This window comes from Urocitellus parryii, chromosome 5 (genome assembly GCF_045843805.1).
Source record: "Urocitellus parryii isolate mUroPar1 chromosome 5, mUroPar1.hap1, whole genome shotgun sequence".
NCBI lineage: Eukaryota > Metazoa > Chordata > Mammalia > Rodentia > Sciuridae > Urocitellus > Urocitellus parryii.
In genome coordinates this window covers 197,701,844-197,936,252 of record NC_135535.1, presented here as the reverse complement: position 1 = coordinate 197,936,252, position 234,409 = coordinate 197,701,844, and the positions used below count along the sequence as shown (strand labels likewise).

At 44.0% G+C, this 234,409-nt stretch overlaps 1 protein-coding gene across 1 annotated transcript; it reads left to right on the top strand.

Moving 5' to 3' along the window:
• Positions 1-37,401: 37,401 nt before the first annotated feature.
• On the top strand, positions 37,402-231,221 carry Gfra1 (GDNF family receptor alpha 1). The gene is made up of 10 exons (XM_026389200.2): positions 37,402-37,466; positions 37,769-38,053; positions 38,905-39,198; positions 40,442-40,525; positions 171,533-171,869; positions 197,240-197,349; positions 199,964-200,098; positions 203,799-203,980; positions 226,135-226,188; positions 227,334-231,221. Exons 2-10 carry the CDS (start codon positions 38,014-38,016, stop codon positions 227,487-227,489), a joined length of 1,392 nt encoding a protein of 463 aa, XP_026244985.2. The 5' UTR covers positions 37,402-37,466; positions 37,769-38,013; the 3' UTR covers positions 227,490-231,221.
• The last annotated feature ends 3,188 nt before the right edge of the window (positions 231,222-234,409 follow it).

Here is a 234,409-nt window from a genome sequence, read left to right as displayed (position 1 = left end):
TCTGTCTGTCTTTCTCTCCTTCCTGGCTGCCATGTCCTGAGTTGCCTTCATCTGCCAGTCTCTTCCTCCGTGGTGCTCTATCTCACCTCCCACCCAGAGCAATGGAGTCTGCAAACCACGGACTGAAACCATGAGCCCAAATGAAATTTTCCTCCTAGCACAATAATCTACCTTGTACCATCTCCTTTTTTAAAAACACTAACCCAGAAAAAATCCAGAAGCAGCTGAGATCCCACATGGTTGTCATGCCTTAGCTTCCAGTGAATAAATGCAAGGCCTGTGCACACACAGGATCCTCTCATAAAAAAAAGATTCATGGTGATATTCTTAGAACAAATTAATAAAACCTAAGAGAACTTGTCAGGAAAATGTCCTAAAGATGATTTTTATTTCAGTAATTGTTGTATTTTAAATGCTTTCATTTTCTTTTGTGATGTCTTTTATCTTACTTACAGATGCTATTACTCATAAAATATGATATTTCAGTCCAGAAGGCTGTAACTGTAAATGAAACATAATATTCTCATCTAGAAGTAGATAAGGAGATTCAAATCTCCTGCTTCACAGTGTGAGCTGATTACCACAGAGGTCACAAAGCTACTTTCCACTTCCTTTAAGTGCCGGGTGTGATATTTTATGTAACTGACCAAACACCTTTCTTTCTTTTATTCAGTCCCAGCATCTGATTGACAGCCTGTCTCAGTGGTGTATATGACGAATTAGCAATTCTGTGCCCTGAGGATGATGGTACAGCCTCAGGGTGAGTCCATGAAGAATGACCACAGACATCTTCAGTGAGCATTTATTAAAGGCCTACTATGTGCCAGACTCCATGCCACAACAGTGAATAAGATAAATGAGCTTGGCACTAACGGATCCTACAGAGACAACTCAAACAAGGTGCACATATGCACTAAATCAATGCAAACCCAGAAAGTGTATTCCACAAACTAGTGTGGGATAGGGACCTGCTGTAGACAGTATGAACAATACATTTGTGTTCCAATGGTACCGCAGCCTGGGCAGAACTTGGCATCTGCAGAACAGAGAGAAAGCCATCGGGATCAGTGCACAGATGGATTGTCAAAAGGGTCAGGGTCCAATCATGCAGGCCCTGAAGGCAATGGAAGGAATCTTGGATTTTATTCAAAATTCAGAGGAAGACCCCACAGAGGCAGGCAGAGCAATAATGGCATTTCAAGAATACGATGACAACAAAGTGCTGCTCACTTGGTGAAGGATTAACAACACATCATCACGGACAGGATTGACCCACATCCAGGGCTCAGTTTGGCTGATAACTTTCTGTGTGACCTTGAGTGAGTCCTTGATTCTCTTTCCCCTTTATTTCACTGAATTTCAAATGGGGATAGGAGAGGCAGAGTCGAAGAAAGGGAGGAAACAGGAGAGGGGAAGTAAACAACCTGTAGATGAAATTTTCAGTTTGTAGGACACACAGAAAAGAATCAAGAAATGTATTAGAATCATTGTCTTGGATACTTTGTTAAGGATTAATATCAAAGCGTTAGGGAAGAAAAATTTAAGAGTCATGCCTGAATCCACTTTACACTCTTTAGATTTATTTGTCCTTAAGTGTATAGCCAGTAGACATTCACCGGCATACCCATTTTGACTATAAATATATTGAAATCACTGCCCTAGCCTCCTTGTCAACCCCGTCACCTCTGCTCTCCATCTCTACACCATGCAGATTTACCCACAAACCGGCATGTAACTAGTTAGCACCTGGCTTAGCTGATGAGGATCCTGATCAATGTTAGTTCTGATTGTTCAGTGCCTTATGACTACTATAAAAAAAGTCATCACAAAATTAAATGGCTTCAAATAGTACAGATTTGTAACCATATTTTTCTAGTGGTCAGAAGTCTGAAAGAGGTCTTAGTGAATCAAAATCAAGGTATCCATAGTCCTTCTGGAGGATTGAGGACACAATTCCTACCCATTCAGCTGGTAAAAACTGCCCACTTCTGTTGACTCCTGGCATCTTCCTTCTTTAAGCCAACAACATAATGTCTTCTAATCTCTCTCCTGTTCTCACACTTCTGCCTCCCTCTTTTAAAGACTCCTGTGATTGTATTGCTTTACACCTGTTATCTGTATAAATCTGTAATCACATTTCTAAGGTCCCTTTAGCCATGTAAAGTGTCTTGTTTTCAAGATTTTACGATTAAGATAAGGATATCCTCGGGGCTATTATTCTGTCTACATGATAGCTATATATTTTAAGTGTCATATCTGAGTATATACAACAAAAGCTATAGAGTGCTCATAAAAAAGTGTCACAGGGCTGGGGATGTGGCTCAAGCGGTAGCGCGCTCGCCTGGCATGCGTGCGACCCGGGTTCGATCCTCAGCACCACATACCAACAAAGATGTTGTGTCCGCCGAGAACTAAAAAATAAATATTAAAAAATTCTCTCTCTCTCTCTCTCTCTCTCTCTCTCTCTCACTCACTCTCTCTTTAAAAAAAAAAAAACGTGTCACAGTCAGAAGGTGAGATACGAGAGGAAAGAATATAAGTCACATGGAAAAAACTTAAGATAGGTCCATATCTTGAGAACTTTCTGGAATGTGTCAGAATTCTCTCCTCTGTGTTAGTAGGTACCAGTATTAAATAGGTAAAATAGTTAGAGAAAAGTGTCAGGTTGATCCAGCAAGAAAGAGGGAGAAAGAATGCAAATTTCAATGGAAAGTCCAAATTTCCTATTAGGATCCAGGAGAGGAATAGGACAGAGGAGGGACCCTAAGATGGATAGAACCCCATGAGAACAAGAACAGACCCCACAAACTGAGGGAGATGGTGTCCCCAACTCTTCCATGGTCAGTTGTCTCCTACCCTAGGATATTGAAGGAAAACAGTGTGAAGAAATGGGCCAAGGAAGTACTTTTGGAAGTACTTTGTAATTTAATGCCCATGGGACTGGTTTGATGAGGTCTGGGGAAATTTTTAAGATATGTAAGGGAGAGCTGATCTACTGTATCTCATTTGGGCCAGCAGAAGCCATATCTGATGAATCTTTCTGTATCAAATGGTGACTTGTATGCAGTGGGGATAAATGTCCTGAAATAAAATCAAGTGCCACAGTCAAATGCTAGAAGGGCCTGTGGGTCTTTGTGCACACCATGGATTCCTAGCTTCCGGAAGTATCAGGCAAATAGCAGGTGCCCAATTACTGGGTTGAATGAATAAAGGAAAATTAGTGTGTGCAAAGGTTTGGTATAAACGTTAGGTTTTGGTGTAAACAACGGACATTCAAATGTCTGTTTTAGTAACTAGAAAAGGCTGGAAACCAATACTCAGATTCAGCGTGGTGGCATTTCCACATACCGTATCAAAGCCTAAGTGATCAAATGAATTTAAAGGCCTATGTTCCTGTCTATAAATAGGGTTGCCAGATTTAGCAAATAAAAATACAGAATGTCCAGTTAAATTTGAATGTCAGATAAACAGCAAATAATTTTTTAGCCTAAATGTGTGCCAGACAATGCACAGCAGCCTATCTCTAAAATCAAATTCTGTATTGTATTTTAGATAAATTATAACTCTGTAAAGATGTTATGTTTTAATGATAGTATTATTTAGGAAGAGAAAGAAGGCATTTTCACTAGATAGATACGTGCAAAATGGTGGGTAGGACATAGTGGAGCCCAGCTGTGTTGTATTGTGCTATTTTGAAAGCATGCTTTTCTCTGAGCCAGGGCCCATGAAGGAGGACTGAAATTCAGCTTCTCATAAATTCTGCAGAGCTACCAAGGAACAGTAATCAGCAAGAATAAAATCTGAAGGGAAGGTCAGTGAGGCAAGTAAGAGCTGCTGTATCCATATTACCTGACACCCACACAATCCCACAATGCAGGACTGGGGAAGGAAGCCAGGGTGAAGAAAGACTCACCCCATGAGTATACTGCTACCTTGTCTTTAGGAGAAAGCACCCCATCTCAGCCTCTGAGGCTACTTAATTTTGTGTGCTTGTTGAGCTTGCTCTCTCCATAAAACACAGTTGCACGTGTCCTGTGTACTCTGTGGTGTGTCTTCACATTGCCCTATTTCTGGAGAAGTAATGTACTGTTTTTCTTAGAAAGGCCATGGTGTTGCTGTGTTCATTTGTGCCTGATCCAAAGAATCTCTATTGATGCCTTTTTTTCCCCCATCAGACATTTACATGCTACCTGGCTGTTAGGCCTGAAAATACCAGATGGAGCTTGGGAGCAGAGCAGACACGGTTGTCATAGAAACGAGATGCTATCCCAGCTCTATGCAGCTGCCATCTTTTTCTCCCCCTCTCATTCTTTCACCATGAGGAGCTCTGATAGGAACAAGTACCGATAAAATATAGAGATTCCCTCCACACACATAAACCCTCACCCACCTTGGAATACACCCACCGTTAATACATCCTTCAGGTTCCTGAGAGCTTAAAACTGTGGGACAATGACTAGATTTCCAGGTCTTCTAATCAGAGTATAACTGATAAGCCCATGATTTGACATCATCTTCTTCCCTTAAGCTGTGATGATGCATTTTCCTGGCCCAGGATGAGACAATATCCGTTGAAGCCAGGGGAGCCTCAGTTTTGACATTCCTGGAAATGCAACCTAAGTGTTTGTAACTGCTGTGCAATGTCTGTACTCAGCAGGAGAGTGGGGAACGACCTCTCCTGATTCTCTGAATTCCCTACAGTAGCAAGCAGAATGCTGAGCACACAGGAGCAGTGTGATGAGTTCTTGTGGCTCAATGTCCAAACTTGAGGGATGCAGGTTTTGGCCGCAGGCCTTCACCCTCAGCGCTGCCCGGCCTCTTCTGGAAGCTATGAAATTCTCATGGGAATGGGACTGTGGAGAGGTGCTCAGCAAGACGGGAAGATGGGACAGCAATATCTTCTAGAAGCAAGGCTGCTTTTATGTCCCTCTACAGTTGGAACCAGTTAAATCCTAGGGTCTTGAAGCAGTGACTTAAAGCATTGTGTTTAGCAATAAAGGGCCATTCAAATGGAAGTGGCTAGGACACTGAGTTAGTTCCCCATTACTGCTGTCCCAGGCTTCCACATACTCAGTGGCTTAAAACAATACACATTTATTTTCTGACAATTCTAAAGGTCACAAGTCTAAGCCGGTTTCACTGGGCTGAAGTCAACATGTCAGAGGGGCTGGATCCTTCTGCAGGCTCGAGGGTAGAATCTCCTTCCTCACCTTCTCCCACTCCTAGAGTAGGTGGACTGGCTGCCTCTTTAGAGCCAGCAGCCTAGCATCTTCCTTCCATCATTACTTTCCTTTCTGCCCTGTGTCGAGTCTTCCTCTGCCTTCCTCTTGTAAGAACACTTTGGCTACATTTAGGACCTATCAGGCAAAGCAGGATATTCTCCCCATCACCAAATACTTAATTTAATCACACCTGCTGCCTCTCTTTTGCCATATAAGGTATTTCGCCATTCACAGATTCTAGGGACTGGGGCCTGGATATTGGGGAGAGTTATTATTCAGCCTAGTGTAGTTCCTAAACCTGAATGACTATTGCTTGGGAATCTTCTAAAAAAAAATGAAGATTACCAGACCCTGTGCTGGATTTATTCTACCAGAATTTCTTAAGGGGGGAGCCTGTGAACTTCAGTTTGTAAGATTCTCTCCAGCAATTCTGTTGAAACCTCCATTAAGAACTTTCTCAGGCTCTTTCCTAAATATGTGTGGTGAATATTTAGTAACACTGTGATTGGGTTTTCTGGATCATGTTCAAGGTCATTGAGGGTGTGGGGGGAGATTTTTAAAACATATTTGGAAGCTTGGAAGTTCATACCATCCTCTAAGGTCACAATCCTCCCACAGAAGAGCTTTGGCAAAGCAATGACTAGCCTAGCAACTCTTCAGTTTAATGGTAAGGATATGAAAACCATTTGCTAATGCCTCCCTAGACCTTCAACTGGTATGAAACACATATCTTGATATCTGTGAACCAATGATGTGTCTTATCCTTATGGAGGCTCTTCTAGTTATTGCCTCAGAACATTCTTTTCCTTTGGAGATATTTACATGCTGCTCTCTGAGCTTTGAACATTGCCTATTTTGCCCACTTCAAGAAAAATGGCTGTGGCAGAGGAAAAAAAACCCATACAGTATCTTTAGAAAAACTCTAAATATTTCATCGTTTCTTACTAAACATACATTATTAACTCTGTAATGTAAATATTTTATGGCCTGCAACTGGCAATTTTGGAATATATTGGTATGTTTGGAGAATTGCGGTTCAGTTGAAAATCCTACACTGCACACCCAGCTCATATTTAAGTTACACGACCCTTTAAAAAGCATTTAACTCTCAGAATTAAGGAAGTAATAGAATCTATTTTTCAAAGGAGCCTGAAGGGCCAAACTGAGAACCTGAACCAGCACATTTATGTGAAAAGAGAAAGTTGTGGAAACTGTAACAGCTCAGAGTTTCCATCCTCCAAGGGATGACAGCATGATATAGGTCTCTGTGCCAGAGTGGGTCTGATTTCATCCTGGGGACAGAAGGGACAGACGCACTCATAGCCAGCTCATCAGAATACCCATAATCTGGATGGGAGTGAAATCTGAGTGGGGTTTTTACCCCACACAGAAAGGCAGAACATCTTCCCTAGCTTTCAAAGAGGGATTTAGTGTTGTGCATAGGACAAGAAAATCCTTTCTTTAAAAATGGCTATATATATCAGAACGTTTAAACCAGGTTTTCAAATACAGACCTAAACTATTTGGATTTTTTTTTCTTTTTTAATTCCAGTGACTCTCCAATACAGAGGTCATAGAAGCTGCCATCATTCTAAATTACAGCCCATTTCAGAGGTTGGCTCGAATCCAGGAGGTTGCATTATTCCAAATTGCCTGTCAAAAACTGTCAAAACACTGCCATTATCAAAAAGTAGTCCTTTTAAATTTAAATTTTCTCACTCTTTTTTCCTGAAACTTTACTGGCATTAAGCCTGAATATCATAGCTTGTAGGCCTAGTAAGTGAAAGCCTTTCAAATGAGAAGTGGCAAGAAAAGAAATTCTAGTCCTACAACAACGATCTACAAAATTTTAGGCAGAAAATTGAGTCAAATTTACAGATGCCATCTCCCCTGAAGCAATAGCCATTGATAATCTGTATGGGGAATGGAATATAGAAAATATGAATCCAAACAATTATGGGTTTTCCCCATGTTTATAAATGTGGAAAGAATTTTAGAGCTAGTTGTGAGTCTCCATATTTTTCCTTTTCTTCCAATTTCTGATAAAAATGTTGTAACTTACAGTTTACTGATACCTAGTTCCTTCTTTTCATAAATATAGAAATGGACACCTGGACAGCTACCTTATTTACCCAAGGCTTCATGACAGATCTGAGTCTGAATCCTGTACTGCCGCAGTCCGGCTGCAGCAAAATAACCGGGGGGTGACGAACAACTTGTGTAGATTGATACAGCAGGAGTAGGAGCCGTTTATTGTAGGACAACAGAGGTATTTATACATTTTGCACAGCTTATCTTAATTAGCATAAACTAGATACATCAGTCAACCAATCAGGAATCTCCACACTTAATGGCTCGATTTTGTTACGTCTCAAACCACTCCCTCTGGCATTTTGCCAGGCACCATCCAGACTTGTTTACGAACTCTAACATTCCCCTGGCAAAATGCCAGGTGCCATCCTGACTTGTTTACAGACTCTAACACTGTACCCCACCCCCAGCTCTAATGATGTCTAGTTGATAAATAAAAATTGCATGAAGTGAACAATATAATGATTTGCTACTTATATACATTGTGAAATGATTATCATAACCAAGCTAATTGATATATTCCTCATTACTTCACATAGATACATTTTAATTTTGTTTGGTTTCATGATAAGAACACTTAAGTCCTACCATCTGAACATTTATTAAGCGTAAGGTACAGCACTATTTACTATGGTCACGGAGGTGTCCAGTCAACTTCCAGAATGTATACCTCCTGCACAATTGAGATTTGTATCTTTGACAAATATCTTCCATTTTCCCATCCCTCCGCCCCTGGAAATCACCATTGTACTCTCTGTTTTCATGAGTTTGACTTTTTTGATTCCATATATCAGTGAACTCATACAGCATTTGTCTTACTGTGGCAGGTTCATTTCATTTAGCATCATGTCCTCTATGTTCAGTCATATGAACACAAATGGTAAGGTCTTCTTGTTTACAACTGAATAATATGCCATAGGGTAAATATACCACATTTTCTTTATCAACTTGTCTATCGAGGTACACTTACGTTGTTTCCCTATCTTGCCTGTTGTGAATGATGCAGCATTGAAGATACTGTAAATGGTATAGCCATATGGAAAACAGTATAGAGGATCCTCAAAAAAAAAAAAAATAGAAATAGAACTACTGTATGATCCAGCAATTCCATTTGTGGATATGTATCCAAAAGAAATGAAATCAGCATCTTGAAGTTATATCTGTACTCCCATACTTTTTATACATATTCCAGCCCTCTTTTTAACTTGGAAATCCCTATCTTTTATCTTTTCTTTTTGAATTTGGACTTGTCTCTAGAATTCTAGCACTTGGATTAGAAAAACCTCCCTCAAAAAGAGAGATTTCTGCCAACTCCATTTTCTTGTGTATTAGTCAGCTTTTCATCACTGTGGCAAAACACCTGAGAAAATCAACTTAAAGGAGGAAATATTTATTTTGGCTCCTAGTTCCAGTCCATGGTCACTTAGCTCTGTTGTTTGTAGGTCCATGATAAGGTAGAAGAACATCCATGGTGGGGGATGTGGGGTGGAGCAGAGTTGCTTACCTCATGGTGCCCAGGAAGCAGAGAAAGAATGAAAGGACCAGAGACAAAATATATCCTTAAGAACATGCCCTCAAAGCCCTACTTCCTTCAAACAGGCTCACCCTTCTCAAGTTCTCATCACCTCCCAATAGCACCACAGCTAGGGTACAAGCCTTCAATACATGAGCCTTTTGGGGGACCAAGGCTTCAATACACGATACTTTAGGGGGCATTTCAGATCCAAACTATAACATCTTGGATTTAGAACTGGATGTTTAAACTTCAATTCTAGCAAAGAATTTTGACAACTATTCTGTTTAAGACCATTTATCTTTCAAACAGTATAAGATGACAAAATATTTTAAGAGAGATTGCACTTATTTTGAAGCATTACAATTCAAGCAACAAATTAGGAAATCAACAGGGTAATTCAGTCCTACAATCATTGTGACATTCTTATTTGTCAACAACTAGTTTTCAGAAGAAACAGAACTCAAAAAAAATGCACAGCTTTCCAATTCAGACAAAGAGATACATGGAAATATTTCTTTAGACTATCAGTAGTATATTATAGAGGAAATTCAATGTGTAGGTGAATTCTTTTAACAGGAAGACAATGCTTTGAGCAAATGTAGCATAAAGATGTTTCAAAATGAATCTGCAGCTTCTGTGGATGTCAGTAATATATGTAATGGTGCTTGATCTCATTAGCAAGCAACTCCAACTTTTCAACTATCATAAAATACAAATTGTAATCAGTGCATTCTCGGGAGCAGTATATCTGTCTGACCCGACTTCTGCTCTGCAGTTAACAACTTTGTTTTAATCCATAAAAAATAAATTCTCATCATCTCCAAATTATGTAAAGGGCTCCAAAAAGATCACACTTGTGCCTAGTTTTCCTGTTGCATGTTCTTCTATGTTCTAGAGCCATCTTTAGGCTTGGAAATGTTCATTTTAAAATCACTGACAAGCCATAATTAACTCATTACTGAAAAGACAACCCTAAGACCTTTCAATGAAAGATGTAGAATTCCAAGAAATTCTCCCTAAAAGAGCATTCTGTTGAGTAGTTTTGGTTCTTTATCATCCTGTTATTAAAAATATACCAATCTAAAATATCTGACTCGAGAAAAAAACAAGTATTTTTCAATCTGTATCTTAAGGTACCCTTAATTTTTCTCAAGAGTTTCACATACTTTCTTTAAAAAACAAAAACAGTGATGGCATATGAAAATAAGGTAGGAATCTACATTCTGAGACCCCTTGGTATTCACGATGCATGTTGGTTTATTAAAGATTCTTGAGAAATCCTGCAATAAAGAAACCAGACTCATTTAGTTATGTTCCCAATGTATTTGACCACGAAGCTCTTTTTATTTATGAAGCGTATTTAACTGTGTTAGGGTCAATGATGTTCTGAAAAAATCCTGGTATGGATTTCTGTTCAGGCAACTACAGAGTCCTTGGTCACGGGCCATTCAGTTTCCCTCTGGTCAGGAGCTCCAAATGTTGTGATCCTGATCTAGGTTAGCATTCTGATAAATTACTAAGCACCGAGGACAGGATATGAATGTATCACTCTTACAGATCATGAAACTGACACTCTGGCTTGCAAAGTGACAGATCTTGTTGTAGACTCAAAAACCCCTACTTTTGATTGATTTTTTTCCTGAAATGAGAAGCCTTAAAGTATATAGCTTCTTTGTTCATTGAAAAAAAAAAAAGTCCCTCAACTTCACACTTTTAAAGAAAGGTAAAAACTCATTGTCGACCCAGCCAATGACTATTTTAATGTCATAGGAAAACTTGACCTAAGAAACAAGTATTTAATTATGGAATAGAAATCACATTTTTGTCCACTGTATATAGTCATATTTATTTCATTTTGCAAAATCTAACATCGATGATATTTTTCCATTTAAATTATTTTTCTCAAATTTCATTTTGAGCACAAGTCATGACATGGCCCATTCCTGCTATTTCAACTTCACGCTGCTCTTTTTATAAACTGTATCTCCCTTAAATCATCATTCACAATGATAGATGACCATAAGGACCCATATCTTGCAAGTGTTCAACTGTTCAATAAATCATAGTCAACATATCCCTTGGTGTACATATCCTGCTAAAAGTGAATCTCAGTGGCAAGTATGTGAACAACGTCCTGGGAAACTGCTCATATGTACAGCTTTAAGTACTCCCTTACAGATGTTTGTTTTCATTTTTATATCTATGATCCTAAATACTCATATTTTATTCTTTGCATATTAAATTTGATAAATTAGTAATATTTCAAAATAGTTAACTTTAAAAATAAGATACAACATGTCTATGTACCACACAGCTGACCAGAAATTCTGTCATGACTTCTGTTTCCACATAAATTCTCTCTTTGAAGAGTATTTTAGCTCCTTTGTAAGAAATCAGTTCCAAAATCAAGAGCCCAATAGGCAAATGTATTTTAAAGATATGCAGCACTGAATTACATATATTTCTGTAATGTAACATAAAGGAGACATTCATACTTATTTTGAACTATAGACAGCTCACAGCTCCACTGCTACCCACTCTGCTCTTTAGTAAGAAACTTCCGTGGGTCTTAGAACATGCAGGTCAAGGCAAATGTTGAGCGTTAGCAAATTTGAAGACTTAATGCCTATCAAGTGACAGGTATTTCAAGTGTATTTTCAGAAGACAGAAGTTCTGCCCGCAGAATAAGGAACAGGCTGATGACCTGGTCTTCTGGGCTCAGCATTAACATTTCTTGGAATTTCCTATGTTTCTCTTTACAATCAAATGCCTATGACACCAAAATGGTCAAGGTTTTCAGAAAAGAGTGACAAAAATTTTTCTTTTTTCTTTTTGCCAATAACAGGAGGGTCAAAAACACTGACAATGTCATCCTTTGGCCCTTTGGTGGTATCTACCATGAGTCAATGTCATAATAATAATAACAGTCACCAAATCATATTAGGGTCAATACTTTGATGAAAGGACAAAAGGTGAGGTAGATGGTACCAGATTGCAATCTTGATATAATGCCTGCTTTGTGGTTAGTACCAATACTGGCGATTTTGTTGTTGTTGTTGTTGTCTTTCTTTTATTCTGTTGATGGCAAGATAATATTGTGTGCTGGGCAATGTGTTGATCTCTTCTGTATGGATTATTCTTTTTAATCCTCAAAGCAACTTTATGCTGGAGATGCCGTCACTATCTCAGTTTTAAAACCGAGGGTTAAAGACATGAAAAACTTGCCCCAAATCAAATAGTTCAGAAATGATGGTGATAAATACTAAAACTGAAGTCCATGCAGTTTCTATTCATTTTCAGTACATTTTGTGGACTTTAAGCCAGAATTTATTCCCCTTTCGATTTCTGCAGGCATTTCTACCCAACTCTTGTTTTCACATAAATTCATAATCCCTTTCCTTGCAAGGCAAAAATTTAATGCTGTTTAATCTTCAAAGGAAGTCTTGAATGCTAACAAGCTACCCAGACCTTGGGGAGATAGGATAATAGAGAAGAGGGCATGGGAATCAATTCTTGGAGCTACACTTGATTTTGATTTTGATATTAGTAAATTTCTGAAAATTATTTGAATAATTACCCTCATCTTACTACAAGTTTTTACTAAGCTCTCATAAGGCATTATATGAATCTGTACCGTGGCTCCTGCTCAGTGGATTTGCTATTTAAAGTGAACCTCCCTTGCCTCCCCCCCCCAAAAAAAAAGAGAAGAATGGATTAAGTGAGAGTACAGAGAGAAAGAAAAGAAATATTTCCATTTCCTCTTCTTGTAAAATCTAGTTTTTCCCCAGTTGAATTCAGGTTCTGTGGTTTTTCTCTGTTTTGTCTAAGAAAATAATTTTTCCATCACTTAACATTGTGTGGTCTCTGGAATCAAGACTCTTTCTCTTACAAAAATGTAGCAATAGCCAAATTTCCAAAGCCAGGAGAAAAGGAAAGATTGAGACAATTTTCTCAATAATTGCTTCAATCCTGTCTCTTGTGTTGGCCTTGGAAACTTGGCCAGGGACTATTATTGGATTGATTTTCCCCTCCCTCCTCTTACTGTTTCTTCTGCTTGAAATGCTGTGATCCCCCTAAGTTATCACACCTCCTGTCATTCTGTAGGCCAGACATCAACCCCTGTTAAACCTACATGACACCCCTTCTACCCCCTACTTCCTCGAGTACTGCTCATTCTGTCTATCCCAAGCAAAATTAATCACTCTTCCTTCCTCTTACTTCCATTCTCAGTTCTAATTGCATAGTACTACATGTAGTTAGCTATTTGATATTTTGTGATCCCCTAAAAGCTGAGTTTTCTGAAGGCAGGGATTTTTTTTTTCTAATCCACCAATATGTTCCTGTAATGCCTGGCAGCACTCAAGAGGTAACCAGGCTTGCACCAGAAATAAAATATTTACCTCCTTAGCCAACTTCCAAGAGAAGAGATATTTTCCTTCTCTAACGTACTGTGGTGACTACCAGCTTCAGGGGTCCACGGCCCAGCACTGTGTTCACGTATTGGAGCCTAGGCACACAGATATAAATTTGATGTACTTTTGATGAGGAGAGATCCACATGAGGAATAAGCCTTCCTTTCCTCCACAGCTAGTGAGGGTTTCCAGGTTGGACTTGTTTCATTGGTTTTGTGGCTCTCAGCTGACTCAGAAAACTGGTTCAGGGAAAACGACTCCTGGCCATGACTCTGCACAGTGATCTATAATTGAGGTGGCCCATTCTTGTTTGGGGTTGGTGGAGCACATACTTTTGGGGACAGCTTCCCCTATCCAATTGTACATGTAATTAATGGAGCTGTCCATGAAGTTAGGCTCCACTTCCTGTGGGGTGGGGCTGGACATGTTCTAGGCTCATGTAAGTATTCCATCTTGCTGGGCACCATGATTGGCCAGGCATGGAGGTTACCCATAAAGGACCAGTGGTGTCCTGCTTTGAAATTTGATATGGTTTGAGAATGGTAGGAGGAGAGACACAGGGAGTGAGACAGAGACAGAGACACCTGCCTTGCGAAGTCCAAAATGCAGAATCATCAAGGTCTATGAGCTAAACCAATGAGGGAACAAGGTTAAGAGCATGTGTATGAAGGAGGGTTAGACAGTGCATGTTACCATATCACAGGCTCTAGGCCCCTAAGAGTGCTCTAGGTCCTAGTTTGCAAATCAATATGAAGTCTATTGTAAAAAATGTTTTAACCAGTTCACTCTTGCTGGGAATGCCTGAGCAAAATTTCCTCCCATACTGCACAGGTTCTCAGCAGCCCTGATAGTCAGGCTCCTTCACAAGATTACAAGCTCAGTTTGAGAATAATGTCTTTCAGAGGAAGCACAGTTGAGAGATGGAGAGAAGCAGACACATTCCTGATGACATCATCTGAACTTCTGGATCCAGCCTTACTTGAACTTTCCAATAACCTGCAACCATAAATTATCTTTTTGGCTTCGACTGGTTTGAGTTTGGTTTCTGTCACTTGCAACTGAAAGACTTCCAATGAATAGATATTTCTAATACACAAATCTGCTTCCCATTTCTAGGTTACAGAAAGAGCATTTCAAGTGCAATGATGCAGGACCATTGACTTAATTTTGATGCTATACTCGACCATTTCTTTGGGGAAGACACAATCATTTTTAAATGAGTGGGAAGGTTGAAAGAGCTCAGATTCACACTCTGTTAGATCATATGTCTCACCCATAAATCAGAAGTTAGTCCACAACATGCATAAATACATTCTGAGTCCCTCAAGAGTGATTGCTTTGTCCTGCTGTGCTTTCCATTAAGGTATATCACTGCCTATGGATTCTGACCAAATGTACACTTCTACATAAAGTGAACTTCTATCCTGACTAAGTATCTTGGTACCTTTCAAGCTACAATAAAGGTGCTTAGTAAGAAAAGTTTGAAGTTAACAATATTTCATTTAGTTTGCATTGTTTTCTATATGACCTAAAAAAAAACACCCAAAACCTTAATAATTTAAAGTGATGATTGACTAGTTGAATACTCCCCACATTTTCAATTTTCCTGTAATATATCACGTCTCCATTGAAGTGGACTATTATAGCTGCCTGAAAAAGTATTGTTTGATGTCTGTAAGCACAGTCAGCAATCAATAATTTGAAATTTGTACCATTTGTACCTTTAAGTCCTGGCACATCATTTTTTATTTCATTCAATCTGCTTACTGTTGAAGAAAAAGGATTTTGAACCATTGCCACAAAACACATTTATGTGTGAAACAGGGTTCATTTATATGGTAGGAAGTACATCATTTTGACGTTTATTTGCAATATTAATTGTATTTATTGATTCCATTTTTTCTGAAATTGTAAATTTATTATAAATACTACCACTGATGACCTTATTTTTGTGAGGCTATTCTTCTGCACAACTCAAAAAGATTTTGGAGTCAAGTCATGGATTTTTTGAATTCGGAAAGGCAACATATGCTGTAATATTAAATTAAAATTCCATAATCAGTTATTAGTCCAAGGACAAACTCGAGCAGAAAATGCATATTTTAAAATGTTGCCTTTTAGCTGTTAGATTAAGAATGAATGACCTTTGCTGAATAGCTCTTCTTTAGTTGTGTTTGTAACTCATTTCTGGTTTTTGATCCTAGCCCAAATATAAATATAGTGTGGAAAGTTATCTTAACCATTGCTAAGCATCCCTGCATGTTTTCAGTTAGTGATCACTTTCAAAACTTTCTCCCTAAATGTACTATTCCATGCTCAAACAATCAAGGGTAATGTTTTTTAGAAACCTTCTTCTTTACGGATTGCACAATCTTGAATACTGAGCCCTTGCATGAACCATCTGGTTGTAGCATGCCAGAGAAAAAAGGCAGTCAAAGAGTTGCCACCCCCAAATCCTAGAAGCTTCTTTAAAAGAGGAAGGGAAAACTAGACTCTTCCTGAAGCTATTGAAAGGGACATAGAATTCAGACCGGGAAGACAATCTTATCTCTGCCATGCTGCTGCCCACAGAAGAGTGGGAAGAGAAAATGGGAATCTGTATTCTGTCCTTCTACTCACACAAAAGTCTAGCTCGGTTTCTGTAATTTGCAGCCATGATAATTTTTAAAAATCTCCATCAAGTGATTTAGTGCTCACGCTTGTATCAAGTTCCTTCTGTGTGATGGTGTGATAGGGACTGAGGGGCCTGGGGGTTGGAGAGAATGAAAGATGGACCTTACAGAGATGAGGCCCTACTATGGTGAGATAAAAAGAGAAACAATGTACAAGAATATAAGTGTTGTGGAGATAGGTAAAGTGCTGTAAATGTTTACCAAAAGGAAAGAGGATTTCTGCCCCAGGAATTTGATACTTCATAAAGAAATGGGTATTTGAGAGAAATCTTTTGAAAGATGGGCAAAGAACCATAGAAGGGAAAAGCCTTAAGCAATAGGAACAGCTATGCCAAAGGTAAGAAAATACATATGTAATTGGGGAGCACTGGGCATATGAGATATATAGAGCTCAGGGGTAGAGTGAGTATACAGCTGGGAAAGCATTTGGTCTTTTCTCTGCAGACACTGGGAAAACGCTGAATGCTCTTGTTATGAAAGACTCCAGGCCTAGTCCAGGAAGTTCACCCCAGCAGTGAGAACTGGGGGAGTTGGGAAGGAGTAGTCCAGGAGGAGGGCTGGGGCCGAATGGAGTCTGAGCAGTGGGAATGGAAAGAAAGGGAGGAAGTTGTGACAGAGGTGAAATTCTGAGGTGTCAACACCTGCCTGAGAGGGGGATGCAAGGGACAGGTGGGACGCTGTGCCTGAAGAGCGAAGCGTGGAAAGTGATGAGTTTACCCCTGGACATGCTGATCTACAGTTTTCAGTATGAGACTTAGGAGGGAGTCCTGCAGACGGCTGGAAATGCAGGTCTGGATCTTGGGAGAGAGGAAGGGGCTAAGATAAAGACTTGGGAGTCAGCCACAGAGAGGTGAGCGTTGAAGTCATGGGAACGGATGAGATCACCAAGGAAAGCCATATGGACAGAGGATGGAGGATAAGTGCGGAGGGGCTGAAAACAGAAGGGAAAAAAGAGAAAGAAGTGCCTTGGAATACTAGCCAGAGAAATGCTAGGTAGTAATGAGGACTCATAGAATAGGAGACTATTATCTGGAGCTGAAAGAGACCGCAGAGATCAGCAGTTCTAATCTTTTCATTTGACAGGATCCAGAGGCTCAAAAAAGGTTAAACAACATCTGGCTGACAGCTGTATTCTGGGCCATACTTAAGTCCAAATTGAGAAGTAGGTGAAGCTACTCCCTACCCTCCCACCACGCTTCCCAGACCTGTCCTCTCTTTCTTTATTATTTATGATAACATTCACAGGAACGACATTTATCAAGCTCTTCCTCAGATGCGGCCTAGTGTAATGGCTAAGGACTTTGGAGCCAACTGCCTAGACGCAAATCTTGGTCTCCTCTCCTAGCTGTGCAACTTGGCACGAACTATATACTTAAAATTTCCAAGCCTCAGTTTTCTCAGCTGTAAATGGGGATAATGACAGTATTGAGTTCAGAGTTAAAACACTTAGAATAGTACTCAGGGTTTAGTAATCACCATGTAAGCTTTCACTGTTATTTTATGAAGTACTCTAAATTAGGGTGACTGTATAATTTATTGCTCGATCTGAGATGCTTCTGAGCAGCGCCAAGCAGAGCCATATGGAAACCGGAGGCAAAAAGAAAAAAATCAGTATTATTGACTCTTCTTTTATTTAAAATGTTGGTATTTTCTTAATCATGGATTCTTTTACATTAATTTTGATCTTTAAAATATTTCTTTAAAAAGATGATCTATTTTAATTAGCAAGTTTTTTGGAACCCTGCCGAAGCCAAGTGCCAATGACTCGGCTTGGCACAGAATCACGAGCCACCACACAGCTCTGTAGGTTCAAACAGCAATTCTTTATTCCGGATCTCACACCAGCCTCCACACACGTTCAGGGGCAGTCTCGTTCTGCCGCACACTTCACCTACTCCACGAGGCTTTTTCCAAAATCCCATTTGAATCTCACGAGAACTCAACGGGAACAAGCAACAGGAACACCCTAATCCCAGCAGCAATAATCTTCAACCTCAACTTCCCTAAAACCCATATTCTTAAACCGGGAAACGCCTTAAACCGGGAACACCCTAAGCCCAAGGACCGGGATACTTCCTCAAACCTGCAGGATACTTCCTCAAACCTGGATCCACCCTCGATCACCTTGAGCAGGGTCATCTTTCTCAAACACACAAGCAAGGTCGCAGCAAATTTCCAAGGCAAGTCCATTTAACATGGGGTACACTGGCAAGGATTACGATGCGTCAATACCTACTTGGTAATGGCCCTCAGCAGAACCCCTTACATTCTGTGCTCAAGGCAAGTACCTCGCTTACCTCTTTCCCCTACTTCTGGCCCTGCTGTTGAGCACAATATGGGAAGATTTCAATAATCATGCTGGGAGGGTAGACAGGAATCAATTCTTTCCTAGGCACAACGGGACATATGATCTCCCTGGCTTTCAGTGTGCTATCTGTCTACAGAGCTCCTCTCTATTTGTGGGTGTGTGAGTGTGTGTATGTGTGTGTGTGTGTGTGTGTGTGAGAGAGAGAGAGAGAGAGAGAGAGAGAGAGAGAGAGAGAGAGAGAGAGAGGGAGAGAGAGAGAGAGACTGACTTATCTCTTACTGTACATATTACCTTTCTTAAAGCATAATTGTGACTTCAAGACCAATTGGCAACCATACTTTAAAGCCACAGTTCCACAAAGAACCACATGGGATGTGTGCCTCAGCCCCTGACTCACCAAAGTTGGTTTCCTATAAGACTATGGTCTCAAACTCTAATCTTTATATCCCTATCAATGTGCCAGCCACTAGGTTCAACAGTTAGCAACCTCATAAGATAAAAGTGACCAACACTTTTATGTCTTACTATTTTGGGGAATATTTGCATAATTTGAATGATAATATTTGACATATATCTCATAAGATTAAGTAAAATAATGTACATTAATTGTTTAGCAACATGTGTGGCTATGGTGTATACTCAACAGATAGCAGTAGCTGATTTTGACTATATAATGATGAATAATTATATAATTATTATTACATAAGATAGTATTATATGGTTGAGCTCCATGGATTGTTAGTTATCAACTGTGTTTAATCTAAAAAAAATAACAGTGTCATATGGTTCAACCTACAACTACTAATATTAGAATATTAGACTGAACCACATGAAACATCCATTTGGGAGATCAAAAATGGGCAAGTGTTGGCAATTTCATATGGTTCAACCTAATAAAAGCAGTATGCTGTTGGAAAAATTGAATTAATTAAAGAAGCTGAGTAATTAACAATCATTATATTGGGTAATCACTTTACATGGGCAACTGCTTGCTTTACAAATTAGAAAGCTCTTCCTAATTATATGCTGTGCAATATTCTGCAGAGTGTCATTGCATTCCATTCCACTTCATTCCACAAACATTTATGAAGCTTCCCTAATGAACCAGGTATTGAGAGATGAATAAAGGACCAGATGCCTGCCATAGTGTGGATTTTCTCCAGAGGACAGACAGCATTCTGGTGACTGAGATTATAGCTCAGATTTTGTCCTTTTAGAAACTAGAAATTACTCTAAGTAGATGTTTTATATGGTCTTTTTCTTGTGTTAGTAACTCTCAACTTTCTGAAAGAAAAAAAGAAAGAAAGAAAGAGAGAATTTCTTTTTGTAGAGTCAATGACACACCCCAGGAATGATATATGAGATGGCGTCAGAAAGTGGAGAGGAGCTATATTTCCATGTTTGTTCCTGGCTACATAAGATACAGTTCAGAGCAAGCTGAAACATAGCCTATATACCTGATTTTGATTTGTGGACATGAACTGTGAACCCCTCCTGCCAGGCTCCCCATGTCATCCCCATGAGAAGACAGGATTTAAAAATTTATAAGAGTTATTCTCTCTGGAAACGAGATGCTTTAAGTTATAGTATCTTATTGTATCTTGCTTTCGGAGAGAAACTGAGGAGTTTTCAAACACTTTCTTCTCTTTCCAAGTCTTCTCCTTGACTTCTTAGATTCCACCCTTATTTTGCTAATTTAGCACACTCTGGTTTACAACGAATTTGACCTCAACTGAAGTTTCTTTAAAAGTAAGTGTTCTGGTGGGGGCGTGGTGGCACACACCTGTAATCCCAGAGACTTGGGAGGCTGAGGCAGGAGAATGGGGAGTTCAAAGCCAGCTTCACCAATTTAGCAAGCCCCTAAGCAACCAGTGAGACCCTGTCTAAATAAAACATTTAAATAAAGAGCTGGGGTGTGGCTCAGTGGTTAAGTGCCACTGAGTTCAATCCCTGGTACAAAAAACAACCATAATAAAAATAAATAAGTAAATAACTGAGTATTCTGGCTAAATGTGGGTTTAAAAAAAAAACTAGGACACATTAGGTAGTAGAAAATAAAAAAGGCCCAGGCTGTCAGTTACCAAGAATCTATAGAAATAAACAGATTCAGAATTATTCTTGAACTCCCATTAAAACCAGTGAAGCAGTAACTGGGACATGATTTAGCTTGCAGAAATAGTGGATGGAGATAAGCAGGTAAATGTGAGCTTCCATATGAACAACTACAACTGAAAAATTTTTCTTCTCAAACATGATCAAACATAAATATACTTGTAAAATTGTTAATTCAGAGAAAGATGTTTCAAAGTCCCTTCAAATAATATTTTGAGGCCTGATTTTTTTTAATGGTCACTTTGTTTAATTCACGCTCTCTTTCTTGAATAGAAGGGAAAGCTTTTTAAACTTGAGTTAAATCTTCCTCTTTTTCCTTTTCCTCTCCTCCCCTTATTTTCAACTCCTTTCCTCCTCACCCATTTCTACCTAAAACAATGATCATACAGTCTGAGTCACTGGACTCTTCAGGGCAGAGATGACAAAACCCGTATATTTGCTTTCTTGAATTCTACATCTCACTCCCAGCAGGGCTTTTACCCCAGGCAGCACAACTTCTCTTGGCCTGATCTGACACTTAGTCTGGTTTACTGTTCCAGACAGTGGTAGCCATACATCTGAGAAGGGCTTTTTCTGCAGGATGAGCCAGGATCTTCTTCTCCTTAAGAAAAAGAAAAAAGTGAGGTTTTATTTGCCATATTTTGTTTTCATGTTAAATCTCGTGACTTGCAGCCTGCCTTCCCTAACACAGAAGTGTGCTCATTTTAAACAAATGGTAACTCATTTTTGCTTCTTTCCAAATTGCTCTTCTGTGAATCATGTTCATTTGTTTGTCCAATCATTGAATTTTTATTGGATTTCTATTATTATGGCAGGCTCCAGCACATAACATACTATGAGTTACTCAGTGTTGATGCTGAGAGCTATTCAAAGATGATAAAGAAACAGCCTTACCTTCAAGAAACTTGCCATCTGGTAATAACCACCTATAGTACAATAAATATCATCCAAGTTAAATGATGCAAGTATTCAAAAAAGTACTCTCCTGAATTTCTTGGAGTCATCTGCTGTTGTAAACCTTTATCTCTGATTCAACATTTTAAAAATCATGTTCCTCCAGGCTTTTTTTTCATAATTTCAGGTATTTTTAAAGTGATTTAATCATGAAAGACTTCCTCTATTTACCTTTTCAGAGAACCACAGATTTCTCATCAATGTGTCAAGGTAACCTTTATAGCGTTTGTAAATGCTGGTAAATGTGGGACTCATTTTTAAAAGTGGAAACCAAGAAATCAATGCCAATATTTCATCAGTAACAAAAGAATGGATTAATAGTGGAAATAAAGAATGCTTCAAAAACTCTGAAATCATCACCAGTTATAACTCCCACACTTCAAGCTAAGGAAAAAAATTCTAATGTCATTGGCTCAGGTGCATTCCTATAGGCACATTGAGTTTTAAATAATTCTTTGGCATTTCTTGGGATCAGGATAGAGGAAAATTATTAATATTTATACATTACATCTGTAGACTTTGTGAAACAATTAAAATTATATGGTGTAACAATTTCCTATAATTTTTCAGCACTTAGCACATGCCCCGCTCATTCCAAGTGAATGGGTAAATGGATTCGGTAATATAAGAAATATTCTTATACTCAGCAAGGTGCTGACAGATAGAAAGCACTTAACACATACATGTTAAAGGAATGGATGGTGAAAAACTCTTGTTTTAGGTACTCAACTAAGTTATGACACTCACTCATAATCCTCAGTGCTGATGTATGTTCTTATGGCAATTCCAGTATCTCAATATTTCAGGAGTTGAAGTCCACACTTCCAGGGTGGATGCTGTTTATTCTCTTCACCTAGTCAACTCCCGCTCAAGCTTTGAGAGTCAGTTTGAATGTCAATTTCTCAGAGAGCCTAATCATCATTTATCAATGTCTAACTCATGACCTGCCTGAGTCAGATTCATCTGGATTATTGGTAAAAATGCAGATTCCTATTTAACTGACATTGTTAGACTCACGTTCATAACAGCGTTATTCATGGTGGCCAAAAGGACAGAAATAACCCAAAGTCCTTCAACAGATAAATAAATAAATTTAATGTTGTTTCTACATAAGTGGAAGAAAAATTCTGATCCATGCTACACCATGAATGAACTTGGAAGACATTATGCAGCTAAGGGAGGGAAGAAAGGAGTTTCATGGAGAAGATGATAAAAGTTCTAGAGATGAATAGTTGCACATAATGTGATTGGAATTAATGCTATTGAACTATATATTTAAAATGGTTAAAATGATTTTAAAAAAATGCTATAGACACTTTGTCACAATTTTTTTAAAAGGGTAGATTTCCTGGCCCTACAGATCTGTTAAATCAGAAAATGCAGAGATGGAAAGGGAATGGAGCAGGTAGGGGGGAATGCATGCTTTCCAGCTGACTCTGATGTAAGTTTGGAGACACTGGTACCATCCACAATAAATTCTTCCTTCTTTATTCCCCACAGTGATCTACACTCTCACTTTGTAATGACTAAAGCTCTATGAGGGCAGGAGTGATGGCCGTCTTTTTCAGCAATGTATCCTCAATAATTATTAAAATACCTGGCTCAGAATGGTGCCCATTATATATTTGTTGAGTTACTTAATTTGAATGAAAGCCTCATTAAGACACGTATGATGGGGTGGCCAGCACCCCGGAGCAGGTTCCTGTTCAGGAAGTGTGAGCTGCCTGGGAATATAAAAAGTCTGAAATAATCAGTAAGAAATAAGACAAAGCCAAATATTTGATTTAAAAAGCAGAGCGACTGATGGGTCTTCCAGTTCTGATAGGAACTGGAACTGAGCAACTGAAAAAGGCCCTGATTCCTTATTTAAGGGGGAGTACATCAAAGGTAGGCATAAGGGGTCAGTGGCAGAAATCTTGTTTTGGTGCTTGCTTCTCTGGGTGGCAGGGGTCTTGCAGTAAACAGGTTGATTGGCATTTGGCAAACTACACCTATCTCCAGGAGGCTGTTTGGCTCTAGAGGGTTCCTCCCATCTCCAGAGCTGTGCTTGAACCTTGAGCGGAGAGCTAGAAAACACCAACATGAATTATGTATTCTCCAACCAGTGGATTCTTCCTGGGAAGTCCCAAGACTGGCCTTCCCTGCCTAATGGCTCCATAGTTGCTCAGTTCACACATGGTTTAAAAGATGCCCCCCAGCAGATAAGTACAATAGTTGCTTGAATGGCTAATCTGAAGATTTGAGGTAATGAGCATAAAGGACCTTGCACTGTGCCTGATTCATAGTAACAATGAATTACTAGAAGCCTTATTTTCATTCTTAGTATAATTATTCAGGGTTTAGGTCAAGAGTTACAAACTCAGATGCCAACAGATTCTAAGCAGTTAATATGGTTACTATATTATCCATTATAAAGAGATAGGAGTTGTGGTGGACTAAGTCGTATGTGCCATGCTTATGTTAAGCATGATTAGCACTTGCCTATTGGTGCTCCTAGGCACTCAGTCCCAGAGTTACAAGATCATTGGGTTTTTCAAGGGAAGCTTTAAATATGGATTTTCATCTCAAATGTTCCAATTTACATAAGCCACATAGCTATTTAGAAGCTTTTAAAGCTCAGTGAAAACCAAATAGAACACGTTTGTCTGATTCGTCCCAAGAATAAGGCCATCCAAAGTCCCTAGAACAGACCCTTTGTCTGTTAAAGACAGAACTGGAATCTTCTACCTTGATCAGACTCACCATGCTTCTGCGTGTGGGAGCTCATCTAATTCAAACCAATCAAAACAATAGGGGAAAGGGTGATGATAGAGCCCTGCCCAAAAGTTCAAGATGTGGAAGGCCAAGATAGATGTTCATGAGTGCTTATGGAAGTGTTGATATTACTGCGGACCCAAATGGTAGTACAACAGTGTTGGGGAGGTTGTCATGTCATATGATCTTATTTTATTGGTTTCCAGTAGGTTTATTGGTGAACTACTTACTACCATTGCAATTAGGTTATTTATCTACACCTATGAAGACAGAATTATTTCCCACAGCTAGGGGGCTCTAGCAGTCCACCTTTCAGACACAAATGAATTTGCTGTAATTTATAAATGTAAAAATGGATGGCTCTTTCCACTATTATCTCTAAATATAAGAGGTTGATATAATCTAAACTTTTTATCCACATGCAATATTACTGATATTCTTTATTAAAATTATTTTCTTTTACTTTTTTCTCCTTTTTATTTAAAAAAAGTTTATATGTAATTAAACTGTTGATTTTGTGTTGAAAGTGTTTTAAATATCTCAATTAGAAAGTAAATATCTACTTATGTCAGAAGTTACTGTCATGTCTAGTAATCATACCATGCATTTAGGTTGGTATGTTTTAACCCAATTCTTCTTATCTCACACTCTAGGGGAAAATTACATATTGATGCTGATAGATAACCAGAAAAATAATCTCTCACTCTGCAAAAATTACATAATTTGACCACTTAAAAACTCAAACAACTTTTCAGCTTTTAAGGATACTCAATAAAAGAAGATTTAAGTGGAGTATCTAAAGTTTTATCTTCTGTCATTCCTGCTTTTTTTTTTTTGACATTTTCACTATCAAGACACTGAAATGTACTAATTTAGCCTTAATTCCCAGTTTCTCCTTCTCCTGCCCTCCATTCTGCTCTAGGACATGTTTTAAAAGCACTTAGAGGCACTTAATGGACAGATTTAGCAAAATCTTCATCCTGTTTTCACAGCTCAGTCGCATACAAAAGACTGAATAAACTCTTTCCTCCTCCTGTCTTCATCCCTTAAAAATATTGATTGTGGTCAAGGAGGGGAGGCAGAGGGAGATTTCTCTTGTGTGAAAGCTACACAGAAAAAAAAAAATTTTTTTTGAATTGGTTCTTTTCAGATGCTAAATGCCCACTTCCTCTTTCTTATCAGCCACTTTAATGTAGTACTGGAAATAACGGTACTTAAACAAGTACCCACACATATTTTCAGTTTCCTGAATATCTCAAATATCGCAGTTTCCCAAATATACTAACTTCAGGAAAATAGAAAATGCATTTTATTCCAGTCCCTTCTTTCCAATTTGCAAACCCAAGAGAGTTTAAGGGAAATGCAATCCACATGTTTCTGGGCATTTCTACTCAAATACATTCATCTAGAGGGTTATTATTTTTTATTTTATGAAAATGATTTGATGTCTCTGAAGCTTTTAAAATAAATCTTGGTACTACTCTTTTTTTCCCTCTTAAGGAAAAGAGTTTCTTTGGACAAAATTAAGTTAATAGAAATCCTTTAATATTGACTTTCATTTTAAATTTGAGTCATTTTGGTAAGGGTGAGTATTGAACTCACTTCTAAACGGTTGCATTATCTAGTCCCTCATCTGTTTTTATCATTTCCTTTATTACATTGTTTCAAGTCCTTTTTACATAGTGAATCGTTCATTTATTCAATTTATATTTAGGTAATTATTTATATCAGACTTGTACTAGATGCTGGGGATACAGCAAGAATATGACAGATTCGCTCCCTGCCCTCATGAAACTTAGGATCTAGAAGAAAAAGGAATATGAAGGGTTTAAAAGTCTCATGAGAGAATGCCAGGGGACAGCAGGCAAGGCTTCCCAAAGGAAATATCCTGTAAGTTGAGAACTTCAGCCAAACAAAATAGGGGCCAGGTGAAGATCCAGGCTAAGTGAACAGCAGGTGCTAAACTCAGGTGGAACAGAAAGGAGACTAATATGGCTGGAACTTAGGAAATGAGGAGTAGGGGTACAAGAAGAGGCTGGGCAGATCATGCAAGATCTGTGTCTCCATCTGCCTCTTAGAAATCATAGCAGTCATGGCCTTTAATAGACACAAAACAGGTGTACAAAAGTACACACACACACACACACACACACACAGTAACCATATAAATATGGAGGCAGATATGAGAGGAGTCTATTTACAAAGATAGGAACACAAGAGATTGCTGCAGTCTGGCTGGGCACAAATCACGAGCCACTCAAGCAGGAACAAACTTTATTTCTGAACTCCCCCCAACGCCATCCACGAGGTCCTTCCAGCGACCACACCAACCCGAACTCCCTGCACCGGAACTCCACCAACCAACTCGAACTCTTCAGGAATCCCTGAAGCTCAACCGGAACTCAACGGGAACTCTGCAAGAACTCAAAAGTCACCATCTCAATAGTTCGCTGGCGTCACCTCTCAACCACTACTTCTGGCAAAATGCCAGGGACCATTCCGACTGGGCTGTGGCTCTCAGCAGAGATGGCCCAAAAGCCACCAAGAGAGAGGCCTAGAAAACAAAAGGAATTAACCCTGCCAACATGTGATCTCCAGAACTGGGACAGTACATTTCTGTTTATACCACCCAGCCTACAAAACAAATAATGTTAAACAGCTTAATTCAGTGCAAGACTTTCATATGCTATTACAGACTTTAAGTCTCTAAGAGAAAGGATAAAGTGTCAGCAATTTACTAGACAGTGAAACTTTTTTCTCTGTGCATTTCATGGGGATCAGTTTTTTGAAGATCAGCCCCTGGGAAATGCTGACCTAGAACCCTGAACTCAGCCAAGGGTTAAGGAGGAGAGTTTGCAGTGAGCAAATGAGTCAGTATGGTTGCCTTAGGTTGTAAAAAACTAACAGCCCTTTAACGTTCCTGGGAATTCTTCTCCACACAGTGAATCTGTAGAAGATGACTTCAAGGCCCTGCAGGAAACTAAGTGAAGATTCTTAGGGTTGAGAGAGAAAGCATTTGGAGCAACCAGATGTTCTACTCTATAAGTCTCACCTTTACCCAGGATCAATTGTGCAATTTGCAGGACCCAGTGCAAAGTAGAAATGCAGGACTCTGTGGATAAGTTAAGAATTTCAAAATGTTGACAGAACATTAAACAAAGCTCAGGGTCTCTCTGAGCATAGAGACTTTGTGTGATTACACAGCCCTCACATTCATAAAGCCAACCTTGCTTTGACTGCTTCAACCTAACCCTTGATAATCTTACACTACTGTCTATTCATTTCATGAACTACACTTAGAAGACTTCCATGTTGGGGGTCCCCAAAACCATCTACGGGGTGGTCCAGTGGATCTCCAGGATTCAGGCTCACAGGATTCAGCTTGTAGTTGTATTCATGGCTCTGATTTACTGCAGGCAAAGGTGATAAAATAAGCTCAGTAAAGGAAAAGAACCATGAAGCTAAGTCCAGAGGAAACCAGAGTTAAGTTTCCCAGAATCCTCTCCCACAGGAGTCACAGGATGCATTTAAGGAAGCTCATGAGAGATACAGTGCCCGAGGTTTCTCCTGGGAGCTGCTACATAGTCACCATCTTGCTAACATGTACCAAAATTCTGGTTGTGCTAATAAGTGTTTACACTAACAGGAAAGAGCAAGTTCAGGCACAAATCAACTTCTCTAACACTTCCTCCTCCTCAGGCTGAGAGGACAAACTTGTCAACAAGTTCAGGTTTTCTCTATTCAGCAACCTCAGATGATTCTTTAAGAAAGCCTGTAAAAAGATGATGTCCAAGTGAGTTGCAATTACCTGGTGAAGAAATCTTTCTTTCTCTCTCTGCTTCTACAACTTGCTTGAGCATGAGGTGAAAGTGAGAGCTTATTTTTTTTTTTTAAAAAAAGAATTACATTCAAGATTTTGGGTGCTGTCAGACATGGTTGAAGTCTTCCCTGCACAGCAACCCATGCTTGACTACCAGTTTCCAAAAATGAGTCTCTTCTTAGACTGCACAGTACTCACCGGCTCCAGACCAGTGCATACATCCCTTTTTTGACCCAACCAATCAGTTAAAAACTCAGTCATACTAAAGCACAACTAGCTAAAAATGCTCCTGAATCAACTCTCCCAAGAATATTTACAGTTTGACAGGGGACACTATATCAAAGCTTTAAGGATGGACCCTCAGCCAACAAGGTAGCCTCTCACTTTGGCAGGAGAGTCACTTGGTAAAGCCCTGACTTTGCATTCACTGTGAAATGGGAAGCTTTCACCAGAAGTCTCTGTCAATTTCAATGAAAGGCTATACTGATTTGACATTCTTAAGCATTATTCATCTTCACAGGAATTACTGTGAGAATAATTCAGGTTAAGCCAAATGCCCCCTAATATTTTGGGAAGGAAGCTTGGGAAGGGGTCTAGGATAAGTGTCCAAATGTCCCGGATCTCTTTTCATTGAGAGTGTTTTTTTTTGTTTTTTTACCAACTTACACTATGAAGCCTCTAATATTTAATGAATAGAGCTGTTAGATGATTCACCAATAATTTTCAAAGATAAATTATTATTTAATATTTGTCAAGCCTATATACTAGGGGGTCCAGAATATGAAAATTTGGGTTTTCCTCCTCAGAAAATCAGGAATCTTGTATACACAGTTTGGCACCTGGGGAAGGGCATTGGCCTTGGAACTTGGTTGGCTCCTTGACTAAAAAGCTAGGTGGCCTTGGGCAAGTCTCAGGAGATGACTCTAGCTGCAATTTCCCCAGCTGCTTAAGAAAGAAAATCGTGTCTCTCTTTCATCACAGAGTGGGTGTGAAGATCAAATAGTGTAATTTAATTCATTTGAAAATGATTGGCAAACTACAAATTGTGTGCGTGCGTATGTGCACACGCTTAGAAAATAAGAGAAAGTGACTGCATTTAAGAAAACCAATACATTTAATAAATGATGGCAATAACCCAGCCCCATTATAGGGAGCAGTTACTGTCATCATCTGCATCACTGATGGCACAATTAACTTAATTAACACATACCTCTGTGGTGAGTCTGCTGAAATAACACTTTTCCTTTTAACAGACCCATGCCTTGCCAGCCAGGCATCTCCGAGCCATGCGTCTTCCAAGTAGGGCGGCCTGAGTGTTAAATGGCTTTTAGCTGGTGTGCAGAAACCAGGATTCCAGAATATCCATATCATTAGCACTACGAATTACCTAGAAAATTAAAAGAAGTCGAATCAAACTCTTGTACACTAGGACAGACCAACACATCCTCAAGCAGGGGTATGTCTGGATATAAGACGGGTATGACCCTAAAAGGAAGTTACTGTCACCAAATCCAGAGTGACTTCCCACAGGGACAGCATCCTTTTCTGCATGGGATTCTAACCAGGGACACGTGGACCTTTGGTCTGTGCTGGTGGTAAAATGGGTTTTTGACAAATGAGCAGGAGTCCATGTCTAGGTGAGAACAAGTCTGTAGATGGGCAGCTTTGCCATAGCATGAACCCCTGAAGATCACTTTGGTAGTCAGAGATGAAAGGGAGGCCTGGGATAAAGGATCCTGCCACTTCTATTCTGCAGGTCTTTGTTTTCCTTTCACTTTTTTATAGCTCTCAAGAATGTCCCTCCTACTCTATTACTTTCTCTTCTTCCTCTCCCTCATGTTCTACCTTTCTACCTAGCTCCTCTGAATCTGTAGGCCCTTTATTTTCACTCATGTTGATTATTCATCCTATATTTTACACTACTACTTTGTTTTTTTAGATATTCAGCTCATCTCCTCAATGAGATTGCACTTTCCTTCAGAGCCGATATTCTTGTGTATTTCCTAAAGCAGCCGAGCAGAGGGCTGGTTCACAATAGATACTCAGCAAAGAATTGTTAATTAAATTTATTTCCCTTTGTTTCTCTTTTATTGGAAATTGGATACACTAGTTCTACAAGAAAGGCTGCATGTATTGGAGACCCAATATATTAGCAGTTCCAATAAGACAAGTTCATTTGTCTCAGGTACAATAGTATGAATTGGACAGACCAGGGAAGGCAGAAAGCTGTGCTCCAGAAAGTCACCTGGTCATTAGAACCCTTCTGTCCTGGTGCTCTGCCATCCCTTATATGTGGTTCTCATGTGCCTGGTTGAACTCAGCACACCAAATAGCAGATTGATGACAGAAATGTGTAGGCAGAGATAGCCTCTCAGAGGTTCTTCATATCATTTCTGCCATGTCTTATTCACCAGCTCCTAGCCCAACAACCACAACCAGCTTCAAAGGAAGATGGGAAATGAAGTCTTTATTCTGAGTGCAAATGTCCAAACCAAAAAATCAGAATATTATTAATATCACACAGAGGCTTTCAAACTTTTAAACCATGACATGCCAACCGAATATAGGTACCCTGCACAAATAGAAATGAAACATGTTTTATGAAATAATACTTATTCCTATTTTCTGAGATACATTTTCATATTTTATAAAATAAGCATTGGTTATGGCTGTTAAATGAGATGTGACCTGCACTTTGAAAGGTACTACTTTAGAAGTGTGGGAGAAGAGTCCCAGGGAGTCACTGGAGAATCCACCATGGGGAAGGAAGCTCTCAGGTCTGGCCTTAGGCAAGATAATTAACCTGCATGCCTAGCAGGCAGCACATATCACACCATGAGCCATCAGATAGACAGATGCAATCATGGAGTATCACAGACCAGAGGTGGCATCTCTGTTGATGCTTAAGCAAAACAAAAGAAAACAAAAACAAGCAACAAGAACAACAAAAACAGAGGGCCTGAGAGGGTGTCTTCATCAACACATTCTCTAGAGATGGGGAAAAGTTTTTTTTTTTTTTGTCTCCTAATGTGTGTTATGTTTTTAGAAAAAAATATACCCCAAAATATCTGTCCCATAGATCTTTCTGTATTTAAAGTGCTACAGATAATTCAGATCAAATCCAAATGGATCTCATTACAATTCTCTGTCATGGCCTCAAATTTATGAACTGTGTCAAGGACACCCTCATCTCTTCACTGTTGATAGTGTATCTCCTAGTCTTTCCTAATTCACTTTTGTGCTAGAGTCATCTAGAGAACAGATTTGTCATTCCTTCTGTAGACTTCAAATTTGAGGAAAACCTCATATCGTGTGATGTTTTTTCTTTGACAGTTTCAACTGGCTTTTGTCAGATTTCTGACAGGGGAAAATAGAACCAACAACTCTAAGGACGTCGCACTGCATTTGTTTTCAGAGCCACAGTTTTGGAGGAGTTCGAAATGACTTCTAAATGATGTCACAATGGATGCTTTAAAAGAGGCCGGGAGCCCCTGTGCTACAAGTTCCCTTGACTTAATTAGCTGGGGCGGAGGCATTGTCATTAACTTCAAGCTAATTGTGTTAGTGGGCTCTGACTGGTGCTTCCCGAGGTTTGGGTTGTGGCAAACAGCGCATTTCCATGGCATTTATCTAAACGCGCCTGCGTGATGCAGGACAAGGGCAGCGGTGCGCTACAGAACCTTCATTGTTGCAGCAGGGCCTGCGCTGCTCACCCCCAAGTCATTGGTTGCCTCCTGTGCTTAGTCCCTGGTGGGAGAGGCCCCATCTCCTCATTTCAGACCTAACAAACATCAATAGAAATGAGAAGTTTTTACTGCCTTAAAGGCTGCTAAAAGGCTTCTGTAGAAGTGAGTCAACGTTTTCAGTCTTGTTTTCATTCCACATCCCAGAGCTCATCCGGATGGGCATCTGTGCTTGGTGCCTCCAGAGAGAGAGAGAGAGAGAGAGAGAGAGAGAGAGAGAGAGAGAGAGAGAGGCTAATTACTGGACAAAGCTGGGGATTAAGCTTCCCTCTTGCTCTTCTGAAGGAACAGTCCCACTGGAACAGGGTTTAGAGATTATATTAGAGGGTGGTGGAGAGAAAAGGTGTTCCCTCCACCCAGGCGCCCCCATCCTTCCTGGACTGCAACATTCAGGGCTTTTAACCCAACATGTTTGGCAATCACTAAAAAACCTTGCAAGTCCTCAGAAGATGGGGTATCTTTTGCCATATATTCAAGCAATAAGACATGACAGGCACTTTATTTCATCATGGCTGCACACCTTATGCATTTTGTGGCAGAAGGCCAAAGCACAAATGACTTCAACTCTCACGAATATTCTTCCACAAATGCATTAAAAATCCTTGCACTGGCTTATTAGTACTAAGAAATGAAAATTACCTGAAAACTAAGGAAGAGTGATTTCCTATGATAGGTTCCTCCGGGTCAGGCAACCTGATGGCCAATAAGAAACTTCCATTTGCAAATGGTGTTCAAAAGACACATCTTAATATAGTCATCCTGGAAAAGGTCTCTGAAATCTGAGAACAACAGGCTCTTCCTGTATTGCCAAAGGCCAAGTGTCAATGCAGAGCCTAAGAAGGGGTGTCTGTGTCAGCATATAGAGACCCTTATGCCAGCTCTCGGGTTTAGGTGATTGATATTTTCTTTTTCCCTAAAAGATTGCAAGAGGACTTGTGTGTTTATAGAAGAATTCTTAACACTTTGGGGACAATTTAGCTTTTAAAAATTTTCCTTTGAAGATGAAGGCTCCAGGGTGGTTGTAATCTGGCCATTCTCCCAGAGAGAGGCACATTTCTAGATGATTAGAGAACTTCAGGTGGGAACGTTACTCTGCTTCTGGCTTTATGCCTTAAAATATGACCTAAGGCAAGCTATCATTTCCCAGAAATGAAATATGTCATATGTTATTATTAAAGTGAACCAGAAAAAGAGCATTCTATTACAATAATGGGTTTTGTTTTTTTTAAAAAAAATTTAAATGTCAAATCCCCAAAGGAATAATACATATTTGATACTATTATTGGAACAGAAATACCAGTAATTGTATGAGGTACTTATATCTAGTATTGCTCATAGAGTAAAGGTATTTCATGCAAATTGTCAGTAAAATTATGGTGTGGTGTCAGAAAATGAAGAGCAGCATCACTCATTATTTGTGCAATCAAAATATGCATTTATTGGGGGTTGCCATTTGTCAGTTATCAGTGTAAAAGCTGGGAATGCAAAGAAAATAACTAGAATATCTCCTTGCCTTCAAGGAGCTCATATTCCAATTGAGGAGAAGGGAAAGGGCAACTATCTACAAAGCAGTGTCACAACAGACTTGATAGAGATTTCAGTGGGGCCATGGACCATGCTATAGAGAACTGTTAGCTCTGAGGGAAGGAAGGGGTCTTGCCATCCTTACTTGCTTTTTCAGCTGAACTGAATGTGAAAACATCAGGATGAAGTACATATTATGCAGATGGAACCGAATGGACAAAAGCATAGCAGCAAAAACTAAATAAATGCATAGCATACCTGGGGACTGGTGAATGGATTTGTGTAGAGGTAAGTCTGTCAAACTGTCTGATGTCAAATGATGCACACTGATGGACTAGTTCGAGTTAAAGATTCCTGATGAATTTGGAGAGTCTAATTTTACAAAATGAATGTATCTTACACAGCATTCTATAAGGCCAAAGCAATGGAAGTAAAAGACAAAATGTCTCTTGGAATAAAACTGTCATTCTTAACATGACTCATCTGTTAACTTATGAAGAAACACTTACATCAAGAAGTACAAGAAGATTGCTCACTTCATGTGCTTATGGGTGGATTGAAACTAATTTGTAGCATTAAAACCAATTTTCTGCTGAGAAAACACATCACAAAGGACTGCATGAACCTTTAAAATTATTAATATTTGATATTTTGATGTCACCTTTCATCCTGAGATCAGTCCTGTACACATGGGAATACATAAGCTCCAAGGAAACATGCACAGTATTAACCTAGTAAATCACAATGTTTTTCTTTTATATTCCAAGGCCTTCCTGGCTGTGTTTCTCCCACCTTTAAAAGTTGGTGAATATAGTTATAATGTAGTGATTCTTTAATTAGCGCCTACTACAAGAAGTCTTAGGCTAGAGTGGAGGATGAGCTTTTGATGTTGACATATCCATTTCTCTAATTCTTGGCTTTTTTGGCCTACTGATTTCATTCTGAGCAGAGAACATACCAGGCATGGGCTGTGTCTTTTTTGACTTCCCCAAGAGAGTAACAAAGCATCCTCATCATTATCAACATCACCATCATTATCCTCACAACAATAACTCTTCCTACTGCTGCTACTTATAAAGCACTCTATGCTGGCACTAATCTATCCTAAGAATTTAATGTATACACCATATTAAATATTTTCACACCAACATTGGAGGCCAGTGCTGTCCACTAGAACTTTATGTGATGATGGAAAAGTTCTATATCTGTGCTATCCAACATGATTGCATGTGGCTATTGATTAGTGCTACTGAGGAACTACAATTCTCTTTCATTTAATTTTAATTATTTCATTGAAATAGCCACATGGCTATTGGACAACATAGTTATAGTGGCTGGTGGTTTTATTATTATTAGTTTTAAAACAAAGTTCTGTTTTCAGCACCAGTAAGAACTTACTGAGGATAGTGTAAGGGAGTGGATCTGAAATAGTCTTGAAGCTATAAATATTGTGAAAGAGTTCCCCTATTCTACATTTGGAGAACTTTTAGTTCACCCTTCTACCCTTAAAAATTTTGATTTAAAAGATTCTGTAAAACACATAGGGTAACATGGACCTTTTTTTCTAAACAAAGAACACAAATGATGTGGATGATGTTTTAAATGAAACCTCATTGCCATTCAACCATCCAAGCAATGATAAGCAGTCTATCTAGGAAAAATTGGAATTCCAATTACTGATTTCCCAAAGGAAAACATTCATTTTCTGCTTACAAAATGGAACAATGAAAGAGGGTTTTATGTTTGGGGTGTCCATGGAGAAACAAGAGTCTTCAGATAAACTCTTTAATTTCTTTTCAGTCTTCCTTTCACTAAAAACACCTCCCCAGAATTTTTCTGATATGTGTGTGAATATATGATAATAAAATTCTTTTAGTTAAAGAGACTGATTGGAAGACTTAATTACATTTTCAGTTCGTCTACCCTGTAACTTACTACTGTTAGGGAAAGAGAACTTAAGTAGCCCTTGGTTTGGACCATCTGTCCTGAAAATGTGACATATGTTTGCTTTGTTTACTCAACAACCAAGTGTAAACTGATACACTGAACTAGAAATCTGCATATGGTGTTACTGTGCGTGTGTGTGTTGAGGGAGGGGCCCTTCATGAGCGCATCAGTCTCTTCATACCTCTCCTGAGGAACACGTGCACAGCAGAAGAGGATCTTGGATTGGTGGGATGTCCCCGGGGTCTGAGGCGCACACTGAGGCTCAGACACTCTAGGGCGACTCTGAACAATGCGCAGCACGCGCGAGCAGACACCGCAGCTGAAGGGCGCGCCTGGCTGATGTGTAGTTGAATGGAGAGCTACCCACTCCTCCTCCTTTTCTCCCCGCCCTTACACCATGGCCTCAAACTTCAACTGAAGACCGTGCCCTTTTCAATTAACCCTCCTGGATCAAAGCGAGCATTTATTTTCTGTGCTCCGCAGCGACCCATTGTCTGGTGTGATAGGTTTACAGATTTGACAGCTGGGCTCACACAGACTTGATTCAAAATCTGTTTCCCTGAGAGATGAACTTGTACATCAGCAAAGATATCGAATACAAACCCTGAACGGCCAGACGGCCACCCACCATAGGGAGCTATTTCTCAGACCAGATCTCTAGACCCAGTGCACTGGGCGCCCCGGCGTGCTGGAAAGAGAGCTTGTGTGTCCAACAGCAGTAGGGGGTTCAGCAGCATGCCTGGGAAAGCTGGAGTGAAGGACTGTGTATATATGTTCGGCTTTTTTTTTTTTTTAATTCACTCTTGAAACAGCCAAGATGGAGGTCACCTTATAAATTTCCCAAAGCCGGGTCTGACCAAGCTTAAACGCTTAAATGGGTTTGGGGCTCTGCTTTTGTCTCCAAGCTTTGGAGGAGAGAGGTAGCTACTGTTTGTGCATATGTGAATGTGTATACCCTGGCACGGATGAACCGGTGGGTGCATCCCACGATCGCCGCTCCGGGGGCTTGGGTCGGAGTGTGTCTTTAACGCGCAGAGTCTTGAGTCACAGCTGCGAGTGACGTGGGGGAAAAACTTTGTGTTCAGAAGGGTCTGGATGCATTGCACTAAGAAAGAGCCCTTGTGCATTGTGCCCTTTTGTGTGTATGAGTGAGTGTGTGTGTGATGGGTGTGTGTGAGAGAGAGAGAGAGAGAGAGAGAGAGAGAGAGAGAGAGAGAGAAGAAGAAGAAGAAGAAGAAGAAGAAGAAGAAGAAGAAGAGGAGGAGGAGGAGGAGGAGGAGGAGGAGGAGGAGGAGGAGGAGGAGGAGGAGGAGGAGAGGGAAAGATGTGTGTGTGTGTGTGTGTGTGTGTGTGTGTGTGTGTGTGTGTATCTGCGCCCCCGGCCCACTGCATAGCGCTGCGTGTCCTGTGCGCGCGCGTGCGGGTCGGCCCAGGATCCAGCCGCCGGCGCGCGTGCATCTGAAGGGGCTGTGCTGTCCTGCGGGGCAGTGGGAATAAAAACAGGCCGAGGGTCCTTTGGCCAGGAGAAATCTGGCCACGCCATCCTCAGCGCTGCTTCCAATAACCACTAACATCCCTAATGGACATCCGAACCATGGGCTCTGCTCGGAAATCGTCCGGGCCAATTCGGCCCGCCGAGCTCTAGAAGATTACCGCATCGTTTTTTCCTAGCGTAGAGAAAGTGGGCCCGGAAAGGGAGGAGGGGGCGGGGACACTCCCCCAAAGAATAAATAAATAAACAAATAAACTGGCTCCTCGCCGCAGCTGGACGCGGTCGGTTGGGTCCAGGTTGGTGGTATTGGAGTTTTCTGGTTCTGTTTGGAGACCCATCTCCGCTCACTCCCTCTCTCGCTCCAGCCACTCCATTTCATCTTGCAGACGTCCGCCAACTTTGGGGCCCCGGGGGCGCTCGTGGCGTGGGGTTGCACCTGCCGGTGCTCGCGGGTGCTGCGGACCCGCACGCTCTCCTAGGGCGGTGGTGTGGATACTCGCCACTGGGTGAGTGGGTAAAAGGCGCTGTCGCTGGGGAGGGAGTGGAAGACGCACCGCTGGTTAGGGGCGCTAGAACGGGGTTTCGGCCCTAGTCCGGACGTCGGTTGCCTCTCGCCCGCCAGCCTCAGAAAGGAGGCGAGCCCGGGGGGTGGGGTGGGGTGGGGGAGTTCGGCGACGAGGGGTAGCGATTGGTGGTTTGCATGCGGAGGGCTGGCGGCAGAGCAAGCTAGCTAGCGGGCGGGCAAGAGGAGGGGGCGGCTAACTTCCCGGGAGAAGGGGTTCTTTCCGCGCCCGGACTGGATAGGGAGCTACTGCTGCTGCTGCCGCCGCTGCCGCCACTGCCACCGCCGAGGGCTCCGACACCGGGAAGCTGCAGGCTCCGCTCGCAGCGCTCGGAAAGTAACGTTTATTTGTTTGCTTGCGTGCAGCCTCTTGGGTTGTGCCGGATAGTCATCCCCTTGGACTTCGGGAGCCAGTGTCCGACCTCTCCAACCCCCAATCTCCCATTCCGGCGCCTTCCCCACCCTCCCGGAATACACGCACATGCTTCCCCCCCCCCCAGCGTCCAGACCAGCGCTTGTGGGGGGGTCCTTACCGTGGCGTTGGAAAGTCCCCCACGGCGGGAGGGGGAGGGGAGAGGGGCGGTAGTGAGAGGCTTCAGCTCTCTGGGCTCTCATTTCAAAGCGCTCTCTCCCTTCCAGGTTGGGTCGGACCTGAACCCCTAACAGCGGAACCGCCATCCGCCCTTGCGACCGCTGGAGCTGACTAGTCGGCGGCGGTGGCGGCAGACGGACCGGGAGTTTCTTCTCCCACTGGATGGAGCTGAACTTTGGGCGGCCAGAAGAGCGCGGTCGTCCGAGGATCGCTGCATGCTGAGCTCCCTCGGCGAGACCCAGCGGCGGCTCGGGATTTTTGGGGGGGCGGGGACCAGCTTCGAGCCGGCACAATGTTCCTGGCGACCCTGTACTTCGCGCTGCCGCTTCTGGGTAAGTCGAGGCCGTCGCCGGCTTTGTTTTTCTTTTCAACCCACGAAGTCTTTCTGTGGGTCACTTGAGGCAGTCCCCCCAAATTGCAGAGCAGGTACAGTGGATGAGGGAGGAAGAAGTTTCGTTTTGGAAAGGGGACCACGAATCTCTGGGCTTGGGGAACGGTGGCGACGCATCACTGCCTGCAGGGTTTCTTGCCTTTCTTTTTTTTCTTCCCTGTGTTTTTTAATGATCCAGCCTGGAGGGGAGCTAAGGGGTCCGAGTCCTTCAGCTCGGGCCTAACGCCCCTTCCAGCCCCAAGGAATTCGCGGAAGCGCCGCGGGCAGGTGGAGTGGGGGAACATTGGGCAGGGAAAGCAAACTTCGAAGGGAAAACTTTTCTCCGAATAACGTTCCGGTGCTCACCGCCCGGCAAGCAGCAGAACGTGGCGCGCCCGCCTCTCGCCCAGAGCGCGCTTGGTTCCCCGAGCGCCACCAAGCTCCTCCACCCAGAGCCCTCGGGCTAGGGCCGAGCTAGCTGAGCGGGGGAAGGCGGGGCAGCCACTCGCCCAGGTCTCTGCCGGGCGGTGGGGCGGCGGGCGCGCTAGGCAGCTCAGGCTCCAGGTCCAACCGGGTACCACCTACGGGCTGAGCCTGAGCCACCTTCCCCCGCGAGTCTGGGGAGAGGTGATGGCGGCAGGAGTTAGAGGGCCCAGAAAATGGACCCCCTGGGACAAGGGGGTTAACCCGCACCCTGCCCAGGGAGCCTCTGTAGGTGGTCAAACATCCTCGTCCCAGCGCTAGTCCTTCTCCGGGACGAGACGTGGGGTCTCCGCCCCGCGGCATTCAGGCTTCTTCCCTTTCACCCTGCAGATTTGCTTCTGTCAGCGGAGGTGAGCGGCGTGGACCGCCTGGACTGCGTGAAAGCCAGCGATCAGTGCCTGAAAGAACAGAGTTGCAGCACTAAATACCGCACGCTGAGGCAGTGCGTGGCGGGCAAGGAGACTAACTTCAGTCTGGCATCCGGCCTCGAGGCAAAGGATGAGTGCCGCAGCGCCATGGAGGCCCTGAAGCAGAAGTCACTCTACAACTGCCGCTGCAAGAGGGGCATGAAGAAGGAGAAGAACTGCCTGCGCATCTACTGGAGCATGTACCAGAGCCTGCAGGGTAGGCGCTGACGGCCCTCACCCCCCTGCCCCCACATCCCTCTCCGAAGGCAGGCCGGCCCCTCGGTCCCAGAGCCGGCTGATCTCATCCTTCGCTCACTTCTCCCCAGCTGCGGAATGAGGACCTTTCATTGGCCCCTAGGGACCGCAGCAGCTGGTGTTTGCTGCGGCTGGGCTGAGCAGCATTGTTGGGGCTGATTGTTGGAAAACCCATTGAGGACATGGGGGCTATCCCCAAGACCCTGCTGACCCATCTGAAACTTGCTCAGAGCATCAGAGTTGGAACCAACTAGAGGTCACCCAAGGAACCCATAGCTCCACTCCAAGGAGAGCAGGCCCTAGGCTTTAGCTGGTTTCACAGAATACTAATACCAAGGCTTGTCCTGCATCATGTCTGTGGTTTCCCCTCTTCTTCCCTTCCACCTATTCTGACATAAGATAAAGAAGTATAAAGGGGGGTCCAGTGGAATCCATGCCATCTTTACCCCCTCTCAAAACGGATCAAAGGCAGATGTGTGAGAAACATTTGTCATCTTAGATTAGCTGAGTCTTGAAGCAGCTGCTGCAGTTCAACCTTGGTTAACACAGAAGTAGCTCAGGGAGGGGGAAGATCACTTGCCACATCCATCCATGCCAGTGGGAAGGTTTTGGTCTTACATGTGAATCAGAGGTGGCTAGAGTTTGAGTTTGTAAATCTAACACAAACATCCTGTGCATTCATTCACCTGAGACTCACACTCATGGATTAGTAATACCCCAATTTGATCTATCAGCTGCTACTTCTTCCCAAATCTATGAATAAAACCTGTTTCAGAGATGGACTTTTTAATAGGCAGGGCACCTGCCTTCTGACCACATGCCATGTTTTGGGCAAACAGAAATGGGGGGTCTCTTCTGGGTTACTTTTCTTCCATTGGCTCCTAGAGGCAAGTAAAGCTTGTGACGTCACAGGCTCTTTCCTCTCTGATTTTGTTCCTTTGCAAAGAGTGGGAGAGTTTTCTGGCAAGATCAGACTGAGTTGCTCTCCAATGTTTTCATGGTACTCTGGGGAGAACAAGGACAACAAAGGCAGAGGAATGAAAAGAAATAACCATAGCCAAAGACATGCATTTGAAATCTTGGAAAGTTTTAGTATCGTTTTGTTACACAATCATAACATAATTAGAATTTAGATTCAGCAGTGAAACAGTGCTTGAAATATATCTGTTTTTTAGATCTGAGCCCAGTCTTTCTGTTGTTTTTAGGAAATGACCTGCTTGAAGATTCCCCGTATGAACCAGTTAACAGCAGATTGTCAGATATATTCCGGGTAGTCCCATTCATATCAGGTAAGCAGATTTATCCTTCCACTCTTGTGACTTTGCCTGTTTGAAATCCCTTGGCTTGCGTTCTCTTTGGCTCTCAAACAGTGTAGATAGTTGAATGGCACAGTGATTCTGGGAAATTAGAAATAGGATGATGATGATAATGAAGAGGCAGCATGCTTATTGATGATTGCATGACTTAGAAGTAATTCTAAATGAAGCAATGTGGTCTGGTGGTTTGGAAGTAGGTGGGGGGAGGTGACTTGGTTGAATTTTTTTTCACATTAAAATATGATTGGCCAGCTCTTGGCAAAGGGAATGCCACTTCTGTCTGTAGGTGGCAATCATATTCTCTTGTTGCTGCATACCTTGTACAATGCCTCCCCGGAATGTGATCTATTCTAATGATGCCACTTTCTGTAGGAGATGCTGAAAATAATTTTAGAGTGTTGAAGAGTTTTGGGTGGACACATTTGCCTGCCTTTGATTTAAAAGACTAAGCTCCCCCATTTGTCAACAATTCTGTTTCTAATTTTTCCTGAGCAAGTGTGTACATTTCTAAGGGATTGTGCTCCTGCCCCAGTGGCCCTTTAAAATGTAATGTTACTTCCCATGGTTTGTTTTGTCTCTTTGCAGTTATCCCTTTGGTTTGGAATTGAATCTAGTTTTAGAATTAAGTTTTTTTTTAACAACATCTGCATACAGAAAACTCATAAATATTAGACAAATCAGCGATTTCTCTTAATGACGTACAGATTCCAGACTGATGTTGTCTTTATTCATTTACAGTTAAGACATTTTATCCACTATGTATAGTCACCACAAATTATGTGTTTCTTGGTAGTTAAACATGTTGAGTTTGATCTTATGAGATGATGTTGGTTGGTTATGGAGGGAGTGTTCTCGTATTTTAAAATGCTTTATTTTTCCTGCAGAAAAGCCACACAATCCAGGGAGTATGTAAATACTGATACTATGTGTGAGTGTATTCTATATTCATCCACTAAACCCTCATGGAGTACCTCCCATGTTTTACCTATTGTGGTTTTGGCAGTTATAATTCCTGCACTGGTCAATTTTAGAGGCAGCCAGCAACTGACATTTCTCAAGCCCTTATTATATGCCAGGTATTGTGTTGGTAACCTCCGGTCATTTAACTTATTTAAGCATCATCCAGTGCTTCTCAGGTGTTTTCTCTTCCATTTTAGAGACGAAGAGATTGAGGCATAGTGAAGTTAGGTTACCAGCCTAGAATCACAAAGCTCCTGAATGGAAGAACCAGAATTTAAACCCAAATTTTGCTTGATTGCAAGCATTTTTAACACTTACCTCTTGCTATTGGAGTGTAGTCCTGGGCTCGGCAGCATTGATATCGCTTGGGTATTCATTGTTAGTGCAGAATCTCAGGCTCCATCCCAGAGCCATGAAACCAGAATCTGTATCTTAATGAGATCCCTGGCCTGGGTCCTTCATAGTACATGAAGCTTGAGAATAATTTCTGCTGCATGTCCTTACTAATGTTCTCTGTCCTATTGGTCCAGATGGGACAGTGACTCAAGTGGAGGAGAAATGCACAGATAGGTGTATGTGACCATCTGGGCCATCATCTGTAGAAACTAGATGGATATGGCTGCTGGGCTACAAGACCTTCCTCATGCTACTGCCTGTGCTATAGAGTGTGACTTCCCTGTCTTTGTACTGTTGCCTGGAAGGATATGGACCTTCCCATGCACAGTGAGAAGTAAGAAAGTGGACAAGGAAGAAAGGTCATTTGGCCTTAATTTCAAAATTGCTCTGAACTATAGGGTCTGTCACTCATTTCTGTGTCATTCATTTCTCATTGATATAATGGAATAAATAATCTCTGGTTCTAACAGTCAGTGATTCTCAAGGAGGATGGAGGTCACTTCCAGAATCCCTCCCCTGTGCTCTGAAATGGCCTTTCCAATCCTTGTATTCATTTGTACACTTGAAGTGGCATGGTCATTCTCAGGTACCATTGATTGAATTTTTTTTAAATGAATACTGGAAATTCTTCTGCATGGACCGTTTTTCACTCATTTGTTTATTTGATCCTTTTCTCAGCCAGGGACTCTTTTCACAGTAAACATCTTGAGTTTGTGAGACCTGTCCTGCCAAGAATGTGGAAGTCAAATAATGAATTCAGCAGGGCCCGGAAGGCCCTATCTAGAGCTTCATTCTGTGTCTCAAGAGCATTGAATTATGAACTTTGACCTCTTACAGTGACTGTTTTTCTTAAGTCCGTGTAGTAAAGCCAAATGGAACCTTGAGAGGTTTTAAGTCATTGAAGAATATATCGTGTCCAGTTTGGTCTTTTAGGATGGGGAAGAATGGAGAAGTTAGATGATAAATATTGCTTTTCAGTTTTGAGTTTCTAGAACATCTATTCCAAAAATCTCTTTGAGGAAACCAGGACAACAGGGTCTTTACCTTTTATGGATGTGGTGGCCATAAGTTTCCGTATTTGGATTTCTCTGTCCAATGTGAAGAGTATGTTCACTCACATGCGTAAGTGTGGGCTGGGTCCTCCCATGAATAAGGCAAACTTGACATTGTTGTGCTTTCATGTTCTTTGGATTCCTCAAACCCATAACCATCCTTGCCTTTTTTTTTTTTTTTTTTTTTTGCTAATCAGGTAGAAGGCCATGTTGGAATATGGTCAGTGGGAATAAGGAAGGTAACAAAACGAAGGTAGTCTAAAAACTTTTTTCTGAAGTGTGAACTGTAGGGAAAAGAGCAGCTTAATCAGGTGAAAATTTTGGTAGGAGGTTGGCTACCTCTTTTGGAAATTCCATAGCTGGAGTGTTTCACTAAGGGACCGGAGGAGGTGTGCTTACCGCAGGTTGCGCGTGATTTTGCAGGATCTGGAAGATGAAGTGTACAAAAGAAAAAGTGATCCAGTGTAAGAGGATGTTGGAGTAGAGGAAGGAATGCTGGAAAGTCTCCCTGGAGCCAAGAGGGCAGAGCTGTGTGGGCGCTTGGAGGCTCAGGGGCCGGAAGCCTCAGTGTTGTACTAAACATCTGCCTCTCTCAGCTACAGCTCTCTTCGCCTTAACCTCTGATCTGCTTCGCCTTTTCTTCTTACAAAAGTTCAAGCAACAGCAAGAATTAAATAGTGATTTGAAAGCACGATGAACCTGTTGGAATTGTATTTTTTTTGAAGGGAAGAACAAAGCAGCAAGACAGTTTGAAAGTACAGTGGGCACCAAGAAAAGCCTAAGGGTGGAGGACCTGAGGGAGGATGTACGCCCCTCCTTGGCAGCAAGAGAAAAGGAAGGCTCGAGGTTTTAAAGTATTGATTGGGAGATTGGGTTTTGTAGAAAAATGTTAAGAGATACCAGAACTTCTGTGCATAAAATTAACATTGGAGGTGTTGCATATAGGAGTCACGTGGAGAGGTCATAGGGAAAAAGCAGTGTTAGGATCAGGCATCCTATGTCTGATTTGGTGAAACACAAAGTCACAGTCTTCTGACTCTGTCATTACTTCCTTAGCAAGTCCTAGGAGTGGCTTAAATCTCAGAAGCATGAGGATCTTGAGATTGGTGACTGAGTTTTTGGAAATGGTTTGCTCCAGCTTAGATATGCCTAAGCACTCTTGAGTCTTGCCCCTTTTTCTGAATGGTGTTATGAATAACTAGTATTTCTGTTGAGCATTTGTGATTTAATGTATGCTACTATTAAAAAACAGTTAAAAATTTTGCATGTAGGATAAGAGCCCATGATGTCATCTTGCTGTTGAGACTGCAAGGCTTGAATTTAGCACGTATTGAGAGTGTGAGGGTACTTCTCTTACCACACAGCCCTCTAAAACAGCTCTCTAATTGTGTTGCTCCTGTATTTGAGAACCCCATTTGTTCTCTGTTCTCACTCTGGCCTGTGGCACACTCCGTAGCAGGCCAGGGAGGCCCTGCACAGCCTGGCCTTTCTCTCCTTTTTCTTGAAGCCCCATATCCCTGTTCACTTGAGGTCTCTGGGCTAAGCCTCTCCCCCTGTATTCCACATGCACTCCCTTTCCAGTGCCTTTGCACACGACCTTGCCCTAGTTTGGAAGCTTCTTTTACTTCCTCAAGACATGATCCAATTCCATCTCTAAGGGCCTTGCTGGAATCCCCTCAGACAGGCACTTCTACTGAGGACTCCCTCATGCTTCCCCTTGCTCTTGCTTTTATGACAGCCATTAACAAAGTCGTATGGAGAGGACTTATTTACATGTCTGTCTTTCCCTCTGGGAAGTCAGGGATTGGCTTGCTGTCCTGGTGTCTGTCCAACACTAAGTATCCTCCCTGGTCCAGAGCAGACATCTCATCAACCATTGATGGTTGATTGTTAGGGAGGTGCTCTTAGGGATGTAATCCAACCCTCTGCTTTTACAGACCCTAAGCTCAAAGAAGAGAAGCCATTTGGCCAGGGTCACACTGCTTGAGGGTAGCCTCAGGGACCTTTGCCAGGACACTGCCATACAGGGGTCCAGTGGCCTCTTTCTTCTGCCTACTTTTTGGACAAACTTCATCCATTCCTGGGACCTCAGCTACCATTTACATGGATGACTCAGAGCTCTCCCTCCTACTTCAACCTCTCCCAACTCTAAACCACTATTTCCAGCCGAATCCTGGATGACACCATCTGGCAGCATCTCAGTTACCTCAAACTCAGCGTGTCCAAAACGGATCTTACTATCTCTCCCCCTTTTCTCTTTACACCCTCTCTTCCTGAGTCTCCTGAGTTATATAATGGTGCCATCATCTGCCTGGTGATCTATGTCATAAACTGTGGGGTCATGTTCATCCCTTCTGCTGGCCTCAATCCGGGCCCTCATGAGATTACCTGTTCTCTTTCCAAATACTCCCCTCTCCATTCCCTGGATGTATCCATCTTGTCTCTCACTTGAACTTAGCATTGGGCTTCTCCTTGACCTCCCATGAGTGTATTTCCTTTCAGTCCCCCTAGCCCCTTACTGCCAAGTCTTATCTTGGTACCTTGATGACTTGGTTCAGTCTTCCTTCACAGAGTTGTCCTGGTCAACCTGTGCTGCCCCAGCCTCCCCGTCTCACAGGCAGTGCAGGTGAACTGGCTACTGTTTGGCCAGTGCTCTGGGCAGCTTCCTGCTCCCACCCACTGGTGCTGGAGGAAGGATGCAATTTGTGAGCTTCCGCCAATCCAGGTGACCCCCAGTTCTGCCTCTCCCATTGTCTTGGGTAGGTTATTTGAGCTCACTGTGCCTCAGCTTCCTTTGGATGTAAGATGAGATAATGATACCATTTACTTTGTAGGTTTGTGTGTGAACTGATGATGCTTTATGTGAAATGCGTAGCCTGAAACATACTAGGTTCTTAATAAATCTCTGCCATTTTGAATGCTATGAGAAAACCATGTTAGTGGTGGGCTCACACTTGACTCCAGGATGGGTTTTTTTTCTGCAAACAGTATTTCCTGATCATTCTATATCTTTTTTGGGGGGAGGTACTGAGGATTGAACTCAGGGGCACTCAGCCACTGAGCCACATCCCCAGCCATATTTTGTATTTTATTTAGAGACAGAGTCTCACTGAGTTGCTTAGTGCCTCGCCAATGCTGAGGATGACTTTGAACTCAAGATCCTCCTGCCTCAGCAGGATTATGGGCATGCACCACCACGCCTGGCTTCTATATCTTAAAGAGAATACCAATCCCAAGCCTTCAGGAAAACCGCTTGTAAACTCCTTGAGCAAGAAATGGAAAACTTATCCCTTATCTAAAGGGTCCTGGAAGAAAGTCCTGCCTCCTAGTAACCCATCTTAAGGCTTACTTACCCTTTGTGGAAGGACTTCCCTATTCCTGCTTGGAGTCTCTCCTGCTCCTATGGGATGCTGTCCTTAGGCTCTTTAGTTGGAAGGTGAGTTTGTTGCAGCAGGTGATCACCTGAGGGCAGGAAGTCTTTTGTGCTTAAGGATTCTTGTGATCAGCCTTCTCTTCTCAGCTTCACTGATTCCCATTCCTCCAACCCACCCCATAAATCTTCCTAGTGCTCCTTCTGGCAGAAGAATTCCTGCTCCTGAGAAGGGCATGCCCTCAACCCGGGAGAGACTTCCACCTCCAGAGGCTCTGCTGAGTACACTTACATTTCATTTTCACAGACCACTACTTTTGGATTTTATTCTCTCCCTGTCATGCCCCTCAGCAGTCCATTTTTATTGTGTACTGATATGAAATTACAAAAAGATAAAAAAAGGAAAATAAATTTCAATAGCCTAAAGAGAATCACTGTGAACCTGTGGATATAAGTCTTTTCAGATTTTCTCTATATATGTGAGTAAGTACATATGTGTGTATATATACACATAGGCAAACATACTTTTTATTTTATTTTTTTAATGAAAATGGGCACCTGGTCTATACATACTCTCTTATTATCTTCCTGGTGATCTGAGGAACCTGAGTTTTTCTGTCACTGATTACTTCCAAAAGGCAGCATTTTATTATTTAGATTATGTGTCAATCTCAAAAACTTTGGTGAAGGAAGAAGTAGAACATTCTAGTGTTCTAACTACATATGGCAAAGGCCTAAATGTTCCATCGAAGGCTGTGAAGGTGGACACAGTCAAATATTTTGCATAGAGTTACTGTAGGTTCTGTTACCAGAAAAGGGAGCTAAAACATCAGTGAGTGACAGGTAATTGCAGAAACTGAAGATTGTTACAAGGTGCAAATAATTTATCACTGTTACGTCTGTCCTCATTCCTCCTTCTTAGTCCTATGAAGTATTTCTTTCTACTACATCTTAATTTTTCTGCTGTTGGTGCTTATTCTTGCCAAAAGATGTCTTTTTTGTTGTTGTTGTTCTTTGGGACATATACCAAATTCTCAAGAGAAGGCATCAAATTTGGCTTATTTGGTCCAAAGAGTTTGGGTCCAGGAATAAGAGCCCTGTGCTCTTTCTAGTTTAACCTCTAGCTGGCTGGTGACCTTGGGCTAGCATATGCCCTTACTAAGCATCGTCTGGTTCTTTTACAGTGTGACAGCAGTAGACCAGGATGATCTTTAACAGATCTTCCCTCTTTCTTTAAGGGTCTGTATGTTGAATCTTTTGTGATCCTCTTCCTCTTTCCAGCATTTTCTTCATGCCAAGGAAACTTGTGATCCTGGCATGTGTGTCTTTCATATTAATAACATTTATAAAGGACAATTTTTACTCAGTGTCTACTTTACTTTGAACTCAGATGTATTTAAGGCATCTTATTTCAAGATGTGGAAGAAGATAAAGTTTAAAAAAATCAGAAAATAGGAGAAATAGGGAAAATGAGAGTAGGAAAGAGAAAATGAAGCCAGAAGTGAGTTCAGTAGAAAAAACAGATGCCGTAAGATTGTTTAAATAAATTAAATTATCGGAAGTGCCGCGTTTGTTTTACAGGGATAAATAAAAGCATCTGATCGTAGATGCAGTAGGACTTTTGGAGGTCACTCTGGTCCAGTCCCCTTATTTTACTGATAAGAAAACTGAGAGTTCCATAAATTTGTAGGACGGTGGAACATAAATTGTCTGGAACAGTGATGACAGTGAAATCAGGTGTGTGTGTCTTTTTAAATTGATATTGGGAATTCTCCACACCCTGGCATGGCCCTACCCACTTTTGGTTGTCCTTCACCTTCTCAGATCTGGGCACCCTTCAGAAGACCACCCTTGTCCCTCCTATAGGCAGCAAGGGGAGAGCCCCAGCCATGGGTTTCAATGAAGGGGGTTGTCGCCCATTGTTTGGGAACGAGGATTAATTAATAGGTCTCTGGCAGAAGGAACCAGTGGCCAAACATTCATTTTCGCATCTTTTGTCCCCCTTCAGAGTTGTCTGCAAGGAAGAATGAGAAATCATTCGTTGCCATAAGTCCTCCCAGCCCCCAGATTTAAGAGGGGAAAAAAAATGAATCTTTTTTCATCTGGAATTTTCTGTTCAAGAAGTTAACCACTTCCCGTAATTTAGAGACTCGACTAGCTGGGTCAGTGATGAAAACGAATGGGTAATTTGCATAAGGGGCTAATTTATTATGTCCCCTGGGCATTTCTTTCATCTCTCTTTCCTTTCTAATTAATGTTCTAAGAGGGTCTATCACCATATCAGAAATTAGGGGTGAAAGCAGCCATTGTTAACCTTTATTATTATGGTTTTTTATCTTCTGTGATCTTTTAACCATTTCTCTTCATATTCAGGATTTACGCAGATAAGGCTGCAGAGGGTTCAGAGAGAAGATTTTAGGGGTGTGCTTTTTCGTGATCCATCCTCAAATAGTCAGTGGTTGTAAAAATCAGAATAACTCAGGACAGCTTTCCAGTGCAGAGGGATTTGCAAAACATACAGAAGGATGTGGCCCTGGTGGCGGAATTATTGCTAAATACGAGCCCTTGAAGACATCCATATGAAACGTATGTACACACGCAGAGGTTTGGATGTGTTTGTGCCTCTGCTCACGGGGGTGTACATTTATACTGTGCATAAGTACAGATGGCTGTATTATTCAGCATTTTGCCTCCAAGAGACCTTCTTTGACATGTATTTCAGTTGGTCCTGCCTGTGACAAGGGCAGCTGTGCATGGGCCCGTGCGACGCAGCTGAGGAAAGGCAAGAACAAGCAATTTCTTCGAAAATCAATTGCAATTTACTCCTACTAAATTGGCCTAAGGTCCACCCCGTCCACGCATTAGCATATGACAGACTTTTAATCATTTGGCCAAATGGCCTATTTTTGGTCAAACCACAGTTCCCTGTGGGACTCTGTCCATCCCAGAGCTGTGTGTTATCCAGTTCTGCAGTATCTTTAAATGGGAGGTGCATGAGAGGAGGGGAGTTCCTTTGGGAACTGTGTCCTGATAAAAGATAAGTATTGTGCTTTATGATTTTTGAGGAAAAAAACTGGGCTCAGAGAAGTTGAACAACTTTCTCAGGGCCCAACAGCCAATACCTGGAAGAGCTCAGATTCACACCGTGTTCCCCCAAGCTCCAAATACAGTGCTCTTTCTGCTGTTACCTGATGACATTTTAAGCACAGACATCTCCTCCTTAGTCTCCCACCTTAAAACACTGTTTGACAAAGCACCTTTAAAAATTGAAATATAAGCCAATACCTATTATCTTAATATTTAGCACTGAATTCTGATGGATTCTTAATTGACAAGCAAAATCCAGAACACGCATGCTATTAAAACCATTCCTGCGGAACTGCAGAAATATTAACCAAAGAAGCAATTTCTGGATTCTATCTTTTTTCATTTCAGTGCGAGGCGGAAGGCTTCTAAAGTAGAGCAGAATGCCTAGGGCCATTTTTTGTCATGTTGTCATATAAATAGCATTACACAGCGGTAAAGAAAGGAATACATAGTTGAGTCCCACTTTAAGGTGACCTGATATGCTGTTCATTTGTCTTCTTCCATGCTGGTACTATTTTCCTTTACGTCCCTGTGAATCGCCCAAGGAGCGGCATGCCAACTGTTATTTCTGTTGCCCTTTGCACATTATCATTTTGTGTATACTCAATAATGTATGAAAATAAGTATCAGTTGCATTCGTGTAAGAATTGGCTGACAGGTTTCTTCGAGCTCATGTTTATGAAATGTTTCATTGATCCTGTTCCTGGGAATTTCAAATAAACTCTTGGTGAAACAGATACCAGGAGATCACTAAATTCTGGGGAGTCCTCAGTGGAACCACTGTTTTTTTTTTTCCTGAGCTGAGGAAAGTCAAGTGGCATTTGAATGGGAAAAGGGGTGACCATGCATATACCCCCAATTGGAGATGATAACTGTCCCCAAGGTAATTCATGAGAAATAAAAACAATTACAGCACCTCTGAGAGGGGATGCCATAGGTGTTCGACATGTACTAATTGGTTTAATCCTTGATCAGAAGTAAGCATTTTTAAGCCTCATTTGGTGGATAAGGAAACAGGCCCAAATAAGAAACTCATCTGAGGATCCACTCCTAAGGAACAGCCAGTCAGCGATCTTATGCGGGAAGTCTGGCTCCAGATCGCATGCTGGGGCACCCAATCACCTACACAGAGCAGGAGAAAACCCTGGGACAGTAAAGTGCACAGACTGCATGAGGGATTAGTGGATAATATTTACTGAATAATATGTATGTGTGTACTGTATTTGTTACATATGTAATACTCATATGCATGTGTTACATATAAAATATAGATTACATACATTTAGAATGAAGAATTGTTACATCTCTGTGATCTCAGTTTTCAGCTTTTGAGTCTGTTAGAATTCTCTTCTCACCAAATCCATTCATCAGATACTTGAGGACTTACTATGAGCCTAGTTGTTGGCCTCAGTGACTCAGAGGTAAATAGGACTCTTTCATTGCCTGCTAAGAATTCTTTTCTTTGTTTTATGGATAGATATAAACAAAATAAGTTAGGACGAATGAATAGAACTCTGTACAGCTCCTACATAGCCCTGAGGAGGGGTCAGCTGACTAGATGTTAGTTGTGGGTTGCAGAAGCCTCGCTGAAGGGGACTTTGGAGCTGGGTTTTGTGGAATGGGGGAGAGTTTGGTAAATAGAGATGGTTAGGGAGAGTGTTCTAGCAGGACAATAGCACAGGCAAGGCAGAAGTGGGGTGCTAACAGTGGGCCCCAATCTGCTGTGGTGGAGCCTTGGGTGTGAGGAGTGGTGGGAGAAGAGCTGGGCAGACAGGCAGATTTGCCAAGTTCAGGGGTTTGGCCTTTGTCTGAGTGAAACTGGGGAAGGCTGTTGGCTCATTTACCTCAGCGCTGCTGGGATTTTTAAATAGAATCTTAAAAAAATTGCCAATTTTGTAGCTCAAGACTACAAAAGATAGGTTAAGATAGGTTAGCAGAATTCCAGAGGTTTGACTTCATACAGTTTCATGTCAGACAAGCACACACAGGGGCTCTGGATGCTTCTAGACCAGAGAATGACATAGGCCTGCCATGGGTGAGTAGCACCTCATCATGGAAGCACCTTCTGGGGAAGTGAAAGATGAGGTCAGGAACACTGCATTAACTTCAGCCCCTGCTGGAGACATGGCAAGAAAAAGGTCAAACTTCTTTCTCCCAGAAGTTCCTTCTCTTGGGGGTAAGAGGTGCATAAGGCTCCAAGCGAAAGGCAAGTGCACATAGCCAGCCACTGAGGAGCCGGGGGCAGGCAGAGGAGCAGGAGTCCGTGAGGCTGCCTGGGCCTCCCTGGTGGTCCTGGGATGGCGAGTGGGGCCATAGGTAGAGCAGATGATGCAGCATGCAGCGGGCAGGTGATGCAGGCGGGAATGAACACAGCACATGGAGGAGCTTGGAGCCAGACCAGGAAGGGCCTTGGATGCTGGGAGGGTCTCTGACTATTGTTCAGTGGGGCCCCACAGAAGTTGAAGGATGTGGCTGGTGGAAAGAGGTTTCCTGCCAGGTGCAGTGCCCTCCTGAGATCCTAGCTGCTCGGGAGGCCGAGGCAGGAGGATCACAAATTCTAGGCTGATCTGGGCAATTTATTGAGACCCTGTCTTATAATTAAAAAAAAAAAAAAAACAAGAGTTGGGATGTAGCTCAGTGGTAGAGTACTTATATAGTTGTCTAGTATATGTGAGGCCCTAGGTTTAATCCCCACTACCACAAAAATAAATAAAAAAGAAAGAGAGAAAAGAGGCTCCCCTGGTGGGCCCTGGAAGTGTGGATAATCTGGATCCTTGGGGACGATGGCTTCCCACCTGCCTCTCTTTGGCATCCCGGTTACACTCCGTAATGCCCTCTGTTCTGGATGGGCTTCTGCTTTCTCACTTGGGGACCGGGGCTTAGGCATGGACTTTGGTTCCCCAGTCCAGCACTGTCCTCCTTCTTGGGAGGGATGGCACTGGCTGGCCTCTCTGAGGACCTCTGGCACTCTGATGAGTGGGATCTGTTTGGAGGACTCCATGTATGGACTTTTTAAAAATTTATTTTCTGTTTACCATTTTCTTCGTCTGGCTCCAGAGTCTTCTGCCTTACTTGGCTGGTTTCTGCATCAGATTCTCAACTTGATTCAGAACATTTTGCAAGTGTTTGAATGAAAACTCAAAGATTCCCGATGCAGGGAGTTGTCTTAATTGAAAGTGATGCCTGCTAACCGCAGGGCACACCCCGTGAAGGCAGGAGGAGGAGGGCGGGCTGTAGGGACTGCAGCCAGCATTATTGCAGTGCACAGGGCTGGCTCCTAGGAAGCTCCTGAACCCTCTGTGTGTCCTAACTTGAGCTCAGGGTGTGTTTATGACATTGCTTTGGTGACCCACTGAGGGTTGCTAGTGCTCCCTGGGAGAAAAGCACTCAGAGCCTGGCAGCAATTCCCAGTATGAAGAACCACCAGGAGGACCATCTGCAGGCAGCCCAGAGACGGGGGTGGGGATGGGGAACACCAGGAGGGCAGTGAGGGTCTGCTGATCCTGGGAAATTATGTAGTGCTTAGTAGCAGGGGTAGAGAAAAGAAGTCTTGGAATTAAGCATGCCCAGGTTTGAATTCTGCATTCCAGCATTCACTGGCGGAAGGAACACAAGTAAATAGTTGCTTAGAACGTTCTAGTTCTTCTTTTTTTGTAAATGGGATAGAAAATAGCATCCAGTTGGTAGGGTCATTGGAGGATTCGGCTGTTTAGGCACTGCTGTATTGCTCCGGAAATGGGAGGGGAGTGCCCTCCGTGTGTTCCTTTTATGTACTTTTTAACTCCCTTCCTCCTCCTACCCCTCCATTTATTAACAATAATGAGGATAGTAATTTTTTTTTTGCATAGATTTAGTTCTCTTTCGCTCTAAGAAGGAAAGAAAGGAAGGAAAAAATAAATAAGATAAAGAGAGGGAGAGAAACAGCAGGAGCTATACCTGAAGTAACAAACACCAATTCATTTCGATTTCAAACATTAATTATCTGCTCTCAGAATAGTAGTAGCTGAATTCTTGGAGAATTTTCTACATGCCAAGGCACTGTGTTAGTGGCTGGGGAGACCCTGGTGATCTAGAAAGAAAAATACAGTGCCGTGGAGAGAGGAGGGAAGCAGAGAGGAAAAGAACTGGAATGCAGGACAGAAAATTCTGGAAGGAGGTGTGAGGATGTGGTCACTGGATTTTAGGTGAGCCAACACACATGAGTAGGAGAGGAAAGGGTGTTCACCCAGCACAGAAAACTAATATGTGAGCCCTGTGTTGAGCAGATGTGAGCGTGGTGAAAACCTAGTGTTTTCTTTCCCTGATTATTCTCAAGAATGTTTAAAAAATGTGATGTTTGCAAACAAAGTAGAAACAGTCGAAGCATTGTTTTCTATTAGCAGTATAAGGTTCACTGGCTCTGGGTAGTTTTTCATTCTTGTCTTCCAAATTGTAATTTTAAAAGATGAGGCATTTCATATTCAAGAGTTTCCTTTGTCTGAAATAAATTATTCATTTCTACCCAGTTTCAGAAACAATGAACATAATACTTAATGCATCACAATTAAGCGGGTGTAGCTTCCTATAAAATTATGTTCCGTGCATTTTGGTGGCAGACAGAGCAGTGTATCCTATATCTTCTCGACGTTTGTTGCTCAGAAGCAAAACATAAAGAGGCAGAGATGCAGAAGTGTATTTTCTTTCTCTCCGGGTGGAAGAGGGGTAACTTTAGACCCTACACCCCTGTTTTTGACATTCTGCAGCTGTTGGTGGCTATGTCACTCTGCAGAGAAAGTGAACTTGCTGGGACTATATTGTGCACGGGGTCAGGAGAGGGTCAGCATTCTTGAGCGCTGCCCATTTATCTCAGTCCCCTTTGTCTGGGTTTGAGTTCCCTCTAGAATCCTCTCTTAGAAGGGCATTGCCTGGATAGCACTTCCTTTTGGGTTTGGTGGCAGCTGCTCCTTGGATGCTGGCTGGTTGGCCATGTGGAGACGTTTTCTAAGGATCTGAAATACCCCTCCTGTGACAAGTTCCTCCTTAGAAAGTTAGGCATCACCAGCAAGGATCCAGATTTCCATGGAAATCTTCAGGCTTGAAAGTTTAGCTGTAGTGGTTCCCCAGGAACATTTTTGGGATGCCTCCCACTCAAGTCCTTGCCCTGAGGTCAGAGTCAGAGCTGGCTGTGGTTGCCAAAGAGCAACCACAAAGAAGATTTAATTGTGAAATGTCTGCTGGGTGCCCATAAATAGGGTATGAGATGCTTTCATAGGCTGCTTCATTGAATCCACACAAAAGCCCCGAGTGTTAGGCTGGAGGGGGCCCATTAATTACACTTTGCATAAAAGGAAACCCAAACTCAGAGTAGTCCAGTGACCTGCTTAAGGCCCCAGGGCTAGCTGGTGGCAGATCCTGAATTGTAGCCAAGTTTGTCCAGCTCCAAAGGCTTAGCTCCTCACAAGCCATCCCACTGGCTGCCTTTTTGATTCTTTGGTTAAGAACAAAAGCAGCTGAAGACAAGGTGGATTCTCAGCTACTTCTGGTCTGAATGGAAATGTATTTGAATGGAAAAATAATCCTCTCATTTTAGAAAGGCTTAGGAAGAATGTCCTGGATGTAGTCAGAAGTTGTCCCCAATACTTCCCTGTCCTTGGCTCTGGTTTAGTGGCCAGGGCCTGTTCTGGCTGCAGTATTGACAGCAGTGCCCTCCAACTACCTGGGAGATCCTGGGTCCTTGCTCCCACCTAGGTACGGATGACCTGCAACTCTGGTTTTGTGGAGTCTGTTGCTTCGACCAGTATTTCCTAAATTCAGAGAACCCCAGGAACCAATGGATATATTTCCCGAAGTCTCTGAATTCTTAACTTTGAGGAACCCTCCTTTGCAATATGTCCAGCCAGTAGCCTGCCAGAGAGTTCCACCAAGATATTCTGTCCATGACTCAAATGTGTTCCAAATTGAACTGACCCCCTCTCTTCAGGCCAGGTCATGGGGAAGAGGTGCATTGTAATTTCAGGGAGATATTTTTATATATGGGGGAGAGCAATGCTGGGATGAAAAGAATGTGAGCTTGGAGCCACACCCTTGTTTGTTTTAACTTCATTATTTCATAATGTAGGAAAATTATTTAATTGCTCCTAAGTTGTCAAAGGTGGATTACACCTACTGGGCAGAGTCATTGTGAGGATTATGTGAGACTTTGTGTTGAGGTGTATCACACCATGTGGAGGGGCCTCACAATGATAGAAATTCTTACTAAAAGTCAAGAACTTCCTCATCAGCCTCAAGATGTCTCCCTGCCCAGGGAGGGCTGAGGTCTGTGGACTTCTTCTTGCAGTTTTCCAGGGTGGGTGCAGTTGTTTTACTTCTTGGCTGCATCCGGAAGTCCCTCTGCCTTTGACTTGATATCCTCAGATTGCCTGGTTTGCCTGAAAAACAAAGTGACCCGCCATGCAGTAAGCCCCAGCTGTGTACCTCACATGTTATAATCTGCAGCCCTGCTTCTTGGTTACTGTCTTTTCCCAGATTTTCTGGCAGCCTGGCAGAGCTGATAAGGTGTCAGTCCCACACCCTAGCCCTTCATTAAGAGAAGTGAGTCCACGCAGTTAGAAATAGCCTTTCAGAAAGGCTCTTACGCAGATCGGGCCTGCTGCTCAATCTGTGGAGAGCTTCGTAGAAGGAAGGAGGCAAGTGCTTGTGGGCTCATAGCCTGAATTAAATGGAGACATTTCCTATTAAGGGCCGAACCAAACAGCTTCTTGGAAAAGTACTTGAAGGTGGGTCTTAAATGACATGCAAATATTTACCCTAGATGTAAAACACTCACAAAGTTAAATCTTTAGAAAACCCTAAAATAGAAAAATTTACACTCAGGGTATTATATTTCATAATTGAAAACAGCAGCAACAACAACAAAAACCTCACAAGGCCTACTTGCTGTCCACAGCCTCCGGGGAGCCTGTTAAAACATGGCAGTCACAACAAAGTGCTGCCCGTTCCTGCACCTTCCCCCTCAGGCAGGCTCACTTCTTTATCCTCCTTCTTTATCCTGCACCTTCCCCGAATGACTTCAATGCTTGCTCTGTAAGCCCTGACTCTGCCAGGCACCTTCCTACCTGCCGCTCTTCAGGAGTCTCTCCCTGACTGGTGCAGGTTGCTGGTGTCTGCAGCTGCGGCCTCCTAGTAGCTCCCAGGAGTGAAGGAGCGCTATTGACCGAAGCATCTCAACTCCTAGAGGGCTGGCGTTGGACTTGAGAAATTCTTTGTGTGTGTGTGAGACTCATAAGTTAGTCTCTGAAGGTCCCATTAACTAACTTACTCTCTTGCTAGACCCTCCTGTTCTTCTCTGGCAGAGCAAGTGTTTGGGCCATTTCAGGGGTTCTCACCTGGCAACATCATGCACTTTCTGCAGTCATTTGTCCCATGGGGAAGGTTTGTGATGTCTCCATGCATCTCACACATACACCATGTACTGTCTTGGTTGAAAATTTTTGTGCTATATGATGATGACCTTAGGAAGTTTCTGGTTCTGGCTTGCTGTGTTCTCTTTGTTGCTTGGTGAAGGGTCTTTGGATGACTTCTGCCTTCAGCAATAGACGTGTCTACCAGGCCAACTTTTTGTGATCTGGAAATTTTGCTAGGTCCAGGGAGATGGGCATTGATGAGCTCGATAATGTCCCTGAAGTTCATCGTCTGGTTAGGGAGATGGAATGAGTTACAACAAGTGGTTTTTGGTGCTCTGAAAAAGGAACAGAGCAGTATGATAGCAAACAGGGGGATATGGGAACTCTGTTATACCAGGGTGTCAATATGGGTCTCTCTGAGTAGAGAACTTTTTACTGACACCTGAATAACAAGGGAAAATGGCCATTCTGTGCATTAGCCAAAAAAAAAAAAAAAAAAAAAAATTGTGGGCAAAGCTTAAAGGTCCCCAAGGTGAAGCAGGGGTCAGTGTGGTCTGTGTGTGCCAGGGATGACATCCTTCTGCCACCCTGAATGGAAGAGGGCCAGTGAAGGGGGCAGGCCACTAACAAGGTTTAAGAGAGAGCTATGGACCAGGGTTGTGGAGTAGTAGGAGGTTTCAGGGTCATGACACCTGCTTTTGGGCCAGGGGCTTACCTTACCCAAGAAAGCATCTGTAGTTGCATTTCACCACTGGAGTCTTGAGATACAAGCAAAATCTCAGTTTGAACTGGAGACAGATGTTTGAGTGTGACTCAGAGCCACCCTCTTTGCCTGCTGCACTCCAGGTGTGTGCTTTGAATGTAGTTTTAAACCATCGTTCTCTTTTAGTGCTGGGTTCATGTTTCCTATGGATTTGTCTCATTAAAAAAAAAAAGATAACTCAAAGGAAGATAATGATGTGATGTGGATGTTGAAAAAGTCTGCTGTGGTGGCCAGCTCCAGGTCCTGACTTGATGGATGGAAGATGAAATTAAAGACCAGAATGATTAAGGGATGCTTGCAGGGAGACAAACTGGTCCTGCAGCGGGGCTCCTGCACATGTGCCTTGTCCACAGACCATCGTGTAATTATGTCCCAGTAAGAGACCTCCAATGACATTGTGGCTCAGGAGATGAGGATTCTGTTGCTGGAGGCATGTGCTTTCTCAGACAGCTCTTACGTCTGCCCACTCCTCTGGCCTCATCTTGTCCCTTTTCCTCCTGCCTCTCAAATTCATCAAGCTTGTGCTGCCTCAAAGCCTTTGTTCTTGCCCCCCCCCCCCTTATCTAGAATATTCTTCTCTGGGATCTTCACTTGGCTGACTTCCTGTCACTTTTAACTCACAGGTCTTCCATAATCACCTAGTTGAATATCTTCCTCTCTTTGTTCACTCTTTACTGCATTTCCCAGTTTCGTGACCTCTTTAGAATCAACTGCTGTCCCAAATTCTTTTGTTGATTCATTGTCTGTTTCCCTTACTCGAATGTTAAATTGCATCAGAGCAAGGACCTTATCTGGCTTGTTCACTTCCATGTCCCTAATCCAAGAAAGCCACATAGAAGTCACTCAGGAGATATTGGAATAAATAAATGAATGAATGTTATGCAGTGAATAGGGACCAGGAAGGTCACTAAGTACCCATTTGGTGCCCAGTACCTTGGGTGCACCAGGAATGCTGTTAGGCAGCTTGTACTCACCCAAGAGGAGTGTTCATTAGGTGGCTTAACCTCACACAGGTTTGCATGATAAAGAACTTTTCTTTTTTCTTTTTTTGAAATGGGATCTCATGCTCACTGCATTGCCTAGACTGGCCTTGAACTGGTTATCCTCCTGCCTTGGCCTTCCAAGTGACTGGGGCTACAGGTGTGCATGTGCATCACTGTGCCTGGCTGAGAACTTATTAGTACTTTGAATTTCTAAAAAGTCAACAGGCAGGACAACTTTCTGGCAAATACTACCACTAAGAACTGGATCTCTTGCCCTTTATGTTGGAGGTGTCATCTTTAGAATCAACAGTGACATCTCTCAGAGAGACACAAATATGTAGTGTTCCACATATGAAGAGTGCTCCCAAGAAGAGGTGTGTGCTGTCAGGGGAGCTTCTAACAGGGATCAGACTTGCCCAGGGGAGGGAAGAATGTTTCAGGGAGAGAAGGGCAGAGGGTACCTGGTGTCAGGGAACAGGGGAGAAAGGCCAATGGGAGATGAGACTGGAGAAGTCATTGGGGCTGGGGACAGTCAGTGGGAGGAAGCGGGGCTAGAGGCAGCCCTGGAGCAGGCCTGCAGATGCAGCCTGGCACCTAAGCCCTGGAATGCACCGTGGCGGGAACTGTGTGGCCTGTGTGGTTTTCTCAGCCATTGTCGTCATTGTCACATTTGAGAAGGACTGATTTCACCATCTGGAATAGCACAAGTGCTGGCATATGAGGGATTTAATCCAATTGCTTTCAGCAGAGAAGCCCATTCTCTTAGCCTCACCCCTTAAACTTCAGGCTTAGTGTCCTCAGCTGTGGTTATTTCCATATCTGTCCAGGGACTGTCTAGACCTGTGGACAGGCTGGCAGATAAACCAGGGCAAAATGCTTGGCACACACCAAGTTTGAGAACAAGTCCCTTTCAGTTGTTTTGATTTTCCTTCAGCTATGGGAGGCGAATAGATTCAAGACAAGTTAAAACCATGATTTGCAGTGCTTTGGGACCCCAAGGGGCAGAAGAACTTTTTTGGTTAAACTCCTGAAGGTGAGATGTGAATTGTTGCAGTTGTGTACCTGTGGGAGGTTTGTGGTCATCTGAAGGTTGAGGTTGGCCATCTCTCTTCCCCAGGACATCCTCTTTGTGCCCCCTTGTTATGATTTTGATGTGGTGTTTTCCAAAAACTCACATGTGAGACAATGCAAGGTTTGGAGGAGAAATGATCGGGCTGCAGCCTTAATCCAGTCAGTGAATTAATCCCTGATGGGATTAACCGAGTGGTGGCTGGAGTCAGGTGGGGTGTGGCTGGAGGAAGTGGTTCTTTGGGGGTGTGGTTACAGGGTACATATTTTTTATCTGGAGAGTAGAGTCTCTCTCTGCTTTCCGATTATCATGTGAGCTGGTCCCTTCTGCCACACTTTTCCACCATGATGTCTTGCTTTACCCTGAGCTCTGAGGAGTGGAACCAGCCACTTATGTCCTGAGGCCTCTGAAACTGTGAGCCCTGTATAAACCCTTCCTCCTCTACCATTGATCTAGTTGGGTCTTTCAGTTGCTGCAGTGAAAAAGCTGACTAAAACACCCCTAAAGGTCCAGGGGATGGAGTAGTGGCCTTCCACTAATCTGGGCACATGTTCAGGTGCAGGTGAAGCTCAGGTCTAAAGGTTGTACACAATTTTTGCACCTTAGCTGTGGTGCCTGACATATTGTTAAAAGGAACAACTATAGGAACTGTTAAAGACTCCCTAAATTGTCACTGAATAATTGATTAATTCTACAGATAAGTTTTGAATACCTCCTTGGGCCAGGTATGTTGGGGATATAGTGAGGAACAAGCCCGAAAGTGTCCTTGCCCGCAAGAAGTCCTACATCTGACTAGGGGGAGACAGATAATAAAAGAACATTTAATGAGGCCAAAAAGAGGAGGGTGGGCATAGAGAGTGACGGGGGATGGTACTGTTTGGGTAGAGGAAGCCCTCTGTGGGAGACATCCTGCCCAGGGAAAGGAGAGCGACAAGCCTTATGAAGTCTGGTAGAGGGCCTTGGAGATTGAGGAAACATCCAGTGCCCAGGCTCCAGGGTGGAAAGGGCCCCACGGATTTGAAGATCAAGATGGCAAGTGTGAATGCCATGAGTGCTAGAAGCCTGGGGGAGCCAGCCAGGGAACCCAGCTCATGGGTGCAGGGCTGTGGAGACCAGGAGCAGTTTGGGTTTGGGTCCAAGTGTGTTGAGAAGCTCTTGGGGGAACTAGAGGGTTCTGAAGAGGATCTTTTCTGATTATAATTATAATTTAGAAGAAGCTCTAGGTGGTTGATGAACCAGAGCAGAGGCAGAAAAAGAGGTCATTGCAGACCGAGCTCCAGAGTTGATGGGCACGCACCCTTGGGTTAGTGATGTCCAGCTAGTCCACTCAGGATGTACTCGTGGACAGGTGACGAAAGTGAGAGAAGTCAGGGAAGACTTCTAAGAGGTGTTGGCTTTTATCTGGAGAGGGATGTTGCCACTTGCTAAGGTGGGGAGGAAGACAAGGGCAGTTGCTTTTGCTTCAGAAGATGTAGACTGAGAGTTCCATTCTGCACATAGGAACTCCAAAATGCCTTTGCTCATCTGAGAGTCTTTGCTCTCCAGAATCCCATGTTTGTGGAGCTGCTGTCCATCCTCTCCCCATCAAAGCTTTTACTGAACACATTTTCCAGGAATAATATTTCATTCTTATGGGGCATTGATGTCATTTTGTTGCTTTTGAAGTTACTATTAATGCTGTAGTAATTTTTTACTTTGGGCTCTCTGTGAATATAGTGGGGGGGATTACTGGGTTATGAGGTATACACATTTTTTGGTAACAGCTTTATTGAGATATAATTCACATATATGCAAAGACATGCACATTTTCACTTTGGTTTTAAATTCTTTAAATCAGTTTTAAGTAGTCATCAAATCTTTCAGTTTACTAAAATGTTAACCAATTTCTTTGTCTCCCACTCTGGATTGAGTGTGTGTGTGTGTGTGTGTGTGTGTGTGTGTGTGTGTGTGTGTTTTGATGCATTCCTTCTAATAGTTATTTCAAGTATCCATGAATAGTAATCATGATATTTTTTTCTTTTTTCTTCTGTTTCTTCAAATGATGATACTGCTTTTTTTCTCTTTATCTCTTTTTGGAAAGTTTTAGATCTACAAGAAAAATTGAGTAGAAAGTACAGAGTTCCATGTATGCTCTGCTCTGCTTCTGCTGTCATTAATGGCTTGCTTTAGTGAGCTACATGTTACAGTTAATGAGTCAATATTAATACATTATTAAGTGAAGTCTGTAGTTTACATTAATGTTCCTGCTTTATGTTATACAGTTCTAGGGGTTTTGACAAGACTCTACCATTATCATACAGAATAATGCCACAGCCTGAAAAATCTCACCTCTTCCCTGAGCCTCTGGCAACCTCTAATCTTCTTACTGTCTTCATGGGTTTGCCATTTCCAGAATGTGGTATAGTTGGAATCATGCAATCTTGTAGACTGGTTTCTTTTGCTTAGCTATATACACTAAGATTTCTTTCTTTATTGCTTGACAGTTCACTTCTTTCAATCACTGAACAATTGTTATACTGTGTGACTGTTCTACCGTTTATCTATTCTCTTGTCGAAGGACTGCTTTCTTCCAGTTCTATTTTCAGTGTTGAAAGATTATGAATGAAACTATCAACATTGTGTTTAGGTTTTGTGAATAAACCTAAATTTTCAACTCAGTTGAGTAAATACCTAGAGAGTGACTGCTGGATTGTATTGTAAGTCTGTTTAGCATGGAAAAACTGCCAAACTGTCTTCCAAATTGGCTGTGCCATTTTACATTTCTACCAGCCGTGAATGAGAGTTCCTGGTGTTCTGCATCTTCAACAGCATTTGGTATTGTCAGGTTTTTGGATGGTAGTCATTCTCATAGATAGATGTACGGTGGCACCTCATTGCTGCTTTCTTTTACTTTGCAATTCCCTGATGGTATAGTATTGAACATCTTCTTATGTGTTTACTTCCTATGTCTATGTCTATTTTGGTGAGATGTCTTTTCACACCTTTTATCCCTTTTAAGAATTGAGTTGTTTTCTTATGGTTAAGTTTTTCAGATATTTCAACCTGTGTCTGTTTGTGATTTAAAATGTCTTTATTTATTCTTTTTTAAAAGAACTTTTTAAAAAATATATATCTATATTTTAGTTTTAGGTGGACACAATATCTTTATTTTATTTTTCTGTGGTGCTGAGGCTTGAACCCAGTGCCTCATGCATGCCAGATGAGCACTCTACCACTGAGCCACAACCCCAGCCCTTTATTTACTCTTTATTCTTAAATAATAATTTATTTTAGTATAGTATTCTAGTTTGATAGTTACTTTTTTCAGCATTTTAACTATATCCCAATGCCAGCTGGCATATGTTGTAGTAGATGCAAAGTCTGTTGTCAGTCTAACGATTGTTTGGGCTATCTTCCTATTTTTCTTTCTTCCTAATACTTTCTTTCCCTACTGTTTTTAATTCCCTGGTTTCACTGATATATTTAGCCATAGTTTTGTTTTTAATTTCTCCTGTTTGGCATTAGGTATTACTTTTTTTCCTACGTGACTACTTCTGTTTTTGGTTAGTTTAGAAAAATTCTTTGGTTTTCACTTCTAATGCTTCTCTAGTTTCATAATTCTCTTTCTAACTTGTATCAGACACAACTTATTCTTTCCTCACTGGTCATAACTTTAGTTTCACATTTTCTATTTCTTTATTTCTCTGGTGTACATTTTGGGTCAGGCATCCAGGTCTGTCTTTCTAGTTATTAACTCTCTTCTGTGTTCCATTGAATCCATGTGGAGTTTTTATAGCAACTGTATATTTATAGTGGAATTCCTATATATTGAAACAAAATAGAATTCTTTAATTTTTTTTAAAAATTGCAGTTGGACATAATACCTTTTATTTTATTTATATATGATGCTGAGGATTGAACCCAGTGCCCTGCACATGCTAGGTGAGCATTTACCACTGAGCCACAACCCCAGCCCTCCAAATAAAATTCTTTTTGATGAGATGGATTCTTTTGGCTTTCTATTTCTTCTCTATCTCATTGAATATATCTGTTTCAAAGTCTTCTTTCATATGGAGCTGTTGTCAAATTTTTTCTTTTGTTGCTCCTGTGGTCTCTGTCATGATTGTTTGGTGGTATGTTTTGGTATTTCAACTGTAGGCAACAGTGTCTTTCCCTGGGAGTCCTACACAGATTCTTAAAGGCAACCTTATGGGTTAATCTGTGTTTTCTTGTCTGGGTCTTTGAGGTTTCATGAATGCATACCCATTTCATGAGTGCATCCTCATTTTTTAAGTGAATTCCTCACATCATGGAGGAATGTCCTTGAGACTCCGCTCTCAGCGATTCATGTTTCTTTTTGGATCTTGACCCCAGATTAGTGAGTAGAGACACTCGGGGATTCTTTTCAAGATGTGCATCTTCTGGGCCTCTGGTTTTCATGTAGGGAGCTTGGTAAGCGTTTCCTGGATGAGGTCTGTCACTGTTGTAGCTGCTCTTGCTTGGCCCTGTCAGAGCTATTCTCAAGATGGGATGCCCATTGGAACCATCTGAGAGCTCTGGTATCCCGAGACATGGACCTTCCCCTAGAGATATTTTAAAAACTCCCAGATGATTATAATGTACATTCTGGGATAAAAATTATTGCCTCAGTAGGCAGGTACCCTGTTCTCCCAGTTTTTTATTTGCTTTCAAAATTCTTTTTTGTTATGTTACATTTAGAATTTTTTTCATTTTATTTTTTCTTTTTCTTTTCAAGGAGGGAGGAGTATCTATATATAGACATATATATGCATCATTTCAGGTTATCATCCCCATCAGAAATGAGAAGTACCAAATTTTAAGCAGCATGCCTAGATAAAATGATTTCAACAGAAGTTTTCTAGCAGCCTCCCTGGGTTATTGAATTCTTCAGTGGTTTTTAATTTCTCTGCAAAAGATAACTCTTTTTCCAGTGCCCTCCCCCCGTCATTCCTTTCAGCATGGGTGCTTATCAAATATCTTTAATTAAAATGAATTTATAGTGTGGGGCTGGATTTGAATTAGTGGCATTCTCTGCTCTTTTGTGATACAAATATTTGAATATATTCTGTAGCTGGAGAATATACTCCAAAATATGTGAAATTTGGGGGATCATAAATGTACTAAGATTTTAAATGCCATATAAGTAATGATAGAAATATATTTTGGGGGGATAAAGTAGATCATTAAAACATCAAGGTGAAAAGAAGTGATATTTAGAAGAGAGGAAGTTTTTCTAGCTGATTTAAGAAGACATTAGATGAGTGTGTTAATTTGCTTGACTGCAGTAATCATTCCACTTTATGTGTAGCAACAACACACAATGTTGTATAGCATATGTACATATAGTTAAAAAGGAAGAAAAGATATTTGATGTAAATGTGATTTCTGAAGTGAAAAGGGACAGTTTTTGAAAGGAATCTGAAAAGCAGACATGAGTTCAACCCCTAATGCCAAAATAAATAAATAAATAAATAAATAAATAAATAAATAAATAAATTAAAAAAATATGTTTGGTTGTAGATGGACACAATACCTTTATTTATTTACCTTTTTGTGGTGTTGAGGACCAAACCCAGTGCCTCACCCATACTAGGTGAGTGCTTCACCACTGAGCCACAACCCGAGCCCTAAAGTAAATATTAAAAAAAAAAAAAATTAAGAATTCTGTTGGCTAACTCTTCTCAAAATCAAAGCAGGGCAGCTTCAAGGAAATGTTTTACTGTGTAAGGTTTAGTTTGGGGGCTCTAACTGTCATTACCTGCTTCAATGACTTTTTATAGGGGGTTGAGTTTAAAAGAAATTAGATCTGTTTATAGCCCCATTTTCAAAATATGCTTGCAAAACTTTAGACTTGACTCTGGTCTGTGCTGGGCTACATCTGCATATAATTGTAACCATAGACACTTGCGTCTCTTAAGAATGTGCATCTGCAAATAATTGTACTTCCAGTTGCCAACACACAGGATGGGTTTTAGGCTGTGCCTCAGCGAGAATAGTAGAAAGATGAAGCAATTATCTGGATAATTCAAGCCAAAAAAATAAGAATCCCCCATATTATATCTTCGATTTTCTGGATATTTCAGTGAGGGGATGTTTTGATTAAAATCATCTGGGTAATTGCTTGAGTTTTCCACTTCACTCTGTTGGTGTAAACACAGCTGTTGTATGATTGACAACTTAAAAAAAAATTCTCCCTTTTTGGAAATAACCATTTTGTAAGAGCACAACTCTTGCTTAGGGATTGTGGACTTCAGATCACTTTTTGGCTATATTACTCACTGCTTTCCGGTGAAAATGGCTGGGTAGCAAGTTATTACTTGTATTGTGAGTGTTGAAGAAACTTCTTTCGGGATCTAGTGCTATTTCTAGCTCATCTTTAGACTAAATGGGGCAGTAGTCCAGCCATTGCTAACCAATCCTGCACATAACAGATACAGTTTCCACCTGTGCCTAAAAATCATGAGTAGCATGGCAAATACTTCCATGTTTAGAAAAATATCCAATTTGACTATCACATCAGTTCCAGATGGTACCTGTTCCTGATGAATCTCTGTGTAGTGCCAAAGTGGAATCTCAGCCAATGCATTTTAATTCCATTCTCAAAATCATCTGCATCCTGTGGCAGTAAGGATTAATACTTATTGAACTGCATTTTGGATCAGCTGTGGTGCTAATGGAGTGAAGGGGGACAACCCAGAGTCACTCAGCTGGAGGCTTTGGACACCCTGCATTCTGCACCAGAATGAAGAACTGTGAAATTGTGTGGTTGAGATTTGTTTTGACAGGTTTGGTTCTCCAAGGCCCCTCTGTTTTCCCAGTCTCTTCCAGGCAATTTGAAATGCTCACAGGATAGTTGGAGGAAAGCACTGGGACCATGAACCTCTTGGTGACAGGTTCTTGGAAAGGTGTGAGGTGGTTTTCTCCCTCTGCTGTTGATTTGAAAAGTTGTTTAGGTTCTTCTGGCAAAAGACAGCTTCATGTTGATATATGAGAGTATTGTTTTGCAAAAAGACATTCTTTTTTACAAATCTCATAAATTTAGAGATTTTTACATTATCTATTGTGTGAAAATAGGTATATCTTAACTAAGGGCTTATTTTTGAGGATTGTGTGTCATTTCTCCAATCTGTTAAGCACTTTCGCACAGTAATTGAGAGCTCAAGGTCTGGAGCAGATGGTTGGTTTCAGATCCCAGCTCCACAAGTCTTAGATGGTCATCTTAACCTCCCTAAACCTTGGGTTCATTATCTGTCAAATGGGAAGATCTTAGTTGTGACAGGTTTATCGTCTTGAAGATTAAAATGCATACTGTCGTCCCTGAACACAGTGATCTTGCTAAGGCTAGCTGGCATTTATTTGGTCCTTTCAGCCTGCATACATTTGTTGAGAGTCTGCTGGGTACCAAGCAGGATGTGGTGTGCCCAGTGGCAGAGGTGCATAAGGCTAGTGTCCCTCCTGCATAAAGCAGTGTGGGTGGGGGGTAACAGCTTAGGAAAGCTTCTGCTGGCTCACCAAGGTGCCCTTTGGTGAGGGGAAGCGGAGAGTGCAGGGGTTCCACAGACATAATCCTTTCTAGTTTTCCTACATTCTTGAAGGCCTTCTTCTCACTCTGTTTGCATGTTGTATTAGATGGCCCTGAAGGATGTGAGTTCAAAATGATCCATTCACCTTTCAGATTGTTTTCTTTTTTAAATAAATGATGGGACTCAAACCCTTGAAGGAATGAATTCCACCTGTAGAAAAATGTGGTTTTGTTACAGTGGGTGAGAAACAGTCATTGGGTGCCAGAGGATTTCATCTGGATTTTTGCCATGTGGGGAGGTGGGTGGGCACTTTCTGACCTGCAGGAAGGGGGATGCAAGGAGGAAGTGGAACAACAGGGCGATGTATTGGGGGTCTCTTCTCCCACCAAGAACCCCAGTAGTGGGGCTGGGGCTGGGGCTCAGTGGTAGAGCACTTGCCTAGCACGTTCGAGGCCCTGGGTTCGATCCTCAGCACCACATAAAAATAAATAAAACAAAGGTGTTGTGTCTGACTACAACTAAAAAATAATTAAAAAAAAAAAGAACCCCAGTAGAGTGGCAGTTTGGTCATGAAGGGAAGAAGGGGTGGGTGCCTTGGGTCGGCTGAGGAGAAACAGTGGGAGCTTTGTCCTAAAGATTGAAGATTATAGCAGCTGCTTCCTAAAACTCAGAAGTCCTTTGAAAACTGGTGGTCTGACAAACAAGAGGCAAGATTTTAGCATGTGATGGTTTCCCATTTTTTTTTTTTAATAAAATATCATAGGGAAATTGGGCAACCCCTGCTTGCCAAAGTCTTTTTCCTCCTCTCTGAAGTGTGTGATTTCCTGGATCTAGTTAAGCTCTGACGACCACGTTGTGACCTTTCAGTTTGATGACCCTCAATTCCTGTAATGAGGAGCCATTTAACAGGGCTGCATTGTACAACGCGTTCAAAATGGCTTTGATAGTTTGGCTCAGAATTTAATTCTTCAAAAACTTTGGTAAATCCTCGGAGACTTGGCTGTCAGTTTAAGGCTTTTGTTGTTGCTGTTAGATTTTTTTTCCCCCCAAACCCAAGTATAAGTTATCTTTTAATGAAGATCAGCAACCTTCTTTTGTTGAAGATGATACTTGTCTATTGCAAGATAAATAATAACTTTAATTATTCTGGTGGCATGGGAAACTACTTTTTAAAAAGAATTTCATTCTAAATGTATGACAGCCCAAATTAGTATTTAGGAAGTACTGAAAGGAATTCATCGTTAAGTTACATTTTTATCTTCCACCCTATCACGTTTGCTTTCTTTAATTGAATGTTATTATTTTGGACCTCATAATATTTGCTGTGGGTAAAATAACAATAACTCATTAGATTCACTGCCTGAGATCAATAACAAAATTTCCATTATTTATTTTCCCAAAAGACCTTTAGACACTGCACTTGCAGCTTAGTAGAAAGGAAAGGGATTTTATAATGATTTATTTTAAAAAGATTTTCACCTCTGATATATATCTGCCAAAACCCCACTAGAATTGCACTATGGTAATAATAATTATAAAACAAAAATGCCAAGCAATTATTCCATCGTGATCTGCATCTTGACTATGCATGAAACCTGAGAAATACAAGGCATGGAAAGCCTACCGTGTTTAGACACAAGTTTGTTTGGACAGAATTTATCAAAATGATGTGGTAGGAACATCCACAGATATAAATATTTTTAATGGAAAATCCACCAGTGAAGATGAGCATTTTTTTTGATGATTGTCCAACTGACATCTCTCTCTCCCTTTTGTCTCTGGCCATCTTGATAAAATGCATTTTCTAATTTGCATTTAATTTGTTAACATATCTGACACGGACCATATTGTGCCTACTTGGAGATTTCCATTCTACATATTTCAGTGTGAGCCCAGTGGAAGGAACTGAAAAACAAGCATATAAGCTTTAGAAGCTTCTCATTTGAGAGGAATTGCAGATCCTAATTTTGTAGCTAGCAAGTGAGCTTTCAGCATGGGTAAAAATTATTGATTTTTTTTTTGGTATTGTAATCTTTAAAAGGAATGGCCATTTGTTTTGTATGTCAATAGTTGAAACTTAAATGTAGAGAAAGAGATTTAAATATTCTGTCTCAGAAAATCCGTAACATCCCATAGATTTTTAGGATAAATGAATCAGATTAGAATAATTGTGGAGAACATTATTCCTTCATTGAGCAGATTACAACCAATTAAGTCGTAATTCTGAGCCCTTGTTAAATAAATATCTTATTCTCCATCATGACGGCAAAGTGTCAGAGGAAAGACAGGTGTGCATTTTCTGATCAGTCACCAGCTTGCCAGAAATTCCACGTGTGTATGGAACATACACAGAGAGTGTGGACAGGAATGGTCTATGTCACATGCGTAAATATCAGTGACAGGCACTTTGGCCGGCAGGCGTTCCGTGTCTTTGGAGGGTTTGAAGGCTAAGGTCAGATGATGAAGTTTGCCTTGTTCTTCCAACACTTACAAGCCAGATGAAGTAAACGTTTCAGATACCTTGCGAGGTCACCGGGAGGTTACCTTGCAGGCTGCCTTCCCTAGAGCCTGCCACGTTGAGAGACGTGGCTTTCCTGTTGTCAAACGCTGCTGCATTCAGGCAGCTGCTCGCAAAAGAGCCTGCGAAGAGATCCGCTGGGTTTGCGTGCACTTCACATTGTATATAATTCCGGTGTTAAATTTATTGGAAGACTGAGCCTAATGTAAAACACAGTGTGAAAACGAGGCTCCATGTGTCAGCTTTATGGCACATTTGGAAGGAGTTGAAGGTTTTCAGGATGTGTGCCTTGTTGAGGAAAATCGGTGCCGTGAGCCGGAGAGTGAGGAGAGAAAGTTGGCCGCCTAATCTGCACTGATGCTCAGATGTGGCCCTGCAGTGCCTGGGGATGGAGGCCCAGGTGTCGTTTACCCCCAGGAGCCCCTTTTCCCCTCTCCTCTGTGACCTTGTTGTGCAGAGCTTTGGGGCTTTTGGCCAGCCAAGGGGAAGCTTGCATTCATTCTAGGATGTCCTTTATCTAGGAGTTGGTTACCATTAAATGTATGCCTGGGGATCAGGCAAGGTTTTGCAGGAGGTTGAATGGCTGAAAAAGTCCTTGTTCTACTATTTTGCTAATACAGGGAGGTGGATGCATGAGAATGTAAATATCAAGAGAGGGACAAAGGAAAACAACTAACATGTGAAGGGTGGGGGAAATAAAGAACAAAGTTTCTCTTCTTGCTTTATTTTTATTTTGTTTGCTACTGGCTTGTTGCTTCATTAATCTATTCAAGGGTCTGTTGACCCTTGAATATCTATCTCCGTGTAACAGGCCTTGTGTCAGATGGTAAACACAGCCGTTTGCTTAAGAGCTTAGGTTGGAGCCTAACCAATTGCTTTGAATGTGTGAGATGACTTTGGACAAGCCACTTACCTCTCAGAGCCTTAGTTTTCTCATATGTAAAATATAATAACAGAAACATAAATATGTTTACCTATAGACATGGTTAAATCTTTTATGGTTCAGCCAATGGAGTGGAATACTATACAGCTATAAAAACATGAGATAGCTCTCTATGTGATGATCTCCAGCAAAGGGCAGAGCAGTTTGTATAATATAATACAGTATACATAAAGAAACTCTAGATGGATACCTAAGACACTGATTTTAAAAATATAGGTGAAGGAGGCATGGGAACTTGGGGCATAAAAGTGGAAGGGAAACATTTCATTCTGTATCTTTTTTGTTTTTGAACCCTATAAATACGTTACCTGTTTTAAAAGTAATAATAGGATAGCTTTGAAAACTTGTTGGATTTGCAAGGGATTCAGTGAGATAAGGTACCTGCAGTTCTTATTTCCAAGATGTGGCTCAAAAGGCGTATTCAAGTTGTTTTTCCTAGCATTATTGTGATGGTGGATTTGAAACAAAGTTGCATAGAAGAAGAAAACATTTCCTGTTGTGTGCAGAAGGCAGAAGATTGCTGGGTATAACCATGTGGGAAGAGGGGAAGGTATAAACTGTCACAGGATCACAAAGGAGGCTGTGTGACCACTTTACACCTTCTGACTTATTTTCCTTCTTCACCTCCCTTCTTGCCTAACTAAATGTGTTCTTCAGTGCTGACAGTCACTCCTTTAATCCTAACTGTTGTCCCTTCCCTTGTGTGGGAGACATGGAGTGAATTCAATTTGTATATGTATTGAGGATTTCTTCTTTTTTTTTTTTTTTTTAATTAGTTGCCAGCTTTTTGTCATTTTTTGTTTCTGGGTCTGTTTTTCCTGATTCCCTGCCCCGGGAGGCAGGGCCCATATTAATTTAGATTTTCTTCACAGTGATCTTTCGTGATTTGGTAATTCTTGTAAACAGGAGACAGCACACATTTTTCTTCTTTTGTATCTGAAGAGTACTGGCAACCCCCCTTTGGGGACATGGAGGGGACATTTTCCATCACAGGCACCTTTTCTACTGAAAGAGACTCCTTGTTTCCTGTTCTGTGGCTCCTGGCAAAGACCTTGACTTCAGGGCCTCTCATAAGTGATTGGGCAGAGCAGAGTTGGCAGAGGGCACAAGGGATGCCCTGTGAGTCCACCTCTGGGCACCATGGGTTGGGGTTGTTATCCTCAGAGGGCACCAGGGGGCGCCCACACTCACCACCAGCTGGTTAAGTATCACGAATGCCCAAGCAGAGGGAGATTCTGATCAAAACAGAGGCAGCTCTTGCTGCTCCCATCTCTGGGACTCCTCCCTTGTCCCTGACCTGAAGAGCAGAGTGACAGATCTCACAGAGGTAGGCCGTGTGGTAGCTTGCTAGGACTACCATGAAGGTACTGCGAGTAGGTGGATGGTCAGACAGTAGCAATGTACTTCTCTCAGCTGAGGAGGCGGGGAAGTCCAAGAGCACAGTGCTGGCAAGGCAGCTCTCGTTCTGCTGCCTCTTCTCTGGACTTGAAGTGGCCGCCATCTTGCTGTGTGCTCCCATGACCCCCTCATGGTGTGGGCTTCAGGAAGTAAGAGAGCAGACAAGCTCTCTGTTGGCTCTTCTTATGAGAGCACTGATCCCATCCTTAGGGGCCCACCCTCGTGACTTCATCTAACCCTGATTATCTCCCCAAGGCTGCATCTCCAAGAACTGTCACATTAGAGGATAGGGCTTCAACATGTGACTTGTAGTGGGGAACATGAACGTCCAGCCCATAACAGGTGAGATGGATGTTTGTCAGTTCTGCAGGGGGACAGCGGTTGGGGTGAATTATGGTGGCCTTCCCTTCTAATGCAGTGTGGCAAAGCCACAGGCAAGGTCTTCCTGGGGGATGATGTGTCCCTGTGCTCAGGGGTATCGGTGGCCTTGGTTTAGGACTCCAATAAGATGTTTGAGTAGCCAATCAGATGTCAGTACCATTTTATTCATGTTGGGGAAAGAGCGACCATGCATCCTGAGATTGGTTTCTTAAAAAAAAGAAACTTGTAGATCATAAGAAGAAACCTAAACAGCTGGGGACCCTTTGGCTAACTAGGCCTTTGGACAAGCCACAGTGGCTGTTTTAGTGACACATAATCTTCCCTTTGCCTGGCCTTGGCAAACAAGCTCCAGGGCTGTCATTTGGTTTGATGTCTTTTCTTTCTTTCTTTTTTTCTTTCTTTCTTTCTTTCTTTCTTTCTTTCTTTCTTTCTTTCTTTCTTTCTTTTTCTTTCTTTCTTTCTTTCTAAATTTATATATGACAGCAGAATGCATTACAGTTCTTATTACATAAATAGAGCACAACTTTTCATATCTCTGGTTGTATACATAGTATACTCACACCAATTCGTGTCTTCATACCTGTACTTTGGATAATCATGATCATCACATTCCACCATCATGAATTACCCCATGCCCCCTCCCTTCCCCTCCAACCCCTCTGTCCTACCTAGAGTTCGTCTATTCCTCCCATGGTCCCTCTCCCTATCTCATTATGAATCAGCCTCCTTATGTCAAAGAAAACATTTGGCATTTGGTTTTTGGGGATTGGCTAACTTCACTTATTATCTTCTCTAACTCCATCCATTTACCTGCAAAAACCATGATTTTATTCTCTTTTATTGCTGAGATTTCATCTTACTCCAGTCAGAATGACAGCTATTATGCATACAAACAACAATAAGTGATGGTGAGGATACGGAAAAAAAGGTACACTCATACACTTCTGGTGAGACAGCAAATTGGTGCAGCCAGTATGGAAAGTAGTTTCACGGTTTCTTGGAAAATTGGGAACCATCATTTGACCCAGCTATCCCTCTCCTCGGTCTATACCTAAAGGACTTAAGAACAGCATACTACAGGGACATAGCCACCCACATCAATGTTTATAGCAGCACAATTCACAATAGCTAAACTGTGGAACCAACCTAGATACCCTTCAGTAGATGAACGAATAAAAAAAATGTGGCATACATACACAATGGTATCTGCTTTTTGAGAGAGGTACGGACAACCCCAACTTGGTGGATCTGCTGCTCAAATTGAGTTTCCTAGTTCCATCCCATCTCTGTGATATAGGCCTAATTTCACCCCAGGGCTCTAGGCAGTGGCTCTGAGTAGTATATTTTTGTGTATATGTAATAGAACTTATATTACACAGTATTTGTTCATGGTGGAGGGACATCAGGAGGCCGCGTGTACTGTGCAGGGCCACTGAGTCATACGGAGGCCAGTGATGGGTTTTACAGACATGCATTTACGAAGAGTTTGCTTAATTAGACCCCTGAATGGTCCTCCCTAGAGTGAGTGCCCTTTTGCTCTGTCGCCGAGTTAAGCTAGGCACTGTGGATTCAGAAACACCTGTCCCAAGTGAGACAACCTCACTGCTGCCTGGGATTCAAGCCCTGCCTCCCATAGTCTCTGCAACTATTTCTTTTTTATGCTGGTCCCTTTATTTCACTAGGTCCCTGAGCTGCCATCCAGTTAGGAGCAGGTTTGACCTGAGAATTGAACAGGTTCTCATAGCTGGAAGCTCTTCCAGGGACTTGTGAAGTTTCCCTGGAGGGGACAAAATGGCACCTGGGTGCAGGCATTTTCCTCAAAAGGGAATGAGAAAAATGACAGTTGGGTAGTCTGAGCTCTGGCTTAGCACAGAAAGCCCACATTTATCAGGATTGTAAATACAAGTATGGTCTGCCTTCTCCAAAGAGAAGAGAGGTTTAAAATGCTCATTCAACCCAAGGGCTGAGGAGCGAGACAAGAGGAGCCATATCCAAAAATGAATCGATACACAGCTGCCCGTTCCTCACACCCAGGGCAAGGAATATCGATTACAGTAAATGACAGAGTCTTCCCAAAAGCCATGTTCAGTGTAGTCCCAGGAAAACAATTCCTTTTTTCCCCTTTTATGTTAAGATGGGCCTTTGTACACAATTTGTGTTGGGGGAAAATGGAAAATCAAGTTTGTGTGTGTGTTTTTTTTAAAAAAAAACACACACACACACAAAACCAAGCAGAGTGTTTTAAATCACTCAATTTTAAAAGAGTAAACAAGTTGGGCAGAACAAATGCCCTTGATAAGGGAAGATGCTGATAGATTGGGAGCAACTGATGGGTCTGGGAACAGGGATTGGTGACCAGGGAGTTGGCTACTCCACCTTCAGGGAACTTCTGGTCTAAAAGGGGAGAGTGTCATATAGGGAGGGCAGCAAACTGTGGATGCTTCAAGTGAGGGACCTGAATCTGAGCTGTAAGAGTGTCTGCCCAGGGTGTCTGTGGCAGGGAATCACTAACTGGGCAGCTCTGAGATGCTGGGAATTAATGATGGAAATCTCTCAGGTGGGGAAGCCTTTTATTTTAATATGCTTACACACTTCCAAGTGTACTCAGAAAGTTGACTAACTCATTTAAAAACAATCATAACTTTTAAACGACAAGAGGGATCTAACGATGGCTTGGTACAGTTCCTGTTTTAGTCCTGAACTTAAAACAACTTGTTCTTTGGGCTGAACTAGCAATCTTTAAAGTCAGAGATCTTGGTAGCCCTTGCAAAGTATTCCCTAAGCAGAACGCCACTTGAAGAGCTTCCCAGCAGTGATCTCTGAAGGGGCTTATCAAAGACGGGACCTCAGTCTGGTGACAGCACTCAGCTGGAGAGCCTGGGAAGATCTGAAGCTTTGGCACCCTGGGATTGGACATTGTCACATAACCCTCCTGATTACTTTTTAACACCTTTGAGGAGTTTAATGATTAAAATGTGTTCCACTTCAGAAAACTTCAGAACAAGCTGTAAAAAGTAATTTGCAATCCTCCTTTTCTCTAGATCTATGCCGAATGTGGTGTTTAATTACTCTATAATAGCTTTTTGTTCTGGTGATTCGTTACAAAAATAGACAAGTCCTTTATCATCATTAAACACCAGGATTAGTATTTTTTTAAAAGGAATCACTTAAGTATCTTAAAAGGTTTGGAGGAAAATGGCAGAGAACTCTTTTTTTCCCCCCAGGTATGAAATTTTCAATATAATGCCTTGATATTTACAATAAATGGATTCATTCAAATGGTGTATATTTAAAGAGAAGTCAAGGCACTAAAATACTCATCTCTTTAAATCACCCAACAGCTATTTAAGACAAGCTCCTGGAGGGCTGCCAGATTTCATTCTGTAATGTATATTCCCCGGGAGGATGAAATCACGGCGTCTTTGCTCACTTTATTTCTGAACAGTATGGAATATGTTTAATTTTTAACCTGTTTATTTTAGCATGTTCTAGAGTCCAGCCATCCAGAGTTGGGTAGTTTGACAGGACAGGACAGGACAGGACAGCTCTGTTCCCTGAAACTCTCTCTGGTTTGGTTGTCAGGTTCTTTGGTGGAGAGGAGATAAAAGGAGCCATTGAGAAAGGAGTCCCCAAGTTGTGTCTCCTCTCTTTCTGTCCTCGCCACACCGGGCCCCCAGTTGGATCCCAGTGATAACATCCATTGGTCCACCGGAGACCTGGCCACATTTTAAGGAGGTTCCTCTGGAATAGTCGCCTTTGCAGAAGGAAAGGCTGATGATTCACAACCTGGTTGGATTCGTTTAAAATAAGCCTGTGTGCTGAGGCCTTGATTTAGGTGTTGTGGAAATATGAAGTAATGCCTGTCACAGGGCATTAGCTTTTAGATTGTAGTTAGAATTTAAATTTATGGGTGTATTACAACAGATTATTTTTCTTCACTAAGTAGGTGAGTTGGGAAAAGGTTGGCAGCTGTTTTTAGTTAAGATGAAAGAGAAAGGTCTAGAATTTGGGAAAGGGAAGAAGGGAACACTTGTGATCGCTGGGAAAGGAAAGCAGGATTTAGTCAGAAGAGGAAGCCTCACCCGGATTTGCCCAACACACACACCTTTAAAACCTGCTTTATATCAATTATATAATTTGAATCCACAGTGAGATACAAATAATCTGAGAAATACTTCTCTCCATTTATGGGATGATACAGAGGCCCAATTTCTGTTATGTGGATAAGTCCATGACCTTGAGTCATAACACTCTAGAAGATGTGACTTGTGCCACTATTTAGTTCAACCTTATAATTAAGATGCCAGAAAGTCGAGGCTCAGGGAGGTCTTTTAACATGATTCATGTCACGGGGTCCCAGTGATTGAAGAAGGTGGAACTGGAAATCTAGGGTGCCAGACCTTGCTGACTCTTGGAACAAGTCCCGAGGAAGGTCTGAGGCCTGGTTGGTGGCTTCCCAGGGACACACTGCCTGAGCCCATCCTACATCTTTTTCAGGAAATGCCTTAAAGCACAGCTGGAATGTGTTTGCTTTCCTGCTAGGAAGTCTTTATGGCTACTCATGAAATGAATTTTATGTATATATATATTTGAAATATATATTTCAAATAGAAAATTAAATCCAAGTTTCCCTGATCACCATCTTCATTCATAGTCTTTGCCAATGTGTAGTCTAGCCCTGCCCTACCTTTCTGGCTTCTAATCCATTTCCTTTCTCTTGAGTATACAAAGATGCTTTCACTGAGTTAGTCATTTTTCCATTGCTGTAATAAAATGCCTGAGAAAATCAACTTAAAATGGGGAAAGATTTTTTTAGTTTTGGTTTCAGTCCATGGTTACCTGACTTGTTGATTCTGGGCCTATGATGAGGGAGAACATCATGGATGCCATGGTGGAGAGTGTAGGGTGGAGTAAAGCCACCTCATGACAGCCAGGAAGGAGAGAGCCGGTGGGGAGGAAGGGACCAGAACAAAGTACCCTTCAAAGGCACAACCTCCAAGAGTAGGCCCTACCTCCTAATAGCACCACAGCCTGGCACCCAAGCCTTTCGCAGTAAAATGTCTTTGCGGGGGCATTCCAGACCCAAACCATAGCATCCATCCATCCACCCATCCATCCATCTATCCATCCATCCATCCATCCATCCACCCACCCATCCATTCATCCATCCATCCATCCAGAGATGTTCTGTACTTCTGCATCCTGCATCCTGCTTCTCCTCTGAAACTTACTGAATTGATTGCTGTGGCTACTAAGAGGATGAGCTCTGTTCTGTTTACCTGCATGACCTCTGTCCATGGTTGCTCAGTAAATACTTCAAGAGTTGAAACAAGTCTTATTATATCAATAACTCATTCCTGCACTAGTTAGAGAGGCTAGATTTCAACTGAGGATTGACAGGGCAGTTTTTATACAGGAGTCTTCATTGGGACACTCTCAGGAACTTCTGAGGGGTGGTTGGTCTCCCTGTTGGAAGCCCACTCAGCAGAGTGAGAGAGCTTAGATTTTGGCATGAAACACTTTTGAATCCATCTCTTTCCCTGTGACCTTGAGCATGTTGTCAGTCTCAGTCTCCTCAATGCTAAAATGAGATAATGGGTTTCAGTTTTTCAGGGATGCCTTGAGAATTAAATAAAATAAATACATGTGAAGTGCTTGGAATAGGGTAGGCATTCAGGAAATGGTGGTAGATAAAAATCAGCTTAAGGTATCAGGGATCACTCTTTTTAGGAAGAGGGATTTAGATTTGTAAGTTCTCAATTACCTTAGTTGCTATTTGATGATGCCCTTTGGGTTGAGGAGAGTAAGCATTGGCTGAGACCTCCAGAAAGTTGGAAGATGGATAGTTCATTTCTGTCTTAGTTCATTTAGTACATAAAGGCTAAAGGAAATTGCTTGGGAATCCAGACTCAAAGACATATTAGGGCCTTGCTCAGGAAACAATCCAGGAAACCGAGCGAAAAGGAAATCCCCTAAGACTGGGGCCAGGTGGGGATGCCAAGCCCTGTGGAACAGCCTCCTCTCCAATGTAGTTGTTGGCTTCAGATAAGACAAACTATTATCTCATCTAAGGAAGAAGAAGAAGAACCCCCACTCATTCCTCCAAATACCTAGCCCATTGAGTCTGAACACTGTGAGATATTTGCCTAAAATAGATTTATGAGGGGAAGAACTGATTGTCCACAGAAGTATAGGTCTGTATTCCAATCTAGGAGCTACCTCCAAATATTCATGAGTCACTTCAGGTATTTATTATTGGTTCATGTTTCATGCTTTTTACTGAAATGACAGTGCCCTGGTCACTTGGCCTTGTTGCCTGACCATCTCACGGCTTATGTACGACTAGTTGTACTAATTTTCTATTGCTGCTGTAGCAAATTACAGTGACTTGACTAATATGAAATTGTTAGCTCCCAGGCCTGCAGTTAGAAGTCCAGTGTGCTCACGGGGCTAACGTCAAGGGATCGGCAAGGCTGGCTCCTTCTGAAGTCCCTGAGGGAGAATCCATTTCCTGGCTTTTCCAGCTTCTAGAAGCCACCTGCACATTTTGGCTCCTGGCCTCCTTTCCCTATCTTCAAAGTCAGAAACAGCGTCTCTCGACCCTTCTTCCCCCATGACAACTCTCCAGGGAAAGGTTCTTCCCTTTCAAAGGGATTCATGGGGTTACGTTGGATCCACCTGGCTGATCCAGGACACTCCCCCAGTCTCTCGAGCCTTCATTTACTCTCCCTGGCAAAGTCTCATTTGCCACCTGATACTCAATGTGTACTCCCATTTGCTGTATTCCGAGGTTCCAGGAACTAGAACGTGGGCATTTGGGGAGGGCCATTATTCTGCTCACCAGAGACAAAGAAGGAGTTGGAACCTCTGGCCAACCTTTAGAGCCATCCTGGTTGGTTCTCTGGATGTCCCCAGCTAAGAGATGACGAGGCACCTCTTCGGTCAGAAGCCTCCAGACTTTCTGTGGCCTGAAAGACATTGCCATCCTAAGTCCCTTTACTTTCCAAATCACACCACCCAGTAGCCAACCAAGTACTGACTTCCAGGCCTGAGGGATAATGGAGTGGTGGGAGGAGAGTGAAAAATGAGGGCTTTGGTCACTTGAGCCTGAAGAAGTCCATCTAGATATAGCCACGTTACAGCCAGTTCTTTTGAATCTCTTAAGTCAGGTACATTTTGTAACAACTGCTATAATTTGAAGATGTCTGAAGCCACAAACTGGCTCCAGAAATGAGCTTTGTTCTTTACAGCACACTTTGCCTGCCACACAGGCCCTTTAAAATAAGTTGATGGGCCCTAACTTAGGAACATGCTGGAGGGCAGAGACTGGGGAGTGTTCATCTCTGCTTATGCCCAGTTGAGTAACAAGCACGCTGTACCCTGTACTCTCATTTCCCAGCACATAGAGAAAATGAGTCTAATGGAACAGGATATGGAATCAAGCATTGTATTTCCCACCTGGACCTGTTGCAGGCCCAGAAGAGATTCAAGATCCTGGGATATTTTGTCTCTGCTCTCGTAATGCACAGAATGGAGACAATTAAGTGAACGAAACTCTTCCATTTCAAAGCAGTAGAGATTCTGAACAAAAGTACATGCATGATTTAGCTCATCCCATATGAAGGGGCAGGATTATAGTTCATGTATCTTTTTAAAGAATCACTCTAACCTTCTATCCCCCCTAGCCCACAGCAGGGAGTGGTGCTGGAGGGATGAAAGGGTGACAGTCTGGTGCTGTGAGTATTATGAGCATTAGCTTTGGGATCAGGCAGATCCAAGTTTGAATCAAGCTGAGCCTCTTACCAGCTCTGTAACTCAGGCTATGTTGCTTCATCTGCCCATTTCTTTCTTAACTCCAAATGCAAGAATGAAAGGGTCACCTGACACAGCACCTTGGGCCCTGGCTGAATAAAGAAGCAACCAGATGGGTTGATGGGGGTCATGGCTCTTCTGTTTCATGATCATCTTGATCACCAGAACCTACCATGCCTTTCTGGATTTTTTGTAAAGTTTAAGCAGAGCCAGGAGTTTAGAGCTTGCTTATGAATTACAGTCCCTGATCTTATTGCCCTGGATAATGTGGATCAAAGGACGTTAAAGAAGGAGAAGCAAGAAGCCCCCTAAATAGTACAGAGTTCACCAGTGTGGAGTGATGGGTCCTCGTAGATGAAATACAGAGCCCCTTCTGGATGAAGCCCTTTGAGAAGTTTCCTTTCTGTGAATAGTGATCTGTCATCTCGGTCTGATCTTTAATCATTAAAAGAAAAAAAAAAAAACCCAAAACAACCCCTTTTGATCATGAAGGTTGAGTTCAGGCGAAGTTCTCTGTGCCTGCCTTATTTGGGAAACATTTGTGCTTTGTAGAGCCTCGGGCATGCCAATGTTTGAAAGGCCATGCCGAGCATCTTCCACCCTGGTCCAGGGAACCAGCTGGCAGAGGGGAGCAAACAAGGAACTATTTGTGATTCCATAATTCCAGAGCAGCAGGCGTTTTATAACTGCTGAGTGGACTTCAAAGTTAATTACCATTTAGAAGTCTGAATAATATAATCCTCCCAAACACGGAGGATCAGGAAAAGTTTCAATGATTTATTGATTTCCAAAGATCGGCACTAGATCTTTAAAAGATTTTCTTTTAAAGATTTAGCAGTAGGTCAGTACTACCCAGTTGAAATATGATGTGAACCCCGTGTATAATTTTAAACTTTCTAATACCATATTTAAATTGTTTAAAAAGCACAGGTGAAATTAATTTTGTTTATAACATTTAATTTTACCCAGTTCATTCAGAATACTTCAGAATGTAATTCAATATAAGGAATTATTAGTGAGCTGCTTTACCTTTTTAGCTGAACGGTGTCTGTTTTCACTGAGAGTACATTGTAATTCAGACTGAGACCCTTGAGGAGAGGGGATGTGGTCTTTCTTCTGGGTGGAACTTTTTTCTGGGTCCAGCATGGTGTATAGCTCCTGCATTGGTTCTTTGGATTATGGTTCATAGGATGGGGCATGGGGATGCAGTTGGGAGAGGCTGGCCTGGCTATGGCTCAGAGTTTATCACTGAATAAGAAATGTATTCATTGTTTCCAACATCTTTATTGAGATACAATTCACATACATTACAATTCACCCATTTAAAGTGTATGGTTCAGTGGCTTTTAGTACGTTCACAAAGGTGTGCATCTGTCATGCAGTACTAGTATGTTTTCATTATCCCCAAAAGAAACCCAGCTCCTTAGTTGCTACCCTCTCCCTGATCCCCGTATTTTCCTCCAACCCTAAGTACTCACTGATCTGTGTTCTGTCTCTAGATCTGCCTACTGTGAACATTTAATGGGAATGGAATCATCTAATAAGTGGTCCTTCATGACTGACTTTTTTCACTTAGCATAATGTTTTCAAAGTTCATCTATATTGGAGCATGAATTTGTACTTCATTTATTTTTATTGCCAAATACTATTCCATTACATCGGTAGCAATACTGTATTTACCCATCCATCAGCTTATGGCCATTGAGATTATTTCTACTTTTTTGGCTATTCTGAATAACGCTGCTATCAACATTTGTGTACAAGCTTACATGTGGGCATATTTTCATTTCTTTTGGGCACATACCTTCGAGTAGAATTGTTATATCATATGGTGAATTTTATGTTTAACCATTTGAGAACTTGCCAGACTGTTTTGGGAAGTGATTCCAACATTTTACATTCCCATCAGCAGTACATGAAGATGATAATTTCTCCACATAATTGCCAACACTTATTATTATCTGTCTTTTTTTTTTATTATAGCCATCTGTCTCAGTCCGTTTGTGCTGTTATAACAAGATACCCGAGACTGGGTAATTTATAAAGAAGAGAAATTTATTTCTTACAGTATGGAGGCTGAGAAGTTCAAGAACAAGGTGTCAGTAGGCTTGATCTTCTGGTGAAGGCTGCTCTGTTTTTCAAGATGGTGCTTTATTGCTATGTGCTCTGGAGGGAGGACCTCAGCATCACCCAAGGTGCTTGAAAATATATATATATAAAGCATGACTGCAATTTTCAAACTCTGTAATAGGCTAGAATTTCTTTGTTTCAGGGAACTCCCAGCAAGCTAGCGACACAAATCCTTCATGAAAATTACATTTACGTTTCATGGATTTATGTTAAGCCAGTGAAAAAATACCATACAGGTTTAGAAGAATCACATGGCCAAATGAACTTCCCCTTCTTTTTGGAAAGGACCCTTAGTAGAATAAATTCTGAAGTAACCACGTTTATGGTTTGCTGACTCTTCTTCACGGAGATGACACATTTCAGCTTGTGGTCCATTCACAGCTGCAGGGTGGTTGGTGAGATGTCTTCTGCTCTTTGGTTGCTTTCCTCTTCAGAATGCCTACTTCTTTGCAGATGAGCCCCACCAGTGTGCAGTCCTGCCATGCACAGTTGTGACGTGAGATGATGGAGAGTGGGGAGCCGTGTTAGGTATCTGGGCCTGTGAGCGGATGACATAGAAAATGTACCTCCTTCCAGAAGAAAGACCTGTGCCCTAAAAGATTCATGCAGTACCTGTGGTTCACATTTTGATTACTTGCTTCCAACTACCTCTGAAAAACACTAGTGCCCCTGTGATACAGAGTATAAGGTAGTGCTTCCAAGTGTTAAAGCTGTTCATGGGGCAAACATAGATCCTGCTTCCAAAGAAACACATATGACTTGGAGAAAATGAATGCTCCATTGCTGGAGATGTTTCCTCATCTCTTTCCCTGGAGCTGCATCGTTCCATGCTGAGAGCTGGGGGGCATTGGAGTAGATTTTGGGATTTTTTTGCTGGACACCTTTGATTTGATCCATGAGTGTGCATCTTACTCATCACGTAAGCACAGTTTCCAGGGTAGCAACAAAGAATTTTGTTGATCTTAATGACATTCTGAATTTTTTTTTTCTTTTAAATGTCTGTCTGGTTCCTCACATCTCTATGCCAGACACCCTGTTAGTCTAGGAGCTAGTAATCATCACATCATCCTCCCAGTGTAGAGATGAAGATGCTGAGGCTCAGAAAGGATATCTAATCTTCCCAGTGGTAGAGCCAGGATCCAAAGGGAGCTCTGATTTCGCAGCTACCTGTGTGTGACCTGCACTGCGCGCTTCCCTTCCCTGCCCCCGACACCCGCCTATTCGTGAACCTTGCAGGAAGGCACTGTGCAGGCAGCTGCTCAGATCTCTGCAGCTCTGTCATCTTCCTTGTGTATTGTTCTCCTTTTCCTTACTTTTCTTGGAATTGTCATCTTTTCTTCTGGCCCAATGACCTCTCCCTATGTCATTATCTAGCCTGAGCCACTGCCGTCAACCTGCTAAAATAGTTACATTTTTTTCTGAAAGGAAATTTGTAATTTTTTTTTAAAGTAGATGTACATCTGCAATTGGATTCAAACTTCACAGAGAATAAAACTACAGGAAAAGTGTGTTGAGAGGGTGTGGAAACATGAGGATTATGACACCAAAAGTATTATGGACGTGGCTTTTCTCTCTCGAGATATTGTAGAATGGGTGAAGTATGTGTGCTTGCTCCTTCCGTCTTTAGTGTATCTACTCCAGCATTTCTGTGTGGCAGGGTGGACGAGCTTGGTCTCTGAAGCCAGACAGTGTGGGTTGAATCTCAGCTCACTTGCTTCCCAGTGACCTTTGACAATCTTTGTCAACCTCTCTGGGCTTATGTTTCCACATCTTTGAAATGAGGATGATAATAATAGCTCTCTTTTTACGGTGATTGAGAGTATTAAGATAGTCTGTGCAAAGTGCTCAAAATCACACCAGATATGTGGAAAGCTCTGAAAGCATAGGAGTTCATATTAATATCACTATGTACCTGCTGCGCCCTAATATTTTACCCCGGGCTTTGGAACTACAGTGGACATACCATCTCTAGCATCGTGGTATTGTTGGCTTAGTTGGAGAGAGAGAGAAAGATAATAACAAGTTTATATTAGTGTACCAAGGAGATGTGTGGGTCATTTGGAAGCTTGCAGCAGAAGTTTCTAATGAAAAGATCCTGGTAAAGTTCATTGTAGAACTTGGGAACTGGAAAAGATTGCAACTATTTTCTTGTGGAGTTGCCTTTGAAACCCAGAAGGCTTAAATGATTTGTTCAAATTCATTCAAGTCATTTAGAGTAAAGCCACACCAGAACCTGTACCTCCTGAACGAGGAGTACATCATATCATCAACTTCCACCTGTGAGGCTTGGGCCTGTTTCATGATGATCAGCAGTGCTCCTGGTTGGGGCAGCTTCTCTGGACTCGGGCTTTAATTGTCTCTGGCTCCTAGGAACTCTCCTGATAGTACTTTGTACCAACCCATCAGAATAATGATGATGGCCATTGTCTTATATTTACTTTAAAGTTGTCCATCCTGATAATGATCACCTGGCAAAGAGGGAAATTTATTCTGCTGGACATTTGTAAATACCCAGTTTGAATTTAAGAGACTGGGTAACCAAGCTGAATAAAACTGGATCTCACAGACCTGGCTGAGGAATACATCTGTGATAAAATTCATCAGTTGGCTTGAATAGGGGGATGAAGAACACGCTTTAGGAAGGATATGTTGGGCAGACAGGTGGGGGAGGTATTAGAGATTGATTCAAGAAGGCACCATAACCTTAAGGGTTTGGGGTGGCTTATAATTTATCTGTAATGGGAAAAATACTTTACCACCGAGATAATATCTTGGGATAAATTTGAAATCACAGGCTGTGTGCGTTATGGATGTGTTTGTGGATGTATGTGAATTGCAGGAAACGAGTTTTTTTTCTGTGAATGTAATTTAGCATAGATAAGATGATAAGTAAGCTATATGCCATAAGAGCCCATTTGATATAATGTGTGTAATTTTAAACTTAAAACCACTGTGTTTTAGAACTGGAAGCGACCTTTGAGATCATCTAGTACAAATTATTTTGCAGATGGAGAAACTGATTTTCAGACAATGTGAGTGGCTTTCTTTGCCTACAGTATGAACTAGAATGCAGATATGTAAACTACTGTGTTTGGGGGCTTTTTAGAATATAGGCCTTGAGATCTATGGACTCACTTTTAGTCCAGTGTGTTTTTCAGCGTTATAATGGAATTTCTTCTGGAAGGTGAGCCGCCTCTTTAGCTCTTTGCATATATGTATGCCTTAGAATATCTTGCGACTCCTAGTTAATACTCATTTTGTAAGTTTAGGAAAATTAGAGCAATGTTATTTGCCAGCTTCTTTTTATATTTGGGTTATTAATGAGGCTTCTTATGATTTCTCAGCTGATTCAAATGAATTCAGAGAAAGTCATGTATATGGTGTTCCTTTCAAAGAGAAACATTGGTTGCTGGAGAGATTGAGTTTAATATAGTTTCATATCATAGAGATGTTAATAATGCAGTCTAAAGTATTTGTACATGAATTCATTAAGCCAAGATTAGTCTTATTATAATTACTCAAAAAGTAATTCAATTTAAGAGAAAACATTTTAAACGGATATAAAATACACTGTTAGCTGGAAAGCCATACTGTTCTACTTTATCAGCTCCATAAAGTACTAGCAGACTTGAACATAACTTTCACAGTATACAGAATGCAATCATAAAAAGTATTATTCCTAAATCTATTTTTTTATGTTCTTTCAGTAGTTAAGAGCTTTATCCCTCAGTGCTAGGAATGAGATATACTAGGGATAGAATGTCATAAAAATGTTAGGGACTTTTACTAGCTCCTGTCCCTTGCACTATCCCAAGTCAGTGGAGGCCTGATGGGTTCCAAGCACAAGGCCCAAGATTGATGTTAGTGGCACATTCACTAAAAAATGTAGCAGCAACATACCTCAGGATTTTTTTTTTTTTTGGTCTTATCCACAAATAAAAGACATTTACTGAGCACCGAGTGTCTTCAGAGGTACAACAGTGACAGGCAAAGTATTGGTCTTCATTTCTAACATGAAAAAAGGTGAATGGAGGCTGGGGGCAAGGGAAACAATAGAACTGTCCTCAGCCTGCATCCAGAACAAGACAGAGGAAGAGGAGAGTGAGATCAGAGGCCCCCCAGCATCAAAGAGTGGGTCAGTTTTGGGCATGGAGAGAGGCCTTCAGGGTCATCACTCAAGCTTTTACCAAAACTCACCAGGCTCAACTGGCTCCGTGCTGCCTGTGCGTGCCTGGAGGAAGCCGGAGGGTCATGGGCATTGGTTGTGCGGCTGCACGGCTGCCTGAGCTGTCTGGGTTTGGAGACGCTGAAAACTAATCAGAGCCCTGTGTGGTGCCACTGAGGCCCGACGGGAGGTGGGGTGGCTCTGGAGGAGTGCGTGACCCTGGCCATACTCCAGCAGCGACAGACCTGCACCCAGACAGGAAGGGGCTCTGCTTAAGTGGCTTGGTGTGCTCACACTTTGATTGATTTACTACAGCAAAGGAACCCTTTTCTTGCTAGCTCCCCGCTCTAGGGAGCAGAGTGGTTCTTGTTGAAGAGGTGCCCCCACCCCATCCTTACCTCTTTTGACCCTTAGTCCACAGGGAGTGTGGCCGGAGGGGGAGCCCCTTAAATAGTGACCTTGAGAAATAATGACAGGGCCAGAGGAGGAAGGCATTGCCAGAGGGTGAGTGAGAGGAAAAACAAAGCCAGGCCCTGGTTTTCTGAAACATCTGGGTTCTAATCATGACCTCTTCTTCCATTGTCAGTGTTTGAAGGTAGGATGTCACTGGATCTCTGATTACATAGCTTAAGAATAATTCATTTGTAAGGTAATATTTAAGAATTTCTTTGGGTTCTAAATGGCATGTAGCTACAGGATAAGAAGGAATTTAAATGATTATTTTATTTTAATTAATTTTCCTCTTATGATACTTTAATAGTCCTTACAAGTCACAGAGGTTTTTTTGAACAGTAGATGATTAATAAATTATGCAATAGTTCCAATAATAGTACTACAGGGTATATAAGACCTTCCATTTACCAGTCACGTTCACTCTTACACGCACTGCCTCATCTGGTCTCTATGGCAGTGTAGGAGGTAGCACGACAATTAGCTATTGGTACAGGCATGAGGCCCATGAGAAAACTGAGGCCTGGGAAAGTTCAGTGATTTGCCCAAGATACACAACCAGCTCTGACTTTAAGCCCTAAGTCATTGTTGTTTGGTACTAGGCATGAATCCAGGTGTGCTTTACCACTGTGCTACATACATTCCATTATTTTGAGACAATGTTTTGCCAAGTTGCTGACGCTGACCTTGAACTTGTGATCCTTTGCTTCAGCTTCTTGAGTCACTGGGATTATAGATGTGTGCCATTGTGCCTAACCTAGGCCCTAAGCTTTTTGCTACTCAGTTCTGTTGCTTATTATAATAACATTGACTTTCACTTATAAAATGTCTACCATAAACCTCCCACCGTGTGCCAAGTGCTTTTCTGTGATCCTGGTTGTCCTCAGAGGAATTCTGCAAGGTAAGTTTTATTATCCTCATTTTACAAGCAAGGAAAATAAGACTCAAGGAGTTTAACAGCTACACACAGTGGCTAGGAAGGTGGCTTCGCCAGGATTAAACTGATTAGTATTTGACTCCAAAGTCTGTGTACCCTGTGCTAATGGCGTTGTCCAGCTGAATCCTCATGATATCCCTGTGGCAGGGAAGAAGCTCATCCCTTCCTCCCTATTTTATCGATGAGAACACAGATTAAAAGAGGTTGAGTGATCATCCTGGGTTTCTACTTGGTAAGGGGCTGGGACCCAATCCCATGTTATTGGATGCAGTAGCCATAACCATGTGGTGACATGGCACTGGATTGTATTTTTGAGAGAGGAGGGATCAACCCTGACCTCTTTGAGAAGCCCACCTGCATGTTTGGACCTGGGCTTTGTCAATTTTAAACAGCTCCTCTGGAGTGCTGGTACTTAATGAGAGGTGGGGCCTTGGTGAGCCCCACTCTTCAACAAAGAAAAAAAAAAGAATTCGCTTTATTTACAGAGATTGAAAGGAGAAGTATACAGACTGAACTCTGGTTACTCTTTGTATCCATATGCAGCCTTGGTGGGTTTTGAAATTTGCCAGAGGGGCAGCTCAGTTGATCTTGAAATTGACTTTGGTTAATGGAGAACCTGACTCTTTTCAAGAAAGCAGCATTAATTTCAGCTGTCCCCTAGATCCCTCCCTCCTTGATTAGTTGGGTCCCAGCAAAAATTTACAGTGCTTTACTGTAAAAGCACTTGTACTTGAAAAAGAATTTTCCTTCTGTGGCTCAAACCACAGGAGGACTTGTAAGACAGCTGTCTCCCTAGGTGAGACTTCTTAAATGGGAGTTAAGTGCATGCATTTTCAAGAAACTAAACTCCCCTCATATATAATTTAACCCAGAAAAGAAAGCAAAATTGAGAGAGTAGTATGATTACATTGTTTGAGAACTGGTAACTTTACCTCCCCCAGTCTTATGGAAGTCATGCATATTTTCTCTGTTTGGCATTTCTTGAATACTGTGGGGTGTAGACTAAGTGTGATACTGTAATAACAGTGAGGGTTTCTCTAACCATAGCTGTGGACTGTGGATGGAAATAGTAAATTATTCTTAGCAGACTGAATGGGCAATAAGACTGCCATCTACTTCTCCTCATAAAACAAAGCAATAGATAAATAAGGAGAGCCAGCCCACTTAACCCATGTGGCTCAGTGCTCTGCTAATTATTAACCCCCACGCAAGAAAGGGGTTCACCCAGGGTGTAGTTAAATCATTTTTAATTGAGGTAAACACTAGCCATGTGGACGAGTAGCACTCAAGAAAGTTTTTAATCATCAACGTTTCGGAATCACAGAGCCTAATTGCCATAACTTATTAATAATAATAAATAATCTAGTCTTTTTATGGCCCCTGTCTCTGGAGGACTCAGGGCATTAAAGATTTCGAAGGGTGTGAACCTCTCAATAGCAGTGGGGGGAGGGGCAAGTGTCCTTTCTGTTCGTTCCTAACTGAAGAAATTGGACATGGGGACTAAGAAAGGCAAATCTGAGCTCCTCCTTTCCCGTTTTCTTCTTCCCACATCTGAATCGCTGACTTACACATGGCCTTTCATCTATCTCTAGGGCCAGAAGGGCTCCAGGGGGTGGGGGCGGGGGCTGGGGAACAGGCTTTCTTTGTGCACGTGAATGATGGGGGCTGAGGTTTCCTCCCTTGGGAAGTGGCTATGAGCAGAGCTTTGTCTGAAGGAGCTCATTTCCTCTGCGCTAGTGTCCCTGGCGTCCTCTGGGCTCAACCTGATTGTGGCTACAGTGGTCACTGGCGACTCTCAGCTCTGTACTTGTGTGATCCCCAATTCCTGGGAGGGCAGAAAAGATGGTACTTATTCTCAGAGTGTCTCAGCAGATGGGAAAATGCTGGTATAAATCAAACCTTCCCAACACCTTCATGGGGTGGGTGTTGGAATATGCCTATGGTCCCCCACCAGGAAATGCCAGCTCAGAGGAAGTCCATTGATCAACCCCTAAATAATTCCTTGGTTTGGTGAGACTGAAAGTGGAATACCCACTCAAATCCAAGCTCATTTGATTTTATAAGTGACTACTTCTGATGGTTTGAGAGACTGGGAGGTGGGCATGAACGCCAGCATAGAGGATGGCATGAGTATTTATTTCTATGGCAAATATCCTCTGATGTCCACAATTTCTGGGTAGGGTAAAATATAGCCAAACAGCACAGAAACTACTTTTTTTTTTCTCTTATTTCCCATTCTCCTGTCTGTGTGTCGTTGGAGCCTGATGCTAGAGAGCTGTTTCAATCTGGAAAAGCAAAAATTTAAAGGAAGCACCCAAGTCATTATTATACATGGCAGAAAGCCACAATGATACTAAGAATGGAATTTACACCACAGACCACAAAAGACATAAATTTAGAGTGTAAATTATAAGACAACTCATGTGCAAAATTGTTGCAACATTTATACTAGAGTTTATTAAAATTTCCATTTGAGTAAGAGGTGCAACATGTAAATAAGGCTGAAAAAGAGGTTTTTAAAAAAATTCTAAATAGCTTATACAAAATTAAAAGCGAGTTTTTCGAATAGACGGTATGAATAGAACTATATGCAAATTTGTCTGCTAAAGTGCGAAATATACAATAGAATTGGAAGGAATAAGGTCACTAAATCCCTGCCTGAATTCCCCTCCTCCCTACCCACTGATACTTTACAGTGATTCAAATCAGTACTGAATTTTGAGGGAAGTGCTCCTTGTCAAAAGCCATGGAGAGGAGGTTTGAGGATTCTGGACAGATGTCGAGACGGGATCCGTATTTGAAAGACACTAATCTTATTTTCACTGATGTTTTCAAGGTTGGAAATTTTTGTCTGTATTCATTAGAGGGGAATGATAAATCTCTAATTTGTACTTTGCTAATAATAGTGATGAGCTTTTGTGCTTCATTAAGGTTAAGTGAATCTCATGTAGTCTTGGCTCAGCCTTTAACTCCATGTGTGACCTTGGGAAAAATTTCTCATTTATCTGGGACTCTGTTTCCTCATCTGAAAAATGAGGGGATTGGGTCAGATGAGGGCTGAGATAGATCAGGCCTCTTTCCCTCCCTTCTGGGTGGCAGTGTAGATGTCAGGCAGTTGGAACCCAGGAAGGTGATTAAAGCAGGTTGCTCTTGTCCTCAGGAATTCATGGTCTACATAAATAACTAATTATAATATGAGCTATAATTGCAACATGCACAAATTACTCCAGGAGCACAGAGGCGGAAACAGCGAATTCCCTCTCTGTGGGGATAGACTGCACCATAGCTGTGACATTTAAAGGCTGAGTGGGAGGGCTCGTCCAGGTGTGCAGGCTGGTCAGAGGGTGGGTGGTTCAGACTGTGGGGTCCAGGAAGCAATCACAGGTGAAACTGGTATATTTAGGGAGCTGAACATTCCTGTTCTCAGCCTCTGGGCAATGGCATCCCACTGCTGGGTCAGAATTTGTACTAATGATGAATTACTGAGGTTAGAGAATGCTGTGTAGCATGTATGATTAGCTCTTGCTTTCTGAGGAATTGGTTCCAGGACCCCCTGTGCATATCTAAGTCTCTTCTTATCAAATGGCCTAGCATTTACATATAACCTATGCACATCTTCCTGTGTACTTTAAATCATCTCTAGATTGCTTATAATACCTAATGCAATGTAAGTGCTGTGTAAATAGTTGTTATACTGTATTGCTTAGGGAATTGCGACAAGAAAAAAGTCTGTACATGTTCAGTACAGATGCAGTTTTTTTGGGGGAATATTTTTGATCCACAGTTGGGTTAATCCACAGTTGAGTGAGTTTGAGGATGCAGAACCCGCTGATATAAGAGCTGGCTATACAATTTAGAGCAGAGTCAAGGTTATCCTGTTAGCAGCACTGATGTGGCCCATTTACGTCCCAACTGGCTTTCTTGAGTGTGAGAGAAAGCGTGTTGTTCTGGTGAACTCCCTGGGAATTATGAGCTTGCAGTCTCTTCCACGTATGCCACAGCCACACCTTGGGATCCTGGGTATTGATGACACCCTCATGGGGGTCATGTGTGCTCAAGTGGAATGAACTTTGCAGCCACAGGTCTTCCCTTCTCGCAGTCTGCTGACTTACCAGGTGCGTGCTTCATGGGCACACTCATGGGCGCTTGGCTCTTTTTGACCTTGTGGGAGCGGATGTTTCAGGTGATGACTGATGGCAAGATTAAATGATGATGATACAGTTCTTACTTATTTTTTTAAAAATAAAAGCAACTTTAGTTTTAAGTTCAGATTATAAACGTACAGGCTCTGTGGCACATACCTGTAATCTCAGCGACTCAGGGGGCTGAGACAGGAGGATTGCAAGTTTGGGACCAGCCTCAGGAACTTAGCCAAGACCTTGTCTCAAATAAAAAAAATTAAAAGAACTGGGGATTTAGCTCAGGGGTAAAGTGCCAAAAGAAAAAAGAAAAAAAAAGACATGTTTGTTGACATTTGTTGTTAAAAAAAATTAAAATAACACATAAATCTTACATAAGATTCAAAAAGGCCTCAAATTCTATCTCTTGAAGATAAACAACATTTCTTTGACCATCATCACGTCATCACAAATCTCTCTTCACATAACTCTACACATGTACGTAGATATGTAAATGGACTCAGGATTGTATGTTTCATTTTGCTGTCTGCTATTTTCATTCAAAAACATTAAAAATTATTAGGTTACCATTTAAATGATTGCATGATAATTCATTGTATGGGCTACAATTACTTTTGGTTTGATTTTCCATTGACAACTACACTGATACTATCCAACATTTTGCTATGTATAATACCATGATAAATATCCTCACAGACGTCTTTTATACCTTTAGCTATTTAATTGGATTAAAGTCCTAGAAGTAGCATTGTTGGATCAAGGTAATGCATATTTAACATTTCTATTTATATTGCCAAACTATCTTCTGGAATTTTCTTACCTTTGTAGAACCCCAACCTGCAAAGCAGGAACTGTCTCCTGTCCATGCTATTGTGATTGTTCCTGCCAGAGCTGTCTTCTTCTTGAAGCTAGAAATTGATAAAGTATGAGCAGATAAGACTACCTTTGGATTGATTGGGAGGCAACAGAACCAGGGCAAGCTGAAGTTCACATTGGAGATGTCAAAAAGTACTTGGTATATTTTCAGATACTCACCAAAAAAATGTGTAGAAAATGTTCGTCATGATTCCTAACTGCCAAACACTAAAATAATCCAAATAACCACCAACATTAGAATGGAGAAATAAATTATAGTTTAATCACATAGTAGAATTCTGTATGACAGAATGAATGACCTACTATGTGATAGAGTAGAAATGAATGACTCTCATAATCATGTTGAGCAAAGAGGCCAGATACAGAGAAAGTTCATGCTTTATCAGCCCATTTATAGAAAATTCAAAGATTGGCAAGTATATTTATGGTATTAGAAGTCTTACTAGCATTTACCCTTAGGGAGATGTTGGTGACAGTATATTTGTGGGTATTTTTTGCTAGATGTGGTTTATAACTGCCAGACAAAGTACTTGGCTTGGACTAACCTCTCACATACTTGTTGAAAAGAATACATTAATATTTTTTCACCTTTCTGACATACTTTGGCCTGGTATTTACAATGTAGACATAGTGCTGTTAGTAACGGGTTGTGTTGGAGGGAATTCGTACCCGCTTTGTTCATGTGTTTTAAATACAGAACCATATTCATAGGCCCATTCTCGTTTTTTTTTTCTTTTATGTGCCATTTATTGTCTTTGTTGTCATTTGTAAATGATGTAGGCAGCACTGTATAGGGTGAGAAGTTGGTTTTGGAGTCAGGCAGGCTTGGATTCAGTCTGAGCTCCGCTTGGTCGTCTGTGGCCTTACACTCTGAAGCCTCAGTTTCCCTATCAAATGAGAATGATAATGGAACTTACATTAGAAGTTTGTATTTTGTGAAAATAATCATATTAATGTTAATGATAATCACCAGTTTTTCTGTGTAAAACCCTCAAGACATGTGAAATAACATGTCTGCTCTCTCCAACACTCCTACCTACCATGTGGTTTAGGGAACTTTAAGTAACAGAAGTGTTGATCCAGGAGTTAGACTCAGGCAGTCTCCTCCCCCAGCCTGGACGCTTAACCACTGCCTCCTAAGCCAAAGGAAAGACTACAGAAGAGTGCTTAGCCAGGAGTCCATGTTTGCTGATTAGCATATTGCCTTTTTAAACATCACTAATATCTTTCCTTCTCTCTCTCCCTACCCCTATTTCCCTGTTTGTTTCCTGCTGACAGATGTTTTTCAGCAAGGTAAGTTTCACTGCCACTTGGCTGTTCTTCCATTGGTTGTGCATTTTGGGTTATGGGGCTTCACCTTCTCCGTGGACATGTCACATGGACTTTAGGGAATGCTATGAGATCAGTGGCCTGATGTGCCATTGGCCTCCCTGGGCCTCTATTGTCTGGCCTCTGCTGATTCTTCTGAACCATGCTTGGGGGGAGGGGGAGAACTGGACAGTTGGGATGAAAGGGGAGGGGTCCATGCCTCTCCAGCAGGGGGCAGGAATGCTGAAGGACTGGTGAAAATGGTGAAGCTCCCATGTCCCTAGGGGGCGCTCAGGTGCAAGAATCCTGTCTCCCCGGGCTCCTGTGTCAGAGCCAGCTGCTGCTTGGTCAGGGTTTCCCCTACCAGTGTGGGTGGAGATGTTTTTGGTGAGCACACATGTCTCTGATGGAGGTGTGGCAAGAACATGGCTGACTGGCTACTTGGTGCCCTTTGGTGCAGCATGCCTGACAACCTCTGACTGAATCAGAGTCAGGTGCCGGTGTGTGGTGTCATCTGTTTTACGGGTCAAGGTCATGTGTTCTAAGGGGAGCTGGAAACCAAAGCCTAACTCCACACCGTGTTTCTTGGTCATAGTTTGGTCCCCGCTTAGGATGCACAGCCACTGTACTTCATGGGTCATGGCCTCCTGGAACCTTGTAGACACGCATTATGGAGGCACTACCTTTCATCCCAGCTTGAACTACTGGGTAAAAGCAGCCGGGCTCTGCTGTTTGTATTCAAGCTGGGAAACGTGTTTGTAGCACACGTCTGCTGCATCTTTCTGGAACCCAAGGCTTGCTTAGAATAAAAGAGTCTAGTTTAAAAATACAACGAGGCGTTCCATAAATAGCTTCCCAATACTCTTACAGGCTTGATATTTTCACAACTGTTGTTTCACCCCAAACATGCAGCGCGTGTTCTAGAGAATATCTGCTCTCTGATGGAAGCACAGTTGTGGGTAACAACGAGGGTTCTGTTGTGTTGTCTTTTAAGAGTCTGGAGTCATAGACCTACTTTTATAAATAATTCATAAATCCCAACAAGCTATAAGTAATAAGTTCCATTTGGCTAGAGACTAAGAGACGAGCAAAATTGAAAAGGTGCCGTGACTGTTCGGGTAATGAAAGCGCCGCTGTCAGGGCCTGTTGCTGCAGAGAGTTTTCCTCCTTGACAAATTGGGGGTTCAGTGAGCTGCTCTGGGAGGAGAATTTCTCTTTTTTTGTATGAACTGGAATGCAAACACCACCCAGCGCCGAATCACAGTTCTCTCCCTGAAACACAAAATGCTGTTTCAACCCACAAAATGCTGGGGTTGGGAGCGTCTTTCTGGAACATGTGTTCTGAGGCTCCCAGGGAAGGGGAAGAGAAAAGCTTTGTATCAGATCTGACTTCCCAGCACACTGTGGTGAGCGTTCGCGGGTGTTGTAATTGGTATAAAAAATGACTTATCAGCCTGCCTATGTCAAGTTTGCCTCCTTTATTCATCAGTCATACCATTCGATTGATGGGATTTGCCTGTCAGTTGCAATGATATGCAGAGCAAAAGTTATAATCATCTACAAATCACTGGCTATTGAGACTTAATAGCATCTGCCAGAGACGGAAGCCAACCGCTACCCGTTGTCTGTGTGACGGTGGGCGGCACTTCCCTTCTAAGACATTACCAGGATTTCAGATGGAGAGAACGAAACTTGCCTTTGTGAATCATTTACATGACTCTGGCCTTGAAGGGCCATTTCATAGGGAGACACATTCTCAGAAATGATGGCTAGGAGCTCACCAGCTGGTACCCCTCCTCACCTTTGTTGCTGGCCATTCTGCCAAAGAAAATAACATCCCCCCTGATGTTCAACTGGTTAAAGGAGACCAAGACAGAATGTTCTGTGTATTACAGACGGGATCTAAGCTGGTATCTCCGTAGCATCTTCTGGGACTGAAACTGTAAGCTGAATTGTGCCATTAACCTGAAACACAGGGACTATGAATTGTGCTAGAAATAAACAAGCAGAAAACGACATGGCTTCAAATGAACAGATGCCACTGGGTTGCTTTCTGGAGTCCGTCCACACAGCGGCAACTTGGAGCAGCTCTGTTCTCCTGAGCATGCCCTGGGCATCTGGGCCCTGCTTGTTTTGGCTTGGCCATGGAGTTGGGCAGGTGGGGGGGGGGGCTGCTTTGCAGATGTGTGCTCTTGTCTGCCCAGAGGAGCGCCTGCCCGTCTTGTACTGCCGTGCACCATGGTAGGCAGAAGAGGGGTTCGGGCTGGCAGTTGACAGCATCAGACGTTCTCAGAGGAAACAGAAGTTATTTTCTCTGGATTGCGGTATCTTTTATTTCACTACAGATCAATCTTGCTACAGTAGGTGACAGCGTAACCGCTACTACCGGGTTTTTCTCTGCTGTATCTGTAGTACGTGCAATTGGGAGTGTGTTTCTAACCTGCTGCATGGCCTTTATTGCTTGATTTGGTTCTTTCATCTATAAATCCCACTTGCTGTGGTGCTCTGACCACAGGGTCTGAGAATGGTCAAGGACTAGTAGTCCTGTCTCTGGACTTTTCTAAATAAGAGCTCCCAGGCCACAGGGCCACATTTTCAAGGAATCTTAATTGACCTTACACTGCACTGACTACAGAGCTCATGAGCCACTGGGTTCTCAGAAATTCCAAAGTGTCATACAATTTTTCTTCCCCAACATCACATGCAGTTGGAAATGCCATATGCATGCTCATGCCCACATGCATATTCTCATTTGAAGTTACTCAAACACCTTTTGAATGCTTATTCATACCCTCAACTGTGATTCTGAAATTGAACAGAAACTGAGCAAATGTTTTGGAAATCAGAGCAATATCACTCAGCAGGGCGTATTAAAGCGTAAGTGGGTGCAGCCTAAACTCACCATTGAGTTAATTCTCTCTGCATATCAACTGAAGTCTCTGAGACCAAAGAGGCATAGCCTTACTCCCTCTCCAGTGCTTACTTGGAACTGGGATCTTGCTGATAGGGAGATTTTCCCTCCAGCTCAGGTGATCAGTGATACATCTTAAACAGAGTGCATGCCATGTCTACTTTGCTGTCAGTAATTAGGTGCCAGGCATTTTCTGGGCCTTGAGGATAGTGTTGTGAACAGGATGCAAAGGCCGCTATTCTCATGGAACATACAGTCCAGAGTGAGGCATTTGGTAGCCAAGCGTGCAAAGAAATTAGGTAAATTCAGAGAGGGGCAAATATAGGAGCTGTACCAGACTTATGTGTTCATGGCTTGGAGGTCGCCTTATATAGTATGGCTAGGAAATGACCAGAGGATGGGTCAGTTATTGGAGGATCTGGGACAATGGCAGAGGGACACGCAAGGGGAAAGCCTGGCAGGCAGGAGCGCAAGCCTCAGGAGGAGACAGGTGTGGCTGGAGCTGGTGAGCGCATGAGGGAGCCTGTGGAATAAGCAAGGAGAATGGCGGGGTGTGGGATCTGGGCTCAGAGGAAGGAAGTCAGCAGTGGCTTTTCATAAGAATGGTGTGATCTTACTCATGTCCTTCTAGCTGCTCAGGAAGCATACATGAAAACCAGGGCCGGGGCTGAGTGCCGAGTGGCTGGCCCTGTTTGCTGCCCGTGTTTACTTCTGCTGATGACTGAGAATATCTCATCTCAAGGTGACTTACAACTCCTCTCCTTATGGCTGGCAAGTTATGTTCTTCAAGGACATCAATGAAATATGCCTATGTGTCTTCAGATTAAACAAAAAGCCACTACCATCCCAAACATAGATACTTGCATAGGTGCATCAGTTGTATTGCATATTACATAATGTATTCTCCTTCAATATGTTCATAAATATTACAGTTGACCTTTTGTACCCATGAGTTCCATGTCCATGGATTCAGCCAACCAACCACACATGGAAAATGTCCTCAAGTCTGCATTGATTGCAACTCTACCAAATGTGTGCAGATTTTACTCTTTTTTTTGGTCATTATTCCATAAACAATACGAAGTAACAACTATTTACATTTCACTTATGTTGTATTAGATGTTATAAGCCATCTAGAGATGAACTTGAAGTAGACAGAAGGATGTGCACAGGTTATGTACAAATGCTACACGATGTGACACGGGGGACTTGAGCATCCACAGATTTTGGTTTCTTTGAGGGTCTTGGAACCAGCCCCCAGGTACATTAAGGGATGGCTGTACGTGAACTAAATATATATGTCACATATATTTTTTAACCTTATCTGGGTATGACAGAAAGGAGCAGTAGCAAGTTCCAAGGTCTCCAGAGCCCCTGGCAACAAAAGTAAGGAAGGTTGATTCTGGGACTGTGATCACTGAAGGTACCCTTTGCCACAGGCAGCTACTCCCCAGGGTCATAGATGGAGGCCAGGCAGGAGGCTCAGGAGGCAGGACTTTGGATCCACAATCAATAAATGCCCGAGATTTTCAAGAGAAGCCAATAATCTGGGATTATATGCAAAAATTTATGATTTTAAATGTTATTTTTAAATATATTTATTTTTTAGTTGTAGGTGGACACAATATCTTTATTTCATTTTTATGTGGTGCTGAGGTTTGAACTCAGGGCTTCACGTGTGCTAGGCGAGCACTCTACCACTGAGCCACACCCCAGCCCCATTAAAAGATTTTAATTAGACCTTAAACAAATTAAACTACCTGTGGCCAGAGGGCCTCTGATCTCCGATCAGTGGCCAGTGATCAGTGATCCTCAGTTTTGCTGCCAAGATTTGGTCTTCGTGGGGGCGCCTGAATTATTTGCTCTTGTCCTCTGGTCTCAGTTTTCTCATCTGTAAAATGAGAGAGTAGGAGACAGCCCTCGCCCATTGGCTTCCTGTTGATGCTCTATTTTGAGAAGTTTAGGTGGACTTGTGTTGAAAGAATAAAGACATATTCCTTGTGCAGATTATGGCTGTTCTCTACAGAACTTGGGTGACTCCCTCATGACTGAGAATCGGGGTTAAAGAATGTGATTTCAGAAGTAAAGCCTGCTTTGCTCGTGTGGCCATTTTGAAACATCAGCTCTTTCTCACATGAACGGATCCTGGAATTCACAATGGATAACAACGCTTTTATTAATTTGAAGAGAATAATAAATCATAGTTTGGTTTCCCCCAGCGGAGCCAAGCTTGTTAATTGTTGGGGTGGGCTTGAGGTGCCAGGGGACCACTGCCATTTATAATGAGCTTGACTTGAGCTCTTTTGCATATTTCAGACTTCTTGGTCAAACTGCTTGGGCAGCATCTTGGTTTTTTCTAACCACTCACTTCTGAAAACCCATCTATCATAAAGAAAGCTATGACCTCTTAGCCAGGAACTGTGGTCCCTCAATGGTTTACATTATGAAATATTGTTTTTGTTATGAGTGTGGGATTTGGGTGAATGAATTAAATCTGTTATTACCATTTTCAGGTAAACATTTCAAGCTGTTATGTGATAGTCAACTAGTAAATGGGGAAAATGCAGGAACACTCTCCTGCTGGAATATGGTCAGTCTCCTGCTCACACTTCCTCTGTGCTAATGCTTCCTGTGCATGCATCCGAGAATCAGAGTATCCTGAGTCATGTGGGAAATGCATCCATCCTTCCAGCCCAAATTGAACAACATCAACACTTAATTTCACATAGATTCATTTTATGATGTGTGATGTATGGGGAAAACCATAACCAGATTTAAATAATCACATTCCCTGAGATGCTTTATCACAGTTCACGTGGACTGTGCAGGGCTGCCTGTTCCCTGCCAGGTGACCTTGGGATGGATCTTTCTTCGAAGAAGATACATTGTGTGCTTACCACATTCTGAGGGCATGAGTTTGGGGTGAGGTTTTAGTTTTCATCCACTAACTTGTGCTTCAAAATTCCCAGACCATTAAAAGGAAGATGGTTGCTATTAAGAGTGGGTTGTCTCTTTAAAATATTTTATTGGAATAATAATAATGTCAGTATCTGTTACCTCCTGTATCCCAAGCACGGGCTGGTTACTTTGCACACATTTTCTTATTGAATCCACCCTAAAACTTTATGAAAGAGCATAGCCGATAATCCCATTTTGCAGAGGGTAAAATTTAGACACGGAGTGGAACTGGCCTAGTCATTTTCGTGTAACTAGTGAGGGGGATATTGGGGATGATTTTTTACTTGATAGATTTTATTTTGTGGAAGAGTTTTAAGAATTATTAAAAATTATTAAGATAGTACAGAGAGCTCCCTTGTACCTTGTATCCATGTTCTCCTATGGTTACCATTGTGATAGTTCTAAGAGGGGACAACTGGAGTAGATTATGAGGGCTCAGCCATCATGAATAGTGCCCTTATAGAATAGGTTTGAGGGAGGCATTTTTTCCTTCTGCTATGTAAGGACACAGTTAGATGGCACCATCCATGAAGCAGAGAATAAGCCCTCATGGCCCCAAATCTGCTGGCACCTTGGTCTTGGATTTCCCACCTCTTGATACTACACTGGGGATTGAGTTTCAGCATATTAATTTTGAGAGGATAGATCTTCAGATCATACTAGATAGTGTCTGAGGTTTTCCTTGTTTTTGAATGACCTTGGCAGTTTTGAAGAATACTGGTCAGGTATGTTGTCAGATGCCAGAAGATCACGGAGGCAAAATGCCATTTTTATCACATTATATCAAGGGCATATACTATCAGCATGATTTATGACTTCTGACGACACTGATCTTGATCATTCGGCTGAAGTAGTATTTGTCAGTTTTTTTTCTCTGCGAGGTTACTTTTCTCCTTCCTTTCCATGCTGTAATCTTTGGAGGGAAATCTATGCACAGCTCACCCTTAAGAAGTGGGGATTATGTTCCACTTCATCAAGGGTAGAATATCTACATAAATTATTCTTCTGCACTGGAGATTTGCTGTTATCCCTCACTTAACAATATATTCAGTCATTTATATCAATATGGCAACATGGCTCTTAATTTTACATGTCTGGATTATAACCCAATACTATTTATTTATTTTCTTGCTCAAATTATTCCAGTTGTTGGCTATTGGGACCGCTTTCACTTGGCATCTATGCCCTTTGACATATTTGCATAAAAAATGGCTTTTGAGCTTTTCTGTAATACATTATGCCTCTACAGGATGCTCCAGGCATATTTCCCACCCTAATGCTACAATTAGTGCCTTCTCTAAGGAGTCCTGGTTACTTTTATTGAAGAATGATATTAGAAACCAAAATCTGGATGCTAGCTGAGCTTGTTGCTACTGTGTGGTCATTTCTTAGACCCTCTCAGCTGACAAAAGCAAAGAAATAATATGTGTGTAAACCTCCCTGTGTATGTACATGTAAGTAAATGTTTCTGTATGTGACCGGGTGTTATTGGTACTAAGTTAAGCAGACGTTCTTTCTCTTATCTCCAGCTCTGCTCCGCTGCCACGCGGATCACTCCAGCTTCCTCTTATTGCTTATCTGACATTTCCCATTCCACAGTGAGACACCTGGGCTGGGATTTGAACCTAGGTAGTCTAACTTCAGGCCCTGCAATCTGTTGTCCTGTCTTCTATAGAAGGGCTTCATCTACTCCCATGGGATGGAGGGGCAAGTTTATTGGGTGCTACTTCCCCAGACCCCGGTCTGTTCTCGTGACCCCTCCACCTGGTCTAGCTTTGCAGTCTGCTCAGGCATCTGCTTCATCTAGGGCAGAGGCCAGTTGCAGGGGCATTTGTACCTTTTCCCACAGCCTGGACAAGCCAGGATAAAACAACTGGGTTGTTTATTCCAGCTGCTAAGTCACTAAACCCCTGTACCTTCCTTATATTGATTGGTGCTTCTTGGGGGACCAAAATAGAGCCATCTTTTAAATCTCCAGATTTGTCTAGGGACAGATTGAGGCTTTGGTTGTGTGCCTACGTGGTTGAGCTGTTTATCTGGGCTGGCACTCACCTTCCCAGTTCCCCTGCTTCCTCTCTCAGATGCCTGTGCTAGTGCTTAGTCCCCTACAGGCAGAGGCACCTCCTGACTTGGAAACCGGCCCTGACAGAACATTCATCAGCTGGCACATGGGGCACCTGTGGAGACAGGTAGTTCCTGCTTTCTAATTCCTTCCTCTGCATCTGCTGCATCTGCTTTCCCTAGCCCAGCGGTAGAAAGTGTGGGCTGCTTGAACTCCTTGATGTCAGGGAGCCCTTCTCCTGTAGTTTTTGGAACTTGGCCTGCTGGAAGCCACAGAGCATTCCTAAGGAAGGTAGCTGACATACTCTTTTGGGACTCATTAGTGAGTTGATTGGAATGTGTTCTTCACATTTGACAATGGATTCAGTGACATGTTTCCCTTTTCAAGGGTGAATATGGACCCTCATTGACAAGTTGTTTCATATCTTCTGAGGGCACTGGGTGCCACGGCCCTTGCCTTCATTTCCAGTGCCCCTTCCACATCTCACTGATCTCATGATGCTGGATCAGGTGGATCCCTATTCTTCCGTGTGCTTGATCACACCTCTGTGCCTTTGAATCTCTTGATTCCTCTCTGTGGAATCTTTTTCTCATCCCAACACCCGTTTCCCTGACCTGCACCCCATCCTTAGACAGGTAGCCAGGCTCTGCCATCACATCCCCGCCGCGGGTGCTTGCCTTCCAGGTGTGTGGGAGAGGCCTTTTATTTCCACTCTGTCCTCTGCTGTATTCTCTGTACTCTCCGCCATGGTAGCAGCTTACTTGAGATCATTGAGTAGAGGACCTGGCTCCCCTTCATGTGCTGCTGCTCCTGCTTGCTCTTAAAACTCAGCCTGCATCCTCTCTGCTCGGTTGTCCTGGCTCACCCCGGTCACGACCTCAGGCCTAGCCTGGTGTCTCCCTACCCTCCACCAGCACGGGCCTCACACTCTTGTCATGATCTGTCTGAGCTTCTGGCTGTCCAGCCAAGTGATCTCCTAGAAAGAAAGGATCTTTTATATTGAACCCCTAGCAACAAACACAATGCTGAGCACATAGTAGGTGCTCAGAAGGTGTTCGAGGAATGAAAATGCAAAAGAAAACAAGGCTCAGAGGACCCGGCTTTGGTGGGTGTGTACACACAAAAGTGTGTGGACACACAGCTATTATATTTCTTTGACAGTCTGTTGTGAAGTTGAGGCAGAATGCTGGCAGTGTAACAGATGGTCATACAGGTCAATCCTATCCTGTCCTTCAGTACAAAAGTCTTTCTCCATTCTCTTCCTCCACCACCTTTTTTTCCCCCAGCGGTGGTGGTTGGGTTGTATTTGACCCTAGAATGGATCATCTAGTGTTCATCTGCTCAGGTTTGTGCAGGGGATGAACAGGGGCTCCAGAGACTTAGCAGATACTGCCTCTGCCTTCCGGGAGCTCATGATGTCATCCCAGATGACCCCAGTCTGGTCCTGGTGGGTGCTGCATGAGGTCTTGGAGGGTGGGCCCCTGAGGGTTGGGGATGGCCACTGAGTGGTTTTGGAGATGGTTTTGAAGGAAGGAGAGGGTCTGAGTGAGTGGGACAAATGCAGACCCTGGGGTAAGAGGGGTGGTAGGGCCTGCAGGGGAGGATAGTCTGAATGGAGGTGGAGACAGAAAGACATTCATGGTGGTGTGCTTATGGGATGTTGAGAAGGCAGTGAACCTGATAGGCTCTGGGCTGGGGTTATGGAGTCTTCACAACCTGTTTTCCTCATACCCTAAAAATTCCCAGTATGATGAAGAGATTTTGCCTACCAAATGAGTTGTGTTGGCTGTTGAGTTTTCCTATTTATATTACTCATTTCACTTCCCCTGTTGCTACTCAAGAACCACCCATCAGCTCCTCTGTGTTCCAGATCAGCAGAGTGAGTGCTGTGCCCGCCGAGGTGATGCAATTCCAGCCCATTAAAGTAAAGCTTGATGTTATAGAGAAGCAGTGATTTTCTGGGCTATTTTAAAATCTGGCCAGCAGAGTTTAGACTTGATTTGGGAAACCCCAAAGCCATTGTAGCTTTTTGAGCAGAGAAAGAGCATATACTCTGTATACCACAAAATGTTCCATGTCATATATTGGGTGGCAGAAGGTAAAGGTTGCCCCACCTTTCTTCCACAGCGTGTACTGGGTACAGATGCTCCACATACATTAACACTCCAAAATTAACCCTGCTGTGGCTGGGTGTTTGTGTTCCTCCAAAATTCACATGTTGAAATCCTAACCCCAGTGTGTGTGTTAGGAGTGGGTCCTTTATAAGGTATTTAAGTTACAAGGATGGTGAATGATATGTCCACTGAACTCTATGGGCAAGTGCGGTGACAGCTACAATTTATTCTGAGATGCTTCCAAAAAAATACATAAGATGCATTTACTGCTGGATGGATAGAGGGTGTGATAGATGAATAGACACATGATAAAGCAAGTACCCTACCATGTTAATTATAGTGGGATCTAGGTGGGAGGTATATGAATGTTCATTGTGAAAATCATCCAACTTTGCTACATATTTGAGAACATCATAATAAAGTGTTAAGAGAGAGAGAGAGAGAGAGAGAAAACCAGATTCCAAGTGGAATCTAACAGAGAACATGTGGCCTCCGTAGCAATAAAGGTCATCAGTCACGGTGGACAACCCTGGAGGAAAAGGCAGGGACTGGGATCTGCAGAGCTTCCTGTGAGGAGGAGGCTTAGGGGCCAAAATGTGTGAGAGATGGCTGCAGAGCAGGCTCTGACTGTGAATGCTGAAGTCACTTAGGATGTTGCAACAAAGGATCACAAAAACTGAAATGTATTCCTCCCCAGTTCTGGTGGTTCTCAGCAATCTGTGGCTCCTAGCTTTATGGTGTCCATTTCTCCCTTGATGTTTTCTCTGTATGCCTCTGTGCATCCTCTTCAGCTTATGAGGACCCCAGTCATTTTGGAGTTAGAGCCCACTGCAATCCACTATGGCAGCATTTTCATCATACTTGCAAAGATGGTATTACCAAATAAGGTCATATTCTTAGGACCTTATTTGGTTCAGGGTGGATGTGAATTTGGGGGGAATGCTATTCAACCATTATAGATGATCACCCTGAGTGATCCAAAATGAGGGGAGTGCATTCAGGAAGAACTAGGACAGAAAAGAGAGAAGGAAGCTGGGAAATGGGGAGGAAACCCCGAGGAGGGTGGAGAAGGAAATCATTAAATTAAACAAGCAAAAGAAGAGGAAAAGGCAAGTGGGTTTTTAGGAAGGGGCGGTGTCTCAACCTTACTCCTCTTTATCCATTTATCTCCTGAATATCTTAAAGAATTAAAATGTAAATCTCAGAAATTAAATCCACAGGTACAGAGTAAACAGAGGAGGCTCTTGCAGAGTAGACAAAGCTGTTGTCCTTCCTTGTTAAACAGCCATGGGTGGGACGTGACATCTGCATGCTCTGGTTTTATTTGAGATGGATTAAGGCTCATGATGAACGAATCTCTGAGGGTTCACAGGTGCGGTTTCATAAGCCCACAAAAGTTCAGCTCCTTATCTGCAGTTTATCCAAACCTGAGGAAGCCTTTTAGGCCAGCCTGGAGGTTAGGGACCTCCAGCAGCTGAAAGTTAATATCCTGAATCAGGAAACCACCTGTAATGTGTGCGGGAGCGGGGGAGGGAGGCCTATAAATTAATGCACTCTGATCAGAGACCTTCTGTGGTTTGGGGCTTTCTGAGCTTGGACCACCCGCTTTTTGTTGACTGGATTACAAATGCAGCCTTTTAGCCCTTGTGGAGTCGGATTTCACGTGTGCTAGTTTCTGGGATCTTCTTCCACATTCATTTCTCACACCAGCATATAGGATCTGGCCGTGGCCACCTGCTTGCTCTCGAGTCTCCCCCTCTCTGCTAGCATCCCCACCTTGTTCAGTCACTCCCTCCGGCCTCCCATTTTAGTCAGCTTTTCACTGCTGAGGCCAAAAGAACAATTTTTGGAGGAAGAAAAGTTTATTTGGCTCACATTTTCAGAGATCTCGGCCCATGGATGGCTGACTCGGTGGCTCTGAGGTGAGGCAGAACAACATGGCAGAAGGGTAAGGAGGAGGAAGGTAGCTCAGAAGAAGCCAATCAGGAAGCCTAGAGAGCTCCACTCACCGGGGGACAAACCACAAACCCCAAAGGCAAGCCCCCAGTGACCTGCTTCCTCCAGCCACACCCTACCTGTTTTCAGTCACCACCCAGTTAATCCATTCAAGTGGATTAATTCACTGATTAGGTTAAGTCTGTCTTAACCTGATTGTTATACCTCTAAACTTTCTTGCATTGTCTCACACAGGAACTTTTGAGGGACACCTCAAATCTAAACTGTAACATCTCCATTCAGCATTTCAGACCTGTTGTCTAAGCTCACTTATGCCTCAGGGCCCAGACGTTCCTTTATAGCTGGATACACTTAGACGGTCACCTCCTCAAAAATGCCTTCTCTGACCTTCTTGGCTAAAGTTTTACCCATCTCTACCCCAAGCAGTCTATGTGAAAGCTCAGAATGTGACCTCATTTTGAAATAGATTCATCGTAGTTTATTTGGGCTGCTGTTATAAAATGCTATAAATCAGGTGACTTATAAAAAAGATAGAAATTTCAGGCTGCACACAGTGGTGCACACCTGTCATGCCAGCAACTGGGAGAGTGAAGCAGGAGAATTGCAAGTTTGAGGGCAGCCTCAGCAACTTAGTAAGTCCTTGAGCAACTTAGCGAGACCCTGTCTCTAAATAAAAAGTAAAAACGGCTGGGGATATAGCTCAGTGGTAAAGAGTCCCGGGGTTCAATCCCCAGACCAAAAACAATAACAAAAAAAGAAGAAGGAGGAGAAGAAAATTGGTGTCTGACAATCGTGGAGGCTAGAAAGTTCAAGATCAAAGTGCTAACGGATTAAGATTTGGTGTCTGGTGAAGCTTGATTTCTGGTTCATAGATGGTAATTTCTAGCTGGGTTTTTTCATGATGGCAGGGCAAGGCAGCTCTCTGGGGTCCATTCATGAGGGCTCTGTCCCCATGACTGCATCTCCTCCCAGAAACTCTCACCTCCTAATAACACCTCGTTGGGAATTAGATTTCAACCTGTGAGTGTTGGGGACACAAACATTCAAACCAGAGCAGTTAAGGTTCTTGAGATGAAGTGCTAGATTTTGAGTAGGTCCTTAATCCAAAGACTGGTTGTCCCTAGAAGAGGAGCAGAGGACACACAGAGAAGATCATATGAGGACACAGGCAGGGATTAAAGTTATGCTCCTGGAAGAAGCAAAGGAGACTTCCCTAGAACCTTGAAAAGGAGCTGGGCCCTGACAACAATTTTGATCATCTGACCCCCAGAACAGTGAGAGAAGAAAAAAATTTGTTTTTTCTAAACCACAAAATTTTGTGGTGATTAAATGTAGCCTAGACTCTCTCCAGTTAGTATATAAGCTACAGGAAGGAGTATAAGGGCCAGGCTGTTTTTTTCATTCCCACAGCCCCATGTGCAAAAGAAGGCCAGGTACATGTAAGTGCTCAGTATTTGTCAAAATAATGAACCCTGTGAAATCGGAATTGTCTTCATCTCTGGTTGATGAAACAGACACTCAGGGACGTTTATTAACTTGCCCAAAGTTACACACTTGGCAGAGTCTGGATTCAAATTGAGTCCTTCTATTCCTCAAGTTCAGGTCTATTTCATTGCCTTATGGCACCTTTTTAAAACAAATTATGCTTGATGTCTTTAGTTCAGGTTTCCCAATATCCCCTCCTAGTGTACATCTTGGATATATGAGGCTTTTGCACACAACCTAAAGATAAGTCAAAGCTCATTTAACTAAATTAAGCAAGTAAATCATTAGGCATGGATGTACCAGTCCAGATCAGAAAAAGGGTTGGTTTAGGGTTAGCTGGGGCTTCCTGTGTCAGCCTCACTAGACTAAAAGCTTCTTGTGGGTAAGACCCATCTCATTCATCTCTTAGGTCTGAGGCCTGGAATATGGTAGGTATTTAATGGATGTTTGAATGAGTTAATGGACAGGTAGATGGATGTGTGAGTGGTTGGACTGATGGACTGGTTAGACGGATGGCTTATGGACTGACAGGGCAATTCTGATAAAGAATTTCTGACAGGATTTAGAAAAATGATGACCACTTCAAAAGTACATATCAGTGTTCTTTTCTGTTAAAGGGGGGCTCTTGCTCTGTGGTCACAGCTTCTATGTTTGTGTGCATCAGATAATCCTGGATGCCACAGCCTTGACTTTTCTGTTTTGCATAGGCATTAAAGTGTAGTTGTCCTAAAATCAAGAAGGAGTTTAGGTACAAAGTAGAAAATTCATGCCACAGTAGACTGACATTCAAAAGGTGTAACTAACCACTGTGTGATATTAAAAAAAAAAAAAGTCACTTTTGATGCTTGAATGTTCTCATCTGCGTACGAGAGGATGAGACACTCCTTGAAGACTCATTCTGCACAGTCTAGTGTTCTGAGAAAAGATGACTTCCAGCCACCTCTGTAGTGGCACACTGAACTGTTTTATCTTGTGTCTTTCTCCCCATTTGTATTTTTTCTTCTTAACTAGTTTTTTAAACCATTTCCCAAACACTGCGTCCCCTATACTGCATCTTACTTAGTAGAGAACTTGCATAATGATGTCCTGGTTAGCTGAGGGTGGCTTAGATTTCACTGAAGAGAGTTTGCAATTTTGGGCCTCAGATGAATTGCTGGGAAGCAGGCAAGGGAATCTAAGTGTCCCATTATGAATTCCTCTTGTCCTTCCTTGACATAGCATCCAGTGTGCCTGCTGCAAGAATGTTAAGCATACATTTAAAGAGTATCAACTAGAAGGGTGCCCAACTAGCAATCTTCCTGACCTACTGCGTGACTCAGTCTGGCTGTAAAACTATAACAAAACAAAGCAAATAAATAAATAAATAAATAGAACCAAATCAGCAAGGCAATTTAAAGTAGAGAAGGAGTTAGTCGGGAAGACACTCAAGAAGACATATGGAGGAGGTGTTTTTTTCAACATGACCATGAAGGAAAAGAAAACATCAGTTCATGGAGGAGTTGGCAAATTCTGGCCTGCAGAGTGTCTGTTCTTTGTTTGTTCGTTTTTTTAATAAAGTTTTATCAGAACACAGCCATGTCTATTCATTTACATATTGTTTGTGGCTGTTTTTGCACTCTAGTGGCAAAGTTGAATTGTTTCCAACAAGACTGGATGGCCAGCAGACTGAAATGGTTTATTATGTGGCTCTCTGCAGATTGAGCCAGGGAAAGTATCTCTTATTCCTTGTCTGAGCCCTACCTTCCCCTGTCCCCATAGTAGCTCTTGATCAGAAACCATACTGGATGAGAAATTTCAGAAGTGGTTCTCAGTTTTTGTAAGGAATCAAGATGAAGCTATTGATAGAGTGTCAAAATGAACTTACCAGTGGCTCAGAGATGCTCCCAGGTGCTGAAGCATCATCTTAATTCAGGCATGTAGCAAACAGTTATTGATGCTCTGTTATGTGTGAGTCGGAAGACTGAGAGTTGAATCTTCCAAAAAAATGAGATTGCTCAGTGGTCTTGTTTCTGTTCTATTTACTGAGCATTGATAATCCATGGATCTAGGGTAATTTTGTATCAGCCAGAATACTTAATTTTTCAGAAACACAACTCTTGATCCAGCTAAATATTGTGTACTTAGTTATTTATCGACCAGAACCATACCAGAAATTTTAATTAACCTTTCAAACTCCCTTTCGATTTCTTCAGGATAAATTAGAAGCCATGGAGTATCTACCAGGTTCATCTGCAGTGAGGGGTAGTTTATAGTTGATCCAGCAAGGTGAGCGGGTCAGGAATGATTTACTGGAGATGGCTTTGTTTGCTTGACTGTCTGGTGGAAAAGTTTTCATGGGGTTATTTTTAGATATTCAATTCTCATTTATCAGTCAACTTTGGCAACATCGATTTACCTTACAGACCCCAGTTTGTAAATAGTAAAACAAATCCACTGGCATATTTAGAAACTACTTTCTGCATATATGGCAGGTTGAGAGACAGCAAATTATTAGTAACTCACCAGTCATCTTACAGCTCCTCGTTTAAGGCTTTATAATGAGCCTTCTTTTTATAGAACATTGACTCTCAAGTTGGCTTTGGAACAAGGCTGGTCCAGGGAAATGGGGGAGGCAGGGGATCTGAACGGGGCCCAAATGTACCCCACACCAGGGTGGCCTAGAGCTTCCCGGCACCCTTCTGCCTGTCTTTCAGGTAACAGGGCACAGAATTTTTCCAATAAAAGCAGGATTTGTGTTTCTTAGGAAACTAGTTCTTCTCTGCTGGTGGTTGCGGAAAATAAAACAGATGAGATTAAGGCAAGGGACTGGTGACATTTGTGTGAACTTGGGATTTAATGAAACTCTTTATCTTTTATCTCCAATGTGTAATTTTTTTTTTTTTACTCCATTTCCCCAAAGTGTGTTTGGTTTTATTTTCCTTTGCATGCTAAAGAATATGTTACCAGATTTTTAGGAATCAACTCACAAAACCCCAAAGTCTTAAAAATCCTTTCTGTTTCCTTCCTGTCCCCAAACTGTAACAGCCCCTGGAGTGGGTGTGGAGGTGGCAGGAGTCTTTTGTACTTTATCAACCTGCTGTTTGCTCAAGTGGCTGTTATGACTGCAGCAACATAATTGCTCTTAAAATGCCTCAGTAAAAAAAAAAAAAAAAAATCTATCTTTGTTTTGTAATCCTGAGTCTTCTTGGCTTTCATTTTTTCTAGTCCACTTTAATAACTTCTGAAAATTAGCCTCACAAATATGGTTTCCCTGCCTGACCAATGACCAGCTCTTTGTCAGGGGGGTGTCGTGTGAGTGGAGGGGCTAGGAACAGACAGAGTGTGGGGGAGCTGTAGAAAGGCAGTGGGGATTTGACTCCTAAATGGCAGCCGTTTTTGCCTTCTCTTGACCCCTTAAAAGGAAGCTGAGATAGAGAAAATGCACTCTCCAGCACTTCCTGGGACTGCCTTGGCATCCCCAGGTTTGGTTGAGACTGAAGGAGAAGCATCCCTTGTTTCTTGACCCTTCTTGGAACCCACAGATGCCGCGGTGCTGACCATTTGGATCTTCATGTCTGTGGAGGGCCAGCCTCACACTCCAGCAGGATTTTTTGAAACATGCTTCTAAGAGGCTACGCTCAGAGCTTTGCTAGACACATGGGTGGAGGCTAGGCAGCTTTGAAAGAGGGGTTGCCGCCATTGCCATTCTCTCTTTGTGGATTCAGCCTCTAGATAAAACTAGCTGTTTGCTTTGGATGATTCGCTTGCCCTTCACCGGACTGTGAACCGTGCTGATAGGATTTTAAACGACCCTGAAAACAGAGGCTCTCAGGGAGAGACACCTCAGCTGGGTTTTCAGGGGCTGGTGGTGGTGATGATGCGACAAGTCCTTGGAATGCCAATAACCTCCGGGCCTGGGGCAGGAGTCTGGAAGGCTACCCAGCCCCTTCCTGCAGGCCTGAGTCTCACCTGTACACCCACGACTGCCCAACCTGCAAACTCAATGCTTTGTCTCCATGGAATGGATACTCATTTATTGGCATGAAGATAGATACTAATGGCCCCTGAGGACAAGGGACCAGGCTGCCAGTTCAAAGCAAGGGCATGTACATCAAGGCAGTCAAAAACCCCGAACCACTAAGAAATTAAATTACTTCTTAAATCATGGTGAAGCACAAGGGAAAGGCTTCATTTGGACTCTGTAGTCTCTTCAATTGGCAACTCCCAAGCACCTTCTGGTAATTGAAAACTAACAGATTAGTTCACACTGCTCTGATCACTGAAATATCAGATCTTTATTTTTTCTTTTACATACTTTAACTCACTTTAAAATGTTTTAAGGCATTTGGAGACTTGAGGAGACAGTCTAGTTAAAACTTGTAATATCCCCTGGCGATGCTTAAGTTGTCCATTCTCGTAGACTAAAAAGGCATAGTTAAAATTCATTCTGACCATACGCTTTAGAGCGTCAAGGTCTTTACAATGGAGCTGCCGGAAAAGTTTATTGCCTGGTGCCAAAAAGTCATTCTGATTTCATTTTCAAAAGTTGAATTCAAAACTCAGAATATACTTTCTTTATAATTATGCTTCTTATTTGGCAACATATGGTGAAAATTTATATGGCCTATCAATGGAAAAGAACAGGGCTGAGGCTCCAGGCTTTTACGGTGATTACATCTACCTGTATGGGGGCTTTATGCACTTACAATTTGAATCATTTATAGATGCACACTCAACAGAGTTCGAGCATAACTAGTACTGTGGGCTTTTTTTGCTGACTAAATGATAGGCAAAGCAATTTCCAACAAATGTCTCCCAGTAGGCTGTCATCATAGAAGCCTTGTAATATTGCTTTTTAACCTTAGCATTGGCAGCTATCCAGAAATTACTGCATTGATACCAAACTGCCTTGCACCAGGCAGTTGCCCTTTTCTCCATGGGAACCTGGTGCACTCCCAAGTAGGTGCCTGCTCCCCCCCTTGCCCTGCCTTGTTTTTATTTCAGGGAGATCTTTTACCTGTTCTTGTTCAGCTGTAGGTAGCCGAGCACACTGGAAGTTGAAAAATACAGCGAAACAATTCTCTGGATTGTGTTATTGCCTTTAATGCATTGAATTAGCATTTGAAGCTTTGTCACCAAATAAATGCTGCACATCGGTGGCACAGAGGGAGAAGGGAAGCCTTGGGCTGTTTTCCCCCCTCAGGCAAAGACAGACCCAGCTTTCTTCCCTCTTTCTCCTTTTCTCCTCCCTTGTCTTCTTTATTTTACTTTCAGAACATCTTATAAAGGGCTTTTGGCGATCGGTAGATCACGATTCTGTGGTTCAGGGAAGGATTTGTTCAGACTTTTGGGGAGAGACTGAACAAAGCCATGTTCCTGCAGTTTCCCTGCATAGAAGGTGGCACTGAGCATGGGATCCAGGCAGCACTCTTCCAGCCTCTACAGGAACCACGTTATGAGAGCTCTGGAGATGGGTGGGTAGCCAGGCTTTCTCCCATCTCCTGTTTGCAGGGTCAAGGGCTGGGTGGAAGCTGACTTCCTGGGAGCCAGTTGTTCTTTTTGGTTCCTGTATGAGGAATGCACTGATCTGTTCTTGTGGACAGGTAGAGGGAAGAGCAGTCTCGTGACTACTGTGTTCTAGAAGTTTGGTTTCAAATACCCATCAAATCTGTGTCCACCTGCTCTGTGTCATATGGAACACTGTGCACTTGAGAGATTTGGCTTTGTGGGTACAGCAGCTGGCAGTGTGTTCAGCAAAGAGAAGCCCCATGACTGTGTTGACTGACAGTCTTTCCCCATGTGGTGGCAGAATGCTGTTGCCTCCCTGTGCCACGCAGCCCCTGGCTTGCTTCATGGCAGCATCCCTCAGCTACATCCCAGTTGCCGGGCTCTGGTTTCCTCCCTGATCTCTGGTCTCCCTCTCTGCCTTGCCTGGGGCTCTTGTTAGGTTTAAAATGCCTCCCTGGGGGGGGGGTGCATTTGTCTTCTCAGAGAGCTTGCCCATCTTCACCTTCCTTGAGGAAGGAGACCTTAAAAAAACCTCTGGCCTAATGCATTTGCCTTGACCTTCTAAAATGATGAGTGCTATAAATGGAGAAATAGATAACTATTATATATCCATGGTTCACAGAAAATTCTGTCTTTGGCTTGGAAAAAAGCATTGTACCGGATAAAATTGGAAATGTAAACTGTAATAGAAAATCAAACTCAAAGTGTTATATAAAATTGTGGACATCAATGGTTTTCAACCGACTTTCTTTATTTCCATGGCTGAGAGATGTTTCATTCAGTAAGAATGAATGAATGAATGAGTGAGTGAGTGAATGAATGAATGAGTGGATTTCAGAATCTGTTTATCTCATAGCTCTGCTATGGTGTCCATTTAAAGAGACCAGTTCACTGGTCTGCCCACAGACTAAATGTTACACCAAAACATAAAACCTGGTTGGAATGTGGCTGGAGTGGGGGGAGGGGGTAAAAGAGGAGGGAATGAGGGATGAGTGCTGCCCTCTCAGACAGATAGGAAGACAGGATATAAATGAACACACCAGAGAGCAGGCTTGGGCTAAGGGTATGCTATTTCTTTGGTAAACAAGATGTGCTAATCTGGGAAATTCCTCAGGGGTAGTATTTCTTGAGCTGTGATTTGGACAGACAGAGGCACTGTGGTGTCAGGTGCTTCCTGATAAAATTCACCTCCTCCAACAGTTTCCCCTTGTGGGAGAAGGACTTTTTTCCACTTTTAAGTCTGCGAAGAGGCAGGACCACTTCTCTCACTGCAGGGAGGTTCGTTAACTGGCCCAGGGAGCATGCTCAGGTATACCAACAATGCCCAATCTCTTGCCCACCTTTTTTTTTTTAAAGGTCATGATAGGTACATAACATAAAATTTGACATGTTAACCATTTGTGAGTGTCAATTCAGTGGCACAGAGCTTACTTTGTCCTGCAGCCACCCACACCCTCCATCTCCAGAAGGTTTTCATCTTTTCCAAATGACTCTCTGTACCCATTAAATAGTAGCTCCTCTTCTCCCCTTTGCCCCAGTCCCTGGCAGCCTCTGTTCTGTTTCCTGTTTCTGTGGACTGGACTGTTCTAGGTATCTCTTATAAGAGGAATCATGTCACATTTGCCTTTGCATGTCTGGCTTGTTTCACTACTGCCTACCTGTTTGGAGACAGGTGTGTCACAGACTGAGTCTGTGCATCAGGGCTGTAGCCATCCCTGCCTCTGGACCTCGGCTCCCATGGGCATCTCTGTCGGGGGATGTACCCTGCAGTCTGACACTCCCTCAAAGAGACTCCCGTCCAGCCATCCTGTCTGAAGAGGACTCCTTCTCCTCTCCTGGTCCCTGCGTCCTGCTTGTGTCCATCCAGCTGTCTGTCTCAGTGTGTGTTACATACAGGTTTGGGGTTTCTCCTCTTTGGCTGACTGTCCATCAGATTATAAGATCAAGGGGGGCGGGATGTCTGCTGTTGACAATTATTTCTGGGGTATAACTCAGTCACTGGCACACCGTGAGTGCTCAGTAAATTCTTAGGGGGATCTGGGCGGGGGTGAAGAACGAGTCAGTATCTCTGGCCCTGGCTGAAGACCCTTCAGGAGATGATACGGTGTCTCAGGGATCAATGGGAAATCAATGCCGCCATTCTTACTAGAGTCTTCACTGCCTTCCTAGAGATTTTCCCTGGCCAATGTTTGGACTTAAAACTGCTCCCCTCTCACAGCCAGATGAGGTCCTGCACTGGTTTGTTCATGTCTCTGCATGAGTGTGTGCTCTGTGAAGGTAAACAAATTTTAAAGTCATTCTAAATAAAACACAGTTAAAAGCCAAAACTTAACCATAGAAAAGTCAATCCCGGTATTCTTATGCTAGATAAAGTGGCTTTGGGATGAGCTCCTTCATTGGATTATCCACACCACTGACTCCTAGATTATTATGTTAATTAGACTTTATTAATATTGAAAATAAGAGAGCGGTTTTCCCGGCCTGGGGAATTAGAACATAACTCCTTGAATAAAGTGAAAGTCTTAGCTTGTTAGTTCTAGAAGGAGTCTCAGGAGCACTTCATCCAATTCTCTCATTGTATGCAGGACACAATTGTAATCAGGTGACATCAGGGGCCACCCAGGGTTCTCTAGAGATGCTATGTTAGCAGACTGCAATAGAGCTCCAGCCTCTGGCCTCAAATAGACATTTTGAAATGAAACAATAATATATAAATACTAAATATTTACAGCATATTTGCATTCAGGAAGAGTTAAAAGTCTTTTTCAAGAAGCCTTGATGCTTTTATTGACTAGTGTATATACTCCAGTTATCAGTTTTTAAAATCTCTTTGCCTTTAAAACCCATCTTCCATTCACACACAATGTTTTGGTCATTTGAATAGCACAGTTATCTGGGAGCACCTGTGAAAATCCTCAAGTTACTCTTTCACTGAGTTTTGACATTAAGGTTCCCATGGACGTTATTGGTTCCTGGGAAAGGGACCGAGATGTTACCCTGTGCAGATAGGTTGTCTTTCGGTATAACAGCTTGTAGGGACATTTGCTTGAGCCAAGAGGGGGAAGAAGCGCTTGAAGTTTGCTTACAGCTCACAGGGGCTGAGATACAAATTGCAGTGAAAGTTATTACATTTCCTTGGGAGGATAGTCATATCCCTTCCAAACATGGTACTCTCATTTGTCAAGAAAAATCTCATTTCTTTTATGTGCTGTTCACCTGAAATGCAAATAGGTTTTTACTTACTATTAATTAAGATGATAGATGGCACTGAAAATGAACATCCAGCTTCCCCCTCCTCTTCTGTATACAGAATTCAGAGATAATCGGATGGGAAACAGTGTGACATTTAAATGTGGATTTTTTCTTTTTTAAAAGAGCCATTCTTTGACTTCTATAGATGAAGAGAGATTGGCCTTTCCGAATTGTGTAATGTCGTAGACGTATGTGCAAACCAATCAGTTGTGCCACATGCCCTTATTTTGTAAGTGCGTGTGCTCATTTGGCTGTTGGCAAAACCTTGCTTAGTGGTGCCTCTGTAATTAGGAGCTGCCACCACCTCTGCGTGAAGTAATGTGGCTTTTTTCTCTTGTCACTTAGTTCCTTGGGGGGTTGCGGGGAGTCACATTTCATCACTGGTGAAATACAAACCTGCTTGGAAGTGCCAAGGTTGTCTGGGGCTGTGTTAATACCAGAAGTCCCCTTGTCTCCCAGGGACTGTCACGGGCCCTGTAACACCTGCCAGCGCCGCTGCTTGGCAGAGGGGCCTCTCCTGCCTGTGTTGCTGTTTCTGGGTCCTGTGTTGGGTCCTGGTCAACTCAGAATAGCTGCATCTGGCTGATCCCATGCTTCAAAGCCCTGGAAAGAAACTTCCCTTTGGTAGCCTCCCCAAACACACACACACACACACACACACACACACAAAATTCATTAAAAAAATAAAAATAAATAAGTTAAATAAAAAAGAAAAAAAACCCTGCAGCTTCTCTGGAGGTATACCAGGGCCCCTGTCTAGATACCCACTGGGGGATCCAGTGCTGTGAGACATTGGGAGGGGCATAATAACAATTTAAATAGTAAAAATAGTGGGATGGGGTTGTGGCTCAGTGGTAGAGCGAGTGCCTATCATGTGTGAGGCACTGGGTTCGATCCTCGGCACCGCATATAAATAAATAAAAAATAAAGGTCCATCAACAACTAAAAATACATTTAAAAATAAAAATAAAAAATAGTAAAAATAGTCATGACATCTAACCTTTACTGCTCTGCTGCTGTCAAAGAGCCTGAGATGAGGATTCCCAGGCAAAAGATTATTCTGGAAATACTCCTGGAAGAAACTAGTAAGGGCACAGGGGAGGCAGGACAGGAAAGAGGAGAGGCCAAGCAAGGTGCAGGTTTAGATGAGGCTCAGTCTGATCTGAGAGCGGCTCTGGAGGACAGATGAGAGCCCGCAGCTTGTCCTGCCTTCAGGTGAAAAGCTGGACTTTTGCATCCTCACCCAGTCTTCTGTTTGGGGACCTGGTGTTGGTAGGGAGTGGCAGTAAACTCAGAGGCTCCTCCAGCCACCCTATAGGATGGGCAGTGCTGCTGGCTATAGGATGGGCAGTGCCAGAGATTGTCCCTCTAAGGCCACAGGTGCGGGCTTTGTGCAGGAACGTGCACAGTCTGGGGTGAGGGGGGAGGCATTGGTGCCAAGGACTGGAGTGGCGATCTGGCGGACGTGGGTGCTGCCTTATGTATTATCACAATGACGTGGTGCTGTTGATAGTCTTTCTTACAGATAGGAAAGCTGAGGTTGTGGCAGGTTAGGTCAAGTGTCCAAGATCCTAGAGCTCAGAAAGTGGCAGAGCTGGGATTTGAACCCTGTTCCTCCCCATCCCTACCCTCTTGCCCGCTCAATCTCAGGCCACTGTGTTGTGTTATGTTTCAGTAATTATAACCCTTCGCTAGAAGGAGATTTTTTCCTTGTAGTCAGAACAGCTAAATGTTTAGGATTTTAAAAACCCCAAGGGAAAAAAAAAAAAAAACTTCAATGGGAAAAACTTGTGAAAAATTCTTGTCTCTGGGGCACTGGATTGCTGAGCCCACCTCCAGAGCTGCAGAAAGGCCTAGGAGGAGGGGTGGCTGAAGCATTGCCCTGTAGATGGACAGTGACTGCTGGGGACATGCAGGCTATTGGTGAAAGAAGGGGGTCTCACCGAGGAGACTCTGCTCTCTTCCTGGACCAATGGGCGAGATGCTCTGGTGTCCCTCTGTGCCAGGAGCTCCAATGACTGATGCTGCAAAATTTCCCTGAGCCTTCTGCTTTGAGATCTGGCACCAACTTCATGTTGGGGTAGGGCAGTTGCGCGGAGGGGGACTCAGGCCTCTTCTGTGGCCCTTTGAAGACACATTCAATTAGAACTAGAGCAACCAGCCAGGAAGCTCAGCTGCGTGCCACCTCTCAAGGCCAGAGACTGGAGAGAGAGGCAGCTTTCTGTGTGGCCAGATGCCACTCTCAACAAGCTGGAGGGTGGTTTGGGGCTGCACGCAGGGGCTCAGGTCCTTGCCAGGCCTACTAACAGTAGACACATTGCTTCTCTGGGGAAACACAGTCATTTTTCTTCAGCTTGATGAGTGAGGGCATTCCTGAGAACCATGCAGGCTGGCATGTGGGCAGGGAGAAGGCTGCCATCATCCCCTCACTCTGTGTGGACCTCTGACTGACAGTTGGCCAGGTAGTGATTAGGCTGGGTGGCCTGTGATTTTCAGGTTTCCCCAAGCCTTCTGGGGCTTTGAAGGGCAGCTCCTCCATATGTCTGGGGACTCCGTGAACCAGTCACCAGAGGGTCAGGAAAGCTACCCACCTGGGTGCTGTGCATTTCATGAATAGTTGGACCGACACAAAAGTAAGTGGCTTTCTTGGACTTCTGGTGGAGTGGACACTGCATTGTGCAAAAACATTCCCTCAAACATCTGGATAGTTGCAGCAAACGGCATCTGGGTGGATCTAAGCACAGATTTTGAGCTGTGACCTTCCCTTCAGGAAATCTCTGAGGAGAAGCCGCAAGGCAGTGTGGACAGCATTCATCTGGGCGACTGGAGACCTGTCCCAGGTCCTGCTAAGGAGATTGGAGCATGCTCTGGCCATGTGGAAAGTGAGCAAGTGCTCTTCTGACCTTCTGGGAGCTTGAGCAGAACGAGGAAGCATCAGCAGGCAGGCCTGCTCAGATCGTGGGCCCCGTGTGTTATGGAGCCTCAAGGAGCTTGGGGGCAATTGCTGGGCCAGCAGCACCAGCCTCTGTGGCCCTCTCTGAGAAGAACTGGTGGGTATAGAGCAAGAGTAAGTGAGGAACAGGAGGCAGGGAGAGGGCAGCAAAAGAAGAGAGGACAAAATGCTTGACATCTCATCCCAGCCAGAGCCCTTGGCCTTTTCAGAGAGGGAAGCTGGCGAAAGGGGTGCCTTCCAGTGCTGCTCTGCTGACGGCACATGGACACCTTGCTCGCCATTCATCAGGTTCTGCCCTTCAGTGCCCAAATGAGTCAGGAATGTGAGTGGCAACTGCCCTACCCCAACATGAAGTTGGTGCCAGATCTCAGCCTGATTTCAGACAGACCAGTGTTCACATTCAGCCTCTGGACTTTGGACAAATTAACCTAAGACTGAGATTTCCCCATGGCCTGGGTCTAACAAATGGCAGCTTAGCGTGCTACACGACATAATCCATTCAGGTGCTTACAGACGTAGGCACATGTTCCTTACTGTGTTCTGTGTGTATGCGCTGTTAAGAGTTGGGTTGGAGCCATTGCTTTAGCTCCCTGAATGAGGTTTGAGGTGCCGGCCTTGCCCTCCAGGCCCTGTCTGGCCGAAGGGGATCAGTTTTGAACTCCAGGCCCAGTGAGCAAAGCTCCTTTTCTCCATTGTCTGGAGTGCACTGAAGAGGTGGTTTTGAAATGATGAAAGAAGAGGAAATTGATCAACAGATGCCATACCTGTTTCTTCCAGGGATAAGAATGCATTTTGACCTTCAATGTTCAAGACTTAGGGAAAAAAATCAGGAAAGTAAAGGAAAAACAAGAGAGCAAAATATGCCAGCTAGACTTTTAGAAGGGCCCTTGATTCTAAAAGGTGAGCTACACAGTGTTGGCACTGGGCTGCCGACAGCTAGATGCAGGGCAACCGGGATTCCAAGGTTCCTGAGCAAGGTCTTCCTGCAGCTCAGGTCTAGTGGGACTGGAAGGTGGATGAGTTTGATTCTCAGGGACTGTAGCCAGCACACTGGGCTTTTGCTCCTTCCTGCTTTCCATCAAAGCATGGGTCTGGGCATCTTAGAACAGCAGAGGGGTGATAGGTCCTTCACATCTTTCTTTTTGTGAAACTTGGGGGTGAGATGAGCTGGGATTCTAGCACTTTTGGAAACCTGGCCCAAGGCAAATGGCAGGTTGTTGACTCCTGAGTCACTGAGCAGCTTCTAGGTCATCTCCAATCAGTAAGAAGGGGAAGAGATGGATTGTTTTGGAACCAGCCTTAGTATCTAGGGGGTTCCCAAATGTAGTTCAGTGAGTGCTCCTGGCCACAGAATCAAGAGTTCTCCAGATCTGGCCACTCAGAAACTTTCCGAGGTGTTTGTTTATTGAGCCTTTGACTTCTGGGGTTTTGGGAGAAGGTGTGACAGTGATTACAGACAAAGCAATGTTCAATCCAGACTTTGCCACATAAATTTGCTCTTTAACAAGCGTTTAAGACAAGACAGATTTCTTTTGATGGCTCCTAAATAAAATACATCATCAGGTGATACTCCCCCTGAGGGTGCTTCATGAAATACAATCATCACTACACTGTGCAAGGGAAAGTGCTTCTCTGGCTTATCAAGAACCCCTGCTCAACTCCATCCCCATCTCTACCTTTCCTATTGTCTTCTGACTCATGCTCGCCTGTGTTAAATCTGTATCCTTATTTATGTATGAATTCTTGAGCAAGATAGTCTTCTTGTGCTTATTTTTAACAAAAATGTACAGATGATGTTGCAGTACAGAGCTTGGTCAGCTTCTTACCATTTTTACTCCAAACTTTAAAAACAATCCATATTTTCACGTGCACTTAGCTAATACAGCTTCTGCTTTAGGAGCTTTTGATACATTCTTGAAAAAGTGGCCAACTAGCTCAGTGAGGAGTTACTGTGGCCATTTTATAGATAACTAAGATCATCAGGAGAGAATGCGTGTTGAGATGGATGCAGAGCTAGGCCTTACTCCTGATCCCTGGCTTGGTGCCTTTTCCTTTAGTAGGCCAGCCACCTTGGTTTTGTTTGGCCCCAGAGTGACTTGGGCCTATAGGAGTCTGAGTTTGATGGTCTCAAAGGGTGCATCTGAATCGACTCCTTAGGGTAGAGGCCGAGCACCTGGGGCTTTGGCCTGTCCTGGCCCACCTGTCTCCTAGAATCGACTCTGTTTACACCCCATTTCTACCTGGTGTCCCGCTCTCTACTACTTGACAACCGATAGCGGTACCTCCCACATGCCCAAGCAAAGAGTAGTCCTGCCAGCATGCTATTACTCTTACAGGCAGAAGAATAAATTCTTAGAGGCATAAGGATAATAGCATCTTTGTTCCAGGTTCTCACAAACAGAGTCCAAAAGGCTTATTTCAGTTCATTATCATCATCTACCTCAAGAGCTTCATCAACATCGACTCTCTACCAGGAAACACATTATTTATGGATGAGCATAACTCCATGAGATGATTTAGAAGGAAGAGAAATATTAGGTTCCTGAACCCATGGCCCTTCCTTGCTCAGACTCTGGACCCATAAAGACCTAGTCAGAAATGGAACAGATATCTCAGAAAAGGGATGCTTTCTAGAAAAAGGGACTGCTCATACAGAAAGGACATAATTTGGAGGGACAGTGGTGGGGCTGGGGAAGCCCACAGGGAAGGGACTTCCAGCTGCACCTAGAAAGGAAGCTCCTTCCCCCAAATCAAAACCCAAACCAAACACTCGGAGAAAACATGAAAAAGGGTTAGAAGGAGCTTAAAAAGGTAAAGAGCGATCAAAGATCGGCCATTGGCGGGGATAGAAGCCATAAAATGAGACAATAAGTTTTGTTGGCAGAAAAATTAAGACGTTGGTGACAAAATTTGTGGTGATTGAATATTGAATGAGGGTTGATACATAACTTTAATTATATCATTCTGTTATTTGTTACTCCATTATTACCACCCTTTTTATTTAGTAACTGAATAATGAGAAAGAGTGGATATTGATGAAGACCTTTGAGTCACAATATTCATCAGGGGACCCAACTTTCTTGGAAAATGTGTCAGGGAGCATAGATTCACAAAAGAAAATTTCATATTTGTGAGGACAGTATAAGTATTTGGCTTTTATTTATGTCCTCACATGCTACACAAATAGCTTTTCTGTCCAGTGTGCTGGAATTTATGCTGTGGAGTCTTATTACAATATTCTAAATTGAACTATGTATGAATTTTCCTTCTGAAATACCATTATTTTTCCTGAACGTTCACCTCAGCCAGGCACTTTAAAACCGTTGAGTCAAAAAGGTGTTGTCTGAATTAATTATGTATTTGTTTGGAAAGAAATACTTGCTGACTGGCATGGATAGGAATGATGATTATTAAGGAATCTAATTTGTTTGACAAACTGGGTTTTCAGGGTTAGAAGACCCTCAGCACAGGAAACGAAACATGTCCGTTGCAGAGTCAGCTTGGTGGGGTGACAGTTGGCATCCTTGATTTGTATGTGGGGAGCAGTACCCAGGACAGTCTCTCCAGGCTGAGGACTTGGGGACTCTAGGACCTGCACCTTGCCTTTCCACAGGCACAACATGTGCATCACTGTGCCCGGCCTCTGTGCCCTTCCAAGACCTCTCTGGCTCTTCAGAGCCTGCAGAAGTGGGACAGTTTGTCTCCAGCCACCACTTGGAGGCTTACTGGGATCTTTTTCTGCTATTTCTTGTGCATGGAGTGGTGGCCTTTCCAAATCATCTCTTTTTGTCCAAATCCCATTCATCATTGTGGGCCCCAGGAACATCTTTTGGTCTCAAATCACTCAACTCAAAAGGCCATGGTTATCCTCTGTCCCCAGGGCACAGCTCAGGCTCCTGTATGAGTTAAAGGCAGCATGTTGTGGAACATGAGTTCTGGGACCAGACCACCCAGGTTCAAGTCCTGGCTCCACCACTGATAACTGAGCTGTGTGACCTTGGGTTAGCTACTTCATCTCTAGGCCTCAGTTTTCTCCTTGATAAAATGGTGATGGGAAGACTGAACCACAGAGGGTTTTCAGGAGGAGTTGCGAGTTACTAAAGTGCTTCAGGGTGTGCAGCCAGACAGTAGTCTTGCTATGTGAAATCAGATCTGGAGAACTGACCTTGGGTACTGAGGGTGTGACTTGTTAACTCTCAGGTTGTGTTTGAACTTCTCATCTGGGCTGTGCGCTGCTTGGGAAGTGGCCAACCTCTACTCCAGTGCAGCTCCCTCTGCATGGAACTCTGGACCTGGGATACCATTGGGTAGTAAGGGAGAGAGGAGGTGGGAGCTGATGCCTGGCACTGGGGAAGGCAGGAGCTCCAGCTCCTACAAACACACTATCCACCCCAGGTCAGAGTGCGCCAGTGCTCACAGGCCTTCAAAGGACTGACGGAGTCTCTTCTCACAGCATCCCAGAGAGATTGACCCCTGTCATGGGAGAACCCTAGAAAGAATAGAAAAGAAAGCCCTCAGTCTGGAGGGACAAGATGGTGTTTTCTGCTTTACCCTTCTCTGCTGTTTCTCCTGTCCCCCTTGGGGCTCCCTTGATACCACTACATTCACTGATGCTGGCAAAGACATACATCATGCTGACCCTGATCACACCAAGGTGGGACTTCATCGCTACCCTCTCCTAGGTGTCCAGTACACACCATGTCTGTCCCTTCTTCTGACTCTTAATGCGGTTACTCATTGGATCTCAGTCTGTCTCTTGCATCCAATTTTGAAACCTTGGATGATTTCCCCAAACTGCTGAATTAGATTCTTGAAGTGGTGTTCTCACTTAAGTACCTGCTTTGTAACACACAGAAAAGTGTTACTCTGCCCGTTCTCAAGAAGCTTGACATCTGTCCAAGGGACAATTAAATAATAATAAACTCAAGATGTAGTTAATTAACAGTACAAGACAGTACAGACAGTAGATAATGTAGGAATTTGTGGGAGTGGTGTTCACTTGTTTTCAAATCAGGGAAAAGCTTCTGGCCTAAGATCCCTAGGTTTGGGGGATGCAGAACAAACAGTTCATAATTCTACTTTACTTGAAAACTTCAGGGTTTACCAGATGGGAAGAAGCAAAGCCCAAATAAGATCTATGTGCAATTCAATCTCAGGTATACTGCAGACAGAATTGTACCATGCTTTTGAAATTGTGCATTTTATAGATCTAATTGTGTGTGTCTTATGTGCATACTTATAGAGACCAAAGTCAGATTTTGAAAAAGCAATCATGGCAGTAACTGATGGACCCCATTATTAATGGATATGGCATAAAGGACTTGAAGCTGGTGTTTGTGAAGTCCCTGCTTCTGGCCTTGAGCTTCTTCCAAGAGCCTGGGTTTGTTGGTGTACAATTTCAGACACGTTCTTTTTCTAGCTCAGAAGTTGGGACATGCAACTTTGTCCTCAGTGCACCCAGACATGTAGATGTAGGGAGAATTAGCAGGTGGTGGGCAGAGGTGTCCTTAGGGATACTACTCAGATATTTGGGATGTGATTTTACTGTGTCTTCTGCATGTCCCTGATTTTCCCAGCTAATTTGCCATCTCCATGATACTTCTTGGTTCTTTGGAGAATGAGAGTAGTTGCTCAGTGTCTCTCATCTGCTTGCCTGGTTTCAATTTCCTGCCTGTACTCTGCCAATTGCCAGCTCTGTCCCAGACCCTCTTCGCATGCTCCAGATTTTTATTGCTAATGCTTCTCTTCTCCCAAGCCTCCCCAGGCTCACCATTGCCGTCAGCCCAAGCCTGCCCTCTTGCTTTTCCCTATTGCAGATGACAGTGCCACCTTGACCTGAGCTCATCTGCCATTCCTGTCTTCTTTCTTAGTCCAGGACCTCATTATTTTGCAGGACTATTATGCAAAATATTCTAATGGGTCACTCTCTCTGTCTCCTGCCCCCTGTTCTCCTTGCTGTCACTAGGGTCACCTTCCTGACTCCTAGGTGTGCTGTGTAATTGTCTAGATGAAGGTCCCTTAATGACTCCTTATTGTCAGAGCAGGAAGCTTGCATTTCCTATCAGAGCTCCTCATAGTCAGGCCTCCACCTTCTTTCCAGTCTCATCTTCTGTCCCATTCTTTATGCATTGGACACACCTGACTCTTTACCTGTCCCTAAACAAGCCATGTAGGTTCCAGACTCTGTGCTTTTGTTCCTGCTGTCCAATGGTCTTCACCTCCAGTGTTCCTGGTAGAGGCCAGTTTGCCCCTCAAGATCCAGCTCAAAAGTCCTTTCTCTCTGAAGATGTGGACCACAGCCCCATAGCAGCCCCCACCCCGGCCACACTCACACCAGGTGGCTGTCTTCTGCTTGTCATGTTTGTTGGTTCCTGGAAGTTAACTTTCAGAGGCCTGTCACTGAGTCTGAAGCTTCAGTGTCTGGTCCCTGATAGGCCCAACCTGACTGGCCATGAGAATGGCTGGAAGGATGGGTGGATGGATGGAAAGAAGGAAGGAGGGAGGGAGGGAGGGAGGGAGGGATGGGAAAACAGGGGAAACATGGAAAAAATGAATGAATGAATTCCTTTTGGAGTTCTAAAAAATTATCCGTTCAGGCAGGCACTTCTGCTCCATCTTCTAAAGATATCACAAACTTTTTTTGAGCACTGGAAATCAGTAGGATTTTAGTAAATATTTGCAGATTGACATATGTTTGTGAAAAATGCGCTTTAAAATTCTCTGTAAAAACTTAGATTGATAGTCTTTCTGCTTACAAATTAACATTTTGTTTGTCATTTTTGAAAAAAAAAAAAAGCATCATGTAATTGCTGTGTTATTTGTGGTGGAAACAATCTGCCTGCACCAGACATGAGTGGCCCCTATTTTTTTTTTCTTTTTAACAAAACAAAACAACCACCACTTAAAAAAAGCTAAAACGAAGGCCATTTGGTAACCAGCTGGGAACTCCATTTCACATGCCGGCCCGCTTTTTGACTTAATGCTCAGGCCCTGCAAAGTTGAAATGGCCAGGTCCCTTTGGAAAATAAGGCAATACACATAAAAAGAGAAAAACCAAGAAGACTTTCATTTCCTCCTCAATGTGAAAAGCAGTGCAACTGAAGCCATTGAATTGTTTCCTTTTATTACCATGTTGACGTTTACATCTTGTAACTATGGTAATGAAGCAGCCTCCCGGTGAGAGATGGGAAGTAAAGGGTTCCCCATGGTAGGGCAATGCCAAACAAAGGGACCCCAAGGACCTGCACCCTGAGGACTGGGGAGGTCTGGACTAGCTACATTCACTCTTTTTTTTTTTTTTGAAGCTTCAAATTTAGCTCAAAAAGCAGAACTAGCAAGAAAAATCTGGATGCGGTTCCCAGGCGAGGATTATAAGGAGCATAACATCAACCAGCATTAATCTCGCCCTTTAATGATCTATGCATGGTAATCTAACATTGCATTTTTTTTTTTCTTCTTCTTCTGTCCTTGGCGGAAGGCAGCCCGCTGAGCTCCCGCTTGCTTAGGCTTCCTGATAAATGTCAAGCCATCTTTTGGAGCTGGCACGTAGTTAGACAGCTAAAAAGTCACATATTTCCTCCAAGTCGTCCTTTTTTTCCAAGGATATGGCTCCATGTTGAGGATAAAGCCCAGGAAGCATTCCACACCAGGCACAGAACAAACGCTATTAACCTGGGGGAGAGCTGACATTTCTGCAGGCTGCTGCAGTGTTGGTATTTTATTTGCTTCCCTTGGGGCCTGACCGTATCCTGCCTCTTCCCCATGATGTGCTCAGGTGATGCCTGAATGCCGTGTACAGGTTTTCTAACAGGTTGCAGAAGAAAGAGTCCCCTATACAGTGGGGTGCTTGAGTGAGATTTCATTTCGAGTCCTGGAATAGGATTGTGCACCTGCTGCCTTAAATTGATTAGGGCGGGGTATTTGCAGGCAGGATCCGCGGCTAGGTCTTTATCATCGGTTATGGGGAATGCCGCACAAATCTTTTGGAAAAAAATACAATAAATCCATAGCTCACCCAGAGCCATTATATGTTATATTTTGCTTTCAGTGTTGAGAGAGGAGAATCATGTTTTAAAGCTTATTAAAATGTTACCCATCAAGATAGTTTTTAAAGATAATTTATATTAGCACTGGTGCATAACCTTTTAAATTAATAATTCAGAACTGTGACTAGAGGTTTCAGTAATCTCTGGTACTATATTATCTGACTGTTCCACTGAGAAATTAGCACTTATGGACTAAGGTATAAAATTGAAAAATCTAACCCATTTGGTAGTCTGTTCTCAGCTAGGAGAGCCTTCTTAAATGAAAGTCTATTAGTGTGAGAATTCTGATTTCTAGAATCAAATCTGTTTTAGGTCATTATGGAGTTTTATAAAGAAAGCCTCTGCCGCCTAACAACACGTCAAAGTCTTAAAAGTAGGCAGACTATTGATTTTTAGCAAGAGTTTTACTGCCCCAGACACTGAAGAATGATTCTCATGACTAAAATTTATAGGTTATTAAGGAGAAGAATGCAGGAAAGACTAGTTGGAAGATTCACAGAATTAGCTCATTTCATTTGTTAGAATCCACTTAGCACTCTTTTCTGAAATATAGATATATCTGAACCTGAAAAGTGCTTTCTTGGTTCCATGGTAAATTTATAGAGATTAGAAAAAATACTGGAATCATATTTTAGCCCACAAGGACACAATCACTTTTTGGAAGTTTGCAGAGAAAGGGCACAATGCTTTTTTTTTTTTTTTTTTTTTCCCAGAAGCTTAACTTATTGAAAAGATCAGGGCTGGCAAATCTAGTCACAGACTGGTTTTTCTCCTGGGACAAAACCAAAAATACAGACCTGTGCAGCCCACACTAAATAGTCATAATGCAGAAAGCTCTCTCTCATTTGGGCTGGTATTCAATACAATGCTTTGTTTTGTTGGATCTTAAATCAGACTCTGTGCCTCCGTTTACTATAGGGGACTTTTTCCGAGTCCCTTGGGAGTTACTCTCTGTCTTGTGTCCTTCAAAGGGAAAAGGTGGAGTTATTAGAAAGGCACTTCCGTTAAGCCATCCGTCCATGCTTCATCACATGTGGGTGAAAATATGAAGTGTGCCTCATGCCAGAGGCAGAGCAGTCCAGGGGACACCACCTGACTAAGAAGAGTGGGGCGTCCCATCTCAGCTCCGTCTCGCAGCCAGTGTGACAGTGGATCCCTTGAGCCTCGTTTTCTTCATCTGCATAATGAAAGCCATAACACCCATCAGTCCTCCATCAGATGCACCCCAGGACTGTGATCCCTCCTCTACGATACATGGATCAGATCGCAGAGGGGATGAGCTCAGCCACCAGGAAAAATGCTTGTCCCCCCGCAGGGCTGCCGGAACACAGCCCAGGGCTGTGTGTGTGAGGATAGATCAGATCGTTCCCATGGAAGTGCTTTTAAATGTGTCCATTATAAGACAATCGACATATAGCAGTTTCCAATTTTAAATATAAATATTTTTGTCTTCAATGCCAGATGCACACTGTATTCCACAAATATATGTTATGTGAGTGAAGAATTTATGTGTCTGAATGAATAGCGTCTCCTTCAAAGGTGACCTCCGAAAAGTGCTGCTCAGTGTGTGGGAAGGATATTTCCTATCAGCTTTCTCTCCTCACACCCCTGGGTGTCTGCACCAGCTGCCCAGGCCCCTTCAGGAGAAGATCCCCACTCCATGGCCTTCACACATGGCCCTGCTTCTTTGGACTCCTGCCTACTCTGCAGCCTTCTCCTTGCATGCAGTCTTCCCTCCAGGCCAGCTGGATCTACTTGAATTTCCCTCTGCAGCCTCCTGTGTTCACACCTGCTGCTCCTTCCACCTGGTGTGTCCTTTGAGAACCCTCTGCTCCCAGACACTTCCTTCTTCAAGAAAGAACTCAAGTGCATTTCCTGTAGGCAGGCTTTGTGTATCCTCTTCCAATGGAGGCAGTGCCTCCTCTCTGCCATTGACAGCCTTGTCACTTGGTACTCTCACCTGTGGTCTCCCTCCCCCATGAAGTCTGCATGTATTCAGAGCAGCTTGCTGGGTCTTCTTATCTCCCCTATACCACTTCACGGGGGAATGTCTCAGGCTGTCAGTGCCCATATGAAAGGTAGGTGGGTGGACAGATGAGAGGGCATTTAAACTTCTGTGTCTTACCCTTGCACTTCTGGTGTGTTGATTGTCACCAGTGAACAACATGGCAAAAGACTTAGGGGATGCCTATTCTGAGAGGTTAAGGAGTAAGATGCATATTCTGTCAAAAATCTAATCCTGTTCCTCCTCCAGCAGACCTCCAAATCCTTTGTGAAGATGCCAATCTGGCTCAGGAACTTTGAACCTGGTCCTTTCTTCCAAGGAGTTCTCAGGGCTGAGGGGAGACAAGGAATGTGTCCTCAGGACAAGGGACATTTCTAGAATGGATCCAGGAGAAGGGAAGGGATTTCCTAACTGAGGCATGAAACATTTGCTCTCTCTTCCTCTGCTGACCCCATCCCGGCACCCGCAGAGTGTCACATCTTGAGGTCTCTCCTTTAACTGTCAGCAGAAGCATGTCAGTAGGTAGAAGCCTCAGAACCTCAGGGACTGTGGGAGAGGGCATGCGAAATCGAGACTCCCTGGTCTGAGCAGCAGGGAGATCCACGGAAAGCCACTGCCAAGATGTGCTTACGGATCAGCATCTGCTAACAGTCACCATCGTTCCAGCTGTGTGTGTGCAGTTCCAGGAAGCCTAATAAATCTGGTGATTTAATTACACTAAATTACTTAATCAGAGAAATTTTTATGCTACAAATTATTACTTTAATAAACCAGAGAGAATAAAGAAAAATTTCTTGAATATCTTTGCCAAATCAGTCTAGGCATCCATTTTCAATTTAATAACTAATAGCAGAGGAGATTGAAATAGATGTTATTACAGATTTTTACAAGGCAAAATATATTTAAGCAGGATCAGAAGGTTAATTAAAATTATAGTTGGGGCTTGTCATTACCCAGCCACTCTCTTTCTTCTGCACAGTTGCCCCGAGTTTAGCGTCTGTTTGATAAAAATACTTAAAATGGAATCCTCATTTAAAAGAGAATTATACTCAGTATTATTTCTGAGCCTGATCTCATGTACCTACGTCGGAAATAAATGCATAATTAACCCTTTTTCATGATAAATTAACATTCATTTTCTTAGGATTAGTAGGAAATAGCATAATACAGGGCAGGGTTTGCTTTGATTCTGATAGTCCCATGGGCCCTCTGACACTCTTAAAGGATTAGTGAAGACTGTGATTCATTGTGGGTCTATGTACATGGAAATAGGATGCAGTTCCTGACTGTCAGAGGGAGAGGGTTTCCTAATTGACAGCGTTTGCAAGTAAACATAGAAAGATTAGCCTGCAAATGCAATAGAGATGACTTTGGAGTCCTGGTGGGAGATGGTTGCAGAAGGAACTGTCCTGTGAATTTTGAACATTTCCAATGAATTTTTCTTCCAGAATTTTTAGACATAAGGCTACAGCAGCTGTTGAAATTGAGACACCCCCGGAGGACAGATGAGCTTTCAGGGAAAGATCTTTGGTGCCTTCTCGTCTAAACTCATGGACTTTTCCTGCTTATCTGAGCCCACTTTTGTGAACCATTAGGTTTAAATTTACATAAACTGTGTGGTTTGTTTTGAGATCAGATCAGAAAAGAGCAGAGGCCTGTTGGAGAATAGGATTCTGAGCCTCTTTAAATCTTTAACTCAAGATTCCCAAAGCTTTGATAAACTCGAAGGAGTTGCCATCAAACATTTAGGAGCATCCAAAAGTCACAGGGTAGAGAGTTTGCATTTTAAGTGCTTAAAAGAGGAGGCGGGTGCAAAGCGACTTCTGCTACTTTATAATCATTAGAGTATAGCTTTCCTTTGATTTGGTTCAAAAGACAGGAGTTTAGAAGAACGAATGGAGCCACCATTTGTGGAGTCGGTGCAAAGCCCAGGTCTAGGCATTTAACATGAATTATCTCAATAGAAAAACGTAAAAGCCAGAAGTGCCACAGTTGTGAGAAGTGCAATCCAGAGAGAGAATGAGGCTGACCCTCCTGTTCCTTTTCAATGCCACATACCTAATAGATGTTATAAAATAAAAAATAAGGATCATCCTTGGACTTTTTCTTTTAGTGAGGCTCAGTGTCACCTCATGGAAAACCCCGTGACTTTCTCTCTGGTTCTAATCTTACATAGAGCTCTTTGGAGGTCTTTGATGATGGGGGATCAGAATTGGCCTTGGGGAAGGGAGCTTTTCAGCTCACATTTGCAAGTTTAGGATCCAGGGTTTCTTTTGAAAGGTAAAGAGTGAACTACAAGAGTCAAATCCAGGAGAAGCTTGATGATCTTGGGGGTGCTAGATGAGGTGGTCAGGCCAGTTGGGACCATGGTACCCTTGGGAAATGGATGAAGAGTTAGTCCTGTGTCTGGTGGCTGGGGCAACCGGTGGGAGATGACATAGGCAAGGAGGCACAGCTGGGGAATGGGGCCCAGCCCACCACGCTGGCTGCACGGAAACTGTGCTCACTTCCCGGGGGCGAGGCATACTTAACCGCCCCATCTGGAACTTGTGTCTAAATAGCACTGAGGGTTTTTGTTTTCAAAGGGGAGCTATTGAAGTGATCCAAAATACTGAGAGATTGTTTACATAGCAGAGTCATTGTGGGTTTTATATTTGCAAGAAAATCTGGTATGCATGTAATCTACATGCTGGATGTGGATGGCATCAAGAAACAGTTGGATCAAATAAAAGTAATGATGAATAAAACAACCCTAGCAGCAGCCAATACACATGAAAGATTCAACACTAGCCTCTGCCTGGCAGACAGCAGGAGTGGGAGCTCTCTGGGGACCTTAAAAGAATTGCCCAGCCCCCTCAGGCTGGCCCTTCCTCACTCCCTGCTGGCCATAGTTGACTTGAAGGGGACTTTTACGTCAACAGGCCAGCTTGGATGCCCTTCCTTCTGAAGCCTGGCAAGCCAGTGGAGGGACACTGGAACCATAGGGTGCCACAACAGCAGGTAGACATTTGCAATAGGAAATAGCTGATGCAGAAGGACACTGGGCCAGGGCCACCCAGTGTGGGAAGAGGTTACACATACTGTGGCAGTACGTCACATGGATATTGACCACTTTGAAAACTCAAGGGGCTGAGTTTTCCCTGCCTTGCCCGCAGTCCTTCCTTGGAACCCGTGTCAGTGGCACCGTGGTGGAGGACGCAGTGGTCAGGCTCCTTCAGAAGAAGCAAACCCCAGGAGGGCAGGGGGTGCTGCTCTGGTGGTTTCACTTATTCCCACATTCTGGTGTCCAGAGCCGAGCCTTGGGCTTACGGGGCCTTCAATAAATGTTCATGGAATGACAGTCACACTTGCCTGCCTCACCTAAAGCAAGCCACAGGATTTGGTCTACTGAGTCTTTTTTTTGTTTTGTTTTGTTTTTGAGATGGGAGTCTCACCATATGCCCAGGTTGGTTTGAACTGGTGTGCCTGCAAGTGACCCTCCCGCCTCAGCCTCCCCAGCAGCAGGACTGCAGGTGCACACCACCAGGCCTGACTGGGCCGTCAACTGTCAACTCTTAATTGAAGAATTTCACTAATCAGAAATGGATTTTATGCCTGCTATGAGGATTAACTTTCCTGGTATTTCCTAGAGGTGATTTTAAGGGGATCCTGGGTATAAAGCAGTGTTCCCTCAGATCATGTGTGGTCACTGGGCTGCTTGATAACAATTGCAGTTCTTGGCTCTGCCCTGGACCCATTGCTTCAGGTTATCCAAGGAAGGAGCCTAGAAGTCTCCATTTTAAATTCAGGTTCTCTGGACTGTTCTGCCCAGTGAAGACGGAGAGCTTTAGTCTTATGGTTGTGCCAAATTAGAGACTAACAAAGACACTGGGAAGGAAAGAAAATGACTTTGGTGACAAATAATTTTGAAAATGAATTTATTGAGCATTCCGCAGACATCATGTACCAGGCCTTGGGCTGAATCCAAGGATTCAGGCTGATTTTAAAAGGGTTAAGACAGGCTTTGTCCTCTAGAAGCCTACGATCTGGCCAGGGAGAGAGAAGGTGGCAGTATAAGTAGCATCAAGACCATGCATCATGGCCTTTCCATGAAGAGAAGATGAACAGCACAGTGAATCTGGACCCCCAGTGATGGGTAGGATTAAACAGTGATGGCGAAGGGGGTCAAGTTCAAGTCCTGGGAATTCCTTACCCAAAGTACTAATACGGGAAAGACTTGAGAAGCTGTTGGCCAATTAGCAAAACCTGAAGCGTCTGGTGTTGGGAGGCAGTGACCATGAAGATGCAGATGGTTGATAATCTTCTCCCACTTAAAGGTTAAGAAGACATGGTTTGAGAAGACACAGTTAGACCGGAGGTTCAGGACAGATTGTTAGGATCCTTCAAGGGAGAAAATTAAGTACAAGTATTAGCCAAAATCAGAGTTTAATGATTAGGAGGAACTGTAGTCAAGGAAAGGAGCTGAAGTGTGGGTGCCTCTCTTTCTGTCCCCGGCGAGGCACAGTAGAGCCAGCGTTAGGGTGATGGCTGGAGGTGCTGAGGGGAAAGTGTTTTTTAGGAGTAGGGGACAGGAATGTGTTCCTGCTTTGAAGAGGATGAAAGAAAGAGACGGGGAGAGAGGATGACATGCAGGCAGTAATTAGAAACCTCACAAGTGCACAGTGAGTTCCGAGATTTTGATTTTGTAGCCTGGAGACCAACAACGATCCATCAGACTTATCCTGGTTGGAAGTGATTTTGGCAACAGGAGAAAACACTGTTCACAGCCAAGGTTGAGCAGCTGATCTGGGTGAAAGAGCAGGAAGTTCAGTTTCATGTGACTTACAGCTAGACCCTGTCATTGACTGTGAGGATTCTTCTTGGGGCATCCTCCGTATTACAAGGAAAGAAATGGACCAGCTGTTTCAAACATACTGAAGGGATTTCTCTTCCACACCAGGTGAAGGATAGTTGAGAGACAGAGACAAAAGGTTGTAGCACAGCGTCTCCTCCATGGGTCTGCTATTCTGAGCACTCCTAAGCTATGTTTGGGGACTGGGAGGTGTTGAAGGCAGGATGATAGACATGAGGTAGAGCCACTGGAGAAACTGAGGCTCTGGTTTGGTTGAACCACATCTCAGGGTCAGAGGTTTCAGGACCAAAAGCTCTCAGAAGAAGCTCAGAGTTTCCAGAGAATACAACTTGAAGGATAGTTATAAAACTCCCGTCAATGTTATTAAGAACCGTCTGTCCCTGGCAGACGGAGAAAGCAAATAGGGAAAGGAGTGTTGGCTGTACACTGAAAAAGAACTACAGGGCCTGGGAGGGGGCTTAAACTCCACTCTTGGCAACACTGGGTTGCTGCGGTTGGAAAGTGAAGTCAAGACCTTATTTCTCAAGTGCAAATCACATGTGACTTTAAGAGTCTGAATTCTGTCAAGTAGGGCACAGAATAGATTTGCACTCAGTTTAACACAACACAAGTACATTAAGTAGGACCTGGCATTAAAAGACCCAACACCAAATGAAAATCCGAAAATAAAGGCCCACATTCTCCCCAGAAGACCATGCACCCTGAGGCCTTGGGCATTAATTTAGCTGAATGAGGAAGCCACTAGGGCAGCTGTCGGGAGCTTATTTGATTTGTGAATAAACAATGCCTTCATTTTAAATGCTGTTCACTCTTACCCAAGCCAAAGCAGGACCCAGAGCACCAAAGAGACTAATTGGTCACACAAAAACTACTGAAAAACAAAATAAGCTGTGATTCGGGGGCCAGCATTGAATTTTTGTTGTTGCTGGTGTTTTTAAGAAAATGCAGAACTTGGGAGATGCTGGTTGGTTTTTTTTTTGTTTGTTTGTTTTTTTGTTTTGTTTTAAGCCCAGGGAATAGGATGAAGCCCCAGGTTGTGTCTTGCTCTTAATTGACACATTCAGTCACCCAGTAAATGAGAAGTTGGGGTATAACAGTCATCTGCTGGGGTCTAATCTTTGGGCTTGTCAACCTGAATTAGCCAGCATTCTGTCTGTGACGTCAGGACCGATGTGACATGGAGAAGGACCCAGTAACTACCCTTGGTGGTTCCTTCAGGGATCTCCTGACGTACTGCAGCTGTAGGACTGTTAAGGAATAGAAATGGCATCAACTCAAAAGAAGCACCAGTAGCAGCATCTACAGCCAGGACTTGGTGACATTGCACAAGGCATTGTCATTTCACATCTGTCATCGTCCTGGTGCTGGGGAGAGATAGATTAAAACTGGGGACACAGACCCTGGCTGCGGGAGTGGTCACTTGTTAGAACCTCTGAGTGAGTAGGCCAACATGGAGGAAGCCTTGGTCAGCAATGGAGAAGACTGTGATACCAGAGCTCATTCTGATCCCCTCCCTCCACAGCCCCTTCAAATTACCCTGTGCATTCCACCCTGAAGAGGGACGCTGAAGGAACGGGGGCATCCATGTGCAGGCCATATGCTCTGGGTTCTGTGGATTTGCATCAGGCCATCCGATGCTGGAAGAGTGGGCCAGCACAGCTCGGGGCAGGAGGAAGGAGGCCTGGTGGGAAAGACAGAGGCATGTTTCCAACCAGCAAATTGTATTTATTCATGAATTCGCATGAATTTCAAGATGTTGCTGGGCTTGGAGTTTGCACTTAGCAACTGACAACCCAAGATGAAATGGGCCTTGAAGGCACCAGAGTGATGCTGGAAAGCTGGGTCTGTGGATAAATTGTTTTCCAACAATGTCTTCAATTTGTTGAGAACAAATAGGCCTGTCTGCAGTGTGAGGCTGTGCTTTGGCCTCTGGTATTTCTCCAGCAAGGACCTGGTGTGTGGGCACTTAGCTTGTGCTAGATGGATCCAAGCAAGGGCTGTTGGTATGGACAGAGATGAGGAAGAATACGTTGGCATGGGTGCCCATGTGTATTTTTGCTTCCCAGTATACATGTGTTACTGGAGCATGGGGTTATGCCCTCCTCATATGTTTTTATGGTATTTTCTTTCCTAAACAGCTAGAGAGTAATAGTGATGTTTAGTGACCTTATTTATGAGCAGGCTCCTCTTATGGGTCATTACATTGATTTTCCTCATCTAGGCCTGAGGATATTAAGAGTGGGGCACATGGCCTTTCCCACACTGCAGACCAGGGGTCACCTGCCAGTAGGAGCATGTGACCTTTAAATGATCAGCAGCTGTGTAGCCATTACAGTGAGCAAGGTGGCTGTCCTCTTACTCTGTTCCATTGCAGGTGCATCTTAAGACAGTTGATTGAGAACCCAAATCTGTCTTTGTGAATCTAGTCATATTGTTTTTCCCCCAAAGCATGCATAGCCCTTGCAAGGGAATCTTTTATAAGTCCAAGTCCCTTTTCTAAAAATTGAGATATAATTTACTTGCCATAGAATTTGCCTTTTAATGTGGTTTTCAGTGTGTGTATAAGGCTGTGCACAGACCACAGGCAGGCTCCTTCAGAACAATGTATAATTGTCTTTTTTTAAAAAATCTATTTTTTTAGTTGAAAGTTTTTAACATTGTTTTTTTTCCCCTGTGAGCTTTTCCATTAAGTGAAGTGCTCAAGTGTGCATGTGTGTTGTGTATGTGTGTTCACATGTGTGTGCATTCACGTTCTCTAGAGCCTCTGTGGGGATTAGCTACTTCATCAGGGATTGTGAGGCCTGACAGGAGCTTGGCTAGAAGGGAGCCCGGTGCCACCTGAGGGTGGAGAGTCCTGCCCAGGATGCTGGTGCTCCTGGAAGGCCATCAGTGCTCAAACTGGAGGAGAAGTACACCCCCTGGACTCTGAGACTCTTAGCTTCTCTCTCATCTAGGATCCTTCCTACCTAGATTTGGGGGTCCTGGTTCTTCTCCAGTCTGTCCATTTCCTGCTTAGATCCAGGGTACGGACCAAACAAGCCTGGAGGGCAAACTCTAGTCCAGCAATTGCTGATGAAGCCAGTCTTGGTGCCTTAAGATTCTGGGAGAGCTGATAAAGCATGATGTGGTTGGCACTTGGGATAATCCCAGAAGACAAGAGTCAGGAAAAATAATCCTGCTCAGAAATCTCAAGTTTGAGAAAGAGCTGGTAAACGGAAGACAGTCTGATGTTGGGTCCTGAAATGGTTCTGCATGTTTTAGATAGTCCCAAATGCTGTTTTGTGTTGGAACGGGGCCAGGTGGCCCATTTGCAGACTGTCCAACAATTATATCTGCACAGTAGCAGTCAAGTTACACAGGGGATGTCCACTTCCATGGCACAGTTGGAATCAACTTCCTTTGTGATTTTTAGCAGCTTTCTATGCTCTCTTTGACAGAAATGGTTCTGTTTCCAAATTGGCTCTTTTTTTTCCTTCTTTTTTTAAAACTTTATCCTAATTTGTTATACATGATGGCAGAATGCAACTCATTTCATATTACACTTATAGAGCACAATTTTTCAAGACACTGATTGTACACAAAGTGTTTTCACACCATTCGTGTCTTATACATGTGTTTAGGGTAATGATGTCCATCACATTTCATCATTATTTCTACCCCCTTGCCCCCTCCCTTCCCCTGCCTCCCCTTTGTCCTATCTAAAGTTCTTCCATTCCTCCCATGCCCCCCGACCCCCCACCATCACCATTATGAGTCAGGATCCTCATATCAAAGACAACATTTGGCCTTTGGTTTCTTGGGATTGGCTTGCTTCACTTAGCATTATATTCTCCAACTTCATCCATTTACCTGCAAATGTCATGATTTTATTCTCTTTTAATGCTGAGTAATGTTCCACTGTCCAAATTGGTTCTTGCAGAGCATGGTGGGGGCTCATCACAGTCGAGAATCTGTATGTTTGGGTGTTAGAAATTGAGTGTCTTGGAAAACCTAGCACAGCAAACACAATGAGTTAGGTGCAGAATTGGCCTTCCAGTGATCACACTAAGAAAGCTCAGCGTTTCAGAAGGTCAAGAATAGTTAGTTTCCTGTTCGTTACTTTCCCAGGCTGTGTCCTCTGCCTGCCCCATGTCATCACCTTCAGGGAAGAGCTATAGGGTTTCTCCAAGTTAGCTTCACAGCTCCTTCAAGGTCCATCCTCCAAGCTGGAAACCATCTGGTCACTTTGGCTACTTGCGTCATTTTTGCCCAGAATTCTCTGAAAGAGACATGAATCCTGTTGTCTTTTTTTCTACTCTTGCATAGATTTCCTATGAGGAGTTGAGTACTAAATTAAGATCCTATAACCAAAGAATTAATATTTTATTGTTGTTATTGACAGGTGCCTCCTTTCCAAGTATTTCAGGAACCCACACTAGTGTGTGTAGAATTGAACGTGGCATGTGAATGGATCCAAATCTATTCATGGCTGTGTGCCTGGTGGTCCCTGCCACTTGGGGGTTGTCTAAATGCATGATTTGTTAAAGGCAATACATCCCTTTGTGAAACTTATATTGCCCATTAATTGGTCATTGATCTCCAACCCATTTAGGACAGTTATTCTTACAGATAATTGTACGCCTTTGTCATGTTGTATTACACTGAATCTTAGTTTATTGCTTGTGGATTATGGTTTCATCCCAGGCACTTGAATGATGTCTAATGATTTCTTTTTTTTTTTTTTTTTTTTTTTTTTTTTTTTTTATTGGTCGTTCATAACATTACATAGTTCTTAATACATCATATTACACGGTTTGATTCAAGTGGATTATGAACTCCCGCTTTTACCCCGTATACAAATTGCTGTATCACATCAGTTACCCTTCCATTGATTGACATATTGCCTTTCTAGTGTCTGATGTATTCTGCTGTCTGTCCTATTGTCTACTATCCCCCCTCCCCTCCCCTCCCCTCCCCTCCCCTTTTCTCTCTATACCCCTTCTACTGTAAATCATGTCTTCCATTTGTATTCTCTTGACTTACCCCTCCTTACCTCTTATATGACATTTTGTATAACCCTGAGGATCGCCTTCCATTTCCATGCAATTTCCCTTCTCACTCCCTTTCCCTCCCACCTCTCATCCCTGTTTAATGTACATCTTCTTCTCAAGCTCTTCGTCCCTACCCTGTCCTTGTTTACTCCCCTTATATCAAAGGAGTCATTTGGTATTTGTTTTTTAAAGATTGACTAGCTTCACTTAGCATAATCTGCTCTAATGCCATCCATTTCCCTCCAAATTCTATAATTTTGTCATTTTTTAATGCAGAGTAATACTCCATAGTGTATAAATGCCACATTTTTTTTATCCATTCATCTATTGAAGGGCATCTAGGCTGGTTCCACAGTCTTGCTATCGTGAATTGAGCTGCTATGAACATCGATGTAGCAGTGTCCCTGTAGCATGCTCTTGTTAGGGCTTTAGGGAATAGACCGAGAAGGGGAATAGCTGGGTCAAATGGTGGTTCCATTCCCAGCTTTCCGAGAAATCTCCATACTGCTTTCCAAATTGGCTGCACCAATTTGCAGTCCCACCAGCAATGAACAAGAGTGCCCTTTTCCCCGCATCCTCTCCAGCACTTATTGTTGTTTGACTTCCTAATGGCTGCCAGTCTTACTGGAGTGAGATGGTATCTTAGGGTAGTTTTGATTTGCATTTCTCTGACTGCTAGCGATGGTGAGCATTTTTTCATGTACTTGTTGATTGATTGTATGTCCTCCTCTGAGAAGTGTCTGTTCAGGTCCTTGGCCCATTTATTGATTGGGTTATTTGTTATCTTATTGTCTAATTTTTTGAGTTCTTTGTATATTCTGGTTATTAGGGCTCTATCTGAAGTGTGTGGAGTAAAGATTTGTTCCCAGGATGTAGGCTCCCTATTTATCTCTCTTATTGTTTCTTTTGCTGAGAAAAAACTTTTTAGTTTGAGTAAGTCCCATTTGTTGATTCTATTTGTTAACTCTAGCGCTATGGGTGTCCTATTGAGGAATTTGGAGCCCGATCCCACAGCGTGTAGATCATAACCAACTTTTTCTTCTATCAGATGCCGTGTCTCTGATTTAATATCAAGCTCCTTGATCCATTTTGAGTTAACTTTTGTGCACGGCGAGAGATAGGGATTCAGATTCATTTTGGTGCAAATGGATTTCCAGTTTTCCCAGCACCATTTGTTGAAGATGCTATCCTTCCTCCATTGCATGCTTTTAGCCCCTTTATCAAAAATAAGATAGTTGTAGTTTTGTGGATTGGTTACTGTGTCCTCTATTCTGTACCATTGGTCCACCCGCCTGTTTTGGTACCAGTACCATGCTGTTTTTGTTACTATTGCTCTGTAGTATAGCTTGAAGTCTGGTATCGCTATACCGCCTGATTCACACTTCCTGCTTAGTATTGTTTTTGCTATTCTGGGTCTTTTATTATTCCATATGAATTTCATGATTCTTTTATCTATTTCTACAAGATATGCTGTTGGGATTTTGATTGGCATTGCATTGAACTTATAGAGAACTTTTGGTAATATCGCCATTTTGATGATGTTAGTTCTGCCTATCCATGAGCAGGGTATGTTTTTCCATCTTCTAAGGTCTTCTTCTATGTCTTTCTTTAGGGTTCTGTAATTTTCATTGTATAAATCTTTCACCTCTTTTGTTAGGTTGATTCCCAAGTATTTTATTTTTTGGGGGGATATTGTGAATGGAGTAGTTGTCCTCATTTCCGTTTCAGAGGATTTGTCGCTCATATACAGGAACGCCTTTGATTTATGCGTGTTGATCTTATATCCTGCCACTTTGCTGAATTCATTTATTAGCTCTAATAGCTTCTTTGTAGACCCTTTTGGGTCTGCTAGGTATAGAATCATATCATCTGCAAATAGTGATAATTTAAGTTCTTCTTTTCCTATTTTTATGCCTTTAATTTCTTTTGACTGTCTAATTGCTCTGGCCAGTGTTTCGAGGACTATGTTGAACAGAAGTGGTGAGAGAGGGCATCCCTGTCTTGTACCAGATCTTAGAGGGAATGCCTTCAATTTTTCTCCATTCAGAATGATGCTGGCCTGTGGCTTATCATAGATTGCTTTTACAATGTTGAGGTATGATCCTGTTATCCCTAATTTTTCTAGCGTTTTGAACATAAAGGGATGCTGTACTTTGTCGAATGCTTTTTCTGCATCTATTGAGATGATCATATGGTTCTTATTTTTAAGTCTATTGATGTGGTGAATAACATTTATTGATTTCCGTATATTAAACCAGCCTTGCATCCCAGGGATGAATCCTACTTGATCATGATGTATAATTTTTTTGATATGTATTTGAATCCGATTCGCCAGAATTTTATTGAGGATTTTTGCGTCAAGGTTCATTAGAGATATTGGTCTGTAGTTTTCCTTCTTTGATGTGTCTTTGTCTTCTAATGATTTCTTACTGACATTCATCCAGCAGATATTCCTTGAGCATCTATGTCCTGTGAGTGAGATGAAACGCCAAGGACAGGAGTACACAGAGATGGATAAGTGTTGCTCACTGCCTTCAAGGCATTTTCTGTCTGGTTGCAGAAATGAGACATATACCCAAATAACTGTCATGAAAATGTGCTAAGCACCTTTCTTCTGCAGTGTTGGTGGGGATGTAAAAATGGTTATAACACTTTGGGAGGGCAATATGACAATATCTTTTAAAATTAAAAATAAGCCTTCTCTTTAACTGTAATACTCTTTCTAGGAGTTTAGTGTGTCATATAAAAAGACATAAATTCTAGAATGTTTACTGCAACATTATTTGTAACAACTAATAATAAAAACCAGAGGGAAAAAACAAAAGCTTTTTATATCCAGCAATAGGGGACTGGGGAATAAGTGACAGTTTTTACAGGGGAAAAGAATGGGGCTCATCTCCTGGATGAGGCGGTTTGCACATCAGACAGGTAAAATGACCCTGAAATATTAGTCAGTAAAAAAAAAAAAAAGTAAATTTCACATGATTCGGTCTCAGTAAAGAAAAAAGTTCCATGCATTAGAATCTCTATGGTTCAGTTATCAGTGGGAGGTGGGATTAGTTTGGTTTTCTTCCACCATTTTGGTCCATACTCATTGACCAAATTCACCAATTTAGTTCATAGTTGGCTCCCTGTGCCCCTGTGACCTTGTCCCTTAGTACCTCCCGCCTTTGCACCCAGGGTAGGTGCTCTTTCTCTGGGCCATTGTCCTGCTCACTTTGAGTGCCTCTAGCTGGGGGGATAATCTTATATTGTTGGTGGCTTCCAACATTCTGCTGAGCATTGGCTGGACACTGGGGTCCACAGGCTGACTCTGCCTTCCCAGCACTGCTGGCCTTTTCTCTGGAATACTGGTCTTCCTTCCTGTGGACAGGCCTTACTCAGAGGCCTTCAGCCCTCCTACCTTGCCACCAGAGACTGAGGTATAACTCCTGCTTCTTCTGAGCAGCCTCTTTGAGCCTGTAGAGTTTTTCCATGAGCAAAATGGAGAGAGAGCTCCCTTTTCCACCCTGCTTCCAAGGTTTCTGTCTGAATCATTTATTTTTTCAACAAGTGTCTTTTGAGCTAGGCAGTACACCCCCTCCTTGGCCCCAGCCCTGATGGAGCTGATGATCTGGTCACGATGTGTATTTTCTGAATGCATTTGGCGATTCTGGCAGCGAGGAACACCTTCAGTGTTGGCGTGACTCTCATGATATTGCTTCCTGGGCAGCATGCTGACCGGGAGTAATGATTTCACCTTACAGCACCTGACTGTTGACTCTTTGTAGAGTGAATCCTACTGCCACTGCTGTGGGGGGTCTGATAGGAGATCCTGGATCAACATGATCAAGAGGCCATCTGATGCTACAGGAATGACAAGACACATACCACTGGGACTAGCTAGTGGCACGAATCCAGAGATCAGGGACCTTCCTATAAGGAAAGTTGTCTGACCTGGCAGGTTTATAGAGCAAGGAATGGAAAGCCCTTGTATGTTCAAATTACCATGTTTGTGCAAAGCCATCCAGCATGACGATATGCTTCCTGTTGCCAGCCCTGGGATTCAAAGCAGGAAACTGTGCCATTCATTCATCTATTCATGATTCATTCATTCATTCCTACTCTGGCAGGACCAGGAGAGGTGGAGGCACAGGGACAGCGTGTTCAGAAGCACCAAGGTGTGAATGAGCAGCCCTGCACCCTTCCAAATACACCTAGTCCAGTGTCCGACTTCACAGTCCCCTTATATCTGGCGCCCAGAAAGCCAATGTCAGAGGAAGTGTTAGGATTAACCTTTCCTTTACATTTTTAATGTTTGCAGCAACTTTCCACTGAGCTGCCACCTCATTCATTCTGCCTGGGAGAGCAGGGTGGGTGGCAGCGGGCTCCCCTGAAGGCAGATTTGTGCTAAAACTCTGCAAGAGTTGCTGGGCAGGTGAGAGTGGCTGGTTATAATTAGCCAACATTGGCAATGTTAAGTTTATCAGTGAGGGCACCCCTCACCGCGTGTTAGGGGGAGGAGATAATGAACCCTCTCCCTAGTTTGGAAACACAATGGGTACAACTCAAAGGAGAGAACAAAAGGGAAGCACTCGAAGCCCGTAATGAAATATCATCTCTAATTGGGTTTTACTTCCACAATAGCGCAGATTAAATGCAGAGTATCAACTTAACCTTTCCATTTGCTGCCTTTGCCGGGCAAAAACAGATGGTTAACATGATTTATAGTTTCGTTCTTTGTGTAGTTCTTCACCATTTAATTGGAATCAGATTATCAAACTGTTTTGTAAACAACCTGGAAGTGAGGTGTTTGTTTTTATCACTGAATAAAATAAATAAAGAATAGATGTCTCGAGATGGAGTATGTGTTCCATTGACCTGAAACCTACCACGTGGGCAGCCGGAGCGCAAGGCGGATTTGTGAACGGTTCTAGTTGGAGTCCAGCATTCAGGCCTCCACAAGGTTCTTTGTGTGTGAAAGGTTCGTAGAAGCACGTAAATAGTATTTGTCCTCTGAATGAGACATGCAAAATAAAATTCTGGGTAAATTCTTCTGAAAACTGAAGAGAATCATTTAAACCCATAACTTCGTTTGAAATTACTCCTAATGACCTGTAATTTCCTCCTTTTGAAATGGTCCCATTACATTAATCAGATTGATGTAGTGGTGATAGATTATTCTCATTAAAAGAAATATTCTTTTGTTGTCCTTACCAATCTACCAGCATGTGGTCCCATGCCCTGGTGTTGGTGGTACACTTTGTTCCTCTCGGGCTGATGTGTCGGCTCTGCGTTGCTTGCTTCAGGGGCTGAGGAAGTGGAAATGGTGTCTTGTTTGGTACCTATTCCAGGGCTGGTTTCACCTGGGCCACTCAGGCCTGCATGGGTCCATGGGCTTTTTGTTTTCTAGCATTTTCTTTCAGCCGGTGAGCTGGAGAGCCTATTCCAACTGAGGCCTGTCCCTTTTCACTGGCCGTATTTATCAACTACGGAGTTGATCTTTATAGCCATCTATCTTTTACCAAGCCCATAAACCTCTGTGGCTCTGGCTCTTCCTGTGGCTGCAGCATGTGGCCAGCAAGATGATTTGGTGCCTCAGAAGGAGGGCTCTTTACACCCAACAGCCAAACTTTCAATTTTTCATGAGCTGCTAGGGGAACCATGTGCTCTGCCTCATTTTCTGAGCACGTGGCTTTCTGACCCTTGCTTGTGTTAACGTGTTTTGCTGAATCTGACCACATTTGAAGGGGAAAGGTTGCTCAGCGATACATAAAATCATATATTTTTAAAAATTCCATTAATGTTTATAGTTTCCCCGTTGTGGGAGACAGGTCTATGTTTTCACTGGTGCCTTCTCTACATGTTTGGGACTTGCATCTGCTCACTCTTGTCTTGGGACTGCCCATCAATACCCCATAGCGCAGAGCTGGTGGAAGGTGATCTTTGTTGCTCATCTCTGCCTTCCCTTCACTGGAGGATGAAAGATTTAGGGGTGTCGAGCATTTATTACAAAGGGAAGGATTTCATCCATTTTACTCTGCCGGCCGGTCATCAACGTTGTGACTTTGGGTAAGTGATTTTACCTATTTTAAATCTAGTTTCCTTTTTTTTTTTTTAATGTGGGAAGAATGACACATTAGCTCAGAGGATTCCTGAGAGTATGAAATGAGGGAAGGTTCTTGACACGTCTGACTTCTGAGATGCTATTAACAGTCGCATGATTTTTAAATGGGACTGAGAATGGCGAGGGTATTCGCTTTGCTATATTTGGTATAGAAATACCCACTCTAAGAGGCAGGCAAGATCCGGGCAGTTAATTGTGTTTTCTGAAGCACTCCCAAAAGGGATTCTTTGAGAAGGGCCTCTCCTGTGCCTGTAATGTCCACACGGCACATGATCGGTCACCGTGGCCAAGGGCACAGAGACCCAGGACTCCATAGCTGGGAGGTCCTCTGGGACAGGGGCATGGTCTTATGCATAGATAATCCCCAAGCTTCTCTGCCCCACTATGCACTGTATGTCTAGTCAGCTTTGTCATCCCTGTGGCCAAAAGACCTGACAAGAAACATTAGAGAAGGAAAAGTTTATTTGGCTCCTGGTTTCAGAGGTCTCAGCCCATAGTCAGCTGACTCCATGGCTCTGGGCCCGAGGTGAGGCAGAGCCCCATGGTGGAAGGGCATAGGAAAAGGCAAGGGCCTAGCAAAGGAAAGCAGCTCAGGACATGGCTGTCAAGAAGCAGAGAGGGGATCCATTCACCAGGGTCAAAATATAAACCCCGAAGGCATAACTCCAGTGACCTACCCCCTCCAGACATTCCCTACCTGTCTGTAGTTACTGCTCAGTTAATCCGCATCAGTGGGTTAATCCCCTGTTTAGGTTATCTCTCATAATGTAATCATTTCACCTCTGAACCTTCTTGCATTGTCTCACACATGACCTTTTGGGGGACACCTCACATCTAAACGATAACACTAGCTCAATAAGTGCTTGTGATGAAGGTGTTAGGAGTCACTCTTTTTAAAGGTTACTTTTATTGAAGTGCACAGAATAGTGAACAGATTAGCGCTATACAGGCTAAACAGCAAGCTAGATGCAATTTTACAAAGTGAACACAGCCCTATGAGCACCACCCCATCATGAAACAAGGCATCCAGACCCCCCAACTCCCTCTAGTCATTACCCATCACTGGCAACCTCTGTTCTGCCTTCTGTCCCCTTGGATTTGGTTTACCTCTTTGAACATTATATAAAGGGAATCATATAATATGCAGTAGTGGCACTATGTTTACCATTAATATATTCATGGAAGTCATCCATATTGCTGTAGATAGCAATGGTTTAACTTTCATTGCTGTATATTAATCCAACATGTGACAAAAGCACAGTTGTTGGACCTGTGATTGTGTCTAGTTTGGAGCTACAAATAATGCTGCAAGGAAAATTCTTGTCTTTTTGTGAGCATGTATATACATTTCTATTGAGTAAAATTGCTAGTTTGTAAGTTTACATTCAACTTTTATACTACCAAAGAGTTTAGTTTTCCAAGATGGTTGTAACAGTTGACATCCTCTTACCCCCTACTTCCTGCCGATTATGAGTGCCCTGGGCACTCCACGTTCTCAATGTTTGTTTTTCATTTTGTCTCTTCATTATCTCAGCCTCGATGGCTATGTAGTGGTCCTTCATCATGGTTTCATGTCATATTTCCCTGATGATTAATGATGCTAAGCACCTTTCCTTTCCTCCCCGCCCCCCCCCCCCCATTTGAATGCTCTCTTTTGTGAAGTGCATGTTTGAGTGTTCTGCCCGCTGTTCTGCTGGGTTGCAGTTCTTCTGATTGACTCACAGAGTGCTTATGCAATCTGGATATGAGTCCGTCGTCAGATAAGCATTACAAACACTTCTCCTACACAGTAGCTTGCCTTTCAGTTGTTAAATTGTATCACTTGATGAACAGAAGTTTGTTTATTTAATTAATGAGTTTTCCCTTATGCTCAGTATTCTTTGTGTTTTCTTTGAGGAACCTTCACCTCCTCTAGGTCATTGATACAGTTGTCCCTTGGTATTAATTCCAGGATTCCCCACTGGTACCAGAACCTGAGGATGCTCAAATTTTTCATATAGAATAACATTGTATTTCCATAGAACAGATATATATGTCCTCTTGTATACTTTAAGTTATCTATAGATTATTTATAATGCCTAATACAATGTAAATTTTATGTAAATAATTGTTATAATGTATTGTTTAGGAAATAATGACAAGATAAAAAGTCCATATGTGTTCAATACAGATGCATTTTTTCCCTAATATTTTCTATCCATGGTTGAATCCACAAATGTAGAATCCTGAGATATGGAGAGCCAACTGCTTAGCTTTCCATTTTCTAGAACTTGTACTGTTGATTTTTACTATTGGTGGAATCACTACTTTTAAAACAACTATCCAATAAGTGGACCATCCAAAGCGGTGTCTTAAGGGAATGGAGGTATAATTTGCAAAGTAGCAGGTAGGACCCAACCTTTCAGGAACTCTAGGGTTGGTTTTAACGGAACATATCTGACAAAAGTCTCTTGCTCTGCAAAGGCCTGACCTTGATCCCAGACCAGGTGTCTATAGAAGGATGCTCACTCACCTTGGGTGTGTCCCATAGTCCTCATCTGTACAAACCTTCACCTGCCCTAGGAGTTCCAGAAGGACATAAAGGGAGATAGGGTGGTGAAATGGTAGCCATGGGGGCTCCAGGAAAAACTTAAGCTGAAGTCCAGCAGTCGCTTGGCTTACCTGACTCTGCATCTTTGGGGAAGCTTTGTGTCCAACTTCTGAACTTGGCTTCCCTGGCTCTAGAACACTCCACAGATGACTGACGTTGCAGCGTTAAATACATCACCTAACTGTCCGGAGTCTGTTTCTTGATCTATAAAATTGACACAATGAAGAGGAACACTTGGAGTATTTATGGACTATTTACTTATTGGATGGATGGATGGACAGACAGATGTTAGATGGCTGTGCTAACTATTAAATAAGACTAAGCTGATGAGGCTGGAGTTGTGGCTCAGCAGTAGAGCGCTTGCCTACTATGTGTGAGGCACTAGGTTTGATCCTCAGCACCACATAAAAATAAATAAATAAGAATAAGGTCCATCAACAACTAAAAATATATATTTTTAAAAAAACTGAGCTGATTATGCAGTTACTCTTGGGCTTACATGACTCAGAGCTCAATAAAAGTTCTTATTTTCTGTTCTTTTCCTAATAAACAATAATTACTTGCTAAATACTAAAATGTCATCAGCTTGGCAAATCTATTTCGGCAGATATTAAAATAAATCTAAATTATGTCAAGAAATCCACAGTGCACCTTTGGCTTGTGATTATGCGAGCAAATGTGTGTGCTTTTGAAAATCACCAAAGAAGAAAAAAACGGAAGACACTGCCTTAAGATGCTTAGGCCACACTGCTGCAGAGCGGGTGAACGTGCTGTTGTGGAGTTGGTTGCCTTTTGGGGAGAACATTTTTAAATGACACTTGGGAAGATGGCGTTGTGTGATTACACAGTGTGGGGGTGAGTGACCGCGATGGCTCTGTGCTGTTATTCCTGCTTCCTTCCTGGGCCACCTTACACCACCATGCCCATCCATTCTCTACCCAGCGGACAGAAGGATCACTCTAAAAAACATGAATTGGACTGTGTTGCTCCTCAGCTCAGAATCCTTAGGTGATTTCCTGCAGCATAGAATAATATCCAAACACCATGCCCAGCAGATGAGTTGGTGCATGACCCAGCCCTTGGCAGGCTTTCCCACCCGTTTCCTCCCACTTCTCCCCCAAACTGTGCACTAGACTCCACAGCCCTGTGGCTCACTGGCCTCTCAGAGTGCTCCTCCCCGACTTCTGACCTTACGATATTATTTCCCCCATTAAACAAAACTTATTGAGTTGTTTGCTTGTTTGACTTCCATGCTCCTCCTCTGGAATCTGAACCCTGTGCTTCGCTTGTGAGACACAGTAGATGCTCAGTGAACAGATGACATTGGATTTTGGCCTCAGTCTACCTGGGTTTTAAGACCTACGGTCTGCCAAGCCTTGGTGTTGTGCGTCTCCTCCTGCCTCCTTCTCTGTTCCCAGTCTCTGATCTCTTTGGTGCCGTTTTCAAATTCCAGATGTCTCTCTTCCCTCCATGTTGGGGTAGGAGCTTGTAGGCTCTTAGCTCCCTAACCCGTACATGGTTTGCATTCTAGTCTTTCCTTCGACTTCATTTTATCCAATGACAGAAATGTCTGCCCATCTCACACTGATAATGATCATTGGTGTCACTTCCTTCCAGGAGGAGTCAGGGAGCATGCTGTAGTGGGCCCCCCTTTCCATTTCACTTATGGTCACTGTATTGTCTCCAGCGTCCCTCCCACAAGCTTCCTCTGCCATCAGCACAGTAACAAACACCACCAGGGCTTCTCTTTGGAATGTTTCATAGTCAGTGGCTTTTGGATTGTGGATAATAGAAACAGACCCAACTGGCCTAATTCCCAGAGGGGAGTAAAAACCCAGACCTGCCCATGGAAACCCAAGAGCAGAGGACACCTCTGGGACTTGTAAGGGGCCTTGCCTTGACATCTGTTCTGGGACCACGCAGTCAGCAGAGAGTTCTAGCCTCGGGTTTCTGGGAGGCAGCATTTGACTGATGCAGCTGGTGACCCCCAGGTTGATCAGATGTGGCTTGCAGAGACCCCGGGGTGCCGTGTAGATGTGAAGTGGGCCAGGCAGACGCCGGAGGGGCATCTACTGTGCTAACCCCTCAGAGGCATTTCCCTGTCCTTGACCGAAGGGATCACATACGGGGAAAGAACAGCAGCAGCAGGAAAGGAGAGGCAGCCCTGATCTGGAAGGTTCTGGAAGGAAATGCACAGAGTGGCTTTTCTTGAATGAAGAGCAGTGAGATGGCCAGGAAGGTGAGACGTCGTTGAGCAGGATGCAAAGAGGAAGAGCCATCTAGACTTCATACCGCGATTGAGGTGGTTTGCCTATGGCGGGCTGGGGTGGGAGAGGAGGAGGAACCAGGCCTTCCAGAAGGCAGCACAGGCAGAGGGTAGGCTCTGGTGTGCGTCTGCGTGGATTCAAGTCCTAGCCCTACCGCTTTGCCTTTCTAGGGGCCTTCATTTCCTCATTTTTTATGTGGCCAGAACAGAGAAAAATAATGGGAGTCAAGGTGTTAGTTGGTGCAGTATTGGACATACAGTAACACTCGGCAGATACTAACTAATATAACAATTAATCTCTCGAAAGATATAACCACATCCATCCCCCAAGGAAGCCACTCTTGGAGTGCTTGGAATAGAGTAAGAACAGGCTTCTGCATCAGTCTCTTCTGCCCCCTGGGACCCTCGTTTCAAGCTTTAAAATGATAGTGGGTTTGTTTTTAATGGTAATGGTTTGATAAACAGTAAAGGGCACTCATATGTTACCCAGCCTGAGGGATTAGGGGACTGATACTTGTCTTTCCATAACTAGCAATGTACTTAAGAGGGAAAGTCCTCAATTAATTTCTTCAGGACTCTCTTCGTTTGATGTGTTAGAATCTTCATTAGGATAGACTCAGTCCACTAGATAGATCGGCAGGTGACATCCACCTGGACTTATTTGAAATACTTGGGAATTGTTAGGCAGTTGTGTTGCATCAAGGAAAGAATACACTGTATATTTCTAGAATTAGAGGTGTCTTCTTGCAGGGGGGGCATGAGTACGGTGTCTTCTTCCGCCAGTGTGTAGTGAGCAATTTATGTGCACACAGTTTAATACCCCTTCAGCTATGCATTCCCTTTGATCTCTAGCTTATTAAAATATGCAAATCTAAATTGTGTCTTATTAATGTGTTCCTTTGTGTTAAAGCAGAGTGTGTGTGGGGGAGCTAAAGTCCCTTTTTTTCTCTAACATATTTGGATTCTTAATGTGCACATTGCAATGAGAGCTTGATTTTCCGCAGGCCATATTTTCTAATCAACTGTTATGAAAGATTTTTTATTGTGCTGCTATTTCTTGCTTTCTTGGAATTCCAAGAGATAAAGAGTAACAACTTCATTGTTATACTCCAGGTATTCTCAAGCATGTCGAGATCTTGATAAATTTTCTGTCATTTCCAGATGACAGTCCCTCAGTCTTACAGGAGTCTCCTGGAAGATTATTTTAAAGATGTGCCTAATGTGGATGGTAATCGGTGCACTGGATTTGTTGGTGACCCCCCAGGCTCCTGAAGAACATTCATGGTGTCACTGCCTAGCCAGTCCCTTGTCTAGATGGAAGCTGCAGTCCTTGGAGCCAGTGTGCTCTTGTTATTAGAACAATTTCTTTCCTTTAAATACAAATAATAAGACATTTGAAATTCAATTTGGATCATATTAAAAATTGATCTCATTAGAATACAGAGACGTTTTTTTCTCACTTCTCCCATTTCTCGTGCTCCAGCTCCCCAGTCTCTCGTCCTTCTCTCTGTGCCCTGGAATAGGCTTCCTCCTCCTGTTTAATGATTCTTTTTCGTAAGATCAAAGCTAATTATTTTACAAAAGCCATCATATGTAAATGATCATTTTATATTTATAAGGCTGTCAATAGGTACCCCACCCCCAGTAAAGTTCTTTTTTTGAACAATCTTGTGAGAGTAGGAGTCCAGGCAGGGTTGGAGAAGCAAGTGACCTGACTGATAGTAAAACTAACAACAGCCAACACTATTAACATGTACTTTGGGCTAGGCATATATTATCTCATTTAATTTGGACACCAGCTTCAGGAGGTTTGTATTATTACCACATCCCCCATTTTACCGATGAGGAAATAGAGGCACCAAGATTAAGTGACTTGCCCACAGTCATATGGTTTTAGGGGTAAAGGTTGGGGTTCAACCCCAAGGCTCTGGTTAAGAGGCAGTGCCCTTAACCACTCTCATTCACTGGCTGTGGGAGACCCTCATTCTTTCTTCCTTACTGTCAGTGGACTGTGTGGTTTTAGGCAAAGGCTGCTTTCCCTCAACTTTAAATTAGAATATTGGACTAGATTATCTCTGAGGTCACAGATGGCCCTAAAGTTTTGTAATTCTCAGTAGTATTATAAAGCATTCTAAGAGGAAACTAGAAGACAAAAGGCAAAATCTCCAGCACCCCTATCCTTAATAAATTGTGTTCTTTGTCACCACGCTGGATGGAAACAATGCACAGCATTTCAGCTGTCACATCTTTTCGTATCCTTCATTTTAGGCAGAAATTGTGACAATTCATATTCTGAAAAAGGCTACCTGTGGCGTTCTGACGCCCCCCGCAGGGTCCCCAGCAGCCGTAGCTGGGGGAGGAAGGTGTGTGGGTGGAAATGGTGGAGGTCTATTTTTAACCCGAGACCTTTGCAGCCTTGCTTCTCCTCCCTTGTCTCTGGTCCTGGGAAGGAGATTGCATCTCGCTCTCGTTCGTTCCCGGCCACGGGATCGTGGTTCATAAAGGGAATTTTTCCTTGGCTGCTGTTGAAGTGTTTTACAAAAAGAAGTTTGATGTGCTCTGTGAGAGGATGGCAGGTGGCAGCTTTCTGTGTCATTCTTTGACATGTGCCAGCCGATGTGAAGTGACATGTGGTGACAGAGTCAGGCTTGGCGCTCGTGATTTCTTTTGTCTTGATGAAACAGGTAGCCCTTTCTGCGGGGAGTCGGGAGTAGGGGCAGGAGCTGGTCTCTCTTGGAAAAGAGGATGTAGTGCCCCACGTGGTTTTAGATGCTATGGTGCGGTGTGAGCCGCCTGCTCCACCAGCGGTGATGAGCTTGACCTTTGGTGACAGCTGCCACGGGATCCCGCAGGCTGCCCTTCCCCCAGGGCCAAACAGCTCTTTCCAAGCCATTTCTACACATCTCCCCACCAGCTGGTCCCCAGGAGACTTCAGGACACAAGCTTGCTAACTGTAAGCTGACTAATCAGGTTCTTTGTTTCTGTGTCTCGATGGAATATTTCAAATATACTGCCAATTGTCCACAAAATAAATGTGCATACAAATATCCACAAGCCTAGCTTTTTCTAAAATTAACATTTTGGCTATATTTACACCTGATCTCTCTCTCTTTCCTACTCTCTCTCTCTCTCTCTCTCTCTCACACACACACACACACACACACACACACACACACACACACACATGCACACAGGTGGGGAGGGGAGAGATCAATGCCACCTATTGCCACCCCTGATCCCCTGGGGTAGATTTACTATGAAGCTAACAAAGCATAAGGCTCTGCCCCCCCACCTTCTACAAGCCCTAGGAGAGGGCCCAGCAAAGTGTTTACATGATTGTATGTTTTTGTAAAAAAAAATTGTAGAATTTGGAAAAGTAAGACAGGTTAGATGCAGTTAGTGAAGATCACTGTCTCCTTCCACTCTGAGCTTCCCTTCCTTCTATACTCCCTCTCAGCCAGCAGGATTGGACAGGTCTCAGATATTTGAGCATCTGGGCAAGGGGGAGTTGAGGCCCCGGGATACACTGAGCTTTGGTTTAGCAGAACGTTTTATGGGGTTCCCAGTGACTTCCCAGGGTTGTTAAATTATTGCTAGGGGCCCCAATGGAGGGACAGTGCAGGTGGCTACCAGGTTCTCATCAGCAACATAGCACGAAGGTCAGAGGTCAGAGGGACATGGATGTGTCTTAGGGTGCTCACACCTGATGTTTGTTGATATTAGAGGCAATATAAAGTCTGAAATGTATAGAGGCAGAAGCTGATTTGCAGGATCATTTCAGATCATTAAACGTGGCAGTTACAAGCAAACAACCACTCAAACTGAAAGGGTTTCCTTGTCAGGAATGTTCTAGATAATGTAGCATATAAATACTATAAATACTTCGTACTTTCCTGATCAAAATGCTGCATTATTTTACCTAAAAAGAATCCTCTCTGTTATAAATGCCTCTAGCCCCAGAAAACCTAGGGTTCACTTATACACGGGATTCTGGGCCCCTTCTGACTGGAATTTATCATTCTCCTGTATGTTTCTGTACTTTCATATATATATATATATTATAAATGTGAGTGTTGTGTATGTTCAGATTTGCTTTCTAGATTTTTATTCTTTTTATAAACGTTACCTTTCAATACTTGAGTTTCTAACACATGCTTGTTTTTCAAACATTGAGATTTATCCATCTTGATACACCACAGCTTGTGTTTCTTCATTTCCACTGCCCTTTATAGCATTTCATTGGGTGAATAGTCCATAATTTATTTGTCCTGTCTTCTGTCATTGGCCCTTTGGATCCTAACAGTGACTAATTGGAAGCAAACAATGTGCAATGAGTCTGTACTTACCCGGATATTCGAGAGGTTCTTGGTAGCTGATATCTTTGAACTCTTGCTTAGGTGTTCCTTTAGCAGAATTTTGGAAACTGTACCTCCTCCTGCATTTTTAAATTAAACATCTAAAATATTTCAGCACAGGTTTGTGTAATTTTAAAGGAAATAATTTGCATAATATTATGCAGATATTTAAAGATAGAAGTGCAGATCACTGTTTTCGATGAAACCTGACTCTAGCCTCTGTTTAAATAGTATACTATTAAGATTTTTCTTAATAGCTTAAAAGCTTAAATCACTTCCTTTGCTCTTTGAACTTGAGATTCCTTTCTTTCCCACCCTCAGGGTTTTATCATAATGCAGTACATTTTTGTGTGTGACAGTCTTTATAGATCACTTTGTCATCCCTCCCCTTTCACACAGATGTACAGATTATTGTGTTATTTCTAGAAGTCATTCTTCTGTCATTTTGTGAGTTCACTCATCTTTTTCTACTCTGTGGCTTATTGTTTCTTTGGGATTATTTTTTGTTGTCAGTTTTTTACCTTAATGTGGTTAATTTATCAATTTTTCTTTGTGGTGTTGAGGTATGTGTCTCTTATTTAAAAGTTTTCTTCCTAGCTCAGAGCTTATAAAGATCATCTTGTTTTCTTCTAAAAGTTTCAAAGTTTTATTTTGCACAGTCTAATTATTTCATCCATTGGGAATTTATTTGCCCTTATGGAAGATTTAGAAATCTAATTTTATCCTTTCCTAAGGAGATACCCAGTTGTTGCAGAGATGATTTTAAGAAACTTACACTTTGATAACGGGATAGTTTCTGCCAAATTCATATATAATTATGAGCATATATTCATATATATCATAGGTTGTATGTAAAAAATTTCTTGTGTATATTTGAGTTTTTAATAGTAAGGTGCTATTTCTGCTTAGCTCACATCAACACAGCATACTACATCATTTGTTTAGCTAATATTCACTAACTTAAACTGAATTTGAATGTATAAGTAAGTCTTGGAATCTCTAGGGGCAAAATTTATATGGCCTGGCCTGATCATAAATACTATAAATAATTGTATAAACGCTATGAATGAATGATGTGACATAATTATTGTCATTTTTATTATTGCTTAGATTATTATTGGCTTGTCAAACACTTTTGTATGTAGAAAATTTATGTCATTAATGAATTCCACTTTCTAGGAAATCGTTTTCTTTTATCTGTGCTGTATTTTACAAAATGTGGCCCAGCAGAATTGCATAAGAGAATGTTAAAATGCAGATTCCTGGATCTCTCCCCAGAGCCACTCACTAAGTCTGACTTCATGGGTGTGGAATCCAAGTTGCCCAGATCATTCTAATGTTCAAAGATAGAATGGTTTGATAGAATATCATTTGGATGGTCTAGCAAACAGCAGCAAAGAGGGATATCTAGGTCAGTTCACTTCTTTAAGAAAAGCATCAATCATGTAGGCCTAACTCACTGTGTCGAGGAGCATCTGGCTAGGGTTAGGGTGTTTGAGTCCTCTTCTGGTAGCTTCATCCTGTGACCTCGTGCGTGCAAGTTCCTCAGTTCTCTGTGTTAATTTCCCCATCTGTGGCTCTTCCCGCTTGTTGGAGTCTCCACGTTCATTGCAGTGGGGTAGTGGGAGAGAATTAAACTAGGACAAGGAGTCCTGCCAGCTGGTGTTCTTGCCATAAATCTAAATAACATTCAGGTAGCAGTTGCAATGCATGGATATTTTGTCATGGGCTCAGAGAAAAGTGACCCTTTCAGAAATTTGGCTTGGGGGTCCTGGCATGGAAACTGCCATCACTGCTGTGTGTGGGTTGTGTTGGCCACTCAGCCAGTACACAGTCTGCCCCAGGGTTAGTGGACCCATCATCCCATGCTAAAGACAACCAAGGAATTTTATTCAGAACTACTCCTCAGTAGATCCCTTAGGTATTAGATCCTTCTAGGTATTAAAAAAAATAGGACTGACAGTTCCAGTTTGCTTGAAAGGTGCTCTTCCCAGTGTTCTAAAACCTGGCCTCGGGACCCGATTCAGCCCAGCTTTTCCTCTTTGCACTAATTCAATTTGAATGAACGCACACTCGGAGTATATGAACTGTGCAGCTGGTTTTAAGCAGAGATAACGCTGGGATCGTCCCCACCTCCCTCCTGTGTGGCACGATCATTTTTTATTTCATTCTGCTCAGTACTGGCAGCAATTAAAGCTCCCATAGTATAAAACGTTTTCATCAAGCAAGATGTAAAAAATACCGGCCTGTCAGCGCGGGAAGTGGACCTGTGCTTTACTGCAACTATCCTTCAGCCACACCAGGGTATGACATGGTAAGGAGCGCTCATTTCATGCAGTGGAAAAATAAGGCCAACTTGGGCTTTAATCTTTATTAGGAGGAGTCTAGTCCCTGTTGGAATGTAATGAGCGGATGCACCCCATTTAGCTTAAAGTAACAGATCTATATGGAGTTGTTAATTTGTAGATAAATATGGGTTTTCTACTGTTGATGCTTCTTGATCCACACAAAGTGGTTATATTAATACTGAAACATTATTAATCAATAGTTTGCTCTTTAAAAATACATCAGTAAGACTACCCAATTACCTTTAAGTAGATATCAAAGGGCACAGAGCAATCTGACACACACTCAAGTCCATTAGAAGTCAACAGACGTATTAATTACAATTTTTAGTTACAATGAACCTTACACTGTGGGTAAAAATTTCTGCTTTTGCTAACAAACAGTTCTGACTAAATGAAAAGTAGAAACTGGTGAATGCATTTGGGGGCATGGAAAATTCTTGGGATTTCTGGGATAATGACACCAAAGATGACTTCTTTTTACTAACATCCAGACTAAAGAGGGGCTTTCACTCCGGATTGTGGACTAAAGGATGCAGAGGGCTCCTCTCCCCAGTGCTGAAGGGCAGGGAGTTCTCAGGTGTGAAATCAAGCATTCCTGAAGCGGCGGTGGTCTGGAGTTGTGCAGGTGTAGCCTCACGTCACGTTGAAGTAGAACAAAACAAAACACCAAGATGTGTGGCACACAGCCCTTCCTCTGTCTTGTTGCACAACTGGGTGTCATTGAACTTGATCATGGGGGTTATGGCAAATGCCCACAATGAGTTTTCCTGCAAAGCCTGGCCCCTGCCCATTTGGCAGGCCATTGGTGCAATTGAAAGCTTCGATTCTCACCCCTGACAGCTCACATATACACATCTCTTGTCCATAAAGACCTTCCCAGCCAAGCTGTTCACCAGTCTGGTACCCAGTAGTCACATGTGCCTACAAAAACAGAAGAGAACAGAGGCCAAGACAGGTGAACTTGTGTTCATGTGCTTAGTTGCCCATTCCCAGGAGCCAGAGCTTAAGCTCTTAAGGCTCAGACAGTGTTCACTGGGCAAAATGTGACAACCAAGGCCCTGGACCACCCGGGGAGGCAACTTGCTACCGGTTCCGACTCCACTGCCCCAGTGCATTAATCTAATTGGGTTATTTTGTCAGCAAATGTCAGCCTCATCACATGTAAAGGGGATGGCCAAGAGGGGACTTGCCTGAGACCCACAGTTAAACATCACGTACCTTCATCCCGCATTTTGGAATATGTTGTACCCCACACCCTGATGTCTGTCCCTGGGCCATTATCCAGCATAAGCCAGCCACTGAGAATTGTGTGAGCTGTGACTGATTGTCATTCAATGCAAATGAAATCTTTAGGTGAGCATTAGTCACTGTTTGAGACATGCTAGCTTCAAGTGGAAGCAGTCAATTATAGACTAGAGGTTTTATGGCTACATTATTACCATCATACTATTAGGTTTTCAGCCGTAGCATTCTGTTTGATCGATCTGTGCCAGGACATTGATGGATGGCTTTGTTCTTCAAATGTCAACTATGTGGGACTTCTGTACTTTATGTGTTTACTGACACACTAATCTCCTGTAGATACCTTTCCCCCTCTGCAGTGTTCAGCATTAGCAGATGATTGTGATTCCTCTCCTTACAAGACTCTGTAGGGCTTGTAATCACATTAGTAATTTCCTTCGGATTCTCTCTCAAATGCAGAAGTACTTCTGAGTTATTTGGCACTTTAAAGAAGTCTTTGCTGCACAAAGAGGACCTCTCACGGGTGTCAAGAGATAGATTTAGACATTTGCTTTTCTTTTCTCATTCTAACCACATTAGAACTGAATGACCAATTTCAGATTGTTAGATTACCGAAAAGGTTGGTTCTGTGTTATTATGCTATTTGATGTTATCTTTCCTCAAGCCATATTTAATTTTCTTTTTTTTTAATGTACCCCTAAGCCCAATCTCTGACCTGCATAAACTTTTACCACCATTATTCTGACCCCTAAGCATCACCAAATATGGTCCCACCTATATTACTGAACAAACTTTTCATGTTAAATCCTTCAAGAGCTTGTAGCAGACATTAAGGGATGGATTTCCTTTCAGTTAAAACTAATAGCTCTTAAACATGGCATTGAAGATCATCTGTCCCACACCATAAATCAACAAGAAAATTTGAGAAAGTCCTATTCCCCATCAAAAAGCCAATTGGATTCCATTTTCTTTTTATTCAAGAAGGCACTCTGTGGTTACTGGAAACGCCAGCAACCTTCCCAAGTCCAGTACGACCTCACAGACCTACTTTAGGAACCATAGTCTGCCGTGTTTTTCACCTCAGGAACCTTCTTGTTCTCCTGGATCAGTTCATTAGCTACTGCCACAGGAAGGAGACTGTCCAATTCTTCCTGATAATGAAAGCAACTCTAGACACATCTGGGGGATTCTGAGGAGTTATTCATTACTTACTTCTTAAGGCCAAAGGATAAGAAGCTAATTAATACCTGTGTTTGGCAATATAGTGATGGGCATGGGAAATCACAGAGATCTGGCTCCCTCTAATTCTTCTGTGTCATAAAATAAGACTTCTTGCAACACTGAGCCTCATACAGGAGGACAAGACAGGGACCCAGGCCATCCTATGGGGCAGTTTTCACCCCTCCATGGCTTCCCCAAGGAGGGCCAACATGGCAGGCCATTCTGAGGCTGGCCTTTCTCACTTCTTTCGTGTCTGAATGCCCTAGCCAAGGGTGACCCTGTACTGCTGGTGTGTCCTGGGGTGCTATGGGTAGCATTGGCAGCTGGCCTGAACCTGGGCACTTGTGCTGAATGTCGCTGTGGTCTCTGCAGGCATAAAGCTGATGGAGTCGTCTTGACCTCCACACTTGCATTCAGTCTTGCCTGGGGTTAAATTTATCTCTTCAAGTGGGCATTTCTCACATAACCTAAGGAGTGTGCATGTCCAAATCTCCACTCAAAAGGGCATATTTTGAAGTCTGAAGGAATTTTCAGTAGAATACAAACATTTTGCCTATGCAGTACCCATTTTTTACTGAGCAGATAGCTAGGGGGAAATATGAGCTTGTAGGTGCTGGCAATATTCTCATTAACTCCTGGTTTCTTCATTTCTCTGAGGTCCATGTAATCAGAGACCCCCAAATTGATACATGTGTGTGACAGATGAAGCAATCCTAGTGCAGGGTTGTTCTCTTGCCTCCTCCTGCCTCCGTAGACTCTCAACATCCCATGGAGGGGAGCCAGGTGGGAGAGCACCCCTGGGGGAAGGTGGCTCGGTGCCCAGCACCATGGGAATAGAGCTGTATCTACTCTGGGATTCCTTCAGGAATCTGAGCCACAGATTCAGTTACAGAGATGCAATGGAGGGCCTGGCTAAGGAATTTTAGTATAAAAATTCCCGGGTTTAAACTTAATCCTTGAGCTAACGGGTGTACTCCTTCAAATGGGGATCGAACAAATGTTAGGCCAGGGCTCTGAGGCCAGATGTGTGAATGGATTTGGAATGAATTTAAAGCTTGAGACAAAATTACCATGAAGACTTTCCAGTGCCTTATGAAAATAAAACAGAGCCCGCTGGAGGCACAGATGGGTGGACGCACACAGTGCTGTCCATTCTACTTCTTCTGCGGCTCATGGAGGCCATGCTGAGTTGCTGGAGGGGGGGGTGGGGGGTGTCCTGCTGACTCACTTTGTCTTAGCCCTCCTTGGGAGCATCTGGTTGAGGGCCATTCCTTATATTTTGGTCCAACCTTAATTCTGAAGTTACCCTTGAGAAATGGGCAAAGACAACCCTCTTGTCCACAAGATCTTCACAGAGTGAGGACTGAGAGAGCGTCCATGAGGAGGCACCTCTGCAGGCTCACCTTCCTGAAAATGTGACCAGAGACAGCTGGAAAGTCAGTATTTTCCAGGAAAATAAATGGGAGTGTAGGAGGATGGTGACAAGCAGCAGTTTACCCTACCCAAGATTAGCCAGCTCCAGGCTGATCATCAGCAGTACCTGGGAGCTGAGTAAAAATACCGATTCTCTGAGGGTGGCCAGGTTTGGTCGCTGCTTGAAGGAACCATTGAAACACTTAAAACGGGCTTACATGAAAGAGAAATAATAATCTTCACCACACTAGGTGACTTAAGAGCCCTTCGCCAAACAACATCTTATTAGCCCAATGGGACAAAAATCACCTTGAATGCTACAATGAAAAAAAAATATTCAAATAAATATATATATATTGAGTCCAGAATTCACATATCTGACTAAGATGGTCAGTCCTTCTCTCCCCGAACTTCTAGAATGAGGCTACGTTACTCTAGACCTTTTGCCCCGCTAAGTGGCTCTTTGACCCTGACACTGGCCACAGCTTCTGGCCACTGTCTTTCAGGAAAGCACACCCTGTAAAGGCAAAGCGCTGTCCTTATTATTCATGCAGCTTTTGTTTATCTTCCCCAAAGAAACAATTGAGACCTAGCGATGAATGATGGTTTCGGGGCTGGTGAAGGTAAAAGCCTCGGCGGGTGGAGATGCTTAATGGGGTATTAATCGGGAAGCAGGTGAAGGGGAATAGGTAGCCCAGCAGGTATGTAAATAGGCTCGTGGGAGGAAAGGCTTTGAATTTTATGCTCTTTAACTAAAAATAAAGAGCTGATATTTAGCTTATCTTTGCTGAAACCCGCACTGCGAGGGCCCTGACAACCACTGACATCATCAATGATTCATTATTATCTCAGCATCATCCCGGCTACTTAATAGGATCTTCGGCCTCTTCATTCTTCATTGTTTCAGCGGATTCCTCGGCTTTAGAATGCGGACGTTTTCCTGTTGGCTCTGTGTATATCATGACACAGAATACATTTTAGGAAGTTGTGCAGGACAAGTGACATTCGGCGCTCTGCCTACCCCTGGTTCCATCCTGCTGCTTCCGCCAGTCAGAGGAACACACAGATGTCTGCTGTGGCTGGGGATCAGGAGCCCACCAAGAACATCTTCATCCAGATGAATGTTCTCCTTCCAGGTGGCCACCTGAGGAGCTACCTGTCTTTGGCTCAGTGCCTATGGAGAAAGCCACTGCATGTTACCATTTCAGTCACCCCCCCTATGAAAAAAGTCCTTATAGGTATTCATCCCTGATTATCTACCCTGAAGCATCATCACCCAACATCATCACCTACTTTATTCAACACTCTTAGAGCTAAAGGATATCTGGCTTTTAAAACCGAACCCTGATGTGAAGACTCAATGCTGGGCAGGATATTTGAAAGAACATGCCTCAGGCTTCCAGGAAAAGAGTTTCATGAAATGTCTGAAATGTCCGGACTGCTGGCAGCCTCTTTGGGATAAGTGTCCAGTTTGCCAGCATGCTGCATATTCCTAAATTTGTGTTTGCTAGTTTCAAAGTGCAGGTGCATTGTTTTAAGGGTAGCTTTTAGTTTAATAGTAATGAAGAAAATTATTTAAAACAAACCATATTTTGCTTCCAGTCTCTGAGTGGCAACACATTGGTGGGAAGTGAGGGAGAATTTGGATTTTTTCTTATTGGGCTGGCCCACATTTATTATTCCCTCTGGGGAGAGGTGACACGGCTTTGTAGTTGTATTTGGCCCTTTCCTGTTGAAATAACTAAATATCAGTAGCGCTTGTGCAGGCTCACCATTAGTGGAACTATACTTTGTACCCCATAAAATGAATTAGGTTTATATTATCATGCAGATTTTTCTCCGTAGTTGAAATTCTCATTAATTTTACTGCTAATGAGATGTTAGCAATTAAATACCATTAATTAATGAGAACCAGACAAAAGCGGGCGCTGCTCTCTGCATCTTCATAAAAATAGGGAAAATATTTGTAGATCTCATTGTGCATTATGTCTGTTAGAAGGACCACAGATCTGAGCTACTTTTATGATTCAGAGAAAGTTATTAAAAGATTTTGCTTTTAGAAAACCAAAGGAGGAATATTTGGATGCTATAAAGATTATCTGAGATGGGGGGAAAAAAGAACCATAAACCGAGAGCCAGTCCTACATGTAATAGAGAATTTCATGGTTGAAAATGCAACAGGATTGAGTACAATTAATAGTTCTGTAGCCGTCATTGAGTTCTGGGATAGGCCCCAAGCACGTAATTAGATTATTAAAAATGGCCTGTCTAAGGCCCACTATTACTAAATTGAAATCCAATTATGCTTTTATGATTTTGCTGAAAAATATTTAGCTGTTTGCTTGAGTTCTCCTAGAAGATCATTTCCTCTTCGCATCAGCATTTGCACATGTCACAATACATTTTCCAAACAAATCTGACCTCAATTATCTCAGAATCAATCTTACATTAGATAAAATATATTTTAATGAGTGTTTCTATGTCTAATATCATAATTGTTGCCTCTCCATACTTGAGGAATTAAAAGATGGTGATAGGAATCCTTGCAAAAAAATTAATGAGATGCATGCATATATTAGAAATAACTAAATTAGAAATAACTAAATCGTGCTGTCTTAATACTCAGAAAGGCACTATGTGCAAATATGTGCCTGAGTGTGCTGCAAGACAGACTCGGTGCAGTTTGCAGTAATTGGCATTGGAACGGTAATAAAGCAGTTGTTTGCAAAGAGATGGGCTTAGAAATTTCATGCACTCCTGCAGTGTGGATTTAAATGCTAAGTTAAATATTTATGAACCCGAGATTTTTATAATTGATCATTGTATGATTTATACACTGTAATTATAATTAGGTTGAAAGAGATTTTAAAAAGCCAGTTTCCTGGTAGCCAAGGCCATTAAATAACACTAAGCTGCCAAAACAAAAATTAGGTGGGAACCCAGCCACCAAGTTCTGTGCGCCGGTCCCCACATCTGACACACAGTGAGGGGCCGCACCTCACCAGACACGTCACCTGGAGCACTGATTGCTGCGTCATCCGGGATCATTTTTCATGCCTTTGTTTCAAACCTTGTTGAACATAAACAAATAGAAAACTTCAGGGATCCAATGTATAACAAAAGGAAAAGGTGGAGGAGGTTGGAAAGGTTAATTAAAAATGTAATGATCCCATTTGCTGAGACGGCACTATTAATCACTGTGCAGCAGCAAGCCTGTGACTTGCACAGCCCTTATAGGCGACATCTAATTTTTTTTAAGGTATGGAAGACGGCGAGGGTGGTGGGTGCAGGCAGGCGACAGTAGGTGCATTAAGGAAATGGAAGTCTAAGGGATGAGTTGTGGTTAAGGCTGGGAACTGTCTTCACCAGACAGAAGAATTATTTCCAGATTCATAGGTATTCAAAATAATTCCATCGCTGTCAGCCCCTGAGGAAACTTGAGTATGGCTTGAGGCTTAATGTAGTTGTGTAAGATATGGAAAAAAAAAAAAAAAAAAAAAAAACAGGACCAGGAGGGAATTCATCACTGTGTAATACCATAGATCTGAAACGGTGTGTGAATGACAAAATGGGCTCCAACAGCCAACACACACATTTTAAATGTAATTTTTGGCACCCCAGCTGGAAAAGGCCAAGCTTTTGAAGGATCTATTACAAGGGTCACAACCTGTATGATCAGATTTGCCATCTGATCCACGGGGACATCAGATCCAACTGTCAGCGTGAGCTTCCAGGAAAGCTTGCTTACCCTTGCAAAGATCTGAGTGCTTTTGCCCATTTTTTACTTGCCGGGATAACACATGAGAGGGCGCCTATTAGAAGAAGAATAGCAGTTATGTTAAGGCGGTGATTCATCAAGTCTGAAGAAAGAGGGAACAAGTTGTGAATTCAGTTCTGCAGCCTTACAAAGAAAGTCAGGAGATACCCTGAAACCCACAAGCCTTTGTAAATAACATTCTCTGGCTGCGTCTCATGAACTTTCTGCTCATTACATCCCCTTGCACACAGGCCATACATATTTTAAGACATTTACTACTTGATCCCACCTCCTAATCTATAGAAACGAATTTCTAGCTGGTTGCATCTGCGTTTCCTCCTGAATCATTTCCCCTGGTGAGCTGGCAGTGGCGTATGCCAGTCACGGGGACATTCCCTAAGTGTAAATAAAAAGGGGCTGCTGCCGGCCACAGTGATAGCCTCTTTGATTTGGGACAGTGTGAGGATTGTATTTGGGATGAAGGCAGCTTCTGGCTCCAGAGGAATTTAGAATATGAAAGCTTCTCTCGGGGCATAATTCATCCCTGACATCCCCACATCCCACTGTCTTAGAGGGACCTTTACATTGGCTCTGCTGTTGGGTCAGGGTTGAAATCATTGGTCCGTGGACTCCACGGTGCAGCAGACAGCTGGGAGGCAGCACCTTGGAGTATGAGGAATCTCTGACTGGGGTTTTATTCTTTCCCAGATTATCATTTTATCCTCGAAATTTGAAGTTAAAATCAGAAAAGGCCAATTCTATTATAATCATCAAACCAAAGAATCTCAACTTTTGGAGTTTCCTTGGGTATTTCATCTGACAAATGGAGAAATTAAGGCCCACAGAGAGAAAACTGACTTAACAGAGGCTCTCAGACGATTGGACCACTTAAACCCCATATCCCCTGATTCCTGATCCATCACTCTCTAGGCAGCACCTGACCCTTTGCATAGCATGCTCTGTGATCTGGGCCTCTGGTTGTGATGAATAAGAAAGAAGCCCCAGTCCAATGCTATCCCAGCCAGAGAGGCTTTCAGCTGCTGGTAGAGAAAGCAATCTGTAACCTGCAAAGTAATGAGATGGCTGGGTGGAGCTTTGAAATGAAAAGCTGGTTAAATGGCATTCTCCATAACCCAGTGCCGGCCCACGCTGGAGAGGAGCATGTTAGCTGAGCAAACCCACTCACAGGCGCCCTGCTCCCCGAAAACAGATTTCTAGTAAACAGCCTTCATTCTGAGAACATTCCCATTCAGACAGAATCCCAGACATTCCACCAAGTTAAAGAATGAATAACAGCAGATGGAGGCAGAGATTAGAGGTGGAGGGGAGGGGGACACGGCATCGTGATGCTGAGTTCTAAAATGAGCTGCGGAGAGGACAGCGCTGAAAGTTACCGCAAAGCTGTTCCAGGCCTTCCCACGAAGGCAGGCGACAGGGCGCTGTGCCCAGAGCCTAAAGACAGGCGCACCCTGCTCCTCCGGGCAAGGGGAGGCAGAGTGCGGATCTCCTATGGCATAAATCGAATCTTTCTTCCCACTCACCCCTCTGCCCTCCCATCCTTGAAGTAGCATTTTTGTGCAGTGGGGGATCCATTTCATAGATATAGGGGATCCATCTTCTTGCCAGGTGGAAACTCCACGCTCATTCACATGCACCGTGATTTCAGGAGTGTTTATTCTGAACTTGAATGCAGCAGGACACACAGCACTTGGGAGAGATGGAGGTGGGTCTGTGAGGGACTCAGAAGGAAGGTCAAAGGGAGGGAGCAACTGAGAATTATTTTCATAGGCTGTGTATAACCGCAGGAATCCCAGTAAAGTATACCTGAACCTACTTTTCCTCAATATTTTAATATGCATATTTACAGAAAAGTGGAAAATATTTTATAGTTAACATATCCCAGGACCTAGATTCTACCAGTAACATTTGAATATAGTTGCTTTATGAAGTGTCCCTCCATCCATTCCTCTAATTTTTTTAAAATGCAGATCTCAGTACCTGTCTTACATGCTTCAACATATATATCACTAACCAATGTTTATTGTCTGTCTAGTTCTTTTTTTTTTTTTTTGAGGTGATGTTACATAGGCACAAACCTTCAGTGCTCGTTTTCTGATACCATTCTTTGATCCAAGCCACTCAACCCACATGCTTGTGAAGAGACAGAGCATGGCCAGCACCTCAGAAAGTTCCTTCTTCCAAGCCGGTCCCCATTCCTGTTCTCCAGTAGCAACCACTCTTGACTTTTTTTAAAAAAATTATAAATTAGTTTCACCTCTTCTGGAGCTTCATATACAGAGAATCTAGTACCATTTGTGACAAAGAATTTCTCTCTTATTAGTGTCATCAAAAATAGAATGACTACATATTTGATGTGGGCATATTTATGAGTTCTCCACTGTTTGTTTATGCCTATGCTATACCACACTCTTGGTAACTGTAGCTTTATAGCCAATCAGTGTAAGTCCTTCAACTTTGCTATCTTATTCATATTACTTTGGCTGTCCTGTATTCTTTGCATTTCCATGTAAATTTTAGACTCTGCTTGCCAATTCCAAAATACTAGGATTTGGAGATAATTGACATGTTAATAATGTTGAGTGTTCTGATCCATGAACATGGTATACATTTTCATTTATTAGGTCTTTCATTTTTACCAGTTGTGCTCTTTTATTTTTTTTAAATCAATGTAGTGGTCTTGCATTTGCTTTGTTAGATTCATTCCTAAGTGCTTTTATTTTTTATTTGATACTATTGTAAAAACAGAGTTACATTTAAATTTTTCTTAATTTTTTTCCAGCTAACATAGAAAGTGATATGTTAAGTAGCCGATTTAATCATTCCACAATGTGTGTGTGTGTGTGTATGTGTGTGTGTATATATATATATGTGTGTGTGTGTGTGTGTGTGTGTGTATACACACATATATATACATATATATAAAACAGTATTACATTGCACCCCATAAATTTATGCAATTGTTAATTTGTCAAAAAATAAAATAAAATAAATCAAACTTTTAAACTCAAAAAATGACAATTTATATTTGTGTATTAAATTTGTATCCTTCACTTATTGTAGATTCCTTAGGATTTTTCCAAGTCACCTGCAAATAGAGATGTCTTCCTTTCCAATCTCTCCACTTTTTCTTTCTTTCCATTGGTTTGTTGCAGAGACTAGGAGTGCCAGTACAGTGTTGACTCTAAGGCATAAAAATGGGCATCCTTGGTTCCTGATCTTAGGGAGTGGCAGTCAATATGTTGCCATGAGATGTGGTTATAGCTAGGTTTTTCATAGTTGCTCATTATCAGGTTGGGGAGATTCTTGTCTCTTAGTTTGCTGATCATTTTTTAGTATTAAAATTTGTTAGTTGCTTTTTCTTTGGTTATTGAAACAATCATATAGTTTTTGTCTTGTATTCTGTTGCTGTGCTAAATTATTACTAATTTTTAACTATTAACCAATCTTGCATTCTTGGGCTAAAACCCAGTTGGTCAGTAATACGTTAATATGTATTTAGTAAATTTTATTTAGTAATACGTTAATATGTTCTTAACGTATTACTAAATAAAATTTACCAAAATTCAGGGAAGAGTTTTACATGCATGTTTGAAGCAGTCTTCCTCTAGTATTTTCTTCTTTCCTCTTTGTTGGTTCTGGTATCAGGGTGATTCTGATCTCATACATCAAGTTGAGAAGGGTCATGAGAATGTTTTGTGTGAACATTTTGAATCAGAAACAAAAAGGTTGTCACACATTGACCTGTGATCTGGACATGAATAATCATTTTTGTCCTACCGAATGTGCCTGGTTATACATTCTGGAATTTGTCAAAGACTCTGATACAGTGGTAAGGAGAGGGTTCTCTGACAAGGCTTGTGGAGTGATAAGAACAGGATCAGAACAAAGTAAGGCTAGGTCACAGCCACTGCTAAATGAAGTTAACTTTGAGCAATTGGTTTAGACATAAAATAGCTTACCCTGCTTTCCACTTTGTACAAAGCTTTTCCTTTAAAATATTACATTTCTTTTTTGATAACATCAAGAGGAAAAACTTAATAGCTATACAGTTTTAACAACTTCAAAAAGGCAACTAACATTATTATACCAAAAGAAGATACACACTAGACCAATTTTTTTTTAAAGCTTGTGTGTTATTATAAGGACTGTTTCCAAAGAAAAAGAAATTTCCTGGATGTGATGTGCTGACTTTTATTATTTTTATTGCAATATTCTATAAGATTGATAAACATAAAAAGCTTTATTCTTTGTTGTTACATAGCTATAAAAGCCATACATTTAAATTAAGTATAAACAAAACTTTGAAAAAATGAATTGCAAGCTAATAACATTAATTTTGTATAAGGGATGATAGTGTTTTGCTGAAACTCAGTTGGTGCCTATGATCTGAATGTAGCCCTTGGAATCAGAATGGGTGTTCCAGTTTGGCAGGCTTATGTTGCTAGGTGCCATGTGCTGATGTCATTCTTCTGCCGTTTTTCTCCATTTGAACTTGCCTGAACTGCTTGTTCATATATCACTGACTATATCCCTTTTCTGTTCATTCACTTCTGTGCCTCTGGGGTTTTTTTGCTTTTTTCTTTTAGTGAAAGATTATAGGGTGTCATTCATTGTGCACCAACGCAGAAGTACATGCAGGTAGTTAAATGGTACACATACCTAGCTTCAGCCTTACGGCTCTGATCCAGATGATGTAGAGTACAGTTTATTACTTTCTTTCAGCTTATCATCAAAATGCATAATTTAGAAATCTAGAAAATGATAGACCTTCCAGAATAGAAATCATTGTCTTTGGGCCCAATAGCACATCATTAGAAGTCTAAAAAGAGAAGGCTGGAAGTGTGGCCAAGGCCTGGAGGCCCTGACGTCCCTGTAAAGGAACATGATGGCTTCTTCCCTCCTCGAGTCCCGAGGAGCCTGAGTGAGGGGCACAGAAGCCTGGAAGAGCATGACGGAGGGACAGCTCCAGGTGCGCCTGCTAACCCGGCGGGTTGCCTGAGCAGCTGCTCACCCCCTGTGCTGCATACCCCAGAAAGGCTGAATCTCTTGTTTATTGTCTTCCACATTAAATATTCTCGATTCAGATGTCAGACACATGAACCTAGGACACAATAAAACACAGCTCGTGGTGCCAGGGTAGAATGCTGTGGTTTCAGAGTTCTGGGGTATTTTTAAAGCAAGACTCATCAGTACCACAGGAGGTTTTCCTTTCCCTGAAATGTTGAAATTACTTTGTGTGCCCTTTTTTTTTCATTTAATTTTTTTAAAATCATAATGAGAACATTTAACATGGAACCCACTCTCTTGACAAAATTTTAAGACCACAATACAGAATTGGTAACTCTAGGAAGGACTTTGTAGGCATATTCCTAGAACTTATTAGTGTGCAGAGCTGTAACTTTAAGCTCTTTGAGTAGCAACTCCCCAGCCATCCCCCAACCCAGCCAGCATTTTACCCACTCTCTGTTCCTGTGGGTTCAAGTATTTTTGATTCCTCGTAGGAGTGGAGTCCTGCAGTGTCTGTCCTTCTGGGACTCTGTTGCATTTGGTGTCACGTCCTCAAGGTTTATTCATGTTGTTCTGGATCACAGGATTTCCTTCCTTTTTAAGATAGACTGCCGTTCCATGTGCCAATTACATGTGCAGTAAGCACAACACCCTGTCTTTAAGTCCCCCACAACTATCTGGACCCTCTCCCAAATGACCTCATCAACAGGTTGAAAGGGAGTCACAGAATCCACAGAGGGGCTGAGGGCTGAGCAGGGACTGAGATTAGACTTGTGTCTAATCTCACGGTTATGCATTACTCATCTGTTGCCTTCCTCTCTTCCCCAGAGGGTCACTGGTACACCTGCTTATCAGTCTTCCACTTATCATTTGGTTCTGGAAAGTTTTTCTATCACTTCCTTCTCCCTGTAGAGCACCTCTATGTAGGAACCAGCTCAATTCTCCTTGTCCATTTATTTGTAACTTTACCCATTGGATGGGGTGATGGCCAGTGGGCCCAGCCACCCAGTGGACATGCCCCTGTGCTGTCACCCAGACTGCAGGGGAGCAGCCCCACGGTGGATGGCACTGGTTTCTCTGGCAGCCTGAGCAGAGAGGGCTTGAGCGGAAGGCAGCATATGTTTTGTGAGATTCCTAAAACCCAAGCTTTGAAGCCCATTGAAATTCTATCCAAAATTTCTAGCTGAATCTTCCTAGTTGGAAACTTCAGTACTCACAGAGCTGACTTTTTGTATGTGGTGAGTTAAGTGGTAATTGAAGTTTGCAAATTTTTATGTGATTTATTCTGGTTTTCTTCCAATGGCCTGTGAGCTGAAACTTAAATACAGCTTCATTGTAGTTGCTTCTTCCTGTTTAGAGAGGCTGGCATAATATTTTGTCTTCTGGGCTCAAATAACCATGTAATTACTCTGTAATCATATAGTAATTAGCATGTACTATATGCATTTATTACATAATTATATTCCTGAAGGATTGCATGGCAATTATACTTGCTTTCAGCATATCATTTATATACTGTATCATGAACAAGTATATAATTTGTTGCTGTTTTCTTTGATCCTAATTTCAGTTTATAGATCAGGAGCTGGAAGCATTCTCCTGTTGCCTTGTTTGCTCCTAGCCAGGCAGGTGCCTGAGTTCCTTTGGCCTCACTCCATAGCTTCTCCTTATTTTCACATTGAGGGGAATACCAGGGGCTTGTGTGTTGCTGTACATTCCCATTGTTTGCACCCCTAACACTTTCTCATTGCCACAAAGTCATTAAGTTATTAGCTTCAAAATTTGTTGAGTTCTAGAGCTGCCAGCATGGCCAGGTGAATGTCAAGATCTCAATGAGAACAGGAGAGGCGTGGGCAGACCTCATTCTGACCTGCGGTCTCACCATTTCTCTCTGCTTTACAGTGGAGCACATTCCCAAAGGGAACAACTGCTTGGACGCAGCCAAGGCCTGCAACCTCGACGACACCTGCAAGAAGTACAGGAGCGCCTACATCACCCCGTGCACCACCAGCATGTCCAACGAGGTCTGCAACCGTCGCAAGTGCCACAAGGCCCTGCGGCAGTTCTTTGACAAGGTCCCTGCCAAGCACAGCTATGGAATGCTGTTCTGCTCCTGCCGGGACATCGCCTGCACAGAGCGGCGGCGACAGACCATCGTGCCTGTGTGTTCCTATGAGGAGCGTGAGAAGCCCAACTGCTTGAGTTTGCAGGATTCCTGCAAGACGAATTACATCTGCAGGTAAGAGCACCGGTGGCTGGGTGATCACTGAGGTGCAGGGGGGCCTTGGTGGCCTCTCCAGCTGCCAAGCTTCAGTGTTCTGTGTTGCTCCAGGGCAGAGAGCGAGGCAAGGTTTATGCCTCTGGAAGATTGGTGAGAGTCTGACTTCACCTTCGAAAAATTGTTTTTTCACAGCTGTTCATCCTGTCACCCTGGGGACAATCCTATCTTTGACTAGGGGGTGCTGAGAGGTTCTAGAATCCGGAAAATAGCACTGATGTCCTGTGCACCTCTCAGGTGGGGAGGGGATCACCTGGGTGAGGTGAGCTTGAGCCAGGTACCCCCTCCTCAAGTCTTCAGGGGCCCTTGGAGTTTAAGAAAGTCAGGGGAGGATTTGACTGGAAATATGGAGCCTCTTGGTCTTCAGGGACAGAACACTGGAAGACACCAGCCAAAGGGAGTGAGCTGAGCCATGTCCGTCTGGGGAGGACAGCTTTGAGAATACCTGAGTCTGTTCTGGGCCATTCTGTGGCTCTGAAGAGTGGGTGCCTTCCTGCCTAGCTCTTCTTCCACCTTCAGCCTCCATCAGAAATTCTGCAGAGCCTGAGTCCTTTGCTTCCTTTTCCTTTTGGGCCATTTATTGATGGATTTTAATGTTTGAAAGAGTCTAGAAGCACATTCTCCATATAAAAAGAGAAAAAGCCATATGGAGTTGGTAGAGTGAAAAGAAAAAGTACCCTCTGTCTGCTCCCACTCAGCCTCAGCCCTCAGGCGACCACTGTTGACAATTTGATGTATGTCCTTCCAGAACTTAGGGCTGAGTTCAGTTGCTGATCAAGGCAAGTAGACTTTGATGAGCAGAGATTGAGTCTTTGCAGACTGGGGCTGTGCTGCTGCCTCATTCAGAAGAGCAAGCTGGATCCTAGGCTTGAGATTCAGATGGGCCAGCTTGTTGGATAACACTTGTACATTGTCCCCAAGGTAGGATCTAGGAGCCTTCGGTGCCACGTCTGACAAAATCCTGTGTGTTCAATAAGCTTTAGACAGGTAGACAAGTAGGTGAGAGCGTAACTAGGTTCTTTTTTTCAGTTCCCCATTTCTGAAGGGCAGAGGGTGGGAAAGAAGGTCTGATATGTTGAGAGCTCTGGTCAGCTGAGTTTCTGATCAACTTGTTTTATTCTAGGAGAATGGGATCCCATCCCTTCTTCAAACCAGCTCTCAGAGAAACCAAAGCAAAGTGAAAGTCCTAATTATTTCTCTAGCTCTCTCATGGTGAAGATCTTCTGGGAGTAATATCCCTCCACTTTGTGTTTTTGTCTCCCTGGAAGGAGGTGACCTGCTTTACGAAGAGGGACTCAGATGACCTGCTTTATGAAGAGTTTGCATGCTGGGAGGGGTCAGATGTTCCTGGTCCACTGGGACCCTCAGCTGTGAGCTAGGAGCAGGATGGGTAGTGGAGATCCAGAGGGTGTGGATAGGCCTCAGTGAGCCCAAATGTGGGAAACCAATCAGGCAGGGAGTTAAAGAACCCACAGTGGAAGGTGAATATAATCAAGGAGCAGGACAGGGAAACTTGGTCCAGGGAGCAGGTATGGGAAGGAGCAGAGAATCTGAAGACCACTCCTCTGGTCTGACACCCCAATTTCTGGGTATCTTCAGTCTTTGAGCAGAAGGAACCCCTCTTCTATGAACAGGACTTGATTTCTAGAGTATTACTTGCCTTAAATCCGAACAGCTTCTTCCTAGGATACCATCTGTCCACTTCTGGGTCAGAGCCAGGAGGCTTGGGGTTTGGTCCTGCCTGGAGAAGGGAAGCTGCACAGGGCAGGAAGGGAGCAGTGGGTAAGGCTGTATCCATGGAACAAGGACTAGGAGGTGGCGGAGGTAGGGGCGCCTTCTCTGCTCCCAGGTTTGGCCTACACGTGAGGTCCAGGGAAGGTCTGTGACTCGCCTACACAGGCCAGAAGTGCAACCTGAACAGTCAATTTGCATTTCCTGGCTCATTGTTCTATAGAGAGACTCTTTGGAGGGTTGATATCAATCCATAAATCAGATTGCTGCCCCACTAAGCTGTAGCAAGAATAGCTGGGAACTGGGGGACTTGGAGGGCTCTGGGAAGAGGGGCAGCAGAAAGACCTGCAGAAAACAGGATGTTTGGGCTGCTATCTGGGGGTTCAGACTGACCTGAAGAAGAACAGTTTTCTGAAACTTAAAGACACCCCCAATATCAGGGAATAGACCCAGATGATGCAGCAGAAATATATAATAGGTGCAAGAGAGCCTGTGCCTAATAATGATTGTGCTTGATCGTGCGGAGGTTGGAATGGAATGGATGGTAGCCACCAAGCAGTGGGGTGGAGGCCCCCTGGATGGAGGTTGCACCTGGAGGCTGTCACATTTCTGGCTCTAGGTAGAGCTCAGAGGCAACTTGAGAGTCCAGGGCTGGCTACCCAGGAGCCCCACCAAGTGAGATTTGTCTCTCTCGGTGTGATTGATGGGCTCTATGCCCTGCCTTGAGTCTTTCCTGGGAAGGTGAGTCAGGGCCTTCCCCTGGTGATACCTGTCGTTAAGTTATTTAGCTCATGTTTTCTTTTCAGAGCCTGAACTTATTACTCATGATTACCCTGTCCCTGTCTAATGTGGTAAATGTAATTTGAGCTGCTAGGTTGGTTCGCAGCGTTTTCTTTCATCAGATTTTATTAATCTTGTCTTTAATTTTATGCCTTTCATTTCATAACTACTCAATCCATCTCAGGGAGGCTGCTGTACAGCTTCCCAGAGCGGCAGCTCTAGTGGGGAAATCGCAGTCCCTGGAACCCCAGCCCCACTGCCCTGATGACTTCAGGCCTGATTTGAATAACCCCAGTAGGAAAGATGGCAAAAGGGAAAAATGCTTCCTAAACACCACACTCTTGGAAAGCTCACACTTGCAAATGCTCCCTTTCCATCTCAACATCAGAGCCTATCAAAGAGCTGCTGCGGCTCATTAAAACTTCTGCAATGTAATGTTGTCCTACTCCCAGCTCTTAGGCTTCCTTCCCCAGGGTCCCAGAGTACCTCTGCACAAAACCTGTTTCTCTTCTGCTTTGTGCCTTCAAACAGACAAGACGCAACTTGAGCTTTTCCTTTTGACTTTGTTTTCCTTCTCCCTTTTTAGGAAGCTGACAGGTTCCTTTCCTCTTGGGGTAGCTAGGAAAAGTGAGAACTTGACTGTTTAGGCCTCCAAGCTTGTCTATAGCAAAGCAAGCACAGAGGTGTTATTAGAGAGCTGGGGGGAAATTCAAAGCCTCACATCCTCCCCTGGAGCACAGGGTCTCCCCTGCCGGTTTTCCTCTTGTTGCTTTCCTTACTGCCTGGAAGGATGTCGGTACTGAGTTTGGCCTCAAGGAAACATATCCCTTTATTCCTGATGCAAATTGTTTTATATACATAATGCAAATTTATACCTTACCTCCTTCCTCCCAAACTCTGACATCAGAATAAACTCAGCACTTGAGCACTCAGTCGGGCTGCCACATATTTGCTCCCATCTCTTTAATTTTTCTAATTAATCACTCAAGTGCTGCAGCTATTCCTCATTATCAACAGGTCCCCTTGAGCATGACCCTCCTGTTTTTATCTAAGAATCACAGAGGCGCACTCCAACCTCATTCTGCCCCCAATGCCAAGCATGAGGCTACTTACTGAATAGTCCACCTGCCTTGTGGCTTTAGCTGCTCCCACACATCCCAGAGCATGGGTTGTGATGATGATTGATGCCTGATTGATGGCTTGGGGGTCCTGACTGTCTTGGTCATCCTGCATGTGTAACAGAGGTGCTCCATCCTTGGACACCAGTGTAACAGCTCTTGGTGCATGCTCAGCTATGCAGCCATTCTCCCCAAAGCATGACATTTTGCTCTGGGGGAGGGTCCTCAGGAGTTCCCTCCAGAGCCTGCCAGCTCTCCACCCTCAGCAGTAGCAGTCTCTCTCTTTCCTAGCAGCGTTTGCTGAAGAGGATCTTGGTGTTGCCCTTGCATTCAGGAGTACTGGATCCAGGATGTTTCATTCCTCCTAGAAAGATTCTGATAATGCTGAATCTCACAAAGAAAGGGTCAGGGGCTCTATGCCCTGTGTCCCCATGGCTTTCATGGCCTCATGGAGATATACTGCCCCCTCTAGGTGCCCAACTTGATACCCGCACAGTCTCCAAAGGTGGTGATTTTGATAAACTCACTGAGTATGTAGGGTTTTTCTTTCCCTGGGGCATTCAAGATCTTATAATTGTATCCTGGAAGCCTGGGGGATTTTTAGCAGAACTAGGAAGGCAAGGTGTCCCTTGGTATGGATCTGGAATAAAAACACATGCAATTTCTGAACTTCTTCCCTAAACAATGTCATATTTGCCAGGCTAAGGGTAACCCTGTTATATACATTATATATATATATAAAACCGTGTTATATATATATTGTGGTTATCAAATGCAGCAGTTGAGAATGCATGTCACAAAACCACTCAATGAATTTCCACTCCGGTGACTTATTCAGTCTGACAGTGTTAGTATGCCTTTAACACGTGAGAAATGTGTTTCATTTGCCTGGAATCAGACCCCTTTTGCACAGTAAACTGTGGATCTTATAGATCAAGGACATCCTCTACTTCTGGGGCTTGAATTTCTGAGTCAAAAAATGGATTCTTCATCACCATATCCAGGCTTGTCTTGACACGTGGCAAGCACAGGAGAAAATGGCTCAGAGGATAATTAATGCCTAAAACTAGATGGGTAGATTAATGTGGCACTTAATTTTATTTTACACTGATTCATTCACAAATGGAAATCAGCAATTAGACAATGCAAACTTTTGAACCATGGAAAGAAAGGTTCGGGAATTTGAGAAAATACAAGTAAAACATTTTCCAGTTCATTTGAGCAGTTTTCATTTCAAATGATTACATGGGTGTCTTTAGCAATGCATTCCAAGTGCCGAATGGCTTTGTTTTTCATATGCCACACGGGTGGGAACTGCTTCCCACCCTGCCTGTGCACTGGAGACCGTGGGGATTCCTCCACGGCTGTGTGCAGTGGATTTAAGATTTGAGAGACAAGCAGAGCTGTCCTCTGACATCTGCTGTCACCTGGTCAGCTTTGACTCCGTCAGGTAGGAGAACATTCTTTCTTCTGGGTCTTCTGAACCCTCTCAGCCTGTGCCCATGATGGGCAGCCATTGAGCCCCATTCATGGGCTCCATCAGCCCTGCTAGTTGGCTAACTTGAGTCAGGCTCCATCCAGCTAGGACCTGCTCCATCTTGTCACCTCCTGTCTCTCCTTATCTTTCCTTTGGCAGAAGTCCATGTGCAGCCATTTGTCTGTTCCTGCTGAAGCCTGTCACTAAAAACACCTGAGCAGACTTACTCTGGCTTTTCCCTCTCTCCAGCTGGGCCCTTCCTGCATCTGCCAGGCTCGGGGGTCTCTGCCTCCCTTTCCTCACCCCTTCCTCCATTTGCCCCCATCCTCCCCAAGTCCCTTCTGCCACTCTTGGCCTAGAGACAGTAAGAATCAAGGACTCCTTTTCGTTACATTTTCACCTTGTCTTGATTACTGGATCCACATGGGCAAATGGAGACTTGAACGCCAGAATCATCTTGTCCTGTTTTTGAGTATGAAAGCGAATGGAAAAAGGCATGGGCTTGAACTGGATCTTCCCAGGAAGCCCAAACAGAGAACCCATGTTTCTTGGGGGAGGGGGTGCCCTAGTGGAGGGTCTCAGGAGCTGTATTCCTGTCAGGCCTTGGAGGCTGAAAAGCAGGAAAGATGAAGCAGGTGGGAAGCTCAGTTTGGGACAGATTCAAGGGTGGGGTGGGAAGTAGAGTCTGGGGGATTGTCCAGGAAAAGGAGGAGAAAACTCAGTGTGATATAAAAGCCAGACATTGGGGCCGCCACTGCCATGTTCAGATGTTGGATTTTATCCATCAAGGGTCTAAAGCACATCAGAGGACTGCACACCGTCGGGAGCAGTGCTGGGGAGGCCAGTTGGGAGATTCTTGGGGTGCATTAGAGGACGGACTAAAAGGGCCAGAGAGAACAGGCGAATAACTTGGGAAATTTGATAGATGCCATAAGAGGTGTTTCCTAAATATTTGCTGAAATAGTAAACGAGTGAATAAATTTAGAACTTGAGTGGATCTCAAAGATAAGGCCATATATGGGGATTGATTTTACAATCAGCCACGTAGAAGTTGTTGTTGAAGGTGTATAGTGAGATTTGTTCCCCAGGGACAGTGGGTGAGAAGAGAAGTAGGTCAGAACCTGAACTTGGGAGCACCAGGTTGATGGTGAGTTCTGATGAAGCCAAAGAGAGGTTTGGAAGTTGGAGAACTGAACAAAGATCTTGGAAAAGCCTAGAGAGAACAGAGTCTTCAGAAGAAAAGAATAGTGATTACTGGTGTCAAATTAGTCAGGGAAGAATTCATAGAAGCTCTGGGTTTTACACATCGTCTACCTTTCCATCTATTTATCCATCCATCCATCCATCATCCACCACTCATCCTACACTTACTGTGCCAGGTATAAAGATCAAGACACCTCAACCATTAACAGTGCAGAGAAGAAGCCAGGCATGGAGACAGTCACTGCCACGGGGTGCGGGAGTCTATGATCGGGAAGATACAAAGTGCTTTGGGAGAACAGAGGTGAGAATCACCTACTCATCTGGCTGTCTGCAAGGCTCTCATTTGAGCTGGACCAGAAGGAAGAATGGCATAGAACAGTGCAGCCATGGCGGTCATGGGACAAAAGCCCAGGACCAGGTAAAGAAGGCATGAGGGGGCCAGGAAGCAAAAAGCCATCACGGGGTGCTGAGGATGAGCACTGCTGGCTCAGTTCACTAATGCGATCCCTAATCTGCCAGCCACCCTGCAAGACTCTGGTGGGTGGAGTGGCCAGTCCTGGGGCACCCAGCTTCCCCATGGAAGACTTGGGATTCAGCCAGGCTTGCCAACTCTGAAGCCTGGTTTCTGTCACAAATGATGGCCTTTCGTGACAAGAATACAATGTTCTTACAGTGTTCACCTTACTACCTTTAGTTCCAGACAGCCAGGATGATAAACCTGGCCCGCTTGGTCCAGACGCTCTTTATGGCTCAGTAAGTAAGACAGCATCAGTTTCAAAGATCGTTTTCACAGAAAGTTGGAACATAATGTCCATCAGAGCCTCTCAGCATCATTTAAAAAATAAAAAAAAAAAGCTACCCAGGTAAAACATGCTCATTAAGTTCCGACTTTATCTAATTTCCTCTTGCGCACTCGTTGTCTATTACAGAGTGGGTGCTCTGTGACAGCTTGCTGATTTTGAAAGAGTTGTTTCTACAAATAGGGAAAAAACATCCTCCCAGGGTGTCACACTGGTTTTTAAATTATTATCATTAAGTTGCTCTTTACCCCAGGCCTGCCTGCTTACTGAACCCCATTTGTGACGGCGAGGGTCTTGGAGGTGTTGTCACGTGCCCCGTCTCCCAGGCTCTCAGGCTGCCCCAGCTTGCTGCTTAATTCCTCTGCTGCGAAGTCATCTGAGTTCAGACACCTCGACCTTCACCTCCCGAAGGCAGTGGACTTCAGGGACCTGGCTGTGTATCTCACAGCATAGATTAATTCTTTGCTGTCACAAAGTGACACCAGCTGTAAATAATCCATGCTTATGTCACATGCTGGGGTCATCTGGGAGTTTTGTCTTCCTACCTTTTCCCTGCCCTGTGGCCATTTCATTCATCACTAGGAAACCTTCCGTTTTGTGAATTTCATCTTAGAACAGAGATGGAGGCTGGGGTGGTGGAGGCAAGACCTCGGGATCACTTCCAGACGTGGTGAAAAGGTGAGGGGGTGACAGTGTGAAGGGGGTCTCTGGATCCCTGGCCTTCAGACCACCTTGTCTAAGACTGGCCAGCTGAGAGGACCCTAATTGATCCCCTCTACTGTTCTGCACAGATCATTCCTCTTCAAAGAGACCCTTGGACTCTGCCCACTAGCAGGCTAGCAGCCATGACGTTCACAGGTGGGGTGAGCCAGCTTCATGCCTTCCCAAGCCCAGTCCGAAGCCTAACCAGGCAGATTTCATGTTCTTTTCTCCCCGCTGATTCCAAGGGGAAAGGATGCTTCCATTTCATACAGCTCTCGTTTCCAAACTGTACATCCACTGAGGAATGAGGTACAAAAGAATGAGGCAGAAGACCCCAGCGTTCCTGAGGGGTGGCCTCATCCAGTCCGGCCAGCTTCAGGGTCTGAGGGCATCCCATGCTGATCGGCACGCCACCTCATAGACTGAGTTATTCTGGCCCCCACAGCAGGCAATATTTCCTTTTTTGGTCATGCACAGTTTGCAGTTGACATAACACCCACAGCCTGTGACCCAGAGCAGGCTCATTTTTGTATCTGGAATTTGTTCCGTCAAGTACCCATGATCGCCGTGTATTCCATGAGGGGAATGTATCCTATTTAATTAACACCTGTTGATGTGAGGAGGACTCCGTGGAGGGCTGGGCTGAGCAGTGTGAACCCCAGGTCCCCAGATTGTCTCTCCAGGTATGGGCTTTTCACACCCTGGGGTTCTGGCCCTGGAAACCCACCTGAACCCTTCTTAGTGCAACTAGGAGCTGGGAGTGGGGAGTCATCTTTTACCCCATTGACCCCCTTGCAGGCCAGTAGTGGACTGGGGAGCCCAGAAGTGCTCATCCTCTCTGTGGACCTCACAGAGAGGCTTGGGTTCTCCCCCACACCCACCTTCCACCCTGTGTCACTTCAAGTTAGGTATCCTGCAGACACGTCTGCATTTACATTTCTATGGGCATTTCCAACTCAGTGAATGGGAAATTGCTCTGTAATTTCCAAAGGCAATTAATTATGCAGAAAATTTTTGCATCCAAGAAAAACAAGAATTTAAAAGAACCATCCGTGTGAAAAGTCCCACACAATGCTGGCGTCTTGGGAATTTTTTTTTTTCCTCCCTTCCCCGGTTGCTGTCAGTGTGTGTCTGTGAGTAAGGCAGACCTGGCCTACATTGTGGTTCTGGCATGGGTGTCTTGAGGCCTCAGTTGCCCTCTGTGAATGGGAGCAACGTCTCCATCCTCACAGTGCTGCTGTGGGGATTAAAGAAGCAAGTACATCAGCAAGTACCTGCCACCAAAGACAGAAAATGTGGCCTTCTTTCTCCTTGACTTCCCCCACAAGTGTTTATCAACTAGGACAAAGACAGATTCGAGATTCCGAATGTGTCCCCCCAGGGGCAGACAGACCTTTAAACTGGGATGGGGGTGCAGATTCTTATTGCTTTACACTAACTCACCTGCCATGATAGGCCACGTGTGCAGTCCTGAGACATCATCCTCCTTTCAGCGTTGGCACCACTGGGGACAATTCGAGGGTGGAGGCGGGGTAGACAAGGTCCAGGTGTATTTGGAGCATGGGTCATCTCAAGAACACTTCTGTCCAGAATATACAATAATGGACGTACAAAGATACTCAGTAAGATGCGAGCTGAGCTGGCCATGAGACTGCTGGGCACAGAGTGCTGAGAGTCACTATTGTTAAGAATGAATAGGCCATGGGGGGACCCTGGCAGCCTCTTGGGCACGTGCTGCCTCAATGACCTGGAGTAACCGTGAATAAAGGGGGCTGTTCGAGGTTCGAGGGGCTGTGTCTGAGTCACAGTGGTGTGAAGGATCCTGGATCCAGCAAAGGGCAGTCACTGACTCAGTGAGACTGACGCGAACCTTCCTCCCCCTGGATGGTTCTATGCTGTGAATCATCCGATCATCCCATCAGGAAGCAAGCCACAACCGGGGGCAGAGTGGCTTGTTGAACAGGACTCAGGAGCTCAGAATCTGCAGACCCAGGGACTCAATTGCAGGAATGTGTGGAAGATGGCAGGGGTGGTGAGGGTGACGATGAGCGACATTTATTTGACATTTACTGTTTGCCAGGCATTGTGCCCAGTGAGCTCTTTACAACACACTGGGAGTGGCAGCTGTCCTTACCCTCCCCATTGCTCAATGGGGGGTTGAGATCCTAGCAACTTCCCTGTCACCCAAGTGGTGCAGCTGGGACTTAAGCCTGGTTCTTAAACACTGCTGCTCACTTCTGTGCAAAGTGTGTCTTGAAAACCACCCACGTGACTGCCAGACATACTTGGGATGGGTGCAAATGCACGCTGGAGGTGACTTTGAACTTTTTATTTATTTATTCCCAACCAAGGCATGTAAGTAGGGGCCTTTAGCTCTTGTCAAGATGGAGTGCTTAAGGACCCTTCTGCAAATATATTTCATTTCTCATTAAAAAACAGCAATTTTCAAACTTCTTGGTTTTTGAACTCCTTTACACTCTTGAAAATCACTAAGGATCCCAAAGGGTTTTGTTTATATGGGTTAAATCTATTGATATTTGCTATATTGGATCAAAGCTGAAGAAATGTTTGCATACCTATTACTTCAATTAAAAATAACATCAAGAAGCCCATTATGTGTTACTATAAACAACAGAACCTGTTTTTCTTAGAAATCACTTTATTTTCCAAAAAAAAAAAATTAGGGGAAAGACATGACATAGTTTTATACTTTACAAATTTGGGGTCTGACTGGAAGACAACTGGGTTCTTTTATCCTACGTGCAGTCTGTCGAGTTTTTCACATTGTGTGGCCTCTGGAAAATTTCCATGGTGCTCTTGTGAGAGAATGAGAGTGAGCCAGGTGAACATGTCTTTGTGTGACGAGGGAAGCAGTTCTCAGTGGCCCCTGTAAGGCTCCCTGAGACCTCCAGGGTCCCTGATCTCACTTTGAGAACTGGTATACAAGATAGACCAGGATAATCTTGAGCTAGAAGATGTGGGTGTGCACCAGCATTCCCAGGGTCTCCTTGAACCCAGACAGTGGTGGCGGGTTCCGGGGGGGGGGGTGCTGCCTGTGCCCAGCCTGTCAACTGCAGCAGGTCAGGATGGTGAGACTCTGGGAAGTCAAGGGTCGGGCACTGAGGGTTTTCCAAGTGGAAATGGGTTGGGGGAGTAGAGACTGCTGAGTGTCTACTGGCAGCCATTCGGTGGCTTGGGGCTGGGTGGCAGGCTGCCACACCTTGATCAGCTTGGTTTCTTGTTTGAAGAGATACCCCCAACAGACAGCACCTTCATAGGTGGTCCTCTTTTCTAGAACACAAAGGATTTCACCATTGTACTAACATGGTCAGGCTGATGGGGACCAACTCTCAGTGCCCATAAAGCCAGAGTGGAGCTCTGCTCTCCATGGATTCTACGGTGAGCCTGTTATGCCTGTTGGAATGCCTGCAGGGTGGTGCACCTTGATGTGGACCATCTCAGTTGCAGTGCTTCTCTGCTCTTCCTGCCCCTCATCATGTGCCATGGTGAGAACAGTGACACTTGGCCTGGGTCCACCCTTAGAATTGGAAACGCCATGAAGCTGGGAATTCAGGATTCTTACAAGCACCCAGCAGTTGGCATTCCTCCTGCAGAGTTAGCTGGCTGCATCTAATAGCTTGGAATTTCCTAGAAGGGGGTCTGGGGAGAGGGAGACCCCTCTCTCCAAGAATGTCACTCCAGCAAAGAATCTGGACACAGCCCTAGAAAGCTTTTCTGTGTAATTAAGACACAAGCACATGGGGAAACGTCCCCTCCCTGTCATACATTCAGGCTGAAACATACCTGGGGATCCATTGCATCTGCTTTATACTGGGGGCCCTGCCTGCTCTTGTGACATTGCTGGTGGCTGGCTCATTCACTTATTCAGCAGGTGCTTTGGGAGACCTGAAGTCAGAGATGAGTGAGGTGCCTTCAGCATTGAGGGGACAAGCATTGAAGTTGTTAATGCTATGTCAGAACAGCCTGCAGGGGAGTGGGCTCAGGGCCTTCTCACAAGGGCTGTTGTTTTAGAGTTAGGGTTCCCCTGCTTTAGCCTGTTCTGGGATCATTTTCTGATATGAAAGGTCCAGGTTGGGGCCTGAGAGTTCACACTGGCCTTACTGCTGCTACTGCTGCTGCTGCTGGTCTGGGGTTCACACTTGAGGAGAGCACTGCTTTTAGGAAGTGGCCTTACCCTGTCCGCACAAAGCTTCTCTGCAAAGCTGAGCCTGAGAAGGAGCAGGCAACAGATCAGTGTTGCTGGGCACTGAGACTGGGAGGGAACTTGGGAGAGGGTGGCACATGCTATGGCCGGGGTGTGGGTCAGGCCAGGTGGCAATGAGGGACAGAGAGGACAGTTGCAGCACAGATAGTCCAAGGTGCAGGCAGGGCTCTCGCTTGGGAAGTTTCTGTGCTGTACTAAGGTGGGCCTCTGCTTGGAAGGCTATGGGAACCCACTGTAAAGGGCTCTAACATCCAGGGCATAGCTCCACACTCACATGGTATCCTAAGATATGGTAACCACAGATGTATTTAGTTGCTGCCTGAGCTCCACTGTCCATCCAAACCTTGCCCTCATTGCACTTGAGAAGACAGTCCCTTGTCCACAGACTGACTTTGGCCTGAGATTGAAATCCATTTGTCAGAGTTGTGCCTGAAAATGCAAATCAAAGCAGAGCTACTCAGGGCAATCATTTGAGAAGAATCCTCCTTCCAAAACAACCTTTAGAGCAATCTTTGGCCTGAGGTATTCAAATGAGGAAAACTGGCATGCTTTACTCTGCTCTTCTTGTCAGTTTTTCCATGTGGAAGCCTCTTTAGTTGTCAGGAGAGAACACGGGCCACTCCCCTTGGGCCACTCCCCAGTACTCCTAGTGCAGAGAAAACAGGAAGGGATGTGCTCTGGGTGTACAAGAGGTGGCACCAAATATTCCCTGTCCACGGGATTCTGTTACCCACCCTTTTAGGACAGGGCCCTCCCAAGGGAGCCAGGCTAAGTGTTTTTGGCCACATGGGACACAGAGGATGCTGAGCTAGGGCACCTCCAGGACCCTGCTGGAGTCTTGCCCTTGGCCAAGTCTTCCTCCCTGGCTGAGGGTGCTGGGGAGTTCACATGACTCCTCTGCACTGCCCCCTTCTTTGAAGAAGGAGCAGCCCCTGCCCCAGACTGCCTCCCAGGACATGATTGGAAACATGGCTGGCCAAGAAAGGCCTAGAGAGTAGGAACAGCATCATTTGTGCCAGTGCTTAGCTGAGAACTAAACTTGGTACCCAAATACTAAGTTATGGGCTTCAGTCCTGGGCACTGCTCTGTGGAGAAGGTGCCACAAGCACCTGCCTTTTATACATGGAGATAAAAGGATGCAGGCAGATGGAGCACAGGAGCCAGGCGGGTGGGATTTAATCTGACATCAGACCTCTTGCCCTCTCCTAGGATCCTTAGCACCCACCTGCTGCGGGAGGCCCCCAGAGATGGTTCCAACCAGACCAGCTTCTCCAGTGAAGGAAGGCTGTGGGGTGGGGTCTGCTGGTTTCTTCCTGTGTGGGGACAGACTTTGGTCCCCCCACCTCTTGACTTCCATGCCATCTGGTACTGACCATGCACACAGCCTGGGGACGGGGCTGTTGGAGAGACAAGGCCTGGCCCTGGAAGACCTCTCTGCACAGCAATGTCTGGGGATGGCATTTGAGCCCTACTGAACAGTAACAGCAGATATTCTATTTTTATGTTTTTAAACTGCAAGCACTATTAAACAAAAGGAATGCCCACTAATTCTGTCATTACACTTTATTGGGCCTAGTAAAGATCACTTATATCCACCTAAATCAGATTTGGGCTTCGCCAACACACAATTCACATCAAAATGGCGGTGGAAGACCAAGAACTGCAGTGAAAAGATCAGATGTTAATTCCTCTTTCAGTGCCCAGGGGTGAGCATGAGCTTGAGAGTCCGTGGGCTTCTCTTCCGTAGCTGGCTCTAACTCTAGCTCCAGCCGGGGTAGAGCCCACCGGCTTCAGTGTCCTCACCGGTGGAATAAGGCTAATCTGTCTAGGAAGGTCCCTATGTATTAAATGACTGGAGCTCGTGCAGTAACATGGTCTGTGACAGGTGCTAAGTCAGTGGAGTTGTTCATACAGTGCTAGTTGGGCTACTGTTTCTTCATCAGCACCTGTTACGTTGTCAAACCTGTAACACCAAGATGTGTGTGCTGAAACTTGGCCAGTAAGTGACCGGAGCCATGGTGTATGGAACTCAGACACATTCACTCATTCATTCACTCAGCAGATCTTTACAAAGCATTTATTTTGTGCTGGGCATAATTCTCTTGCAGTATGGGCAACACTGTCAACAAAATGAAGACACAAAATAGTGATGGAGAGAAATGTGGGTGGAAGGTGGCACCACTCGGAGCTCAGAGCCGGCAAGACTTGGTGGGAGGGACCAGAGGGGACCTTTAAGGTCTCTGTGCATGGATCAGGATAAGCCTTGGGATCACCAGGAGGCACAGTAGTTGAGGGACCAGTGTCTATGAAATGGCTTGTATGAACTGTGGAAACAGTTCCTTTGTCCTTAAAGGGAAAAATCCAGGGGTGGGGGGGAATATAGTTTTAAATGCTGCTGTGGAAGTTTTAGATAAAATGTAGAAAATGGGGCTGGGACGTGGGGTGCTGTTGACGAGAGGATGTTAAAGATAAGAATGGATTCCTAAGAAGAGCTGTGGATTCTTGAGAAAAGCGGAGAGTTATCATCCAGTGGCAACGGAGTGATTTATTCTTTCGATGTGCAACGCCACAATTCCCTGCCTCCTGAGCAATAGTGATATTCTCTACACCCTATCTAGGAAGGAAGATATCAGGGATTAGTTGTTTGCTAAGCTCAAAGTCTCTGTTGACTTTAAAACAACTTGCCTAGAAGAAAAATGGCCTAGTGTATATTTACTGTTGAATATAATTTTCCTTAGGAAGTTTGCAAGCCCATTAAAGATTAATAGGGGATCTTATTTTCATATGTTTCTGTTTAAAGTTTGCTCGGGAAGGGTAGGTCATTAGCCATTCAGACATGCACTCGCCTCCCTGCCCCCCCCCCCCACCCAGAGCACCCAGAAACTAGGCATCTTTAATGTACGACAGGTGAATTAACATTCCGCTGGGCAGAGCGGGAGGCCCAGGCTCCAGAAAGCTATTTAGTGCTTGTCCTTCGGGGGCAGGGGCAAAGGGAGGGGTTTAGCAAATTTATTAACGTCAAGAGAGCCTGTGAATTTTAATTTTTCATCTACTGGGAACCCCAGAGAATCCAAGTTTGACTGAAAGAAGCAGCATTTGGGATAACTTCTAGTTTGCCAATTTTTGCTGAAGCTCATTAGAGTTCAGTTTCTCTGACTGTAAACATCAAGATGCTAAATTGCCACCTCCACGCTTCCTTCTTAAAGTGGTCAGCGCTCCTTTTAATAACACAGGCTGGGGCTTCAGTCGCCGGACAGAAGAGGGCAGTGGGTCAGAACCCCTTGTTTTCCTGGGCGATGGTCCCATAAACCCATAAAAAGCACTGCTCTGCTCGAGCAGGTTGGGAGATTCAGGAGAAATCTCGTTGCCCTTGAGGGACTTCTGGTACTAATCCTGACTGCACCGAGCACATGAACCCATGGATCGGTGGCCTCAGAATAAAACCTTTCAGTTATTAGCAGATGAGTTCTAGAAGAAATACCAGTGTGGTCATCTGAACCCTAGCACTTCACAGAGGTCCCAAGCTCCATGTGAAGCCTCTGGGCTGAGAAAGAAGAACCAGCACTTATGAGGTTCTGTCCTCACCTACGGACCAGGAATGGTTGTAAATTGTTACCAGGTGCCAGGGCCAGGTGTACCCAACCCTTCTGGTAACATTTGAAGGACTTGCTGTCATTCACACTAGTAAATTAGGCTTCAGAGAAATTAAAATACATGCCTCAAATATCATGGTTTGTGAGTGGTTAATTGAAATTTAAGCACTAGTCCATTTTCAAATACTCTGTTCAAAACCCCTACTGTATACTGCTGATTAGTAGTGGGTTGGTTTTCTATTCCTGCTGTTAACAAATTATCACAAATGGTGACTTTAAACAACATGAATTTGTTCTTTACAGATCTGTAGGTCTGTAGGTCCACCATGGGTCTCACCGGGCGGAAATGAAGGCATTGGCAGGGCTGAGTTCCTTCTGGAGGCACAGGGAGAATTCATTTCCTTGCTTCTGCTTCTCAGCTTGTCCCTCCTCTTCCTCTTCGGACCCAGCTAGAGCTTGTTGAGACTTTTCCACATGGTGCACTCCAACTTCTTTGTGTGCCTCCCTCTTCCACTTTGAAAGATGCTTATGATTATGTTGTTGCCTACATGACTCAGGGTAACCTCCCTTCCCCCCAGATCTATAACCTCAGTCACATCTGCAGAGTCCCCTTAGCCATGTCAGGTAACATTCTCAGAGATTACCATATAGACATCTTTGGGGACCAGAGATGTCCTGAAGGAAGGTATGTGTTCTACCCCAGGTGGTTTTTTCCCTCTGCATCTGTCTTGTTTCCATTTTTCAGGATATCATGAATTGTGGAAGGAGTCATTTAACCTCTACTCCCTGTGATTGCTAGAAAGCCCAGACCCACGTGTGTAGCTTTCATCTTGCCAGAAGATGTTTGCAGTTTGTTCCTCTATCTTATCTTCCTGTAGCCCCCCGTTTCCTCCCTAGCATTGACGTTGATTCTATTGACTGCGGCCACATCTGAATGTACCTCGAAATCCTTTCAGAAGCAAGGGTGGGTGTAAATCATTAATGAAGACACGGTGGGTGTGGTGGGTGATCTTTGCTCCCAGGGTTCCTGAGCAGTTGACATGGAGCTTTTTAGAGTTCCAGGACAAGATGAGGCAACTTCTGAAATTCCCTCCTGAGGGTGGAAGGGCCTGTAGAATTCTCTAGGAAAGTGACTTTCCATCCTGTTGGCCTGGAGTTTTAAGGTGTGGTTCTACTGGTGAAAGATGGATTGAACATCTTGATGTCTGCTGTTTCTTGTGGCCAAATGTCACAAATTTATAAATATTTATAATTTTTTAAATTTATAAAGTTATACATTTTTCCCTGCCGAAACATCAAAAGCTTATTGGATACGATTTACTCTCAAGGAGTTCTAATGTATTTGTCACCTGCAGTCATCCCAGCAGACTGTTGTATAGCCGAGAACTTTATGATGGTTTCCTCATCCAGAAAATCTTCAATTTCTTCAGCTAAAAAGCAAGAACGCCAAAGCTAGCTTTTATGCATTAATGAACATGGTGTGGCCTGGGTAACACAAACAGCTCTATTTGCCTTGGAGATGGAGTGTAGGGTTGTCCGTGATCCTTCCGTGTTCCCATTACTCCTTACAATTTGCTTATACTGCAACCATTAGTTTGTGCATTGGGAGGGATTGGCTGAGGGTGGTGGAGCAGGAGTCCCGGCTGAAGGGCAGTTCTGGGGCATCTGATCAGCGGATGCTGAAAGCCCCTTCTAAGTCAAGACTATTCCCTTGCCAACGCCCAGGAATTGCTTTTCAAATTTGCCAGGTGAGAGTCACTGTCAAGGCCTGTTAACTGCCTGGTTAACGTTGACGGATGGCTGTCAGTGTTCATGCAGGGTGGCTCCGGGAGGGTTGCTGAGATTGATCAGGTGATGACTGTGCTTCTCTCAGGGGACTAGTGCAGTATGAGTAATCAGAAAGGCTAAGGAAGCGCCACCTCCGCCCTGCAGCTTGCTCTCGCTGAACGCTCAACCTGGAGAGATGCCCAAAGCAGGATGCACGGACCAGCCCTCTGCAAGAACCCCCTGCATTACCTGAGCACCTTCCTCAGTAGGTGAGGCTTTGTCAGAGCTTGTGGGGGTAAGGCCCAGAGCACAGTGAGGGTAGCCTCCTGTGACCCACAGGCCAGGCAGACTACAAGGAGAACCCTTGCAGCCAGGAGCTGCCAAGGAGCCAGAGGAGCAGCAGCCATCGAGGTGTCCCCTGGGTTTTGCTATATGCTCTGGAGAATCCCAAGTACTGGGATGACCTTAGCAGGGATTTGGAGGGAACAGGTGACGATCTCTACTTGGCCACAGGGTCCTTCCTGTCGCCAGAAGCAAAGGCATTAGGACCGTCTTGGAGGCTTCTTGGACCTTTCAGTGCTCTTTCCCAACAACATGTGGTTGCTGTCTGGCCAAGTCACCGCTCGTGTGTCAATTTGTCTGGCTTTAATAATCCTACCATGAGTGGGAACCCAAGTTAAGGGACCGAGGAACACAAGATGTGTGGCGCTCTGTACATCGGCACCTGGAGTGTGTGGGTCTGCCCCGGGGCCTTTGCTCAGGAGCAGCCATACTGCTTGCTCCTCTCCCACATGCACGTCCATGAGGTGGCAGACCAGGGCTCAGCCCCTGAGCTCCACAACCTGCTCCCAGGCAGACACTAGGCCTCCACTCCAGGAAGCCAGAATGCACAGCACAAAGTGAGGAACAGCAATGCAAAATAACACCCCCCACAAAATGTATTTAATACAGGCTCTGATTCCCGAAAGATGCTTTCCAGATGTGTGCGCCAGCAGGCTGCTGGAGAAAAGGGCTAAGGTAATTTTCTAAAAACAGAAAGAGGAAAAATCTGTTTTGTGTCACTGTACCAGACAATTACCATTCCAGTGTTCCAGCTTCATCATCCCCTTGCTAATATTAGCAGCATGTTTTTCAAGTTGTTTTTTATTCTGCATAAGATATTAGAAGTATTAACCAACTTACTGATATTTCATCATTTTTTTTTTTAAATATGTTTTTTTCCTCTACACCCCTGGGGAAAAGTAGCTTTTCTTAAAATGCCTTTATTTTATGAGTCCCTATGACTGGGAGGTTTGTAAATAACACCACAGGATTCCTGGCTTTGGACTTCTCAAGTTGGTTTTGGTCGCAGTGGACGCCTTTGGTAACACAGATGTGGTCTGTTCTACTGAGGGAAGATAAGGGCTGCTGTGATAAATGGAATAAAAGATGAAGGGGTGGGAGTAAAATTCTACTGGGCAACTGGTGTATCCAAGGCGCTCTGTTAATTGTCATTTAAACCTCACTGAAGCCGTTTAAAGTGACTATACATAGCATTGGCTCCACATCCCACATGAAAAAACTGAGGCTCAGAGAGTTAAATAATGTGCTAAGGAATAAGAGCCTAAGAGGTGGAGCTGGATTAGAAACGGGGGCCCCTGGGCTGTGCTCATTCTTACCTGTCGTACTTGGCTTCCTTGAACAGACCAGTGGAAAAGATTTCATAAACCAAATGACATGAACTGAAATCCAAGACTCAGAAGTCCTAATGCTCACACTGGGTTCAGAGAAAAACTCCAGTAACTTCTTACAGAAGTTGATCAATAAAGGGATTCATCCCCAAGGTCTGAGTTTGTACTGGGTGATGGAGTCCTATAGTCCCGTATGGCACTGGTGGGATCCAACAGACCCCTGCAGAAAGGGGAGCCTAAGTTACTGACCGACTCTCATCCTGTGCAGAGTCCCATCTGCATGCTCTGGCCCCCATGTGCTCCTGGGTGACACTCCAAGTGCCTGCTCCATCTCTGAAGGCAGTGGACATGAGAGGAAGTCTTTGAAGAGCAGTCTAATCAATGGTGGCAAAGGAGAGCAAGTATACACTTGACAATAAAATCCCTGGGAAATTAAAATCAAGCAGCCTCTCACCCGTGTCACCTCCAGGGCTATTACAGACAGGTGGCAGGCCCTCCTCTAGCAAATGCCTCCTGTGGCCACCTGCCAAGGGACTCAGAGCAGGTGCTTAGCTTTCTCCATTGTCTTATGTGTGAGTTGAGGGATTCCCTGGAAAAAGTCTTGTTCTCTAGACTCAAAAGAAACCAAATGTCTTGACACTGGAATCTTAGGTTAATGACAAAATAGAGTGAGAGTAGGAGCAATAATAATGCTTTGAAAACAAAAGTGGTTTTAGGTTTTGTTTTTCAAGGCAGCTTGGAATGTCCCATAAACTGTATTTTGAGATTTCAGAAGGGAAATCCTAGGGCTAAGAAGTTAAGCAACATTCTCAGGAACTCTGGTTAATTAGTGTCTGAGCCTGGATCCCATTCAAGATCTCACAATTCTTAGTCCAGGCTCAATTCCACTAACCACATGGCTCATGTCCAAGTATGGGATTTATTCTGGAAAAAACATTTAAAGGATTACGATAATCCAGGATGGGTTCCACTGGGCATTACTAGGATGTGTTTTACCTGTTCTCTATAACACTGTTTTCCCCAAACAGCCACAGAAAGCGTAGGTAAACGATCCCCCACACACACTGTCAAAAGACCATCTGCTGTTTTTGAAGGCTCTCCTAGATTTTATCATTATCATCATTTTTCTATTTCCAGTTAGTAGTGTGCGTCCCTTAATATGATATTTTCTGTGTAAACCACTTTTTTACAGATTTCCTAAGGCCATCTTGGAAGCCTTCTCTTCCTCTTGAAGGGTGGGAGAGTTTCTCTTTCGGAGGGTGATACATTTCTACATTAGTGCCTATTCATTTCCTTTTCATTTTCTCAGAGAAAAACAATCAGAGCTCATCACTGCTGTAGTCATGGAGATCTCGTGTCTCCAGAAGAAATCCAATTGTGGAGTTTCTTTGTTAATCCCATGCTGGACCTTTAAGCTTCCTTGTTTGGATCCCGGCAGCCCAGACAGGGTAGCTACTGAAACCAATTACAGAGTGATTCATAAGCCACGGTGGGCGGGGGAAGTGAGTGCCTGAGGGCCTGGCCTGGGCTGTGGGGGCTGTGCATACAGTAGGTGCTCAGGTAGTGGGTGGCGACTGGAGAGATGCAGGAGCCAGAGCTCTAACAACCCTTTAGTCTCCTGGGTCCCCAGGGTGCCATGCACTCCACACAGCCTCAACCAGCCTCGCCATCTTCCCTGCAAACTCATCCTCCGTCTTTCTGCCACAACACTCCTGTCTGCTGAGTTGTACACAACCTGGTTCTCTGCGGTCTGCCAGGCCTCCCTGCAGCCCCACTCTGCAGATCCCTCCATTTGACACATCCTCCTGTCTTCCTTCCCTCTGGCCCTTCATGCTTTGCTCTGGTTCCTGACTGTAGTCTCCTAGGACACTGTCCTTCTGCCTTCCACCATTTCCTGCTGTCCCCTCGCTGCTCCAGCAGTGAAGGCACCGAGCAGGTCCTTATCAAGTCTTTGCTGAATAATCCAGAGATCCAAGTCTTCCTAATATGCAAATCTGATCGTGCTACTTCTGGGTTCTAAATCCTTCAGTGGCTCCCACTGCCTTTAGGACAAAATCGAAACTCTTAGGTCATTCAAAGATTTGCTGGGCATCATCTCCTATCAGTCCTTATTTGCATCCCTGGCCCTGGCCATCCTTGGGGAATGACTAGCAGGACTTTTGATGAGGCACGTGGTGAGTGTAGTGGTGAAGAATGATCTCCAACTTGAGTCAGATGGAACGTGGCCACATTCCAGCTCCTCTGCCAAGCTCTACAACCTGGAGACAGTCACTTCTCTTTTTGCTCCTCAGTTTTCTCATCTTTACAATGGGGCGGATAGCATCACCTAACAAGGGTGTCATGAGGGCTGGATGTGTGCATACAGGTCAGAAACTTCAGGCTGTGCCTGGCACACACAGACACTCCATTATTGTGACCTGGGATTATTTTGAGATGATTAATTTATCCTATGATACTTCCTTCTGTCTGCAGCACCCTCCTCCACCTGTGCCTGACAAATCCTCTCCATCTTTCCTGGCTTAGTCCCCAGATCACAGCCTTTCTGAAATCACCTTCTGTAGCTGTGGAGTGTTGGGAGCTTAAGTGGCGGAGTCAGAATGTGGGGCTCTAAATCCTCGATCTACTTCTTTGTTTTCCTCTAGTTTAGCCTTTCTAAGCCTTGGTTTACTTGGATGTACAATTAGGATAATAAAATAATAGTACTCCACCTCATTAGATTGTCAAGAAAGAAATATAAGGTTTATAAAAGCTACCTAACAGCTACTGAATTCTTCCCTCTTATTTGGTCTTCTTTATATTAGCAGCCTTCCTTACCTTTTATCAGGAACTAGCCACTGTACTATTTTAATCCTGTTCTTGTTTCTGTTGGCACCTGGCCTGCTGGTTATTTAAGTCCAGGTTCAGGGTCTTTTTCATCATTATATTACAAGCACTTAACACATCATTCAGTCACTGGGACAGGAGAACCCAGCTGCTTTGTCAAAACGTGGAACCCTTTGCACTGTACCTACTGTAGGAGGACTGGTGGGGGAGGTGCTGGGACGGAAGAACCCTGGGGCTGGGGTCATGTTTTTGTTCTTTGGAAAGCACCAAAGTCTGGTGGCTCACTGTACCACACCCTTTCATTCAGCACCATGGCAATAGGAGAAACCTATCCCAGAAGGGCTGGGACTCAACACCCGACACCTGACACATGCTTTATTCACAGGATTGACTGTGTCACGCTGGCTCTTCAACAGGATTGTGCCAGTTGACAGTTAACAATGTGTTCCCAGAGAACTCCACAAATCCCTGCTTTGGAGCATTTGCTGATTGCCACTGTGTAAAAATCACTCCAGCCATGGTACTTGCAAGCCCCACTGTGATGTCAACCAACTTGCAAAATTTTTCAAAATTGACCAGTCATGAGCTGGCTCCAGCATACCACCATGCAAATGTCTTACTTCAGTTTTTCCTCCTGTAAAATGGGAATCCCATAATTCGATCACCGTGTCTCCAAGTGTAAATACCCGGGGAGGCAGGCCAAATATGCTAGAATCTTGGAAGTGTGGATGTCCTAGCAGAGCTTCCTCCCTCCCGGTGATCTCTCTCTTCCCAATTCGATGGCTGTATCCTTGCGGTTGGGATCCTTGCCTGCCCTCTCCTCCTAAAATGCAGCTGTCTGGGGTTCTGCTCAGAGCTCTGTATTTCACGGTATCCTCCCGATTGGGCCTCTGCTTTCTGCAACAGACTGACTCAATTAGCCTTTCATTCTGGAGTCCAATTGTGAGTCAATTCTGAGGTTGTTAAGCCAAATGAGTCTGGTGGCATTAGCCCTGCGCCCAAGGACAGTAATCCGCATCACACTGTTGTTCGTTTAATAGTCTGCTTGAGAGACTCTGAGAAACAGGAACTGTGTCTCCGAGGGACAGACCAGGAACGAGGGCTGCAGGGTCAGAGAGCTATTCAGTGGCCAGCTTGTGTGCAGAACTGGAGCCCCAGCTGCCTGGACTGTGTTGGCCTTTGCAGTGTTAGGAGCCCAGCACCCCTAGATCATTAACTTTCATGACCAGAAAAATTCTTCTGAAATTAATACTCAATCCAAGCTGGATGCCATTGGAGCCAGCTGAGTAAGCCTGAGCCATCTTTAGGGATTTCCTCTGAAAAACAAATCCTTTAACCAGGCAAAAGAAAATAGCCAGGTTTTGTATCCTTCAGTGTGTTCAGTTAAAGGCAGAAAACACCAGCAAGGCTGGCTGTGGTTAAGATCCAGGCTAACCACCCGCTCACAGGTGAGCCTCATTGGGAGGATTTTGCCAAGCCAGTTAGCTTCAGCGCATGGCCCTGATCTCAGGAATCTTTATAAAGAGCCTAAGATGTGTCAGCCACCACGCAAAGAAAATGAAGCAGGCCTCTAGAATCTGCTGCAGGGACTCACCATGATGGGCCAGGTACCCAGAACACACAGAGCTCCCCAGATTAGTGCAAATAAGGTCTCTTGCAAAAGAGAACTACAGGAACACCATGGGTTCACCCTTCCCAGCCTTCACTGTGTGTTCTGTGAGCTTGGATCAGTCCTCAGGCCTTTGAGTACCAGTTCTAGGTGAAATTGTACAAAAAGGGACATAAATATGCTTCCTAGAGGTCTTTGCAAACCCTTATGATTCTCCATACACCCTGCCCTGCTGAGCCCCACCAACCCAAGCGTTTTGGTATCATAGAGTCTGAGTATGCCAGGCAGATGGGGCTTCTTGGGTGGAAAATAGTAAAAAGAGCACGGTATGTGGGTAGCCAGCTCGGTGAGCTGAAGACAAGAAAACCCAGACAGCCTCCCATTGTCTCCCGTAATTGCCGGGTAATTTAAATTCTCCTGAAGTCCATTGTGTCCTCCCATAGAAACAGAACTGCTGTCTGCTCAGATGACCTCAGAGGTGGCCCAGTTCTCATTCAGGATTTCTCCAACAATACCCTCTTCAGACCGAGACACGGCCAACTGGCCAAAAAGAGCCCTCTTCCTCCCCAGGCTCGTGGGTCCGTGGCTTCTCTCCACTTCTGGAACCCTGCAACTTCCCTGCCACCCAGGGACTGTGCCAGCCCCTGGACAGTTCCCAAAGTGCAGACACAGCCTCCAAACCCCCCAGCGAGCCTCACCGCCCTCTTGCCCTTCACTTCAGTTCCCCAAGGCGAGCTTCTCGGTGCCACTGAGCCGGGATAAATCACTGTGCGCCGGGCCCAGGGAGGACTTACGAGACAGAGACATGCATTCTTGAAGCCAGGAGGAACTATGGGAGCAGATGGGCTGTAGGATCCTATTTTGATGCCAGGAACATGTTTCTGTATAAAGTAAATATTTTCCCACTGTGGATCTCCGGTGAGTGTGTGGAGAAGCACATTTCCTAAAGATGCAAATAAGTCTAGTCAGAAATAAATATTGGATGGAAACTTCAAAGCCTCTGGATTCTCCAGTTATAGGCCCTGAAGACTTCTCTCCAAATAAGCAGATACACACAGGTGGATGAGGGTTTCGGGGGGGAGGGGACAGTTGGGAAGTTGTGTAGAAAAGATGCCAGTATTTTAATAGTTCGTGTTTTCTGTGGATGTGTGTGTATGGTGTGTGTGTGTGTGTGTGTGTGTGTGGAGAGAGGCTTCTCAACAAAGGAATAAAGGAGAATTATTAAGTTAGTCTTAGGATTGTTCATATATACATACACATACACATATACATAGATACACATGTGTGTAGGAATCTTTCTCAATATATACATAATATATGTTAACATATTATGCATGTGTATATATATATATATGTATACATATATACACACACACACACCTATATTATTTTTTGCCATTCTAGGGATGGAACCCAGTGCCTCACACATGCTAGGCAAGCAGTGTACTGCTGAGCTACCGCCCCAGCCCCTTGATATATGTATTTTTTCATGTAATTGACACATATTGTAATTGATACATATTGTACATATTTATGGGATTCAGTGTGATATTTCCATAAATGTATCCAATGTGTAATGATCAGACCAGGTTAGTGGACACATCTATCCCCTCAAACATGTATTATTGCCTTGTGTGAAGAATGTTTAAAACCCTCTCTAGGACTAGCTATTTTGAAATACGCAATCAATTGTGGTCAACCATTGTCACACTCCTGTGCTAAAACAACTTTTTTTCCTCCCCCCTCCCGTTAACCACCCTCTCTGCAACACCCCTTCCCAGCCCAGGGACTTAGGATGTTTAAAACACATTTTTGCATTTCTGTCTATTGTAGATCTCGCCTTGCAGACTTTTTTACCAACTGCCAGCCGGAGTCAAGGTCTGTCAGCAGCTGTCTGAAGGAGAACTTCGCCGACTGCCTCCTGGCCTACTCGGGGCTGATTGGTAAGAGGCGGGGAGAGGCCTGGGGGGAGAGCCGGCTCCACAACACCCACTCCCTTTCCACTGTAGCCTGATGGTGTCTGTCTGCGTGGGTGATCTCCCAGGAGCCCTGTGCTGGGTTCTGGCCACAGGCCTTTGGGACTCACCAAGCACAAAGGCAAGCGAAGTGACTCGATTGGGGAAGTGACCACGCAGAATAAAAAGTCGGAGGAAAGCCTGGCTGGGCAGAGGAGGACAAGGCCAACAGAGTCCACAGAGCCAGGGAGCTCTGGAGAGAAGGAGTAGGCAGCCAGTCCATATGGGAAAATCGGGAAAGCAGTTTCTCAGAAATGGCCCATTGGAAATAAAATCCCTAAATTTCGGGGTGCTTCTTGCCATCAGTGTTCTTGGTGTTCAACTCCTGGTGTGCGGGGCATCGTTGAGGCTGATATGTCCCCCTTGATGACACTATTCATGGCATAAGCAATACTCTCTGTCTTTTAAGACCAAAGGCTTTAGGAGGACTGTCTTCTCTCAGCATCGAAGAGAACAGTGCAATTAAATCAGGCAGCGGGGGTTGGAAGAGAAATGGGCAAACTTGTGCCCCAGGATAAATGGAGCCAGCAAGAGGAAAGGTCAGAGTCCCAGGCCCCAGGGACAGCAGAAGCCTCGGTGTCAGGGCTCCACTGTGCCTGGCCTTTGAGAAGGAACACACAGCGAAGGCCAGGAAGGGCGAGAGAAATCACAGTTGTCAGAGCGCGATGGCTCAGCCAGGGTGTGTGTTCCTGCCAGGCATCTGTGTCGGGGTCACATGCGTCACCAGCAGGAAGAACCTCCCACCCGGAATGAGAGCACAGACCAAACCCCTTGTCAGCAGTGTCTTTGGCAGGAGAGTTTGGGAGAATCAGGGTTGGAATTGAATGTAAGACGTCTTGCTTTGGGGCACATTGGTCACCCCAACCTTTTGAGGGGGACCCACACTCCCTTGGCGTTACCTCCCCATTTAGGCACATTGTTCCTGGTCCGGCCTTCCTTTAGCCAGTACTCCAGCTTGGATTCACTTTCTCCTTTTCTTAACAAAGTTCGTCTCTACAAGAGATTACTTACCAAATATGGAATTATACAAATAAGAAGAGAAAATACAAAAGTAATTAACATATACTCATTTGTTAAAGAAAAAAAATTTATAAGAAAACTAAAACCAGAGAAGCCAACAGAATACAATGGGAAATTCCACAGCCTCTCTCCCAGATGTGATTGCTGTTAACACATCAGTTTGTGTCCTTCCAGGAGGACACGCTCATTGACTGCCACAAGTGGCCGGGACTGGGTGCTGCCAACACTTCTGTGAGATCATCCTTGGGCCTGGCAACCCCATGCAAGCCCGAGGAGGATGAAGTGGAGGAGCAAGTGGTAGAGGCAGTGTGTTCTACAGGCCAAATTATTTCTCTGTCGGGTCTGGATGTCTCCTTCCATGCCGGTTTCTGGGACATTGGATCCTAATCTCTTTCCACCCATGGTTCCTGCTTCTCCATGAGTCACCGGTCCACTAGGGCCCCAGACGTGCAATGGCCTTAACCCCCTCACTCAGCATGTGGGGTGCCTGTTGTTTTCTCAGAGGAGTTAGAACCCCCTTCATGCTATAGGCTAAGTCCTCCTGCTAAGGGACCATGGGGTCTAACTCAATCTGAGTCAGCAAGGAATACAGACAGGGCCAAGACCATAGGCCCTTGACCCGGAGGAGCTTTAAAAACTGTTTTTTTCTGTCTGTGAACCAGATCCATCCTGAGGATGACTGACCACCTATGACTTCGTACTTCCTTGAAAATATCTAAAAGCAGAAAGCATCTTGGCCTCTTCGGGCATTGCCTGGTGTGAGCCACCCAGGGGAAGCCATTTGGGTTGTATTAAATACACATGCATCGTGTATTTGTGCTGGTGGAAACCTCACCAGACAGTTGTGAATCCCACAAGATGTAGCAGGAGGGACCACCCAGCCTTTCTCTTACATGAGACAATACTCTGGGAGCCCTGGGCTCAGAGAATGTACACTGTTTGTTTCCAATTCTTTCACAACTTGGAAGACTGTAAGTCAGTAGAGAATCTGGCGGGCGGGAGGCTTGCTACCTACATTTGTCTACATCCGGGATGCAGCAGAGCCTGCTGGAGGCTTCTGAGCTCCTGTGGGTTACTCTGCAGAAGCCATTTGCTTCTGAGGGAAGTGGATTCAAAGCCCTAAAAGGATCTTTAAGATACGTACACCAAGTGCTATCTATTTATGAAGATTAATGACATTTTCAAGAAAACGCAGGGGATTTGGCAACTCGTGCTTTCCAAGTTAATTCTCTGCAACTCTACAACATCCATACCATTTGTGCAGAGAGAGAAAAAAAAGACCCTAAATGCAGCTGAAGGAGTTCTGTTATAATTTTTTAAGTGAATGTGTAAACTGTTTTACGTGTTCACAATAAACTGCCAAGAAAATTCACTGCTTAACATAATTTCCCACTCAGCAAACACCGCGTTTGTAATTATCCATGGCACATTCTCTGTCAGAGGAGCATTTACTTCTTTTTCAATTCCAGAAAAGTCCACATCGTCACAGGAAAATGACATGTCTTGTTTTTTTACTTTTCAGGCACAGTCATGACCCCCAACTACATAGACTCCAGCAGCCTTAGCGTGGCCCCCTGGTGTGACTGCAGCAACAGTGGGAATGACCTGGAAGAGTGCTCCAAATTTCTGAACTTCTTCAAGGACAATACCTGTCTTAGTGAGTTGGTTTTTTTGTTTTGTTTTTGTTGTTGTTGTTGTTTGGTTTTAAATAAGAAGCACATGAACACACACGTGTTCTTCCCACTCCAGGCTTGAGCTGTACCTTCTATTTCTTGTGTCTGCTACCACCGTCCGTCACTCTCCCTCTCTCTGTCCCTTTTCTTGGTTGCTGATGGTAAATCCAGCTCCTTTTGAACATGCTGCATGATGCATGCAGCAGGGAACTGTGCAGATGATGAAGTGGGTGCTGCCAAGACTGTGGATCCCAAAACCTGAGAGATCAAGAGATTGCAATCACCGAGAGTACATTATGTGGGAAAGAACGCTTCTACCCGCAGATCAAATTTTGATCTTGGCAGCCAGCTGAGAGTCCGTTCCCAAGGTTCTGAAAACCTGGGCGGAATAGACAATGTGAGCAGCTCAGACAAATTGGATGGGGATAGGCCTCCAAGGACTCTCTGGGAAAAATTAGAATGTTGACATTGATAGCCCCTCGGATTTTCAGGGTTGGCTCAGAGGAGAAGCGGCAGATCTTGAGTGGGGAAAGCTGGCGATGCGCTCAGGAGACTAGCGATGTCGGGGATCTCAGGAGACCAGATAAGCGCTGGTGGGTGGAGGGGCGGGGTTCCTGCTGGGAAGCAGAGTTGGTTATTATTACAGTGTCCTTTAGGCAATTTGGAAGCCTGTCCTCCACAGGGACAGGGATGGAGAAATGAATATGAGCCATGGGCATCCATCAAACTCCAAAAGCACAGTGCCAGGTCTCCCTCAGGTACACCTAAGTCACCCTGGGTGATGATCCAGCTGAGATATTTGAAAATTGCACTCACTCTTGTGACAGCCACTGTTTATTCATTCTGTGTGTTCAGATTCATGCTACAGGGAGTATAATTCATGCACACTCTCATTTTCTGTACTCTGCGCAAGCATCCTAGGAGGCGTAGGAATTATTATGTCTGTCCATCCGTCTTTCATCTGAGTAAAAGCCTGGCATTCACATAGACCATCTGTGACAGAGTTGGGACCCAAGGCCTGGTTTCTTGTGCAGCCCCGTATCTCCTGAGAACCTTGTTGGACAAGAACATAACCCTGTACATTTGGGTCCAGGTCTGTCTTCCTACTGGGAGGGGTGGGTCAGATTTCTAGGAATCAAGGTTCAGACACCCAGCTGAGAGCCTTGTCCTAGAGGGACAATTTCCCCATGATGCTCTGCTATATTTTGACTGATTTTTTTTTTTTAAGAATTAGCCAACAATTTACCATGTACTACAAAACAGCTTTTGAGCATTGATCTAAAACGTCCTCCTCCTCCTTTCCTTTATGGAAGAGAAAAGCATAAGTCACCCGCACACAAAAATGTAGCTCAGATAATGTGGCTGGAATCAGTTTATCTGGTCCTTTTGAAAATAAGAGAAGCTTTTGGACTCTTCAGTGACATTCAGACCCACAGCATCCGGTTCCAGCGTGGAGGCCTCTCTCATCTTGCTCCCTTCTGGTGGATGTGAGGTGTAACGAAGACAAAGGAATGACAAGAGTGATCCTGAGAAAAGATTTTATTCACCTTGGCTGGGAAACTTTTCCCCCACCGAGAAATTAAAGTTGTCCCTGCTTAATAACATTTTGGTGAAAGGTAGACTAGTCTGGTATCTTATTGCTGATGACTTTTCAATAAAAATAAATGCATTTGGTCTGCAGCGAGGGCCAAAGCCAGCCAGAATCTTTCAGTCATTCCATTTATACTTGGATTAGATGGGCCACAGAGCACCAAAGACAGAGAGCTGTGAATTTAGTCTTGGTATAAGGCCCTAAACCAGAAGGAATGAAAATTTATCAACGGTGACCCTTAAGAAGAAACCCAATTCTGCTATCTTCAGATTAAGCCAAACCTCTCCCAAATTCCCCAGCCAGGAACACAACTGCAACCCATTGTTTACTTCTACTTTGGGAGAAGGAAACAGTTATTTTTAAGTCAAGTGCATGGCCCATGGAAGGGGAAGAGAGGAGAATGGGAGGCAGGAGGTCTCTCAAGACTTTATCCAGACATCCTTCTCTTCTCCCCCACCTCTCCCACGCCCCCTCCTCCCATTTCCCTCCTCCTCCTCCTCCCCTCCCTCCTCCTCCTTTCCTCTCTGGGAGGCCTCCCTGGACCACTTTAAATATCCACTTCCCTTCTCACCCCAGCACTCCTCACTCCCCCACCCCTCACTCATGTTTTCTCCAAGTCCTTCTCACCATCTCGGTTACAAACTTGACTCTATTGCTATATTTCTGGTTTACAGCCAGAAATTCAGTTGGGGGAGGACTCCTGCCTTTTGTTCCTGCTGCTCACGGCCATGTGCCTCGCGCGTGGAGCCGGGCCTGGCACTTGGTAGACATTCCATTGGGTGAATGAATGACCAGGGAGGGCAGGCACCCTGGGCCAAGCAAGACATGGGGACATGGTTGGTTGGGGGGGGGGGGGCAGGCACGCTGGGCCAAGCACCGGCAGCTTCAGTATCGGTCAGGAGTCTCTTGAATCTTTGCATCTTAACAAGAAATAGATTTTTGTTGTGGTTCTGGGGTCATTTAAGGAAACTGGTCCTAACGAACCCCTTTCTCAAAGTTCTGTGCACCCGTTCAGCCATAGCATAGCTGGAAGCATAAAAAAACACACTATAATTTGAAGCTGTTTCTTACAGCTTTTCAAAGTGTCAGGTTGTAGGAAACAAACTTAAAGGATAACAATTCTAGAACAAACTGTCACTTCTAAGAGAAAAATTAGGCCTGAATTATTCTGTCTTGTGTACAGAAAAATGCCAACTAAGAGTTGTAGATTAACAATTTGCACATTCAGGTCCCAAATGAAGGAGTTTGATTTCTTATACAATGAATATGAAATTAAAAAAAAATTCCTAAATCCAGGCCAAATCCCTGGAGACCTGATTAAAACCTGTTTTTTATTCATCTTGGGGAGGGAAAAACACATAACCAATTTACTCTTGCCATAAAAACAATCTAATCCCATGAAATTGTAATAGGCTTTTAAAGTTTTACATTTTAAACTTTTCATTTAAACAGGACTGCTCCTATCTAATTATGCAGATTTTGTTTGGAAGACTGGGAGCAGAAAGGAAAAAAAAATAATCTTACTTAAATTTTCACTAGATATTGATGAGGCTTGGGGTAGATTTTTCTTTTAAAGAAACTGGCTGCGTTTTGCCTGCCAAATTAGTTGAATTGCCTCTGAGTTGCCTCAGTCTCATGATTAGGAATGTACTTAAAAGAAAAAGGCACTAATTAATTTGCTTTCAGTATAGAATTTTGACAAAGTGTAAGGACTTTCTTGGGAAAAAAAAAATGGCAGTTAGGATCCCAATGTATCAGGTCCGAGGCTGGGTTTCAAAGGGCTTGAGGGATGAGTATTTCAGGGCAAAGCTCTTGCTCAGCACCTGGCACATAAATAGAAACACAATAAATATTTGTTGCGCATGGAGTGTGGCTAAGTGTCCAACTCAGTGTTTAATGGCTGAATTGATTTTTGAGCACCTGACCCCAAAGACTGCCTGTTAGTACATATGGGGTGGATGGATGGATGGGTTTTGTTCAGAGAAGTTCAATGCCGTAATCAGAATTTCTAGTGTGCTTCTTCTCTGGCTGTGTGTATCCTGTTACATTTGCTGCTTGACTTTGAAATTGGATTTCCTCCTGTTTTACTGCAGAAAATGCAATTCAAGCCTTTGGCAATGGCTCCGATGTGACTGTGTGGCAGCCAGCCCTCCCAGTACAGACCACCACTGCCACCACTACCACTGCCTATCGGGTCAAGAACAAGCCCCTGGGGCCGGCAGGCTCTGAGAACGAAATCCCCACGCATGTTTTACCGCCTTGTGCAAATTTGCAGGTGAGAACTGCTTCTGGAATACCTATTGGCATTCACTTCTGGGAGGGGGGGAGGGTGGCATACGGATTCATTTTCTAAAATGCACAAAAGAGATGGCAAATGCTGACGAGAAGTGAGTCTTGAAATTGAGTTTTTAAACGTAGAGATAATGACACCTCATACAGAGAAAGATGGATCATGGGACTGACTCTGCATTTCCTGGGTATGTGGCTTTGTTCAAGGCTCTTGTGTCTGGCCCTATACAAGGAGAGGTCTGTGCAGATTCGTCCCTAAAGTTTTGTTAGGGTGGTGAAGGAGTTAGGTTGACTTTGTTTATGATGCTGATTCTGTGTTCTCTGTAGAGCAGCGGCACACTGAGATGAAAGGCACCCTGGGGTTTGGCACCATCGTGGGCATTTCCATATCACATGTGGTGCTGCTGCGTGACTGTCTCGGAAAGTTAGCCAGAGACAGTGTCACTGGTCAAGTGTGGAGTCCTGGATGGGCTGCTTCTTCAGGAAGCAAAAGCAAATGTTCTTCAACAGCAAGAGGAACCACGTACTGCCCTGCAAAACCCTGCGTGTGCAGAAGGGCCTAGCAACTTCTTTGGGTCTACAAGGGCAGACCCACAACTACCTGTAGTCAGAAGCTGAGGGTTTATTCTGCCTTTTATTGATTGTTCCTAGTGATGAGCATTCAACTGTTTGGCAAGACATTGATTATTTGTGTGTCCACAAAGGAATCTCACACACGTCACCTCTTAGGGTCATCCTCCTGGAGGCTGTGGGAGAAACACTCTTACTATGAGTCTGCAGCCTGGTTCTTTCATTGGAGAACAAGGGCTTACACCACCAGAAAAGGGACACTTCTGTTCAAGTCTGCAGAGCTAGTGGGCCACGGAAGCAGAGCTGGGCATCCACTCTTTTCATGGTTGGACCTTTAGTATTTTTTGGTTAGTGGTGACCACATGGTGACTGCTGCCTGCCTTGCTGAGGAAAAGGACATTTTCATAGCCTGTGTGTGAAGCACTGTGCTGTCACCTCACACCGTCCCTGAAGTACATTCCCACCTTCCCCACTGCATTCTCGCCAGAAGCCCCCTTTTGCTACATCCCATCTTGCCCCGCAGCCTCCTTGTTCCCTAGAAAGTGTTGAGAACAATGTTCTACTTCTTTTGATTCCTCCTCACTTCTTCTTCCTTCATGCCCTTCATCTGAGCTTTGTCTCTGTCCTCGGTTCTCCTAGATCCCTGTCCCAACACACAGTCTCAGAGACACACTCACACGAAAACCCAGGAGAAGGCAGACGGGGAACCACACAGCCCTGGGTCCACCTGAAACTCTTCAGATTTCTAAGGCATTTTCTGAGCCCTTTTCATCTCCAAAGCACTATGCACAGAACACCAGAGCCAGGAGGCGGCTTGAGGAATAATCCTGTGACATCTAAACTGCTCCATTCTGCAACAGGACCCTGAGTTTCAGAGAAGGGAAGTGACTTCTGCCCAGCGAGCTGGAAGTGGCTCTAGGATCAGGCAGGGAGCAAGAAAATCTGTTCAGAGCTGGCAGGGCTCCGTGCCTGCTTCCTCGCAGGTCATCCTTCACTCTCTTTGGGCCTGCTCAGATTCTGGTGTCGGTAGAGAAGTGTCCAGATGAAGGATAGGACCTTGGGATCATAAGGTGACAACAGTTGGGCTAGGGGTAGTTTCTGACCAGTAAGAAAGGCAAGTTTCAGCTGCAGGAAAGCCAGCATCTTTCTGCACACTTCTAGGTGTCCAGGGGAGACTGCGAGGCCACCTCCAGCCTGCTGATTAAGTCCCTCTGTGCCTTGGAAGCTACATGGAGATGAGTGTTCAAAAATTTGAACAAAAAGTCATTCCCTATTGAACTCGGAATAGTAGGTGTGACCCATCTTGTCCAGATTTTTGAAAGGTCAGACTAGGTTAACAGAGAACATCTTGGATTAGTCACTATTGGAAACTTCCTGAAATTCTAGTTTCTCCCCATCAGCAGAGAAGAGTCTCTCAGACACAGGATGTGTTCCCAGCCCCTGTCTATGCCCATCACTTGGACTCCCATGGCACAGGGCTCTCCTTGGCCACACAGGCAAGCCCATGCTTTGCTTCCAACACAGATCCACTCAGCTACCCCTTGCTGCCAGAGGACTGTGTGTACCACGGCAGGTTACCCTGGCAACATCGAGTAACACATGAGCTCTATTCCCAAGAAACCGTGCCTTTCTATTTCCTGTGTTAGTGATAGGAACTCTGTTTCATAAATAGAGGACCAAAAGTAAAATTGAATCCTGGTGTTTTTCCCAGGACTGCCATTCAACTTCTTGGCAGAGGGGGCATGGAGGAGTAGGACTGGCCGGGAGTCAGGGCAGCTGCTCCTCTCTTCCCTGTGATACGTATGGGCCAAGCAGCATCTGGCTCCCAGGGAGGTCTCCAGGCTCCCGTAGATCCTTACCTTGACTCCTGAGACATGGGCTTTGTAGCCAAGCTCATGTCAAGCCAGCAAGTGTGCCAGCCTCCCCAGGCCTCAGCTTCCTGTCTGCTAGAATCCAGAGGATTAAATGAGTCAGGGTGAGCACTCCAGAATGACCCTTTGAAATGACGCCTATTCCCGAGTCCTCTGGCCATATAGTCCCTCTACCAAGATGGCTGGGATACTGTGCCCTGCTCAGGGGTGGGGTGTTGAGGCGTGCAGGGAACACTGGTGAGAGCACAGATGGGTCGTGTATTTTATTCTTCTAACATTTTGAATGCTTTTTCCCCTTTACTCCTTACAGTGGCCCCATGAGTCCAGTGTGGCAGGCATCTTTCCCTTTTACAGATGAGGCGACCAAGGTAGAGAAAAGCTAGTGGCTTAGCAAAAATCCCAGTATTTCTTTGATGGGATGGTCCCAAGGCCAGTGTGCTTTTATCTTATTCTATGACTCTTTGGACAACCAAGACTCTGTCTTTGAGTTAGGAACAGAAAGCAAGGAGCAGAGAATAGAAAAGGAGGGAGGGGGAAGCTGGACCCGAGAGAGCTGTGCCCTGGTTCTTCCTGAAGGTCAGCCACAGGGCCAACGACAATGCCAAGCTCACCTTACTCCTGGTTTCTTCAAGCCTCTGGTCTGGGAGGGAGGACTGAAAATTTGCCAGAAAAACGTTTTGTAGCTGGATGGCCTTTTGTAGGGTGACTTACACGAAGAATGTAAAAGGATCATTTGAGGCCAGAGAATTGGAACAGGATACATGGCGGATGAGAGTGGTGAGTGTGAAGGGTCTTCACCCCAAGAATATGGTTCCTGTGGCTGATTTAGGGCTCTTGCCCAGCCCGGGGCTCCCAGGAGCCTCATGGGCTCTTCCTCTGCCTGCCCTGCTGTCTTCCGATGACTTACCATGTTCCAGGTGGTCCTAGAAATATCTTAGAATGGCGTATGTCACAGCCACCTATGTCATGACTCAAAATAGACTGCGTGAGACCAGCCCGGGCTCCCTTGGTAACAGATTTGAAGACAGTTGAGCATCTTTGGCAACTCTAAAGTTCACTTCCCGTGAGAGGCGCCCTCTTGTAATGTTTTAAAATATACAATAATATGAGAAAACTCTCGGGGCCTGGAATATCTGTCTTAACATTTGAGATAGATTTCGCCCTTAGAAGGGAAGAAATAAGAATAAACATTTTCAGAAGTCTGCCTTGATGCGTTATTATCAGCACATCTAAGGCAGCTCTGGGTAGCCCTGGGTATGGCTCGTCTGACTCCTATGAAAGGCTCTGCCTTAAGAAAAAAGGAACGTTGATTGATTAGAATAAAATGTCATGGAAATGTGCAAGTGCTGACCCCCCGAGGTGGTAAAATACCAGGTTGGGGGAACCCTCCGGGCACCCATGTCAGGATTAATTGGCAGTCGTATTAGTAACAAGCACGACCCAGGCTGCACCATTGTCGGCAGATTCCTTTGACTTGTACAAAATAGTCGCATGAAAAACAAAGAAACCTTAATAATTATGCCAGTTACTTCATCATCTGTACACTTGAGTGGTCTGGTAGCTGGATATTTAAACCAAATGGACTGCACTTGTCACTTATTTGAAGTAAACACCCTGGGAGAGGTAAGTCAGCGCTGGAGACATTTCCCTTTTGCCTCATGGTGTCCTGCTTAACTTTGCTGGCTTATCGGGAGGCCTATTTGTAGACCTGAGTTTCCATGTTCAGATAGAATACAGTTGTCCCTTGACACCTGCGGGGGAGTGGTTCCAGGACTCCCCAAGGATACCAAAGTCCATGGGTGCTCAAGTCCCTTACATAAAGTGGCATAATATTTTCATGCATCCTTCCCGTCCTCCCGTGTAAGCATCTATAAATTGCTTATAATACTTAATGTCATGCAAATAGTTGTTAAAGTGTATTGATCTGGGAATGATAATGAGAAAAAAGTCTGTTCACGTTCAATACAGACGCAGGACTTTTGTTGTTGTTGTTGATTGTTATGGTTTGTTTGTTATTTTTATATTCTATTTTTTAGTGGTAGTTCGACACAATACCTTTATTTTATTTATTTTTATGTGGTGCTGAGGATCGAACCCAGGACCTCACACATGTGAGACGCGCGCTCTACCGCTGAGCCTCAACCCCAGCTCCTGTTTTTTGTTGTGTTTTGTACGAATATTTTCCATCCAGATTGGTTGGCTCCCCAGTGAGGAGGGCAGTAAGCCTTGGGCTCAGCTGCCCTGCCTCTGCCTGGCTCAGTCCCTTTCCCCTGTAAGTGTTGTGACAGGTCACAGGGCAAACACTCAGAACCAGGGCCAGCAGGACAGCTAGAGGAGAGAAGCCGTCATCCCCATCGGCCATCGGCAGGAGTTGTAGTGAACAGCGTGAGCCACAAAGGTTCTTTTGTTTGGTTTTGTTTTGTGCGCCAAATAAAACACCCCTGTGGGCGGGACAGGGAGGGCCAGCAGTTGCAGATCTGAGTTTAGGTTTGCTCCCCTCATCCTACTGGGGCTTTCATGGGAAGGAACATTCTAGAATGGAACTAGCAAAGAGGCTCACTTGGTTCTAGGAGCAGTGAGGGCAGGATCCATGTGGACAGCCTTTGCTTCTTGCCCAGATCAGCGAGGCACAGGTCAGCCCCTCCCCTGCTGCACCCCAACAGGCAGATGGTCTTCTCTGGTGGTCAGACCTCCTTATCCCTCTGGAGTTTGCGGAAGGGACAGTGCTACCCGCACCCCCTTGTGTGGATGGTGGTGAAGTGTAGGGGAGCAGGACTTGAGATGGGTATCTGCCTGGAGTGGAAAACCTCTGGATTTCAGTCTAGGTCCACACCTCCTGCCTCCCAGCCAACCTCCAATCTTTCCTTCTCTTCTCCAAATAGTGTCCCGCTTCTCCTGCCGCCTGGGCAGCATGGAACCCAGCACTTGCAGGAGGTAGGAGGGGCAGGGGGCAAGACTCCTCCATGTCCTGCATGACAGTGTTGGAGTCATCTACATGTGGACAGCCCTACCCCTCCTCCACACTCCAGGACCTCATTTAGACCCAAACAAAGTCTCTTTGTTCCAGATAGGGCCAGGCCAATCCAGGAATGGCTTTGAAACCCTTGCCAGGAACTAAACCCCCAAAGTCTAGAGGTGGCAGAAAGGTGATTATCCAAACCTGCTAAACACCCAGGACTCCACTGTCCGTGACCAAGGGAGAATCTCAAGTGTTGAGTGTTCAAAGGAAAGCTGCCAATGGGTGCTCTGTAAATCATTTGTGCCGGCAGACTGACCCCATTATGTCAGCTAATCCTGGAAATACAGGAGGTAAATTTAAATCTTCGAGCATGAAGCACTTAATCAATATTCTAAATGTTTTTCTTGCAATTTATGCTTGCAGAGCAATGGGGTGCTTTGGCGTCCCGTTAATCTTCCACCAGAGAAGAGGCACTGTGAAGGAGGCCAGGGTGGTAGGATTTTGCATAGGATGCCCCATGGGAGAGCAGTCCTGGGACTGAGGGAGAGGTGCTTATTTCCATCCCAGGTTCCTGGCAGAGAGCAGGAAATTCTTACCCTGAGCGTCTTACTCCCTCCTCCCAGTAGGGTTGGGCTGGCCCCCATGGGTACTTCATTGGGCTCTCCTAAGTGAGAATCCTGACTCTCTCCCAGTGCTGTGTGATCTGGAGCATGTTACTTACCCTCTCTGAGCCTCTGTGTGAATTTTGAGGTTCTTGTGAGCATTAAAGAACAGCGCAAATACGCAAAGGTTCCAGCACAAGGACTGTCCAACCCTTGGCGCTTGGGAAGTGACCACACTCTTAACCCATGTGATGCCCTAGAGCCTTAGAAAGATAGAGCTCTTAAGTTTTGCCTTCTTCATTTGTAAGAAGGGTTTGAAAGGAACATTACCTTGGCATTTTTAAGATGTCAGTGTAGAAAGTCCCGTGGATGGAAGGGAACAAAGGTGTGGAATAGTCTTTGGACCCCAGGCCAAGAAGGAAAGGAAATCAAAGGACACTAGAGAAAGGACCAGGTCTCCAGGGTTGGAGCTGGTCTGGATCCTGCCCCTCTGCGCCCAGCAGGCATCTCCTGGGGGCTCCCTCCTGACCATTGGCTTCTTGGAGATGTCAACTATCAGCTCCCCTCAGGCTTGGTTACCTGAGTGCACTGTCTGCCAGGGTCTTGCTGCATCTCTAACCAGTGCTGACCTTGGGGACAAGTGGCATAATAGTTAGTGTGGAAAGGACACTGTTTCAGAACCAGCCCAGCTGCTGAGCCCCAAAGCCCAGAGCTCTTCTAACTTCCCCGTATCTGCACTCTACGGGTCCAATTATGTGCTTATTAATTTTTTTATATTAAAAAAAATTTTAATTTTTTAAGTTGTTGATAAGCCTTTATTTTATTTATTTATATGCGGTGCAGAGAATCAAACCCAGTGCCTCACGCATACCAGGCAAGTGTGCTACTGCTGAGCCCCAGCCCCAGCCCATGTGCTTACTATTGATCTTCAAAATCTTATTTGTAGAAGCGCATCTGAAGCTGTTAATAACATATGTGAAATCATGGGTTCAGTGTGTTCTCTATTAAAATCAGTGTGTAAATATTGATAGTTTGTATGCTACCTACCTACCTAGTGGTGGTGGGTCCACCACCAGTGGTCCCGAAACCCCACTTTGAACACATTATAAACAATCTAATCTAGAACTTACTCCTGGACACTTTGCTTTGATAACTTGTATCAGCTCAGCCTTTTATGGTTTGATATTAATGAAGCAATACACAGTACTGCCCGTGAGTAATGTTTGCAGTAACCCCAGAAATCCAGGACTGTTATTCTTCCCATTTTTCAGACAAGCGACCTGAGGTACAGAGAGACTTGATCAAGAGAGGAGAAATAGCAAAGTGACATTCACCCCCCTCTGTGTTTAAATGCCTTCACTGTATTACCCAACTCAGAACACTTTAAACATTTTGTTTCTGGATAACATTATTCATCACTATAGATTAAATCAGTCCCTAAATTCTTGTTGAACATCTGGCAGATTGAAGTGTCGGACTGGTTCATAAACTAGCATAAAGAAAAATAATGAGGCCTATCCTGACTCCAACTGGTGTGTGGCAATACAACTCAATTCTGATGCTAACCACCTGGAGCTAGTGTTGGACCATGGCTAAGGGCACAGTCCCCAACAAGACTGCCGTCATTTTGGATCCCTGCTATGCATCAAGGTTCCCAGGCCTCCTGCACTTCTGACCAGCTGGCTACGTATTTAGGAGTTCGCAGGACACCCTCACATTGAATTCACTAGACTGAATGCTGTACTTAGGATATCAGTTTTAAATAAGACAAGTCCGGATCAAGTAGAGATGCAGTGGACAAGGCCTGGGGAGATCTCTGTCAGGGAATTTCTGTGCTCTCTCCCCATGAAATTCGGGCGTGTCACCCTCTTGCCACATGGAAATGTTTACCACCCAAGAAGCCCCACCAAGCTCAGTGTCCGACATTGACACTGGGGTGGCATTATGTAGGCTCAGTTGACAGAACTGCTGATCACGTGACTGAACGCACCCTCGCCCCTCCCCTCCGCTCCCTGGAGATCAGGCCAGGCTGACCTCCCCTGGCTCAAAGCCCCGACCCTGTGGCCGTTGGTTGGTTTTCCTGGTGACCAGCCGGCCTCCCAAGTCATCTCATGACCATAGACTCAGGTCGGATGCCAAGGGCTCCCGAGAAACAAAGACATGCCTGTCACTCCAGAAATTTCAAGGATTTAGAGGTTATCTCTGAGGAACCAGGAACAAAGCCACTCGGATTCTTTATGATACAACAATGCCTCGGCAGCGTTCATTGTTTTAAAAGGTAATTTTAATTCTAGAGATACACTCCTAAGAAAACCGGAATTGAAATCTTGAGCGTGAGCTTATTTTATCACTTATGAGCCACAGAGCTGTGGGCAGACTGTTTATCTCCTCTGCCTCAGTTTGCTCGTGTGTGAAGGCAGGAGGGCCTCCCGGGCTGTGACGAGGGTCCACTGTGTCCCTATGTGGGAGGCGTGCTCTCTGCCTCCCAGTGGTGGCTGTGACATTTGCACTGCTTGAAGGTTTCAAGGGGCCGTCGGCCCTGGGACACTCCAGCCCCCTTCATCCCACCTTCAGTAGCCCGGGGCCTGGCAGAGTTGTGAATTGCCCTGTGAGCCCTGCTTCCCAGGGACTTTCTGGTCTTGGCAGCCCCCTGGTAGGATTTTGCACAGGTAGGACAGACCTGATACAGATGAGAAAAAGTAATGAGGCCTTGTCAGAGTGGTGGTTTAGACAAGCCGTTTCAAGTCAGATGCTTCTCCACGGGAGGTCACTTGCCTCTCCTGATGTTCTTTGCTGAAGGTGGGCCGCACGCCCTTCTGCCAACCATGGCAATTTGTGAGGTCTCTTCAGTGACCTCATGGCTGTGAGCTGACCAGTCCCCTTGGGTCAGGCTTACTCCATGTTGGCCCTGGATCATCGTTACTGGGGACTGTCACAGGCACTGCAGGATATTTAGCAGCATCCCCAGCCTCCACTCTAGAGACCAGTAGCATCTTCCCCCCGTTGTGCCAACATAAAATGTCTCCAGGCATTGCCAGATGCCTCTGGTTGAGAATCACTGCCTGAAGGGGATTTCCTCAAAGACCCTTTTTTCCTTTCTCTCAGCTTTCCTCCTCATAGCAAAAGGAGCATAAGGAGGTATCAGCGCAAACTGGCACATTGGACCAAATCTTCCTGGGTGGCCCAGACAAGAGCAGTGCTCGGTTATACTTGTCCCCATCCCTGTGAGCTGTCATAGCAAAACACTTCACATGGGGTGGCGGAAGCAGTTTTTTTCTCAGAGTTCTCAAAGCTGGAGAAAAAATAATATAGAATACATAGAATATGGTGCATTTTCTAGTACCCACGATCAGGGTGCAGGCTGTTGGGTTCCTGTGGGACACCTCTTCCTAAATGGCCGCCTTCTTGCTGTGTCCTCACATGGAGGAGGGGAAGAGCTTTGGCTTCTCTTCCTCTTACAGGGCACAAATTCCATCCTAGGACCTGTCAACCTTATGGATGCCCAAAGGCTCTGCCTCCTAATGCCATCACACTGGGCCTTAGGGACCTTACACGTGAACCAAGGGAGACTCCGTATCATTCCCTGATACTATTCGGAACCCACACTGGGAATTTTCATTTTCCCACAACAGCACTCCCCTCCGAGTGGTACCTGTGGACAGTACCATGGTGACGTGGACCTGAGTGCTTGAGCTGTTTCTCGTCACTCAGTTTAGTGGCCTGCAGGAGCCTACAGCCTTCTGGGACATCACACTTCACTTTCTCCTGAGCAGCCTGTTTACCCGTCTAGCACACTGGACAATTCTGTGCTGGGGACATCTCAAAGGGGGCTTTTGCCACCTTAGTGGAGTGTTAATGCTGAACTACAGTGGGGTTCCTCACCATGGACTGGAGGAGAGGGGAGTCTTGGGGTGGGGGGCTGGGGGATTGTGACTCCACAGTTTGTGACTCTGGCAATGTGGTGCTGTCCCCGAGCCTTTTGGGTAGGAGAATAGCTTGGGCTGCGTATTATGGCTGCTATTTGCTTCAGAGTCTTTGCAAGGTTTCTACCATTTCTATACAATACAGTGCATTTTCTAGTACCCACTATTGTTTTTGACTCATTGGAAAAAAAAAAAAATTCCCAGTCTTGGCTGCCCCTGGCGCTTCCCTTACATGATGTTCTCCTATTAGAGTGAGTTTGTTTCCCTGCTCTGAGAGAAATGAGCTGTGGGGGCTCTTCTGGCAGCAGAGTGCTGCTAAGCTGCATCCCCCCCCCCCCCCCCCCCCCCCGCGCAGGCTGCTTCTAGGCTCCCCTGGCAGCCTCATGGCAGAGCCCGGGACCAGGCTGCCAAGTGGCGCTGGGGCCTGCGCGGTGGGCCCAGCTTTTCCCAGCATGGAGGCTGCTGGTGGCCTCCTTGGACTTAATCTTCCTAGTTCCAGGTGCCAGCAAATGAGCTCAGCGGGAAACTGCATCCCAAAATCCACCCACACCAGCCCTGGGAGGACAGAGGCTGTCTTAAAAACATTTTTTGAAATAACTGCTTATAGAGCGTTGTCAAAGTCCTTCAGCCAGGAGAGTGCTTGGATTCAGAGCTCAGAGTTGGGTATTACTCCATCAGTCCAGCATGCCAAAATGTATTTCCAATTGTGAATTTAAACCCAATTGGAAGCAGAAGGGTGCAGGCTGTAACTGATATCTAAAAACAGGACTGTACTCTTGGGGGCCAGGCTTCCTGGTAGGTACGAATGCGAATCACCTGCATCACGGTGTCAGGTGTAAGTAGTTGGTGCTCAGAAACTGAACAGGTGACATTTTTAAAATCTCACAGGAGGCATAGGGAAAAATTTGCCTCTGTCATTATCCTTTCCTTAATCCCTGGGATCCCACTAAGTGTGCAGCCTTCAAGCCCTGGAGGCTGTGACTCTCAGTTCGTTCTGTGGTCGGAGGGACATGGGGAAGGCACCTGCTGTGGGAGACAAGCTGTCCCAGGCAGCCTGCAGACATCAGGTGCTGGGCTGCCTCCGAGAAGCAGCTGTTATCAGATGGTGGGCTTCTGCAAACTCCATTCAAGTAATGATTTCTTTGTGATTGGCATGTTTGCATTGTCTCAAACTTCGGTTCAACATATTGTTAGAATACATAATACTGTAATTTAAGATTATTTTATCAGCAGTAAAGGGTTTTTATAATTCGTTTAAAAAGTTGTAATGGGCTTGAGCATCTTCGGTATAGTTAATAATACAGCATTTTATAGCTGGCAGTAAAATTTCAGATTACGGTTTTAGCGATTGTGCAGTTCTATTTTATAGTTTAATAATTGTTCAAATGGAGGAGAATGTAAAGTTCCTAAAAACCAATTTAATGACTTAGAAAAATAGCTTTTATCAAAATCTATTGCACACCTTTAATGAACCCAGATGTCACCTTTTCAAAAGGCAGGTCACAGGATCTATTTTTCTCAACCACGGTGTAGCCAGATGCCCTCTGAAACACACACAGTGCAGTGTCTCTGAGTTACAATTTTCCTTTTTTATGCTTTCATCCCTAATATCCTATAGATAGAATAAAACTATTTGCTAAGCGCAGGGTGATGCCCAGCCAGGCCAGAAGAGCCTCAGCTGAGCAGGCAGTAAATTGGTTCTCTTTTGACAAGGGTTTTCTTTTTACAGACAGCCCCTTGATCACACTGCCTCAACCCCCGCTCCAAGTCTAATAGAGTCTCTTATTAACGCCTCCAAATAACTCATACTTCTCCATTCTGTGAAGCGAGTGGCAAAAAGGGGAGCCCTACATTATAGTTTAATCATATGCTATCATTACAAGTAATAAAAATGCTATCATATAGTATTGGAGAGAAGGCACTATCTCATGTTGTCATTGGAAGCGCCATTTGTGTTATTATATTTCTGGAATTTGCTAGGGGTATGTTGTCCAATAACTAAATAAAAATGCTGGCCCTAGGCCAAGCACACCATGGGGAATCGGAGCCCAGGAGACCCTTGAGTGCATTGTGGTTCTTGGGTAGACCAACTCTGGCTCAGAGCCCTGTTTCTGTTTCCCAGAAATGACACCAGTCAAGGAAATGCCAAGTGACAGGTCTCTTTCCTGTCTGGGGTGCAGTTGAGGGACCTGGGTTCATAGCCCATCACCACTCTGTTACAACAGGGAAGGAGGGCTGCGCTTCCTAGCTCTGTGGCCCCATGGAGAGTGGAGGCGAGGCTCCCTTCACACACACTTTAAGCCAGTGTAGCTCAAGAAAATTCAGCACTGAGTGTGCAGGTGCTTGATGAGGGATCATGCATACAGTAGGCCAGTAGGGAGGTGGTTCGTTCTCAAAGGCACTTTTTTAAGAAAAAAAAAGGGTAGTTTTTTTTTGTGGTGGTTGTTGTTCTTTTTAGCTAGACATGGCAGTAGAGTGTACTTTGACATATTGTACATGCATGGAGTATAACTTATTCTAATTAGGATCCCATTCTTGTGGTTGTACATGATACAGAGTTACCCTGGTTGTGTTTCCATGTACACGGATGGGAGAGTTATGTCCGATTCATTCTACTCTCTTTCCTGTTCCTCTCCCCATCCCTTCCCTTCACTCCCCTTTATCTAATCCAGAGGACTTCTAGAAAAAGAGGTTGTTACACATAGGGGTTGTCTTAGCAGATGAAAGGGCCAGGCTTCTTGCTTCAACAACTCTGAGCTCTTCCTGCAGCCTAAGAAGGAAGGTCCTTTAATTTCTTTGATCCCGGAATTGCCATCTGTCTTGTGGAAATGACGAACAATACGTTACCTAGGAGGAATATAATATTTAAAATAAAATCCTCCAGCCCAGTATTCTGGGTCACTGTTTTGCCCTCATGGGTGGTCTTTGCTGTCTCTGAGGTAGGAGGAGCCTGTGCTAGGTGGCACTGGGGGACCTTTACCCTAAGACTCATCTGGGAAATCAACCTGGGCTTCCTACCGGTGTGCTCCCTTGGAGAAGGCCTTGGACTGAGCCAGGTGTGTATGATCACCCATTTATATGATGTCTTCCCCTTAGCATCATTTCTTTAAAAAAATTGGAACAACTTAAGGCTGAGGATGAGAAGACTAGGCCGTCCTCGGTGCATTCTGGAAAGAGCCATTAGGCCACTTGCACCTGTGGTCCAGAGGGCAGTGAGGGCAGCCCATCAGAAGGACAGTAATTCAGCAGTTGGACAATTGCTTAACCCAATTGCTGGGTAATAAACATGCTTAATAAAAAGGAAGAGGATGTCTGCACCATCTTGGCTATAAATATGCTCTCTCACTCTGGGTAACCTAGGAGAATACCTCTGAGCACACTTAGATCACCTACTATAAATAAATCCAATTTCTTGTATTCCCTACTGACCTTTTCTCTTTAGGACTTCTAACCAACCGTGCCTCCCTGAATAATGGGCTCTGCTCCTGAGCAAGCCATAGGCTTCATATATGTGGAAGAAAATGGCCCTGGTTCTCTTATAGTGTAAAAACCTAGAGATTTCCTCCTCTTTGCCTCTCATGTTTCAGGCCCTAGAGGGACTACATCATGGATGAGGATGTTTAGAGAAGAAATAGTGATGGCAGGCATTGGGCTGATATATGGCAGTTTTTCCTAAAGTGACCATTCCCTGCCTGCCCCTCAACTGCAGGGACCTCAGGTGGGATGAGAATACTCACCTCCCAGGCTCTCCTGGGAGCAGAAACCACCCTGCCTGGCCTGACCTCTGGCTTCTGATAGTGGCTGCATTTACAGGAGTTGCACCTGGTATCTGCAGTGAGGCTTAGGAGGAGCCCCTGTGCTTTGTACCCCTGTAGCCTCTGCATCACTTCTAGCTCTGTTCTGTTAGCTGTGTGACCCCAGGCTTATTACTGCACCTCTCAGAACCATCCTTAGCTGTCAGCAGGATAGTGAGAGCTGTTTAAGGGTTGAGGGAAGGAGTGTGGGGGATAACAGGTAGAGGTCTATCACAGAGCCAGAAGACATGGATTTTGGAGCCAAAGAGACTGGGTTCAAATCTCAGCACAACCACTCCAAACTCTGGAAATTTGGGAAAGTCCCAGCCTCTCTGAACTTCTGTTTCCAATCTGTACAAAAGGGAGTATTCTCTTCAAGAGGGAATATTTTTTTAAATGCATTTGGGATCATTCTCAGTGGAGGCTACTAGTAATTGCAGTGGTCAGACATCACTAGTTGCCTACTTGGTTTTCCTATTTTTTTCTGCTAAAAACACATTTAAATATATATATATATATATATATATATGATTACCTTGATTGTTTGCAATGATAGGAGTGTGCCATCTTCTAACCCAGAGGATGAACCAAAGCCCCTGGCCTGTTTTATCTCCAAGCAATGGAGTTTTTTATCAAACCATAGTCACCACCATAAGTCACAGAGCCATTACAGGGCCGCACTCAGCTGCACATAAATGCATGGGAGAATGAGAGGCTTAATAAATATTATCTGATGGTGAGAGGCTGCGGGTCTGATGAGACAGGCTTCATGCGCTTCTCATCAGGGACCTCAATGAATCTCTTCTGTTGCTCTTGCACATTTGCATTTCCAACTGCACATTTGAGAAAACTAACATTTCCTTTTAGGGCAGTCCCTCCTCCTTGCCTGTACACCATTGTCACTAAATGTTTGTGCTGCAAATCCACACCTCCCCCACCCCCTGCCACTAAAACGTCTTTCACACATTGTTTGGCTTCATCTTATTGTTAATTGGGCATAATTTTCTAAACTACAGCTCATAATTGCTTCTTGTCTGAGTATCTTACTAATCAAGCAAGTTAACCATGAACAAAAACACACAGTAGCGTGATGTATTTTGTAACCTCTGTTTGCCCCAGTGTGGGGAAAAGCAAAAGAGATGTAAGATGATCCTGTGAAGATAGGAAAAGAAACAGGACGCCAGGCTAGAGCGCCCTGGGGAGCTCCATGACAGGCTGCGCACGCGCCTTTCCCTCTGCCATTAGTGTAAAGTTACAAGTGCAGGCCTTCAGCATCGTGGAGCACTGGAGACTGACAGGGAGCCCGAGGGACGGCTTAGCTAATGGAGCACTGTTGATATATCTTACTGGATGGTGTCTCTCAGTGCATCCATTTTTAAATCAAAGGAATCACAGAGGATCATGAGCCACTTCTCTTCAATATAATGTGCACAGCCAAATTAGCCTGAGGGTTTACAGTTTACCCCTCCTGTCCCAGTCCAAGACTGACCAGAGAACACAGAGCAGCTAAGACATTGTCACCAGCAACTTAGAAGGACGTCCTTCTAAAGTGTCACACTTGATTCTCACAACCACCCTGCTATGATTTAGACCCTAGGACAGGAATTAGTAGTATCATAGCTATTAATTGAAGACCCAAGTCTAGAACCTCTCTAACCTTGTGGTTTTTGAAGTTTTTTAGTTTTTTTTTAACCATACCTTATCAATCAAGTCAGTACCAGGTGCAAATTCTAAATTATAGTAGAAGCTCTCTTAACCCACCTTTACTTACCAGCTCACCATGGAAACCAGCCTGTCCATTCTACAGACATGCAATGCACAAGGCTCCAAGCTCACTGCTATCCCTTTTTCTGCCCACCTGTGCCCTTTGCTGTCTCCAGTTGACACACAAACTTACCAAGCCACATCTTTTTGTACTGATTATATTTAGTATTTTATATTTTCTGTACAGTGGTGTACAGAAAAGCATAATTGTTTCAATGAAAACTGAGCTGAATACATTGGAAAAAGCAAGTTTCTAAAAAAAACAAAAACTGTAAAAGACTGAGAAAGACTCTAAAAATGTAGAAAGATTGCACTGAGATTCTTCTGTGGGTGTCAAAAACAAATGCCACTCCTGTTTTAAGAAACCCGAACTGGGATTTGCCGACCATGATTCAGAGGTATTGCTTGTGGAAAACATAAGGCAGGGAAACTCCAGTCAGCAGGCTCTTCAAAGAAAGGGTGGCCTTGGTCATGTATCCAAAAATTACTAAATGAATGATATTTAGATTTTAAAGTGGTTTCACACAAATGTGTCATTTTTAAATGGTTTTGCCTTTTCTCTTAATCTCTCAATTGACCAGCTACAGATCCAGTCCTCAGCACGGTCGAGCAAGGATTCTGCTGTAGGCTGCCAGTCAGTTCTACTAAGTGGCCCAGTTAGACTCTGAATGCCCTGTGGGTGCCAGGAACCCACAACCTGCTAGGCTCTAGAGCACGTTCCCATGTCACCTTCGTGGTCACCAGCCCCACCTCTCCAGCTGGCTTCATTTCAGTTCGCTGTCCACGTGTGCTTGGAAGCCTTGTCCAAACTCAGCCAGGCCATAGTCTGAGCCGGACTTTTTCCAGGTGGGAGAAGCACCGCTGCCCCCTCTGCGACCTCCCCTACCAGTTCTGAGGACCTGGCACAACTTGCCCAAACTGACTCAACTTGGCAGCCCTGGGCCTTCCTGAGCCCGCGCTGAGTGAAGAATCTTTACAAGGCCTTCTTAGAGCTTAACATAATGAAAGCCTTTGGCTGAGGTTCAGGCAATGCAGAGACAAAGTGTTTTGGGAGGGATATAGAGGACACCTGCCAGTCCCCAGCTCCGTGGTAGAAATGCCACTTGAGGATTATCACCAGTCCCTTCTTGGAAGGACACTTCCGGCTCATCTTGGCTTTGCCCCTTGCTTCCTCCTGGCAGAATTCTGCTTGAAGAAAATGGATCCTTCCCTGTGAGCACAGGCTCCGCAAGACAAACACCCAGGCCCAAGGGCCCTGAGCCGGCCTTATTTATGTGTCCACTTGTTTTACGCAGCTGACTTTACTGCACATTATTCAGACCAGGGACTGCAGGGGTTGTTACTGAGTTTGTAGGAAAAGCAAATCACCAGGAAGGTGAGTTTCAAAATAGACAGCGGCAGGGATTTTAGAAAGGCTGGCCAACTGCTTGTGACCAGACCAGCAATAAAACCTCTTCAGCTCTCCCAGGAGTCAATACCCAAATCCAAAAAAGCTGCAAAAAGTAAAAGGGTCCAGAACACTCTGCAGCCCACCATGACTTAGCTTGAATCCACTCACAGCCAGCCTTGGGTTTTTTTCCCCCTGAAGTTTCTTTTTAGGTGCAGAAATTAATTTGAGCAAATATGTATCAAGTACACAATAGACTTGTTATATGATAACTACTATCCATACAAGTCTGTAATCAGAGGTGTCTATTCAAATACAATGTGAAAAATGCAAACTCTGAAGCAAGCTGCCCTGCTCAGTTATCATGTGGGATTAGGAGTACACCTTTCTTCTTCCTACATTTGGTTTTACAAGGGAACATAAGATATGCACATTTAAATTGAGAGATGGCTTTGAGTTCTGGACTTTGCTTCCAGACAATTTCAGAAAGAACTCATGCATTGGTTTTCCCTAGCAAGGGTCCAATTTATGCGGCAGAAGAGACCTCGTATGCTAATCAACCCGTATTGACAAGTGTGATAGATGCGGCGAGGTACTTAGTGAGTTCTGGAGAGCAAAGTTGATTGCATTTTACAGTCTGTGTATTTCTCTGTTTATTGCTTGTATTCTGTCATTAAGCAAACAGGTTCCTAATATAGCAAATCTCTCTAATCAGTAAAGCAAGGGAGAAAAGAACCAGAGCATCATTAATTATGACTATTTGGCTACAGCCTGGACAGTCTGTTGCTATTGGATTGGGCAGCTTCCTCTGGTTTTATTTTCTGGAGATAGAGCAAAAAAAAAATGGCTTTTCTTCTGCATGGAGGGAAGAGAGAGAGAGAAATGTTCCATGCCCTGTTGGCTGACAGCTGCCTAAAAACCCCAGATTAAACACTGGCTTCTCTACAGAAATGGAGTCCTGGGGCAGCGAAGGCCAGGCTTCGAGCGGGTGTGCTTTTAAGTCTCCAGTTCCATAAACAGAGCAAGCACGCTGCTCACAAGCCTGACCTGTCCCCAAAGCTCTGCAGAACCTACTATGGGCAGAACCATGTGGGTACCTGACTCTGAGCTATAAATTATGGGTGTGCCTGTGTGTTCTGCATGGAATGCCGTTGGCACCAAGGCTGGCTTTCCAAATGCTAATCACTGGGTAAAAGCAGGAGAGGCCCTGCTCTGACTCCAGGTAACAGAGGTTAACAGCATCTAATGCATTTATTAACCCTCTGGTGCCAGGGACTGGCGAGGTCTGGCCTCGCAATTACAGTGCCCTGGAAATTCTATTATGCAACGTGCCTGGACTTGCGGATTACTGCCAGTGACAATTTTATAACAGGAAAGCAGTAGATACTGGAGGGGACAAGCCTTCTGAAGAGCCTAAAGAACCGGTTTCCTTCTTTTTCTAGAATGTGGTGAAGGTTACTGTATTCACGTTTGCATTTTTCCATTCTAAAGATACAAACCTCAAGGTACTAGGTCTTGGTGGTGATGTTTCCACAATGCAGAGTCAGGCGGCTTCCCCAAACCACATCACTAGGAATCAGCTGCTAGGAAACACTCTTCATACTGTAATGTTGGTTCAGGTGGACTCTCGGAAATACTCTCCTCTTTCTTTCTTTCTTTTTTTTTTTTTTTTTTTGCAAGACATATCTTTTTTTTTTTTTGGTGGTGCTGGGGATTGAACCCAGGGCCTTGTGCATGCAAGGCAAGCAGTCTACCAACTGACCTATATCCCCAGCCTCACACATATCCTATTTTAAGACCATAAACTTTAAGGTTCAGTATCCAGATAGGTACAGATTGGCTTAGCTGTGAGTTGAGTTCCTGACTATCCTAGAATTAGCAGGGTTCCAGGGCTCACAGAAAAAAACCTCATGCTCTGTGCAGGACATACATTATTATATCCTTGGTTTTACCAGTTTATAACACAGGAATAAAAATGTATTCTTTCAGTTTCTAACTTTCCTTACTTCTTACAAAGTCTGAGATTTCTTTTTTCCTTTTAATTTTCCTGGGACTATCCCAAGTGTCAGTAAATGGGACAACATTTAAACTATGTATGTACTCTTTGCAAGAGTTGAAGAAAGGGGACATCCTATAATTTTATCTGCTTGCATTTATCAGATCTGACTAGCAAGACAGTGATTATTTGGTGATGTTTTCACAAATACTCAATAAATGCCTTTAAAATGTAGAAATAACAGGTTTCTTGAGCTTCTAAAGTGGGCTTTAAGACTCTGATTTTCTTAAGTAGATTCTGGATCTGCAGTTGAAGGTTTCTGACTCCCAGCAGTCGCTGGGTGTTCACCGATCGAACAAGATGCCTAAGCACTGACCAGCCAGATGCACACAGCTCTGAAGGCTGGGCTCTGTCCCTCTGCCTGCAGCTCACATGCTGTTAGGGGCACTGCACAACTTTCTCTCTGTCGTTCTTGCCCCCCAGTCTAGGCAGCAGATCCTCTCTAGTCTGCATCTCATTTGGTGAGGCATTTAAAAGGCCCTCACAGCTATGTGCAACCTTTGATCTTGTCACTTATGTGCCATCTGCCATTCCAATAGCTGGTGACTTTTGCCCTTCACCTATTAGATGCACAGACCTTATGGTGGCCTCTCTGGATTTAGGTGGACCTCAGGATCTCTCTGCTGTGCCCTACTCTGCCTCTGCAGTCGTGGTGGTTTCCCAGAGAACTGGGACCTCTCTGCAGGAAGCCTGTTCACAGTCTGGGGAGGCTGAGTGGTTAGAGTTCTGCGTGCTGGGGACTGGGCGGGTGTGACAAGGGGTGGGCCTGCTCTCAGAAGCAGTAGGTAAGGGCCTGGTGCAGTCTAACTGGAACTCAGCAGTTCGTGCAGTTACGGGAGTCAGGGTGGTCCTCCAGGACAGGGGAGTTGGGGCCTCATGCCTGCAGTTTTAGTCAGGCCAGTGGCACTGCAGGGAGACGCAGCCAGATGTTGACCCTTAGAAGTCAGTAGGATGGCTGCTCGGGGCCAACAGGAGCCCAGAGACTTCACACACTTTGAGCCTGTCTAAGCTCATGTTCCTGTGGTTGAACACTTCACACAGCCATTCCTGGAGGGAGGAGAAAGCTGGCAATGTAGACCTGGGCATGTGGCCCTGGCAAAGGCTCCCAAGTGCTGCGCACAGTAAGAAGCCTCCGGTGACTGATGAGGGCCCGAGATCCACCTGCACAGGCCAAGCCACTTAGTGATGTCTGGGAAGATGGAGGCGTTTTCTGGCCCCTGCTGGAAGCCCTTCACAGTCATTCCATCACGGCGATATTCCACTAGTGCCACCTCAGATTCCTGAAGTGACAGAGAAATACAGCTGGGGAGTGTCACCATGAGCAAAGCACTGCCCATAAGAGCTAATCCTATGGAACGGAGGACACCTGCCCAGGACACTAAAAAGCAGCTTAGCTGTGACCACAGTGCAGGCTGGCTTCTCTGCGCAATTTAGTGAATGCATTAGTTATGCAGAGGCCCTTAGCAAGGGTTTTTGTCTTTTGTAGATTATGGCCTAGAAAAGAAAAGGCAGAATGAGATGTTTTAGGGTCATTTTGGTGTCTGGGCACAGTTCCAATCTTGGATGGAAATGACTTAAGTTCTACACATTATTCTCTGTTGGTAACAATGCAGTGGACCAGATTTGCTATTAATATAGATTAAAAGTAGGCTTTTGAGTGAGGTTCAATTCCTCTTTCAATTTCCCCTCTGATCTCCTTATACATAACATTTAGTGACCTTTGAACAGCCCAGGGATGCTTCACAGTGTCTTATTCTCGGAGCCTGTTTAAAGGTTCCTATTTCACATTCACAGCTGGCATATGCAAATATAGGTAAAGATTATGATGCTTTCCAAGGAGCATTATGGTCAGTAAATTACTTGTTAGGCCAACATGCTGTACTCTCAGCCTAGCGTGTCTTCAGCGAGTTGTAGAAGTCTTGCAGCATGCAGGCAGCAAGCCCCACACTCAGCCAGTCACTCAGGTGCGCCTTGATTCAGGTGGGATGCTTATTCAGGTGGGAGTCTTATCTTACCAACAAATGTACTTTCTGTCTTTTGGAGCCAAAGGGCTGCTATTGCTATGGATGAGGATGGCGGATGAGGGGAGGAGTTCTTTGTGTGGATTTGAGGAAGGGTAGAGACTGGGGGGAAACACTGTTCATGCAGGAGAGAATGTTAGTTCATGCAAGAGCTGACGAGACTGGATGCATCCTGACTTTACAAGCAAATTGCTGCCTGACCTTCGAAAAGTCACTTCACTTCTCTGGGCTCTCATTGTTTTATTTTGTAAAAGGAGAGAGCTGTATTGGGTCAGTGATTCTCACAAGTGTGTTCACTCTGATTGTTTGAATGATGAGACTGTTCCTCCCACTGAATTCTTAGGCAAAAGCCCAGTGGAGTTGGTCCAGTTGAGGGAAAGCAGGGAGCTTAAAGTCCTTGCAGCTAAGCCCCCTGGCAACTGCCCAGAGAGCAATTTTAAAATCGCTGGATCAGGATCTGCACCGCCCTGCTTGGTTCCTCAAAGGTGGCCATCTGTCCGATGCCTGACCCCATAACCAGGGAGAGGTGTTCTTAACTAGTGCTTTCTGTTCACCACCCTGTGAACTTTAGAAGTCTGGAAAATGGTAGGAGCCTGGTAGTGTGTGTTGACTGGAATAATGAACAAACAAGCAAACAAATAAACTGGCTTTGGGAAGCCCCTGTGTGTTTACTAGTAAGTGGCGATTTCTATTGGCAACATGCTCAAGTAGAAGGAGGCACTCTCCAGAATGAACATTCGGAAAATACAAATAACTGGCTACTTCCTGGTTTTTCTTTTAGAAGCTCAGTCCTGCCTGGACTGTCCCCGGATGTACTAGTGACAAGTAGCAATTGAGCTTTTGAAATGAGGCAGGTCTGAGCAGAGACGTGCCATGTCGGACACCACCAGATTTTGAAAACTCAAGTGTGGGGAAAAAAAAGAATGTAAAGCATCTCATTAATTTCTTATATTGATTACATGTTGAAATGGTAATATAGTGGGTTAAACAAAATATATTATTAAAATTAACTTCACCTGTTCTCTCTTTATTAGGTGGCCACTAGCATATTGTAAATTATGGATGTGTCTCACAGTTGTGACTCATGTATTTATTGGGCAGTGCTGCCCTGGACCATTGATTAATGGATCATCAGTAATTACTCTTCCTTATTATGTTTGAGATTTCCTCCCTCTCTCCTTGTCTTTCTCCAGGCACAGAAGCTGAAATCCAATGTTTCGGGAAGTACACATCTCTGTCTTTCTGATGTAAGTCACGTTTCTTTGGGGGTCTTCCAGCATTTATTGACATAGCCTTTGGGCTCCAGGGCACGAGAAGATACATGAGGCTCTGAGGAAATAAGGTTTCAGTTCCAGGAAAAAAAAAAAAAATGAAGCCACCCTCTGTGTCCATCTGCCTTCTGAGCAAGGTGCAGACTTTGGATTCAGTGCACAAAGTTAGAACAAAGTGTAGGACCCAGGATCTTCATCTGAGATCCATCCCCAGCACTGAAACCACTGTTCTGATGCTCTGAGACTCTCTGAGAGCACAGTGACATAAAGTCATCCAGCACGGAGACAATGCATTGGGCTCTTGGTGTCTCCTGGATGGCCTCTACCTGCAGTTCCTCTGACCTTCACAGGGGACACAGAGGGAGAGAGGGCAGGTCCCATTACCCTCCCCAGTTCCCTGGTGAGGAGAGGGAGCATTGTAGTGTGCTGATCCTAATTCTTGTCCACCGTGGGATGGATGTAGCAGTGTGGCTGTGGGATGGAGGAGTCCATCCTGGGAAAGGACAAACGTGTGGACGAGTCCTGAAGCCTGGGGTGTGGACTGGGTGACGAGGAGTTGGACAAGTTCCTTGCCCTCTCTGACTGTTCCACTGTAAAACCCCGAGTGGGACTGGCCAGTGGAAGGGAAAGCCCCTGCCCGCTCTGTCTGCCTCCGTGCCGGTTGTGGCCCATCTCTGTGGGAACTGGACCTTGACTAGGAAGCTTTCCAACATGGTTCCTTCCTGCCCTCATTCTGTGGTGGGAGGGAAGCCAGCATCCCTCCTCACCAGAGCTTCCTGGAGGAAGCTTCTAGGTCACCTGTGGAAGAGGTGGGGAGGTGGCAGAGATGCCCAAGCTCAGATGTTTTCCCCTAGAATGGACCTTCATGATTCAGTGTGAAGGAGGAAGCAATAGCCTCTGCTAGAGTTTGTCAAAAGTATCTGGGTCTCACTCAAGTTCATGATTCCTTCTCATGAAAGGATCAGGTCAGCAGAATGAAATCTCAGTGGTGAAATCTGGGGTCAGCTTTGGTGAGTGGGTCAGCCAGGAGGAGCGGGGAGCAGGGAAGAGCAAGAGTGTGGTTTATCTGTGATGAAATGGATACATACCATGGGTGACGATGAAAACATTCTCTCTTACAGCGGGATTTCGAAAAGGACGGTCTGGCTGGTCCTTCCAGCCACATAACCACAAAATCAATGGCGGCACCTCCACGCTGCGGTCTGAGCCCACTGCTGGTTCCGGTGGTAACTGCTCTGTCCACCCTATTATCTTTATCTTTGGCAGGAACCTCGTAGCTGCATTTAAAAAACCATACGGACATGTAAAAAGACAAAAACCAAGTTATCTGTTTCCTGTCCTCTTGTATATCTGAAAATCCAATTTTAGGAGCTCAGTTGAGAAACAGGTTCATCCAACTGGAACTTTTTTTTTTTCTTTTTTTAAAGAAAGCTTTTTGTGATCCTTAGGGGCTTCTCTGGACAGTCTGATGCAGTCCTGCATCCCACACTCAAAGGCTTTGGGGCATGCTGTGCTTAAAGGGGACAATTTGTAAATTTGGCTGTAAAGCCAACTGGGGCCATGTTTTGATGATGATGATGGTGGTGGTGGTTTTAAAAGTTTTCACTCTGGCATTTGCTAGCTAGAGAGGAAGTTGGTCTTTCTAAGGATTCTCTCACATCTCATGTAATGGCTTTGATTTCTAATGACAAATGGCAACCTAACATGGATGACAAGCTTTTTCTTTTTTCTTTTTCTGTCACAAAGTGAAGGTCATCATCCAGAGTGGGCTTTGTGGAAACAAGCTTGTACCGATGTTCACCTTTCTGTATGTACTGGCATTTTCCACACTAATGTTTATGTGCATAATCAGTTCTATGCTCTCCTATGAAACAAAACACCTATTACATCCAAATGTAGTATCTGTCTTTTAGTCAAGATGGGGGGGGGAGGGAATGTGAAATTTCACGGTTCCTTGGTCATTGATTGACACTCTCCTAAGCCTTACCTGAGTGAGAAGCCCTTAAACTAACAAGAGTCAATATAGCTGATGGTCACTCTAATACTCTTTACATTTATGAGGTTATATGTAGAAAAAAAAATTTTACTACTCAATGATTTCAACTATGGGCTTTCTATATTTTGAGAGTAATGATATTGTCTTCATTTTTTTACTGATGGTTTAATACAAAATACGTGGAGCTTGCTTTCCTCTCCTGAGTGGTGTAGCTCCGATATTAACTTCACAAATACAGCTCTTCAAAAGCAGACCCTGAGGAGCTCCTGCTTTAGCAGAATGCTTAGCATCGTGTGACTGCGGGTGCACAGGAGGACTCAGAGCAGCCAGGCATTGTCTTTTATCCTGTGTTGAAATGCAGGCGGGCACACAGGCGAGGAAACGGTGGCCACTCGTAAGTGTTCTGCACTGTCTCATGGCACCGTTGCCAGTTGACACAACTGGATGCCTTGGTTTCCAGAGTATTGGACAAAAGTGGCTTTGACTGGGACAGGGGACGGGATGTGCTGCCCTGTCTTTCAATGCTGATCCATGCCGGGGTATGCAGTTGCTTTCCTAAGTCTTTACTCCCAACTGCCATGTCTCAGCCCCTGGTTAGAAAGGGGTTAGTTGGGAGTTCATCCAGAATCTGCTTGTGTCTTGTTCCACGTCCACCACGACAGACTGTGGCTGACTGTGCAAAAGCACCAAGGTCTGTGGATGGAGAGAGGTTAGCGTCAGATGCCCTGGCGAGGCGCATTGTTTGGCAGAGACAAGCAGAACAGGGCAGGGCTCTCATGAAAAGGCTCCTGGCTCTGTTAGCTACAGTAGTTCCCATCCTTAACCGAAGAGACCCTAAAGTGCACTTCTGAAGCCTGGTTTATATGGTGAGATTCAGGATGTGCAGTGATCAAGGACCTGTGGCTGTGTCTCCCTCCACAGGGTGCTGGGGAGCACGGACTTTCTTCCCACGCTGGGAGAGGGCCAGAGGAGAAAGCCCAAGGTGTACGTCTCATATTGATCCCCTGTGCCCGCTGAGGTTTGCCTAGAAAGATTTATCAGATGACTGGGGGTGGGTGAGAGGAGGAAATCTACGAAATCCCAGAGAAAGACCTAGTCTTTTAGCTCTTTCAGTGTTTGAAGTAAATTTATATCCAAATGTTAATAAACACAAATGTATAATGCTCACTACCAAGATTTTTCACTTCAAAATGTTTTCAAGGGAAATGCATCAAACACCAACTGTATTTGATCAGTAAAAAGTTCCATAAAGACTCTTACTTTGAATAAACACTTTAAATGTGTCAAAACATTTGGAATGCCAATCATCTATGAGAGCATATCTCTTACAGAACATATTTTGTTTTGATTAAGGTATCTCTATGTATCTACACTGGACTGGTGGCATATGGGTCTGATTCTATGTGATCCACTGTAGAAAGCTATTGATTCCTTCTGCCGCATGCAGAAGTAATTAGCTTCAGATGACCAAAGAGGAAATGGGCGTTCTCTGTGCTAACAAGGGCAGCTTTCATTGAAGACTGCCTACATTAACACATAAATTAAATTTTGAAAAGCTCTATCACTAACGAAGATCCCATTTATTTTTTCAGAGATAAAAGCATATTAGAATTACCAAATCCTCCATTTGAAAATAAGTTACTGATTAAATAAACAGGGGGCAGGATCTTGCTGAGGGAAGTAAATGAAGGAGATTCTTACACAATCAAGGCAAGCAAGCAGTCCTGTCCTGCAGTGTGATTCCAATTTACCACGGTGACCTGAAAGTGTGATTCCAACTTACCATGGTGACCATCATTTGCCCCAGGACTAAAGCAGCCAAATGATTTAAATCTTTTACCTGTGTGACTTCCCCTTGGGGTGTGTACAAGCAAAAGGGATTCCTACTTTTGGTCCTACAGTCCCCACAATGGGGACGTCACAAACACAGGGGCTATCTGCTGAGGTCGGGTCTCTTGCCTAAAGCATCTCCTGGTTGATATTGGTGACGCAAGAACAGAAACTTGAGTCCATGCAGACCGTGACTCTCAGATCAGTCTAGCCATGCCCTACTTATTTGAGAGAGAGGGAAAAAAGGGCAATATTGCCATTTTGATTAGAAGCACATCCATTCTACTTTGATGTTGAATATCTTTGGTTAATATATGATTGAGTATCTTCTTAATAGAGCACATGGAAGAAGAAGTGCACAATATAGAGAGGAAATTCAGAATGCCAATTGAATATTTATTTTTCCATATCTGATTGTTTTCAAGTCTCTAATAGAAAAAAAATAGATGTTGAGAATTACCTAGGTTGTTTTTTCATTAAGTGTAATAAATTGTATCCAGACTGTGATAAGAGGGTGGTTTCTGGTTTTTTGTTTGTTTGTTTTTGGTTTTGATTGCTGTTGTTGTGGTTTTTCTTAAATGATTGTCTATCTTGTATCAAAAACATATCTTAGAAGTTGTGACTTCAGGTTCACCCAGTACAGAATGGGGCTTCTCCGGAGCTGCCCTGGCCTTGGATTTGGTCTCCACTGGGACTGCTGCTGTCCTGCCTGTGCTCTGAGGTTGGGTGGCTCCCCGCTGCACCCATTTCCCGTAGGCCTCCTTGTCTCTAAATCAGCCACTCCAGAAACACTCCATCTGCCCAACTAGGAGAGTGGGAGAGCGGAAGCATTTCTGAGTCAGTGTCAAGTAGTGGAGAGAAGAGATGTAAGAGCCGTGGGAGTTTATATAATTAGCAAATTCTTTTCTTAGAATCCAGCATAAATGTATTTCAATTATTATTTACAAAATAGTGTCCTCGGAGGAGCTGTCTTTTGGAAAGTAAGTTTTCATTCTTGTAGTTAGACTTGCCCGATGTATTTGAGTCAGTCAGCTGTGGAGCAGAAGAGGAGCTGTGTAAATGAGCTCGCATTTTCTAATTCTCTCCTGACACTCTTCTTGACCTCCTGGACTCAGGACTCCCGTGAGCTCTGTTGCTTTGGCTTCTGCTCTCCTGCTGGAGCAAATGAGACCATGGGAGACCCATCTTTTCAAGAAAGACCTGCAAGCAATGGCCACAGATGGGAGTGAATTACCACTGGCCCAGGCACCGTGACAGCAGAAGGCCCATCTGCATGGAGTTTGGACAGATGAAATATAATCAAGGTGCCGCAGGAAGCCACATGCCAGGGGCCAGCGTGTCATACAGTCCGCTGATGTGTCTTGCTTATCGATACAGGAGGCATTTCTAACAAAACAGCCAGAGTCTTTGAAGTAGGCGGTTATTCCTTTTACAGAAAGGAGGCCAGAGCTCATATATGGGTGGCAGCGGAAGGAATTTCTTTTTAGAAATTCCGGGGATTTGTTGGGATACCTGAGGAAGCTGCATTTTATTCTTATCCTGAGCTAGGAATCGCTTACACACCTGGCACCTCTGGACCTTGACACAGCTTTTCTTCTTGAGTGATCGTCTGTTTTACATCTGTTGTCTAAGACTCTTCAGGAGAACTGTACCCCTGAATAGCATCCTCTCTACAGAGGCCTTACAGCTGCCCCCGCACCCATGCTGAGATACACTCAGTAGGTCTCTCTTCTGAGGACGGCTGTCTCAAGACCTTGGCTGGCTCACTTCCCTGTCATACTGTTGATTGGTTGTCTTCACGTCCACCCTTGTTCTTTATGGCCTAAGTATTTAACAAGATCCCTTCCTGTCGATTCCTTACCCTAATCACTCTAAATTTATAGCCACCCAGACTCATTCTTGTCCCATCAGATGCCCATTTTGTTGAAGGAGAAGTCCTTCTTGGCACCCAAATGATTGAAAGGTGACACTAATCCTCAAGTCGAAAGTTCATCTTCTGACACTCCCCCGAGGATGCCCTGTGTTCACATTGCACTGTCCTGCCCCCCCCCCCCCAGCATGCCCTGTCCTGCCTGGGCACAGGAATCTTTTCATGGCTTCCTGTGTTCTTTGGAACCTCTCCTCCCTCCCAGAGGCAGCTTAGAGATGGTTGTTCGGTGCCACGTGCCACCTGCACTCCTGATTGTTCTGAGACCCAGCCCAGAGGGGTGGGGAAGGCACACAAACCCTATTTCAATAAACTGCCTGCAGAGCGCCGCAGCCTGCTAATAGTCATGGAGGCCTCAGCCCCCTAAGGTCTCCAAGCTCATTTGACCAGCGCAGCTGCGACTTCGGCTGTCTGCCTCTGGCAGGTGCCAATATCAGCATCTTGTCCCACTGCCATGGGGAGTTTATTTTTGCTCAGAGGCAGCTGCCAAGCGCAGCACCAGCATCAATAGACGGCTTCTCTGATTTTCTTGTCTTCATCCCAGGCCAGGCTGTCTTAGCAATCCCCATTTTTGTTCTGTAGAGAGTGCCAGGAGACCCATCAGATTGTCAGCCACTTCCTCCAACCCAACATGTCTTCCTGCTCACCAGTCTTCCCCAGCAGAAAGCGTGAGCCACGGTAGGTACTTAAAAATGTCCATTGGGACCTTGAAGGGCTTCATTCTGTCACATGGTGGCAAGAACGGGTCCATTTGTGTAGCTGTGCTGGCAATGAGCTGCACTGACACTGAAATTGACACTGTGAGGTACTGCATTTGGACAGAAGGTCTTAGAAAACACTGGGATCACGGCCACTTTACATCTGTCCATTGTGTTCCTTGCCGAGAGATGAAAAGCTAGCACTTATCCCTGGAGGGATGTGACCAGCCAGTCCCATAGCTCTCCGCATCTGCCAGACCAGTGAGTCTGTGGAGATTGGAATCTGCCTCAAGCCCAAGTCACTGACAAGAAAGCTGGACCACCACTATGTGCCCGATGTCACATAGATGAGACAAGACAGTGGTAAGAATTCGACAGTCCAGTGGATGCTGGGTCAAGAAACCCAGGGCTGTTAGGAGTCGGTAGTACAGGTCGGCCACCAGGAGCCAGGCTAGGGTGACTGGCAGGGATGGATGAAGGTTTCTGGGCCTTCTAGTGCCTTCCACCACTCCCAGACCACTCCCAAGAGTGACAGACTCTCTAGCCACATCCTGAGGAGCAAAGTCAAATGCTGGTCAGTGCAGCACTTTGTTGAGCAGATCCTCTGGCTAGATGAACCACCATTTGGAGCAGAACCTTCCCCACAATTAACTAGAGAGTTTTGGACCCTCTGACAGCACTTTAGGAGAAACACTAGAATCCTTCAGTTTGACATCCTTTTTATAAATAGTCTCTGAGCTGGATTTTCAGACTTGGTCTCCAAAAGAGAAATCACAGTCCCCATGGGCCCAGCAGCAAAGCCAGCTCACCCACCGGGGAGAAGGCAAACCCAGCACCCTTCGTCTAAACCTGAAAGGCCTCATGGAGAACCCAGAACGCCACTCCTCTGAGCCTGGAGGGCAGGAGCCAGGCCAGGGTGACTGGCAGAGATGGATGGAGGTCTCTGGTTTTCTAGTGCACTGGTGTGTAAGGGTCCGTTGGTAGAGCTTGCACTCTCTCTCTCTCTGTCACTACTGCTGCAGAGCTGTGTGATCCAGCATTATCTTCCTGGCGTGCAAACGGTGATCTGCATTTGGGGTTTTTATTGTTCATCTTTAGCTGCAGGCACTTCTGCAATGTGGCGGGGAGGAGGGAAGAGAGAGAATGGAAACTATAGAACCAAATCACAGCCCGCCCTGCCTCGTTTGGCTGTGTCTTACTGTAATCAGGCACTTCTTTGCTTTTCTGGATTCAGAAATAGCTGATTGTCCTCAGAGGGTTGAAGAAATAATTTCGCAAACCTGAAATCCAGGGCCTCACAGTTCTCCTAATTATCCATCTTTTCTCTCCTTCTCCCTTCCCGCACCCAAGGGAGAGGGGGAAGCTCTTCTCACCACAGAGTTTGCTTGAAAGAGTTTTCCCATCTTGTGCGCATTTTCCCTTGATATTGAAATTATTTTCTCTGTTTAATCCAACTCCTGCTGAGGCGCAGTGTGAGATTTAGGATGTGGTATATCTTTTTTTTTTTTCTTGTATTTTTGGATACCATTGCATTTTTTTACCCTTAACCTGAGGGTATGTCTCCGTCTCCACTGCTGTTCGTTGTGTTTCATGCCGGGTAACAATACAGGTGGGATAGGAGAAGCCTTCCTGATTATTTGGGGAATATTTGCAGATTTCTTTCCAGAGCAAGGGGGCTAGACACCCATGCTCCTCAGAGCTGGGATGAGGGGTACAGTCAGTCTCTTCGAGGAGCCTTTGGTTAAG

What these genes read in the sequence shown, in the direction of transcription:
- Gfra1 (XM_026389200.2), top strand. Translation starts at nt 38,014, where the DNA reads ATGTTCCTGGCGACCCTGTACTTCGCGCTGCCGCTTCTGG. An exon ending in CGCCTTGTGCAAATTTGCAG is followed by an intron (nt 203,981 to 226,134) that starts GTGAGAACTGCT and finishes GTCTTTCTCCAG; the next exon opens with GCACAGAAGCTGAAATCCAA. An exon ending in CACATCTCTGTCTTTCTGAT is followed by an intron (nt 226,189 to 227,333) that starts GTAAGTCACGTT and finishes TCTCTCTTACAG; the next exon opens with CGGGATTTCGAAAAGGACGG.